General features: G+C 39.1%; 15 protein-coding genes and 1 long non-coding RNA gene across 24 annotated transcripts; 7 read left to right on the top strand and 9 right to left on the bottom strand.

Moving 5' to 3' along the window:
- Positions 1–6333: 6333 nt before the first annotated feature.
- On the top strand, positions 6334–9942 carry LOC109204373 (uncharacterized protein TM_0508). 3 transcript variants are annotated; one of them, XM_019365189.2, is made up of 8 exons: positions 6334–6491; positions 6612–6694; positions 6793–6969; positions 7116–7223; positions 7980–8051; positions 8145–8777; positions 9176–9262; positions 9672–9942. In XM_019365189.2, exons 1-8 carry the CDS (start codon positions 6482–6484, stop codon positions 9906–9908), a joined length of 1407 nt encoding a protein of 468 aa, XP_019220734.1. In that variant the 5' UTR covers positions 6334–6481; the 3' UTR covers positions 9909–9942. The 3 variants fall into 3 exon arrangements, with proteins under 3 accessions (XP_019220734.1, XP_019220733.1, XP_019220735.1); XM_019365188.2 differs by having other exon boundaries at positions 9170–9262; XM_019365190.2 differs by lacking the exons at positions 9176–9262; positions 9672–9942 and having other exon boundaries at positions 8145–8441; positions 8572–8713.
- Positions 9943–10057: 115 nt separating this feature from the next.
- On the top strand, positions 10058–12312 carry LOC109204374 (uncharacterized). Of its 2 annotated transcripts, none has more exons than XM_019365192.2 (7): positions 10058–10187; positions 10302–10370; positions 10464–10558; positions 11030–11156; positions 11307–11424; positions 11510–11586; positions 11726–12312. In XM_019365192.2, the coding sequence occupies exons 1-7, from the start codon at positions 10116–10118 to the stop codon at positions 11837–11839; spliced, it is 672 nt and encodes a 223-aa protein (XP_019220737.1). In that variant the 5' UTR covers positions 10058–10115; the 3' UTR covers positions 11840–12312. The 2 variants fall into 2 exon arrangements, with proteins under 2 accessions (XP_019220737.1, XP_019220736.1); XM_019365191.2 differs by having other exon boundaries at positions 11504–11586.
- Positions 12313–16746: 4434 nt separating this feature from the next.
- Positions 16747–22475, bottom strand: creb3l3l (cAMP responsive element binding protein 3-like 3 like). The gene is made up of 10 exons (XM_003446148.5): positions 22324–22475; positions 20851–20991; positions 20222–20615; positions 19966–20075; positions 19731–19823; positions 19455–19561; positions 18956–19024; positions 18767–18851; positions 18590–18683; positions 16747–18435 (listed from the first exon to the last, which is right to left on the bottom strand). Exons 2-10 carry the CDS (start codon positions 20989–20991, stop codon positions 18044–18046), a joined length of 1485 nt encoding a protein of 494 aa, XP_003446196.2. The 5' UTR covers positions 22324–22475; the 3' UTR covers positions 16747–18043.
- A 480-nt stretch (positions 22476–22955) lies between these two features.
- Positions 22956–33687, bottom strand: nim1ka (NIM1 serine/threonine protein kinase a). Of its 3 annotated transcripts, none has more exons than XM_025896987.1 (9): positions 33254–33687; positions 28678–28775; positions 28159–28433; positions 27942–28001; positions 26949–27263; positions 26719–26831; positions 25410–25531; positions 25139–25285; positions 22956–24570 (listed from the first exon to the last, which is right to left on the bottom strand). In XM_025896987.1, exons 5-9 carry the CDS (start codon positions 27260–27262, stop codon positions 23812–23814), a joined length of 1455 nt encoding a protein of 484 aa, XP_025752772.1. In that variant the 5' UTR covers position 27263; positions 27942–28001; positions 28159–28433; positions 28678–28775; positions 33254–33687; the 3' UTR covers positions 22956–23811. The 3 variants fall into 3 exon arrangements, with proteins under 3 accessions (XP_025752772.1, XP_005452199.1, XP_003446195.1); XM_005452142.4 differs by having other exon boundaries at positions 28272–28433; positions 33254–33686; XM_003446147.5 differs by lacking the exon at positions 28159–28433 and having other exon boundaries at positions 33254–33686.
- Positions 33688–34356: 669 nt separating this feature from the next.
- Positions 34357–41262, bottom strand: znf131 (zinc finger protein 131). Of its 3 annotated transcripts, none has more exons than XM_019365720.2 (9): positions 41105–41262; positions 38744–38897; positions 38553–38654; positions 37441–37585; positions 37229–37337; positions 36952–37143; positions 36459–36837; positions 36177–36307; positions 34357–35334 (listed from the first exon to the last, which is right to left on the bottom strand). In XM_019365720.2, exons 2-9 carry the CDS (start codon positions 38877–38879, stop codon positions 34810–34812), a joined length of 1719 nt encoding a protein of 572 aa, XP_019221265.1. In that variant the 5' UTR covers positions 38880–38897; positions 41105–41262; the 3' UTR covers positions 34357–34809. The 3 variants fall into 3 exon arrangements, with proteins under 3 accessions (XP_019221265.1, XP_005452196.1, XP_025752771.1); XM_005452139.4 differs by lacking the exon at positions 41105–41262 and adding an exon at positions 40872–41014; XM_025896986.1 differs by lacking the exon at positions 41105–41262 and adding an exon at positions 40872–41014 and having other exon boundaries at positions 36979–37143.
- A 7253-nt stretch (positions 41263–48515) lies between these two features.
- selenop (selenoprotein P) lies at positions 48516–52055 on the top strand. Its single transcript, XM_013271867.3, has 5 exons — positions 48516–48647; positions 49226–49455; positions 49711–49923; positions 50044–50161; positions 50285–52055. Exons 2-5 carry the CDS (start codon positions 49253–49255, stop codon positions 50972–50974), a joined length of 1224 nt encoding a protein of 407 aa, XP_013127321.2. The 5' UTR covers positions 48516–48647; positions 49226–49252; the 3' UTR covers positions 50975–52055.
- Positions 52056–54585: 2530 nt separating this feature from the next.
- Positions 54586–83482, bottom strand: ghra (growth hormone receptor a). Of its 2 annotated transcripts, none has more exons than XM_019365174.2 (10): positions 77024–77282; positions 74596–74714; positions 63114–63243; positions 62749–62918; positions 61477–61655; positions 60719–60872; positions 60460–60550; positions 60235–60304; positions 59289–59527; positions 54586–59187 (listed from the first exon to the last, which is right to left on the bottom strand). In XM_019365174.2, exons 1-10 carry the CDS (start codon positions 77101–77103, stop codon positions 58428–58430), a joined length of 1992 nt encoding a protein of 663 aa, XP_019220719.1. In that variant the 5' UTR covers positions 77104–77282; the 3' UTR covers positions 54586–58427.
- A 6645-nt stretch (positions 83483–90127) lies between these two features.
- Positions 90128–94165, bottom strand: fbxo4 (F-box protein 4). Its single transcript, XM_003446145.5, has 7 exons — positions 93889–94165; positions 92466–92737; positions 92170–92390; positions 91768–91843; positions 91509–91681; positions 91189–91394; positions 90128–91097 (listed from the first exon to the last, which is right to left on the bottom strand). The coding sequence occupies exons 1-7, from the start codon at positions 94042–94044 to the stop codon at positions 91011–91013; spliced, it is 1191 nt and encodes a 396-aa protein (XP_003446193.1). The 5' UTR covers positions 94045–94165; the 3' UTR covers positions 90128–91010.
- Positions 94166–94407: 242 nt separating this feature from the next.
- Positions 94408–100676, bottom strand: rimoc1 (rab7a interacting mon1-ccz1 complex subunit 1). The gene is made up of 6 exons (XM_003446081.5): positions 100374–100676; positions 99526–99635; positions 96946–97092; positions 96393–96524; positions 96150–96264; positions 94408–95329 (listed from the first exon to the last, which is right to left on the bottom strand). The coding sequence occupies exons 1-6, from the start codon at positions 100465–100467 to the stop codon at positions 95094–95096; spliced, it is 834 nt and encodes a 277-aa protein (XP_003446129.1). The 5' UTR covers positions 100468–100676; the 3' UTR covers positions 94408–95093.
- A 1628-nt stretch (positions 100677–102304) lies between these two features.
- On the top strand, positions 102305–151668 carry oxct1a (3-oxoacid CoA transferase 1a). Its single transcript, XM_003446080.5, has 17 exons — positions 102305–102560; positions 103560–103668; positions 107215–107305; positions 109988–110123; positions 110249–110398; positions 110882–110988; positions 111554–111614; positions 124226–124333; positions 124593–124707; positions 125138–125232; positions 125860–125908; positions 126285–126357; positions 127552–127627; positions 138092–138181; positions 139541–139621; positions 150617–150718; positions 150816–151668. The coding sequence occupies exons 1-17, from the start codon at positions 102465–102467 to the stop codon at positions 150849–150851; spliced, it is 1575 nt and encodes a 524-aa protein (XP_003446128.1). The 5' UTR covers positions 102305–102464; the 3' UTR covers positions 150852–151668.
- Positions 102415–102952, bottom strand: LOC112841827 (uncharacterized). Its single transcript, XR_003213216.1, has 2 exons — positions 102742–102952; positions 102415–102611 (listed from the first exon to the last, which is right to left on the bottom strand). It is a non-coding gene; the product is annotated as an uncharacterized LOC112841827 (long non-coding RNA).
- Positions 151669–154367: 2699 nt separating the features above from the next.
- Positions 154368–171496, top strand: plcxd3 (phosphatidylinositol-specific phospholipase C, X domain containing 3). Its single transcript, XM_003446079.5, has 6 exons — positions 154368–154661; positions 164965–165221; positions 165491–165664; positions 167011–167186; positions 167646–167747; positions 168734–171496. The coding sequence occupies exons 1-6, from the start codon at positions 154559–154561 to the stop codon at positions 168888–168890; spliced, it is 969 nt and encodes a 322-aa protein (XP_003446127.1). The 5' UTR covers positions 154368–154558; the 3' UTR covers positions 168891–171496.
- Positions 171497–179008: 7512 nt separating this feature from the next.
- Positions 179009–185503, top strand: c7a (complement component 7a). Its single transcript, XM_003446144.3, has 18 exons — positions 179009–179161; positions 179356–179417; positions 179528–179606; positions 179833–179974; positions 180057–180201; positions 180283–180421; positions 181099–181242; positions 181331–181574; positions 182002–182115; positions 182219–182385; positions 182518–182746; positions 183115–183286; positions 183468–183555; positions 184067–184199; positions 184282–184470; positions 184630–184729; positions 184840–185024; positions 185114–185503. Exons 1-18 carry the CDS (start codon positions 179156–179158, stop codon positions 185296–185298), a joined length of 2523 nt encoding a protein of 840 aa, XP_003446192.2. The 5' UTR covers positions 179009–179155; the 3' UTR covers positions 185299–185503.
- Positions 185504–186285: 782 nt separating this feature from the next.
- rgs7bpa (regulator of G protein signaling 7 binding protein a) lies at positions 186286–193665 on the bottom strand. The gene is made up of 6 exons (XM_003446078.5): positions 192713–193665; positions 191594–191760; positions 188601–188731; positions 188216–188360; positions 187475–187545; positions 186286–187330 (listed from the first exon to the last, which is right to left on the bottom strand). Exons 1-6 carry the CDS (start codon positions 192860–192862, stop codon positions 187239–187241), a joined length of 756 nt encoding a protein of 251 aa, XP_003446126.1. The 5' UTR covers positions 192863–193665; the 3' UTR covers positions 186286–187238.
- A 2413-nt stretch (positions 193666–196078) lies between these two features.
- On the bottom strand, positions 196079–212963 carry rnf180a (ring finger protein 180a). Its single transcript, XM_005452137.4, has 4 exons — positions 208506–212963; positions 198204–198441; positions 197169–197294; positions 196079–196781 (listed from the first exon to the last, which is right to left on the bottom strand). Exons 1-4 carry the CDS (start codon positions 209460–209462, stop codon positions 196576–196578), a joined length of 1527 nt encoding a protein of 508 aa, XP_005452194.1. The 5' UTR covers positions 209463–212963; the 3' UTR covers positions 196079–196575.
- A 31-nt stretch (positions 212964–212994) lies between these two features.
- htr1aa (5-hydroxytryptamine (serotonin) receptor 1A a) lies at positions 212995–215363 on the top strand. Its single transcript, XM_005452138.4, has one exon. It carries the CDS (start codon positions 213323–213325, stop codon positions 214604–214606), a length of 1284 nt encoding a protein of 427 aa, XP_005452195.1. The 5' UTR covers positions 212995–213322; the 3' UTR covers positions 214607–215363.
- Positions 215364–276248: the final 60885 nt, after the last annotated feature.

Below are 276248 nucleotides of genomic sequence, written 5' to 3'. Positions count from 1 at the left end.
ACCGTTAATAAACCCATCAATGCAGCGTTATCAGAGAAAATTATGCAAGTTTTGTTTGTATGTACTAGTAATCTATTTATCATTTATCATGACCTGCTCTGATGATTATTTTCTTCTCCTTCTGTAATTTAATAGATAAAGGATGTTGAACATTAAGCTCCAAACAGGATGAATGAGGAAGACCACAGAGGAGATCGTGGATAGTGAAAGAATACATGCAGATGGTTTTTTTTATGGTGGAGGAGCAACTTCTGATACATCTTAAAAAAAAACACATAAAATTGAAGAGTAAAAATAATGACAACAATATGTCTAAATTTTATTAATTTTTTAGAGCAAATGCAGTTCTTTCAGGTCAGAGTTGCCCACTCATATTTGACTAATTCAAAATAAAATTACTGAATTTAAATGCTTATGTTCTAATAAAAGGCATTGTTTAATACTTCTGCCATGACAACCCAAATAAATCAATGAGAGGGAAACGGGAAGATTAGTCATCAGCAAGGTTTACTGTTCATTTACCATGCCTTGATAAAGTAAGCTTAACAAAAGAAAAGGCTGTGACGAGAACCGGGCGGCTGAGCCAGATCAAAGACATTACTAAAACAAAAAGATGCCAACAGCTTCCCTAAGTGGAAATCTAAATAATATGCAAAACAAAAGGCCTGTGTAGCTGCTTGACACATAAGGTCAGTCACAGGATACAAAAGTGTCATCACCTGCCTAACCTAGTGTTTTAACACTTAAAGCTCATTGAATGTGTTTGGGGTACCCGATCTTATCTGTCCAGCCTCACACCCAAACACTCTATTCACACAACACAGACACCTACTAACAAAGTTCAAAGACAGTCAGAAGCCAACCTGGCCTGGGAGCTGTTTTTTTAAATTATCCCAGGCAAGCGATTGGTCTACTGTTCCCCAGATCAGCCAATAGAGACATGCCAATTACCTTTGTATTGGACAATAGAATGAGGCTTGACACGAAGACAAGAGTAACAGAAAACACAGAGCTGGATGCCATGGCATGCAACAGATCTTGTTCCATGCTCATTTTTGATTGTCTCAGTAAATATGTTAAGTGCACAAACGTTGAAAATCTAACTCACTCACTTGTCCAATAGAAAATAATATTTTCCTCTTTGTTTGTTAATTTTCATGTTACTATAAGTAATAGTAGTCTTAGAGGTATAAAAACAATTTCAATTCTCATATTTATATGAAAGTCTTTAATCACATCTTTTACAATATATTTAAGCAATATGCTTTTGTCTTTTCTCTGACACTCATTGTCTTTAACATTAATATTATGAATTACCTATACAATATCTTGCCTTTTGATTGCAGGTTTCATACATTTTTTTGTTTTTTTCATACTGTAACTCATAGAAATATTTCTGCCAATACTATTTTGATTATATTTTATACATGACATTAAAAGGTTGTACATTGCCTTAACATTTTTAGTTTTTGCTTCATTATTAGAATTAAATTATTATTTTTTGTTAATTCAATGCAAACTGATGTGTGGGACAAGAGTCACATGACATATAGCCAACCCACCTTTGATCTTCGGTATTTATTGAGTCGTTGCATCGTACGGACAGATAACGTAGCTTTCATTGCGACAGGAAACGGTTATATGTGGTTACGCTGTCATTACATATACTTATTATTAGTACACTGAACTTTTCTTCGAGGCCTACGTGGACAAAAATTTTCGGTTTACCCACCAACAATAAAATGGAAAGGTGAGTAATTAACACTAAAATTGAACTATTAACAAGAAACGAGAACATTCTAGCCATTTCATGCCAGTTATTTTCCTCAGTCTAATTATAGAAATTGTTTTAGATTGTTTGCGCTTTGTATATAGTCTTCATCCAGAAATGTGTCTAAAATCATAATTTTTAGAATTTGAAAACTTTAATAATATTGATATACTAACCGATGGAGAGCATATATATAGAAATATAACATATAGCCTACCTAAGATTAGATTTTGTACTCTTAGGCGTACATTTAAAAGTAACACACTCCATTTAAGCGTAGTTAAAACTTTTGATGTTGTATCTTTTTTTAAATATAAATATTCATTAAGAAAAAGAAGTGATATCACATTGAGATAATTGAAAGATACGTAACATTTTGTAGTACGAAAAAATACGTTAAAACAAAATCCATGTTTGGTTGAATTAGTTGTAAAACAACCATAATAAGTAACAGTGTTCACCATGATAAATAACTCATCTCACAAAAGTCTTTTTGTCACATAAGGTCATAAATTCTCTTTAAGCATTTGCACTGGGTATTACCAGATTTAAATTTTCATTGGCTTGACACAATGAGTCTTTCATGTCGTTGTGATTGTGATAATGATTGTAAAATACGTTCAGAGCAACGGTCTTTAACAGCTTGTCTTTGTGTTTAGGAGCCACTCAAAATGTATATCCAACAGAGTATAACATTATTAATACTAATAAATCAGGTAGGGAATGTGTATTATATCACAGTGAATTAGTGCTTGTGGTTTTAACTATAGTGTTGATTACAGTAATTTGCACTGTGAATTTTAAAACTTAGAACTTAGTGATAGTGTATTAGCAATAAACATTAAAAAGGACTGTGTTAGTTAGCACTTGTATGTCCAAAATCTAACTGCTACCAGTTATGTTGTTGGCATAGAAAAATGCACCAAAAAGATTTTTCCGCATCATGCGTTTTGGACATCACTAGAGTGTGGGTACTTGGAGTGCCCCAAAATGTTTCTGAAGTCTATTAAACTTAAATGAAGAGTTCACATTTATGCTGTTTCATATGTTATTGTTGATCAGCATTGCAAGGTTGATCTCAGGATAACAGATATGTTCATATGGTTTGTTTTTCTTTGTATTAATTTCATTTGTCTCAAATTTCAGGACCTGCACTTTTTTCAGTTTTTGGAAGGCAAGTAATTTAACAAAAATATGTGATACATTATTGTGGTGTAAGTGATACAGATTGAACAAAGATGTGTTAATGTCACTGTTCTCTTTTACATAAAAGGCACGGACAATTTCAAAATCCCTGCCAAATATATTAGAGGTCATTCACAAGTATGCTGAACCCGGACCAGTCTAAAGACCTACAGTATTCACAAAGTGCATGGCTTTTGGGAAAATGTCTCAAGAGATTGGGAGTGCCTAATACATGTCTTAATAGGAAAAAAATTCTCAAAGCAGTCTGCAGTATGAAAAGGTAAGCAATGTGTTCTCACAAAGTATTTATATTTATTCCATTTAAAAAAAAAAAGTTTAAAAAAAAGAACAGATATTTCTTTGGTAGAACTTCCTGTAATAAAAATTATTATGCAAAAATCAAATATTTTTACAGACACATCAGGGGTAGAGGGTCCCTTGCTACAGACTGATTTTCCTACTGCAGAGACAACACTTGGAGATGATGTTCCTTCCATTGTAAGAAATGTGTCATACACTTACTGTCAGATTTAAAATTTGAAGCCATTATGACAACCTTATCCAGCTATAGTAGAGATCCAGCTTTTTAGATACAAATAAAACAAATTCACTCCAAAATGTCATCTTTAAAATAATTTAAATCTTGAAACAGAGTAATAATGAGTCATATGGAGAGCAAGAAAGTAGATTACAATGGGCTTAACAGCAAGTAAACACATACCAAAGCAAATCACCAAACCATGAGGTGTAGAGCCTTAAGCACCCACAGGACAGCCTCACAAAGACCTGAGTGTCAGATCTGACCTCCACTTTAAAGGAGTAACCAACTCATCCTCCTGCTGCTGACTAACTTTTCACTCCTTGTCTTCCACCCTTCTAATTTCTCCATTTGATCTTGTTATTGCCCAATCCAGTTCCAAAATCTGAATCAGAATATTACTTTATCATTTACAATATTATAGTACTATATCCTTTGCTGAATATTTTTTCCCTTATAAAACCGTCATTACATAGTGATTCCTTTCAAAATATTTTGTATAATGTATGTTAACAAAGACATACAGATATTTCAGTCTAATTGTTATGTTTTAATTAATTTGTGATTCGTTAGAATGAGGAAGACATTGTTGTTGAGCCAAAGTCTCCACAATCTGTAGGAAATGTACTTTACCTTCAAGAAAAGAGGTAATTATTGTATATTATTTAGTATTACATTGTGATACCTTGGAAAAACATTAATTTGTAAATTAACGAAAACGCTTTCTCTTCCAGGATGCACTTCAAAACCTGCAGAGAGCGGCATCCATACCCCAGACACACAATCCTCGAGAGTGACTCTAAATCTTCATCTTCAAATGCAAATGCTAAGTAATTTCATAACTTTTGCTGTTTTTAATGCACAACAGAGAAAGAAACACGGAGTTTATATTTTTGTTAAACACTATCAGGATGTAATTATTATATTAAAATTTGTCTTTTTAAATGTAATCCAAAGTTTAAATTTAAAGTTAAAATCTTTTTGTGATGATCTTTAGAGGTAAAATAAATATTTCTTAGTCATATTCACTTACTTGTACTATGGGTTCATTAGTGAAATTGTAACATAATGATGCTGTTTCATAGAGACACTGTAGTGACAAACATTGAAAGTATTTATATATTTTTTGAAATATATATCTGTATGTTGCAGAGGAATGAATCAGATGAATCAGCTAAGGTCAACACAGACAGTAGCAGTTCAGGAGAAAGATTTTTCACATCTGGTTTGCCACAGCAGAAAACTTTCTTTTTCATAATGAGAATGAATGGAAGGAGTTACGGCAACATCAGTCAGGAAGACTATTTAAAGGACTGCAGTGGACAAATATAATTGCTAGTGGAATCAAACCCTTAATCCGTACTGCAGTTTTGGATTTCGGAGACACAGTGTGAAAAACTCTCTTCAAGATCAAAGGCACCGGTTTTCAGGTGTATGGGGTACTGCAGATTTCAGGACTGCCCTGTTACTGTGGATGTGGTGGTTTATGACGAAGAGACACTGAAAGCAGAAGTCGTTTTTAAAGGAGGTGAGGTCTGCCATAATAACAAAGAGCTGAAAAGGCGGCCTGTGCGTGCACAATCACGTCAAAGTGCTGGAGAACTCCTCAAAAACAAATTACCAAGGAGCTTGTACTTGGAGTCTTTACAGAAAGTGCCACAAAAGGTGATCCAATCTGGCAACAGGGATGATGCTCCAACAAAAGAAGTCTTGAAAAACATTGCATGGTCTGAAAGAAAAGCCAGTAGAGCAGATCCCAACGAGCTGATGAGCTTACAAAAGATAATTCAACAGTATCAGGACACTGAAAAGGACGTACTGCAGAAGATTCTGATGCATCCAAAGGGCATAATGCTGTGGTCTAAGAAAACCTTGTCAGTTTTCATCAAAGATGCAAAGAAGACATTGTGTACTTTGATGCCACTGGAAGTATAATAAGAAAAGAAAGTGCTGGAAGGCCACCATATTATGTGTATGAGTTGGTTGTCAGAAACCCATCCAAAGGTGCTTCTCCTCTTCCAGTTGCTACATATGTCACATGTGACCACACTACTGCCTCTGTGACATACTTCTTGCAGGCCTTTCAGACTGATCTGGTAAGAGCATTTGGTAATCGGGCCTACAACAGGCCTGTCATGTTCATGTGTGATGGATCCCTAGTACTCCTTCGATCCATTTCCATGACATTCTGCAGAACAAGTCTAGAGGATCTGCTGCAGAAGTACTATGTCTTACTCACTGGCCAGCATTCAGCACAGGAATTCAACATTCCCATTCTTCATCGATGTTTGAGCCATGTCATGAAAAATGCCAAGGACCTTTGTAAAAAACAGTGAGTACATTTATATCAATAATTAAAAAAGAATACAAGATTTGTAATGTAAAGGCCCTACTAACAGTGATTTCATTCGTTCATTTTCCCAGCATTCCAGAGAACTACAGGCTTGGAATGCATGTGTTGGGCTCCTTGCATGCTGTGATAACTTAAAAGACATGGATGATGTTGTCCATAGTGCAGCAATAGTGTTTTGCAGTCCTTGTAGTGGAAGGAACGTAACAAAACACTACAACAACTTGAAAATCCTTATGCAAAAAAGGGGGACCCTGGATTTGGATGAAAAGACTGTGATTGCTGAGGACTACAAGGTTAGCTAAGATTTATTATTTAAGTAATCTTATTAATAACTTTTTTACTTGTTTATGTCCCAAATGAATTAATGAATTTAAATGATTAAAAATATATATATATTTTAAACCACAATAACATTATATATAATTAATTTCTCTTTGCTTTGATAACTTACTGAATATAGATATATATCTGTTTTACAGACTGATGTTCAGAATGCCCCTTGAAGACCCATTTCCAGGCAATTGTTGACAATGCAACACTGGACTGTGAGGGTGAAAGAAACATCTTTCATGCACCCAAATTTATTGCCGGTCTGGTAAATCACCTTCTACCACATGCAACTTTGTGGTCATCAATGATGCTCGGTACATTTTTTTATTTGTTGTATTACTATCATAAATTGTCATTTATTAATAAATGTAAATGTGATAAATGTTGAATTATCTATTTTAATTATGTTTTTGAATTACTTGTATTCTTCTTAGGGGATCTTGGACGTCATGGTACTGGTCCTGCTTACCAGCAGCTCAGTAAACTCTATAGTGACATTCAGCAATCCAAGAACCAGGTATCATAGCGAGAAGAATAAGTGAAAAAGAAACATAAGTTGTATATAAATTTACAATCCATAGATATTGACTTAAACAATGTACTATTGCATTTAAGAATTTTACACAAGACAACAGAACCCAAGGAATCATGGAGAAAAGCCAGTGGGATTTGAAAAAAATCCGTATCCAGAGAAGGAGACTGACAAGGCTTGATGACTTTGTGGAAATTTATCAAAAAATGCATGATGCCCTCCTGCTTGAATATGCAGACATGAAAAAATCAAGACAAAAGGTATGAATAACTTCCTAATAATGAAAATGATGTTTTATACAAATAGAACAAGAAACTAAGAAAAAGTGAAAACATTTGGCTATGACTGTAGAATTAAGAGTTGATAAAATAAGTAAGCACTAAAAGTATGTATGTGTAATCAACAGTCTTTTCGCGTGGAAATGGAGAAATGGAAAGACAAACGCATTAAACGGAAAGGTGTGTACGTGTCACCGTTAGTGACCGAACTGCCACTGAAGAAAAAGAAAACTGAGGTAAGTCATCATGTTCCCATTATTTTCAATAATTAAACCTTGTGATGTCCTCCCGATTGCCATACTCCTTTTGTCCTCTGGGGTAAAGCGTCTGCTTTGACTATTTATAAAGCATCAATTATAAATTATAAATTATCATCCGTGGAATACAGTTTTATCAAACTGTATTCCAACTGATTACCTGAAATTTTTATGTTTTTTGACAATGTATTACACCTAGGCATGGGCCTTAGTGAACCCCCACTTTAATGACAAACAATGCATGTCCATAGGTGACACAAGTGCCGGAGGAAGCTCAGGTTTTTTGCTTTTTGCTGGTCACACCATGTACAGCTTTGTTTTCAGCAGTTGTAGGCCAAGGGCATATGAATTAAACAAGCTTTCAAGGGTGATCATTGTCTTTTGGAGACCTACTGTATTAAGCACAGCTCGCGTGCCCTGACTGCAGGCAAGCAAGTTTGCAATCGTACACTAGCATGTTCTCTGTACAGCTGGACCGGGCATCACATACTGCCCATGTTTTTCTCTCATAGTTCCTCTGTTTACTTGGGATGTAATGTTGGACAGAGTCCTTTAAGGGGACTAGGCACTCATACACAGTCATATCAGTACCTGTATGGTACACCAACAGCAGGACAGATGCTCACTCGTTACATACATCTCAAATCAGAACAAGTTTGTGTCATTGATGACCATATTCTATTGTCTATTATATTCTATTATATAAAGTCATTCAAAAATGTTATCTGTTAACAGATAAAAGGGAAGACCACTGTTCAAACCTTTAAACAGGAACAGCACAAACAACATGATGCTCGTCAAAACCAGGTATTTTTAGATATGTTTTTAAAGTCTACATTTATGTTTTGTGTGTTATTGTCATAAATGACTCTGAAAATTGACATGTGTATATCTTTGTAGGATGAGAGCCAGGAACAAATAGCCGTTTGCCAAAAAATAGCAACATACATGGCTAATAAAGTGTCGGTCACAGTATGGAAAGGAGATTTATGTGCCTTCAAAGTGGATGCAATTGTGAATGCAGCTAATGAAAGTCTCTCTCACATGGGTGGACTTGCAAAGGCACTGTCTGCTACTGGAGGACGTACTATCCAAGCAGAGAGTGATGTCTTCATTGCCAAAAATGGCAAATTAAAGGCTGGACAAGTTGCAGTTACCACAGCAGGCAAACTACCTTGCATGAAGCTGATTCATTTGGTAGGCCCGTGTCTGCAGAATGACCCCACAGTGCACATGATATCCCATGCAAAGAAACTTTTAACTAAAGGTATTTTGAATGTCATGACATGTGCAGAAGAGCACAAATTTTCATCTGTTGCCATTCCAGCAGTGAGCTCTGGAATATTCAACTTTCCAGTCTCAATTTGTGCTGATGTTGTAGTCACCACAATCAAAAAGTACATTAAACATAAGAACCCCACAAGTCCTCCATTTGAAATACACCTGGTAAACAACGATGATCCAACCGTGAAGGAAATGGAAAGGGCCTTCAAAGAGATCCTTTTGGAGCCACTCTCTGATGTCAGGAGGACAGTGAGTACACCCATTTTTAAAGTATAATTGTTATCTTTAGTGTTAGAAAAAATGATAACAATCAGCATGAATAAATAATTATTATGAAATAACAAGTGAAATTGAAGAATTATAGCATCTTTGATGCATAGAATAACCCTTTTCAAATTGTGCAATAAAAATTAGGCCACAAAAAGTAGCAGTCATTAAATACATTCAGGCTATGTTGTTCTTCTTCATTTGTTATGATTTTGTAAGCCAACAAACACCGCACTTAGTTAGTATTATGTGAAATATATCAGCATTAATAACGTGTAATTCATGCAAAAGGTAATGCCATGTTTTCCTTAATAAAACATTACTTAAAATGATCACAGCAGTAACAAATATTTTCTTTTAAATTCAACCCACAAATCGAGGGGCCAGAGGATTCTCCATCTACACTGGAAAGGACAGAGCACCTTGAGAGAAACACAACCGGTCTAACAAAGGACACTGCATCACAGGTGATGTTTCACAAACAAACTCTAATTCAAAAACTATGTCATGTGTTTGAAAAACCAAGTTTGTTAGTACATATTTTTGTAATTATATATTAGATTTTATTATATGTATGTGTTGATGAATGAAAATTACAGATCACAGAAAAATGACAAATGTCAGTCCAACAATAAATGTAACATTTACAAGTTACTGGCCTTAATTTTACAAGAACAACAGTAACTGACTCAATTTTTAATTTCTTATTGTAGTTTAACATCTCAAATAAATTACATTAAAATCTATGTCAAATTTGGAGATGTTTTCGTGTTGTTGCGTCAGGTACATAAATACTTTTAAAAATTACATTTAAAACCTCTCCTAAGAAGAATTTTTAGAACTTTATTTAGTTACTTTTGTGTTGTTGAAACACAGGTCGCATATTTGTGGAAACAACAGGAAACGGAAGTTGTTGTTTCTGTGGTCCCATCTCAGATTAGAGGTAACAACTTTGTCATACGTCACAGTGAGTTCCTGACCCTTAGACCACACAGCTGGCTTGTTGGAGAGGTATGTAATCCAGGTATTAACCCGCCTTCCCCCCAAAAGTACTGCATAAGGATAACGTTAAAGCTGGGGCAGAACATTAGTTGTTCCCTACACATTCAGTAAGTACTGCTTTAGATCTACATTCCAGGCATATCCTCATGACTGAATACTGAGTATACCTAAGTAAAAAACTCTTTATTAACCTTTGTATTCAAAAAATTTATCATGTTTACAAAGTAATAAAAGTTTATTTATTATACTCCTCAGGTCATTGAAAGTCTCCTGCACCACTGGGCCATTCGGCTGAATCTGGGGAATAATATCTACATTATGAACCACTACACGAGCGGTGTGATCCTCTATGGAGAGAGAGAACTAATCAGGAGACAAAGCTTGTCCAAGGTAAATTTTTATTTCATATATTCTAGAATTCAGTTTTTTAAATTTTATCAATCTCTTGATATAAATGAAAAAAGTATTGTTGCAAATTTGTAAGTAATTCCTAATATGTCACAGGTGAACTTTGACAACTATCGAGCCATTTTATCCTTTGTGAACATTGGAAATGTACACTGGAAGTTTCTGGTTAGTACAAGCAGCATTTCTGTGAAAAAAAGTTTGTTTCAATAAAACATTCTTCATAATTTATGTACTTTTAAATTTATATATCTATCGCAGTACATAAATGCAGATGACAGCTGTCTGTATTTGGTCGATCCTTCAAGAAACTCTTTGGAGCAGGAAGAGTCTGACCGTGCAGCCAAAAGATTCCGGTAATTATGCATTATTACATGTATATAATAATAACATAAAATATTAGGTACTCTGTAATGCCATTAGAAAAGTCACAGGAGGACAGAGGATGTCTTTTTCTATAGGTGAACATATGGTTGTAGATGAAAGTGTAATAAAATCCATGGTTATCAGTTCGTTAAAGAATTTAAAAAAATTACTTCAAAATTACACACATATGTAATTTTAAATAATAAAAATACCCTGACAGTGTTTAAGCAGTGAGACATTTGACACAGTTAACATTTGTAGATTTCAAAGAACATGTTATTATTTTTGATACTTCATGTAACATAATCTAGAGCACAGGGCTTTCTGACACACCATTAAAAACACATTGATATGTATTATATGTGTCTATGTGATTTATGAAAAAGTAGAGAATGTTCTTTTTCTGTGTGACTTTTATCTTTCATTTCTATATAAATGTCATGTACATTATGTTCACACAGTGAATACTTCAAAATGAGAAGGACATGCTACAACAAAACAGACTGGGTGAATGTGAGACTTCAAGGAGGAGTACTGACACATCCATTTCAACGTGATGGTTCTAGCTGCGGAGTAATGGTCATCATGGTATGGTACCACATTAAAGCAATAATATTGTTCTGTAAAATTAGATAAGAAGATAAGTTAAAATAATCTCAAAAGGTTAAACTATTTAAATAGGAAGTGTAACATTTGCAGACGTTTTCAATTAAATTTTATTTTTTGTTTTCATTTCAGATGGCCAAAGCAGTAATGGAAGCATTCCCAAATAAACCAGAAATGACATTTTGGACGACAAAAAAAGAGATGGCCCAGGCACGAAGGACATTTGCACAGACAATACTTGAGGCCTCAGGTGTGTAATCTCTTTTTCAAGTGGACATATTTGTTTGTGTCAAACTGATTGACACTAACATATATATATATATTTTATGTTTTAGTATTTGACAGTGACACCAACTGTGCCATGTGTGCAACAGCGAAACCACCCAATCCAGGACCCTCCATCACTGACTGGGTATAGTGTTTTTAAAAAATAGTTTTATGTTATCTACCACAAAGTATTTGACTCTGTGTTGTTAAGGATTGTAATTTATGAAATCATAGAATTATTTACTTCATGTGTTTATGAAAACTCATATGTTATTTGTTTACAGATCCAGTGTGATAACTGCAACTGCTGGTTCCATTCTGAATGCCTGGACATGACAAATGAACAGCTCAGCAGCGCTCAGAAGACAGAGTGGAAGTGTGTGCTTTGTGTAACCTAATTCCACATGCAGTGAAAGGTACTAGAATAATCTGCTTATAGTTATTATTGGTGTTTTGAGGAACACATGTGTAAAACACAATATGTATAACATTCTTGCTTTGAGCACGTATTTTAAGTATTTCCTTTTTGATTTTTTGTGTTGATTTGTGTGATGACAGATAATGAATAACAATATATCAAAAATGTATAATAGTAATCTGAGAAATCTGTAATATGAGAAATGTAATTTCTCACCCCAACCGGTCACAGCAGATGGCCGCCCCTCCCTGAGCCTGGTTCTGCTGGAGGTTTCTTCCTGTTAAAAGGGAGTTTTTCCTTCCCACTGTCGCCAAAGTGCTTGCTCATAGGGGGTCATATGATTGTTGGGTGTTTCTCTGTATGTGTTATTGTAAGGTTTAAGTTATTATGTAAAGTGCCTTGAGGTGGATATTGTTGTGATTAAGCGCTGAATAAATAATGTCTAAAACTAAAGTTGCTACTTGAGGTGGTGTGTGAATGATGTTTTGAAAATTTAAATTTTGTGTGGAAAGAAATTTCTTGTAGTTAAGTAAATACTTGAATGAACTCATTTTGTTCAGTAATAGATTAGGATTTAATTTAATCAGAAAACAGTACAGTAATTTGGGTAAAGTTCACTATTGATTTACTGGAAAACCATACAGTAAATTTGGGTGTGGATCACAGCGTGAAGAGTGGAGGTCACCCAGAGTCAGAATCCAGTGAAATATCTGTGTCACCTCTTACAGTTTTCCTGTAATCTGAGGTCAAAGATTTGAATATATATAGTACAGTACAGAAAATAGTGCAAAGTTTACTATCACTTTTCTCAAAAACCGTACAGTAAATTTGTCTGTGGATGACAGGGTGAAGAGTGGGGGTCACCTAGAGTCAGAATCCAGTGAAATATCTGCGTCACCTCTTACAGTTTTCCTGTAATCTGAGGTCAAAGATGGGAATATATAGAGTACAGTAGAGTAAAATGTGCAAAGTTTACTATCAATTTTCAGGAAAACCGTACAGTAAATTTGGCTGTGGATGACAGGGTGAAGAGTAGGGGTCACCCACAGTCAGAATCCAGTGAAATATCAGCGTCACCTCTTACAGTTTTCCTGTAATCTGAGGTCAAAGATGGGAATATATAGAGTACAGTAGAGTACATTGTGCAAAGTTTACTATCAATTTTCTCAAAAACCGTACAGTAAATTTGGCTGTGGATGACAGGGTGAAGAGTAGGGGTCACCCACAGTCAGAATCCAGTGAAATATCTGCGTCACCTCTTACAGTTTTCCTGTAATCTGAGGTCAAAGATGGGAATATATAGAGTACAGTAGAGTAAAATGTGCAAAGTTTACTATCAATTTTCTCAAAAACCGTATAGTAAATTTGGCTCTGGATGACAGGGTGAAGAGTGGGGGTCACCCACAGTCAGAATCCAGTGAAATATCTGCGTCACCTCTTACAGTTTTCCTGTAATCTGAGGTCAAAGACGGGAATATATAGAGTACAGTAGAGTAAAATGTGCAAAGTTTACTATCAATTTTCTCAAAAACCGTACAGTAAACTTGTCTGTGGATGACAGGGTGAAGAGTGGGGGTCACCTAGAGTCAGAATCCAGTGAAATATCTGCGTCACCTCTTACAGTTTTCCTGTAATCTGAGGTCAAAGATGGGAATATATAGAGTACAGTAGAGTAAAATGTGCAAAGTTTACTATCAATTTTCTCAAAAACCGTACAGTAAATTTGGCTCTGGATGACAGGGTGAAGAGTGGGGGTCACCCACAGTCAGAATCCAGTGAAATATCTGCGTCACCTCTTACAGTTTTCCTGTAATCTGAGGTCAAAGATGGGAATATATAGAGTACAGTAGAGTAAAATGTGCAAAGTTTACTATCAATTTTCTCAAAAACCGTACAGTAAATTTGTCTGTGGATGACAGGATGAAGAGTGGGGGTCACCCAGAGTCAGAATCCAGTGAAATATCTGCGTCACCTCTTACAGTTTTCCTGTAATCTGAGGTAAAAGTTGAAGATATTAAAAGTACAGTACTGTATATTGGGTAAATGTTATTGTTAATTTTCGCTGAATCGTACAGTAATTTTGGCTGTGGATCATGGGGTGAAGAGTGGAGATGAACCAAAACTGGGAGTGGATATTGAAGCAAAATAGTGTCAGGACACAAAAGACTGCGTTTCTAAGCCGGTCTTCATCCGTACCGTAATATACGTAAGAGTAGTGCAACCACATTTTAGGTGCGGCTGGCGGGGCGGCTAGCTTGACTGTGACTTCGTAAGTGAGGGCTCACTTGACCGCAGTGGCGCGTCATACCCTACTAACCTGTTACTCAACGTGCCCATGTGTTTACAGTCTGCCCAGCAGTTACCGAAATGTCCCCGGAAGGAAAATCTGCAAGCCTGTCCTGACCCGAATAGGACCAGAATTCTTGGTGGCGATGTGTTTTGTGGGACTGGCCAACCAGCTTATGGCCACACGCCAGTTTTTGTTACCCCATTGAAAAAGCAAAGGCTTAAACAGTCTGTCTGGGGCGCGTGGCATTTCTGCACAGAGGTAAAGTGCAGCTCCGCCACACAACATCACTACATCCCTCCACCTGTCTCCGGTCTTTCCATGGCGCTGTCCTGCGTGTTTTATTACCCAGATCTATTCAGTGACCTGCGGCAGATGCCCGACAGATGCGCACGGGCCCTTCCCAAAAAAGCGCCACGCGTCGCAGCCAGACGCCTTTTCTGGTCAGTTTATCTTATCGGTAGGATAAGCATGTGTTTACATTCATCATTAGTCCCTTTTTTCCGACAGATGTTGCGACCACAGCGAGGCCGTGCATGTAACTGGGTTGTTGTCTGAACTTGTCCATGTATAAGCAGTTAATTAGCACTGAATGTGAATGAATTACCAAAAACCTCACAACTTCACAACTTCTCCTATCTATCTAAGAGGTCTAATATCTTCTTAACAAGTGAGACGTGCCCGCAAATGGGCCTAATTACAGGAATAACGCGCTCTGTTAAAGGTTGTTTTCATGATCTGTTTCATGTTAAATGGTGAGTCAAATAATAAGTCAAGCTGACATTTGTTTGGACGCAAAAAAAAGATGCCAACATGATAAAGGAATGACCTTTAACCTAATCTCGCCTACACAGTCAACTGATGAAAACAAACTTGGCCCGCAGTAAGCAGAGGGCTTTGTGTCACAAATCTGGATTTACACCTCCACCTGCTGGTCGTCCAAAGAGTGAACGTGTCCTTTAAACAACTTAAGCCACATGACTCATGATTCCAGCCTCACAATGGTGAGTCACCAACCAGTCTCTGTGCTCTTACCCTCCACACAGCTGAGGTCAGACAAATACTGTTTGCCAGTCATGGAGCAGGAATAGCAAGGGGATACAAAAACAAGAGATTTGCAAGTGAAAAAAAGAAAGATATAATAGGAGGTAAATTTGCATAATGTAAAGTTAGTACAGGATTACCCATGCATAAATTCACATTTTACTCACATATAAATCAATAAAATGGTCTGTTCAGACAAACAAACAGGTCAGAAGAGTTGGATGAGGTTATACAATGAGGGAAATTCCAGAGTGCCTGTGAAAACCCCACTGGAGAATACATTAGGAATATCTCTCATGTGATCTCGAGGAAAACACCTGACTATGTTAAAAGGTGTGGCAAACAATTCCAGTGAGAGTTCATACCTGTGAGGTTGTAAGTCCTCGTTTCTCTGAAAATTTGGCTACAAAATAGCACAGCACACCTGCAGAAAAGTTGGATAGGTGGAAAAGTGAGTGGAGAATATTAAATAAATCCATCTCCTGTAAGTGGGTTGACAAGAATTGGTAGCAGCCTATTTTTCACAACCCTTATTTACGTCTTAGTCTTACTATCGGGACATTAAAAAAAATCATCTGGTGCTTACCAGTTTCTAAAAATATTTAAATCCTTCCTCAGATGAACAACACATGACTTATTACGCTGTTTAACTGTGTGTGTGTGTGTGTGTGTGTGTGTGTGTGTGTGTGCAAAATCTACATACACCATATGATTCAGTATTTTTAGTTGCAATGACTTTACGTAACTGTTTTCTGTACTTTATCAGCCTCTGACATCAATGTGGTGGAATTTAAGCCCAATCGTCTTCACAAACATTGCTTCAGTTTGTTGAGATTTGCAGGCATTTTTTGCGCTTTAGGTTCCCACCATGTCATTGTAGTTGGATCTGGACTGCAACACTTTTATCCTTTTTTCTTTTTCAGCCATTCTTTTGTAGATTTGCTGTTGTGCTTGGGATCATTGGTCTTTTGCACGACCCAGTTTCATCCAAGCTATAGCTGTCAGTCAGGTGGCCTCAGATTTGTCTCTAGAGTACTTCAGTATACAAAAGAGTTCACAGCCAACTCGGTGACTTAAAGGTGGCTGGTTCTGTGGTTGTATCCAAATCATTACCCCTGGCTGTCCTGCCATGTTGTTTCTTAGAGAAGAGGCTTTCTCCCTGCAGTTTCTGAGCTTTGCATAATCCAAAGCTTGGGTGAATTTGCTGGGACTGATTGGCAACGGTCTTGAATGTTTTCGACTTATGAATAGTCTTTCCCACTGCAGAATGATTGGCAGCAGAAGTTGCTCCTCTAAGATCATTGCTTTTGGTTTTCTTCTTTGATATTGTGTTAAAACACACCTGGATGACCTTACGTGCGCACACTTGCTCGTGATCAGTCAATCAACTGCATGCAATTAGCAGCACTTGGCTGCTACCTACCCTCTTATTTCCCATGGTTACCTTCTCATACACTTTCTGCACTTTTGATGTCCCGAGACATAAATCCTTGGACTTCAGAAAGTATACTTTCTTTTTCACATCTGCATCTCTGCATCAATGACATGGATGATGATTTACTCTGACATATAAAAAGTTTATTATAGTTGTTCAGACATGTCTTATACATAAAGTGTTCAAATGTACATAAAGAGCTACAATCACTTTTTTTTTTATATTTACATGTCATTCTTGGACTACACCAAATGCCAGTGCTTTTCTTCAAAATGATTAACATTTAAAATCTCATTGCCTGTCAAGTATAACAAAAAGTAGCCTCGATACCATTTACAATACCAACAGTAACAAAGAAAAAATACACAAAAATAAAAAATGCATCACTGATAAAACAGGTCATAACATTTTGGAGCAATATTTACTGCAAGTTTGCTGAGCAAATAAGTCAAACCCCTTATTCTGCTCATCGTGTGCTAAGGTATTCCAGACAAGTTTACGAAGGTAAGAATTGTGCAGCGAAGTTATAAAAGAGAAGATCGCAGGGACAGAGTTGGTTAGCCAACAATGGTTAAGTCCAGGATTCAGGTTCTTTTATCACATTTTGTGTTGCTTTACTGTACAACATAAAAACAAAGCATTCACAAATTAAAAGGAGCATGGATACCCTTGTTACAAGGGATATAATGACAAACTTTACAAGTCTTTAAAATGGCCAAATGTCCTGCAATGGCTTAAGCATTACTGTGGTCAAACAACCACGGTGATCAAGCTTCATGAGAATCAAGCACTCTATCTTCTACTACTTCATAAACATTGCTGACTAGTTTGCAGCACAAACTACTAGACTATTTTTCATAATAATTTACTATGGCTATGATAAGTATGATTTTTGGGAAGTCACTGATAAGCAGCATATGTTAGCATTGAGATCTGCTTGACATTTTCAGACAAATTCACTCAAGATTTAGTGACAGTCGGGCCATCAATTCATATCTGTCTTTAAGTAATTTACTGCCCATTCACTTTAATTATTCCTGTGCCGGAGAATAAACACACAAATTTTGGCAAAGCTCGACATGTTGTACGGTAATTTGACAGCTCTCAGCGCTAACTCAGTAGCATGTGCCCTCTAGTAATGCAGGCATTTATTTAATCTCTGCAATGTCCTTTTGAAATATTAAAATATCTCCCCAGTTTCTTTTGACTGGAGAAGGAAAACAAGAACAAAGTGCAAATAAAGTAACTAGTAGAAGGCTTTCAGAAGGAAAAAGCATGGACGAAAAGATGGATCTTATATCTGGAAGAATAACTGCATTATTCCCTTCTCCCTTTTTTTAATATTAATGTTCCCTCTGGCACCCAAATATTTAGGAATACAGCTCCCTCTGCTGGATATACTGAACAACATGTCCTTACTACATCTCATCAGAGCGGTGCTGCTGTAATATGACAGACGGAGGATTCCGGTCTATCCAGGCATCCTTGGAAGCTTTCGCATTATATGCGACAGCAGACGCCACTACAGCATTGATGGATCCTTCCTGTAATGCCCCGGCTGGCCCCTGCTTCATCTCTGCTGCCTGAGCAGGACTCGGGAAGTCTGCCGAAGAGTTGCTGTTGACGCCCGTTTCTGAATCAGGTTGTTCCACCCTCTCGTAGTCAGGAGTGTGATTCTTCTGACCGCCCGCAAAGATGGCTTTAACATTATCCACCTCTACTTGGTGAACTAACAAACCTTCTTTGGTCTCAGAGGAGGATACGGCATCTGTGCTTTCAGCTGGCAGTGATCGCAGGCTCCTGGAGACGACTGTTAGTCATGATTGGAAAGATAGTTTACAAAGGTTAGGCAAATTCATTTGTGAAATCAGCTATCTTATTAAATAAAGCATGCATATCTTAAGGTACAGCAAGGATAGCTGAAATATAATAAAAGACAGACTTGATATTTTTATATAACTCACTTGAGGAGGGCGTGTAGAGCTCCTTTGTTTGGGTGTTTCCACCAAACGGATTGACTGATGGGAAGATGATCAGACAGAAGGAGAGCAGGAAAACCTGAAAGCCCAATGAAAAAGTGAGAAAAATAGCAAAGAGTGACAAAGACCTTGACACTGAGGGGGAAAAAAAAGCCAATTTACCATAACACAAGTGCTGGTTGTGCTGGCCTTCATGGTTGACATCTTCACTATAGCCTGAAGTTTTCTCAGCTGTTCAATCAACGACCTGTTTATTTAAAAAAACAAAAACAAGAGGACGTGTTCAATGTAACTGATTCAGAAGCTTGACCTGACTATGTAAAAACCCAGAGCAAAGAAATGGCTTCTTACATGTTCTGTTTCTGAAGCATTTGGACTTTCTTCTGTAGTTCCAGGTTGTGTGCAGTGCAGATGGCCACCCTTTGACAGAAATCAATTCATCATTTAGTATTTATCAAGAACCAGACACACAAGTGTTTGCTCTATATTAAAAATCATTTCTTCTCTGCTAATTTGATTTTAGTCAATTAGAGAATTTATTGACCATGATTTTATCTGGCCTAGAACAACAACAACAAAAACAATTCCTTGTCTACCGTTATCAATAATACCATGCTGTCCTGCCATAAATGAATCAATATATTGATAAAAATCTTCAAGTTTAAAACAAGAGAGCTTAAAATGAAATAGTCAGTCATAATATTTAGATAATTAAAATATTCTAAAACTGATTACAAAACAATGTAGCCACATCCTTGGAGTCAGTGACTATATAATAATAATAATACATATTAAAGATTATATTAAAGATTTTGATGAAGACGATTCCGGTTTATCATCTGTATCTCACCTGTTTTCCAGTCCATCAACATACACCTTCTTCTTCTTGCGGCTCTCCTGAGCAGACTGCTTGTTGCGGATCTTCCTTCTGATCCTCTTCAAAGTCCTCTCCTCTGCCTGTTACACAGAGCAGAGCAGGTTTTCAATCACCACGTTCACAAGACAGATGACGATGTGTATAAAACAGCTTTGAGCAGCTGTGCCACAGAAAGACCAATTTAATATCCACCCAACAAAGTAAGTATGTAACTAAAGAGATATCAAAAACACCTGAAGTGAAAATTACCTTAGTGAGGGGCATGTGTTGGGGAATGGTTACTCCTTCTTTTGCCAAAAGCCGCTTCTCCTCCTCAGTGAGCACAATCTCTTTAAACTGGAACTAAAGAAGGGAAAGAAGTCTTTCTTAGAAATCTTGTGTGTGTTCTTATCTCATTAACAACATGTGTCAAACATCACTGAAAACATCAAATACAGTCTCTTTGGTCTTCTGGTCTGGCATAAGAATAGCAAAAGAAACTGACCTGGTCTTCTTTGATGGACTCTGTTGTATCTTGTATCGAGTCCTCTATGGCCAAAGTGCAAGGCAGCTCACTGCTGACATCCTCCTCCATCGCCTCAGTCACAAGGTCATCTGTGACAGGAAGACTATTCATTTAAATCTTCCATCCCCCACAAATTCCACACAGACCACATCTCATGTTTCTTTTAAGAGATTTGAAATTCTAAGATAAAATAAAATGTTAAAGTTTCAGTAGTTCTTCAATAAATGATAAATACCCAGATCAATGAAGACATCTGTATCTGGCTTCTCTGCCCTCACACTCTGCAGCATGTCCATATCCCTCCCTCCGCTCTGCAGCAGAGAGTAGCTGTGATCTGCTTGGACTGTTAAGGCCTCAAAGCTTTCTGTTTGTGCCTCAGAATATGTCACGGCAAGGTCTGAGTGCACCGGGCTGGGCTGGGAATAGCTGGGACTGGGCACAACATCGCTATCACTGCTATGAGGACTGGGGCATCCAACATGGTTGGTAATTCCAGCCCCGGAGCTGTTGTCGTCTGAAATGCCACTGTCGCTGCCCAGTGGAGAATGGGAGGGAGAGATCGTCTCCGTGTTGTCCTCTCCATCTAACAAGCTGGATAGAAAATCCTCAGTGTCCATATCTGGCAGCATCTGGGAGACAAAGGTGTGTTAAATTCTACAGCACACACACACAAACACACACACACATACATATAAGACTGTTAGGCTTTAAGAAGCTTTATTACCATGTAGTACATCTGGTATTAAGACTCAAAGATGTTTATATTACTGCTTCCAAAGCATGACTCATTTTGGCACCTAGTTACTTCAGATAATGCATTAAACAGCCATCTAACCAATTTCAATAACATTAACTTCCTCTTACATCTTGTTCAGACAGCCATGACTCAATGAGCCCATTCCCATCAGAAAAGAAGGGCTCAGTGGATCCATTCTCTCCATCATGGAACAGCAGTCCAAACAGGTCTGCTCCATCCATGTCCGGAAGATCTTCTGCTATTGACATCTGCAGATAAACAACAAAATACAGAGGATAGCATATTTAATATCTGGTAATAGTAACACTGTCTAAAATGTTGAGAACAGCAATTTTATGACAAAGTTCACAGAGTGTATTACAGTTCAGTTGTGCGGTCACCTTGTTTGGAGTTTGGGTTAGGTTAACTGGTTCTAAAAAGGCCACAGGTGTGAATGGTTATGTGTTAGCCCTGTGACAGATTGGCGGCCTGTTAAGGGTGTACCCCGACCTCACCACTGAACTGGTTAAGCAGAAGAAGGAGTATAGATGGCTGGCTTTAATAGGATAAAATCCTACAGAATTTTATAAGTCTACTGGAATTTTATTTATGATCCTAAAATGATTTTAAATTGAGGTTTAATTCATTCTACAATTGAATTATTATGTTTTCTAATGGACCAAACCGTTTTTAAATGACCCACGAATCTGTCTGTTGTTGGGGTTTTGCAGCCACGTGACGTTTTGTAGCCACGTGACTTAGCTTGCTTAAAGTTCATATCATTACTTCCCTTTCCTGTGATTGCTGTGTAGAAGTGCTGATACCCAACAAAATACTAAGATTTTTATAACAGGTCAAAGTGCGCCTGACGCATCCGAACAAAGGGTTGGTACATTGCACCGTGACGGTCCAGTAAACATCCACTGGATGCTGCTCTGTACTTTGTCTTGGCCTCCACGCGGAGGCTGCAGGTGCATAGCTGTTTTGAGTGCATCTCAGCTGTGCAAGTATATGAAAACAGATGTGGTTTCCTGACAAGGGGTTGATAGCACGTATACTAGCCTCTTATTGCATCAGCGCCACGGTTTTATCATGACCTCATCCTATAGTAAGCCCCGCCCCCCATGCCTTTGTCACGGGGTCTGAATGCAATATCAAGTGTCAAAATAAATAAGATGCATAATTTTTAGTTTAGCCTATATCATGAAACGACTGTTTAAATGCTGCACTGTTTGCCGACGTTCTGGAAATGGCTGTGCACCAAATGCAAGGTGCCGGTATTCAATAATATAAACAATACTAATAATAATCATGATTTTTTGATATTTATATTAGCTATTTTATACATAAACGAAATGACTTAGTTAAGCTAGAAGTTTGCGTAGGTGATTTTTGTCGCTTATGAATTTAAGAAGCTCAAAAGTGTAATCCCATCGTCAAAAGGCAGGAAACGTCTTCTTAGGCCAACATCGAGGAATTAGCTATTAATATTAGCCTTATAAACCTGCTATAGTCTTTTTCTGCTGAGGGCGTGGTCCCTTGTATCATTAAAAACACTGGGAAACATCAACAGCTGGTAAGATTTGCATTAATTTCCTTACCGTTTGATGGCAAAAGACGAAATACCATTCGAGGAGTGCGTCCGAGTGTCTTTTGGTTACGCTACTCAGGTTTTTTTCAGCTGCCGCTGTACACTGTCAGACCGCTTCCTACTGAAACCACCTTCCAACGAGGCAAAAATTGCGTCATCACGTAAAGGCGGAAATGAGTACGTGGTCTTCTTTGGTGTTTCTGGGAAATAGAGTTAATGTATCTCCGGTACGAGATAATTGCACTGCTTTCTTTAAGCAAATGTACGGATCATGTTATAAATATACCAGGAATTATCATATAGAAAAATAAATAAATAATCTGTAAATAAATAAATCTGGTATATGTAAAAATCAGTGTTAAAAATAAATACAAATACAATGAAAATTAATTTCGCCAAATGTATTAAAAATAATAATAAATAATAAATAGGCGTAAAAAAGTAAAAAGATAAAAGAGTAAAAAGATATATTCCTAAATTAAATAAAAATTAATTAACCAACAATACAACTTATTTTATAATGATATGAATTCACTGTGTATTTTGTCTGTTTGGATTTACAGCTATAAAACATACACACACACACACATGCACACACAAAAGCAGCCATAAGCATGAAATAATTATAACATCAAAAAGACGTAGCAGCATTTTTAGTTTTAAATTTATTTCATTCAGCACATTTGCATGGACATGGAATCATAAAAAGACAAAAAGATTCAAACTCTTACCAGAATTGTTTCACTCCAAACTGAAATTTTATTTTGCCATGTGAACTACTAACTGTTAGTTGGTCGTCATAGCTTAATGTCATCTAGTGGATTTTTTCAGGCCACAGGGAAAATACCGAGGTCAGCCAGTCTAAGAGCAGGGACATCTCATAGAGACGTATTATATAAGATGTAAAATCTCTACTTACTATCTCATCACAAGCATTAAGGAGTACAATGAAACCAGGCTGTCTGATTTCATAAACAGATGAAAAAAAACTAAGGCATCAAGGAGAAGTGCAATTAAACATTTAAGACATAAACACATTTCGTGTAGATACTGCATGTTTCGCCACTTTTTCAACAAAATATGGTGGATTTATGTCTCTTCATAAAAATAAGCTACACTGATTCTCATAGGGCTTGTTGTTACAACACAACTAAGCGTAGGCCAAGTGTGAATTAGAAATATATGGCCTGCATGACCCAAATAATAAGTTCTGCATGCCATCTAATCATTGCTATGTTGACTTGGATAAATGAGATTTCAGAACATTTCAAATTTCTTGAGATTTCCTGTCCCTGCAAGAAAAAACAGACAATGACAGCAGCAACATAGCTACAGAGACATAAGAAAAGACCAATTTCAGGACTTGAGTGGGGTTATACACCATAATTTCAATTTATACTACTGGACTGAAAATATTCTTGTTTTAATTTTTTATTTGTAATAAAATCCATGCATCCAAGTCCATAACTTAATCAAATTTCCGGAGCAAAGAATTTTGTCACAGAATTGCACAGAGTTTTGATGTCTGCCGTAAACTGCGGTACACTTTTAGTCGTTCCTTTTTACTTGTTGCTGTGGGTCTGACTGCCTGTTTGACCACAGGAATGCTTTCGACAACCCGTCTCTTGTGAAAACGGTGTAGCAGAATCCGATAGACACCAGTGATGGAGCTCCTGCAGTCTTTGCCCTGGTTGTTCAGGATGTGTTCCGAGGTGATTCCCAGTGCCTCCAGCGAAGACTTTATCTCCATCTCTTCCTCCGTGAGATCTGATGGATCACTCTCTGCCAGGTAGGATGGGTCCAGTTTAAAGGGTTCCATGGCATGCGGGAGGTCCACAGGGAGCAACCACTCGCAGCCCATCATCTGCTCCACTGTACAGCGGTCAGTTGGTATGGGTTGGAGGATTCCCCTGATTAGCCTCTGGCATGCATCTGGCACCCAAGAGGGAATGACGTAGGCCCCATCCATGATGCACCGCTTTAGTTTGGCCACAGTGTCCGCCCTGAATGGCATTGTGCCTGTCACCATAAAAAACAACATCACCCCCAGGGCCCAGATGTCTACATAGATGCCTACATAATGCTCATCCCTAAAGAGTTCAGGCGCAGCGTACGGCGGAGAGCCACAGAATGTGTTGAGTGTCTCATCGCGGCGGCTCAGTGTGCTGAATCCAAAGTCCCCCACCTTCACGCAAGAGCCGTTGGTGTAGAAGACATTTTCTGCCTTCAGGTCACGGTGGATGATGTTATTTTCATGCTGTGGGAGAACAAGAAGAAAATTAATAATGCAAATATCATACATTCATTCACTGGTTAAAATCCCTGATCGTATTAATTGAGAATCATAATTCTAACTGTATAGGAAGGACTGAGTGTTCATTGTTATCTGTACTTCTACTTAAGTAAAGAAAGTCTGTACTTTTGCCACCGTCAGCATGTGAACTGCTCTTCCACGTATTAAATGTTCTAGTGAAATATTACAATGCAATATTTTTTTCACCTATTTTTATTCTTTGACAACCCTCAGATGGAGAGAGAATGAATGACTAAAATCTACATGTGGTGTACATGAAAAGAGTGAAAGTGCTGGTTACAAGTAATGAATCATTGTACAGCTATTGTGCAAACATTCAGCAATGACAGAAATTGTCATATGAGATTTAATAGGTTTGAGGATTAGATGAACACACTGATTCAGGTCACTGTAGCAGCAGAGAACAGGCAGATGTCATCCTCCTTGTGAATGTCAAAGTTATATGACTATCAAGATTTTCTCTGTATTTTACTTTATCAGACTATTTTAATATAAACGTAAATGCACTGACCATATGTTTAACAGCAGAAAGAATCTGAGCAAAGACAAACTTGCTGTCAGTGTCAGAAAGCTTTCCTTCTGTAGTAATCTTGGTGTAGAGCTCCCCTCCTCCTGCATACTCCATCACTAGGTGCAAACGTGACAAAGTCTCCACCACCTAAACACATATAGTGTAAGTACATATGTTAGAATACATTAGCAGAAAAGTACTTGATATCAAATAGATTTAATGATCAAAAAAGCACAATGGGATTAGAAAGACACTTGAAAGTCCAAAATACCTCATAGAGGCGTATGATGTTGGGATGGTGCAGTTTTTCCATGCTAGAGATCTCCCTGGACAGCAGCCGCTGGGTCTTCTGATCCAACTTGGTCTTATCTAAGATCTTTATGGCCACTTTGTCTAGTGATGCAAAAGGAGACATTTGGTCACTGATTGCTGTACACATAATACATCTCGACACAGGGGGAAAAAAAGAGGCAGAATTTTTAATCACTTTTCTAATAAATTTTAAATTAGTTGTTACATAAATCTTTTGTAGACTGATGATAGACAATGTAGGCCTGGTTCCACTTAGCAGTTCAAACAACACTCTGGTCTGGATAACTGAGATGAAAGGTTTGCTGACCCTGAACTAAATTTTCATGATTATATTCTTCCAGGGGTTAATTTAATTTATTTTCTTAGACAGTCATAAATTACTCCAAGTCTCAGTAGATATGTAGGCTCACACCAAGGATGGTGTAGAGTGCTACATTAACTAAATGCAGTTTTACAATGATCAAATTCACTCTGAATTTGAAAAACTGATATCTTGGCTGTGTCCCGTTAAATGATTCATAGAGATGCATAAAGTAGACCTCAGGTAACTGAATACAGAAAAGTTCTTATGTGGCAAAATGGTGTTGAGATATCTAATTGTGCTACAGTATGCATTATTAAGGCTGGTATTAGACTCTCTTTCAGCTGTGACATAGCTTTCAATAGGAGCATTTAAAATGCACTGCAGCTCATTTTGTGTTTTGACTAAATGACACCACTGACCTAAACATTGCGCACACGCACACACACACACACACACACACACACACACAGAACCAGAGCCAGCCACAGAGTAAAAACGCACAAACCTTAAATGGTAAAAAAACAAAACAAAACACATGCATGCACACACGCACACACACACAGACAAACAAAGCTACACTAATTTTCCTCTGTCGTTGTAGCCTTTGATGAGGCGTGCAGCAATTTTAGCCGTCGCTAAGGAAACTGGAGATCTCTAATCAATCCATCTGTTCAAGGGCAGCAGACAGTCTGTCTCTTTGTGGCTGAATCAGCCCCCTGGCCAGGCACAAATCGCCGTGTTAGTAAATTGCTATAAGCACACACTTGGTAGTGTTGCAGCCCATTGAAGGAAACAGGTTATCAGCCAACTTATCACTTAAGTCTAATAAGAAGCCACCGTTATAAAAGGAAGCTTATGCCTCTCGTTTTTTTTATTCCAATGTGTTTAGGCGATGTTTTTATGTGACGCTGTGCAGATGTCTGTAAATATTGCTACAAGTCATTCGTTTCACAGTGGCGTTTACCTTTGGTAAGAGCATGAATTCCCAGCTTAACATGGGAGAAATTTCCACACCCGAGCTCTCCGTGAATTTTGTAGAAGCCGATTCTTCTGCCCACTGTTAGCTCACGGACCAACCTGCCACCAGTTTAGATAATAAAGCATTTAACACCAATTTTCACAATTTAGCAAGTAAAAAAACAACAACAAAAAAAACCAATGAAAAATATAACAAGTAACTTACAATCACCATACCTTTCATCCTGGCACATATCCAGGTTCAGCCTTTCCAGGGGAGTGAGGCGGCGGACGGTGGCTCCCTCATCATCCGTGTTTATGTCAGAGCTGTCCTGCCGGCTCCAGCGGGCGTTCCTTTGGCTGCTACTAGTAGAAGCGACTGTGCTTCCAATGGAACCTCGGACCGAGTCTCCATGAGAATCCAAGCTCTTGACCCCAGTTACTGAGCTGGTCCCGGTGGTTCCACCTGCTCCTGACCCCTTAGAGCCTGCTGTCTGAGCCCCAGCTTCAGCCCCTTCTGGGCTACTCTCAGAGGGGTAGACTGCAGTCATCCTGCAGGTGACATACAAGGTGGTCTGGCCTTAGTTCATACCAGGACTTGATGCAAGACTGGATACACAATATGTAAAAAAGTCGTTTTTTAAAAAATTATTTCTCAATGCATTTTAAATACCCCGTTTTTCTTAACAGAATCTCCTTCAAAGTAATTTTTAAATGCAGATTAAAACTATTATGATAACTATAATGTTTGTGTCTCTATTCCTAAAACTAAAAATACATGTAAAATATCACAAATGTGATGCCCACTTCAATATGTGCTCTATTTTCATTAGCAGATTAACAATAAATGTGAACTTTGCTGTGAGACTGTTTTGGTCCACACTTTTACAGTATGTACACAACAGCAATAATATTTGTGCAGACATAATCTGCCTGACGTGAAATGAGAACGCAAAACATATGCAAGAACGTATCAATTTTGAATTTAAGCATACAGCCCACTATCCTCGCTTTTAAAAAACAGCTAAAAACTCATCTTTTTAAACTTGCTTTTGGTTGATTTTTATTTTTAGGTTTTAGCTTCTGTGAAGCACTTTGTGATTTTTATCTTGAAAGGTGCTATATAAATAAAGTTTTACTTACTTTCTTATCCTGGTTTTGCTGTACTTCGATGGATTTGATATGAAAACTGATAAAGCAAATTTGCATATGACAGAAGCCTTGACTTACCTTTGAATGTGTGATCCTTTTCCATTTAGAAGGTAATTCCTTTAGTGTTCTTGTCGAAATCTACCAAAGTCACATAGACAAGTGAGTCAAAAAGCATGGTATAGCATGGAAAACTGCTTTTCAGTATTTCAGCTAAATGAGAGAAACTCAGTGGGTCCAAGCTCATGCTTCATCCAGAATTTCCAAAAATCTGCTGCAGCTTAAACTGTCCTTGCACCTTGTAATCTGAAGGTTAAAGCATTTGCTGATGTTTTAGTTTTCCCTCACTTATGGATGTTCAGGAAAAGGTGACGAGCACAGAGACAAGATAAACGGTGAATTTAAGCTCACTGGTGTCTTTTTCTGAACAGGTCCGTGGGCTTTAATAGACTGCTTTGAGTCTCCAGGGTATAAATAGGCCACAGGGTGAGGAGGAGCTGGATAAGAGGGGGGAGGCTTGGGCAGAGGGGATGAACAGATGATAGTGTCAGGGTGCAGCCATGGAGTGGTTACCTGAAATGAAGGAAAAGAGAGACATAAAAGTAAACGTCTTCTATGTTATATTTTCTGTCTATATCAAAGCTCATGAAAGCCTCTTTTACTTTCCAGGTGCCTTTTTTTTTGGTTGATATTGGTTTACCTACCTAAGAACATCCATACAGTATTCTAGTCTCTATATGGATCAAGCGTCTCCAGAAAAACACATTTATTCCAGATTCCATCTTAAGTTTGTTTAAAAAGGCTAACACAAATGTACCTGTGCAGTATCTTCTTGAGAGCTTGTTAATGTGCGCAGAAGCTCCTACTTCATCTGCTGCTTGACTCATGCTCCAAATGTGCTGCAGGCTGGGGTTGCTAGGAGAGCCAGAATAAACAAATCTGAGATCCTCATTACTCTCTGCGCCGAAGAAGACACTCACAACCTGAAATACCTGCATGACCAACCTTGATCATTTCATTGCAGTATGTCACACCTCCTGCTGTTTGTGTTTGATATGAGGTGTGCGAGTGCAAAAGAGTGTAATTAGGTGATAACTGTGTACTGCTCTGGGAACACACGTCTAACAATGTCCCGTGAGATGGAAAATAAAAGGCGAATCCGATTGGCAAGGTGCAAGTTAAATAAAATGTCTGTTCTACAGTGATTAATCTGGCAAATAAGACAACTTAATGAAAGAATTTAGTGAATATTTATTGCAGCAAATCTGAAGTAGTTTCAGAACTGCGCTGTAAATCAACCTTGATTTCACCAAACTGAGTCCAAATAATGGTTTTGTCTTAGATACCATGTTATATTTAACCATGTATCATTTCGAAGCAAACTGGAACGCTGAACAAAATTCTTTTCAGAGTGAAAGAATGCAATCTTGATACTTAACCAGCACAGGTGCATAATTTAGCAGCCTGACTCCTTAATGGAATTACATCAAAAAATACGACTGTGTACCGTACACGATGTATAAATTATCCAAACTTTAAATCTCCCTTCTTTTAACACATTGGCTATTAACAATAAATAACAATAATATAACAATCAATTAACCAACAATAACTGATGAATGAAAACATGAATGAATTGGGTGTTCATGTTCTTTTGTTACAGCAACCATGGGCATAATACTTGGATTCAGTCTTAAACAAACTTGGGTCACACACATTATCCAGGTAAATCCCCAATTTACAACTGTTTCACTGATTTTGTTTCTTTTAAACAAAATCTTTGTAGTCCATTGTTAAAGATGTAAATCAGCACTAGGGCCCGATGGGCTTGGTGCATCTGAACAAACTAATAAACTATAAACTAATTAAATTGTGCCCAAAGAAAACATTTGTGCTGGCATAACAAATAACAAGTAGTAATAAGTCGTACGTAAAGCAAGAACAGAAACGGTTAGTGTAACATGGAGCTTTCAAACGCTCTCCATCAACTGGCCATATATTAAAATGAATGAATCTGTGTTGAAGGCTCGCCAGAGAATCAAAGTGGTTCTCTTTTGTGAGGCCTAGAGTCTTCCAGCTTTCAAAAACCTTCCTGCCATGGAACCATGAATATCTGCGCATTGATCTCAGGAAGCCTAAAAGGACTTGCTAAGGGAGGAGAGTCCCCCGCTTTATAGCACAAAGCAACATGTGCCGAATACATGCCTTTTATGTGAGTGAATAAAAACACTAAAGGACAGCCATGCATGAGATAAACTGGTTAAAAATAAAGGAGAGCATGGAAAGTTTTGGTACCTCAATCACCATTATTACCAGTTTTTTTCCAGACATTTTCTTTAAGCATATTCCTGAATGAACAGGATTGATTAATCTGTCTGAATATATGCAAATACAGACATGTGTTTCCATTCCTTAACATTACAAATACTATAATAGTCTCAAACGTGCTCTAACAGTAAGGAAAACATTGTCCATATTGAGTAAAACAACTGGTAAACTACACTGGCTCTACTGATAGCAACTGAGTTTAGAGTATCTTCAGAAAAGGTCCATAAATGGGTATTTACTGAGATTGCTTTGTCCTCGGCTTCCACTGTATAACACATCTAGCAGGTTGCTTAGTGATGAACACTGACCAAACGTGTTTGTGTAGGGTTGAGGATTAGGCATTAACTGGATCTCCTCAAGGAAGAGAGTACACAGTGTCATATTTACAGTTGCACTGAGCCTGCGAGTACCCTTGCTAATTGCGTATATGAGCAGACTGAAAGACATAAACACACCAACACGTGCACAACAGCGGATCCGTGAACAAACTGCATGCAAAAATTCATAAACCGTTCACAGTGGTGAATGCACTGAGATTCCACTCAGACTGCACTGAGATACTGTTACTGCAAAAAGTTGTTGAAAAATTAAATATTGCAATGAAAAAATGATATTTTGGCCATGTAACAAAGAAAGTTACTGATAATGAGAAAAACTAACAGACCTAAGGTGTTATGAGTATTTTCCTTATTGAGTTGTTTGAGGAAGTAATGCTAAATATTTGAAATTCTAAATTAGTTGCATTCCTGATACAGTTAATGCCACGACTTATTACTGAATGCAATCCTCAATTGTTTGAAGCACCAAATGTAAAAAAACAAATACCAGAAATGTATGCAAGTGTATGAGACTGCAAACAGCTGGCCGTTCATAAGCAAACACAATCAGCTCTGCCAAGTGTGAGTCCTTCTTTACTCACCAGACAGCCAGTCACTTGTCTCAAGATCCCTAAAGGGAAGAAATAGGGTCTGCCGGCTGCTGATCACTCTGCTAGCATCAGCAGCCTCTTCAGACGCTCCAACAACGGAAAACACAAGAGCCCATCCACAGCAGCTGTGGATCAAGATTTACTTGCTCTTTCCATCTGTTATGGTTCCTATTGCAAAAATGCCTGTTTGTGTCTTTACTTAAGAAGGGTACAGAGCTGCTGTATGTACAAGAGTTCCTCCTCTCTGAAAAAACCCTCACTTTGCTTTCCATTCACTCAGTTCAGCCGCGCTTGTATCTCATTTTCTCTCATTCAGTGCACACACACACACACACATTAACACACTCTTTCCTCGGACAGGCACATGCACGTGAAAGCATACACATGTGCAGACAGCGAGCTCACCCCACACAAAGCTCCCCAGTGTGTTAACAGAGGCGCACAGCTGACAAGAGTGAAAAGCTCAACAGTGAAAGAGCTTCAACAATGAGGACCATGGGCCCTAGGAACAGAGAAGCAGGCCTCTCTGGAATCTATGGGGCAAATATTTCACAATTTAAAAAAAAGAAAGAAAGAAAAAAAAACCCCAGAGTGACCTCTAAATCCCTTTCCCCGGACACACATTTATACACACAGTCCAAAGCACAGTGGCAGAGGCTTCAAAGGATGCACAGCAACTTATTACAAGGAAATAACTTGGACAAAGTTGCTTTGCAAAGACGCTGCTTAATTGGTTTCTGCATATACTTTTCTGCTCTTATGATTAAATGCTAAAAATTTTGTTTTTCTTTTTTCTTGTTATGCAGCATGACTCACCTGAACTACTACTCCCTAAGCTTGGCAATACAGAGCACACAGTACTGTGCAGATTCAAGTACATCTTGGTGAGCAACAGAGGGCTATATCTCTGAGGCCTTAACCAAAGTCACCATGACAGCATTAGAGGGGAGCACAATAACAGGACAATGCTGCAAACAACATAAATCCTGCATCTGGTGCTTCAAATCTAAATTCTATTCGGTCATTTATGATTTCCGGCTTTAAAGAGCTGTCTGAGTTTGCATGTTATTCACTGTCAGCACATCAAAGAGGCATGCATCAAAGAAAGACACATGAAGCACAATGTTTCATGTTCACTGACTGAATGAGCATGAAAAGGAATATAATTTAAGAACAATTTTTCTTTGCTTCAAGTGGAGATAAAATTAACTCAAGAAGGCTATTTTTTCCCCTTTTGCCTTTATAAGACAGAAAAATGATCAGCTTCAGGTTTAAGTGTGAAAAACACTGCATAATGCAGTACAGATTTCTTGCTTAACTTTTCACATCTTGCAGGTATTTGCTCCTTGGGGCAAACCAAAAAGTATTACTTATTTATTTTCCTTGTGGTGTCATTTCATATCATTTCCTTATAACAGCGGGGAAGATTTTAAATTATTAATGCAGGAAAACCAGTAGAGCAGGCTATAAGGAAGCAAAGCACTGCTCCCAAGCCTTTACCACAGAGGAAGATGATGAGGTAAAATGTGAATTTGGGGAAAATGACTGGCATTCGTCATAACACACTGGTAAAAACCAACAGGTGTTAGAGCCAGACTTCTTTCATTCCTAGCCTGATGTAATCGAGCCCGGTCAAAAGCGGTATGAGAAGTTGAACAGAGTTTAGTTGGATCTCCAAGTGTTGCATTTTGTAGGTTATATGCATAAATGTGCGTGTGCAGCTACAAGCGGGGTTGGTGACTTTAATTTTAAATGCATATGCATACATGACAGAATTAAAGAAAAGAAAAGTAGAACACGAGATAATTAAAGCGAAAAGATATTAAAGTCCAGTGCAGTAAAATCTGGGTCCACTGTAGGGGCTCTAGCCAACCACCCTCAGAGACAACGAGATAAAGCCCTGCTGGGTCGCCAGCGGGTATATGAACTGAGGTTTCGATGTAGATCTTAGAAAATGCATTTTTGGTGGCAATGTTTTCAAACAACACCCATTTATCGAGGAAACATCTTAAACAGCTGAGTATTTACGTTCAATGATAGCGATATCTACAAGCAGCAGGCCAGTTCTCATTGACCCGAGGCTTCTGATCATAAGACTAGCGCAAAAAAAAGGAACGGATATGCTATCAAGTCTTACTTGGGTGAGCATCTTCATGGGCCCGTGGCGACAATGTATACCGACCTTCCTCCCAAATCCATCCTCTCCGGTACCCGGTGACATTGAGCTCACCGGCTCTGCTGCAGCTTTCTCTCTGTTGTGAAGGAAATCCGCTGAACGAGCGGGTGAACCAACGAATCAACGGCGTCTCTAGGAGTCTGCCGTCTATCTCGTAACCAATAAGAGGCGAGAATTAGGACCACTTCAGCTCAGTACCTCAGGAGCTGTCCCGGGCATGCGGCGAGACACAACAGGTAACCTAACCTGCGCGTCACGCCCCGTGCTCGCTGGACAGGCTATTAACGCAGCAGGGGTTCAAGGCAGGGTCAGGAGACCTGCGTGGGCTGTCCAGATTAATGAACAGGCAAACAGAAATTTAAACATGTAGATTTAAATATAAACAAAAATAGAAAATTCTTTAGTTTGTGCAGGAGACAATGAAAACGTTTGTCATGTCCACTGATACCCACACACACACACATTATATATATTTTGCCTTCGGGACACACTAGCTGTCGTTCATTTCAAAACGAATGCTTAATTAAAATAAACTAATCATTTGACATTTTGGAGCCTTCACTTCAGAATGCCAAAAACTACAATGAAACTACAGTAACTTTTTTTTGCTTAAAACAAATACTTACCAACATCTTTATTGTGCTCTATGGATAACCTGTGCAAAATGTACAAGTAAAAAAACACAAAACAAAAAACAATATATATGGTACAGGTATGTATCCATGATAAAAAAAATAAAAAATAAAAGGCTAAACTTTCTAGCACAATCACATCCAGCAGATATGCAACTGCATTATTTATTTATTTTTTAATTTAAATGCTTTTTATTTACTTATTGGGTTTGTCTTGGTGGACAAATCTGATTGGATAAAGGAGCAGCTGTGTTTACCTGCTAATGGGTGTATATAAGGCAATATGCATGTATGCACCATAGACCTAGTGTGGATTACTGACCTCTTTGAAATTGCACTAATTGAAATGCATTCCTAATTTTGTTTTTTGTTTTTTTAAACAATGTTAATTTTTTAATCTTCAAGATCTAAGTATAAAGATGCAGAACTAGCCCACTCTTGAAACCAGTTTTATTTCATAGCTGATTTCCCCCCTACAAACCACCAAAAGTTAATAAAATAAACATCATTATTAACAAGAGGAATCTGCAACATATGAGCTGTAGCAACATCTGTGTCAATTTATCATAGAAAGTGACCCAAGTTCAACAAACAAAACATTTGAAGAAAAACACATAAAAATGAATTGATGAAGGACTGCCGACATCGAGAATATGGCATACGATGGCAAACAGCACCTACAGCAAGACAATGATAACTCTGTCCATAGCAGTGAAGGCGGTGGGAACTGACATTCAACGTAACAGACATCAGGACGTACTGAGGTGACATGCGGCTTCTCACATGCAGAGATGTGTACCAAAAATAAAATGTCCATTGCAGGAGAATAAAGCTGTTAGGGACTAAGAGTGTCCAGCAGTTCATTAAAGACTCCTTTTCACATTCTCATACAACCGCTGCATGTTCTGCTTCCTCAACATTCACCATCTCTCCCTCCATCTGTACTTCCACCTGAGAGTTCACCACCTGCTGCCCGTCAACTTCAGTTGTGGTCACGTGTACAACCTGGATCTGCACTCCAGCCTGTTTTAATCTTTCCATGTCCTCCTCACACATCTCCGCCACTCCTCCATCCTCCATTACAACCGTGGCAGTCTCTTCCATCTCCATCACATCTACAGGCTCCACTGTGACGTGTTCAACCTGAATGCCGTCTTCCAACAGGACAGTTTCGGCTCCCTCTATGTTCTGTGCTGCTATGGTGAGAGCAGCGGTTGCAGCAGAGTCAGTAATGACCAGTTCGTCGTTTAACTTATCCTCGATGGAATGGACCTCTTTGAGGTGTGCCTTCAGTTCTTTCGGCTGGGTGAACCACATGTCACATATGGTGCAGTGGTTGGGCTTGACTCCAGTGTGGCTCACAAGGTGGTCTTTGAACTGGTCCCAGCTGTTGAACACACTACTGCAGACCTGAAGAAGGTGGAGCGCAAAAGAAGAGGTCATGATCATAGCACAGTAATATAGGGAGTAAAGTGATACAACAAATTACAATACAACAACTTGCAATCCAGGGCCCGGGCTGCAAGGACAGCAGCCTAAACAGAGAAGCCCACACCTACCTCTCTCCTGCCACCTTCTCCGGGTGATATGGGCAAACCCCGAGCAATTCCCAGACCAGCTAAAAAACAAATTTCTCCAGCATGTCCTGCATCTGTCCTGAGGGATCTTCCTGCTAGGGCATGCCTAGAACACCGCACCCAGGAGGTATCCTAGTCAGACTCCAAAGCAACTTTACTGGTTCCCTTTGATGTGGGAACAAGTTCTGAATGACTGACTCCAGATTTATACTAACAAATAACTGATAAATTCTCAAATTTATAAAAAAAATAACTACCCCTCTTCACCTCAGCCGTATTTTCCAAATATCCATAAAAGCTTTTCCTGTCCCACATTCCTGTTTGTTCTCATGTACATGTATTTTGATAGTTCAGACTTGGAAGACATTATTTGACAAAATACGATGTCTTGTCATGCCCACCATGTTCAACATGCTAATGCACAAACTCGTGTAGCTTATAAACAGATACAAAGGAGCTCCAATGATTCCTTTGACAGTGCAGATATAAAGGGTGCATGTCTGTGATGACCCAAAACAGTTGGGTCATCCTTTTTTCACCCCAAAAGTGGAACATTTAGTATGTACCGGGACTTTTATTTTGAAAACTGACACGAGTCTCAGTGCTGCCTCATTGAACAACTTTCCGAATCCCTTCAGTGAGAACTTGATGGCCCTGATTGAGGACAAACTGTACCTGGCATTCATATAGTTTCTTCCGTCCCTTCTTGGCTCCCGCCCCATTCTGACAGGCTGCCATATGGCACTTCAGTGTGCTATTCCGTGCAAATCGCTCATGACAATCTGGACACTCATAAGGTTTTTCGCCTAAAAATGGGCACAAAAAGACAGACATGTCTCAATGTCAGAAACACAAAAAACAGATCTATTGGACAACTATGATAACTTATGTTTAGCTGCCAGGCCTTTGTACTTTTCATTATAAACAAAGTGAGTTCAAACAGTGTGAATTTTTCACCTGTGTGCTTTCGCAAGTGCTCCTTAAAGTGTCCGAAGTGGTCAAAGTGCTTCTTGCAATATTCACAAACATGCACTTTCTTTTGGGGTTTCTGGTTTCGAGACAGTTCCTCGGCATCAAAGTGAAATGTGCTGATGTGCTGCTTCAAGGCACCCTCTCGTGTGTAAGCTTTACCACAGTGGTTACACATGTGGGGCTTCTCCAGCGAGCCCAGGTGTGTTTTCAAGTGCTGTTTAAGATGGTAGTACAGCTTGAAGCTGCGGTCACACTTGTTGCAACGGAACATGTTGTCTGCTTGAGAAATCTGGACCTCGACAATCTCGACATTCTCCAGCACCTTGGAGGCAGTCACAGTTTCCTCATGATACACAACCTCATGCTAAGCAAAAACACAGAAAGAAAAAAAACCCCAAAACCTTTGAGTTAATTATTTCATGCGTATCAGTTTATTAAACAGTAGAAACCAGAAAAATGTGCAATTCAGCTTTTATACCTCTTCTATTCCTCCTTTCTTGATCACCTGTATTGTTGGTTGCCCTTGCTGGTATTTGCTAGTTATGTCAGCAAGAAGAGCCAAAGCAGAATCATCTGATGCCGCTTGAGCATTCTTTGCTGCGTCAACCACCTCCTCCAGACCTGACTCCTCCACCTCAATGGGCCCTTCACCTATAACTTCAATCTGCACCTGCAGAACAGGGAAAATATTCAGTCTTAACAACTAAATATAGGACATCAAGCTGGCTCTAAAAGTGCACTGCAAGCATGCTGACCTGCTCCCCTTCCACTGAGGGTAGGGTTTCTGTAATCACATTCGATGTCTCAGCAATTTTCCTCTTTTTTCCTTTGCTCCTTGCTGTCAATGAAGAGCTTTCATTCATTCTACAAGAGAGGATCATTAAGAGGTCAAATGTTTATTTATTCTATTTTTTTTTTAAAGTGAAATCTGGTAAATTCTAAAGCACCAAAAGCGATGAGTTCTCACTTATTGTTGAGCGCTTTGATGGCTTCCTGCATCTGTAAGTACTCAGCTGCTTTCCAGACATCATATGCCTCTTCTTCACCAGCTACAGCTAGTGTGGCCGTGTATGTGAACTCCATCAGCTGACGAAAGGCAGTGTTGCTCACACCTGTTAAAATATGACAGTAAAAGCAGTGGTGAGTAAAAGCTGATCGTGTGTAGGAAAATATCTGTCTATCAGCAAAGTCCCAGCTTGGAAGACACCAAGTCTGTAGCTCAGAAACTAATATTGCAAGCCGTTCTGATATACTAATAATAAATTGCAATTAAAAAAATACAACAAACTTGGAAAACTTACATTAAATATAATGCCAAATCTCTTTCTGACACCAATTTAATTTTTGAATGTCTGCATTTTTCATAGTCAGTGACGTACTTTAATTTGTTCCTATCACTTAGAAAAATATTCTACATAGTTTTACTACCAAGAGGTGGGAGTGTGATGGTAAAACTATTAAAAAAACAAACAAACAAACAAACAAAAACTAACTGAAAACTGTAAAGCAAGCAAGCAGAGTTAAAGCAAGCAATAAGACAGACTGATAAATCAGCCGTCAAACACCAACCAGTATAACCTATATTCAGGATATATTACAGCCAATATGCAAAGCAATTCTTAAATAATGTTTCCACGTGTTACCACTATAGTTTGGCCACCAGAGAGCTAAACCATAAACTGTAATAAGTCCTCTCAGAAGGCATCTAAATCATGAATAAAAAAAAAAAACAACAACAACAACAACAATAAAAAAAAAAAACCCACACAAATCTGACATCAAGCTCAACACTATTATACAATTTGTTAAGTTCTCAAACAGCAATCTTCTCACCAATCTCAATATCCACTATGGCTCAAGCTATGATCAAGAGTACTTATTTGGAAGAAGGAGTGGGAAAAAAGCTTTAGTAAAAGTTGTGCTAAAATCATCATTCGGGTTCGTAAAACCACATTTGCTCTAAGCTACTGTATTAATATTGAGAGCGAAATTCATCTGTAGGTGGAACAGTCTCTCTGGACATATTCTTCCTGTTATGACACAATCGAGTTTCGTGAGTATAACTAACACACTACATACCTTCTATCTCCACCAGTGGCTCTTGGGTAAAATCCTGAAAAAACTTGTGGAAAAACTGACTGCATGCTGCCAGCACTGCTTTATGGGCTCTGAACTGGTGTCCTGGAAAAGACATGAAAAATGGAAATTAGTGTTGCCTCAGAATTTAACCTTACACTTATAAAGATTACTTACACCAAATGCCTGTTTACCATCCACAATCAAGGTAATATCTGTAAACTGATCCAGCTGTCGCTGTTCGTTAAGTTTGTCCATCATGACTTTGTAATGTGCTGGGTACTCGTTGCCCACACTGGCCTCCACTTCCACCTCCACCTCCGCTGCCATTATTCCCTGATCTGTCTTCTGTAGGAAGAGAGGAAGATATATATACAACATGATCAACCTTGCTCCTTGTTACAATTTTACCACACATATCTTTTTCGCAGCATTATTTAAATATTATTAATTACATAATGGCATTTACTGAAGGTTCTTAATGTTATTAGTAACACCTGTGTTTCGCTACTATTATATAAAAACGATTGTTCACTGTTTATGCACTAGCATAGACAAAGAATATATTTTGGGACCAATGCAGCTGGCACTAAATCCAAAGCAAAAAAAAAGGAAAAGACTTTTGTAGTAAAGCAGTAAGTTCACCAGTTTGTTTGTTTGTTCAGATTGTTACTGACTGATATTGGCCAATCATCTCATTTGATGTGTCAATATGAAAATTTATTGTGTTGTGTTTTCTTTTCCTTCTTTTTTTTTTTTTTAGTGTGTTTTTAAGTTTTGGTTTTTTGGCTGAATACAATGCACATAAAGATGTTTGGCTTATTTTAGAAATGGTGTCAACACACAGTTTGTCCAGCAGGGTGAGCTCCAACTCAACTGTTTACATTGCTCTCGAAACAGCCATTCAGTCAGGTCCAGAAGTATTTGGACAACGATTCAATTTTGCCTCTGCACACAACCAAATTATATTTTAAATGAAACATTAAAGTATGGATTGAAGTGCAATAAATGTTTAGAAGGTCATTTAGTCTTTAAGACAAGTTTTTTAAAATATAGTTTGCCATTTTCGTGGGCTCAAAAGTAACCACACAACTGAGAAGCAGTTTCATGGCCATGGCATGTTGCCTTGTGCTTCCATAACAAATTACGCAGACAAAAGATTTGGAGTCAACTTAGTGGCTTTTCGCTGGAACACTCAAGATGGGGTCCACAAAAACATTTATACGAGTGAAGGTGCTGATTAGGCTGAAAAATCAAAACAAACCTATCAGAGAGGTACAAGAAATTTTAGAATTGGCCACACCAACAATCTGGAAAATTCTTGAAAAGAGCCAGCTCAGCTACAAAAACACCCAAAAAAGCACCCACGAAAGTAGAGGACTACAATTTCCTGCTCTAGTGAAATTTTTTTTCCCCAACATCTAATAAAATCAGTACTTGAGGATTGAGGTGCACTATTGTCTACAATCAAGAGCCTTCATAAATGGAAAAACCTGTGGGTTTACAACAATTCGTTATTTAGACTATGCCAGGCAAAGTCAAAAACAGGCAAACAGCTCATAAGCTGCAACAGACCATATCCTCACTGGTGATTATTGATCATGCAGAGCAGCAGGATGAATTCTAAAGTGTACAGGGCTCTATACCCTGCTCATATTCAACCAAATGCCGGTGGCATCATTCCTGGAACCACAGTGAAACTTCTCCGGGCTCAGCTCAACAGTGCATGCTTTTTAGATACTGACAATTCCGAAGAGATATACACCCACAAAGAGACGAGCAGGAACTGAAGGCACGCATAGTTATGGCCTAGCAGAGCATTTAAAAGCAGGAAATGATTAGTTGATTAATTCAGTAAACAACAGTGTTATTAAAACCTTCGTTGACAGAAAGAAAGTTGCTGCCCTTTGTAACGCTGTAGAGCATTGGCACTACACGATATTTCCCACTTTCTCAAGTTACACTCATTTTTGTTTCTTTGATTTGTAGTCAGCGATTTACACAATTTGATACGTCCTTTAATGTAGTACAAAATAATTTAAACGTCAAAAGTTTTCCCATTAAAGGGGGCATGTTTAGAATTGCAGGGCGGTGCCTTAAAAGAAGGGAGACCTGAACGACAAATCATAAACATTTCATTACTACCGAAGATTAAATAATACCACTGAAAGGGTTGGTGTACTTCAAATCCTTTTCTGGCACATGTTAGCTCAGCTCCGTGTTAGCTTAACTAGCCAACACACAACCCTTCCCCCCAAACCGAGACACAAAATAAGCCATTTCACACACTCGACGGACGCGTCTCACCACAACCCCGCTTACCAGGAATAGACACATCGCCACAACCCTTTCGGTACTGTAACATGACGAAAATAAACATGGTACAGCTCCCCAGTGTTGCAGGTAACGGGCCTCTTAGCACGCTCGCCATTTCGCGTTTGACAATCAACATTACGTCATCAAACCGCGCATTAAAATACACTTTTCCCTGACAGATATTCTAATTGTAACCATAGAGGGTCGAAATACACGTTGCAAGCCATCGGCATACATACCTGAAGTTTGGTTATGCTGCTTTAGAAAGTTATTCAGCGATAATATTTCCTTCGACGCATGTATCGATGTCCTACTCTCGTTGCTCCAAAAAGGGCGGTCGTTCAAGCTTCAGGCCTCGGATTCCCAGAAACCCTTGCGAAATCAAGGACGCCGGGGAGCGTTGCTTGGTGACAGTAGAAAAAGACAAACATTTACCTGGCTGTGGGAAATAGTGACTACCAAACAAACAACAATTTAAAAACTGTATTCTCTTGTCACTGAAGTTCCTTTATTTTAATTTAGTCAACATATCCACATTCTTAATTTTGGGAGAAAAAAACTTAATTCAACTGAAGTCTCACTTTCATAGTTTACTTTCATTTTGTATTAAACGCATGTATTAACGTGTACCTATTTTTTCTTGGTGTATGACAAATGACAATAAAAGTATGAAAACAGAAAAATGGCCAAATGGCACCTTTCACCAGGAAGTGGCCTGGAAGATCAAAGTTAAGTTCATCCTACTGCATAAGGGGGATTAGTGCGCTTGATGATTAACATGAGTTGAGTTGATTATCTTAAAAAATTCCAGCTGAAACCGGAAGCTCTGTTAAATTGAGGAGAAGGGTGCACCAGGTTTACTTTGCTCTAAAATAAAACTTACTACACTTTTAGCTTGGTAGTCTCACAGCACATGTCACATGTTGGCAGTGTAACTGGCAGTTTGTGGGCACAAATCCAGTTTTAATTCTGAAACTCACAGGAAGACAAAAAGTCCAAAACATTTACAGGATAGGAGAACACAGGAGACAACAAAACACAAAAGAATACTGAGACAGTATATACACACAAGATATTGAAGGGAGATGTAACAGGTGAGGACACAGCTGTGCATAACTAACATAATCACTCAGAAGGAAGTTAAACTAAACCATGATGCCCTGGGATGTCCTATCTCAGGTTCAAGTAATGAACGGACTCTCTTTCCAGCACCCTGGCATAGACTTTCCCAGGGAGGCTGAGGAGGAGTGTGATCCCCCTATAGTTGAAACAAACCCTATGGTGCCCCTTCTTAAAGATGGGAACACCTACCCCGGTATGCCAATCAAGAGGTACTGCCCCTGATCTCCATGCAACATTGCAGAGGTGTGTCAACCAAGACAGCCCTACAACATCCAGAGCCTTCAAGAACTCAGGGCGAATCTCATCCACCCCAAGGGTGCATAACCAAGGAATTATTTAACTGCCTCAGTTACCTCACCCCCGGAGACAGACGAGTCATCCCCCTCGTCCTTAGACTATGCTTCCTCCACGGAAGACGGGCCAGTGGGATTAAGGAGGTCTTCGAAGTATTCCTTCTACCGCCCGATAATGTTCTCAGTCGAAGTCAGCAGTGCTCCACCCACACCATACACAGTGCAGGTAGGGCACCGCTTTCCCCTCCTGAGTCGCCTGGTGGTTTGCCAGAATCTCTTCGAGGCAGACTGAAAGTCTTTTTCCATGGCCTCTCCGAACTCCTTCCACGCTAGAGTATTTGCTTCAGCCAGTCTCCAAGCCTGGAATGCTGTTGAAGCTCTACTGTAGGTGTGCGTTGAAAATCGTCTTCTGCCAGGCGTTCCCAGTGCACCCTTACTATACTTTTTGTTAGGATGCCTGGGTCGTTGACCCAGGGCTTTTGAGTTTATTATATTATTTATCATTTCTAGTCTTTGGGTTTCTTAGAGTTCTGTCTTATGGTTTATGTCTCTGTGTTCTATAGTTGCTCTGTCTCCCCTGTCGGCTGTATCCCCTTGTTAAGTTTGCGTCTCTGTGTTATGTTTCCTGTTTTACTTTGAAAGTCCGTGTTTCATGTTAGTGTATCTAGCTTTGCTTCCCTTGTCTCGTTAGCCCTGATTTGCCCCAGCTGTGTTTCCCTCCTGTCTCCCATTTCCTGATTACTTCCCAGTGTACTTAAACCCTGTGTTTCTTTGAGTCAGTGTCGCGTCGTCCCTCATGCTGTGTGGATCTCCCTGTGTTTCCTGTGAGTTTATGTTGTTTCCCAGTTTAGTTTAGTTTGCTTTGTATGCTCGTTTTCCCGTGCCAGCAAATAAAGCTGAGTATTTTGAATTCATCCCTTGAGTCCTGCATTTTGGGTCCACCACTCCTCCTTGCCTGCCTGCCACACAGCCAACCTTAAGAGAACGACGCGACCAGAACATGGACCCAGCAGACTCCGTATGGTATCGGCGACCCGCAGTTTCTGCCTTCCTCAAGGAGAGCGTGAGGCAGGAGGCTAAGCATGCCCAGGAGCTCCAGTCACCCTTCTATGGGTCTCGTTTGGCTTTCGGAGGGCCCCGCAGCCTCCAAACCGCCATGGCTACAGCCGAGCCGGCACCTATGCCTCGGAAGATCAGATTGAGCACGTGCTCATTCTCTCCGGTCGCTACACCTCCGCCTCCACCCCCGGATTTCCAGTCCGACAAGAGGGTTAAGCGGCGAAGAAAGAAGGATTATGTGACGCCGGACGTTAGACTCACTCCGCTGCAGTCCTTCGCTCTGTTTTTGGGCCTGCAGCGTTCTGAGCTCCATAAACTCTCTGATTCCTCATTGCAGCCCGGTCTGTTGGAGGATTTGCAGCCCAGTTTGCCACCTCCCACTTCCCGGAGGAGGCGGCGCTCACACCGTCACCACTCTTTCTCTGTGGAACAACTCCCAGTGGTGAGTTATGACTGCTTTCGTTCCTCTGAGCTGGAAAAAGACAATCATATGAACACTGCTAAAACTGAGACTGTTAAAACTATTAGACATGGTGGTGGTAGGATGCTAAAAAACATTTGAGAGGATTCTGTGTTTTCTGACCCTGCTCCTTCGCCCAGTTGTGTTCCTGCTCCCAGGGCGGCTCGGGCCCAGCATTCCCCTGCACCTGTTTCAGTGCTTCAGGTGAGGTCCAGCTGGTCCCTGCTCCAGTGCCTGTCGCGGCACCCGTACCTTCTCCTCGGGTGGGAGAGGCCAGTATCCGGCAGGTACCTGCACCTGTTTCTGACCTCGCTGGAGGCTCAGGTGAGCCTGTCCAGCGGTTTTCTTCAGGTTCTGGAGGTTCAGGGGAACTAGCTCAGCTTACTACTAATCCACCACCTAACCCACCATTACTACCATCGTTACAACAGTCAATAGAACTTAAACTTCTATCCATAGCTCGAACATTAGCTCACCTCTCAGCTCAGTCGCCTGCTCAGTTACCGTCTGCCTCCGCTGGAGGGTCCGAGGGGCCCGTCCAGCCGTCTGCCTCCGCTGGGGGGTCCGAGGGCCCGTCCAGCCTTCTGTTCCCGCTGGGGGTCCGGAGAACCGCACCAGCCTTCTGTTCCCGCTGGGGGTTCTGGAGAACCGCACCAGCCTTTGTTCGTCTCTGCTGGAGGGTCCGAGGGGCCCGTCCAGCCTTCTGTCTCCGCTGGAGGGTCCGAGGGGCCTGTCCAGCCTTCGTCGCCACCACCTGCAGCTCCCACGCCGTCACCTGCAGCTTCGCCGTCACCTGGTCCAGCTCTGGCTTCAGCTTCGCCGTCGCCTGGTCCAGCTTCGGCTTCGCCGTCGCCTGCTCGGCCTGCACGTCCTGTCCGGCCGCTTTCCAGGCCAATGGCTGGACGTCCTCGCCGTCGTGGACGGCCTCCTGACCTGCTCCGTCGCCGCCGGTGCCTCCCGCCCGGCCGGCCTCCTGAACTTTTTTTCTGGACTCTTGGGCCATCGTCCTCCGGGCCAGCCCCCTGAACCGCCCGGATTTGGACTGTTATGCCGTCAACCTCCGGGCTGGCCCCCTGAACCTTTTCAAGACTGTTGCCTGGGCCTCTGCGCCTTTCATGGGCCCTTTTGTTTGTTTTCTTTTGGACTGTTCCTGGGCCTCAGTGCTGTTGTTTTGGACTTTGTTCCCTGTGTTTTGGTTTTTGGCTCCTTGTGTTTTTGTTTCTGTTACCACCAGGTGGTGGTCAGTTGACAACTGTGCCCCTTTCTTTACCCGAGTGTCGAACTGGTGATACGATTATAAAATCGATGATCGACATGCAGCCTAGGGTGTCCTGGGGCCACATCCACCCTAATGTTCGAACATGGTGTTCGTTATGGACAAATTTTGATTTGGACAGAAGTCCAACAACAACACATCACTCGGGTTCAGATCTGCTATGCCATTCCAGCCAATCACGCCCCTCCAGGTCTCACTGTCGTTGCCCACATGAGGGCTGAATTTTCCCAGTAGGACAACAGATGGAGAACCCTCAAGCCCCTGCTCTGGGATTCCAAGAAGGTTGGGTACTCTGAAGTCTCATTTGTGCATAAGCGCAGACGACATTTAGGAACAGTTCCCTGACCCAAAGGTGCAGGGAACAAACCCTCTTGTCCACCGGGAGAAACCCCAACGTACAGGCAGCAAGCCGATGGGATACTAAGATGCACGCCGCCTCTCACCAAGAGCAACTCCAGACTGAGACAGACTCCAGCCCCTCTCCAGGAGACTGGTTCCAGAGCTCAAGCCGTGCATTGAGATGAGCCCGGCTATATCTAGCCGGTACCTCTCAACCTCACGCACGAACTCAGGCTCCTTCCCCACCAGAGAGGTGACATTCCATTTTCCAATTACCAGTCTTGGTAGCCAGGGATCGGTCCGCCACGACCTCCACTCTTGGCACCACCCAACACACATTGCAACTGACCCCTATGGCACCTCTTGCTGCTGGTGGGCCAGCAGGAGGATAGGGCCATGTACAGGGCTGTGTACAGCTGGGCACAATGGACTAAGGCCCGGCCACCAGACGCTCGCCCTTGGGCACTCTTTCGGGCCTCTGTAAATCAATAACTTGGCAGGTCAGTCAGGTCATGTTCTTTTGTGTGAGCTGATTGCTACAATGAAGTTACGACACCACCTCAATGCACTGATCAGATGATATTCCTTTAAAGACCTTCAGTCAGAGGTCAGAATCTATCATAAGACAGAAACGGTACCAATGAAGGTTATCAGTGATCTTCTTATGGCCTCTGACTGTGGACTCATCTCTGTACTTGAACTGTCAGACCTCGGTGTAGCATTCGATACTGTTGATCATTTACTGCAGAGATCCGAAGATATCATTGGTATTAAAAGAAATGAGCTGCACTGGCGAAAATCAAGAATCAAATCTATCTGATAGACTCCAATTTGTTCAGGGGGGACTTGACACAGCGAAGTTTGCCATGTTTCCACAGGGTTCTTTTCTGAATCAAGTGTTTTTTACAGTAAACATGATTGCCTTATAGGCAATTTTAGAACACACTGAAGACAATTCTATTGCTATGCAGATGATACCCAGCTTTGTTTATCCACAAAGTCAGATAACAGTGCTAGATATCCTACTTCCAATTTGAGACAAGCTGAGATAACTCTGCTCAGCCATAAAAATCTTTGAAACATGGTGTCTAAACTGATACTTACTCTGGATGGTATTACTCTGGTCTCCAGTATCACCGTGAGAAACATGGGGGTCAGTTTTGATCATGATATGTATTCAGTGTGAACATTAAACAAATATTTTAATAGTCTTTCATACAGTATCTCCAAAATTAGAAACATTTTGCCTCAGAGTAATGCTGAAAACCAGTTCATGCATTTTGTAGGCTGGACTAGTGTACTTTCTTATTATCAGGCTGATCTAAGTTCCCTAAAAAATCTTTCAGTTGATCCAGAACACTGCAGTTAGAGTATCGACGGGGACTAGAAATTAAAAGCACATTTCTTCCTTATTAGCTTCTCTTCACTGGCTCTCTGTTAAATTCAAAATTCAATTTAAAATTAATCACATACTAAATCTTGAACAAGCAGACTCCATCTTATCTAAAAAATTCCAATGAAGCACTTCACTGTCAGACTGCATGCATACTTTTGGTTCCTAGATTTGGGAGGCAGAGCCTTCAGCTATCAGGCCCTTCTCCTGTGGAACCAACTCCCAGGGAGGGCCGGGTGAGGTGACTGTTAACAATCCATTATGCTGCAATAGGCTTAAGCTGCTGGGACAGGTTTGGCAACAGACCATATTGAACTGGACAGGCAACCAACTTTGCTTGACCAGGCAACGAACAAAATAAGATATTATTAATTACAACCATATATGCATAATACACTCATAGAGAAATGCAGCTACAGTAATAAATAATGCAGGCATCTCTTGATTGTAGACAACAGTACACCTAAATCATTGGATCAGACTCAGTGTTTGTGACTGCAACAGCATAACTTCCTATCAACTCCACAGTATCACTTGTGCTTTTACTTACGTGCTGCAGTGTGCACAACTGCTGGTGTTTTTCCTTACTTCTTATCATTAGCATAATCCTCTGTCATCCCCCGAGGTAAAACCACAACAGATATTGCTACAGTATTTGGCCTTTGTGTTCCTGGCATAGACTCTTAGAGCAGCAAAGTTTCTGCTGATTCAATCTGTCATCTGTTTTGTATCAAATATATCAATATGGGAATATGGAAGGCTGAACTTGTAGAGACATGAAGGGTTTTGGAACAGTGCGAAAACACAGTCAGTTCCAGATATCACCGTATATTTACATCACCATGTCTGCTAAGGCTTTTCAATTCCTTGATGAATCCCAAAGTCACCGATATTTGCTTACCTGGTTAAAATCAAACTGGACTTTGCGCTTTCTCAATTACATGGCCTACATCTGCAGAAAGATAACACTCTAAGAGTATTTGTACTTTGAGTCTGTTTACAGCTTTTATATAATCAAACTTTGGATTGCTTGCTTACTTCAATATGGCCCCTAACAAGGTTACCTAATGAAAGTATTTTTTTGCCGTTCTTAGCCTTACTGGTTTTCTGCACTTTAGCATTTTCCTCTTTGTTGTTTGAGTGATTTAAATTCCTCTTTCAGTGGAAGCATATAAGAACTTGAGTATAATTTGCTTGATCTCAAAATGTCTGTACGACTCATTACTCATGAAGCTTTGTTTATCTTATCATGCTTATCCATTAAGCCGCAACATTCCTCAGTTGTGCCAGATATGCATATATGCATGGGCCTTCCCTACATGTTTTTCTGTGACTTTGCAGAAGCATGCTGGACACCCGCCAGGGTCCCGCCCTGTGTGTTCTGCAGAAAGTAAGAAAGAGAATTGCACAATCTTCTTCCATATTATTGGCCTCATAATATACCTATATATGATATGTTGCATATTAACAAATCAACAGCTTTGATTTACAAGTCAAATGCACACACTATTTCCAGCGCTTACATAAGATAAGCAAAACTTTTTGTCCTCACACATTCCTTAAGGTCCTGTTAAGGACAGACTGCTCTTTGGAAACTGTACATGTGCCATTATAAACATCTGTGTCCTGTCAGCAAGCAGATTTCATGCACAGTGACTCTTTAACTTGATAAAAGTGTCATGATCAGCATACTGCTGTGACTGAACTTTGTCCTCCTTCCTGATAGAAAAACAACAGAGAGGCTATATAAGGAGGGAACAGAGGAGGAGGAGGCTTGTTTTTGTTCAGAGTTGCAGCCACGCAGAGCTGAACAGAGGGTAGGAAACTTTTTAACCAAAGGGTAAGTAACAACATTTATTTTATTCTGTTGACTTACATAAAGTAAACACCCATAAGACAATGTTTAACTGCTGCAATAAGTAAACTGTTAAAAAACAAATTTTTAAAAAACCCCATTAGAAACCAGATGTCGGGGTATTTCGCAATATAGAATTTTTTTGATGAGTGCGCAGGTTCTCTCTGCATGAACTACAACTAATTTTTTGCTTGAACTTTTCTGCTTGTCATGCATGTGTATATTGTAGAACATATTTTTTTAATATAATATTCAGTCACAAATCCTCTTAAGTTATATTTTTATATTACTATTTGTATTTACTGCATCACTGGACTAAAATTTGTGTTGCAACACCAGTGAAAACTTCATATAAGTGCTCTGCTCACTCTTACTAATTGCACAGTTTTTGATATATATCCTATATCAAGTCCAGAAAGATTTCTAGTATGATATGAGGAATGTAAAAATTGAACACCTTCTCTGACCTTTTGTACTAATAGGCTACGTTTTTCTGCTGAGTTTCATAAATTTCTTTCTGTTCCTTTCTGTTCTTTCTACCCTGTTCCTCTCTGAAACTAAAGTTGGGGCAGTAAGGAGGCGCCACAGAGATGTGGGCAGGCCTCAGTCTGCTCCTCACTCTCTGCCTGCTCCATGGGGGTGGGGCAGAGAGTGAGGGGGGAGGGCCCCGCTGTCAGCTACCTTCAGACTGGAGGATAGGAGACGTGGAGCCTATGAAGGGGTCAGTAGGTCGAGTGACGGTGGTGGCCCTTTTACAGGCCAGCTGACTGTTCTGCTTGGTGCAGGCTTCCAGGTATGTGCCCGTCATGTGACAATAGTTGTATAGTTTCACACTTTTCATTATTTATAACACAAAAAGTGACATGACAGTGGATCAGCCCTGAACTTTTCTGTGGCAAAGCACAAGAGACTGGTAACTGAGATATTATAAGGGGTTTTTAAATTTGTTAAAACTGTCAAAGAAATCATGCTATTCATATTTGTAGAAGACATTTTACTTTGACATATTAATTTGATACTGATTTCCCAATGCTCTTCCTCTGAGCAGACTAGATGGCCTGCAGCAGAAGCTGGAACGTCAAGGTCTTAAGAATGTGGTCTACATGGTCGTTAACCACCAGGGGGAGCAATCACGACATCTGCACCCTTTGCTGGAGGCCAAACTTTCCAAGAACATCATACTCTACAAGCAGGACGGGCATCAGCCTGATGTTTGGCAGACACTGGCTGGAGAGAAAGACGACTTTTTCATTTATGACAGGTTTGACATGAAGCAGAAAATTCAGTTACATTTAAATCAATGGAACATTGTAATTTTGGACAATATAGCTCGCCTCCATAGGCCTAATCTCACAATGCTTTTCTGTCCCTTTCCAAACAGGTGTGGCCGTCTAACCTACCGTATTTCACTTCCATACTCCATCATTGGAGAGGGCCATATTGAGAAGGCAATCAAAGACACCTACTGCAAACGCCTATGTGGAGACTGCACACATGAGGTATAGATCAAATCTAACAGAGAGTTGTTTTTTAAGTGAGGCAATATGATCATCATATAATAATTGTTTAAGCAGAGGCGAGACACAAAGTGTAATTTATGTAATCTCTGCTTGTAATTTCAGAGTGCTGAGATCCCAGAGGAGTGCAAAGATAATGCAGGTGTCCAGCCTGATGTCCCAGCTGAACAGGACGACACCAGACATGATCATCACCATGGTCATGGTCATGGTCATCACCATGGTCACGGTCATCACCATGGTCACGGTCACGGCCACCATGGGGATAATCAGGATGTTCATCCTCATGGCCATGGCAGTGATCACAACAATGGCCATCATCATAGAAATCACGATGGTGCCGACCAGACACAGCATGGTGTTAGACCACATGGGCATTTCCACGAAGGGGACATGCCTCAGACCCAGCATCATTTTGATTTAGGCCAGATTCCCCAGGAAGTGCACAATCAACAGGTGGCACAGGAGGCTCATGCAGTCATTGAAAGGCCTTGATTATCTAGGAAGAATAGGTGAAAGTTGAAGTACAACTGACAGGGTCTGACAGGCTCTGACAATGAAATTAAGAGCAGCTGATGCTGACACTGACGCAGGCTGTTTGGCGAGGCAGGGAGTGAGCAGCCAGTCGGTCTCTGACACTGTGATGAGGCGTTACCAACCTCCTGACGGTGACACGGGCTGATAGGCGATGCAGTCAATGACGTTAGGGAAACCTGACAGTGACGCTTGCCTCACGCTGCCTGACAGGAGCCTCAGCCAGCCCAGTGAGCCTGACCCCCAGGTGTTGTTAGCTGAGGGTGAGAGCAGCTGTAAGCTGATACTGATATCAGCTTCATATTAAAACCAGTCAGCAACACCGGGGCCAAATGCTCTTTTTACCAACAAGTATTACCCTGAGAGAGGAGGGTGGGCATTCCTGACAGTAGAGCAATGGGTTAAATTAGAGTCCAGCAGCTATTGTTAGCTTATCATCGAAGTAATTTGAATATGATTTAAAGAATATCACAATTTTAACTATCTCAATTTATCTGTCAGTGGGTTGCCCTCCTCCTTTCTCAGGAGCGTATGTGATTGTCATGTTTTCAAATTACCCCCACCATTATGTTTTTTCCATCCTTTATGAAACCAGATGCAGAAACTATGATCTAGTGGCGTCTGTATGATGTCAGGCTGGAGAGAAAGGAGAGGGTTGTTCAAAACATGATAAACGCTTCAAAGCTTTCAAAGTTCAGAAGTAGAAATGACACAAAAAACTGCAAATAAAAATAAACGTAATTTAGAAGGAATAGTAGACAAGAGCATCACAGTTTATGAATTAGATAAAAATATGTCTTAAGGTTGAATTTACCTTTTTATTAGGGAAGCCCAACAGCAGTGATCCATTACTGAGGAAAACCCCCAAAAGACATTTAAATTTAAATCTAAAAACTATAGACCAATCATGTTTTTTTATGGGGCATTCTATCGATTATCATTCTTAAGTACATATATAACAGCAGTAACTAGCAGATGTTTTGTGCACAAGCTTTAACATATCTCAGGTGTGACTTTTTCTATAAGAGAAAATCTTTAAATTTTGAGTACTAACAGTTCAATTTATTCTTTCACTTTTCTTTTTACCAAATTTGGTATTTAGCCTTCAAAGTTCACACATTGCTACAAGGCTTTTTTCTGTTTTTGAAGTTCAGGAAGACAGCAAGGAAAAACGAGAGTAAAGCAATGAATGACTGTTTGAATACGCTCTGTTCTTAGTGATGGTTTCAGTGGGAAGACATCAGTCACCCTGAAAACCTGAAGATCGGACAGAGAACTGTATTGGAATTGTATGCAAGGTGAAAAATGAGAGTTGAATAAAGATGGCTCAATTACTCTTCTAGTTTTCGAGTATCTTCTTTTTTCTTTCAGTGTATATATTACATGTGAATGATGGGGATCATATTAGCTGTAATATTGTATCCTGTCCCATTTAATTCAGTATAGTCACAGCTGATACAGTTTACATCAAAACACTGCTCATACATTAAAAAAAACAAAGAAAAAAACCATTGATCTTCCTTACACCTTCATGTGGGCAGTTTACAACATAATGAAACTATGCTCTCACTAATGGACTGCTTACTGAAACATGAATAAAAAAGGAAGTCTGCTAAAATGGTGTGATATCTGGCTTTCCTCATTTCCATAGGAAATGGAAATATTCTCACTGCCTTCCTCTCTCAGCTCAAATATGAGTGGTGATGCTAGGTAGGTTTAAATGTGAGAGTATTTTTACGATTGTGTGGTTGTCTCTGTGTTAGCCCTGTAATGGACAGGAGACCCATCCAGAGGGTACCCACCTTTACAAAGCTCAAGGGAAAATGGAAAAGTGAAGATACTCGATGTCACACAAAACATTACCTAGTAAAAGTAATGTTATTATGGAAATTATGATACACATAAACATCGCTTTATAAGAAAAAAAGCCACTTTATAGGTAAATAATACTATTAAACACCTATTAGCCTAAAACAGTAAAAATTCAATGTTGAAATGATGGGGAAATTCTTAAATTTTATAATTCCACAAACAAGTATGAACATAGTCTATAAAAGTTTCTTGTTATGTAATAATGCAGTAATGATATTTCTGATGCAGTCATGTTTATCCGTTTATCCCCTGTTACCTGTGGTTACCACTACACATCACACACACACACACACACACACACACACACACACACACACACACACACACACACACACAAATGGTCTCCAACTAGATGAAAACTGTCATAAAGTTGATAAACTGGCTCAGGACACTGAGGAGTTCCTGGTTTAGAGAGTGGGATTTAATGTTTCAGCAACTCAGAAAATTTGTGAGTAGATACTTTTTCCCTTCAGAAGATCTGGAGATGATTTCTGTAGAAAGTGTTTTCACTGTTTTCCCAAAAATGTGTCAGCAGATGGCGATAAAGATCTAGACAATAAACCACCACTATACCACCATTGAGCCATCGAGCTGATGTCTATACTGTTGAAGCCCTTCCATTCATACTGATTTACTGATTCATACTGGCTTATAGTGATTGCACTGATGAGTTCTTGTTGGTCTGGCATTGTATGACTGTTTGCTTGTTATTGAAATAACTTTAGATGAAACACACATTAACAGAAGTGTCATCTAGAGGAGGGGGACCTTAAGCTCATCTTTCTATACTAACATTGGTGTAATGATGCCAGCGTCCAGCTCCAAAATCTGTGAAATTATCTCAAAGACTTAAAGCACACCAGCCTCTGCTCAGTGTTATCTAGCTGAATTGCCTGTTGGACTGTGTGTCTGAAAAGGTCAACAAGCAACCGGAGGTAATAAATGAAGCTGAGGTGGACTGCTTGTGTGGGCGTAATTGGGCTGAAGATCCAATACAGAGGAACAGTGACTTATGGGTAATTACCTGCAATGTCCTGAGACAAAGAGCTGTGAGTGGCTGTCTCTCTGATTCAATCAGCCCCACACAGAGCTGGGCAGCACACAGCCTCTGTCTTAATTGTCCGATATGCTTTCCCCTCGATGCACGGATGCACAACGTTTTCTGCAGCCGTTTTCTCTCCATTTATACCGGGCAGCGACAGAGACTCACACGCTTGTGAACTCATTCGCACAAAGTTCCTCTGTGTTTCTCACAAACAAGCGCACATTCTTCCCACTCCAACTGCCGCACATACACGCATGCAATTCCAGTGTTCATCTCTGTCAGACACACACACGGAAATCTGTTTGCATTTAAACTCTAAGACCACATTGGGCAGCAAATTTTCTTCATTAACAGCCTTCTTCTGTCACTCAGTGCTGATCTGAGCTGACCTTCACTGTGCAGTATGCACTTTCAATGCTATTATACTTTTAATGACACAGCTGGCAGTGGTTTTGGGAGGTCTTGTGACGAGCTTGTTGAGCTGCATCTTGAAATGGAATTAGTCATAAATACTGTTGTAAATTATCTATAATCAGTAACATGATCTTGATAACTCGGGGAAATCTAATTTGTCTAGTTTATGTTTGCATTTAAAACGCTAGATTAGTTGAATATAAAATAATTGGTCCAACACACAGCGAACAAATTGGAGATAGAGTTAAATGCAGCTTAGAAAGGCGCTTTGTAAACAGCATTCACAGTTAGATTTGCCTTTAAAAACGTTTTTATTTTTTCATTCTTGAAGACAACATGACAAAAATAATGACCAAGATGCTGTATATTTATTTTGTAACTTGTCGAGAGCTTATTGATCACATATACAACACCAGAAAGGCTCAATTGGCAAGAGAACAATATCAAATAAACATCATCAACAAGTTCTTAGCCCCGAGTAAAACAGCAGCCAACAGACAAGGACAGCGGCTCCAAGGACGGAGGGGGTGGGTGTGAGGGGTTTGTGTCAAAATATGAAGAAAACAAGCCAATGCAAACCGAAACATCATACTTGAGACCACAATGGTGATGGGTCTGAGTTTGGCATGCAGAGCATTTCCAGCTTTATTAATCAAGATGACAACACGGCATCGAAAATATTACTCATGCTGCACCATTCACAGTTAATTTGGCTAAGGTGGTGGGGCAGACAAATAAATAGCACATGGAAGGAAAGAGAGTGGAGCCACTGAAGGTCATTAAAAACCAGACTGTATACCGCTGTACTCAAGTCAAGAATTAAACTATTTCCTCAACAAGCTGAAAAATGTGTGGCTCGGTGCTCTTTGCTTGATAACGAGCAACAGCCAACGCAGATTCCAGCAAAACTACTTCCAGACACCGTAGAACGACAAAAGCCACACTTGGACTGACAGGCTGGGGGCTAAAATGCATCATTATAAAATATTTTACCCCCATCAAAAAATGCACTTTCAAATAATGAAATGCTGAAATCACATAGCGGGAGGAAAGTCCGAGCACAGAGTTACAATATACCTATTCACTCTGCCTCTTTTTTGATATGACTTCATTAAAAATCTGCATTTATCTATCTATAAATCTTATAGCAAACATTAAATACTCCATTACAGTACATCTTTCTAGCAATCTGTTAAAAGCAATCTGTGTAAAATACGTTCCTTAAACAAAACTGAAGCTTATCAACACTGATACTGTTCCTCACTTTCTGATTACTGTGCTGACTAGAAAATATATAATACTATTTTATAGCGCTATTTTTTTCACTCACTTGATACAAAATATGTCTACATCAGATATATATTGTACGTGTACAAAGTGCTTCCTCTAAAGTGTCTGTAACATTTATAAGCTTGAAATAACATTTGAAATGTAGTAAACATTTGCACAGCTTGAAGAAAAGAAGCACCTCCCAAATATTTCTGTCGTACTATAACCTTTAAAAAACACTTTCACAGATTTGACTTTTTTTTTCTTTTTTTTCTTTTTCCATATTTCAGTTTGCACACTTTTAAAAATCACCATGGTACAACTGATACAGGATCAAAACAGTGCTTTTCCCATGATCTGATCTTCCTTCATATAGACAGAGAGCCTTCTGGGGGTCTTTGGATGAGTGTAAACACTGCGAAAGATTCTCGGGGCGAAACGGTCACGTTACAGTGCTACTGATTACGGACTTCGCCTGCAAAACACTTAGGATTGTACATGTTATAATGATCGTTGCGCTCTCTCGACTGACACCACAGTAAGGCTGAATGCGGGAAAAATACATGCACTGAGCAGCAATATATTGTGGCTACTACTAATGACACAAAATGTATATGCTTGTAATTTTACAGCAACAGTCAATATATTAAGACTTTTCTGCAACAGCAAGGACTTGCTGGGATTATTCGCGCTAGGCTGCAACAACATAACGCTGAGATATTTTCAAATAAAAGCGAGATAGAGAGAAGTGGCACATATTTATCAGATTCCCATAAAAAAATCATTTTATGGCTCTTGCGTTGCTATGAGATTGTCTGATTAAAAGGCATATATTATCTGACTCATCTATCCACTTATCTGTATTAACAATGTATTTCTATGCTGGATGTGCTTCCTTTGCTCTGTAGAATACATTTGTGTTATGGTGAGAAAAGCTCATTTGGAGGCTGCCAAATGGAGGCTGTTCAGATTCACATTCATTATGCTACATCACAAAACACTACATATGGGGCAGGCTCTTTTAACCCAAGTGTATTTACATGTTATTATACTACGCTCTTCTGCCGCCTTGGTGACAGCAGTATCGTCGGGTGTTTGTGATAGAATTCATAGGACGGACCTAAAACTTTACAAAAGGTTTTCTTTCACCCACATTATATTACAAACATCCCCCATTTCCATGAACCAGGACAAATTTATTGTAAATACTAATAAAGATATCTAACTTATTAAGCAACAATATATAACTGAGCTTTTCTTGGGGAAGAATGCTCACAGCTACATACATGCCAGTTTGCAGGTGGTCAATACGAACTTTCATTATCATTTTGGATTTGAAAGGTTTTGTGAGCATAATTAGCAGGATGTTTATTGTGGTTTGCAGCTGATAAACTAGGTGAATGAGGCAAAGAATAAAATATGATTAAGGGAAATAGTTTTACGCATTATTTTCTTGTATGCATGCACGCACGTGCGTGTTGCCGTTGCAGTGCTTGTGCAGATTTTTAAAAGCGATATCTCTGCACAGTTCACCTACACTGTCCACTGCAAAAAGCAATGCATCAATGCACAAGTTGTGATTGCATAAACATAGTACCATAGCACAGAACCGGCAAGCCACTTACAATATTATAGGCACAGGCTGTTAACACTTGGCAGTTAATAGGTAGAAAGATTTAGCTAATTACATTTAAAGTATACTTTCACAGTCTTTCAGCTTGCTTCATTTACAGGAGAGGAATACAAACCCCAAGAAGAAAGCTTGAGCATTATGGTTTAAGTTAAAAAAATACGCTGCCCTAGCTGTGTGCATGTGTCCCTTTCTCTCCGGTAAACTACGTTATCAACGTGCCCTTGAGCAAGGCACTTGGTGGTGCTCTGTAATGTATAGCCCAGTTTTCTCCCAGCTATGAGTGAAACTGAAAGAATTCTTCCTCATAATACATGTGCTGCACTTCAGTGCAACGTATGAACTTGGTGTCAAAATTAAATGTCAATAAATAACCTCAAAAAAACCCCACACAATTAGATATGTATATCAGCGTGTGATATTCAATTAATTATGGGTACTAGTCCATGAAGTGTTTTAATTTCTCTACTGTGTCTACTTATGTGTAAGTTAGTGGTTTCCTTCATTTCCCAGATTTCCTTTAAACACTTTCCACGGAAAGAAAGAGGTATAACTGTGACTGGACTAACTTTAATTTGCTGTTGGTGTTTGTTGCCCTGACTTTGGTATCTCTTGTGTGTGTGTGTGTGTGTGCGTGTGTGTGCGTGTGTGTGTGTGTGCGTGTGTGTGTGTGTGTGTGTGTGTGTGTGTGTGTGTATACGCGTGCTGGATGTTTTTCTCTATTTGTTTAAAGCATTAAACATTCTATTGAACTAGAGGTTAAGAGGAACATAGCTTGACATCATACAACCTCAATTCCATTACTTATTCTGAAAATATGAACAGCTACCTTTTAGATAAAATGAAGACAGGAATGCAAGCTAAATCTGGATAGGTATTGAACAGTGTACTTGGTTGTTTTTTTTATAAAAATATATCTCTAGTGAAGTGCTAATATGATATGATGAGTTAAGAAAGATAGGAACGGTCTATTGATAAACTGATAAAGTACCTCGTGGGTTAAACAGCATCACCGTCAGCAATGACTTTTGTTTGGTGTGAAAACTCACACCATCGGTCATGCACTGAAAGCACTCTGTAAAATTAAGACTGTAACAGTGTCATTGCTCTGGACACAATAAGCCAGAGATACAATGCAACACAAGGCAGTTAAGCATTGATATTATGTTTGCTTGGCTCATTGTAATCATGCATGGATGCATGAGGTGTTGACGAAACAGAGCAAACTGTGCATTTGGTTTGTGATGTTAATATTTGGCTGCCTCAAAAAAGAACTGCTTTAGCAGATGCAAAGAAGTTAAGAGAGTATCTTGTAGCCTTTTATATCTGCCTTTCTGCATCCTCTGAAAATAGACACCCGTGCACATCTCAGCCACCCAGTGTGCTGGGAGTTACTTGGTTTCCAACGGGAATCGGGTAGGACGACTGTAGGTAACTTCCTGGTGAATCAGCCTTACACGTAAAGGTCTGATGTCATTGTCATTTCATTGTGAGAGGTTCCCCAGCAGGTCTGGGGTAATGTACCCCACAGGCATAGGTGCCTTGAGTGGGTGCTGTGGCAGGCAGGGAGGGGGGGTCTGGTGGCAAGGCGGGTTAAGGAGCAGACTGTGATGGCTGTCTAACTCCTGAACCACTGTGTAGTCTGCAACAGGAGCAAAAAACTGTGGAGAGTCAGGAATAATGTAAGGTGACTGATTAAGCTCCATTGTGGCTGCAGGTCTGGGCTCCACTGGCTGAGGATGTATGATGTGGTACCCCTCACCGGGCATGGGAGAGCTAGGGGGAGGAGTGCTGATTTGCTGGATACTGCTCTCTGTACTGTAGGCACTTCCTTCTGGATCCACTACTAGCAGCTGAAACTGTGGCTCTTTTTGCTTCCGTTCCTCAGACTCCTCGCTGTCTTCACTCTCTTTCCGCTTCTTTTTTGTTTCCTTCTCGGCAGCTGAGATGCTCTCCTGGATTCTGAGTTGCTGTCCAGGAGACAACACCACACCACCAGTTGGCATAACATTGGTGACCTGAGCGTAGAAGTCTGTGTTGACCCAGGTCTGGGGCCCTCTGGTTTGGGTTTGGATGAGCTGTCTTTCACCTGTCTCAGAGGCTGAGGATCTTTCTACAGTATCAAGGGAGGTTTCCTCTTCATCAGGTTGTCCTGGTAGAAGCGTGGCCATCAGCATTAGTGTTTCTTCTTCAGGGAGATCTGTGTTGTAACAGGTGGCCTGGGATGACTCAGCATCCGGACCACTTGAGGAGAAGCCAAAAAAAGAAGAAAGGCAAAAAAATGAGTATTCACGGAGCTATTTGATTACACAAATAAGACCTTTAAATGTAAATCTTTGCCATACCTGACTGAATTTGAGCAGTTTATGTTGATGTGTTGACTGACAGGTTGGGACTGACCCAGGAGTTTCTGGGTGTCTGAGCCCCGGTTATCCTTCTTCTCTCCATTATCTACATCCTCTGTCTCATCGACCTCCATGAGCTCCACCCACGGCTCGTCTTGGTAGAAATCTGGTGCATAAATGGGCAGGCCATCCATTCCTCTACCACTCAGCATAAAATTCAGCTCATCCAGCTTCCCCTTCTGCAAGTGTACAAATGTGTAAGTGTGTACATAAGTGTTCTGACATTTAGGCTCCAGAAATTGACAGTTTCCTCTGTAAAACACTCTGACTTTGCAGACTTATGTCGAAAATTTTAAACCCAACAAAGAGTGTATGGCAGCTTGGTCTACTCACAAATTAACAACATAACTTATTTATTAATTTACATCAGGATTTTTTTTTTTTAATTGTTCAGAGGTCAGATTGTTTTGTATGGCTTTTAAATGCACTGTGTGAATAATACACCCACAACACAATCCTGAGTCATGATGCTCTTTGTGTCTAATTCCCTCTGAGTGGTCCTACTGTCCATTTTTTCTTGTTGTTTACATTCAGTTTTGTTTCACATTTAATTGGTGGTTGAGTCAGATGAGAAACTGGTAGTGAGTGAGAGAAAGAGATGAGGGGGTGATGTGGTGATTTTGTGACCTAACATATCCCTACCAAATGAGCCGCACAGACAGACAGGAGTCTGTTTTTTATCCAAATTACAATCGAAATATAATTTTAGAAATGTGATTACACAATCCCTTATATAATGATTTTACTTAATAACAGTGAACACCTGCAAACATTGCCTTTTTTTAATCTGATTAAAATACACAATAATTTTGAACCCCATCTGACAGTCACGCTACTTGACTGCAGGGGTCTAGCATTTGCTTGAAAAATCACAGACCAGAAATACCTTCAATAGCTCTGAATCGATGCCTTTGATTTTGGGTGCAGGAACAGGCGGCAGCAGGAATATCATTAATCTGCAATGACAGAAGAACTTGAAAATTCATTCACAGAGAAAGAGAGAGATGTAAGAGAAAAGCTGCACCTGTGATTTAGCAAATATCTCACTGTTTCACAAATGTTTTGGACACTACAGATGCATGAAAGAGAGGGAGTGTGTGAGTGCTCGTACCGGTTCTGCTGAGAGATGACTATGAGCATGATGAGTATGAGGATACCCACAGTCCCAAATACAAGAACCAGTGTGAGATGGACAGTAGACTCTAAGAAGCAAAATGAAACAGAACTCGTCATAACAATGATCACAACCAGTCCTCTGGCTTCATCAATCATACTGTGTTAAATGCACAAAGGAAAAAAAAACAGAGCAATCATCTTCATTATTTGCAGTTCACCAAAAATGCATTGCATCATTCTAACACATGCGTCACCTGTGCTAGGAATCTCAGTCACTTGAATGAAGACGGATTCACTGAACTCGCCAAATTTAATGAAAGCCTGCATCCTGCAGCGGATGTGTACTTCATATTCTTTTCCTAAGCGCAGACCGTAGATTGTCTGATGAGACTGTCGCTGAATGTCCAACTGAAAATTGCAAAAACAGACAAACCTTTTGTAAATTAAAAAAAAAATGATGATGATGTGCTTAAAAAGAATGATGCAGCTATCCTGACAGAAATAGTAACAACACCAATCTTAAAGGCTGAGTAAGAAAAGGAGGGTGTCAAGAGGTCCGTTTTCATTTTTGGCACCTGTACCTACAAAATTACTGATGCACTTCAGATAGACTGGATAGATGACATGCTATTGTAACAGATGGACGTGAGGTCCCCAACCATCAGGCAAGCCAAGCGGTAATGAATACGAGCCTGTACACAGTCCCATGGCCTCTGACCTACAGATCCCTCCCTTCACTTCCTTCACAGACGCTAAGGCCTTGCTCTGGCTTCCACAGCCTTGCCAGCAAAGCTCCAACTGCATTTTAACTACAAGTGTTCAGGGGGGAGGGAAAGAGAAACATAACACTCTGCTTCGATGACCTACAATTCATTTTTAAGAGCATGAGATTTGTTTGTTTTTTATTTGTGTTAATGTGCATGTGCAAAATCTGCTTCTGTCAATGTGAGGAACTGTGTGTAAAAAGAAATAATGGACAAGATTATTAAAAAGTTAGGAATAAAAGACTTACTGCTTCCCAGTTTGTGGTATTTCTCTCTCTGTACTGCAACTCATACTCCACACGCATCCATCCCAACCTAACATCAGCAGTAGGTGGGGGCTCCCAGTTAATCATGACATCATAATTTAGCCCGGAAGGACTTGTATTCAGCAGGGTCCAGTTTAAATTCACTGGCGGGTCAGGACGTACTGTCAGAGAAAAGGCAAAAGTTAATATTCAAACAGAACGAAAGGACACTTCTAGTTACTGATTTGGTATGCTAATTTAGGATCACATAAAAAAGGTTAACAGAATATTAAAAAAAAATACTGCTTATGTTCAAAAATTCAATAAAATACATCATCTACATAACGTATCTGCTATATCCAGACTGTGTCAATCCCTTTACAAAGATTTTAAAAAAATGTAATTCCATTTAACAGATTTAAAACTAAATGATCAACATGTTTTGCTTTTGGTTTTGGTTTTTTTCATTAATTTAACACTGTTGATCAGGACATAAGGACAAAGCAAAGAAGTGAAAACCTCCATGAAGTCATAATTATTAAAGATGGGGTACTCCCATTACATTACATTTGTGTAAAAGGTTGATATTTTTTTAACTGAGACTGGTGCAAACGCAAGCAATATTGATTGAAACTGCACAAGTTTGATTTGATATTATCATAAACGCATCACAAATGGATATTTCTTGGATATAACTGGAAACGTTGGCCATAAAGAGGAGGAGAAGGCATTGAAAACAATGTCAAGAATCATTTGGAGCTGATTCAACAAGTAGTTGCTATTCTCCTTCTATAAACAAAGAGGTTTGGAAGAATAGACAGCAACCAAAAGCCTGACCCTACTACAGGTCAAGTGGCTAAGACAACATCCACAATCAATTTGTGCTCATAAAAAGAACTAACAAAGATCTTTCCATGAAGAAGATGTCAGGCAACATATGACGTTGCCATGTGATAATATATTGCTTGTCAGCATCTTCTAGACTCAAAATATTTACCACTTAAGCACTGTTTATCTCACGTAAGTCCAAAAACAAGTAGAATTTCCTGGTATCCGAGTAATTCATTGAACTAAAAGTAACCATTTTGTGCTGTGAAATATGAATATATAATTACATATGAATACATTGAGTAACATCTGTAAAGATCTCTTAATGCTATAAAGGATTTTTACAGACAACCTTAAAAATTAGAACAGTATAGTAGGAGGTCAAATTTGCTGATAAATCATAAGTTTTTAAAAATCTGTAAATATACATAACTCTTGGCTACTAACCAATATTCTCCACAGTGAAACAGTCATCTTCATTGAAATAGGTGATGTTGTTTTGAGTGCGAAGCTGCATGCAGTAAGTGATCCATATGGATGTGTGAGCTTCATCAAAGAAACATTCCCTATTTGAATGGATATACTCAGGACACTCCTTCCACTGGCTGGTAGGAGGCCTGAATGAGTGAAACAATGGCAGAAGAAACATAAGAAGAAGTAAAAAACTAAATTCTTGTCAAGTGAAGGTTATACCATCATTAATAGAGCTCACTGATTCACACATAACAATGTGCCTACGTGACATTTTCTACAAAACAAGCAATTATTATGATTTCTGAGAGTAAAGAAAGCATTTTGGAGATTACACTCACTCTTTCTTAAGGTAGAAGACTCGGAGTGCTCCAGGGGAGGAGAGGTTGTGGAAGCTGCCGGGACTCCACCAGCAGTGGAACGTCTCCTGGTCCCTTGATATACACTCAGTAAAATGAGGCTCAATGAGAGCTGAAAGACAGAGTTAGAAGTGCAACGATTAGAAAGGAAGTGAGACTGCATTAGGCTAATGAATCACCTTTATTAACATCTATCAGTGTCTGTAGGGGCTTTGCTTTATTGGTCTAACAATACAGAGACACGGTCTCCTAGGGGGCTGGTATCAATTTGAAAATCATTGCTGTGTTTTCGAATCATCGAATGCGCAAGATTTTCAGAAAGCTTACTCTGAACTTGAGGTCAAGAATACTGAGATTCAAAATCATCTGAGATTTTTAGTAGATGCACCTTTAGTATCAATTTCATATGGAGCCCGGCTCTTAATTTAAGATGTTAAATTAAGAGCCTGAGTTACTTGTGCGAGATCCCGCAAAAGTTTTTGATTGAACTCCAAGCACTTCCAGGTCAGTAATGAGACCTTGGAAACCACAGTTATGGAGGACACACACCCGTGGGACAGATGAATAGATCTTTAGTTTGAGCTTGGCCTAAACTATGAAATTAGATCAGTGCTTGGCAGTAGAGACCGTTTTTATATAAGTGAGAGACATCTGAAGAGAGTTCTTAGTGCAAGAGGACACACTCATCCGAAAGAGTACTCTGACCTGGCAGTCTTGGCTGAATTCATTAACAGCCAGCTGCAGTACTCAGGTACTGATAGATGTACACTAACTGTGGGGGAAAAGTCTTTCTCAGGATCTCGCAAAACTTTTTCAGGACTCTGCAAAAGTAACTTGAATTTTCGCAGAAGTACATCTTCTTTTTTCCCCACCAATATTCCTTGCGGGACTTTGTAATTTGAAAAACCTACTTCGCCTTGTTCTCTAGTTATTAACTTCACGAGATATTCAGAAACCTAGACCTTGAGGTCACTGAGGTTCTAACTCATCTGAGATTTTTAGTAGATGCACCTATAATATCATTTTGAAGCTCCTATGTCTCCTTCTTCTCAAGTTATCACATTCACAAACTTCACACCACTTGCCCATCCGCCCGCTTGCCCGGTAGTGTGACACCAATGCTGCGTGAGCCTTTTACAGCTCAGTCACCTTTAACTGTACTAATATCATGACTTCTGGTGGTGTCAGACATCACTTTTTCACGGAAAAGCTGAGTAAACTAGCTGAAATCTAATCTTAACCTCAGAATTGCAGAAACTTGCCATAGTTGAAAACAATAAAAACACAACAGATAATAGCACCTTAAGGTTACAATCCACATTTAAAGACTATCAGATGAGCTCTGGGTATTAAGTGTAATCCTGCATTATTTATACTCAAAGAGTTGCTAGACAAATGGAAAATGCTTCCATGGCATGCTTCAACATGATTTCTGAAACAATGCACAAATACAAACTTGCAAATGCGCCAAAAATATTTTACTCCTTTCTTTTAACAACTGCTGCTTCTGCTACCCTGTGAATCCCATGAATATCCTTGCGTGCACATACGAGTAGAAAAAAAAGAACTTGCTAAAATTGCATTATGCTGCTAACCTTTCGATCTGTCCAAACATTTTGTAACATTTCTCCCCCGCCCCACCCCCGAGCTCCAGTCCTTTCCACCTCTCCCTTGGCACCCTGTCACTCCTCATCAACAACCGCTCCTCCCTCCCAGCCCCCCCACTCCTGTCGGAGATCAGTTTCTCGCCCAGCAGAATATAGAGTCCCAGAGTTTGGTGCAACCATAAATAAGCAGCTGAAAGTACCATTGATTTCTGCTCCACTGGCTCTCCGCCAGCTCTCTCTTCTCACTGCCTGCATTATAAATCACACACAGACCTAGAACATAAACATGCATCAAAACACAGGGGAAAGAAATTACAGACCAACTGGAGCTGATAGTTTCTAAACATAAAACCAAAACCTATCTCCACACAGACTCGTTAAAGATTGTTCACTTATAAAAATAAAAGAAGAAGAAAAAAGGCACGCTACTGGCATCTGCTTACAGACATACACCTACCAAGCATGCATGCACCTACACACATCTAACTACAACGAGACAAGCTAAAAACAAGACCAACTCAGGCAGGGTAGTCAACGCACACTTGCCATATATTCACGTAGAATATAAACCTACTTCGTTCCATGCTATTTGGTGCCAGTATAACCTCATAATTCTCTGCATTCCTGTGCAGTTGTGCCTTTCCCACCTCCCCTCCCTTCACCTTTTGCACGCTGTTGTGCTTCCCAGAGGTTTGCTATTTCAGCTCGGCTTCCCTTCCCCATCCAACAAATTCCAGCTGCAACCATCAAAGAGCTTTCTGCAGACGCTGAATGCAAGAAGGCCTTAGAACTGCAGAAGAATAGGATATTACAAAAGCAAAACTTCTAAGGTCCTAGGGTTTTTATATGGGCTGTAAATTTGGGGGGATAATAATTTGTATTGATTGGCACTTACATGTCGGAAAATGTTTGGGGTCACTCACAACTCACAAGAATTTTTATGATCCTCAATAATTACATAATAAGACAAGCTTTTTTTTTTACGCGTTTCATCTCCCAGTTGTTATTCTTGTCTGCGAGAGAAGAAGAATCTTGAGGTCAAAGAGCAATGCCATATTTTTAAAAAAGCTATTTGCATTTTTTGAACTTAAAACCATGTCAAAGGTGAAAGGTTGAGCCGCAACACCTGGAGGGTCACACTCTAATTTTGTAATAATTTTGATTTTGTAATCTCTAATTCTCACTCGTTTCCTCCTTTTCAGTATTTCAAAGGATAAAAAGGGGACCGTTCCAGCTGTAACTGACTCACAAGCCAGGGGGCAATGTTTTGACAGGAGGATGCTGATTACCTGACTGCATAGGCTTGTAATATTTTTTTAAGTCTGTACTCACATTATCTATATGCATGTAGTCATATATAACTATACTCGAGTTTCAGTGATGGAAAGCTAAATCCTGCCTGTACCTGCCAGGTACTAAATGAGTTGAAAGCCTGTGGCTGGAAGAAGAAAACTAATTTGTACGTGTGTGTGTGTGTGTGTGTACATGTGTGTGTGTGGGTGTGTACGTGTGTGTGTGGGTGTACTGCCTCATCCTGGCTGTCCATATGTATCTGTCTGTCCTCGTGGATGTGCAGCTGAGACTGATAAACAGCTCTTAGCTTCACGTCCTCTCTTCATCAGTCTGTATAGAGGAGCTAGGAAACCATTTATCTACCTCCATGTCAGCTTTAGCCATTAGGGTTTAAATCCACTAAGAAACCTAAATAAAGCACTCGGCCCTAGGCTCTCACATCGGCTGGCAAACAGAACTGAAAAAGGCGAGAGAAAAAGGTGCAACCAGCATGTACCAGTTATCGCACTGCGAAATGCTCGATTGTAATGAGGAGTGGAATGATCACCTTTTCCAGCTCATTTGTAGATTTAAGTTAATGTTGAGGTTAGTCATGCTCCAAAAGGCTGACTAAAGGAACACGGAGATGTGATGGAAAATGGGGAAGGAAGAGTGACGCCACTAAAAAACAAACATTAGCCGATACTACAAATGTCACTTGATGAAAAGAGAAGTTTTGAAATTAAACCAGAGCAGCATTTTCTTTTAATCAATATTTCTATTAATAAAGGCAAACTAAGTCAGTGTAGGCGACTGTTTATATGTTGCAGATCATTTATAATCTGTCCCAACTGTCACCCCATGTGACGTTCCTCTGGGTTCAGTTTTGGGTCCATTACTCTTTGCACACTCTTCATGTGTGCAAATATTAGTAGTTACTGACTGATGTATAAGAAACATGAAAATTAAATACGTATGGTTAGCTATGATATTTTGATCACGTCATATTGACAGAAATGCCTTAGCATTTTTTAAAAAACTACTTTCTGAATCTTTGTGAAAAATGTAAAAGAAAGAAAGAAAAAACTCTGTTTATGATTTTGCTTTTTCATGAATTCGATTCACACTAATAGATTTCCATGTAAATGTTCTATTACATTTGTCAACCGTAAAGCTCTTTAACCCTGTTTACCCCATATTGTGGGCTACATCTATTACTTGGGAGTTAGAATTTTTGTTCGGGCCCATGTTTAGGTATTTTTGTCCGCTTCTTACTTATGATTACTATAAACAATGCCAAAAGACATGTAAATGAGAACCCATGACTTCTTGATGTCTCTTCATTGTGGCTTTAGTTTAAAAATGATTTGGTTGCCCTGTACTTTAAGAGAACACACAGACCTGCCAACTGAACCTGTTGTCCCCACTCACATTGTTCACATAACTCAAGAGTCTGCTCTCAGTTGACCACAGAAAAACCCCACACAATGACATGACACTAAAAGCAGCCTTGTTTCTGAAAGTATTCATTTAAACCATAAATATAAATGATAACATTTATAGGAGTAAAACTATAACTTAAACAGTTATAGCACAATTTTAAAATAATTTAGCATAAACCCCAATGCTAAAAATGTTGTGACAATGTGAGATATGTAAGTAAAAACAGAATGTAATGATTTGCAAACTGCATAAACCAATATTTATTAACCACAAAACAAAAACATATTAAATATCTAAACTGAGAAAATGTATAATTTAAAAAAGGGGGGGATTTTGGCAACAAGTTTCAAAAAAAGTTGGGACAGGAGCAAGTAAAGGCTGGAAAACTACACGGCGTTACAAGGAAACAGCTGGAATAGCATTTTGCAACTAATTAAGTTCACTGGCAACAGTTTATGAACACAACTGGATACAAAAAGAGCATCTCAGAAAGGTGGAGATTCTCTGAAGTAGAGATAGCAAGAAATTCACCAGTCTGCAACAAACTGTGTCTACAATGTGTAACAATTTCAGAATAAGGTTTCTGAATGTAAAATTGTAAAGACAGTACATAACGTCATCAAAACAGACCGAGAAGCTGGAGAAATCTCTGTGAGCAACAGACATGGATAAAAATCAATAATGGATACCCGGGCTCTCATGCAGCCCTGCATCAAAAGCAGGAATGATCCTGTCATAGAAGTCACTGACTGAGCTCAGGAACACTTCCACAGAAGACTATCTCTGAACACAGCTCACAGACAGTGATTCCTGTGTTCTATATGAGATTTGTAAATCATTTAATTCTTTTTTTTATTTACATTTTGCACAGTGTTGCAACTGTTTTGGAATTGGGGATGTATTTGAAGGTGCTAGCTTTCCACTCAATTCACATATTCCTTATTCTACGCTCCCCATGTCTACTACACATCTATTCTTGGCAGGTGTCGAGCCGTAGTACCTGCCTAGCAAACTTGAGACCTTTCTGGCTGTTCAGCACCAACTTCTGCCATATGATCGTTTCTTCCAGCGCCACCACTCTGTTTGTGTTTGTGTGTTTTTCTGTTATCCAGATGGAGAAGTTGGCAGCACATGCTGACACTGTGCTAAGAGTAAAAGTGCCTGTCAGTCTGCACATGCCAAGTCTTACATTATATCCCTGCGCCAGAGCCCAAAGACACACGCACACATACACAGGCGCACACACGGTAGAAGTATAACTGTGTGCAGCACACAGCGTAATTTTTTTTCCACGGGAACATGTCTTGGATGACGAGGAAAAGAAAGAATCAGAGAGAAAAATTTGGAAGCGGTGGGGACAAAGTCTAGAAGAAATTTATTTCATATTCATAATACTCTCATACATCTTCTTCATCTTTAAATAAAACAGGCAATGAAAATTACAAGCCCCAAACTGGGCTTAATGGTGAAGGTTACATAGTGACTTAGGACATGGCGCAACACTTGACAGAGCCAGTAAGAGCAAGAAGCAGGCCAGAAGAGAGCAGGAGAAAGGTGAGCGATTGCAACAGGATACAAACAACGGAATGTAAATAGGTGATATAAATAACTCCCAGCTTGCACATGCAGTTCCATACTCAAGTGCACAGACACACACAAATGCATATGCACTAAACTTACACCTTGAAAACAATAAGCGACAAAAAATGTGCCATTGTTCTGTTCCTTGAATACATCCTGCCTCTCCTCTCAGTAACACAACAGGACTTGCAATGGGGCTTCTTCTCGTTTGAAGCTTGACTGGATGTCAAGTTCTCGATTCATCTGATCCTCATGACAATGTTCATAGCTTTGAAGTCCCAGAGACGCAGCTCGGTGTGTTTAGCCGCGTAGTGACCCAGTCAGCTTATTGTAGTCACGGTGACTAATGATGTTAATCTTCTCTAATGCCATTACATCCCACAGATTTAGCTTAGTTATGTCATATTATGACCACGTTCAAGTAAAGAACAAGTGTTGTTCTCGCTCCTAATTTTGTTCTTTGGACTTTCTACTGGAGGGTGTCAGAGATTTGCATATGGGACAAATCAACTTTCTATTTATTTTGTAATTACAGTGTGATACATCGACACTGTAGGGAGCTGAAATAAAGACATCCTTTCTAGGTTATATGGTATTCAGTTAGCTTATAGGTTTTTATTTATGTTTTCTGCTATATTCACGATTGTTAGCAAACTTTCTTTAAGGCTTTTCTTACAGTTCTTTGCCTCTGGGACCACTTTTTATGACAGTAAGCAGTTTTTGCTTACAAAAAACCCAATGTCAATTGTGAGTAACATATTTTAGATTTTTAACAATCACTTTTTCAGTAAGGTGCTTGTGGAAAAAAAGAAACCATTAAAATCCTGCAGCTTCTTAATTTTTTTATGTCCAAACTTCTTTTGCTGCTTGAATCGAATTTCAAATGTTATGAGGTGTTGATATTGGACATAGAGAGATGTTTTCACGCAGCACAGGCACACACAAGGTCTAATCAAAATCGCAAATTTGCACCAGGTGGCATAGAGAGAGGAAAAATCTGCAAAAAAAATCTTAAAAGAGACGATTCAAAGTCTCTTTAAAAATAGGAAAAACCTGAGAGGACTTGCAGAATGAAAGTGAATGAAACAGTACGCCTGGTAACAGTTTCACTCCTCCTCCTACTGTGTGGTGAATATTTGTGGGTTTCCCAAAAAATTCCATCTACTGTATTTGTATGTGAGTAATGCAAAGTGGAACTTGGCTTTGCATTTGGTGTGAACACACCATAGCTGTCATTTTTCTTCTTAGTTATCATCTCCCCAGAATAAACACTTTATTTTCATTTAGTTTTTTTTTCTTTAATTGGAAGCTTTCTGCCTTAAAGCAACCTTCCCACTTTCACAACTCTCACAGTGGCTGATATGCAGTATGAAGGCTCCATATAATGAGCACAATTTCAAAACAACTCTTCTGATTCTTATGAATCGGCAACTTGTGGTGTAAACGTATTTAGTGCGCAAAGTAAGACCATTTCCAATCACATTAGAGAACGAGGCACAGCGACTGCAGTTATGTATGCGAGTGCAGCATGTATTCTCGCCACTGGCAGCACATTTCGGTTTAAGAAAGCGTGCTTGCCCGGGTAGTGAGTGCAAAGAGTCGGGTCAGATGGCAACTGCTCATTTGCTGTGCATGCATTGGATTTACCTGCTCTAGTGTCACATGTGCTTAATCAGACCGCATGGACCTTGAACTCTGGACATGGCAGAGAAAAGACATTTTAATGTCCAAGCTGTCTGAGTCAGGTATTTGAATTCTTGTCTCTTTGCCAGGAAATGCAGACAACAGTCCAGGACTGTTGCTGATGTGTGAAAATGGTTTTTAATCTATCCTCTGGTATTCCTCCATCAGCCCTGCAGCTTATGCACAATGTACAGATATTAAAATCAGGGCATATTTCCTACATGCAAAATGTTAAATCAGTCTTCTTTGCAGCATTGGTTCTATCACACAGCACTTTGCCAACCATGAATTCCCCTCAGCTTCTGCTATCTACAATATGCATGTCTCTCTTCTCCTTTTCCAACTTTGTGTTTAACTTCAGGCACTATTACCCACACAAGGCCCCAACTTTGAAGCTCACACCCACCGCTTGTCTTTGAAGCAGATGTAACTGTGGATTGTGTGTACAAGCCAGATGGACCAAACCTCAGCACGGTTACCACTAGCTACCACCTCTGTGGTAAGGAACACAGCCCTGTTAAACAGAATCAATCTATGTGCTTAAGGAGTGAGGTCCTTTTGAGCCACACAGACAATCAAGGAAGGAAGGTTGTGGAAGAAAAGAAAAGAAAAGAAAAGAAAAGAAAGGAAAAAGGAACGTGTGTGTGTGTGAGTGTGTATGTGAGCAAGGATAGATAGAATGAAATGACTAACACAGCCTATAATCACTATGGTAAGCCTTTAACTATATAGGAGCATCTCCAAATGTCTACTCTTGGCTTGTTCTGTGGCTCGCCTAACAACAGACATAAATATGCTGCAGACACAGAATTCCAGGAAGACTCTTTTAAGTCCATAAGCGGAGCAGCAAAATGATTTTAAACAACTCCAAAAGCATAATGATGAGGGTGGCTCACATACTGCACAAGACTGCATTCTTACTGTAACGTTATTTTTTAGGTATATAAAACAGCCCATGCAAAGCATTTTCCATTTAAGCTCTAGTGAGAAGAGCAGCTGTCCAGATTGGAAGTTGTGCAGTGGTGAGCTTGGGAAAGGCACAGGCTGCATGTGTTTGCTCATGCTATCACAGGCTGCTTTGTGTTTACAGATGTTTTAACGGTTGTTGAGGAAGACCAGGGCTGCAATACCACAGTGGTCACTGGGAACCATTTCAACATTTGAGGTGAACCAAACAGAATGTTCGATGGTTTTGACATCACCTGGCTATCAGCAGTTTTTCCTGAGAGCTTATCAGAAAGGTACTGTAAAAGTGACAGAGATAAAGATATTTGATCCACTTTGTTAACAATGTCAAAAGGCCCAAGGGCAAAGACACAGAGCTCAAAACGCATCCTCAGAAATTAGTCTCAGCTACACCAAATTTAATACCTGAACTACGAACCTTTCCCTGCTTCCTCGCCTCCTCCTGCCACATCACAAAATATATGAAAACAATAACGGGAAGGCATAGAAATTATAACCGGTTACACGAACATCAACTATAAATAACGTTTCAGGCCCGAGCCAAAGAAGACGGATCGATTTACAACAAAAATCTGAGAAAGAACAGCTTCTTTTGCACCAGTACTGGCATCGGGAAGAGAAATAACAATATGTTCAGCACTTGAACTTTCAAACTTGATTCCACTTATTCCTGTCCATAAAAATCAACCTAGAGAGCCTGTGTACCATCCTGAACATGTATGACTGAATTGCAGCTTGCCATAATTAAGTATAAAGTAGTTTTAGAGCAGTGAACAGAGCGTTGGAGGGGGACTGACCCCCACACACTAAAGAAGTCAAAGGTGAAAAGTTACTTCTAAGACATTTTAAGCCAGGAATCAATTATTTTTATAGGGAAAAGAAACTTTAAAAGAGGGAAGGAGAAGAACTTTAGCTAAAGAAAAGATGGTGAAATGTTAATTTATTGTCACTGCGTTTCAGATCGCTGCAGATTGCATAACAGCAAATGGAAAAAAAAATAGAAAAGACGCACTAGTGTGGACTTGATCTTAATTTGGCCGGAGAAAACACGATGAGTTGGCATTCTTCGGTGGATTCCAGTGGTATTTTTCCATCTGTTTCTCATTAAACCCATACAAAGGAAGATGAAGTGTCTTAGTAAATTGGCAAGCTATTTCCCTGTTTAAGAGTACCGAAGATATGGCAAAATTACAAAAATAAAACTACTGCTTGATTCCATTTATTGGTTACTCAATCAATAAAACTGTGTACTGATAAATAAGTCAATCAAGCTGTGTTTTCTTGAACATAATGTCCTGCAGGTTCTTTGTACTCTCTGCTTACAGCAATCTGAGTTTGCATTCTAAAAGCAGGAAAACGCTGCACACTATTAAATGTCACCTGCATCAAAAGCACTGTAAAAACGAGGGGGAAATAAATTGTCCAATGCTGTCAACTGCACTATTAATAACTTAAAATAACATATAAGGCATGCCATACCTTCCATAACCATGCAGACATGATGTGCTGCGATGCTTAGGTGCTCTTTTTCAAAGGCAATCGAAGTACAGAGAGAGATTTTACTAATGCAAATCTAAGGTAATGATAAATAGTTTGCATGTAATACGTGCACGTGCAAGTGCAGGGCCAAAATCAAACAGTTTAAATTCCACTAATGTTTCTCCAGGTAACATGCATGCTTTTCATTCTGGCAACAGGTGCTGCAGCAGCCAGCAGGCTGCCCAGAGATGGCCTGGAGATCTTAGGTCACTGACTCATGCTGTCTGGCTCACCTTTTAATGGCAATGAGCAGATGCACCTAAGAATACACTCAGAGCACACTACCTTGCCAAAATGTAACTGGTTTGCACGCTTTAAGTGTCATTAAATGTATGCAAATTTATTTAGCATCTGATTTAAATTATATGCCTTTCTCTGGATCAAACAAAAATATTCAATCAACAGACTAAGACAGAATTAAGCTGCCTGCCGATGGTTAAGCTACTAACTCAATCTTTTTGGACTCCAATCCTTACCATAATAAACTACAGCCAATTAATTTGGATGGAAATAAAATATTTTCATCCAAATGTACACAACTATAATCCCAATAGATGCCTTAAAGCCACAATGTACTGATTCATTGCTTCAACAAGAGTCAATTCTGTTTTATCCAAGCTGAACCAGGTCCATCTGCAATAAAAACTTTAGTCAGAAAATGCCTTCTTATCCGTCTTCCAGAAGTAATCCTCATAAAATACAGCCAGGAATGCAGACACTGCCGCACAAGAGATTTTCCTCTTGATCACCTTCAACTGATCACTTTTTGGGGTTGCTAGGAATTTCTCAAACCTGTTTGTTGCAGAATAAGCACAATTTTTTCCAGGTTTGACACTTTTGCCTTAGTTGTAGTTGTTTCTATCATTTCACACTTATTTTGTGGTTGTTTGCACTTCAAAAACTACAAAAACTACAAGTTTTTGGTTCCAAATGGTAAATTATGACAAAATCATCTCATTCCCTCATCTGCAGTATTCTTTCACCTAATTATTTCAGATAGATCAGTGGCACCTGGGTTAGCTGGCTGAACATCCTGCATCATCCTGTCCCTGGACTTTGACAGAGCAGCCCCAGTCATATATTTACCCCGAGTCTATTGATCACTATCCTGCCTGACAAGCCAGATCAGGAAAATGCAGCGTTTGCTCAACAGTGAACCTTTCCACATGAATCTGAACAAACAGCATTCTGCAACTGATGTCTGACAAAAGACGTGATAACAAGTGTCAACAACATGCTGCACGCAAAACACACTTGTTAATATTTGATGAGGTGAACATAGAAAGAGTGAAGAATGATATTTTTTTTTCTCACATGTTATTTCTCCCTCTAACTGGTTGTGACACAAAGCTGTAAGAACACCAGTAACTTACCTGATGATGTCGTGTGGTCCCAGTCAGTGAGAAATGTAGATCCTGGAGAGGGCAGCCAATCCAGGGAGGAAAGGATGAGAAGAATCAGGAGATTAGAGGAGGGCGAGAGAGCCATGATGCTGCAGAGAGACAGAGGGCAGAATAAGAGAGGACAGAGACACTGTGATTATAATTATCAGCTGAACTCCATGGTGACACTCCCATGTGAACTAGCCTCCTTCCCCCTCTAACGCCATCTTTTTCTCTCTGGCCTCTGAGCACAATTTGTGACTGCTATTTATTTTCAGTTGGTGTACATGAAACCAAACACTGGACAGGATGTAAGGAATTATCACGGAAGTTTGCAGCGGAAGCATTTCAAAGTTGAATGTATGAATGTGTGTTGTTTCACTTTGTGTGAACTCTAAAAGAAAACATTTTTTATCATTTAAGAAAAGATCTCAGTAACTATTAGTTACAGCTACTTGAAATAACTTTTTCATGACGTACACTCTACCTTCTGACCGTTTAGATGGTTAAATCCATTAGTTTCACCAATCGATTACATCATTAGACAGATATATGCTCCTGAAAGCCTGTTATTACTTAGCTCCATGTTTCTTTGGTTTATTAAAAATAAATGTGTCAGTATTGAAAAACTGATGCACTATTACATTTTAAGTTATTAGTGGAAACAGATGTGAAGCTAAACTTCCAGCAAATAAAAAGCAAAATTAGCATTTGTTTGGAATAGCTGTTGCCACTTGAGTGAATAAAATCATGTTCCGATCCATGCTTAATCATCCAGGTGAGGAAAGTCCAACTTAATTGTGTTGATCTGAATGTAACATTTGCAGTGGGAAAAAATGTCACATCTGTTTGAACAGAACCAACTTTCTGGAAAAATCATGTTCCTTTTGTCTCAGTTGGGAATTATAGATCTTTGCTCAATGAGAGTTATTAGCGTTTTCTGTAGGGTAGGTTTCTGATGGGTAAGCAAAAAGTAGTTATCTGGAAAAGATGATGATAAGCGTGTGGGTGAACCAAAACAAGTGAAAAAAATAAAGAAGGATTGCATGCTTAAAAAAAAACCCCAACAAAACTCCCCCAAAGATGTCAATACCAACAAACTGGCTTTTCAAGACCAAAATATATCAGATAGAAACCAACAAGTAGCTTGACTTTGGCATTTTGGATCTAATTATGACACCCTGTTTGGCAATTAATGGCAATTTTAATGTATGACACAAAAAAGCAAAATATCCTTTAAAAAAAAGCCTGTTGAGGCTAAATTTGTAGAAACTGCATTTCCCAACAAAACTTCTAACACAACCTGCCATCTTCGGAAAGCATATATTTTAGTAGTTTATTTATTTGAAAATATGATGGCAGCTAATTCACAAAAAGCTCAATAAACCAGTGTTAGAGACAACCTCTAAATATAGGCCAAATTTTCAGTCCGCACCCTTGGCTATTTACAGCTTTGGCTCCATAACTTTACTGGGCAGCAAACAACCCCATCCCCACAGGATACATTTGCCTAAATTACGTGGTCCAAGTATCTTAAGATTCCTGAATCCAAGCTTATCTCATTTTACCTTCTACATTATCTTATGTAATCTTGTCTTATCTTATCTTGCAGGTCCCAAGTCTGGTACCTTAAAAAACCCTAGTAACAACACAATCTCTGGATCCAGCTCACTAGCCCATATTTACCACACTAATCATCCATTTACTTGATTCGACTTAGATTTATTACACATTAAAAAAAAAAAGGTCTAGATTTAAGGAAAAACAACATCTCAGTTTGACAAAAGAAAAGGTTTTCATTTCAGGCTTTTAGTCCAAGGACAGACTTAATCCATGTCAGTAAATCTGAACCATGAAGCACAACTAATGCAAGAACAAATGGAAAAAAACAACAAAAAAACTAAACATTGCAACATGGACAAAAAAAAAACAAGAATCAACATAATTTTGCAACTCTGGTTCGTCACATGTAACAAATTTTTTAATGAACGTGGCAACAGACAGGTCCACTGTTCGCAGTCAGTCATATCTGTGCTGATGAATTCCAAGGGTCCAGAGGTCATATAAGGCCAAGTTATACAATGCAAGAATTCATGGCAGAGAACTGTCAAGAGGCAAGCTCATGCGGACTTACTTAAATGTTTCTCAAATGAATTTCATATTTTTGGCTACCGTTCTGTTGAACAATTATTAACCTGTCCGATAAAAACTTTCAGATAAGATTTTTTTTTTTGTTTTTTTTGCTTGTTTGTTTGTTTTTTCCCCCTAGGAAAAGTTAAGTTCATTGCACTTCTTTTTAGCATATTTTTTTTCTTCTTTAACATTCTTCCAGTAAAACTACTAAAGTGGAGCAAAGGTGGGTCAAATGGCCCCTTTACCCCAAAATATGTCCTGATGTTAATCCGTACATTAGTCTCACCCTTTCACATCTGGAAGCATCTGTGAACATCCTGGCAAGGCTGGTGCTTCTTCTCCATCTTGTGCAAGCCTTTCCCCCATTTTTCTTCCTCTCTCACCCAATTACAAACTCACAGGCTGACAGGAAGAGTTGTCTAAGCCAATCAGAAGAGAGGGAGGCTAAGCCCAGGCCTCTTGGGGTCCCTTGGTAAACATTTAAGGCCTGCGTCCTCAACCCTCCTCCCACTACCTCTGCCCTGAAGCATACACACACACACACACACACACGTGCATACAACATGAACACATCACACATACTAAGGCACACAGATGCACATCTTGACTTGGCACCCCTCTGCCAGCACCATGCCTCTCCCATGTTTCCTTAAATCTACTATAATCATCTATGTTTGTTCTAAAGAAGCTGACAGTGGAGGCAGAAGCCAAAGAAAAAAAAGGTTAGGGGGTGAAAGGGCACATCGTTTCTGTTAGTCCCTTCTATAACTGAAGAAGGACAACATGTACACAAACACTCGCACAGCAATGTTGCAAGCTAGAGTTTAGTTTGAGGTTCTTTTAGAGAGAAAGCTAAGAACAGAAAGACTGTGTAGTTGGGACTCCGACATTCTGTAGTCAATAAATATTTTCTATGGACACTAATTTCATAATCTAAATTTACTTATGTGCACTGTTGGGTTTTTGAATTGTGTCTTAGGGCAGGGGAGTACAAGCAAGTCATTCCAAAATACAGTTTTTCTTTTATCTTCAGTGTCCACAATAACTTGTTTTTGTATTAAAATGGAAAAAAACATACTTTCTTTTTAAAGACTCGACATCCAAATCATAGACTGTATATAGAAGATGGGCAATGTAATAGTAATGACATTGTTTTTTGGACTACTGTGCCCTAACGTTTTGTCTTTATCATACTGGCACTCCTCAACTAAAATTTTTTGCAGACATAAATGTCCAAATTTATTTGGGTAAGAGGATAGAGTGTTAATTTATCGGACAAAACCAGCACCCCGGAAAACTAAAAGCTCGATAACCCCAAGAGGCCCGCTTAGTTTGGCTTCATGTTAATGACATTCGCAATACAACACAGAAGTCAGCAAAACATTCTGTGCTCATGTCCACATATAATACAACAGGAAATTTGAAATGAGATTTAGCATTCGGTCATTACAAGAAAGAAATTCTGCTGTAAGGTTTTCAAGGCCATCATGAAACCCTGATTTGGATTACGAAGAAAAGAAGGAAGAATTATTTTATTCACTATAAATATAACAGATGGGGGGGGAGCTTTGGGCAATTTGACCTGCATTTTTCATTTTCCCCACTTCAGTGTTTTATTATTTTGTGGGGCATTAAAGAAAAACTAATGTTTAAAAGCTGTAAATGGCCAGGCTCTGAAAAACAAAGATTGAGGTATACTGAGGTGATTCAACTTTGACAGAATGCAAATGAATTAACATTTTCACATTTCCACAACAAAAGTGGAATTTTAAAATCATAGCTACTCTGCTAAATGCTACAAAATATTTATAACAATTGCTTGAGACATTAAAAAGTATCAAAGTTTTTGAGCACTGTGATTTAAAGAGTGGATCTAATACTCGTTTGTATCCTGCCCCAGGATGCACATGCATGCAGTAAATTATGCATGATTTTATTTTTTTAATTAGATTTCTGATGTCCCATGAGCAGAAAAATACAATCAATCTTGAAAGTCTGTGATGTAAACAATGGAATTTTTGTGGAAGAAAAACGTCTAAAGGGCATCTTTAACTGCATACAGTTTGAATCATGAAATAATGATAGCATGTCAGTAAAAGTCATCGCCCTGGGAAGCTTTAAAACAAATATAATTTAGATGCCAGATGCCAGACATCTACAACGTCTTCAAAACAAGACAAAGTAAACATAAACAACCAAGAAAAATGTGGAATATAATGTTATGGAGCCGTGATTTTTTTTTCTCACCAGCAACCCAACAGGCCTGTTATTTATGGGTTCATGGAGCGTGTCACTGTGTCTCAACATGGTTTAGCTATACTTTGTGACTGAAGGACAATAAATAAACATCATTTGGAAAATGTTGTGGCAGAAATTATAGTCATTTTAACAAAATCTATTCAAACAATGACCGTGTGGTGCGTTTGAGTATTCATATACAAAGTGCCCCTCCCAAGGCCCACTACTGGTTCCGGTAATACACATCAGCAGGAGTGTACTTCTCCAAAATCATACCTCAGTTTCTGGGCCAAAGCTACGGGGTTTTCTTTAGAGGGGGGGAACAACACAAAATGATTATGGCGGAAAAAATTATTCCTACCACAGGCCTGATCGCTTGACAATCATCATAATGAAAACAAACAAAAAAAACCAAAACAACTAAACTACACTGTTTTGAGATATCTCCAGTTCATTTAGGACCTGAAAAATCTTTAAACATTACAGCTTTCACCAAACTAGCATAATTTAACCAGCTATAACAACTCCACAGGAGCATTGCGGTATAGGAAAATGGAACCACAATGCATTATTGTGGATGATTGCAGTGCAATTTCAGTCTCCGGTTCAGAATTGTTATATCTCTAGATAGCATGCAAACATTTTTCCTTAACTTCAACCCCAGCCTCAACATTTTAGTAAATGTAACACTTCCACATGAGTCTGCACATTACACCAGACACTAGTGAGTGAGAGTCTACCTCGGCAGAGCCAATCAGACGAGAGTAAGGACCTGAAAACAGCAGCAACCAGCTCCTCTTAATAAACCTTGTGCTGCTGGATGTATTTACATACATTTCTTTGGAAATCAGTATATTTGTGAAGAAGCTAGGTACATATAAATATATATGTCATTTTTAACCTGTGCACACATATGTTTGTGTGTCCACTTCCCTATATAAATATGGCTACTGGATGGTTCTAACGTCCCCTACTCTTATTTCATAAGAGAGTGCGGAAAACTCAGAGTCAGCACATTGGCATGAGAAAGGTCTCTGCTGGAAGCAGATCAGGTCACACATCTGCAAACCCCGCTCATGTCTATGTGTGTGGGAGTCTAGCAAGGGAAAGAGTGGGTGTCTGTGTGTATATGCATGCATATGTGTATAAATAAAATCAAGCATGCATGTCAGAGAGAGAATGACAAAAGTAATGAGCACAAGCACGAGTCCAGCAGAGACAAATTGCTTCACAAAATTTCCAGTTGTGTTTGTGCGCACACGGGCATACAGCGGTTTGTCTAAAGCTATCGATTATTAAATGTTTTTTGTTTTAAAATCGGGTTTTTCATCTTTTACAGGTGCCTGACGGTGGTAAAGCTGCTACTCGTCATAATTGGCAATTTCAGAGACAGTTTTTAAAACATTCATCAGAACTGGAAAATTAACTGTGCCATTAGGCGTTAATGATTTATTGTGATTTACTGAATAGTTCAAATTCAGTGGTCAAGGTTTTGGAGTTCAATCTAATTTGAAGGAATCAAGTCTCTATCCTGTCTAACCCCCCCAGCCCTGTTATTTGGACTAAGTATATCTGTGCACCATGTACCTTTCCCATTTGGTCTAAATCTGCTGTTTCTCTCTGTATGTCAGACACACACAAGCACATTCGGAAAACCACGACTGAAGCCCAGGTGTACATGGATGTGTGCAAAATGTAATGGTTTCCAGAGTGCTGTTGAGCTGTCAGAGGTTTTGGAACATAACAGCTGTACTTAATGTTGTGTGTGACGACAGTGAGACACAAACTGATGGCTGTAATGTCTCTTAAAACTACTCGCCTCATGTTTTGAAATTTCTTTTCAGCTGCACAGTAGGGGCTGGTGTGTAATTGCTGTAGTTACACAGCTTCTCGCCAAATGTCTCATCACTGCTTTTCTCTGCATTAATGCAGAAGTGATCAAATAAAACATCCAACTGAACATGCTTTAGCTACATTAGGCTGAATATTAGCAAGTTATGCTTCTATAAAAATTGATGTGATGTTTAAGAGACACTGCCGATGATTTTTTATATCTGTATTTACACAGAGAATCGATTATGGGTAAAACTATAAAGTAAAACACTGTTTTCAAGCAATTGCACAAATGGATTTATGAGATTCTGAAGTGAAAGTAAATATGGTTCTTCTAGAAAATAAAAGGCACAAAACACACCGAAAACACACAACCTGAACTGCTCGAAGTGCAGATGGCCACAAATTTTGGGTGATGAATAAGAAAAAGCGTAGCTGGAACTCTGCCTTCTGTGTATCTCATCAGAGTGCAGTGTGTGTCCTAATCAAAACTGCAAAATGAGAAACATTGTTCTCCTGTAGTTCGTAAAACGGTCAAGCGTTCACTGATGAAGAGCAAACATACTGAGATTAGAAGCTTGCGAAACTGCTAAATGCATGTGCTGTTAATAAAAAGGCAATAAGGAGGAAAAACAAAGTCCCAGACTACTCTTTTGGCAGGTGTTGGATGGTGGTCATTTTTCTGGAATGATATAAACTCGGTTAACCTATTAGTGCGAGGCTAAATCAATTACCATTTCTTAATATATTGCAATCAGTGAAGTCATTTAGTCAGTAAGAAGCTTGATTAAATGATTGTTTTCAGTTCCTCTTAACATTATAGTGCTGGTTTCATATGATATTGAGTGTCTTTGGATGGTGCTGAATCCAAGTGAGTAGTTTAGGTAAATCACAGCTCATTATTAGTGGGATAAAAGAGAAAATATTTAAAAAGAAAATTGGCAATTTCTAGAGAAAATCATAATATTTGTAGTCATCATGCAGTACTTTTCACCACCACTCACAACCACTAGCACTTTATATAGCCTCTGTAGAAATTATCCACATATCTCACTTACCTTAACTGCACTACTGTATAGTTCTGTGTAAATAATCATTCTGTACATACAATAATTTTTAATCCTACAACTGTTTATAACTTGCATAGTTCACATTTCTGTTTAACTGTATATCTCATATTTCTGTATAGTTTTTTATTTCATATTCTGTATAGTTTTTTTCATATTTATAGCCTGTACATAGCTTGTACTCACTACAGCCTGTACATACTTATAGTTATAGCATATTCATAACATACTTCATACCGTGTACATTATAACATACCATAATAGACCCATTTCTGTAATATACTTACATATCTATATTATTGCTAATATATATTGTAATATATCTATATCATGGCTAAAGCACTTCTGGATGGATGCAAACTGCATTTCGTTGCCCTGTACCTGTGACATGTGCAATGACAATAAAGTTGAATTCTATTCTAATTCTATTCTATTCTTTTCAAACTTCAGAAGCCAAAGAAAGCTCACACTCCACAATCATTAACAACTCACAAAAAAAAGATCCCAGCAAAATTTCAGATGAACTAAAAAGTAAAGAATCGCAGCATCAGCTCTTCCTTGTCTTTATTCCCCCTTTAAGTCATATAATTCACTCCACGTTTTCCCCCAGGTGTGCCACCCCCCACCACCCACATGCCCACCAATGAAGCCTGCGCAGTTTAAGAACCGCTGTCCTAATGTCTTGCGACCACAATAAAAGATATAACTGTACAGATATCATAATCACTCAATTCTGAATTTGATGCATACAAAGACACCAAAAAAAACAAGCACGTTCTAAGCATTTTAGAATAGCTTGATCACTTTTTAAAGAAACAGCACTTCTGTCTCATTCCAGATGTTTGTATTTCTCCACTGAGGTTTCTGTATTTATCAGCATGCTGTTTAACACAGCGGGACTGTACTGTACAAACACCCCGGAGCTGTAATTAACGGGACTTTAACGGGTAACAATAGAAAAGTATACATCCGTCACATCCAGCTATGGCTGGCATCCCATCCCAGCTCTCCAAATTTCTCTTGCAACGCCAAGTTGCAGCACAGAAAAAACAAATCCCATGCGTTGTTGATTCTGCTGTAAGCTCTTATTAAAAGTGCGCATTGTGTCACCAGTAGAAGAAACGAGTTTGTGATGGGTTGGAAAGATTTTTTTTCTTGCGTAAAAGAAGTGCTGCATTTAAGCAAAGCCTCGAGACGTGCATAACATGCTTAAAACGTGGAGATTTATGGGCACAAACAACGCATTTCACTCTTTAAAAACATAAACTAACTTACTTCTTCCGAAGCGTGGAGCTGAAAACTGCAAGCACGGCGCAGATTTACTTTTCAGAAGTTGCTCATCTGATGGCCAGCGCAAGCACTAACGGGTTACGAGTCCTGCTTCTTCACTGCAGACTGCTCGGTCCGACTCAGACCTTACCGGGACGACTTTTACATATCACTCAATCTCAGGATCGGACGCGTGCTTTCCTGGTGGGGTTTTTGCCTTATTTGCTGCTTATCGTCTAGACCACTTGGAGGGGTAGAGACACGCTACGTCGCTTAAACAGAAAAAGTGGGCAGTGTGTTTCGCGCAGCGATCAAGCGCCCTCATCCGCCAGCAATCCACTCTGCTCTGTTGACCACCACCACAGAGGGGGCAGCTAGGGAGAATGACTGCCGGGCCAAACTTCCAAAATAAAACCCCTTTAATACGCTGCCACGGTTTCTGGTGAGAGCAAAAGTGAAGAGAAAGTAGTGACCTGCATGAACAGCTTATTAGGGCAGACTGTACTGTAGTTGAATGGGTGTGTTTAGAATTGTTATTTTAAACATCGTTAATGTTTTAGATATTTAGGAATGCGGAGAAATGTGGTTTTCTTTATTATTTAGATGATAAAGTCATAGAAGAAAACCCGTTTTGCTTTTCTTTTTCACGTAAAATGTCTATTCTCCCCCCAAAAGTTATATAACCATCAGAAAAAGACACAATGTATCCTGTCCTTGTGTGCGAAAGAGACGTTGTTTAACTACAGGCCACTTCCAGTGGGGGGGGGACTCTGTCCTAAACTGTAGACTGTGTTGGTTCACGTGGAGTGTCCACCACAGACGTCACGCCAAGAGAGGCTCGGTCAGGATTTCAGCTGTCAATGGGCCTAAACCCCCACACCCATAAGCAACCAGTTAGTAAGGACGACCCGCCCCGACACGTGAATAACGTTTCATGCGCCAGCTGTTGCTGCTGGTTTGCTTTTTTCCCCTGAGCACTGTATCCATATACGTTGTGTCATTATCGCCACAGAGCTTTTCATTTTTTCCAGCGTTTTCATGATTTGACTTCCAATCGATGATCACTCAAATGCGATCAATGCAAAAAAGTTCAACTGTCTCATTAAAGCTACCTAAGCCTAATTTTGGAGAGCTGCAGCAGCCTGCAACACACGAGTGTCCACTTACTCATTATGAAAGTACGGATCACAGGCTGTGTAATGTATAAAGCTGAGCTAACCCTTGCTCTCTAAAATGGCAAAGAGCTTCAGACTCCAATTACCAATATCACGATTGGAGTTTTATAATAAAAACTGAATAACCTAGGCAAGAGGGGCATTAAGACAAAGAAAAAGACACGGACACGGGCACCGAGGAGAGCGAGTGCTTGTATTTTCTTGGTCCCAGTGCTTTTTATCTTTCTGCCAATGCACTGATTCAGTGTTGACATAATTTGTGATGTGATGAGAAAGATATGGAATTGGCCTGTCTTTACAGAGCGGAGCTGGCCTTTTATTTTTATATCCTGTCCTCTTCTTGTTTATGAGGTCCACAACTTATGGCTTTGGCTTTTCCACGTCGTTCAACTGCAGTGCGCATAAAAAACACTCAGTGAGAGACCAGGGCTGCTCCCATGCAACATAAATACTGTGAATTATAAACTAGCAGAGGAAAAAAGCTCGAACTGAAATAACTTTAATGAGGTTTGCAAGTGTTGTGCGCCATTATTCACTGCTGATCTTTCACTCCACACGTTGTGACATTAATTAAAGAAACAGAAAGAAAAAAAAACTGGCACTGAGCATGTTCCTGTATTGGTGAGTTACAGTATATGACAAAGAGCTGTGATTGGAGGAGACCGGGGGTGTTCAGTGAATTAGTTGCTTTGTTGCTGAATCATGTGGAATTACGCTGTAGTGAATGTGACAGGATAACAATGCATCTGGCCCACAGAGTGATGCCACTGCAAGGGCACCGGAGGGGGGTAACAGGGTTGGAATTAGGTTCCCACCATGCAACCACCTAAGCTCTGCAGGGTGTTTAGTGAGCAGTTTAGTTTTAGTCATTACAGCAGCTATCAAAGTGATGTTACTCTTTAACAATATATATCATTTGCCACTGGCTGTAATAATAACACTGCTGAGTTTTGTTTTATTTTAGGTTTTTATTTTACACCCAAATTGCTTTAGCTTTCCTAACACAGATAGATACTGAGCTTTATATCAAATTGCATTCAAACTCTGATGAGTCTGTTTCTGTAGCGCACTAATGTCAGTGGCTGCTTTAACATGTCAATAATATTTACAGTATAAGAGCAGTAAATGTAGGATCAATTAAGAAAACAGTGTGCGGTGCAGAAATCCAATATGTCACTTAGTGGAATGACATGGCTCATTTAGTATGTGGAGATTAATACAGCTACAGTATATTTTGCTTTCTTTTGGATCTCTTTGAATGCCTTTTCTGGCTGTTGCTTTAAAACTGTGTTCGATCTGAGCTGACTGCCTGAAACTACCTTAGTGCAGCATGTCACAGCTGTATTCCTGTGATCGTTTTTCTGCAGTATTGTCTTTCAATAGCCATATAATGTATGTTTGGCTGTCTGTTTTTATTTTCCCCATAATGGAAGTGTGCCCTTTGTGTCATCCCCTTCAAGTCAACTGTAATGCATTTATAGTTTCACAGCCAACTGTGGCTATTTACAACTATGTCAGCTCCTTGTCACCTATTGGATTAGGATAAAAGAGAGGAGATGGCTACAGGGGGAAAACACACACACACACACACACACACACACACACACACACACACACACACACACGTACTAAAAACAACGGAAAATATACCGAAGGATCACACTGTTCCTGGTGCTTTATCTTCTTTAGTACAGAGTGAATGATGATTTGAACAAGCTCAAAATGATTCACAAATAATTCACTATTAATACTTCTACTAACCTGCCATGCATATGACAGCGGGAGGTAGGTGGGATGGACAGTGAAGTAGGAAGGAAATTGAAGTGAATTGGTGAGATTGCATGGGTTTAGTAAAACCCACAGAGTATCAGCATGAGAACCTCACCATGTGCAAAACAACACAATTAAGAGGGACGCTTAGCTTAATCAGTGAATGCATCATGCAAATGATGTTTTTTCTTTTTTCTAAACCTACTTTAATCTTGGCTGTTATCATAGAATACAAATCAGGGACTTAACTCTAATGAAAGGAGGAGAGAGTGAAGAAGAGGGATGATGGAACACAGAGTTGCTGCTATAAAAGAGAAGTTGTAAAAATACAGTGTGTTTAGCCCGGTGATTTAGAGTTAGAGTCAAATTAATAGTAATAATAGTTACTTTGTTCATTAGTCTGTATGTTTGCACTGGCATGTTTACTTATATTGTTATCTATTGTGCTTATATTAATATGCATTATTGGTGCTTGTTTTTAAGTTTGATTAAGAAAATCCGACAAAAAACCATCTAACATGCAATTCAATAATTACTTGTGCACCACTATATACAGACTGGAAAGTAAATACACAGAAAAGCAAAATATGTAACATTATGATTAATACAATATGTCAGATGTTTATTCTAAAGGTGTTGCTTTTTGTGGGTCCACAGAACTGGTTTATAAAACAAATTTTTTCAATACATAATGAACACACATCTTGCAGCTCCACAATGTTATAAACAGGTTTCTCAAACTTCAGTGATTGACTAATGCTCCAAATTATGAAACACTGCGTGTAATCCATGCTAACAAGTGCTATTTCTATCAAATTAAATAATGAAGTGATCTGAAAAAAATATTTTCCCCTTTTCTGATTTTGTTTTTATCTTTGTCAAATTTAGTTTCTGACCATCAAAGAACTTTAAAATTAGACAAAGATAACCCAGTTAAATACAAAAATGCAAAACCCAAGCAAGTTTCGACAGTAGATCCAACACATCCTGGCAGCAAAAGCACAGCAAACTAAAGTAATCGTTTACTTTAGCCTGCATTCACAGAAAAGTTGTTCATCGCCAGAAAGAAGCTTGTTTCACCTCTTCGTTCATTCAGATTGCTATGGCAAACTGAGTCATGAACACTGATAGTGCCAGTCTGTGGTAGATCTCTCCATAAGGCAACACCAGGATCACAGAGTAATAGCAAAGGATTGTGGAAAGTTTTTCCCTGCATACCTGCCCTCAAAACAGATCCCCATGGTTTATGCACGATTTAGATTTAAATTGATGACTTCATTTATTAGAGAAAAAGTTATCGCCCCCTTGTTAAATCGCAAATTAATTGTGATTAACCACATTTCTTGGAAAGATGAGTTCAATTTCATTAGCCACACCCAGGCTTGATTGCTGCCAGACCTGCTGAATCAAGAAATCACTAAAACAGAATTGCGAAAAAGCAACACATCATGCCATGATCTAAAGAAACACAAGATCAGATGAAAAACAAAGTCACTGACATATATCAATCTTGGAAGGGTTACAGAACCATTTCTAAGGCTTTGGGAATCCAGCAAACCACAGTGTTTTGGTGCTTCAGGACCTGGATGGCTTGCTGCAATTGATGGAACTGTGAATTCTGCACTCTACCAGAAAATCCTGAAGGAGAATATCCTGCCATCATGCCCTGAAGTTCAACAACACTTGCAATATGCAGTAGGACAAAGATTTGAAACAAACCAGCAAGTCCACCTCTGAATAGCTTAAAAAAATAAAAATAAAAAGGAAGGTTTTGGAGTGGTCTAGTCAAAGTCTGGACTTGAATCCGTTTGAGATGCTTTGGGCTGACATTAAACAGACTGTTCATGCTCAAAACCCTCAAATGTGGTTGAATGAAAACAATTCTGCAAAGAAAAGTGGTCCACAATTCTGCCACAGTTAACACATAACACTTAATTGCACTAGGTTACATAAGCTAATTGTCAATTCATGAAATTAAATTACTTCCAACCATTTTTCCTTTTTAGACTATGATATAATAAAACACTATAAATCTGACACACACTAAGACACACTTCTCTACTTGGCATTTGACCAAGCTTAAATCCCAACTGTGGCTCCATTTCTACATGCATGACTTTTTCCCTTTTCTCTGTGCACAGTATTTTCAAAACATTCAGCATCTATCTCTCTTCACATCTTACTCTTCACACGTGTGGTATGTTTCAACTGCCCCAGTAGTGTTGCAGAGTCTGTCTTGCATCTGTAAACTGTCTTGGGTCAGTAAATAGAGGTTTCTTCTTCATGACATGGAATCCCCAAGGCCACATGTGCTTGTAGAAGACAAGAGGCAGCTGGAGGTCTGGTACTCATTCACTCTTCCAAAACACTCCCCCACCAACCAACTATTATGTGGAGATGTGTGCTAATGGTTCACAGTCTGCAGCCTGAGTAAACAAACCTTGAAAATATCCTTTCCAAGCAAGTTTCGACAGTAGATCCAACATATCCTGGCAGCAAAAGCACAGCAAACTAAAGTAATCGTTTACTTTAGCCTGCATTCACAGAAAAGTTGTTCATCGCCAGAAAGAAGCTTCTTCACCTCTTCATTCATTCAGATTGCTATAGCAAACTGAGTCATGAACACTGATAGTGCCAGTCTGTGGTAGCTCTCTCCATAAGGCAACACCAGGATCACAGAGTAATAGCAAAGGATTGTGGAAAGTTTTTCCCTGCATACCTGCCCTCAAAACAGATCCCCATGGTTTATGCACTATGTTTTTCCCCCCGTGTGCAGCCTGTGCAAGCATGATCACACATATACACAGAGAGGTACATAGACAAAGATGTAGGTAAGTGTGGCATGAAGACCAGAACAGCAGAACAAGAGGTATATGAAGATAACATGTCAGGGGTCCGTCTATTACTACCAGAAACAGATGAATTACACATGTATACAGTGGCTGACTCTTCCATCATCTCCCTAAAAATAGATATCAACACAAAAAGAAAAAGAAAATCAATCTGCGCTTCAACTGTGTTCAGCATGGGTTAATGCACCCAAATTGCACCAATCATAGCCTTATTCTAACACTGTAAGCCTATGAAAATGACTGCTGAGACTTTTGATGGAAGGCCTGCAGAGAAGGGTAGGGGGGTGCACTTTTATCCATAACTTGTGGTTACCTAGGGGACTAGAACAAAAAGAGCATCAGTGAAGCACATTATCTTGTCAGGCCTTACATCACAGAAAAATGATCCTATTGTTGCCAGCAGAAGGTGTGAACGCCATCACCAGGTAGATGGAATATAACAGTAATGGTAATTTTCAGAGAAAAAAAACCCCACACGCGCGCACACAACTTAAGCACATTAATGGAGAGATGTGATGATTTAAGTGCTGCAATTCTAGAGGAATTCAGTTTTAGACATTTCTGCTTAAACCTCAACGTTGTCATTGCAGATTCTATTATATATGTATTTCACGTTTACCAGACATGAAAGAAGCAATATAAGCAATATGTGTGCTGTCATTGGCATTGTGGAGATGCCCATCTAAACTATTTGTCTGTAATAATCCAAACTATCTCTGGGACTGCATACTTTATGGTAAGAAAAAAAAATTTTGTCTTGTGTTCTGTATGTCACTGAAAACTGGATCCATTATTAGTTTGTCAGAAATCTTAAAAGTGGCATGATAGCAGGTAAAAGTCAGGATATTTAAAATTCTAACAAAATGAAAATCAATAGTAAGAAATGCACAGTAGCACCTCCTAGCGGCCAGATGGGATTCTGTCATGATTCAATTCCAGAAAGAAATTCAACAAATACCCCCCGTCATCGTTTACATAATATTTAAGGACAAAATGTGACCTACACATAAATAAGAATTATCCAAAAACAGTTTATTTATCATTTGAAAAAGAAGGATTTTCCTCACAACACCGGCAATTCTTATACCATGTGTAAAAGGAAAGAAAAATGTGCAATAATAACAAAAAAAAAGATGTAAACAATTAAAATAATAAATACAGCTTTTATGAAAAAAAAAAATATTGCTGCATTGACAGAAATATTCTTATGAAGTAAGGCTATTTTTAGTGCTCATTATTCACAAGGAGCCACTTCAAGTGATCTTTCGCTAGTTAAGCGAATGTGTAAGCCATTACACTATGGAGAAGTAACAAAATTTGAGTTTGAGTAGTAACAAAATTAAGTGGTATCCCAATATTTGCTGGTGTAAATTGGGTGGCTATAAACCTTTGATCAGTAGGCAAAATATTTTGCATGAAAGTTGCATGAGCAGATTTTCTATAGGACAATTCTATAGGAAGTCAGGAGTTAACAGAAATTACCTTTACACCAAAGTCATTTTACTCCATTAAGATTGTGAAAAAGCCTTAAAAATACCATTTACCAAATGTTAAAGCATTCAGACACATGACTAAGTAGTAACTCACTATGCCAGTCATGATAATTAAAAATTAAAGTAGCATTTATGCTTTTAAATGATTATTTACATAAAGTGTTATAGTTAAGTGGTAATTAATTTGATTTGAATGTTTTTCCCAATTTTGGACCTAAAGCCTGTCTGACTGTACATTCCTGTTGCTTTGTTCCTTCATCCACCACAAAACCATTAATGCAACTTCATGTATGCATCGCTCTCAAAATAGTGTTAAATGAAAGTAGTCTGTCGAGTTAGTGCACAGCTCCTTCATATGGATCTTTCTGCAAATAATACCAAAGTGTCTTTTAGGTGTCCAAGATCACTGTTTACCCAATGTTTTCTTTTGCTTCTAGTCCATATAATTAAACTGCATTGGCAAACCTTCAGTCCTGAACCTGAAGGACTCAGGAAATGTCCTAGTGTGTATTGGTGTCAAAAAAAGACAATAAAGACCGATGTCTGCAGTTCTGATCCATCGTGCAACAGCAGGTGTTAGTAGAGTTTGACTCCAGAACATCTCAGCAGCCAGGAAATGCCATCCAAAAGCCCCGACAGGGATTCTGCCACTGTATCCTGTACCTGTTTATGAAAGAGAGAAATAGGCTGAAAAGCTCCACAAGCTGAACTTTGGATGGAAAAGCTTTCACCTGATCAAATATCAAGCAATTACCATCCATGGGTTAGGCAGGTGGGGTAGGCCGAGTCTCTTTGCCATGTCAACACAGGGAGTTCGACACATGGATCTGGTGCTGGGAGTCCGAACTGTTTCTGGTTGTTCTCTTGAGATGCATGAGAGCACCAGCAGAGGTTTGGATGTGGAACCCCTACTGCAGTTTAGCACAGCTCGAATCTGGACTCCCTCAGACTTCTCACCACCTATTGACAACATGAACCATGAACCTATTGCAAATGTTCTGCATTGATCAGTCAAAAACCATTGAGTATGATGTGTCATTGCACTACACTGCAACAAAAGATGTGTTATTTTACCTCTCCCAGGTTCTGCATTGGCAACATAGATGAACCCATCCACCACTTGGCACACCTGCTGAACCTGAGGAGCAGGAACACACACTGGGTCCCCTGAGTCGTCATTTCCTTCAAAGGTAAAGAGTTTATTGCTGATGCTCTCCTGTTGCACTCTGGCTCTTTCTCTCTCTGCCCTACAGACACAAAAACACAAAGATTAATAACTGCAAAAAGGATGAGAAACAACTGTGACTCATACAGCAACAAACAAAGTGCTCACCTGTTGGTTGAATACAGAGTGAGGATATTAAATTTGTGTTGGTTATTGAACATGTAACTTATCCCCGAGCCAATACCTGAAATAAACAAAGGTTTACATATGTTTGTTTGTATTCTTTGGGTAGATAAGCTGCGTGTATGTAGTGAGCTAGTGCCATCTAGTGGTAGACAATACACATAGCAAGTAAACTTATCTGTTGATTAATTCTGTGATTAAAATGCACTGATGTAATTTCTGTAACACATCACTATTACACATTGCCTTTAAAATAATCACATTTTAGTAAGTAAAGAATAAACTGCAATTTAAAATTGATTAAAAGGGAAAATCAGCCACTATATTATGCATCATGATGAGAAAAATACCATGAGAAGCTTATCCCTTAGATCAGTGTTATCTTACCATTTATCTGTCTGTGTGGAGTGCCTGACACAGGAAGTATATCTGGAGCATGCATAAGCCTTGTGACTAAAGAGACATCCAGCTGCTCCATGCCAGGACCAAACATGGCGTAACGCGGTTCAGACGCGGGTACCAGGGACTGAAAAAATGAGGTCACAACCTCATATGCTGGTCGTGAAGGAAGCCACTGCTGTCTGGAAGATGGGCAACCTTTCAGGTATCTGTTGACACACAAGGTTTGCTCAGAAATGTTTCCAGGAAACTGACGGTAATGCAGGACAACAGGGGATACTCACTCAGACATGTAGTCAAATTTCAGTTTTATTCCTTCATTTCCCTCTTCTCTATCGTCCAGGCTCTCGTCTTCACTTATCAGCGGTGCATCCAGCAAGTCTGGATGGGGTATGGTCACATGATCAATGGAGGGCCAGTATGGCATGTCCCGCAATAGGAAGTATCTCCACAGTAATGGATCTCTAACCATGGCACTCCAGTAACGACTTGTGGCTCCAAGGTGGCAGAGATCCGCAGGAGAGAGAAAGGTCATGATCAGAAACTGTACATCCACCTTCGGGAGGAATGACGGAGCACAATTATTTTGATTTTCCTATATCAACAATAAATATTTGTAGATTAAAATTCCTAGTTAAAACAACTGTGTGTATTTATTTAAATATAGATTGGAAGGGGATAATGGACAATCACTAATACAAGCAATTCTATAATCAGCTGATATACTTCAAAGATAACCCAAAGGAAGTGAAAACTTAAATAACCACATTTCCACTAAGGTGTTGCAGCTCAAGCTAAAGTTAATTATTCAGTTACCAGTTGGTTACTGCTTTTGCGGTAACCAAGATAACTAAGGAGGACATAGACTTTAGAGCCGATGAGCCTATGCAGCTCACATTTTGGGAATTACTCCTCATGCCTCACTGGAACTAAAATGAGTTCATTCATTAGCTTGTGCAGATAGTTTCAAAGTGTGACCCTACTTGAAAACTGCAAAACAAACAAAAATGTCTTGAAAATATTCTATGCTCACAGTCAGCTGTCCCAGTGTATGGTGAGGAAATGTGTCTCACTTTGGCACTTTTCATAATTGTGGCTACAATTACCTATGAGTGTACTACGCGACTATTTGCAATTGGTTTAAAGTAGTTTGTTTATCCTTAAACTTGTTGAGTAGCCTGTAACGCTAGCCCAAGTGTAAAGGTTTAGTAATCATATAGGATTGACTCTTGTAGTACTCTTTACTCCCATGTTTTTTTTATTGGAATACCAAAGTGACTTGATCCAAATGCCCCCCTCTCAAAGTTGGTAGCAGGAAAAACTACAGAATTTCCCTGTAGCTCAGTTGACACGTTCATTATTACACTGCTTGACTCGGATGCCACTGGCACAAATATGTGCAAATGTTATTTAAAGTGACATTTTCAGTCCTTTTGAATGGGCTTCTAAAGCCCACTTCCGTGTAGAAAAAAAAGGGGGGCGGGGGGGCAATGACATCTTCTTTGGAAGCCTACAAGTTGAAAGCGACACTTACACTGAGCATCTACCATTTTTTTCTATAAACAGCTTTCGGACTGTGTGTGCAGAACCTGAAGAGGTCAACATTATCCTTTCAGGCTTGTCCTGTCTGAATGACTGACACATAGGCTACATAGGTAGACGTAGACAGACTTCATGTCTCCTGTGAATGACTCTTATGCGACTTACCGGTAAGGTATCCAAAAATCCATACTGTTGTTCTTCTTTTCCCGAGTCTCCAACTGCCAAGTCGGCTTCGACAACTTTATCAGGGAAATAGCGGTCTCTAAACCGCCTGAGGCTGCGGATCACCACAGACTCCAGCTGCTGGATCTTTTCAGCCATGTCTTAATTTGTGTGTCATATGCGAATAAACGCTGTGTACAACTAAACACTATGAACCAAGGAAATGCCAATACCGATGTTTTCCTGTCACTTCCTCATTATTGGGCAGCAGTGGAGCATTGTGGGTATTGTAGTTCAGTATCATCAAACAAAACAGCAATACGTAGTAAAGGGAAATATGGAAGGCAAACTAGGAACATTTTCTTAAAACAAAGCACGTTTATTGTCAACAAGGACATAAAAAAAACAAAATGATAGATTTTTTTTTTTTGCCCAAACAACACAGTTTCTCTATTAATAGTTACACTATCAATGTTATTCAAGTTGCAGAAAAATGGAAGTTGCAATAGATGAAAATACAAGTGGTGCATTACAAAGCTGGTATGAACAAACCTGAACATACTTTGAATTGGTCATTAATACGTCACTGACAAACAGTTCGAACACCTTTCTTTGCCTTCTGTGTGTATACTTTATACACAAATTCAAATAATGCATATGCTATTTTAATATATTAAAAGCATAACAAAAATGGCAACAAAACAATAAATAAATGTTAATGTGCAATGTCTCATTTCCAGCTGTATTATCTTTAAACTTGTTACAATCTTAAAATGAAAGGTCAATTTTTCTTTTTTATTATTCATAACCTCTTTAGTAATATTAATGCTATTGTGACACATTCTTAGAGCAAAACAAGTGCCCCAATCAACAGTCTGGAATCAGAGTGGCCACTGCTTTTTCAGCAGGCCAGGGCAAATAATTATTCAACAGCCTCTTGTGCAGCCCTTCTATTACAATGCTTGTCTTATACTCTAACTTCTCATTCATCTGCTTTGGCCTGGGCTGTTTGGCATAGGATTAGGTTGCCTGTAGACACTGATCCAGCATCTCCTTTCTTCACATTCACTCTCTCCCTGTGCCTCCCCATAAACTTTCACAAGACTGCACCCCATCCGATGGGCTCCATTTTTATTTGGGATTGACACATTTGAATATTGAACTTTGATCTGTTCCTGAGGGCAATTTTAACAGAGAAGCTATATTTTTCACTGTAAAATACTGAGGATTTCCTTGGCATTCTCTGTGTTCCAGCCCTGGCCTTGGAGAGGGCCCTCACAGGCAAGCACATATTTGTTGAGGATCTGTGTGCCAATGTCCCGAAACTGGAGGCGATCTTCTTTGTGCTCCATAGTGTCAGCGCTGCAGTCCTCGTACTTGACTGCCCAGAAACACATTTCGCCAATGTACATCATTGTCAACAGGTGTGTGTCTGAGAAAATGCCTGACCCAAAAGATAAACCGGTAGTTAGTAAGACCAGTTGGCGACAACAAAACAGATTGTTCAAAAATTTCTGTGTCAGTTTTCAGTCATCCAGGTCATTGTAGTATTAGAAGAAGAAAAACAAAAAGTGATGGATTTCTTTAACTCTGTTGAAGACTTTTCACGTCTCATCCCAGAGGCTTCTTCACTTTGGCTTCTGTATGTAGAGCCCCAGGTATTTAAACCCTAGTGGGGGTTGTCCTTTAGGAGGTGGTTGCTGACCACTATTAATCATGTAAATCACCAAACAAGCCAAGGTGAGCCATAACCAGATGATATGTTGGGGCAGGTTTTTTCCGAAGTCTCACCTGAAACTTCTGGTGGTAATGATCCACGCCTTTTTTTCCACATCTGTACACCTAATTCTGTACCTGTACCCATTAATAAGTATGGGACTCTCCATCTTTTGGTTTTAGAATTGAAAAGCCTCTGGGATGAGAGGCAAAGCACGACTTTAAAGAAGTCCAGTTGCTTTTTTTTTTTAAATCTCCTAAGATTTTCAAAGATATAAGTAGGGTCACAAATTAGAAGTAAAAAACTGTTTTACTAAGGACTTCAGCCCCCAAACCGCATTTAATAATCCCTGCCAATGATTACTCTGGGATGTAATTCTCAGTAACCACATTGATTAGCAAAAACTCTCGTCTCCAAGGACACAAGAGATTCCAGCCAAGCTGTCACGTTTCTCCCCACCACAATATAACACAAACATAACTGGGGAGGTCGTGGGTTTAAGTGTTTTCCTCCAGTCTATCACGTCTATAATAAATAACATATTTACCTTCAGATAAGATGTTTGCTGTAGCAGTGTCATGTAGCACCACACCATCATTGAGCTTCACAGAATTTCTCACCTGCAGCATCCGCATCAGGTATCGCACACCTTCCTGAATACACTGGGTCAAAAATGTGTTTAGCATTAAAAAAGCATCATAAAAAAGTGGTAAACGATTGGTTTTAATCAAAGTAAAGTTGTATGGCTAACAATGAATGAAACTCCTTAGATCTCTGCATTGTTTGTTACCTTAAGGAATGTTTCCTTGTTTTTCTTGATCCATTGTTTTCGCTGATGAAGGGTATGACAGTACATATACAGCAGAGCTCCACGTCTCCAGTAGAGACATTCTAACAGCTCTAAACCCAACACAGACTGCACCTAACATAAACCAAAAGACATGAATATCAATATCAGACACTCAATGATGCCTCATCCATCCATCCATCTTTATTTATAAAGCACTTTAAAACCATGTGTCCAAGTGTGAGTACTGGAACCACAAATCAAAGGGAAAATTCAAGTTGAACTGACGTCCTACTGAAAATAGGATAATTACTGGATAATTAATCAGACCAAGAAAGAACACATGGACATAATCTTAACAGAAAAAAGGAGCGTCTGCTCCTCTTTTATACCCGTTGGGTTGTGGGATTGTGTCCCCATATAGTAACCTTTATAGTCTTATACTGTAATAACCAGACTACATGACAGTTTGTGTTTTGATACAAAGTACACTATTCATAAAACGGAGTAGAAGACAACACATCAACACCAAAACTGGTTTGAGACAAACACAAACCTCTTGTGCTGGTGCAAGCCGTGCTGCCAAAACTTCAGGTTCAGTCAGATCTTGAAGAAGCTGCTGAATTTTAAATGGTGAACAGTCCTCAGGGAACTCCTGGTCCACCAGTTTATTCTCTTCATAAAAAGTGATGTCTAGAATCACCTAGATGATGAAAAATAAAATAACAAAAAAAAGGTAAAACTGAATGATATGTTAAAATTGTCATAAACATTTTGCCTGCTCTATGTATAACTTTGTGAAATAGGATAAAAGGCCTATAATACCCCTGCCAGCTGTTGCTCCTTCTTTAAACTATTTAAGAAAACTATTTAAGGGGGGAAAAAAACCCAAAGGTTTGGAGATATCGGTATCTAATCTGGAGCTGTAACACAACATAAGCACGCACAACAAAAATTAAACTGAATTGAATTTAGATCACATAAAGCAATTTCCAATAATGCAGTCACTCATTTTACTGTCCCATCAGATCAGCTGCCTACTCAAAAAGTTTTTTTCTGTCTTTCAAAAAGCTTTAGTATGATACAACTTGAACCTCCTATGAGATGCATTTAGGGGAAATTTAGGCTACAGGCTGAAGGATAGAGTAATGAGAATGGGAACAAGTACACTAAGCAGAATGGAAAGCACCCCATGATCACCTTAATACAACTGGTGAACATATGTAAAACGAAACCACCATCTTCAACATTCCTTCTTCCCTGACTGAACCATCTCTTGTGGGTTGGTATAGAGTTATAGGTTTTGTTTTATAGTTTACGCCAAACATTTTACCCCTAAATGTTTAAAACAATAAGCTTTAGAATATCTTCAGTAAAGTAAATCTAGACCAGTTTGCATTAGACATCATTACAATGTCACACAGAGGCTGTAAATCATTAAAGGAACAAAGTGAACAGAACTAAAACACTCATAATTAGAGGGTTTTTATTTCAGACAAAGTTTCCATGTTTTCCTGATATGAGCTCTGTAATTATGTCAAAATTTAGATAAGAGATAAACAGAAAACAGCAGCAACTGCAAAGACGACACTTTCAATGGACTCTTTATAGAAGACACTATGTTAGCAACATTCACTAAGGCTGCAAATAACAATTAATTTGATAGTAGATAAAATCTGCCTCATTTTTCTTTGATTAGTCGATGATTATTTCAGTAATTCTTATCTACACTTCCTGTAGGCAAACCTCTTATTTAGGCTCCAGTACCTTACCTGCTCAAGTCTGCGCAACTGTGAATACCCTGTTTTCTTGTCCCACAGCAAATTAAAATAATGACCCAGGAAACATATGAATTTGAAAATAATCAAATGGTTCTTTTGACATTACTCAATAGAACCATCAGAATAAAAATGAAATAAATCAAAATGTTAGGTAATATAAATTAATTTGCTAGTAGTATTTAAACAAAGAAAAAATGTGCAAGTAGGAAACTAAAAATGGTTTCTATCCATAAGTTCAAATAAAGCTTTGAGATCTTTGAGATGATGTTCCCAGCTGTTAATAACCATGCTAAAGATGTTCTCTGTCCTGACTTTAGCCATTTGACAGGTGCATTAGCCTCTATACAGGACAAAGTCATCTATGCGCCTGTGCTCAACACTTAAGAAAATACAATTCTGCATCAACAAATTTTTATATTCGATGCCAATGATTATGGCGACAAATCGTTGCAGCCCTAAAATTCACAGGAAATTATTTTCAGACAGTATAGAAAATTGCTTAGCGTTTATTACTGAATAGACGGTGCATTTTGTCTGTGACAAAACATTTATGTTACACTACTTTACAATCTTAGCTACAATTCTTGACATGTAACTAGCCTTTGCCTGCTCTATGTTCACCTACTCAAGCCAGAGTGAATGTAGATGAGCAGACAGATTTACTTTTTTATATAAACTCCCTTATTGTACAACTGCATTTTATAACTTGCTTCTAGCTATACATGACAATTTAGTCTGTTACACAGACACTAAACCAACAAATCTGGGTATTCAATCCCCTGGACGTGTGTGCACAGCGCTAAACTTAAACTGTAAAAGTAAAGAGACTGAAATGTGTTCAGTTTTTACTTTGTAGAGATGACCGTTTTTTAGTGGCTGCATAGTGTAGTGGTTTACACATCCATCTAACAAATAAAAGACCCCTGGTTTGATTTTGGGAGGAGACACAAATCCCCTTGGGGTTGCAAAAAAGTAAAAATATGTGTGTGAGCAACCAACTGTGGTGACCCCTTGTGAAAATGGGAACACCTGAAAGTATCTTTAAGAGATGCAGGGTTTATACTAAAATGTAGATACAACAATAACCTACCTACTGCAAACCTGTCACTTTCTGCTTCCACCTTCTAAAATGTGAGAATGATTTAGACATTTTATATTTGCGTTTAAGACTGCTACGCAGTGTAAGAAAAATTACCTTGTGTTCAGAGTAACTGAGTAGGGTATTTTATCCTGCTTTCTGTGGTTTTGGTAAAAAAAATTACTAGTAGTTTAAAAGAAATGCCTCATGTTACTGACTACTTAAAAAAACTTACTGAAACGCAAGACATTAAATACATTTTGACGGAAGGAAGTACCTGTGTGTAATCCTGCAGCAGCTTGGATAGGTTGCTACTCTCTCCTCCTTGTCTGTAAAAGCTTTTCAACTTGTCTAGTATGGCAGATGCATTCTGTAAATAGTCATCATCTACGGAAGAACCATATGTTAACATATTACCAAAGTACAAATCTAAACTCATGAAAAATCCCGAGTTACACATGTTAAGGTACGCGATTGTTGATCGGGATTTTATAATCATTCACAATCTTTATCCACCACCATTCGACTCATGCCAAGGAAAAAAAAATTATATTTTAGCATAAAACATAAGCTGACTAGCCCATGCGAGCATTCACAGATAAACATAAGGCCAGAAATGCGCACTAACACGGTGGCTTTTGAGGTTGAGATACAAGTTAAAGTAAAAAAGTTAACGACACCATTTAACATTCAATAAGGACAATGTAGATGCTTCGTTGCTTTATTGATGACAGCCGTTTAGCTAGCATTACCAGCCATCATGTGTCATACCTTCACATATGTCAACAATACTGCATTTTAGCTAACGTTAGCAGTTAACTCAAAAAACCCGAGTGAAATACAAACATAACTCCGCGAGTTATGTACATTGTCCTGCAACGTTGCTAACCACTAATTATAATTAACTAACTGCATATGCACTGATGTGTTCAGAAAGGTTTTTGTTTTTATTTTTTGCCAAAATGCAACATTTCACCAGACAGCAGCTGTTGTCATGGTTGCAAGCTAACGTACGCTGGAAGTTAGCTTGATTGCTTGCTTGCTAGTCGATTCCTTAACCAACACTGTTTGCCACGTACTGAATGAATTGCCGAAAGACAAACAAATAAACAGTGTAATCGATACCTTGCTTTTCAGCTCTGAGACTCGAACACTTGATGTCTAACTCAAATATTCTTCTCTCCAACTCGAAACCTTGTCGTCTGTAGTCGTCGGCCATGACTAAAAGTACCAGTCACGGGAGCCACGGATTTTACTCACGTGCTCAAAGAATTTTCAATTTCCGTTTCTGTGCATGCACGCGCACGGCCGTAGCATTATACCAGTAAATCATCCCTGTCTTTGAAAAAAACGTTAACTTTAAACTGTAAACATACGTGTACTTTTAGATAGTGTGGTGGTGCTGACAGCTGAAGGGAGCGTGCGTGCTATAAAGTTAGACGTCTGCTGAGGCGACTTTGGAAAATAATAACTCAAACAGTAGGAAATAAACTGTTGGTAGCCGGTTAGAATAAAAAATAAATTTCAAAGGAGGGATGAAAGAAATGATCTCTGGGTTTTCGCTTGAAATGTCAGGGGTGCACGCAGAGGAAAGATATGAGAAATATAGGGGTGAGCTACAGATTTCTGATTGTTGGAGAGGGCATATTGCTGGAATCTGTTTGTGGATACAAATTAAATGAGGAAAATAGAAGGGGAAATTCTGTGCAACATGAGGCAGAGTGGGAAAAATTATGGTATTGCAAGAAGTGCGTTGCAAACTGCTGAGACAGACTCCACGGTGTAGGACATCTGCCACCCATTTCAATCCATCTCTTCCATTCTCTGCTGTCACACCAACCCACTGCATGTCCTCTTTCACTACATCGATAAACTTTGTCTGTGGTCTTTCTCTTTTCTTCCTGTTTGACAGCTCCATAGTCAGAATACTTAAGCCTGTATGCACTATCCCTCCGCATGTGTCCAGACCATCTCATCTCAGCTTTCCTCTCTAACTTTGTCTCCAAATGGCTCCCTCTTGTCTATGCTTTTCTCTCATTCACACACGTATTCAGTCTTGCATCTACTGACTTTCATCACTCTTTCAATAGGGTTGTTGAAAGCTTCAGAAAAAAAATTCTACTGGTAGAAATGTAGGAAGCTGCAATTAGGTTGCTTTGTGCAAATGAAACACTAAAGTTTTATCAAATGAAAAGGCCTAGCCTTTTTGGCAGTTGAGTTCTGGAAGTTTCCAAAGAGTTAATATAGGCTTTCCAAATTCAGAGGAATTGGGTTTTAATGCATCATGATTTGTTTACTATGTCAAAATTCTAATGAAAAAAAAATGAGAATGCCTTCACAATACCACTCTGCATTTAATTAGCTATTGTTAATCTCTGTCTCTCTTCCACAGCATGTCTTTTGTCTTGTCTCCTTCCCCTCACCCCCAACTCTGATGGCCGCCCCTCCCTGAGCCTGGTTCTGCTGGAGGTTTCTTCCTGTTAAAAGGGAGTTTTCCTTCCCAATGTCGCCAAAGTACTTGCTCATAGCACGTCGTCTTTTGTCAGTTGTTGGGGTTGTTCTGCATTATTGTAGGGTTTTATCTTTTAATACTAAACACCAGGAGGCAATTTCTGTTTTGAAATATGGTTTCTATATAAATAAAATGAATTTAATCGATTGTGAAACTGTCTTTGTGTGCCAGCAGATGTTGGGATTGAAAGCATTGATGGCGTGGATAAGATTAGGTGGAAAATGTAGATTTGCATGTGCCATTTGGCAGGATCCTGTGCCACTGCATCCTCGGTGAGAGCTGAATCATCAATGGTGAGAATGGGATGCAGTGGGGAAACAGATTGCAAATTGCTCTCATGCATTGCATGCTGTGTCAGGGAAATTAATGTTTTATTCGTGGACCTTTGACTATAGTATAGCCCTACTAAAAAAAGAACAAGAGAACAAGGGTAGTATTGGGCTTTCTCAAACGGCAATGACGCTACAGCACCAACAGTAGGCGGCAATGCACTTAAACATGCCTAGCTTACCAGGGGGAAAAAAAGATAACGAAGAAGAGCTTCTCCTTCCATCCTGCTTGAAAACAACAGCCAATAGCGTCGTGGCGCCGAGCGGGGCTTGCGTTTAGCCACATTTTGCGACCCTCAGCTAGCTCGGTTAAAGGTCCAGTCAGTCAGCGCTCACCCTGCATCTCCGCCCACCCCAAGTTTGTAGCTCCAAATCATGGCGGCCCTCAAAGCTTTGTGCAGAGCGGAAAATATACTTTTGAAAACCTACCACAGAACCAAATTAAACTTCGCCATCCACCAATTGAGCAAGGTCAGTATAACAGCGACGTTAACCCGTTGTAAGAAGGTTGAGATGATGTTCCTGCAAAAAAGACGACAATATAATAATTAAACTGTCATTAAAGTATTGGTTACATTTGAAATGAAACCATTAACCAGGCTTCGCGTCGTTTATATTTTAAGTTTGCATTTCTGTGTTATTGTGGGCTGACCTCAGCCTGCAGGGCGCACAACCTTGCGGATACGCGCAATACAACACATTTGGCAATCCTTTCAAAAACTGCTGCCAAGATCGAGAAAGGCGTGAATAAAATGATTCAGGTCATTTGATCAGACTAAGGTATGTGTAGTTGTATTGTAGGGAAAAATGATCACAAGTGCGCGTAACTCAACACCACGTAATCTTAGATTTAGATCTAAACACCTGCCACAAAACTTTCAAAAACATGTTCCAATATTATAGAGTCGATAATGTGAAGCTCGTTTTGTTAACTAATAAAAAGCTTATTTGTAACAATGTATTTGTGTGTAATGACAAGAACATTGTGAACTTAAGCTTTCTCTTGAATGCTAGTTAATCATCACCCACACAGTAAGCACCGTGTGATTGCAGCAATCTGCGTGATATCTTAGATTTTAACAGCCCTTCATGGTTGAACTTGCGTTTAACTACTGTCTGAGATATGAGATTTTACAAAAGACAGCAGCTCGCATTGGCCTGACGCAGGGTTTTAAACACATGATTTTAAACCTGAATCCTCTGCTAACTGTTGGTTTTTGGCTCTTGGCTGTGTGCTATCATAATCTCCCCTCCTTTTGTTGCAGGATTTGTTCAACAGTTAGGTTTACTTTTCCTTTCTTCCACAGAATAAATTGGATTTGAACTGTGCAAGCATGTCATTAGGTTTTAAGCCTTATTCTTTTGTGCTTCTATTTAGAATTTGCATGTTTGTTTTTTTTTGGTGTTGCTGAAACAGCATTTTTTATGAATGCAAATTTGCTGTTTTTCATGCTTTTGTGCTTTCTACAGACCTGTGGCTCTTACTTTTCCACATCAAGTCAGAAAAATTCAAAGTTCTACTCAGATCCTGTAGAAGCAGTTAAAGATATCCATAATGGAGCTACCATTCTTGTGGGAGGTAATGTATAGTACTTTCACAAACATACTGTAACAAGTCAGATAGGACTTCTTGGTTTATGATGATTTTGTTCACCTAACAATACGTTATGCTTTATATTTTACATACACTCACTGGATACTATGAGGAACCTTGGTATTACTGTGTTAGATCCTCTTATAGCTTCATATTTCTTCATGGCATAGACTCATCAAGGTGCTGGAAACAAAAACAAGCTCCACATCTGTGATGCAAATCTCTCATTCCATCACATCCCAAAAGTGCTCTACTAACTGTGGAGGCCATTTGATTACAGTGATGAGTACTCATTGTCATGTTCAAGAACACAATTATAGGTCATTTGTACTTTGTGGCATTGTTTGTTATCATGCTGGAAGCAGCTATCAGAAGCCCTGTGGTTGTAAAGGGGTGGACACAGTCAACAACAATAATATTCCTGTAGCTTGTGGTAGTGCTGGGCGATATGACGATATATATCGTGTGGACGATAGAAAAGTGTCTATCGTGCCATTTGTCTTCTATCGTTTCTAACCCTAATTTTATAAATTATTACATAAAATATATCATTAACCCTTTACAACCGGTCGGAGCAGGCACGCTCCGTTTTGCCTAACTATTTTTAAATCCCTGTAGAACTGGAACCACGTAAGGTAGCGCAATAATTTTGTTTGCATATGAAACCGTAGAAGTTGTACTTACATCTTATTCCATTAGCTTGCCCTAGGTCACGGTTTCCTTCCACATATAGCTTTGCAAAAATTGCATAAAAAGCACTTCCAGCAACAAAAACATAATATTCCAGAAACACGCTTTGCCGATCTGATCAGCTGTTCATAACACTTCCTACGTTGGAATATAAATCAGCTGAACTATCGCATGTCCGCCATTACCTGTCCGAAACCGGAAGTTACGTCATTTTCGCGGAAAATGTAGTTTTTTTTTTACCTTCAAAGCCTATGTTGGTGTTTTTAAAAGTCATGTTTGACTTTATGCTTTTCTGTATCGTTTCTGGGATGCTTAGAAGTCAAATTACACTGTTGGAAATAGTTTATTTTGATGCACATGCTTTTTTTTGCCAATTTGCATTATAATATTTATTTTCATTTTTCCTGTAGTATATAAAAATTAGTGTATCTCAAAAATAAAACTATGAAGACACTCAAAATAAATTTCTCGTGGTTGGAAACTATTTTGTGCAACTTTTTTGTATTTACAGTTTTGAGGGATAAGCCTCTTAAATTTCTCTAACTAGAAATACATGTAAAAAAAAAAAAAAAAGATTTTCAATTTTTTTTCTAGTTTATTGCACTTTTTTGCAATTTATGTAGTTACTATGGACTTAATGCATACATATTATTCAAATTTGGGCTATAACGGTTGTATTGATGTATAGCAACTTGAAATGCTCCCACAAATGGCACTACAGCATGTAAAATGTAAAGATAAGCTCTGGCTGACTTGGTCTCATGGTAGGTCCTAAAGGGTTAAATAGCCTGTGGCAAATATATTAGTGTTGTCTTCTCACTATACATACTGTATTTTCTCTTGCATAAAGTTAAAAGTATAAAAAAATGATATTTTTTGCAAAGAAACTCCGTCTTGTGTTTTTGACACATGGTGCTGCTTTACGTGCACCCGGATTTGCGACATGCTTTACGGTAACTCAAAACAAAGACTGCACCCTCTCCACTCGCTGTTTACAGACTGCATACTTTCCAGATGACCACAGGTCAGGTGGTATATCGTGATATATATCGTTATCGTGATATAAAATAATTCATATCGTGATAAATATTTTTTCCATATCGCCCAGCACTAGCTTGTGGCATTTAAATGGTGCACAGTTGGTATACTAAGGGTCCTAAAACATGACACGATAATATTTTCCACAATATTAAACCACCACCAGCCTGAGCTGTTAATACACAGGATAGATCCATGGTTATCTTTTTTCTGACTCTACCATCCAAATGTTAGGAGACTCATCAGACTAGAGAATGTTTTTTCAGTCTTCTGTTATCCAGTTTTGTGAGCCTTTTAAAATTTTAGGCTGGGTTGACAGGAGTGGCACCTAAGGTGTTCTTCCTGCTGGAGCCCATCTGCTTCAAGGTTCAGTGTATTGTGTGCTCAGAGATGGTCTTTGTCATACCTTTATCATAATAAGTGGTTATTTGTTGTATTGGTGCCTTCCTATCAGCTCAAAGCATTCTGGTCATTCTCATCTGATTTCAACAGGGTTTTTTTGCCCAGGGAACCACTGCGCAACCAATGGATATTTTCTGTAAACCCTAGTGGAACAATACTGGTACATCAGCCATTTCTAAATTACTCAGGTCAACCTGTCTGGCACCAACAACCATGCATTCATGGTTGTCACTTAAATCACCCTTCTTACCCAGGCCGATTTTTAGTTTGACTTTCAGTGTGTCATCTTCCCCATGTCTACTTGCCTAAATGCACTTAGTAGCTGACATGCGATTGGCTGATTAGATGTCTGGGTTAATGAGCGGTTGAACACGTGTACCTAATAAAGTGGCAGGTGAATTTATTAGAATAAATTTAATGTCTAATTTGCAATGAAGTGATTCCAAACTGTCTGCAGAATGCTGGTTGAGTATCATCCACACACTGAGTGCACACGCATTCCACTGCTCTTATTTATAGTCCTGTTCACAGTGACATTGTTAAATATTTTCCATTATGACGCACTTCTGTCTAAGGGAACACCAGATGAAGCTTCACTTAGTGCAATAAAGGGAATGTTTATAAACTAGAAATACCTGGGCTTGATCCAAGCTGATTGGACTTTGGTTTTTCTGTGTGTTTTGACATAATTAACAAGATCATTGTTTTTGTTTCAGTTTTCTGTTCAAATCTGGCATGTCCCTAATCCTTAGATGTAAATGTGTATTTAAGACATTTTAAGGTCATTAAATGATCTTAAATTTGTCTTAAATATATGTTTGCGAGTAAAATTACTTTACACCATGTAGCATAAGTGCGTCATCAAAGGCCGAGCTATCTTTGGACTTCGATCCAAAATCCAGGAGGAGGGCACTGAATCAGAGTTCAAATCACAACCTAATTCTCACACTGCTATGAACAAATTGGCCTAAAAGGTTTAGTTAACATACAACACTTTATTGTAAATTTGTAAGTGGTCTTAATCAATTGTTCTCCAGGCTTTCTGAAGGTCTTTTAAAGTTTTCTTTGGACATCGGCTGCTTTTTCATTCATTTTCAGTCCAGTTCTTGCACATGAGCATTTTCACAGGAATGTTTTTTATGCTTTAAGCCAATTAACTGGATTAGACATTTCTTATTTTTTCCTAGCAAAATATAAGGAAATTAGGGATGGCAGTAAATGCACAGATATCAGCTGAACAAGTGAAGATAAAACACAAAGTCATAACATTTACTGACAACATAAATACACTGATACATACTTTTGACAGGTTTATTTGAAGTTGTGTTTAAATGTGTATCGTTTTCTTTTCTCACAGTGATTCCTTGTTTGCGACGCTTACTTTTTTGTATTCCACCTCAGGCTTTGGATTATGCGGAATTCCGGAGAATCTCATCAACAGTTTACTGAAGACTGGCGTTAAGGGCATCACTGCAGTCAGTAACAATGCAGGGTAAGTATGTGCGGAAGGGTACATGATTTGTACATGCTCTTTTAGAATAGTAACATTCATTGTTGTTGGGTTTTTTTTGGGTAGAATGAAATAAAAAACATTAAAATTATTACTTTGGTTTAAACCTTTTAACCAAACCACATCCTCACATATAAACTTGAAAGTTTTGCTCTTTGCCTTGAATAGTAGTGTTTCTTTGTTTTGATTTGAGCCTGTGATGGTGTCTAATAGCGGCATTGGCAACCTTGTCACTGTAACGCCAAACAGGCAGTGTTGCGCTAGAGAAATGCCCAGAGGCTATTAGATAAGTCATCGGATAAGGTACAAGGAAGAGGTGTGTGTGGTCAGGTGATCTTGTGTGTGATGTTTGTATTTGGTCTCAGTGCAGACTCAGTGTACACATAACAGTCAGCTGATGACCTTAATTCCCATTATTATACATTTTGTCCTTTTGTACATTTTGTGTAGTGGCAAGAACTAACTAACTAAATTCTAACACTGTTGAAAGAAAAAAGGGAAAAGAAAATTGCAGCTTTCTTGTGAAATCAAAACCTGGCGTGTCACAATCCAGTAAACATTTAACTGTAGTGCTTTTGCAGAAACAGTGAAACTTGAGTCATTCTTACCCTTTTATATCTTTGTATTTATGTCACATACAAAACTATTAAAGGGTAAGAATTACATGTGTATGTTTTCGTATGATAATTTTATAATAAAGCCTTCATGGTGATCATATATCCCAGTCATGGGTGGGAAATCAATTTTCCCAAGGGGCCACATGTGAAACTGGATCTGGGCTGCACCAGAAAGCATATCAAGAGATAAAGTTAATATTGAGCAGAATTGAGTTCAGCTTTTTGGTTCGGCCCTGCACAACAGTCCCAGTTTCTTATATTACCCCTTGGGAAAATTAATAGTGCTCTTATATCAGTGGCAGGCAATCAAGTACTGTAATAAAGACTCCTTTTTTTCAATGACAGTACTGCATAAGTGTGTTTGCTTGTGAAGCAGTGTGAACAAACTATTTTTTGAATGAAAACTATATTTATTATTTGACAACTAGGCATTGCTAACCTTATTTTGGCAGCAGTGGAAAGAAAGTGTAATTCTAACTTGGGAAATGCTGCCTCATGCTGTTGCCAGGTATGCAGATCTTATCTGAGAGGATAATAGAGAAGTTACCATCCAGAAATATGGGTTGTGTTGTGTCACTTTATTCTTTAAAATGAGCCCTAATCAAGGATAAATCTTTAATCTTTTGACTTTTGTAGCAATATAGGAAACATGAGTGTTTTGTCTCACTGCTGTTGGGTGAGAGGAGCGAGACCCTCATATTTTACTTCACATGAAACTGACACAGCTGGCCCTTTATGCCCTCGATGAGATGAGAAGGATTCAGCTGTACAAAAGGAGATTATTGGGCTGTGACAGAACCGCCTTCCCTTGCAGCTTTATACTTACTGTGTAATCAGCTGCTCCAGAATTTGACACAAACCAAATAGATTCTGTATAAAAGGCAGTGACACTTGTGCTCAAGATCACTGCTGGAATCTGCTCTCATGAATGAGCACTGAGTATTTGCCTGAAGAGCTTATAGTCCTCAAACATCATTCCATACAGACCAGCTTCACACGCGAGATCACAAAACATTAAAACGAGTTAATAGTGCCAAAACCTTTGTTTAGTGTTTCCATTGTGTGTTGCATCACCAGTGGTTTGTGTTTGTGTGACAGTGCACTTTGCAGTTATCTGTTTTTGCATTCTGATAACGCATGGCCTGGATATAATTTACGATAACCCGAGATTAGAGTTCCAGTGAGTATAAAGCAGTGGTAGTTGGAGATTAGGAAACAAAATAGGAAAAGCATACTCTCTTTCATATTGGCTGGGGCAGTGTAAGAGAGAGGGAGTTTTTCGTTGTCTGTGCATTAACATAAAGCACATTGAAACTAACTTGATTTGATTGCCATGTGTTTTTCTTGTTTGGTATGAGAGAGCTTTAAAGCCACAAAAAGCCAGTCCTGTCACAGCTGATCAAACAGTTGCTCAAGGGACTCAACAATTTGTGTTTGTCAAAAAAGGCTAGAAAAGCGTATTCACAACTGTCGAGTCGTGATGATTTGTCCAGGTATGGTGCTCTAAATACGTGACACCCTATGTGCAGCAGGTGTAAGACAGACTTGACACCAGTGTGAGCATCACAGCTTCTTTCAAGCACAATTATTCCGTGTGGTTTTGACGGACAATAAACAAAGACATGGTCAGAAAAATCTGACTCAGTGGCAACCGCAGGCTCTGCAGCTGTGTTTGATCAAATGTACTGTGATTATGGCTGTGAATAGGCCACAGCTGGACTGTGACTGTCTTTGCTTTGTCTTAAGATCAGAAAAGGGAGCCATATCAGTTTCAGCTTGACTGAGTTACAACACTGAATAACCTCTCTAAGCGTTTACCTTAACAATAAGAAATGCTGGAAATTGCAGGAAGGGAGGACATTGATAGTTTCTTATGAGGAAAAAGAAGCATAGTTGGTAGAGTACTGACAGAATTTAAAATAAAACACAACAACACACTTGTATGTATGTACCCTTTAGATCAGTGTATATTTATAAAAACTGCTTAAGTTAATTTAATAAACAAAACAAAGCTTAGTAATTTAGTGCTGTGTGTGTGTTTTCTTAGAGTGGATAACTTTGGCCTGGGCCTGCTGCTCCAGACTAAGCAGATCAAGAGGATGATCTCCTCATATGTTGGAGAGAATGCAGAATTTGAGCGACAGTATCTGTCAGGGGAGCTGGAAGTGGAACTAACGCCTCAGGTTGGTTTAAAAAAAAAAAAAGTCAAGCGACAAGGCTTATACAGTTTTTAACAAACATGCTGTGGACATGTATCTGGATTTCTCTTGTACTCCTCTCATAATCTGTCACTTTTTTTCCCCCACAGGGTACTCTTGCAGAAAGAATCAGGGCAGGAGGGGCTGGGGTTCCAGCCTTCTTCACTGCTACTGGCTATGGTACTCTTATCCAAGAGGGTGGCTCTCCGATCAAGTACAACAAAGATGGTAGCATTGCCATTGCCAGTGAAGAGAGAGAGGTGAGAGTGCTGTCATCCCTGTTGTAGTTTTGGAATTAAATGCTGTAGCTGAACTTCAGTGGGTACATGACAGTAGCCTTGAATTGTCCTCATAATGCATGGATTCCCAAGAGCTCTGGTCTGATCTGTTGTAGCGCACTGAAATCCAGCTTCTTTATACAGTAAATATACACAGTGAGTTGAATAAATCGCCGTTAGGTACTGGTATGCAACACATGTCTTGTGACTGAGGAATGAGCCTCTTCAAAATTTATATTTTAAGTGTAAAAATTATTTTGGAGGTTTCACACAGGTGGTGTAATGTGTAACCCTGAATAGTAGCCATTGCAGATTCATTTAAATGCCACAGAATCTATAGCATGATAAAGTTTAGACTCAGCTACAAAGGCAAAGTCTAAAATGTAAAAAAAGGACTTTAAAACAGCTCACTGTGCTTATCCTCAAGTTCATCCTGTAAGTAACTTCTCACTTTGTTGTACACAGGTGAGGGAGTTTGGTGGCAGGCACTACGTCATGGAGAAAGCCATCACTGGAGATTTTGCACTGATCAAAGCTTGGAAAGCTGACAAGGCTGGAAACATTGTTTTCAGGTAATTAATGAAATGGATTGTTGTGTTAAAATTGTCTTAAGCTTGAGATATTTGAAAATATGAATACATTCTAATTAGTCCATTTTTAGCCTTTATTAACTTTGTCAGCTCTTGTTTGCTCTCAGCCTGTGGGTCTACTTTGGCGCATACATCGTCTTTAATTAGTCAGACAGAATATTTTAGAACAGGACTGGGATTATCATTCATTACTACTAATATAGCTCAGTTCAATTATAGAAATCGATACTGCAAAAGTTAGAAAAATCTAAATAATGCTCTCAGTTTACTCTTGTCTTTAGATATTGTTTTTAGTTATAACAAAGTTTAGGTTATACATAGGTCCTACATGTAGCATGAGTAACATTGAACCAATCCAGTGCATGTCCAAATTGGATGTAGTAACATTCTTCACCACAAGAGAGCAGTGTCCTCTGGTACTCTCAGTCTAAACTGGCTATAATATAATGGACAGCACATTGAGAGATTTTGAAATCAATTTCTGGTTTATATATTATATTTGCTGCCACTACATTTTATTCAATATGTATGTCTTGCTTTGTGTTAGGAAAACAGCTAGGAACTTCAACCAGCCCATGTGCAAGGCAGCCAAAACCACAATAGTTGAGGTATGTAACTGCAGCATCACAGTCACATGCTTTTTAATGCATGTGTGAACCTGCCTCTTTAAACATTTTCACTAGTGGATTGCATGTGAGTGGAATATACACATAAGTTTCACTTTATTGTTTTACTGCATCCATTGTTTAAGTTTTCATTTTCTAGGCCCACTAGCTGAAAAAGGTAAACTTATAAATAAGTTGTACAAATCAACCGTCAGACACAGTGATGAGTAAATACTGTCCAAATTAAGACACTCCTGTGCCCCCTGAATCTCAAACCCTTTGGGCTATTCACAAATCAACAATAACAAATAAAATAAAATAAAAATAGATAAACAAAAGCAACATTTAAAAAAGGAAAAAAATTGATGTAGCATAAAATATTTCTGGTTCTCCCTTTCTCACTGTCCCCCTCTCTCTCACTTTCTTTCTCTGTGTGTGCTGTCAGTGTCAGAGGCACAACTCTTCAACATGCTATTAATAGTATGCATGTAAGGAGCCTGGTCAGTAAAAAACAGAACTATAAGTTAATGGCAGTATTAACTCTTAACTAGAATCAATTTACAAGGTTATTAGAAAATAGTTTGAAACTAGCAAAGGGCTCTTGAGGTACAAAGGGGGCTGGGAGGAGTTAACCAGTAAGATGAGGGGAGGAGAGTGGGAAGGATAACAGCCAATATGAGAGAGAAGCCAGTTTAGATCAGATGTATATAATTCAATTGTAAATCAGTTTAAGTGTTATGTAATCACAGTGTTATTAGTTTACATAATTTATTTAAAATCTAATGTTGATGAAGACCACTGAAATAAGTTTCACCAGCGGAAAATGCTTCATGTTGTGTTGGGTAGAAACAAAACAACTAAAAATGATTGATAGAGGTAAAAGGTCATGTGTGTGTTTGTGAACTGAAATTGTCCACTTGAATGGGGGATATTCTTAGAATCCCGGCATGAAAAATAAATGCAGTTTTTAGAGCTATTTGACCAGCATTAGAGTGTGTCCAGGTATTTCTGGGTTGTCTGTGACATACGTAGTTTCACTGTGTAATATGGTAAGGTCTTCAAGGTGCCCTGAGATGAATTTTGTTGTGAATAAAACTGAAGTGAAATTGAATTCTGTCTGGTTACCCACCTGTCTAGCATTTGACAGTTTGTTATTGCGTATCTCTTCCCTCCATGTGTATGTGTGTTTGTCTCTTTCTCCGCCTATCTAACACACAGCTTCACACCTCGCATATAGACATGGCTTGCTTCAGAGAGCAGCAGGGAGAAAAACTGTGTGAAAAACCATGAAAAAAATGGCACTTTCTGAAAATAAATTGCTAGAAATGGTCTCTCATAAATCTGAGTGCATTTTCAATTATTCCATTGTTGCTGGACCTGAGATTTAATCTGCTGTTGATTAGAAATGTCTGAAAACATATGGGTACATTTTATCACTATGGAGCTGTTATGTGCTCTATTTACCATTGCAGACCAAATTTTAGTGACCAGCCAAACCTTTGAGTATTGATAAATAAAGAACCCATTTCATTTGAACTATTTACTATCCATTTATGACTAATGCTGTTCAGAAACACCCTGGCCGTCGAGCTTGCCCGCAACATCTGATGAAAAGCAGCCAACTACCTGCTCCAGGTTGGGAAGGAGTTGCTGCTCTGAGTAGGGGAGTGAGGCTAGAGTGGAGCAGGAGATTGACAAGCGGGTTATGTCTGCAGTAATGTAGATGTTGTAATGGTTTGTTGAAGTAAAGAGAGAGCTGAGGGCGTAGGCACAGCTGACGTTTTACAGGTTTATCTATGTTTCTGCTGTCACCTGTGGGCATGTGCTGCATGTAGTGACTGAAAGAATAGAATCACGAATATAAAAGGTAGAAATCCAGTGGTAGAGTTAAGATTGTTCATGCATCTGACAAGTATTCTTCCTAGACATCTCAAGATGTCATGTTTTAGGCATGTTCAATCCAATGCAGAGCCTGGCTTTGGGAGCCTCATTATTCACCCAGAAGAGTAGATGCGGTGGCCAAAATCTGGATATATGATGGAAAATGAATTGATGGAACGACCTAATATTGTGTAAATATCAGTTAATTCTTGAGAATTGGTATAATGCAGTAATTACCAATGTTCAGTTCAGCTGAATTCAATTTTGTTTATATTAAATTCTGAGCTGAAGCCCCCTGGTGGGCTGCAGAGGTACTGCATATGGGCCGCAGTAATAACAGAAATTTAAATGGTAAATGGCCTGTATTTGTATAGTGCTTTACTTAGTCCCTATGGACCCCAAAGCGCTTTACACTACATTCAGTCATCCACCCATTCACACACACACTGGTGATGGCAAGCAACATTGTAGTCACAGCTGCCCTGGGGCGCACTGACAGAGGCGAGGCTGCCGGACACTGGCGCCACCGGGCCCTCTGACCACCACCAGTAGGCAATGGGTGAAGTGTCTTGCCCAAGGCAAGTGTCCTTGGGCAAGTGTCTTGCCCAAAGACACAACGACCGAGACTGTCGGAGCCGGGGCTCGAACCAGCAACCTTCCAAGACAAACTGCCAACTCTTGAGCAACGATCGCCCCGTTTAGTTTGAAATTACTCAAGCATGGTCTTTTCTTATTTATATACATTTTTTTAGTTATATAAAAGGTAGTTGGGTCAGACATTTGCCTTAACACTTTGCATATTAATGGGTAATATTAGCAATGTATAGCAAACAACCTGTATTGTTTGTTTTGAAATTTTTATTAAAAAAACAAGGGAAAAAAATCACGTTCTCTTGTATTTTGATTAGAGTGAAAATTGAGATTGAGTCGAACCCATGGGGATTTTCTAGTTTTTAAGGGGTCCGTAGCACTCTTGACTTATAGAATGACTGGTATGACTGGCTTACTTATTGAAACACGTTTTTGATGGCCCTGTTACAACTAAGAAATGTGTTACAGCTATTGGATTTAGTAATAATTTGAATAATAATATCACAATGCTAAGATCTAAGTATAATTGGTTGAACTGAATATTGCAACTATCTTTTTGAGCCTAGAATCACCTGAATCATGTATGAAGTGTTTTCCATAAGATACATTTGTGACATTTTTACCAACCTTTTTACTTACCTACAGTGATGAGTAGCAGGCATTGGGTGAAAGACAGATTAATCAATGTGAAAAATTGAATGTGGGATTTGGATCACAACAGCATAAGCTTCCAGGATGTACTTCACATTGCAAGATCTGAAAACAGTTATGAACATGAATGGCATCTGCAAATTGTAATGGATTGAGAAATGTAAAAAAAAAAAAAAAGGTTACTCTTAATGTTTAGAATGGGATTATTCTAAATTATTAATACGTTACTTTTCAGTAGAGTACTTGACATATATGGGTAAGCTACAGAAATGTTATTTGAAATGTTCTATTTAGGTTAAGAACTGATGTCAGTCAATTAACCTCTCCTAAAGTGCATTCTCCAATCTGACACCAATCATTTTATTTTAGGACAGAAAGCTGCGCATCTGCATCTGAACTTAATTAATCTTTTTTTAAATGGAATTTGACGTTGCCTGCCAGTAGTAAAACTAGACTGTGTCAAACAACTGTGCCAGTTTCAGACTAGTCTTTGATGTTTTTTCTACTTTACTCCTTTTTCATATTGTGCTCTAATTACAAAACGTGTCATCCACATATCAACTTGTTTTTTTATCCAAGAGGCATTCATTGTAATTTGTGATGTGGTCTGATAAATGATATCAGATAGAATTTACATGTTTTGAATCTGAGTCTAGTCCTGCTTTGTTTAATCATTTGATTCACTTGTTTTTCTTTCTTTCTTTTTTTTTCTTTTTTTAATTTTTTATAATAATGACAGTAAACATTGACCTAAAGTGAGTCCCCTTCCTCATTTCTGCTCACCCACATTAAAATTAGTGTGCAGAGTGATAAATAATAACGGTTCCTTATGTTAAATAAATGTCTAACTTAAAATCCCATTATGGCTCTCTGACCACTTAGTTCTATCACAATGATTTGTCAGATGGCCAGTTTTTATGGTCCCTTCTTTATGGCAGTGCAGGTAACATATTAACATTATGACATTTTATTGATGACTATAAAGTGATTGGCCCTATTTAGAGCCTTTTTTCTTGCATAGTGCATATTGGCATAGAGACTAATTACTTGTTTCTATGCCAATAAATTTGTCCTCAGGATTCAGTACATGGTCGGTCATAAATCTGGTGATTTTGGAATCAATATTGACCCTGTTGTCTTGGTGTAAGGAACAAGAGAGAGTGAGGTGTTTCTCAAGCCATTCGTTTAACTTGCTCAGCTTTTTAGCTGACGCCATTTCGCCAAGCTTGTGTTGCACATCAACTGTACTGTATTTTTCCACTGAGCTACCTAATAATAAAACTACCCACCTAATACTATGAAGGGCTTTGCCCCCATAGCTCTAAGCTAGAATACTATGGGTTACGAGGTGGGACTTTTTGGGATTAGGCTTATTCTAGAACACACCACAGATTTTTGATCAGATCTGTATCTGTGCGTATGGAGGCTGTGTCAAAACTCTGAGCTCTCTGTAGTCTTCTTTCTGTATTTCCCAAGCAGTTTCTGTGGTGCATGGTAGTGTCTTGTCTGTATGGGGCCTCCTGCTGCCGCCGGGGGAGTGGCATTGCCATCATATTACATCGGTTATCAGTGTTATTTATGTCACCTGTCAGTTGTTTTAATGTTGTGGCTTATTTGCGTATAGAAAGACCAAACTGTTAAGCAATTACTGATGAAAAAAGGACAAAAATGCAGTCAAGAGCTTGACAAGACCCGGGGAACTTCAGGGAAATAATTTCCACACTTTGTAGCTATAACTAAACAACTAGATTTGATTTATTAAATGAAATCTAGATTATATTAGTTTAAGTCTTGAAAATACTTAATCATCTGTGAAATTAAGTCCTGTAGTCATAGTCAGACTAAAACCCAAATCTTATTAATGTGATTCTGGTCATTGGCTTTAATTAGTTACTAGAACATCCACACACTTGAGTGTTTCAAAATGAGTTTCATAAGTATAGGCGACTTTCTTCTTCAGCAGTGGCAAAAAGCTTATGTCCATTAATTTGTTGAATAAAGTTTTGTTTAGCTAACCCATTCTTCTTTAATTTTCTTTCCTGTGCTTGAACTGCGTTTAACTTGCAGACTAAAAGAAGAAACCTGAAGTATCTGGAATATCTATACTTAATATGCACATAAAATTATAGCTTTCATTAAAAGTATCCCTTTGAACTATTTACATACTGTCAGTAATCAAAGTCATCAAATTCAAATTTACTGAAGCTCAGTGAATATGTGTGTAATGCATTTAATCCCTGAGGGGCTAACAGAGTTGTAACCTACTGACTCCAATTTTTTTTTAGAAATTAATGGCAGTTATGGAAAGCAAGTTCAAATGATCTCCTGGTACATATCAATAACCCCGCGGTGGTACCCGGCTGAGTTCATTTCACGCATCTTGGAGATAAATTGATTAACATTTTGTTATATTCTTTAATGGTTTACATTGCTGTAACTCCGTCTCACACATCGCTAACATTAGTGCTCCACGCTGATCGTTGACAGACGGTTGTAGTTTATGTGCCAGTTTATGCCATCTACTTTTTTAAATGGGATTTATAATCCTGCAGATTGGAAGGGTGCCAGAAAACTAGATAACACAAAAGCAAATTACACACACACAAAAAAGAAAAATTACCATTATCATCACTGGCTCCTTCCATGGTTGCTAGGCAACCAAACTCTGCTATTCAATTGTTCTGTGTTCCAGGGTGTCCAGCTGGTCCAGTTATTCCCTTATCACAGGTACAGTGAAAGGCCCCAGTGCATTGTGGGATTCAGTGCACCAGAGACTGAATCAAGCAGTGGTTTCTGCAGTTGTTCGATCATCAGTCACAGTAAATGACTCCGATGTTCTCTTGTAGCAGCGCGGTGTAGTTGTGTGGGTGTTATTGTGCACGCACAGCAATCCAGTCATGCATGAATTAAATTAAGGTATTTGGAAGTGTGTTTTATTTTTTTGTTTTTTAGCCAGGCAAGAGGTCTAATTGGTAATAAATAACCCCCATGCTCAGATTTCCAGGTCAGCCTCCCACTGGATGTTTGCTGAAACAAAAATTACAATAACTAAGGGTTTAAACATTGTTTTGTGTATATTGTTTTACTCTTTGAAATTTACCTTTTAATTAAAAGAGGAATTATAGTTTCAATCATAGTTTGGGAACATGTTTTTTATTGGCTGGATAATTAGATTCTTTGTGATTATCCTTCCCTTTTTTTGTAAACACTATATCTGTTAAATTACTTGGCACAAATATTCCCTTGGAATTAAGATGAATTGGCGGTTAAAGGTCAGAGATTAAGGTCACTGTGACCTCATGTCTGGTCGTTGTTGTGAATGCAATTAATTCAGGAAATCGTTCACTTGGATTCAAGCGTGATTGGTATAGAATTCGTTGGTTAAAGGTAAAAGTCACCGATTATAAAATGTCTTTGGCCATAACTCAAAAATATGACACATATTTGTGATATGATCAATATATCTTTTATAATTAAATGATGAAGTGATTTTTTTATTTACAAGAGGTCAGCTCTAGACAAACATGGTTGTAAACTGCAGCTTTACTGTTTGCAGAGTTATAAAGCTGCAAAGCTGCAGTTTTAGTTTACTGCTGTGTTTTTCCTCGAAATGATAGGGATTATTGCAATAGACTGGGGACTTGCTGGTGGTGTAACCTGCCTTTTCGCCTAAATGACAACTAGGATAGACTCCAGGTCCCCCCTCTCTCACGACATTGAATTGGATAAGTGGAAAAAGATTGTTCGATGGATGCATGATGGGTATTATCTTAAGCCGCTGCTGTGGTCTTCTGTAGATCAGAATGCCTTCTGTCTCCTTTAGTAACTGTTGATATTTCAATTACATGATACAGGCAACATTCCTTTTAGCTATTTTGCATAACTTATAATGCCTTGTTGAGTTTTCTAGTCTTGTTCTTGACTTGTGCCCTCCACTGACATCATTACTCAAGCTACTGTTCACTAGTAATTAGAAACCACTTATTTTCTCCATCATTTCCTGCCTAAGGAGGTTCATGAATTGAATTTTATTTGCAAAGATGTGCAGTTTATTCTTTATGTTCCCATTTTGCACAGCTTATGGGGATTTAGAATGTATATTTGCCACAAGGGGAAATGTGTTATTTGAATGCTAATTGACTAAAAATCTTTAATGTAGATTTTCATAGTAATACTTGTTTTGAACTGATATTTCAAAATGTATTGCACACAGCCCAATAGCAGCTGTCCAGCAGTGTCTTTGGTTTAGTTTTTTCTTATTGTTTCAGTTTTGAAGTGTTCTCCTGAACATAATAAATCATGACTTATTTTAAAGGCTGCCATTGACATTTATAGGAGTAAGTCTGCTTGACATAAACATTACTTCAAGAGCCATGCTGACATTTTTTGATGGCTTATACAAACGCATCAGAAAATGTCACTGACAGTCTATAATATACCTTACTGATTGACAGTCAATAGGGTCTGATGAACTGGTTGAATGTAAAAGCAGAGGGAGAGACTGTGAAAGTGTGATAGAAGACAGATTTGCTGAACATATGCAGAAAACGAATGCCTGACTGTAAGTTTAAAGTTTCCTCACAACTGCCCGTCATCTGAATCTGAAGCACATTGCAAGAAGGCTTATGTGTTAGTCGAAATGTAAACATTGCCATTTGAGCTGTGAGTGCAGAAATCCATTCCAAATGATACAAGGTGCTTTGGTGAGCAATGTGTGGCATCTGAAAAATGTATTTTAAGTTCTGTAATGTTGTCAAGGTTTACATTGGCTGGCTGGCTGCCATTTTCTGGATAGCATAAAATCTGTCACAGGCAAGGCAAGCTTCCACTGAGGAGAAACAGATTGCTCGTGATGTCAGTGCACTAGGTTAGGGGATATAGCCGGAGCTTTGCCCTGAAAGTGGAAACCGTGCGTGGCCAAGTGCACAATAGGAGGAAGATTGAGAGGCTATAAATAAACACAGTAATGAGAGTGTGGTGTCACTGTCATCATCATGCCCTGTTGCCGGTTGCCTGTAGCCACACCTTCTTTCCCTTGACCTTTTGACTGTCACGTTTCAGTTCTTGCATCCCTAAATAAAATAAAGAGATGTAAAGATATAAAACTTTTTTTAATGCCAAATTTGTTTTTAGTTGTTTTGATAAGCCATTTGATTGGGGAAGTTAGTTAGGTATACAGGAGCCTGTATGCTAACTAGTTAACAAATTTGTTGTCAGTAGCAGGTGATTCCTTATAATGTTGGTGATGCACACACCCTTTCCATCATTGTTTTTGTTTTGTTTGTGTTTTTTTTAAACCATGATTAAATATATAGCTGTCATTTTCACTAATTCGAACACTTAAAGCAAACACATGCTACACCGAGAGCTCTGATCTGTCTTTTTCTTAAAATAACATCAGACATTCGATTTTAGAATCCTCTCCCTCAAGGTCTTGGAGTGCATGAGAGCACTGTGGGTCACAGAGGGGTGCAGCTGCTCCCTGGTGCAGAAGGAGCATATACTGCAGGATTTTCTCCAGCTGCCACAAATCCCATGTTTAGAAAGTCTTGGTGACTTCTTTGAGAGTAATATTTAAAACTCTGGCTGAAATGGCACTGATAATTCCAGTGTGCTCATAGTGATTTATCTATAGTTTTGCTGCATATATTAGCAAGTTCTGCCACAAAAAACTCCCAAAAACCAAAAACATAATAACACATTAAATCGAGTCACTATCTTTCAAATGAAAGTCAAGTTGAGGTTTAAGAAAGGATTACCATGCAATCAAAATTCACCTTTGGAACCAGTCTTAAGCTAGAGTCACACTGGAAGACCATAAAAAGTGAATGACATTCAGTGACTGCAGGCTGAATAACCACTGGCTAACCACAGTGGGTGTTACCCGAGATGAATTTCTCTCAACTTCCAGGTGACAACGCAGGATACTGTTGATTGATGTATGACCCGATAATAAATACATTTAAGTGTTACCTAGGCAACAGGAGCCTGGAATGTCTGCAAGCCATCAGCCATCAGTACGAGCATTGCTTCCAGTTTGGACGCAGCTTTATGACAATATTCACAAGGTGGCAAAAATATTCACTTCAAATGTAAGTTTCCCTGTGTGGGGAACAACTAAACAACAGTTTATCAGTACACAGCAGAATTACTGTCTCTGCTGTAGATGTGTGTAGATGCTGTTGTTGTAACTAATATATAAGACATAAGAATTTGTATTTGCATAACAATTTCTGTAAAAATGGCACAATATAAGGAATTTCCATTTATTTACAAGTTATTTATTTCAGTAGTATAGGATATAAGATAGTGTCTGTTGTTTGTTTTTATTTATTTAATGATTGTTATTTCAGTAGTATAAAATTTCCACGATAGCAGCAACAGGTATCTGATGTGTTAAGTACAGAAGGGAGTGTTGTCTGCACTCTTATGGTATTCTAAATGGAGAAATTGGACAGTGCTGTGTGTGTACACTGAGGAATGGTAATGCAGCTGTACTTGTGCACTCATCACTTAGGCTATTAAAAAGGTGCAATTAGCAGTGCTCTTTGTTTATTCCACTCAGTGCCTTTGTAATCAAGGGTGTGATGAACATTGTAGCGTCTCGGACCTATTATTGTGCACATATTTTCATTTGCTGCAACCATTGTAACCACTAAAACGATATAACATAAAATCATTTCTGTTATATTTAGTTTATCTTACAGTACTTTTTGTTCAATCAACTTAAAAATGTAATCCATCTATTTTATTTTTGTTATTCTTTTTACATTTGTATCATATTTCATTAGCATGGCATAGTATTTCAAGTGTCGTTTAGTGAATGAAGAGCGAGGGGTGTGCTCCACATCACTGTTTATGGTTTATTCTAGGAATTTGATAGCACTACACACTGATCAGTGTGAGATTAACGAGATTTGACAAAGCTCACAGCCTAAAAAAGCACAAACTGATGAAAAAACGCTTACCACGTCCCCAGTGGGCACTTTGATTCCCTCTATCCTCCTGCCAGCTCACTTCATGCCTCACTCCGCTCTCATTGATGTGAAAATCGTTCTACAGATACGGGAATATCAATGTCCGTCCATGTGTGCCTGCTTGCTTGTGCTACGCACCTGCTCATTGTGTGTGTGTTTGTGGCTGTGTGTGTGTATTATTTTATTTTAGTGCTTTATCCTTTCACATCCGTTGAACCCTCTGTCTGAACTACATCTGAGCAGTGGTGTAGCCGGGACACATCACATAGATGAAAAGAACAGAGGCTTTTTTTTTTATGTACACAGCACATTTAAATTGTATGAGCTTGTTATTGTGCTTTGACTTAGCTTTGGGAGGGTAATTGAAAATGGAGCTGAATACATGGTTTGTTTGCATGTGTGAGACCAATGAAACAATATGAGGAAAGCCAGCCTCTTGGGTGTGAATTCTGTGTTTGTTTGTTTTTTGTTTTTCAGGGTCTTACAATTGTATATACTTTTCTAATTAAGGGATTGATGTTGTTTTCATATGCATTCATCTTAAAATTCTTAGAAATTTACACCCCAGATATTTGTTGTAATCCCCCTCCCCCAAGTCTCTCTTGTCATAAGACTTTTTAATTTTTTAATAACATGACAAGCACAATCTTGCTTAATGAAGATGTCTAAGAAAATCATGCTTCTCACCAAGACAGATCAAGCCCCCAGAGAAAGATGTGGGTGAGTGTGTGGGACTGCTGCATCAGTCTCATCTTGCATGGCCTCGTTTTCACTCTGGAGCATCAGAGATTTACCATAAACCAGAGTAGAACCAGCAAAAGAGTCTAAAATCACTTTATGGTCCTGAGTGGCCCTAGCTCATGAGAGACCAAAGCCTGTGTATCCATGACAACGCTAAGATGGGATCCACTCTTAGCCATTGACTCCTCTCAGTCAGGGCTGAGTGCTGAGGGAGGAAGTAGAGATAAGGAAAGATTCAATTCAATTTGCTCTGAACGGCTGCTTGCCCCTCATGTAAATAGAATAAGCAGGTTACACTCTGAGCTACACAGGAGTAAAGCACTGAAAAGTAGAAATGAGGGCGAGAATTATGTTGTCATGGCTGAGTCGTCTTTGGTCCCCAGAGGTGTGGAAATGCTTTTCTTTTTTTCCATTTTTCATTTTAATTTTATTATTTCAACCACTTGAAGAATCTCCTGGAAGAAAGAAACGGCACATCCTTCCCATTGAAGTCTCATCTATTTGACAAAGGAAAATTGGTTCTCGAAAAAAGGCTTTTTGTCAATCCCTCCCCAGCTTTGTTTGAGTCCTTTATTTGAAATCTCTGGGACTGTAGTGTTTAATGCTACAGCCTACTGTAAATATGGATACTGCAAAAAGAGCTAGAGCAGACCTGCATGGGCAGCAAGGCTTAATGGATCCCACACATGCCGTACAAGTCTCCCTGAACGCCCTTTGAACTAGGGTGTTCAGGGAGGCTCAGTTTATAGCAAGGAGGAGGAAGCAGGTTCGTTGTTAGGTTCCTATCCTAGTCATGATGACCCAACTCTTTTGAAATCAATAGCCATTTCCATCTGTGTCTTGTTAGTCAGACAGAAAGAATCCCAGATGTATACTCCTCTTCTGCTGCTGTACACTTTCTAAATAAAGGTGGTGCACTTTCTGTCACAGTCAGCAATATACTGCTTGCTACATGTACACGATTTTTATATTGCTGTCATGTTAAGTACGACAATGATCGAGATGGTTTATTCCATATTATCAGAATAAATTGATCTGAAATTTAACCCTTGGAAAAAAGTTTTTGGAACTAACCATTGTTTTCCACATAATGGTGAAAAGGTTCCTTTTGACCTCTATTTTTAGTTTGGCCAGCTTACCCACAGCATGAATATAATCTCTTCCATACACCCCTACTCTCGCTGCTTTTGATCTTAGGATCAAGCTGCATCCCCTGGGCTTGGTGTGTCAGACGATTCCTATTTTCTGTTAGCCAAGCTGACTTTGGGTACACAGACAGCTTTCACTGGGCTCAGTGGAGTTGCTAGATGAATAAATGCAACTTTTTCACAAATATTTACTGTCGCTTCCCTGTGAAAGACATGATAGTAGAATAATTTTAAAACCTCTGAGGCCATATTAGGACAAAAATGTTTTCTTCAGCATTAATGCCACTGATGTTTGAAGCTCAATTATGAATTATAATAGTAACAAACTTAAATTGTCTCATTTTTTTTTACATTTATTTACAGTATTTACATTTTTAAAGCCTTTATAAATTGTATAGTAACCCTAAAATCAAAAAGAAATCTTCAGATTTGCCTGCAGAGTGGGAAAGCATCTACTGGATTTTTATCACTTCACCTTTTGAATTTCATAGCGTGGTAGGCAAAGGTTATTTTCTGGTGGTGTAATTCCATCTGTGCATGGTTTCTTTATCTGAACTTTAATCTCAAGGATCATGGGACACCTTGCAAGTGAAGTCAGAGCTCATCACTCTGTGTCTCTGTGTAGGTGGAAGAGGTGGTGGAAGTCGGGACTTTTGCTGCAGAGGATATCCACATACCCAGCATCTATGTCCACAGGGTTGTCCAGGGCGCCAGTTATGAAAAAAGGATTGAGGTACAAAATGATACTTTAAAGAGACAAGTAGACACATTACATTTGGAAGGCATGCAACGCATTCTGGATTATGAAATTGTAATGGAAAAAGAAAAAAAGATAAATCCTGCATTGATAGAACTGTAGAGATGAACTTTTTCCAAGCCTTTTCACATTTCTATCACTGTTCAGAAATATACTTTGTTGTTATATTCATGTGTCCTGTTACTCAACCAGAATGAACTTTTCAAGGTTATATTATATTTCCATATGTTTCCAGAAACGCACAGTAAGGAAAAGCCAAGAAGAGAAGCCCAAGCCAAAGAAGGAATCTGACATTGTTCGAGAGAGGATCATTCGCAGGGCTGCTCTGGAGTTTGAGGATGGCATGTATGGTATCCTTTGATGGAAATGCAAGCAGTGAGAGGATCAAAAAATCATATACATTTGTGAAGCAGTGGCCTACTTTTAACGCCCACCAGGAAAACCAAACCAAAAAGTATCCAGCTGCCACAGAAGAATGCTTTACCTTGGCTTCCTTTATTATCAAGTTCCATAATAAATGATGCACATAATGTGCTATGCTTTTTTTCTTTTCTTTTTCCTCCCTGTGGTCTTTAGTTACATTTTATCGTGACAGCTTCTGCCCTTCCTTGTGAAATCATCTTTAGTTTTTGATCGACTGATCTGTGATTAACCATTCAGTGTTTTTTGGACTTAACATAACTGTTTAAAGGATGCGTGCATTTGTTAATCTTAACACCTTTTTCCCCTGTCAGAAATACAAATATCGTAGCTGCTCTCTTTAACAAAGAATAATACAAGCTAACCTTGGTATTGGTATCCCCATGCTGGCCAGCAACTTTATAAAACCAGACATCACTGTACACCTCCAGAGTGAAAATGGGATTCTGGGACTGGTAAGACACCTATGTTTTTTTGTTTTTTTTTGTCCCCCCTTCAGGTTTCAGCGCTTTGAATCTTGACTAAACAAGCTAACGAGCTACATATTTCTTCATTCTTTGCAGAGACGTTTTTTTGAAGTGGCAGTAAATGTTTTTGAACCAAATTGTGCTCTGAGCATATTTCAAACTGAGTAGCCATTTATTTAACCAGCATCATTCCTAGTTGGGGCCCTCATTTGAAATGTGTTGCGATTGTTACGTAAGAGATTGTAGCAATTTGACGCTTTCTCTTCCATTTTCCTTCTCATTATTTGCCGGCTGAGCCTTTTAACAAAGGCTGCCGCTGCTATAGAATGGCTCTCCAATCAGTTGTGTTGCCAGAATGTAGGCGCCTATGGTAATTTCTTATTTGTCAATGTTATATTTATGACTGCCAGTTTCAAAAAGGTACCGATCTCTCCACCTCCTTAGTCTCAAAGGATTGCTCTCTTTGTTGAAAGGAGAGAAAATCAATGCCTCATCTAATCGGAGAAATGTGATTGTGCCTCTTTCTTCAAAGACCGTGGCCAGTCAGCCTGAGTGAGATGTGTCCTGCCTGCATGTGTGCAAAATTTTTTTTTACCTTTATTTCTTTTTGTGTAGGGTCCCTACCCCACTGAGGATGCAGTAGATGCAGACCTGATTAACGCTGGTAAGGGTTATCCTAATGAACATCTAATTTCCCACGTCCTCTGACAAAATTAGATAATTTATTTAAGAGAGTTAAGTATGCGTGAAAAATGGTCTGGCAAAATAATAGGGAAAATAAGAGCATTTTATTTTACCGTTTTTTGCCTGCCTGCTTCATGCTTGGGACAAACTTACTCAGATAATACTTGTTTGTATCGTTTTTCCCTCTCTAATTCAGCCTTCCATTTATTTTTTTAATACCATTGTTGTATGTGTTTTTTTTTTTTTATTTACTTTCTTCATGTTCATCTCTAAAGTGTGTTGCTTTTTGATGTGTTGAGTGTTAAATTCACTGCTATGATAAATGAATTGCAATACTTTGTGTTGCTTTTCTGCAGGGAAGGAGACTGTCACTGTGCTCCCTGGGGCGGCGTATTTCTCCAGTGATGACTCATTTGCTATGATCCGAGGGTAAGTCCATAAGACACAAGCTTTTCAAAACTTGTTTGTTGAATTCAAGTAAGATATGCCTAACAGTGGTGGACTTAAATGTAAGTCCCTTAAAAATTATTGAGTCAGTTATAGCTTGGAGGTATACATAAAGTGAGACCTTTAAACACATCATATCTAATCTATTATTTACTGAATTTTAGAGTCGCAATAATTTCATATTTGCTTATCACCTGCACCAAACACCTGTAACCAGAGGCCAAAACCATGACTCACAATGCTGGACAACACTGTCATCAGTACAACTAGACAGCAGCCTTCCAAATATTCCCAAGGTCTTCGGTTCTTATTGATTTGCTAGCTCACTGTGATTGCCCACCCAGACTCCCTGCAGTATCAATTCTTTTTGTCCTCCCAGCAGGAATTCAATATTGCTCATAAATAATACTGTCCTGTCACACTGGCAGGTACCAAATGGAACAACGCTAAATTTGTCTATGTGTGAGTGTGTCTGCTATTGTGCATATATGCTGGGAAAGAATTACTCAACATATGGTGTGCTGTGAGCCACATTACCTCAGACACCACACTTATTATGTTACACTTGGGCATTTAGACTTTATCACTTCTTAGTCTGTATGTGTTTGTGTGTGGCCAACACCCACCATGAGCTGCTACATTCTTTTGCAGAAACAAAAAGGATTAAAGTGCTTTATGATTATATAGTAGGCAGCAGTACTAATCTGTGCAGCTGTAGACATCCTAGTGATACCCCTAACTGCCTAAGGGCTGTTGCAGGACTTTACTTTGGACTTTAAACTGCTTATTCTGAAGCGGAGATTGCTTCCAGTGAAGAAAGTATCACACATAAAGAGACAAGTGAAACTTATTTTGTTAATATAGTGGATTATAGTGGTACCTCTAGCAAATAAGAGTGTTTGTTTAAAAAGATGTGAATAAAACATTGGAACAGACCTTTTATCTATGACAAGTACTGCTATCAAAAAAGGCTGAGATGGGAAAATTATTATTGTGAAGGCATTTAATGTGAGAATCAGTCTGATGCGCTTGCATAGTGTCTTGTCACAAAAATGGGGTCACTCCAGCAGTACTGTTGTGTTTTATTTTATATCTGATGGGCGGATTTGTGAGTTCATAAGTGGAAGTGATTCTGGAGTTGACAGCTGTCTTCTTCTGTTGTGTCATTCTCATCAGGGGTCACATCAACCTGACAATGCTGGGCGCCATGCAGGTGTCAAAACATGGAGATCTAGCCAACTGGATGATCCCAGTAAGTTTGGTTTTGATTGCCCACAGCTGTTACCTTTTTTCCACATTTGGTGTTTCTTCAGCACCTGCTGTGGTTCAGCACAGCAGTATAATAAGCGTGCTCCAAATGTTTAATTTGTTGAGGGTTTACTGATATTTTTTTTTATTTTATTTAATTATGTATATTTATTGAGTTTGTGTCAGGTGGATGTTTGGTAATGTAAAAGTTGCAGTTTTATTGTTGCATTATTTTTATTGTATACACACGTCCTTCTGTCAGTATAGTTGTACATATTCATACTCATTCTTTGTCTTTATCTGGCTTTCAAGATCTAAAACACTGAATAATCCATCACTATATAAATAATTAGTTGTTGTAATATTAGTTCAAGCATGTAAATACTCTTTGAATTCTCTTTCACAATGGACACCAGATCATATTAAAAAAAGCTATATTAGACAACATATATATATATGTATATATATATATACATATATATATATATATATATATGTAGAGAGAGAGAGAGAGAGAGAGAGAGAGAGAGAGACTTATAGGTGTTTTATACATTTTAGCCTTTCTCAAAGAAAAATATTTCATTTTGAAGCCGATTCACAGTGTTGCAGTCTTCATTGTTATGTGAGAGTAAAAGGAAATGCCTGTCAAGGGATTGGGGGAATGTGGTGTTTGTGAGTGCCGCAGCATAATGGGTGTACAACATTATTATTAGATATTACATCAGGTCAGTTGGTCCTAAGACCACAGTGGCCTCAGACCTTGGGAATGATTACTAAGGTCAAGAACCCATTAAAAGCCTCTTTGCCATGTGGGAGGCCTCAACCACAATGCCCCCTGGCCACAGAGTTTTTTTTTTTTGCACTGAAGTGCTGAAGTGTACGTGCAGAGTTGTTTCAGCATGTACGTCATTTTATAGACACGTCTCCTCTAAGCGACAAAGTAGAAACTGCCACAGTCTTGGAGACATGCAATTTTACTTTTGATTTCTTGTGTTATTTCCTTTTTTCGTTTTTCCTCTTTAATCTAGTCCTCAAAGGGTTGATGGTTTTGGTTTCCACTAACCATTGTTACATCATTTTTTTCTCAATAAACTAAACAATGTATGTCAGTAAAGATTTTGGGTTTCAATATTTCATTCATCAACAGCCGATGTTCAATTTGAGTATTTCCTTAATTGTTTTGAACAGTGTAAATGACTGCATAACAGCTTGGTGAATATGAATACTGTTGTTGATGGTGATTTGTAACTTTTGCAGCTTAATTCATTTCATTTTTACCACTTCACTCATACTTGTTTGTCCATGGTAATTGCAAATTAACCAGTGCTTGATTAAGTATGCTATGCAGATTTTGAAGCCCTGCAGTGGAGCTGCTTATAGACAAAGAATTTATTTTGCTCTCTTGTGTAATTCTGGACATTTTGAAAAGCAAAACAATGTGGAAACACTGGCACACATACCTCTGTCCTCACCTACGCTTCAATCTTCATTATCCCCTCTTTAGAAAGGATGGATGATGAGAATTACATTTCCAACCCTTTGTAATAATGAAAATTATTCACTATCTAAAGATTGGTGCATAGCGTGAAATTGGAAATGTTTTACGTAGGAGTTGGGGATGCAGTACTCTCAGCGAGATTATGTTGATTTCAAATGCTTTTAATATGCAAAATGCAGATGAACATTTTCCAGTTGAGGGCTTTGAAACGCTTTTACATCTCCGCTCAGGCTGAAACATCTGGAAAAACAATAGTTGAAGTGAAAAGGGGTAATAGAATACAGGATGGCATTTTGGTGCTATTTTATCTTTGGCTGCGAGAGCTTTATCAAGTTGTCCTAGATGTAGAGGTTTATTACAGGAGATACACAAAATGCTTCTTGTTATATGCACATCCTTACAGATTTCAAAATGAGAATCATGTCTCTCTTTTATTTACTCCTTTTAGCTCGAGCTCTGTGTCGTTAGTTTTACTCGTTCCTTTAAAACTGAAATGAATAAACAAGCACTTCAGGGCAATCATATAAAGGTTAACCAAACCATAAACATTTATCTGGTCAACAAAAACATTTTAAAGTTAAATCACTCACAAAAAAGCTGTTGGTATTTGCAAAAAGTTTTTTTCTGGGTTTTACTGCAGTGTGAAGATTAATTGGATTTTTTTAATTAAATAGTTTAATTGATATAGCTTTTAATTGATAAGGCAAGGGAAACATTTTTTAAATTAGATTTTTTTATTATGCACAATTTTGGCTGTTATCATTATTATTATTATTATTATTATTATTATTATTATTATTAGAAGTATAGAGTTGAAGAAGAATTCTCACTCAAAGTGAGATATTGTATCGATGAGAATGTGAGTAAGTGCAAGAAAGAGTAATAAGGTTTTGAGTAAGTTACAGTTTCTTTTTTTTACGAAAAAGTGCCCACTTAAGTACTGGTAGGTTAGATTGTGTCTTCATATTGAAAATAGCTGCTTTGGTAGAAGGATAAATGTGTAATTTTGTTATTGTGATTTTGTCTGGAACACTATCATCTTGTTACAGTAACTAAGATGGTTGTTTGACAGAGATGTTTTTAAACTCTCTTTTTTTATTTAAGGAACCAATGGCAGCTTAGGAAAAGAACCTCGTGTCGGAAGTGAAGTTTTAATTGTATTTATCTATTTATTTTTTCAAATATTCATTTTATTTGTTACTAATTATTAATCTATTAAAAACCAATGTAAGGATTATGATTCATCCTTTCCTTTGTTTGTTCATTGAAGTTTGTATTTTACAGACCAGAATTTGAATTGATAATTGTCGAGCTTAAATGGAGAAAACAGCCGCTGCCTCAGACATATATTTCAAAACCCCAGAGGCTCAGTATAACTGCAGCAAAGTGCAGCAATATTATAAACTACTTACTATTAAAATGCAGTTACTCTCCTAAGTGCTCATAAGATCTGGTGGCAGCTTTAATGAAGCTGCTTAAGAGGATTGTTCTGTTTTATATATTTATTATCATAACAACAAATGAACTTAGACATGACTGAAGGCTTATAAGTTAAAAATGTCCTATTGGGTATTTGTAATGCCACAAATCTCTCTGTGTCTTCTTGTGTATATATTTTTTAAGTTTTACTTTGCTTGGGCTTCTCTGCTTAAAATTTCAGCTTTACAGTGAAATAAATTGCATTACTTATGGTGGATTGGAGCATATTTACCAATTATACACTGTAAACAGTTGTGTTTTTCGGTTGCTTTGAACATGGTGTGCATTGTGTTGCTGTCAGTTCCATCTCTCTGATTCTTGTCATTAGTTGTCTGGGTAACGAAGGCTTGTGGCAGTCTGTTGCTATGTTATTAAATAGAGAGCCGTTTGTATCAGACAGTGGAGATTGTCAGAGAACTGGAGGGGAGAGAAAGGAAGCCAGTTGGTAAGTGGGAACTCTTGGATTGTGAAGGGGGTCATTTTCTGTGGTGTTTCTGCCACTGACTGGAAAGCGAACACTCGCACAACAAATGAGAAAATTGTATTCTGTAGCCATGGCAACACAAAAAAAATGCAAGCGTGCCTTAACCCTTAGATGATCCTGAAGATATTTTGTGTCATTCTGTTTTTTATTTTCATTCTTTTTTGGCTTTGCTGAATGAATAAAGCTCATATTTGCCAGAGGATATTAATTTTTTTTATTTTATTATAAAATTGTTGTCCCAGTTCCTTAAATTAGCTTAAAATGGCTAAGCTATGAAAAAACTTCACATTTTATCCTAAGGCCAAAAAATTCATTGAAAATCTTTGAAAAAGCATTTTTTTAATCCCACATTTATCTTGACATCAACTAATGCATTCTTTGAAATTAACCTGACCTTAAAATTGACATTTTTATATTTGTCTACCAGGTGGCGCTACTTTTTATTATCCAAAGCATGCACCAAAATTTCACATTTTTCTGTTTTCTGCTAAAATGATAAGTGTCCAAAGCTATTGATGTTGGATAATTGTGTGAGTGTGTGCGTGCATGTGTGTGATGTTCACCTTCAAGTCTTTTCTCTTAGAAGGCCACACTGTGTTATAAACTAATTCAGTAATAATAAATGATGAGTAACCTTTCAAAGCTTCAAAGATATCTCAGCAGCAAGAAATAAAACAAAAATAGGACTTTATTTTGGTTCTTCCTCAGGTAGTCTATGCAGCTGCACTGCAGCCATTGTTAGAAGTACAGGCATTTTGGAGATGCAAGACTTTAGAACATACAGGATGCGCTGGAAATGATCGTGCATGATTAGTGTAAAGATGACACCTCATCCTCCTCTGAGGATTCACCTGAAGGTGAGAGTAGAGAGGAGATGGTTGAAGCAGTCACAGGGTGAACTTCATCTCCATATTTTGGTCTCCCACAAAGACTGCAAAGCTCTGCTATGTCCCAGCAGGTTTGATCCTGGGACCTACACACCCTGCTACCAGCTATGCACTGCTGCTGATAGATGAAATCTTGCAGCAAATTGTGACCATGACAAACCTGCATTGGAAACACTTAGTGGCTTATGTGGACACACAGGAATGTTATGTAGGGATGCTTGTCACAATCCGGGTCGCACATCCATGATAAAAACCCAGATTGTCCAAAATCTATTTATTTTAAATAAATAAAACAAAAAAAGAACCCTTACACAAACCATGGCATGTGTAGTCAGTACAATCAGTGGTGTAAATGAGTGCATGGGTGGAAGGATTGTGTATGCAAAGTTTGTTTGCTTGCAAAACGAAACCAAAGGCAAGCAAAATCCAGAGGGATGTCTCAGGGGAACGTGCCACCCAGCAACTGAGCTCTGAAAGCTTTTATAGAGCATTGGCACACTGGGCCCAGGTATTGCCAGCGTCATTAATCAGGCATGAACCACTCCATCCCTCCCATGTCTGCAAACGAGACATGCCACACAAACTGGCCAAAAGGGAGGCAGGGTGAAGTGGGTCGTCACAATCCTCATTTTGGACAGTGTTTACAGGTCAAAAAATTAATTAATTCAAATCTGTTGGGTGCTGCTGCAAGCCCCTCTCATCAGCAAATGTAAGGGCAGTGACTTTTGCATGGACAGAAACAGAAGTGCTGCCAGCACAATGGGAAGCTTACATGCAAAGACCTCAGTCTGTACATTTGCAAACTGTGTTCTACCTTAGCTGGAGTGCATCTTCTTTATACGGCTATAATCCAAAAACTATAATTAATATTTGGTATTTATATTTCAGGCTAAAGTCGTTTTAAAAGACTGTGCCATTTAAAGTAAAAAAAAAATATGAATACTTTTACAGCCATTTGTGGAAAGGTGGCATTATTTTTATTAGGTTACGCTTTTGTAAAAAAAAAAGTGACACTCTGGAAAAAAATAAGATTGCATTAAAATCAGTGTTGCTGCCCACAAGTGGGACTAATAAAGGTGTTTCTTGTTTTTTTTTTCTCTATAAAAAACGGTGGAGCTATGTAAACATAATGGCCTTTAAAGGGTTGGAATGAAAAGAGCTATAATACATTTCTGATATGTAAATTTCAGTCTGAAGTAGTTTTAAAAGCCTGAGTCCATTTAAAGTGGAAAAATAATATTAATATATAATATTTTTACAGCAGTTTTTGGGAAGGTGGCATTTTGTTGTCCTTAGGGTAAAAAGAGTCATGATTTTTAAGGGTCATCTAAGGGTTGAGCATAGTAAGAGAAATAAAGTGCTAGTCAAATTATTCCTATATGCCAATACAAAGCTTCTAAATCAATCCTTTTGATTAATTTGATTTTAGCATGTTCCTGAAGAGATGGACCAACAGTTTTGAATGTACAGCAAATCACAGTATAAAAATGTTATAGAATACCAAAGCCCTTTGTTGTCTTTGTTCATGTACAATTAAATTATATTTTCGTTTTTTTATTTAGTTTTTTTTAGAATAGAATATAAAGCCATTTCAAACTGTTCCATACTTGGTCTAAACAGCAATAGTCTTAGTTGTCTGGCACCTGGGGCTCACTGTGAACGGTGGTTTAGTGAGATAGACTGTGTCATTGTCTATGCTTTTACATATTGTGATAGGTGTCATCTTAGCAAAGCTTCAACTTAAGAGGTCTTATCAGGTTTCTGCACCAGTTATACTGCCCCTGGCAGCCCCACACCCTCCACCCCACCATTAATCACTCATTGTTGTAGTTGTGAGCTGTGTTGGGTGAGTGTGTGTGGTATCTCTTGCTAGGATATTTTTACCAGGTCTTTTGTTAAGTAAATTATTAAATGAATGAATTAACCCACCTACCCCAGTAAAGACTGTTCCCACTGCACTTTGAATGAAGAACAAGATAAATAACCTGCCATCTGTTGTTGAATTGAAGTTCTCAAACTTTCCATGCTGACTGTAACTTGAGAAACGCACTTCAATTATGCCACCTTTGAGGGATGAAACAAATCAATATGTCGGGTTCAGCTACACTGTACAGTAAATACTGCATGTATACTTACTTGTAGATTTGTAACTTACTTGCGAGTGAGCTGTCAGATTGTTCATATAGGGCAAACAGTGTTATGCAGCCATGGAAACGAATGGCAGGTTTTCTCCATGTTTCCTCCCTATTTTATTTTCTTACACATTTAGATTCAAACCAGTCTCTGGTTATTACCCCACATGTGACATTAGTTGTCAGTTTTGATTGGCTGTTTAATGTTTTATCAACCTCAATGACTGTACACAGCCAATCAGGAAGATTCCTGTTATTTAACATTCTGATCTTATGTGTTATTTGGAACCAGGTGGAAAAATTCTGACTGGCTACCATAGCTTTTATTTTGCTTGGATTTTATATGATGAATAACATCTGCAGTTGAACTAGACCATTAATGTAGAACTACTAAAAATCTCAAACCTAACATGGTCTGTTCCTTATGTTCATTTATGTAGAATTTGTTGTTCTCTTCTATATACAGTTGTAGGGTTTTGGGGAGCTGAACATTGCTTAGAAGAGAGATGTTTTATGTTTTTGTGTACTTCTGCTACTGAATTGTTTCCTGACATACTTTTAAGTGTCCTAGTGGCCCTGTGGTGCTACGATTATAGCAGACAAATGGACACAGTGAGAGTGGTGAGGAAATTTAAAAGGAACCAGCCTCAGTCAGACCAACAAGGTTAATATCATTAAAGCTTTGTTAATTAAATGACTAAATTACCCTGCTCTTGTTGGCGGCTTGAAAAGAGGATATTTCCATGGGTGTTGTTCTGAAAGTATGCTTTACAGCATCTGCTGGTCAGAGGCTCAATGCTGTGTGTAGATTTCTCTTCTTCATAGCGTTGATTTTGCAAAACACAAATCTTTAAGACGTCTAACATTGAGAGGCAAGTTATTGTGAGTAGTTCAACATGCGAGTGCCACTCAAAGGTTAGGCAGTTTACCAGAACATAAGTCAACCTAACGCATATATATTAATGTAATGTCAAACTTCAGAGACAAGTTTTAACTGAATTCTAAGCAAAACCTTGTCCAGACAAGGTTGGGCTGACCCCTGTTAACATGGTGAATATGCTAAGAAAGAGAGCCAGCCTCATGACATAAGGTTCGACATACCTTGATAATACATCCCTCTGGATGGAATAGATTTGCTTTTCCCATCATAACTCGCCATTAATTTGATTTTTTTACACTCTTACAGATCATGTTAATTTAGAGGTTTAGCTGCATACAGCAGTTTAGATCAAAGTAGGCTCAGATAACCTCGTGCAAAGCTGTAAATGAGAGGGGAGGAAATGCCAATCCTCCTAGCAATATAGGTCACTGAGAAACAGAGCATCGACCTTTCTTTAATTTTCCACATCAAACTTTATTTTCTTGCATAATTTCATATTCAACATTTGACCACTTTCACAGAAAGCTGTTGATCCTCTGCTACATTTTTGGTTACAAGAAAATACATCAAATCATTTTCACAGTTAGGGATAAATGTACTGCCCCGTAGCAAAATAAAAATGGGATTTTTCCATTTTATAATTTCCTCCAGAGTTATTGTCTTGATTTTCACTAATCAAAACCATACTAGAATGTTAATACTCGTGTGGTTATGATCTCAAAAGACACACCCTTTCGATTAACAGCCTATGTTGTTACATGGAGTACATTAGCAGGTGTCTAGCTCTGCATGGTAGCTGTAAATCACAACTTGCATTTAGCAGGTCAGACAGTCTTATCCCCTTAGGCCTGTGTACACGTCACCTAAGCCCACTGGCTGTCATAAAGTGCATTAACATTGATTATATGAAAAACAACACTGTTTAATCTCACGTGTCTGTGTAATAAATAAAAACGCTGAAGGAAAAACGCTTGGAGATTAAAAGTCAAAATGGATACAGTTGTATTAAACCTGATATTGGTAGTTTATTTGAGGGTATTGATATGCTGTTATAGCAGGCCACTTTCAATTGGACTACAAACAAGTAAATGAAATTAAATGCTGCCTCTTCAATATCCAATATTCTAACCCACCTCCTGTCTCCCAAACCTCCTTTCTGTTCTCAGTTTATATCTTCTCTCCCCAGCTGGCCTTTCCCACAGGCAGACAGTATCCTTACAATGCGTCACCCTTGGCATACATATCCTCCGGTTATTGAGCAAAAAGCAAACCACGCTCTACACATGATTGATGAGGAAATAGGATTCTAATTCAGTTACTGAGCCGTCACCCTGCGGCCATATGTGCACATCAACCTTCCTTATTCGGAAACCTTCCTTATTGTGACCAATGTTTAACTTGAAGACAGTTTTTCACCCGGCTGACAGATCTCAGATTCCTTTTTTAGCATTTTTCTTTCCCACCTTTAAAAAATAAAAGAAAACAGTTTTGTTTTTATTTGTTATTGAAGAAAATATTCATTGTGACATGACAAAGCTTCAGTACACTGGATTCCTGCACAGAAGCATTCAGTTATGTTTAGTGCAGTTCTAATGCAGGGTGCTTTTTCTTCCTGCTCTCTGCATTGCTTACATTTCTTGCAGTTGTCACTGTGTTTTTCTGTTGAAAATAACAGACTGTAGTCAGTCATGAGCAGGTATGGATGAATTATTTTAACAGCGCAAGGGTTTACCTGTACTACTAGTGAGACATTCTTCTTTAAGATAAAACTATAATAACTGTCTTGAGAGAACACTCCATTCACTGCACCAGAATAATTCTTATGCTGGTTCTGACTTCAGGACATTGTAATCCTGTTGTTGATCTGTCGTTCAGTACATTACTGCAGCATAACTAGCCCCTATATATCTTCAAAGGGTCACATTGGAATCCCAGGTATGGAATTTGCAGTCCTCAGGCAGGGGTCTGTTAGGTAACCTGCACACCAGCCTGCGGCCAGAGGTTTCAGGCCTCATATTTTGGAATGGTTCCCCAGCAGAGATCTGCACTGCATTATACCAAGTACTGCAGAACTCATTGCGTCAGTGAATAGCAATGTGTGAATGAAACTGCTAGAAACATTAACATAAACGTGACCCATGTCTGAATGTCAAAATGTTGTCACTTCAACAGATTGATAATGCCTTCAACGTTATGTATCCCGTCACTGAAAAGGCTTAAGAAATGGCCAATGTTTTCTTGTGGCATTTGTTTGGGTTTTCTCAATAAATGTGAAGCATCATTATTAAAGATAGCATTATTTTTACTTTGTGATTCAGTCTATGCAAAAATTGAGTTCTGGGGACACACATGCTGTAGGTGGGACTATCAGAAAAGGTGGCTTGGAGTACTTTGCTGGTGTTTTTTTTTTCTTCTTCTTTTCTTCTAATGCTGCATTCCTTTTACATTGGAAGTCAGGTGTGCGTTCCAATAGTAGTAGTCAAGAACGCAAGGAAAGAAAGGCTTTGTTTTGCGTCCTTGGAAAATAAAGCCATTTATCCATCAATATCAATATACTATAATGTTGGTTTTTTTTAGCACTTACAAACACCAATGCAGCACATTTATAGATGGAGCGTGTTAGTGCTTTGTGTATGGCTTATTTACAGAGTCACAAATACACAACAGTAGTAGTACAGATTGTAGGTTTTACTTCTCAGTTTCTGCCATCTTGGATTGTGAAGTCAGGGTTTGCGGGGCTTCTTTCAATTTGAAACTTCAAACTCAGAATTGAGGGTTTCTGGCTTCCCACTTCACGCAGCATAACAACACATTGGTGCCACTAACTGGTGTGATCCTATACCAGAATCTAGCTAAACGGTCTTTCTTGTTCCCGCTCTCTCTTTTTTCTTTTTTCAACATATGTGTAGCTGTTTCATGGCCTATTGTCGATTAAGATTTAATGTAAAATGTTTTGGTAATCCCAACTAGGGATTAGACCAAGTATAATTTGGTGCTATAATCTCTAGCTAATGTTGTGAAAAATTAGTCAAGTGAAAATATCATTTTGTCCAAGATTAGATGGAATAACTGAAACTAAAGTCTGTTTGTTTTTTCTTCCACTCTTAGGGTAAGATGGTGAAAGGAATGGGAGGAGCCATGGATTTGGTGGCAAGCGCTGGAACTAAGGTGGTGGTCACCATGGAGCACTCAGCTAAGGTGTGTAAACATGTAATGGGGCCAATATGCTCGCCGTGTCATGCAGTGATTTTTAAGTCAAATCGCGTGTCACGCACACAATCTTTGTGGTTTGTCAGCCGGCTGTGCGCCTCTAGATTTCTGTAACTTGGCGTGTTGCGTTGTGGCCGTAGGAACTGGACTGAAGACACGAGTGTACAATCATGACGCTTTTTACCGCCATTTTAAGCTCAGCGATATACAGATATACAGAGGGAGATGTTGGAACAGTTTAAAAACTTGCAACAAAAACCCCACAAACAAGCCTTGGCTTCCTGTTTTGACGTATTTCCCTCCTATATCAGCGCTTATGTGGCGATATTGTCTCATTGGCGACACCTATCATTCAGGAGAATACTGCAGTGGCTTTAAGTGGCCGTGAGACGAGGTTGCGGCGGTGATAGAAGCGACCATTGCGACCTTCAGGGTGTGTTAGCATGAGCTCTTGTTGTGCTTGTTCTAACTAACATTGCCTTTACGAGTCACTCAAGAGACTTATTTCCTTTCTGTGAGTGAAATTAAATTAACAGCGTCCTTTTCCCGTGTTTATATCTTCACCAGCGTTACTTGTATCTGCTTCCTACAGTAATGAATGTGAGTGCTAGGGCTGATTAAGGATAATTCTGCTAATGGATTGCTTAATATCCCTTTACTAGAGAGGGCTGGCTCATTCTGGTGAGGCACACAATCCACCTCCTGTTTGCTCATCTTCAGTTAATTTAAATACAAGTCTAGAATTGGGCTTAGTGTTTTGAGACGAGCTGATAGTTAGACCGGGGCTGCAGCAAGAGATGACTAATCCCACAGGGGTTCTGACAATTGCAGTAGGCAATCCAGCTGAATTGGTTTACTTTTAGAAAGTCCAAACCAATATGATGCAAGGGCACTGTAACATTCTGCATTTACAAAAGCATGCTGTTTTTTGCTAATGGGACTCTGTCTGGCGCCCAGCTTAAGTCCAGATGGTGCAGCAGGTGAGCATAAATTTACTCCCCTGAAGGCTGCTTTCATTCATGATGGGGAAGGGGAGTGGGAGAGTGAGCGAGGGTGTGTGATGTATGCCTCTTAGACATCGTTGGAGGCTTTTGGATGTGTTCTCTCTCTCTCTCTCCCTCTCTCTCTCTCTCTCTCTCCTTCTTTCTTTCTCTCTCTCCCTCCTTTTCCTTGAAGATGTCTGATGGAGAAACTGAGGCACACACTGTATTTGTGCTGAATGTCCTTTAGGATCAATATAAATACCCAGCTGAAACACTGAATATGCACATATATGTATAACATAAAAGAGCCATTCCAAAAACATCGAGATACTGAATAAAGGCAATGTTGTCCTGTTCTTTTTAGGGAGGAAAACACAAGATACTGGACAAGTGCAGCCTGCCTTTGACAGGGAAACAATGTGTGGATCGGATCATCACAGAAAAGGTGCACTTTTATCTTTTTGTTTCTATATGTACATAATAGATGCAGATGTGCCTCCATGGATGTAAATGTGAATAGTGGATGGCTAGATGAATGCATGAATGGATGAATGAGCTGTTCGTCATAAACTTCGACTGCTTACTAATGTTTGCTGCATAGACGGTGCCAGTGAGTAAGCTATGACTGAACAGGACTCCTGGCCTAGAAAGGATTTACATGGGGGACATGAGAGTGTTTTGTAGAACTAGTTTTTTAGTATATCTTTAAAAAATGGGGGTTTGGGGATATACTTTATTATATGAATTATATACCTGTGATTTGAATTTAATTTAATGTTAATAGAATCATGTAAAAAAAAAAAAATTGATAGCACAGAATACACTTGTGTTGGGGTGTGTATTTATAGGTCAGCCTACTAAAAAGCCACCAAAATCCCCTGCTCAGATTTTTTTCAGAATCTATTTGTTAGATGATGTCATGAGGTACAACTGTAAACGCCATGCTTGTTACTCAGAGTAAAAAGAAGGTCCATCTCTACTGATGTCAAATACAATGTCTGACTGAGCAGAGATGTACTGTGTATAAATAGTGTTGCAGACGCAGGTTGGAATCACATTTGGTGTCATTGGCAATAATGAAAAAAATAATAATGCACAAAAGTACACAAAGCACCCCTAAAGTAGAAGATCTTCTCCCAGGAGAAGCTGAGTGTTGATGAAATTTAACTATTCACCATCGATAAGTGATTATCATTTTGGCAGTCAGTGATTTCAATTCCTTTTTTACCACAGCTAATTAGTATTAGTAACAACGAGGGGCACACAGAAGTCCTTAACCAATAAAACACAAGTACCTACACTGTGTATTCATCAGTCATTACATCACACTCACACACACACACACACTAACTAACTAATACCAAAGGACTAAAGCTGTGCCGCAAAGCACAAGCTGTATGCTTTGCATGATCTTGGAAAATGTGCTTAACATAAAAACAAGAAAACACAAATGTTACCCAAAACCTATTTAAAAAATTTCAGAAACTGAATCCACATTTTATACCCAAATTTGAGCTGGAACACTAGTCTCCAGTGAGAAGTCAAAAATGAATCAAGCATAACGTTCAATCGCTAAAACTTTTTTTTTCTTTTCAGTAAATTGTTGTAATTTGGCATATCAATCAAAAAATAATTATGTGCTTTACTGTTTTTTATAAGCTTTTTGTAAAACAGTAAATTAGAAAGTTCATGGATAACAATAATAATAATCTTTTAGCACTAAAGATATCATTAACTTTTACAGAATCATAAAAAATGATTTGGGTAATTACCATCCTGTTAATTTAGGGCAGCTGTGGCATAAACCTTACGTTCGGTGGTAGTTTAATGAATTTGTTAAGCACAAGAACACAATTCAAAAATGAGCAAACAGAAGCATTGTTATGATAAAAGAGAGAGGCACTAGTAGATGGAAATTGAATTTGTTCATTTAACCCTAATTCAGTCTATTGATTTTCATAAGGAATCACCTAATTATTGATTTTTTTAAAATGGATTTAGTTATGGTTTTATGATTTTTATTCTTGGGGTTACGTTTCTCTTTAAATTTATTTTTTGAATATCTTCATCCTCATTTGTTAATGCTTGATGCAGCTGAATATTTTGCACCCTGTCTTATGTTAAAGGGTGGCACACAGTCAGAACAAGAACATCTGTCACTGGTTCTTGTCCGTAGGCTCTTCAGGTTCCACTGACAGACTTTTCCCTGCATGCACCAAAGAAACTATTGGTCTCTCCAACTGATGGTGGAAGCCATTGAGCTGCATCAGCAGCCTTTTATTGCGACAGGCTGAAACAGAAGCATTCATTTTAAGGTTGCCCATCGATCTGTCGGTCAGCATTACTCTCCTGAGCATGATGTTTCAGAAACATTTGGAGGGAATTTCTTTAATTTTGTCAGAATTATTCACATGGACTCAGACGTGAACTGACTTTAAATTGCGAGGTCAAAGGTTAAGTTAATTTCTCAATTAATATGCTAATTATGCCAAATTACACACTTCTAATAGGATAAGATGGTGTTGTGATGGAATTTCACATTCAAAAGATCAAAGGTTAACTTCATTGTGCCATCGTCATTTTCTGCAATATTTTCTTGGGTAGATTTCAAACTGTGCAATGACAATAAAGATTTATCTTATCTTATCAAACTTCCATTAGAGTTGGGGTATATGTCTCTGAGCTTGCTTTTGAGTGTGTTCGTTCTTACATTATTATGTTAATTATAGTTTATGTTCTCTGGTGTGTGCGTGATGAAAGAATTTGAAAACATTTGCTTATCTGATGGCTATATCACAGAATTTAGGAACGGATGACAGTTCAAAGGAATGTAAAAAGGAGAAAGGAAGCAGCATAAATGCTGACTAGGAAAAAGGTCTGTGGCAGTTGAGGAAGAAAAGCACAGTGAGGGATTCCAGTAAGTAGAAGAGCTTGGTGTTGATGCAGTTTGTGTCCTCATGTACTCCGGTCAGTTCCGTGTTACCCTCTGGCGGTTACTGCCTTTAGAGGTTGTTCATTGAAAACATGACCTGTCAGGGGCAAAGTCAGACAGTGTGTCCATGCTTCCACCCCCAGTTCTTTTCTGCTCGACTGGCTGCTGTTGTGATTGCACAACATTTCTCAGCAAGCAGATTTCTGTCAACATTTATAAAGGTTAAAGCTCTTTGTATTGCCCCGCTAGCCCTGGTATCACCTCCTTCTTTTCATCCTCCTCATTTTAACTTCTGCTGCTCTCTCTTTCACTCTGTCCATAAGTACTCTTGTATTATATTCTCAGAAATAGAATGAAAGAAAACAATATATGGTGGCATTCATCCATTCCTCTTAGCAAAATTGCAGCCAGTGCTCAATTTCCTTCCTATTTGACACACAATTTTCTTCCTATTTGACACACATATATGAGCACATTTATATGCGTCATTGTCTTTTTGGAGACAGAAGAAATAAAATCAGTCTGGCTTGTTTGAATTCACATCGATAAGATCAGACTAGTGTAGATGAGGTGTAACTTCATGTTATAGATTTCATGGAACATTTTGGCCATGCTGAAACCATGAAAGCAACGTATATATATAATTTTCCTTTTTTATGTTTTATGGACCAAATAATACCAAAGTAAATGGCCTGTAAATGGCCTGTATTTTTATATAGCGCTTTTATGGTCCCTAAGGACCCCAAAGCGCTTTACATATCCAGTCATTCACCCATTCACGCACACATTCACACACTGGTGATGGCAAGCTACGTTGTAGCCACAGCCACCCTGGGGCGCACTGACAGAGGCGAGGCTGCCGGACACTGGCGCCACCGGGCCCTCTGACCACCACCAGTAGGCAACGGGTGAAGTGTCTTGCCCAAGGACACAACGACATTTAACAGTTAGTAACTCAACTTTCCTTATGCCTACATGCTAACAGAATGTGAGAGGGTGAGATTAGTGATGATGTGAGCTACCTAATGAACATCAGTCTTAAGTGACCTTAAAATGTGACAGACTGCACCTTAAAATGTGTCCCGCATTGCAAGGTGTGGTATTTGTATATCTTGCCACTTGAAGGAAGTCTATACCTGTGTTTCTTCTCACTGAACTCGTCTATAGACCTCCATGGTTCTTCTCTCTTCGAGGTGAGTGTAAGGAAGTGGAACATCCTACATTAGAGGCAGATTGCATGAGTTTGTGTATTAAAGGTCATCCATTATCATGCACATGTGATGTTGGTGTTACTTTCAGATAATAGGAAACCTCTTGAATCAAACGTAATTAATTTTGTCCATGTTGTGTGGTCAAGTTTGAGCAATATAACATTTGCATACTCTGGGAATTATCTAGTATCCTGTGCCTATCAACTGATAGTCCTTCCTTAGCTACAAGTTAAAGATGCTTGTCAAGGCTTCAGCATGGTACTGCATTAGGCAGAGCCTAGTTGTTAGTTGTGTTGGGAGCAGTTTTAAAAAATATTTGAAACATCCAGGAATGTAGACCTAATTTATATTTGTGCTGTTGTTGGTTCTTTTGCTTTTCCCCTGTATCCGGGATAAAAACCTTTAGCATTGCACATGGTTGATGTATCACCGTCCACCTGCCCTAACACATACTGTGTGCCATAGAGAGAACTACATAGATGCAACAGTTCTATTGCTTATCTTCGGGAATAATGATGAGGGGAGAGAAGATACACAACGGGACTTTATTTATTTTACTTCCAGCAATAGAACACAGCACTAGTTTTCTCCTCTGCTCTCCGTTTTAGTCTATGTGTGTGAGTTTATGTGCATCTATTTATGCACCTGTTTTACTCCACCATACACGGAGCAGAGAAGATCAACCACACCAGTTATGCTGTCATGCCTGGTAGCCTTCCAGAGCATGTTCAGGGAGCTATGGAGACTGTTTCGTGAGAGGAAATAGTTTCTTCTTCCTGGTGTAATTTTCAGCATAATCAAACTTGCTTTTTCATAAGTTAATAGAGTCCTTGTGGTATAATTTCACGAGCAATAGTTGTAAAAGTAGGTCAATAGTCTGCTCTGCTGCCATTGTTCTCCATAATAATAACAATAATTAAAAACAGCATACACCAATTGTATATGTAGTTCCTCATGTTTAGAGACTCAAGGATATTTCAACAGATTAACACAATTATACATATAAGGATTGTATTTAATACTTGGATAAAAAAAATCTTTCACAGATGATGACTTCCTGAAGTCTAGAACTTGTCAACTTCACCAAATTCTGTGCTTAATTTTTTCGGATGCTCTTCTAGATCTTTACTGCCGCCTCTTTCTGTTACTGCTTGGTTGTGGGTCTCCCTGTCTTCTGTTGGGTTGGGGTCATATGACTGTCTAGTCCATTGAGGAATATCCCATTTCTTTGTCTTTAAAAACTCTTGGCTTACTTTTGCAGTGTGCTTTGGGTCAACATTCATTTGCCCTGTGAAGCACCAGGGCTATGGGTTATGGAGCATTTGGCTGAATGTGAGCAGAGAATATAGCCCTGTACACTTCAGAATTCATCCCGCTACTTCTGTCAGCAGTCACCTCACCAACTAACGCTTCCACTGGCAGCCATACATGCTCATGCCATAACATTGCCTCCATTATAATTGACAGATAATGTTTGACAGCTTCAGATCATGAGCTGTTCCTAACCCTCTGAATACTTTTCTCTTCCTACCAGAATGGTGTGAGATAATCTAAATTTAATCTCTTCAAAGATTTATTTGTTTTTTCAGAACTGTGCAGACTCTCTTAGATATTTACTGGTAAAGTCTAATCTGGCCTTCCTGCTTGTGAGTGTGCAACTTGTCATAATTCTTCTCTATTTATATTCATGGAAGCATTGCTTGAGAGAAAATGCATTAGAGTTTGCATTAGAGAAAATGATGCACCTACCTCCTCAAGAGTGTTTATCTAAGGAGAGAACTGGCCATGAAACCGATTGGCACTCCATTGTCTGGGTGACTATTCCTAAATAGTTAATAAAATATTTGTTAAAAGCCTGTGAAATAAATTCTGCAGTTTACTCAGAATTTACAAAATTATATATTATATCACTGTCCAAATACTTACAGACCTGAATGTAAGCTGTAACCTATGGTTGTTTAAAGGAAATACAGCATCCAACCAGTAAAAAGCTGGACTTTTTTTTCTTTTTATTTAGCCCAGAAGACTTTATAATCCTGTTTGTGGACTGTAAGAAAATATGATGATCACAAGAGGTGATAGAAGATATGGATATATTACTTAGTACCTTTAATAAAGCAGATAATGCTCATCTGTACTTGGTTGGTTTCTTTTCTTGCATGATTCTGCCCCAAATTGTTTTTAAAATAAGAGCAGAAACTAAAACCTTTAAAACCTGCCAAATACACTCCGTACACAGACACACGCTGACCTAGCCAATATATTCACACAAACACAGCATCCTCCTTGGCTCAACATGTCCAGGAGGGATAGCAATTCAAGTGTTGTCCTAAATAGTGATGTTATGATTTAAAGCTAAGGGTGGTAGGAAATCGATTGCCTCAGGTTGTGTCTCTGCTGCTGGAATCATTTTTGTACCCCATGTTGCCACTTCTTCACTCTTTACTACTTTGCCTCATTTAATAGTTAGTTGACTTGCAGGAGTTTTATTGCAATGATTTTGTGTGAGTAATTCTTATCACCTCTGTTCCCACTGTTGCTTTACATGCTGCCATGACAAAGGTCTCCACACTAGCTTTGAGTATTTTTCTCATCTTATCAGTTAAATCCTACTTTAAAAATGAGGAAGTAAAAAAAAAAAAAATTGCCCATTCATTTACCAATGAAACACAATGACTCCTGAATTATTCAGTCATTTAATGGGGGCATAAAATCATTACCTTTGGCATTTCCCATAATGACAGCAATACCAGTGATGGCAATTATTTTTCAGCAACCAAATTGAAATTCTTTTATGGTCCTCCTGTGAGCTTTTGTCTGAAAACATCTCAAAAGCTACTCCTTGTAATTGCTGCAGTATATCGACAGGATGCTGGATAAGCTGTTGTTTATTTGTTGGAAGGTCAGGTGCTAATTTCTCCTCCCTTCTTTTCTCTTGTATTCACATTTGTCTAAAACGTTAAGCTGACCGAGAGAGTGTGCCTTAGTGTTGTTACATGACATTCTGCCCACGTCTCGCCAGACAGCACATGGGGAAGACTACCGGCTTCTTAATGACTAACTTGCATCAATCTGGTTAATGATGGTGCTGGCTTTGAAGACTGTGAAGAAAGGTGACTCAACATTTTTATAACAAAAGGCTGCTTTGGAAATGGAGGCACGGTTGGTTATTCATTAGTATAGTGTGGATATTATAAATGAAATCAGCTCCTAGTTCATTTTAAAATGTGCTTACCCATGCCATTATATGGCAAGCTTTTTTTGCATTGTACAGGGAGTTTCACATTGACATAGCACAGCACCTATCATACGAGTACATTACTGCTGCATCATATATTATACCCTTTGGCACATTTTGACAATTTTTTAATTTCCCCTAATCACTAGCGACATGTGTCACAATTAGAGATGCATGTCAGTGTCTGTGTTATCCATAGACCCCTGTTCCTTGTGACATTCCATCTGTCTTGCTAATACTGGAGTGAGATATCTTCCTCCTGCCCTGTTACTGTGTGTATAGTTCTAATGAGCTGAGAGTCCTGACAGGCTTAGCCTGAATGTGAATATGACTTAGTCTGTCAGGCCCTGCTTAGGGAGGTAACAGGGCCAGCCTCGAAGAGTGTGCGTGTCTATATAAAGTATTTTTGCGTTGTTTGCATAAATAGGGATAATGGCATTTTGCCCTGCATCAGTTTTTAATAGCTATTATATAAACTGTACAGTACGAACCCCTACTTAAGCTGTCATATTAGACATGTGTTGAGAAGTTGCAGTCTGTTAACTGACGATAATGTCACATCCAATTTGAAAAGACAAATTTGACACATTTTATAAAAAAAAAAACTTGTAGTACACACATGAGAATGCACAAGTATATGAAGTTGGCAAGCTTAAGAATAGAATAGCAGGAACAGTAATACGTTTTTGTTAGATTTTTTAGTTAAAAAAAATGTACTCATTAATATACATTGATTAGTGTGTAATTATATCTTCCAACAAACTGATGCCTTCTCATAAACTTAGAATTAATCTATTAAAAATACACAGGAGTGGGTGCCAGATTGTGGAAGCCGCCATGTTGCCTCACCATCTTAAAAACAGTTGCTGAGATGGGCTACATACGGCCACATATGTGGTACACCTTATAAAAAGCTCTTTTTAACTATACCATTGAGCATTTGTACATGTATATTTTTATGATCTCTTTCTCTCTGTCTTTCTTCTCTTCTTCATTTGCCTCCTCCACCATTCTTTTCTCTGCCACCTCATTTCCACCTCATCCCTTTCCTCCCAAACTCAAACCTCATGTCCTAAAGTGAAGTCAGGTCTTTAACACAAACATAAATATGCTGATTTATTCCTGATTGTCACACTTTTGGTCAGCAGATTAGACATTCGACTTTTCCATCTCCAGATATCTGACGACGAGCCTGCTAAGTAAAACCACTACCTGGTTAGAAGCTATTATTATGCCAGCTAATGGTAGGCTTGAGGGTCCTTAAAATCGCACGTCACCTCTGGTAAACAGTTTGAATACATTCAAATATAGAATGAGAGTTTATGCGCAAAGTGTCCAAGTCCAACAATGTTAGATCCGCTTTCAATAATGACAAAAAAGTTCAGGATATCCTCAACAACTCACCTGAGTGTCGCTGTTATAGTGATTTTTATTGACTCATAGACTTCTATCAGACTACTTTGACAAAGTTTAACATGTGTTTTAAATCAAATCAAATCACTTTTATTGTCACGTCACATGTGCAGGTACACTGGTACAGTACATGCGAGTGAAATTCTTGTGTGCAAGCTTCTCAAGCAACAGAGTTGTGCAAAAATACAATAACGTAAAACAAGCAAAAATATAAGAATGGCTAAATCTGAAAGTAATAAATATATGTAGAATATATACGAGTATATGCATTATTGGATGTGTATACTAAATATGTTTTTCTACGTGTGTGTGTGTGTGTGTGTGTGTGAGTGTGTATATACATATTTTACAAATGAAATAGAGTAAACAATAAAATAAGATATATAAAATGTACAGAGGTTGGTAGTCGGACATGTGCAAAACAGTGGTATTTATATACAGTATGGAGTGCATAATGTTGAAGTTCCAGTAGTGAGGGTGAGGTGTCTATGACGTGTTCAGCAGTCTGATGGCCTGGTGGAAAAAGCTGTCTCTCAGTCTGCTGGTACGGGACCGGATGCTGCAGAACCTCCTTCCCGATGGAAGTAGTCTGAACAGTTTATGGCTGGGGTGACTGGAGTCCTTGATGATCCTCCCTGCTTTCCTCAGGCACCGCTTCCTGTAGATGTCTTGGAGGGAGGGAAGCTCACCTCCAATTATCCGTTCAGCACACCGCACTACTCTCTGGAGAGCTTTGCGGTTGTAAGCAGTGCTGTTGCCATACCAGGTGGTGATGCATCCAGTGAGGATGCTCTCAATGGCACAGCGATAGAAGGTCCTGAGGATGCGGGGGCTCATGCCGAATCTTTTCAGTCTCCTGAGAAAGAAGAGGCGCTGCTGCGCCTTCTTCACTGTTTTGTTTATGTGTACTGACCATGTGAGATCCTCAGCCAGATGTACACCAAGGAAGCGGAAGCTGCTCACTCTCTCCACAGCGGCGCCGTTGATGGTGATGGGGGTGTGTACTTCCCTGCACCTCCGGAAGTCCACTATCAACTCCTTTGTCTTTGCGACGTTGAGGGTGAGATGGTTGTCTTGACACCAGTGGGTCAGGGCGCTGACCTCCTCCCTGTAGGCTGTCTCATCTTTTAGACAAGTTTTAGACATGGACACATATTTGCTGCTGAGGTAAACAGCAGTCTGACAGATGAACAGGAGGGGTAAGAAAACAGAATTCACTTGACTGCAATCTATTGATACCTAGTGGTGAGATCTTACACATTGTACCTTTAATGTTGAAACTGAATTATCTTACTCTAACACAGTTTTTTACTAAAACTTGGCATTTAAGATTTGTACTCCTGTATACACTTTCAGTAGCCAGCTGTTAATGGAGCTAAATGAAGCTAGATGGAGAAATATTACATATTGACTTAAAATGGTTAAAGAAAATGTAGCTTTTGTAATTCCTATGCTTAGATACCAATCTTCATTTGCAGAGAAAATTGCAGTGTACTTTTTCACTAATTGTATTTGAGTATATGCAAAAGGGAATCCAAGGTTTGAGATAAGATTACACCTTGAACTGATGCCCACTTACTTGCTTTGAATGCTCTGAACAATTGACTGCGCTAGATGCACATCACAGTAATCCGACATCATCCAGACTTGTGCTTGCTGGAAGGTTAAAGACTGGCTAATGTCCACTCTCATTAGCTTTGTGGCATGCACCTGTTATGAGCAGTGTCTGGAAACTTGGCTACAGTGCATGTGTGAAAAGGGTTTTGGCTTATAAAAGAAGGGAAGCTATTAATGGGTCTTCTTTTGGCTACTTTTCAGTAGACAGAACATTAGTTACATTTTCTTTAAATATTCACATTTACTGTATTTTGCCCTTCGGCATGTAAGTTTGGTGGGATTTAACATGGTTATTTTCGGTTCTGTTTTGCAGGGCTAATGCCTTTGGCTGTTACTGTATTTCATTACACTCAGATATTGACATCTCCAAGGGCCTCATTTATGAGTGCACTGTGTGCGCAAATTGTGTAGGCTTGTTTCGAAGCCTGGAGTCTGTTTATCAATTTTTATGTGTCTGTTCACAAGTCCTCAAAGTGCACATTCACAAATCCCTAAATGTAGACAAGTGTGCATAAGTACAGTGTAAAATCATCACAGCAACCACTATTTCGAACATTATAGCAAAATTCATATTTTAATCAATAACACAGTATTCTGTTAAAAATGGTGCACCAATTAAAATAAAACTGCTTACTGCTTTGTAGTAGTCCAGCGTCAGATAGCTGAGGACCGCTCTCTGAGGCCTTTCCTGGATGTGTCACCAATAATTGCAGCTATTTTGTCATCTGTTGAATGGATGACACTAAAGTGGTACTCTGGCCCTCTGCCTGTGGCACTGATGTATTTTTCTGGAGGTTGTCTCTTCTGGGTCCCTTTTGATAAATGAGGACCCCACATCCTTGACTGTGACCCAGTGACCAGACGCCATAAGGCTCAAACCTGTCTATCACAGAAGTGCTCATTCTCACTGTTTTGTGTTTGTCTCATCACCCTCTCCCATGTCTCTCCCTCTAAATGTCCCATATTTTTTCCTTACCCCCCTTATTCCTCTCGCTCATTTCTATCCTCTTTCTCTCGTTTTTTGGCCAGGCTGTGTTTGATGTCGATAAGACAAAAGGTCTGACCCTGGTAGAAATATGGGAGGGACTTACTCCCGAAGATATCAAGGGATGCACTGGCACAGATTTTGAGGTAAGTAATGTTAGGCTACCAGCACTATAAAGCATTTTCAGCCTTTGGGTTTATTAAACATGAAACTTCTACTTGTCCTCTGTCTAATGTTTTCTAGGTGTCTCCCAACCTGAAGCCTATGCAGCAAATTTAGAGGAGCTTCCACTGGCCTTAGAGATGTGTTTTTGGTTTGTCAGTTCATTTCTCTGTGATAAACATCAGGTTATTTAACAGCCTGAAATGGGTCAAATAAGCTTTTAAAAAACATACCTGGTTCAGTTTTCTTGGCAATCAGCATGCAGCTGTCAAATATTTACCTCTGTATTATTAACTAAATTGGATTAACAGAAGTCACTGTACACGGTTATTTTTGTGGTCTTAGAAAGAATGGGGAAAATTGCATTGTTGCCTATTACACATTTAAGTTATTAATTTTTTTTTTTTTTACTTATGTGAGTCTTTTACCAAATCATCAGTTTGAAAATTGCTTTAAAAATATTGATATTATTTTGTTTTTTCCAACTTTGCTAGTATTTTCAAAAGAAATGATGCAAAAACTCTTTTGAATCAGAGTTTCTGGGAAATAAATAAGAAAGGTCAAGTATTTCCAACCGTGAGACAATTTCCAGTGTTTTGGGTCTCTACACTATAACAGTAGGTGTTAAAAGTAGCAATCAATATGCAGTCAAGTGGAAACAAGCAGTAATTCAACAATCACAATATATAATATGAAACATTGCAACTTTTTATATCAGCTCCAGACCTCTCCCGCCTGCTTCATTGGTGAAGGAACAACAGTGGGATGTGCGACACCATTCATTATTTGGGCGAACGACTACATATTATCCAACTGTAACTTTAATATGATTGATAAACTGAAAAGCGTGCCTGTGTCTAAGGCTACGTTCACACTGCAGGCGAAAGCGCATCAAATCCGATTTTTTTGACCCTATGCGACCCATATCTGATCATGGTATGACAGTGTGAACGGCACAAATCCGATATTTTCAAATCCGATCTGGGTCACTTTCGTATGTGGTGCTGAATCCGATACATATCCGATGTTTTAGAAAGCGACTGCTGTTTGAACAGTCATGTCGCATTAAATCCGTCTTTTACGTCACTGACACAAGACAGACTCCAATTATCAGCGCCCGAGAAGACATCGCGAACGCTTCCTGGCCATCCAGTGTAGATGTCAGTGAAACTGTTGGGAAGACAACGTGAACATTTTATTTGTACTGTATAATCTGCAGATTCTGACAGAAATCTGAAACTATCCTTTGAAGCACCGCTTCTCTAAAACAGCAATAAGGATCATTTTTAATGTATTTAAATTATTATGTAAATAACAAAATAGCTTAAAGCAAAAATTGGGAAACGTAAAGTCCGAAGTCTTTATATTAAGGTCCATCAGTCAAACAATACTGTTGGTCTGGGTCTAAACAGAGCGCGTTGTGTGTGACATCTTCTTTTGCGCATGCGGGCCGCTTTGAGCGTTCACACTAGAGCGCGTTTGCTGTCGCATTTTATTTGTAGTGTGAACAAGCAGACAAAAAAATCGGATTTGATCAAAAAATCGGAATTGAGCATTAAGACCTGCAGTGTGAACGTAGCCTAACTGAAATGTAATGAATGAAAATCAGTGTCCTATAGGTCAAGTGAGTATTCATTTATCGTAGAACAAATATGTATGTAGTTGTTTTAAATTGTGCTGTAACATGAAACAGGAAAAAAAGTTTGTAGATGAGGCTTCCAGTGTTGAATGTGTTTTGTCTTTTTTTTTAATAATGAAGATGATGAGCCATTATTTTACTATCAACCTCTGCCATAATGTAGACTTGTCTATTTTTCTCAACCTCAGGTGTTTTGAAGCAGGTGGGCTTGTCAGATATTTCAACCAGAAAACATGAAGCCTTAATAATTTTTACTGAGACATTTGCTGTTCAGATGCAATTGTGTATAAAATAAAATACAAGCTGGCGTGCAGAGTGAAACAAACTACGTTTTTCTTTCTTTTTGAATAAGAATCTTAAAACCAGCAGATGTGTTTTGTGTGTTCGAGTGATTTAGCTCATCGAGAGTTTTTGATGCACTACAGGTTAAAGCTTTGTGTGTATAGATGGTGGGCTTAAGGTTTACATTCTCGATTCGATTTTTCCACTTGGGTAGAGAGGTGCTGGCATAACCAGAGGCCCGTTACATAACCTGCGAATTCAGCCAGTAGGCTTTTGGGTTCAAGGAGATCAACTGGGTTGGATCATCAAGCAGAAAAATGGAAGAAAGTGACAGGGTCTCTTGCCACCGGCTGTTGATGTTAATCCAGCACACTCCTTCATGAGTCAGACCAAAGCAATACCCCATAAGCCTACATTTTGTAACCTAGTTCTCATACTTGTACTTGAATTCACCGAAGAGGGAATTTGAAGAACGCAGCGGGTTTTAGTAGGAACATGTTTCTGAAAAATACAAATGGGTGACCTTGCTTTTGAGTTTTTCAAAAGGGGATATTAAAATGGGTTTTCAAGATTTAGTTAAAGGGACAGAAGTCCTTTTTGGACGCTCAGGTTTGTGGCAACCAACCAACCTGAAATATTGTTAAAAGCTGACTCTGACATTAACAGCTGTCATGAATTAGACATTTTATTTTATATGATGGCAATTCAGCCCCCTTTTTTTCTTTTTAAGTATGTATATTGTTCATTTGAACACTGGGTTTAAGGTCAACCAAGGCAAAGCCTATTATTTGAGAGACCTATGTTTATACTGGGCGACATGGCAGTGATTAGTGATTATGCACAGTATTTATGGCAATATTGATCTTTTTTCTGTGCTTTTGCTGGCAATGGTTTGATAAACCGTTCCTCTCGTGACGCTCCTCCAAACACATAATTGTAGAAAACACAACCAGATGGGAAAACGACAACAACAAAAAAACTGATTTTGGCAGAGAAGTCAGTCATCTACTTTGCTGCCATTTAGGTAATAAATTCCATGGAGTGTTTGGACATCATGATACAGACCATGAAAGAAAAGGTTTTGTATATTCTCCATCTTTATACCATTACAACCTATTTTCTGAATGACTCATGTTAAGCTGGCCAGCCAACTGATTGTAATCACAATGATTATGCAGAATGGGTCATTTCCATATAGCTTTCAGTGATTCAAGTGCATGACCTTAGCTCAGACATAGGTTAACTAGGAATTAGAATTTAATCTCTGTCCATCTTATTTTAAAACCCTACACTAACTCAACCTTTTCGGATAATTCACATATCCAGTCCCCTATAAAGATGGCTTTAAATCTCCAAAATGTTCTAACCTCAATAAAAGCACGGCTTGAATTATGGAATCAGCTTGGCAGACCTTTTTGCATAGGCTATTCATATCCAACTATGTGGTTCCAAAATATTTAACATGCTGCCCTCATGTGGGGGTGTTCTGGCAACCTTATGGGTTTGTGTAGTCTAGCATTCATGCTCTGTGCATTAATGCTAAAAACATGAGATGATTATATGTTGCTTTTTATTTTGTAAGTGACTAGTACTGAAACATACACATACACACACGTTTAGGCTATGTTACTATTGGGCGACTAACCACCGAATGTTGCCATATTTAGATCCGTCCAACCGCATTTTCATAAATGTGCAACACGCCTATGTGTGCTGCTGGGGGGGGCTGACTTCTCGGTCGCGCAGTTGTGTCTGTGTCTGTGTGTGTGCGTGAGATAGGGATGCTGAGAGAAAGTGAGGCAGGGCGCGAGTGTGTCTGTGTGTAGAGAGAAAGAGAGAGCGCGCGCTCCAGGTTGGCGCAGGCACCGGTCAGGGAGAACGGAGCGTTGTGCAAGGTGGAAGCATGGCTTCGTCTCACGGGAGAAGCGACCTGCGGTTCGCAGACTGGATGGCAAGTTTACCGCAGAGCATGCACACTATCCCGCTCACCAACCTGGCTATTCCCGGTAAGTGTTTTTTTTTAAGACCTTGTCCAAGTGTAATCGGGTGAGAAGGATGCCCGTGTCATTTTAACCTCGCGCATTGCGTACAGCTTTTCTAGTACATTAGAAAAGCACAAATTGACAGTTTCAGATTTGTGTTTTACCGCTTCCTAAACTTGAATTGTGCATTCAATACAACCGTCACTTTCGTTGCACCTCGTTGGAACAAAGGGTAAGACCTGTTGCGCAACCAAAGAAGTACTATGTATTTATAATAGTTCAGTTGGTTGTGTTGCGATCACCTGTCTAACGGTTATCATAATACCCAGCTGTCGTGTTCGTTCTCCGGCCGAGTAAGTATGCACTTAGAAAATAACCCCCAAAAAGGGTCATCTAGAACCACTCTATAGGTTCAGAATAGACGAGCCACGCTGCTCTGTTTGTGCTTTTATGCTGGGGTGGTGGCCACAGGGAGACGGAGTGGGATGGGTGCCGTCTGCACACTCAGATGATCACAGCGCATCCCATTGAAAATGTGCTGTCGGACCTTTATCCAATCAGTGCGCCGGTCTTTTTTAACTCCATTCAAATTGGAAATGCTGGTTGTAAAGCCCACCACTGATCTGACTGATAGAATGCCTTATTAGCAGCCAGTTAAATCCATATTCACTGCCTAGCGATTATCACACCTCCACACAAAGCGATTCGATTCTTCATTCTTTTGAATTTCTAATCCTTTGTGCTTCAGTCCCTTTCCCCCTCCTTTCTGTCTCACTTTCACTCTTCCGCTCCCTCAGTCTTTTTCATGCTGAACTCCCAATACCTGAGGTGTTTATCGGTTGGCATGTGCAACAATGGCATTTCACATGCAGATGGCTTGGTGCTTGATGTCCAGGGCATGGCATATGACCAAATATGATCACAGCTTTTAAGGATGCCAAGACACATGCAGTCAAATTAGATGTAATGGAATACAAATAAGGACTGGAACAACATAGTATGCATAATCTACGCTTGTAATTTTGCTGAATCATGTGCTGTGCGGAATCACAGTTCATCCATGCCAAGACAGCATGGGAACATGCTCTGTCCCTTTTAATTAGGCATTAATATCTCTCGTTGGTTCTGTGGCCTGCAGCTCAGCTGAGGATAGCTCAGTTTATCCTTCATTTGGATACAGATTCTGTAAACATCCACCAAATCTTTGCACTTTCTTGTGTTTGCCTGCACATATTTGCCAAGAAACTCCAGAACACACAGGATTTCTATCCAAGCTCATTATAGCAACAACCATGTGTTCCTATTGGAGTGTACGTCTGAGTTCTTTCAAAAGTGTGCGTCTCATATCACATTCTTTTGTCTCATCATTGAACGCAGCATTAAGCCTTTGTTCAAGCAGGAATAAAACTGGGACAGACAAGAAACAAAAAGGATGGAAGATTCATTTCCTCAAACAAGTCTCATATCTCCACTTAATTGGAAGAATATTATTTCCAGGATGTTACTGGAAAATGCTGCTGTACAAAACTTATTATACAACTGCCGCTGCCTGTTTCTTAGTTTATTTTTCTGTGCTCACTTTTTTAAAATAGCAATTCACCTACCGCAGAGCTTGAAATATCCAGGGAAAAGTAGTACTTTACAGTGTGGGATAATGTGATGGCTGCTACTCCGCTGTTGCCAGAAAACTTCACAGTCTAGCTGTTAGCACACATAACCATCGGAATGATTGACAGTTTATTTTTAGGGTACTGTGGTGGCAGATTCATTACTGTCAGATTTTTTTTTTATATCTATATATATAATGTTTTAACAGCATTTGCTGTGCTTCAAGTAACCGGTTAATGAGCTAATGCTGCCAAATTATTTGTGCATATAGCACATTAAAGATGCTCAAAGTAGCAGGTGTTTGACAGCTACAACAGCTGTATAACAGATGTGTAACAGATTGCATGTGCTTACCTGTTACATTTGAGTGGTTCAACCTGCAAAATTATGAAAGCAGTTTATATGCTACAGTACATATGATGCTGACAGTGATTGTTCACTCATTTTAAATTCCTACTATTTTTTTGTTACTTTGTGTGATTGATGGACAATTCAAAAAATTACAATGAGACTGATCCGGTGACGGTAAACTAAGCAATGTCACCTACCTCTGTGAAGTCAACTTAAATATAGGTCTTTCTTAAAAATCTGTTTTCATTTAGAGGCACTTAATGAGATTGCACGGCTAGATCCACATAGTTTTGGACACAGACACAATTTTTGTTCTGTCCATCTGCACTGTAAAGTGTCATCCAATGAATTTCACTGAACCTGGGTTGTTTCTCTGTGTCTTTGTCACATCATCAATGCATACTAAATGACCCAGTGCAATGCATTCCCATGCATAAAGAGCCTCGAACATATTTAATAAATGATGTTGTATACTTTGAATCTTGGACAAAATATTAGGTATATGTTCTCAGAGCAGCCAGAGTAAGAAATGAGGGTTGGAAAAAAAACTGCATTTTTTATCCTGAGAGATGGTTGCAAAGGAAATAAACAAGTATTCCTTAATCTTTTGCTCTTCCAGGTAAGGGGCAAAACACTGCAAAGTCTGATCCTGAATGCCAACAACATGGTTGAGACAATCTGAAATAGAGGAATGATCAATTTTGTCAAACTTAGCAGGCCCAGCTGAATTGCAATTGCATGATTTACCGAGTTCAAAAACACATGTGAATCATTTGACACTTAAAGGAGAGCTGACTCAGTGCGGTTGTGAAACCTGGAGAAAATTTGTCCAGAAAAACAGAGATGAGCTGTGAACAGAGCTTTTTTTTTTCTAGAATTACAGTATATAACAACAGTACTGAGGAAGGATGTTATCTGAGGGAGTCAGATTTAGATGTTTTTAACTGGATGACACTGGGACAGCTCTTGTCCACTTTATTTGGAATAACTGCACATTTCAAATTTGTTTGTTTGTTTGTTTTTTGTTTTATGCTATGACTCATGACTGAGCACAGTTGCGTTGTGGCTGTTTGATTAATTAAGCAAGAATAATACATGGTCTCATTTTCTTAATCCTGCTAATCCACTGCAGGCTACCTTGTTTGAGACCTAAGAACATGGTAGCACTTAGGCATGACTCAGCTTTCTGCATTGTCCCTACATGCCACTTTGGCCTCCGGCTATGCCGACATATCGAGTCTATAAAAGTCAAATGGCTTGTGCCTATACTAATCGGAACTAGGTTGAAGGGCTGTGCAGGAGAGGAAAGAAAGACGTAGTAGAATATTAAATATTTGGGTCATTGAAGGGAGAGACGGTGAGGGAGAGGGAGCAGCTACCTTTCTTGTTTTACCCAGGTTGATTAGTGTTTGACTCTTTTCCTGTGGCTACTGTTAAATCTGCCAGGTGAGGGCTGCAGACTGCCTGGCTGCGCATTCCTCTCAGCAAGATGGTCAGCAGAAAGGTGTGCTGCCAGAGATACTGTGAATTTCTTTCTCCGTCACCATGAAACGAGCTTAAGAGGGGGAAGGGAAGATCTGTCACGTTTTTATTGCCATAGTAATTAAAATGGATTTTCAGTATTTTGTGTGGTGGTAGGTGTATAATTTGAAGTATGTGCTCACTGGCATGTACAATATCTGTGTCGTGCAGGTGTGCATGACAACTAAATGAATCAGCACTATAGTAGTAATACAGTATTAGTCACTTATTATGAAATGATTTTTATGGGTTTATTTAAGCAGCTAAAATATTTAAATGTATTGTCTTAATAAATTGAACTGGTGAGTGAAACCATATCTTTCTGGATCGTTAAAGCTACATTCACATTAATATTACATTACATTAATATTCAGCGATTATGAATCAGAAGAACTGCAAAATAGACTGACTAGCATGCAATTTATATACATTATACATTTATTATTTATATTATTTTTGCCTTAAACAAAGACTTTAAAACAGCTTTAAGAACTAGCAGCTTAAACCCATCTACATAGACTTTCTCTATTATTTTAGAAAGCGATGCAATCTCAACTTTTAGGTTGGTTTTTTTTAACTATTTAGTTCTTATTTCAGAGTACAATGATTAAATGTTGCATCATTCTATTTTGATAATTTGGTCAACACACTTTTTAAGTACTTTATTTACTTCATGCCCATGGCTGGTTTCAAATCACCAATTAACCTAACATGCATGTCTTTGGACTGTGGGAAGCAGCCTGGAGGAAACCCACTGAAACACAGGGAGGACATGCAATCTTGTCCTCCCTGTGTCCTCCCTTGCTGTGAGGCAACAGTACTAAGAACTATAACACTGTGCCATCCCATTCCATTACATGCAGATAATATTGATTATTTTAATACCAGGGAAGAAGGCTGATTTACAGTTCTCTATACTAAATTTTCAGGCTCAGGGGAGCCATTCTTCACCTCCTGAGTAACAGCTCAAGGCTTTAGGTAAGCAATGAATAGCATGAATTACCAAGGGGGATGGGTGAAGGCAGTGGTATTAGGTTAAGATAGTCTTGCAGGAAATAACAACCAATCCACTGTAGAAGAGGCATCCTCAGTTTCAGTGGTTCCCTCTGGATAGAGAAAAAGGCTTGCCCTGGACTTTTAGCTGTAAAAGGCCATTAGTCCCCTGATTAGATCACTCTGACGCCACTTAAACCCCTATAGAGCAAGATGGATGAATGGTATTAGATGCCAAGATAAACACTGGTAGTACGGATGTTTGAAGAGGGGGAGTCAGTCAACTCAAAGCCACTGAAAAACAGGATATAATGTGCAATACAAAAGCGAAAGGAGGATCTTTGTTAGAGAGATGAAGAGAGAGAGAGAGAGAATGCCCATCTTAGAGCTATTTCCTGCTATGGCTCTTTATCTGTGAATCAAGACCCTCCTTAATCTGAGTGAAATTTTGTTTTGCCAAAGATATTGTGTGCATCTTGCCTGTTTGGAGCTCATGAGGATTTTGCAGTTAGCATTTTTGCAAAGAATTCCCTTGTTTGCAGCATTGTATTATGCTGATGCATGATACTCATAATTAGCCACTCATTAGCTAACGTCATATATTTGTGGAGTTTTCACTTTTTATAAGTTGCTTAAAGAAAATTAAAAATATTGTAGAATCCAAAAGAAATGGTTCAGTGTGGAATTCTCAACTGGCTCGTTTTCCCACCGTTTGCAGTTAATTGCATTTCCAGCAGAGACACTTATCTTAATAGTCACATAGTCTCAAAGTCAAATAATTCAGCCTCATCAGAAATACAGTGTTCACACTAACGCACAAACAAGATGGAGAAAATAAAGTGTTAAGACAGGAGAAAAGGAACCGAAGAGTTTGAAAAATAGATGGATGCTGAAAATAGATGGAAAGAGTAACACTTGAAGAATTACTGTAAAAAAAAAAAAGAAGTGTAAATGACAAAATTATGAAGAGTCAGAAGCCTATATCTATCTTGCAGTAACATTTAGCTCATCTCCATCCTGTCACTTTTCGTTCCCTTCTCATTTTTTTCTTCTCTTCTCCTCTTCTCCTCTACTCGGCATCCTAAAATAGATCTAAAAAGAGTCCGTGGAGAGTGGTAATGTTTTGTAATGAAAAAGGGCATAAACCACCAGTGGTCCTCTCTGAATGGTCTGCTCTCATTCAGTCAGAATGACTCAGTTAACAAAGGTCAATTCTCTAAGGTAACAGTAGCAGCACCCAGCACCACTGTCATCAACATTGTCATCATCATTAGGTGGCTCGCTCTGTTTCACCTTGTTTAAGTCTTTTTTGTTGTCTCTGTGGCACTCTTGTTCATCTTCTCTCTTTGCAGTTTGAGACTCTTCTTCATGTGTGCGGCTGATATTGACATGTCAGAGAAAAGAGTTCCCTAAGTTTGCTTTCCAATGAAAGTGCTACACAAGTGACATCTACTTGTATTATTCTGGGATATGGTTATTTTCAGGGTGCTTTAGTTTTTTCTGTGTACACATCTTCAATTTTATCAAAGTTAAAGTGATCAAACAGCTTGACAGTAGTTTGTTTGGATATTGTTTGCGGTAGGTAATTCATATCAAACACTGGACTCTATTCACCATTAATGCCTTTCCCAGTAATTGCATATTTTAAATACAGAGAGGAATGTTCATTCTCATGGGAGTAGCATGAAGGTTTTGCACGTTTGTATATTATTGTAATTTACTGACTGCATTTGGTGACAAAGATTATCCAGTCTTTTTATTGATTTACCTGCTGCTTTCTATTCATTCATCATGACACTCGATAGAAGTATCACAGTCACCACACATTTGCACTCTGGTAAAAGCTAAGAAACAGCTGTACTTCTTGAGCAAACTTAAGTGCGCTAAATTCCTGTGTCAAGTTCTTGATAACATTTACAGAGGATCAGTGTAAAGCCTGGTAACTGGAAAAATCAGGAACTGGCACAAAATGTGCACACCCCAAGTCCTGGAGACTCTGCAGGTGATTGGTACTGGTGACATTTGGAGCAGTATTAATCTATGGAACATAGATAACTATATAAGACAACCCACCCCAGTCACAACCTGTTATGTTGTTTTTGCTTCTAAAGCTAAAATGAGAAGTATAAGAAGTTTAAAATCTTACATACAGTTTGAAAGATGAAGTTTTTTTGTCTCTGTAGACAAGTTTGAAATGACTCAGTTCTGAGCTGCTGTTGTTTGTTTTTGTGAGAATGAAAACTAATTGTGTGGATTGTTTGTTTCAAAAACTGAAATGCTTCCACACATTTCCAAATGAATGTTTTTCCCTTGAGAAATGGCAGACCATCAAGGTGGAGCATAAACAATAATTAATCACGTTCAGGGCTCAGGCATCATAATAGTATTGGAGTGAAGTTCTCACATTTCTGCGCAGTTTTCTCTGCAAATTCTCACAGATGTTCTGCACACTTGGCAAAAGATTTGGCCCTCCAGGGTTGATACTGTCTCAGCTTTTCCTGTGAGATTGTTTCTCTCTGCAGCATGGCATCAACCATGGGCTTTTTGTCATACATATTTATAGAAGTGTTTGTTAGCAATGGAAAACAAACCTCATTAGTTTCCCTCAGGTGCTAGGCTTTCATTAAAAACTAATAAAATATAGTGTGTTGCTAGATCCTTGGGGACTGTTAGATTTAATTTATATATTATGACTGTTCGTCTTTCCCCAAACAGAACAACACATATCTCAGGCAGAGTGGCCTATGCAGCTTGATGGGTGTGGAGCTATTAGAAGAGTGTGTTGCAAAACTGAAACAATTATTCAGGTTATTGGTTAAAGGTCAGCAGCCACTTCAAGTATAAATTAATTGTTTCAGTGATTTTTTTTCTGTTTAATTAAAAAAGGCCAAACTTACCTTTTCAAACATCTCATATGTGAAGATTTGTATGCAATGTGAAGAGGCATTTGCCTCCTTTCCTAAATTTCTTCTTCTGTTATTCATATTTATCAAACAAATGTTAAATAGACAAAATTAACCCAGAACAGTGGTGAACTTTCCCAGGAGTGTCCAGCCTACTAAAATTACTCCAAGAGGTCATCAACAACTCATCCAGTGGTCACAAAGAACCCAGAACAGCATGTAAAGAACTGTAGGTCTCACTTGACTCAGTTACGGTCAGTGTTTATGCTCTTTACCAGAAAAATCCAGAAGGAGAATGTCCAGCTTGGTTATGGAGCAGGACAATTTATTATTGTTTTGTTTATTCCTACTGTTGCCATTGCTGCTTAACTAAATTCTCAATGTGGGACAATAAAGAATTGAATTGAATTGAAACACACCAGCAAGTCCACCTCTCAAAGGCTCAAAAAACTGACTTTGGCCTCAAAATCTGGATTTAAATTATGACCCTGGTTTCATGTTCAGAAACCAACTATACAGTCATGTGAAAGAGACATTTTCTGTTATCACAAGTGGCTAATCACATTTCTTGCTACTAATGGTTGCATTGCCAGTTATTATGTTTAGGGGGCAATTACTTTTTCACATGGGGCCAGGTAGGTAGGTGTTGCTTCTACCCCGTAATAGATGAAATCATCATCTAAAAACAGCTTTTTGTATTAACTCAGGTTATCGTTGTGTAATATTACAATTTATTTAATGATCTGAAACATGTAAGCATGACAAATATGCCAAAAAAAAGATGTCAAGATGGGGGCTTAAATAAATTACTTAAATTGTTTGACTTTTTCACCACACTGTAAGGGTAATTTCAGTAACAAGCACCCTGAAGGCATCAGCAGTAGCATAGTTTTCAACATTGACCGGATGACTGGATAATGAAAATAATTTTGCGATGATTAAGATTTGTTGTTGCGCAACTTTGAGCCCTAAAAAGCAAAGATTTTCTGCAGAGGCAGCTGTTGGGGCCGGTTAAGGTCATGCTCTGCTACGCTGTGACCCTGGTGGTGCGGCTTAGCCAGTAGTGATGCGACTTGCTGCCCTGCCCCGGGATTCAGCTGTCTACTCAGCTTATGGTCATTCGCTGTGCTGACTGTGAAGACCTGGCACCGCTATATAGATAGCTGAAGGTCAGTTCAGGCTCTGTGTCAGAGGGTGGTGGTGGTAGAAGGTGAGGATGTGAAATGTAAAGGGGATAATGAAGAAGTCTCAGTGATTATGAGAGGAGCAGGAGATGTTAACTGCTCAAGCAGAACACAAAGGAATCACCATTCAGTGTACAGACTGGCTTACACAAATGTATTTTTTTCACCATTTCAATTTTAATACAACTAAAAAAACATCAACTGTATCACTGTTAATAACAAAATAAATATGCTAGTTTTTCACAGATAGCACTGCCTGTATTCATGTCACTTGTTTTATTTCCTGAGGCTTGTAGATGTCTGTATCTAAGATTTTTGCTGCCACTCCAAAATGATTGTGATGCCCAAGGCTCCAAAGATGACATTTGAAAAATTTCACAGCATGTATCTTTTCAGATACGGTTCCAGGGCTTGTCGGGAATACTCTGACAGAAGACATAGACCTTTAAATTTTGATCATTCGGAGATATTGGTGAGAAGCGTAGATGTGTGGAAGCAATTTAATGGGAGGTCCACTTGTTAAGCAAGTGTGTCTGAATTTAAGCAGGAATCCAAGACCAGGCATTTCTCTGTTAGAGGTCTATCCTAGTTGGTAGTCTTCATATTCAGAGTGGGTAAAATAGTTGTTGTCCAGGTTGTAAATTTGTTAAGTCAAAGGCTGTCATTTTTCTTGTTTTTTAGTTTTGCCTTTAATTTACACCAAAACTCAGGTTTTATCGGAAAAGGAAAATAATAATATAAAAATGACAAAACTATTAGAAAATGACCATCAGGAATCTGATTTCTTTCTGATTCTGACAGGGACATAACTGGATTTAACTTTAAATTTGAGTATAAGTAAGATGGATATATTTTAAATAAGACAGGTTACTTAATTGTAGATATCTATCCATGGTAAGTATGAACAACTTTTCACAAATCTCCAAACAATGAACAAACAATGAAGCAGAAAATCAACAGATCCAAATCAACTATCCATTTTCTGACCTGCTTATCCAGTTAGGGCTTGTAGAACAGACTGATAATAAAAACAGCAGTTAGGGGTGCTGGTATAGCTCACTGGGTCGAGCAGGTGATCTGTGTGCTGTACAGCATGCAGAGGCCTGGGTTTGAAGGTGCCCTTAGGGCATGTAAGGCATGGCTTCCCCTTTCTCTTTCTTCCTGGGTTCTCTCCGGTGTCCTATCTCCATAATGTGTATAAAAAACATTACTAAGTCATTGCCATTTGTATTGAGTATTGTAGTACTTAATGGTTACATGAATTTCCCCCAATTTAAGTCATTTTTCATGCTAGGGCAGCGGTTTCTTGGTAGGCTGCTTCCACCAAGATGATTGAATGTTTGGCCTCAAACTGAGGAAATCTATAGGCTAGCATACTTTATTTAGCATGTGCACCATACTGTACCAAGGAGTACATGCCAAATAGTAATTGAAGAGGTAGAGAATAGGAATAACCTACCAACAGGTGCAAAACTAGCAAAATAGCTATGCCTTATAAGGAAATTGTAAACTCACTGCAATGTTTGCCTCAGAGGCTTTTGTTCTGCCTGAGAAATGTGAAGGGAAAAAAATAGGTGTGCACCGGCTTTCTTCTTAAACTTGTCCAAGTTCATGATTTGCAACCTTGGATGCTGTTTTTCGTGTAGTTAGTTTTGTTACCTTGGTTTTGGGCTATTTCTCAGTAATGACCTCAACTTTCAGTCGTCTCCCACCAGAAACAACACCTGCAGTAGTCAGTATGCAGACTCATGTTTGTGTTTCCCCCAGGATCCCACGATTCCTTCAGTTTTTACATCGATGAGGCGTCTCCAGTGGGCCCCGAGCAGCCAGAGACGGTGCAGAACTTCGTTTCTGTTTTTGGCACGGTGGCCAAGAAGCTAATGAGGAAGTGGTTGGCTACACAGACTATGAACTTCATGAGCCAACTGGAGGCTGGGATCCGCTTCTTTGACCTGCGCATCTCCACCAAGCCCCGTGACCCTGAAAATGAGCTGTACTTCGCCCACGGGCTCTTCAGTGCCACGGTCAGAAAAGAGTAGAGTTTTGATGGTTTTTGATGTGATGACTGTTTAGCAATGCTTGTGGTTGCTAAGTGATGTCTAACCATCTCTGTGTGTGTGGCAGCGTATTTATATTTGAGTGTAGACTGAGAGCCTAATTATACAAGGTCCTTCAGAGATTTGAAGTACACAGTTCACAGTCTGTATGTCTAGATTTAATATCATTAAATCACTAAAGATCTTAATAATGTGCATATTTTGCTTCTTTTTTCTTTTTTTTCTTTTTTTTTTAGGTCAGAGAAGGCCTAGAGCAGATCAGCAGTTTTCTGTCAGCTCATGCCAGAGAGGTGGTCTTCCTGGATTTCAACCACTTCTACGGCATGCAGAACCTACACCATGAAAAACTGGTGACCATGTTAAAGGAGGTGTTTGGAGAGAAGCTCTGCCCTGTTGTTTTTGCCCAGGAGGTATAAATACACTTAACTTTTAACAGGGGGGAGGGGGGGTTAAAAGCAGTTACATGAAGTAGGAGCAGCTGAACATTTTTTCTGATGCTTCTTTCATCTTACCAAGAACATCTTATTTAGCTGAGTTCAAAAAACCTCAAGCAATTATTGTTTTCTCAGCATCGCACAACAGTGATTTTGTGTTTTGATCAGTACCGATGTAGAATTATGGTTATTACATCTCTAATCATAGTTCATTTTTTCACTCAGAACATGCCCATTTGCTTAGGAGACAAGTAGAAAAGTCTCCCTAAGATGAGATTTCACTCTTTGAAGGCTTTTCAGTGTTTTTTTTAGTCTTTTTTCCCATCCAATTGTCGCCCACCTTCATCTCCTGCTCTCCCCTGTAACTGAATAACCTAAAATAAGCAGTACCAGTTAGCCCTACAATTCATGAACTCTCCCACAATCGCTGTCACCACTCTAAGATCGAGCACCTTCCTGTCTGGTGCAGCAGCTGAGTGAAAGAAAAAGAGGCCAAAAAGGCCAAGAGTGACTAGAAGGTTCTGAGAAAACAATGAGCTTCTCCTCAGTGTTTAATTTCATAGACAAAGACCTGTGACTGTAAGTTTATCTGCTGTTCCCATGTCACCTCTATAGCCCACAGTTGCTATTCTATTCAAAATTAATCCACTACAGCAGTCTTTTCCAGCACTTGTTTGGTCTATTTTGAGAAATAATATTCAGCTGCAAGCCCATTTTTCAAAAAAATAAATCAGCTCAAATAATCAGCTGGAAAAGAAGATGTGAAGTGTGTGCATCTTGGGATTGTGATGAAAAGGTTTATTTTTGCTGTAATTGACACTCCCTGAGGATCGTGTAGCTCATTGCTGTTACCGGTTGCTTACGATTAATTGATATTGCTATCCAGCATTTCTTTCATCAGATGCAGCCAACAAAATGTGCTGCTGATGTCCAGCTATACACATAAGCATGTATTTGTAAGAATGCAACTTGCAGGAGACAGTTTCACTGTTTTTACATATGTGAAATGCTTTCAGAAATGTATCATCACGTTAGAGTCAATGTGATTCACTTAAAATAGATTTTACATGTAGTTTGGTTCACTTACAGCTCTCTGTTGGTGTTTTATTGAGTCGCTGACTTCAAAAATAACATATCTGACACCTTCTGTGATAAGTCAGTACTGAATGTTGAAGATGCTTCATTCTGAGAGGAATTCATTCATTCAGAATTAATTCAGAACTAAGCTGTCAATAAATCAGCGCCCTGTTTAGGTTTTTTTTTTTTAATGTTCCTCAGCTTATAACATCTTGCTACTATGAACACCTTCCTCCCACACTCAGGTGACTCTGCAGTATCTATGGGAGAAGGAGTACCAGGTGCTTGTCTTCTACCACCATCCCATGGCCCTGGAGGTGCCCTTCCTGTGGCCAGGCCAGATGATGCCTTCTCCTTGGGCCAACACCACTGACCCAGAGAAGCTGATTCAGTTTCTGCAGGCATCTATCACTGACCGCAGGTACATTTAATCCATGAATCCAGTGTCTGCTACACGGAGGATGAAATCGGGTAAAAACTGTCGTGTTCCCCACATAAAATTTTTTAATCACTTTAATTAATGATCCGTGTTTCATTAACTTGGTTTTATGTTTTGTAACTTTACAAATGAGCCATAAGGTTTAAACACAATGGATCATTTTATCATGATGTAGATATATTGCAGTGCTTAGAGGTCTGTACAAATAATTTGACTTGCTTTAGGCTCCTTTGCTTAACTTACTAATTTCATCAGCATGCTGCTACAAGTAAGCAAGCTTTAAAAAGATTAAATGCAGTAAATACAAAGTAATTAATTCAAAGGTAAAGCAGTGCATTATATAAGTAGCACTTCTGTAAAGCAAATATATTATGGTGACTAATAAAAAGGAAGAAAGTTACAGCAAAGATAACATGTAAACCCTCAATGTTTCTCTTGCAGGAGGAAGGGGACGTTCTTTGTCTCCCAGGTGGTTCTGACACCAAAAGCCAGCACTGTGATGAAGGGTGTGGCTAGTGGACTGAGAGAGACAATTACAGAAAGGTGTGCATGCTCGTTTATGTGCGTGTTTTTGTGCTCATGATTGCTATTACGCTAGGCCTAGGAAAAAATGCATTGTTACCACCAACTGTGGCACACAGTCTTCTTCCACACATACACAGACGCTCAGTTTTGTGACCAGAGTTATGGAAACACCTCAGGCACCAGAGCCCACAGAAGTGATTTAGCCGTAACAGCTCGCAACAAAAAATCACGAGCGCGTGTAGATACAGATACACACTTTAGGAGTCAAATGTGAGTCATTGTGGCATTTTGTAACTACAACCAAAGGCATGGTGCTTTCTACAGGTATCCCCAGGCATTTGACACTGGCCTAATTCGAGTTATTGTTTTTCTTTCATCTTTTTTTTCTGGAACAGCTGCCATAAACCAGAGGCAATCTCCTTTCTCTTTCTATGTCTCCTCTTTCCAGTTATGGTAGACAACTTTTTAAAAATTTTATTAATTTACCCTTAGCTTTGTCTGTGTTTCATTCCCTCTTAATGTCCCCAGTTTGTTAAAAGCGTCAACAGCAAAAGCATCAATTTTCCTGGCATGAATTATTCATTTGATAATTCCACTATCAGCCTCTCTCACCAGGCGTATAGTTACTTTGATGTAGGCATCCTTCAGAATCCCATCCAAGCGTTTTGCACATAGACTGCCAGAGTTGGACTCAGCGTAACAAGAAAGCAAACAACGAGGAGACAACGCGTAGATTTTATTTTAGTTTTTTTATGCAGAAAGCTACTCTTCTTTGTTGCTCAGCTCACGTGAACATGTCCGATGTGTTCAGAGTGTCCTTCACACAGCTGGTGTCTGGCTCGCAGACATCACATGCAGCATCACAGGGATCTTTTATCTCAGCACGCCCCTCTCTGTGTTTAACCAACTGTGAATCATCCCTTCCTCTCTTCCTTTTTTTTTGACATTATTTTTTCCCCTCGCACTCTTTCCACTAACATGATTTTTCTTTTCATTTCTCCCAGGGCTTTACCAGGTATGATGCAGTGGATCAGATCTCAAAGACCCGGGGAGAGCGGCATTAACATCATCACAGCTGATTTTGTGGAGCTCGGAGAATTCATCAGCGCCGTCATCACCCTCAATTATCACCTGGATGACGAAGACGACGACGCGACCTGAGAACCCGCAGCGGGCGTCAAGGAGTGCAGTCACCACCACTAATACTAGTGGTTGCGTCTGTGCTCTCACTCTTTTCTCTTTGGCATTTATTTCAGGAGGGGGAGCTAAACGGCTCCTTTCACTTTATTTAGGGCTATAGTGAGATGAGCGGTCAAATGGAAAAAGGAGATTGAGGAATTTCAAGTTGAGACTGGTAGACGTAACGCTGATGTTCGGTTGGAGCACTTTGAGAGTGAGGTTTTGTTTTGTTTGTGTCCAGTTTTAGGGGATCCAAAAGATTTTTGATTTTTTTCTTTGTTTGTTTTTTTTTTCAGGTAAAATGTTGATTTTCTTTACTCCCTGTGCTGTAAAAATCCCTGCTTTGTCCACTGATCAAATGCACTGTTTTCAGGCTTACCACTTCATCACGGGTAGGTTCCTCAGAGCATATCAACCGTCTGCTAAATGTATTGGTACATCAATCGTGGTATTCTAGTGACAGTGACAGTTTTTTCAGAGGCTGTTTATAATAAGTCTGTGTATCTCAAACTTTAGGCCGGTGTAAGTAGCTAGCAGTTCTATGTCTTGTTTGGCAAATCTGTCCAAGTGAATTCTCTCTCTTTTGTTTTTAACAATATGCATCTTTGGTCAGATCACTGCGGGTGTTTTTGAAAACGCCTCCAGCAGCTTGAAAGCAGAGTGTGATTAAAAAGTGTTGTTCCAATGTGTTTATTCAATACATAGACAAAAACGAATCGTTCCCATTTCTTTTTGAAACTGTAGTCCCTCATGGGATTTTCACCCAGTAAGTCTCCACTGAAGCCACCTTGCAGCAATGGCGTTTATTAGACACCTGTGTACTATAAAACTATTTATCGATTGATTAAAATGATTCATGCAGTAATTCAAAACCATATTGCAAGAGAGAGTGAGAGTGCAGCTTGGCTGGCCGACAAGTGTTCCAATCATGTAAGATGGATTCACAGCGGTCTCTTGTGCATGAGCACTAAAACAGTAATTTTCACATTATCTGTTTGATTCATATTGCAAGACAAGCATCAGTTCTCACTGTTGGAAATGAAGTTGATGAAACAAGACATTTTCTAATGGGAAGGTATTCAGTGTGACATTTTTTTTTTTGCATTCTGTCGTGGGTGTTGAGTCGTGATAGCCAAGTATAAAAATACAGCATATCTGGGTACCACCGTCTGCATTTCCTTTGCTCATTGCTTGCCCCCAGTCTGCGTGTGTTTATCTTTACTGCTACAGTTCAGTGTGTGTGTGTGTGTGTGTGTGTGTATATATATACATATATATATATATATGTATGTATGAGTCACCCTGAGCTCCATCACCGTGTCATGTATTTCATAATACTAGGTGATAAAACCTAGTGATAAAACTGGTTGACAGCCACTCAGAGACTTGTTGTATTTAAAAAACCTATCATAATTTAGAGTCAGGGGTCCTGATTTGGCATCAGCGTTTTATCACTAGGAAAATAATACAAGGAATAATCTGTTGAGATATATTTGTAATTCTTTAGCATCTTCTTGTTGCTCATGTTTATGAATCCCTCAATTTCTGCTGTATCGATGTTAGTGCAATACATTAATTTCTTATTTATATTTGATGCATTTCATTCTTTCGCTTCCCGGGTTTAAATCAAGATGGAAAAGCACGTAGAAATGAGATTCAAAAAGACATCTTCTATTGCAAGGTTTTATGCATGGAAAAAACCACACACACACAAACACATACTAGTCAAATATCCACACACCTCATGGTCTGTGTGGTATTTTCTGTAGAGAATGTATTCTGCCAGGACAGTGTTAAGAAGTTCAGTAATGTAAAGCCAAAAACAGAAAACTTTACTCTTTGGATTGGTGAATGTATGTGTCTCGTGCGTATCTGTGCCATTTCTAAAAGTTTCATGTGAGTGACTGAGTTTCAGCTAGAAAGTCATGTTTGTATTATTATGCTTCAATGTGAAAATGAGTTCAAGTTTTAGAGTTTAAAGATGTGGTTTCATGTTAAAATGTTTTATATTGTGGAGAGTTTCTACATACTGTAACTGCAAATAGTATACTGCCGATAAATTGTAAGATATTTAGATTATTATATCGTCACTAACAACATTTTCTTCGTTTTAGTGAGCTACCACACCACCCTCGTTTGTCATATTTATTTTACACTTCATTTTTTTGCATGAACTGAAATCTTCTACATACTATACTGTTTTCCGTACACCTAGAGGGTCCATGAGGTTTGTGCATAAATTTGATTATTTTCTGCATATTGTTGTTAGGAGCATGCGTGCATCTCAGCTGGAAATGTTCCTTCCCTTTAAGACAAATGTCTAAATTGATTTATTTTTTAAAGGTTGCACTCTTACTAGCCCATGCAGATTATGAATGAACCCACACAAATGAGCAGACTTTAAAATGCTTGCAAACCGTGTTGTAAGGACATTTGTGTCTTTCCTGGTCCAAACTGTTGTCACTGCCTTTATGTTCTGATGTGAAGAGTCCTTTGCTGTTGTAAAACTCGGAAACCTTTGTTCAAAGTGACTCTGTTCTAAGTGGAAAATGGCAGATCAAATAAAGCTTCTATGCCTATTAAGTGAAGTATCATTTCCTCAGGAGTGTCTGGCTTGTTGAGTGGTTAGTGGTTGCTTGGTTGCTTAATTGCTTGACTGAAAAACAAAATCATTATTATGGCCATTACAATAAAATTCTAATCTAATTCAATCACTAAATGGCGGTACTCTAGATCTAATGTAGATTTTCAGCTTTTAAGCCAGCATAGCTGCATTTTTTTTACTCTATTTGTGTAGAGGAGCATCCTAAAATCATCCTGTTTCCAGGGTGATGTGGATGGAGGTGGGTGGGCAGCAGCACCCAGGGTGACCTTACTGAGACTGTGTTTTGTAATTCAGCATCTGCCATTCTGCAGTAAGGCGTTGCTCATGAAGAGGAAATAAAGATAACTCAGGTGGAGAGTAGCTCCCTGCGTCTGTGCACCTTCGAGAATATCTAATATGATGACTAATGTGATGCACTTATTAGTTATTACGATCTTTTTTTGTGAGGTTAATGTTTTTAAGCATGTAGTTATCTGCTTAAAAAAGGTTGGTTTTGATGCAGTTCTCATATTAATGCTGTTTTACTCTTATTAACAGAGGTTAATTGACTGAGTGCACTCACTGCTGTGAGCAGTCATCAACCTTCTCTGGAAGCTGCGGTGTGCAATACAGAGTGGTCTTGGTAGCCACAGACTAGCTCAATGAATGGATATTAAGTGCTTTGATTGCACATTACAGTAGTTTTGGGAAGGAATGGCACAGCTAATTCCCTTTCTCTGTTTATCCTTTCTGTGTGATCTGAGGATTCTTTAAATGTTCTTGTAGTGTGCTTTTTATTTGCTTTCTAAACCATGTTAATGGACTGATGGATGACATGCCAAGAAAAAAAAATGAACGGAAATAGTCTTGAATGTTATTGCTGCAGTCATTTTCCCCCGAAGAAATGATAAAAACGCTAATGTGTTGTTGCCGTGTGCTTAAAAATGTGTGCATGTTTGGGTCTGTCTGTCTTTTTTTTTCTGTCACGCACGCACAAGCAAATAGACAGATGAAGAGGAGGTAGAGGTGTAGGAGGTAGAGATGATGGCATTCAGACAGTTTAAAGAGGGGCAGCAGTGAAATGCACAGTTTCTGAAAAGTTTGAAATGTGTGGAGGAGGAAGAATAATTTTACCAGCCACTCTTGTTTCTAGTTCTGAAGGTGCATGGATACAGGGTGACAAATGGTCTGCCAGCATTTTTACACCTGTTAAAATACATGTGTATATATATATATATATATATATATATATATATATATATGTGTGTATATAAAAGCAAAACACGACTACAAAATTAATTAAGTCTGTGACATTCAAACGGTAATGAATAGTAAATCCTTTGAATGGAAACTGTTTCTCTCAGGCATGGAGAGGAAATAAAGAATGAAGAAAAGTAATTGGAATGCTACAAACAAACCGAACACAGTTTTTCCTTGTCCTAAAAATGCAAGGAATTAGGAATTGGCAGATATCATTCTAGCCTCAGAGATAAAAGCAGACACGTATCCTAACCAAGTGCAAACTCGGTTTTCACAAACAACTGAAAAAAGGAAACAGAATATGTGGTCAGCAATTTATGGGTGAGGCTGAGGTGCACTTCACCCTACAGTGTAAAACATGCAACAGAGTAAAGAACAAGTTCAACATTGGGGCAATGGTGGGACGGTAATTAGTACTGTTGCCTCACAACGGGAAGGCCCTGGGTTTGAATCCACTGGCCAGCCGGGGCCTGCTCCCTCCCACAGCCCAAAGGCAGGCATGTTAGGTTAATTGGTGGTTCTAAATTGGCTGTGTTGTAGATGTGAATGTAAGTCTGAATACTTGTGTCTCTTGGCGTTAGCCCTGTGATAGATGGTGACCTGTGCAGGGTGTGACCAAACTCTTCCCAAGAAAGATGGTTTGATGGACAGATGAATAAATGTTCAACACAAATTTTCAGGTTTCAGAGAACTTAATGACCTTTGAAATGAGACAGAGGAAGCGAAGCTTTCTTAAAAGTCTTGTGCCAAACAAGAGAGGGGGCATGAGAAAGAGAGAGAGAGAGTTGGTCCGTGGCCACTGGTGGTTTATGACCTTTTTGGTCACAACTAATTTTTATAAACAGCCTGCATATAAATATGCCACATCAGCAGCCAACCCATATACTATAGGTTGTTTGCTTTTTTCCTCCATCTTTATTTATATTTAACATTTCTGGTTGGTTGGTTGGTTGGTTGGTTGGATGGATGGATGGATGGATGGATGGATGGATGGATGGATGGATGGATGGATGGATGGATGGATGGATGGATGGATGGATTGTGTTCAATTTCTTATTACCGCACATGTCCTTGGATTTATCTGATGATGCCTTTAGTCACAAAAGCACCAGGCTAGGAAGCTCCAGCACATGTACAGTAGGCTTAATTATTTTAAATAGCTGTAATTATGGATGATTTGGGGTTTTTTGACCACTGAAAATCTTGTAATATACTTAAATATTACATTTTTATAACACAATTTGGACGATCATCTGGAGATGTGTATGGATAAAAGCTGCATATTCATTGACTGATGCACCCTGTGTGTGCAGCTTACTAACGTCTCTGGCAAGCCAAACTTCCAGGGCAGATGGCAGTCAAAGATGGCTCTCTGAACATCATGAAAACCACACAAGCAGAACTAATGAAGGAGGGCATGGTCTGGTGGCATATTGTCTGAGCCAAATGTTATTCTAGCCTGAGGTGCTGGGATTTGGCTTGCTGCTGTACAGTAGCTGAGTCATTTAGCATTAGGTGGTCATTTCAGAAATACTGGAAATCACTTTTACATCCATTATTGAAGTCCAAGGCGAAAGATATGCATGACTTCAGTGTGATTGCCTCGAGTTTATATCATAAACTGAGGTGACACGCTCAGACTAAAGTATTCTCCTAATTATACTTTTCCTTTGATTTGCCATATAATGGTTATTACTACATAATTACCCAATGTAATTTCACCTTCTTGTGCATGAAAAATAAAAATCTTGGGAGATCAGTTTAAATCCAGCCCACATCTGCAGTAACCTTAATGCATAAAGTTGGCAAAATTCATATAGCGAGCCTATAGCAGCATTATATAATGAATGTTTCACCTCTGCTGGCCACAACCATCACCTTCATCTTAAAACTACAGGATGTCTGTCTACTAAGTAGACTTGTAGTCAAGACCGCCTAAACCAAGACCAAGACAATACCAAGACCAGAGGGTATCGAGACCAAGACAAGACCAAGACCAAGACAAGACCAAGACAGACCGAGTCAAGACCAAGACCGAGACAAAAAAGTCTTTAAACTGCAGTTTACGGGTGTCAGGCATATTTATGTGTTTTTGCGATGCACTCGCACAGCCCTCTTCACCGCTGTCTACTGTCTCACTCACTTACTGAGAGGACAGACGCACGCTCCACTTGACTGTCGCGTCTCTCACCCTCTCTGTTTTTCATATAATGATATTATCCTATATCCTCGCATGTGATTGGCCACAATATGGAGGTATTGAAGCATAGCTGAGCCACTGTGTGAGAGCTGAGCAGCGAAAGGAAATTAAGTGAGGAGCCGGATCTCGCTCAATGGCAGTCGACTCTTCTGATTCACAACAAAGCACTCTCTAAGCACGGCTCTTAGAGCTGATGCTTTTGTGCATGACACATTATCGAACGTTACGTTGTGTGTCATGGATACTGTTGACTCCAAATCTCCCGACCACTATGTCGATCTGAGACAGCAAGACCAAGACAAGACCGGGGGATCCAAGACCAAGACAAGACCAAAGTCCGTCGAGACCAAGACCACGTAAAAGTGGTCTCAAGACCAAGACCGGTCTTGAGACATCCAACTCTACTACTAAGCTCAAACTGAGACCTAATTTTACAGTACACCGACCATGTCCTGTGGAGCCAGTTGCTTTAAGAAACTCTAGGAATTTTAAATTCTGTTTTGTCTAACAGTGAGCCAGTGATGAGCAGCTAATACTGGAGAAATATGCTCTCTCTTTATAGACCTTGTTAGTATGCTCACTGTCACATTTTGGATCAGCTGGAGGCTTTGGAGGGAGTTTTTAAAACAATAAGATAGTAAAAAATAGTCCATCCTAAGAATGACAAAAGCATGGACTAGTTTTTCAACATTACTCTTAGACTGGATGTTTCTTTTTTCAGTACTGATCAGATGAAATAAGGTAGTCCTTGAGACGTAGAAACAGTAGAGACGAGAAATAGTAATAAAGATCAGTTCATCACATGTAATAATAAAGGATTAATTGAGGGTAAGACATTTTGCATAGTTCTGTAGGTATGGTATGTGCATAGACATGCAGATAAAAAAAACATTAATAGATTTTTAAATGAAATAATTACCAAGGTTATTTCAGGATGATTTTTAAACGGATGTAAACTGACAGTTTCAGAGACATTTATAAATTAAAAAGATCTAGAGGAAAAGTTCAAATACGGAGAGGAATACTTGTGACTTCTTTACTGACAAACACAAACAAAAACACACACTAGCTTCTTTGGGTACTGACCAGATGCAATCATAGAGACAAAATCTTAAATATCTTGGATACATTTGCAGAATGGATACTGGTGAGCTGCTGGAATAAATTGCGTTTGACATCAGATTGACATCACAAGTGATGTGGAAGAGGTTTGCGAAACTGCTGGGACCAGGTGTCAAATGGATCAGAAGGAATTTGATGTCTAAATCAGAATTAGCACTGCTGCTGAAAAAGATAATGTCCAGACAAGAAACAAGTGACTGAAATGAAACCGATTACGAAAGAGCAGATCACTCTGATCAAATAACTGTAAAATTGCCTGAAACAAGACTCGAGACTTATTCCAAGAAGGAAACTTAGTTTCAGTATCCCCTTACACACAAAGATCTCACTGTGAGTTTTAAATGACAATGTTTCATCTGTAACAATACCTAATCATTGGGCATTATTACACATGCCTAATAATCTGTAATGCTATTGCAGATTATTTAGTTAAAGGAATACAAGGCTCGGTAAAACACATCATCTGTGTCATTGCTGCCTGCTCTGCTTTGTGCTGAGGTCTTCCTGTTGCTGCTGCTCTCCCTGCCTGTGGCTTTGCAGTATGCACGTGGAAATGCAGGGAGGCCTCACAACAGCAATCAGGACTTAGTAGTCCTGACTGCAGTAGGTAAATACCACACAATTTCTACTTTGTTCTAAAATTGCTGCACCTGGAAAATGACTTCTAAATAAGGAGGTTACCTTGGGGGAACTTTTGAGTGGATAAAGGGCTGAGATTCTGGGCACTAAGTGTTTGCTCAAGCTTGTTTTTTCTGCTTTATTCCTCTGCTATTGCTATATTCACATCTCCAATATGTCAGTCAAACTCAAAATCTTACCAAGAGTATTTGTCTTATTTCTAGTCAAAATTTATCTCATTACACTTAAAATAAGACAGAATCAGCTAAAGGACAACATTTCAGTAAGCTAAAGGAACTTGTTTCAAGACAGTAAATCTTAAAACTAGAAAAAAACTAGACAATTTTCACTTGTTTCATTGGCAGATTTTTTACTTAATACAAGATATTTTAGCTTGAAATAAGTGAAAAAAATCTGCCAATGAAACAAGTGAAAATTGTCTAGTTTTTTTTCTAGTTTTAAGATTTACTGTCTTGAAACAAGTTCCTTTAGCTTACTGAAATGTTGCCCTTTAGCTGATTCTGTCTTATTTTAAGTGTAATGAGATGATTTTGACTAGAAATAAGACAAATACTCTTGGTAAGATTTTGAGTTTTTGCAGTGTGCACCATACTGAATAGAGAACCCTTTCCTGTCATTTTACCTTAGTTTCAATCATACTATGCGTTCATTTGACAACCTTAAATTGTAATGTTGTTTGGTTATTGCTAGAATTGATAGGCAGCAGGAATCAATGCACAGCAACACAACCTCGCCTGCGCTGCGACTGCTAAATAGCATTTCGATGCAGCACTCAGTTTTTTCTATCGAGCTGCCACTATGTGATGAATTTGAGCAGTATGAAGCCCTGATTGCCTGAGACAGCAAATATATATTCATAATTAGTAAGAACCTTGACACATATGGGAACAGCTTTTCATAAACAGCAGAAAATCTCAAGTTTAGCTGTGAGATATGTCTCCTTGAAGCTGCAGAGCTGACTGTGATGGACATCACCCAACCTCTCTCTGTCTCTCTTACCATGCATACATGCCAGGAATATTAAGATATGAAGGTATGGAGATATAATCGAGCTCAAAGCTCAAGCAAAATGGCTGTGTTGCAGTTTTCCTCAAAGGTGATAAATACCCCGAGAAACAATCACAAATTTGCTTGAATCAAATTTAACCCAAGAGGAAACAGTTCTTAAATCTCTGTTGCCCTCCAGTGTTTGGTTGGATAAATCACATCTCAGTATGCATCATTACTGTATGTCTGTTTTTACTGTTTCAGAGCTGTAGATGCAAAAACTCTCTCATCTGAATAAGATAAAAATGATAGTAGTCATTTAGATAACAGTTTACAAGGAGAGACACTGAAGCATGGTTAGTAACTAAGGAACAGTTGATAAATAAATCAATAAGTCATTAATCAGTACTGCTGTAAATCGTAATACAACACAAAAGGGTGATGCTATATTAGTGGGTGACTGGGAAATAACTGTTTCATAAATATCAATGAATAAATCTAAATTCTCAGGCATCGATTATATGATTAACGACTAAATAATGCTGAATGGCACAAAACTGTAATTCATCATTTTTTCATTAGTAATATGTGTTGCCTTAAGTAATGAGGCATTTTCTTAAAGGAAGACTAAGTAATGGTTAATTAATCTTGTGGTAATGAGGAACTATTATCTAACTATTTAAAGTAACAGAAAAAAGTAACTAATTATTGAGTATTCAGAACAAAACAGGCAATTTAAAATTGGGAATTTAGATTTGTTTTTCTTTGCAAGATTCAGAAGGATCTTTAATGCACATAATCCCAGGATAATTCTCTGAACGCTGTAAGGAAAACAAATAAGTGGGCTTTAAGATTATTTTGCAGCTGTTACTAAAGTGTAACCCTACCACAATTTATGACTACACCAAGGACTCCCGGTCCCAGACTGAGAATATTTCAATCTTATTCAGGTAAAGGACTTTCTCACACCAGAGCTTTTGAGTTGTAATTCAGAGGTACAGCTAAAGGCATTAAAACAGCTGCACTCCATTTAGGCGTTATGCTAATCAGGTCATTGTCTTATGTTAATGTTGCTGGTTTTCTGAAGTCGGTTTGTATTAAACCCTTGTTTTTCCTCCACTGATGAGTAAAAGCATCTGTTGTGATAAAGGAAGCTTTGTTCAGTTTCAAAATGACTTCTTTGGAAGAACTTTTTGGCATGATCTTCCAACATATTATTTTCTTGCCTCTTTCACAATTTGGACAGGAAGACATTCCTCTCTCTCGCTCTCTCTCTCTCTCTCTCTCTCTCTCTTTCACTCTCTCTCAAACACACACACACACACACATGCTCATAAATTTTCCTGTGAAACCCGATAAGCTCCATGTGTTGTATCTACAACAGCTGGACTCTCTAGGAAGAACGAAACATAAAGATCTTGCTCATCATTCATCTGTTGCTGTGCTTCTCTCAACATGAAGGCAAGTAGATTTTGCATGGATACATTTTTCAGTTTTCTGTAAAAGGTTTTCTATCCAGAAAAGAGTAATTTTACATTGTCATAGCTGTGATATTTCCATGGGAGACTACTTTTACCCAAGTTTTTCTTTTCTTTTGTTTTCTTTGACTTTCTTTTCTTTGCTGTGCTTTTTTGTGTTTTCATTTTCCTCCTCAGAAAGTTGCACAACTCTGTGCAAGAGTCTTACCATGGCTCCTCTTCCTGTTCACTGCCAAGGGGTAAATCTGTTTTTCGTTTTGTGCTTTTAAAGCATAAATATATTGTGCTTGTTGAACTTTATGCGTTGTCATTTTTATCATATTATGTTGATTTAAACGTCATTTTCAAGGATGTGTAACCAGGAAGTTCATTGCCAGTGGGGTCCTTTTGGCAGTTGGTCAGAGTGTGATAGCTGCACCAAATTACAGGTCAGGGAGACTCACTGGTAACTAATTTCTTACCCATACAAACTTGCATGCATTTTCACCTACTGTATACAGTACAGTGCAAGAAAGTGTACTTATAATAAAGATTTTTCACCATCAGAAATACTTAAGATTATGTTATTTTTAAAACTTGTAAGGCTATTTTGCCATTAATTAAATTATTATTACTTTATATAAATATTTCTTTGTCATGCTGTGGATGCTACAGACAAGAACCCGATCCATGGTTGTCTACGCTCAGTTCGGTGGAAATCGTTGCTATGGAGAGCGAAGCGAGACGAGGCCCTGTGAAACCACACAAGGCTGCCCTATAGAGGATGGATGTGGAAACAGGTTTCGCTGTCGATCGGGTAGGAATCGAAACTGCCCTCACTTCCATAATCCTATTGAAGTGGTTAAACAATAACTATCTATCTGTCTTTTGACTTGCAGGGAAGTGTGTTAGCCAGTCTCTGGTGTGTAACGGAGATCAGGACTGTGAGGAAGACGGACTCGATGAGCATAACTGTGACATTTCAGAACACATTGTTTGTTCAAACTCGGTTCCTCCGCCTAGCATTGAAATCCTAGGACTTGGGTAAGAGAAAAGTCTTGATCTAGTTTTTTATTTTTTATGATTCATTGAGACATTAATCTACAATCTCTGTTGTTTCTGTAGGTTTGACGCTGTGTCAGGAAAGAGCAGAGCAAGTGTCATCAATACTAAGAGCTTTGGTGGCCAGTGCCGCACCATCTTCAGCGGTGTTCACAATTCTGCTTATCGACTCCCCCTTAGTACTCTTCAGTACAGCTTTTTGGTTGGTACCTGTGGAAGAACTTGAACTGTAGTTCATACTGATACTTCTTTGGTCACAATTTCTTATAAAGTACCCCTTGGATTTGTCTTCTAGAGTTAAGGAGTGAATATAGCAATATTTTCTACCTATTCTCCTTTTTATTCTATTAAATCACACATTATTACCATCGGCTTGCTGCCTTTTGCTCTTTTTTTGTTGCATTAGGCATTAGGCCATTGACTCACAATTGGTGCCCTCAACTTGACATGCATTCACATCATCTGCAACATCTCATCATCTTGTCTTTATATAGTTAATCAGCTCGTTGGAGTTCACAGGGAACTGACTTTGTTTTGCTGCTGATGGTGTTTTCAGATTTGTGGATTAAAAAGAGATGTCTAAAGTCCTCTCTGAAAAACAAACTAACAAAATCTAAATATATACGTCAACACATTGAAACAATAATTTTTAACCTATTTTTATTCAAAGTTCAGATTTCTGCTCATTTTTAGACATACAGTGACTCATTTGTATGACTCATTGTAAACATAAGATTTCTGTAAACACAAAAAAATTCACCTGTTTCATCTTATTCACCTGTAGGGTCTTCCATTAAACATAGTTAAGTTGTCCAGGTGAGCATTTCATATCTCTAAACTAGAGGAAACCAGACATTGTAACCCCTGTCCCGATTCCAGGTTAAAGCCCAGAATGACTTCAGTGATGAGATGTACACCAGCAAATGGCACTATGCAAAGGATATTGTCAAGAGGCAGACAGTAACCGGGACCACCACGGGATATCACAACTATGATTTTCATGAACAACATGACAAGACTCAGGTGAGTAGAAACCTAACACTTTAAATAAAAAATGCCTTTGACAAGTCATCTCATGTTGAAAAGGAACCTTTTTTTCCTCTTCTTACAGACCAAAAAGCTTTTAGTTTTAAAGAATGACATCGAGGTAGCTCAGTTCCAGACTAACGCTCCTCGGTACATCCCGATATCCGAGGCATTTTGGAAGGCGCTGGTCGAACTCCCATCTGTCTATGACTACTCGGCCTACAGGAAGATTTTGGAAAGGTTTGGAACGCACTACCTGTCTGCAGGAAGCTTAGGAGGCTCCTTCAAAGTTATTGCTACAATTGATGAAGAAACTGAAAATAATATGGGTAAGGATTCATAAAACACTAGTGTAATGGAAGAATTTAAAAAGATGGTCATAGTGGGTCATTCTACCCAGTGTTTTAAGGTGCTAAACAACAAGCCACTGTATGTGTCTGTTGCTTGTAATAGTTGTAATATACATACTCAAAAAATTTGTAAAATGTGTTTTTAAAGGTAATCAGTTTGTAATGTAATTAAGTATATATATATATATTTATATATATGTAATTAAATCAATATGTATTAATATGTCCGATTTTATTTAAAAAAAAAAAATCCAAGTTGTAATTGCAGCTGGATTTAACTATATTACACAGCTGTAAAGTGGTAGTATTTTTCTAATGCCAAGTAAAACAAATGTTGCCATAAAGCCCTGCTTTAGTCCTGCCTCACTTTTCTGACTCTGACTTTACTTTTTCCTTTGTTTTCAAGTCAGCGAAAGTGAGCAGTATCACGAATGTTCAAGGACTAAACGCTGGATTCTCATATTCCCCATCACCACAGTGAGGTGTAAGAGTGACCAGCGCACTCACTCATCAGGCACAGGTACAATTTGGATGATAACTTTACATATACCAGTACCTATAAAAGCACTTTACCTCTATAAGTTTTTCTGCCATTCACTATCTCTTCAAACATTTGAAAATAGGAACCAGCAGGGAAAATAATCTGAAAAAAGTGGATGTGGAGGGAGGAGGTGTCTCACATATTGCAGCGTTGAATATGATGAACCTAGATAATCCGGAGAGAAACTGGGAAATGTACTTAAACTGGGCAGAGTCTGTTAGGTCGTTTCCACAGGTCATAAAACAAAAGGTAAAGAGAACGTAAAATCAGCTATTTGTATTTTAAAAAGCAAGATCATAATGTTTAATGAACTTTATATGGATTTCATCTTATCACTTAATGCAACCTTGCATCGCTTTTATTTTACTATTGTTTCTCCAGCTGCGGCCACTGTCAGAGCTGGTGAAGGAGGTTCAGTGTGCTGGTTTGAAGAAGCTCTACCTTCGCAGGGCCGTAGATCAGTACCTTGCTGAAAGTGACCCCTGCCACTGCCGGCCATGCAGGAACAATGGAATGGTTGTCATGGATGGAGATGAATGTAAGTGCATCTGCAAGCCTAACACGTCAGGACCAGCCTGTGAGCAAGGAACTGAAGCGGAAGGGCAGCAGGGTGTGTATTGTCTTTCATACAGGGTCTTTATTACTGTAGTTTTTTAAGCTCACCAATGTTACTTTTAAAGTCTAAAAGGGGCACATAGCAGTGAAAACCCCCTTTAAAAAAACAAATGTTCTTTTTCCTTTTAGCTTTTGTATTGTGATTATGCTTAGAGATGCCAAAATAGCCCTGTGGGGCTGGCAGATGTGAGATTGGTGTCAGGCTTACTTTCAGGATGAAAACAAGGAATGTAACAAACTGTTAAATTGGATTAAGTCACTATCGTGTGTGGGGGTAGGATTTAATCGAGGCTAATATCAGACAGACTTTATTATTGTCCTTTATTTCTTCTTATTTCTTATTTTCCATTTCTGGTCATTAAGGAGTGATCCATGGTAGCTGGTCCTGTTGGTCTGCCTGGTCATCATGCTCTGGGGGCCGAAGGTCTCGTAGTCGTTCCTGCTCTAACCCCTACCCTCAGAATGGGGGACAGCACTGTATCGGAGAACCAGCTGAGACGTCCGACTGTGAAGATGAAGAGCTGCAATACTTAAGGTGAGAGCTTAAGTTTGTTTTGTGGGTTTTATGAGTTTTTTGTTTGTTTGTTTTGTGTGGCATGAATTTAGTGACATATTTGTAACAAGCACTGTGTTCATTGCATTGAGTTTCCGGTAAGAGAAAGTGTCAAACTGATTTTCATCAATATGTAGTTATACAACACATCATTTTTCTACAGAACTATGGAGCCTCAGTGCTTCGACTATACTCTCCCAGCAAGTCAGAAGTGTGGAACCCCACCTGCTCTGATCAATGGCTACATTCTGGTAAAAATAGAAATTTACACCATGGTGTGGAACAAATGATTGCAAACATTTAGTATTTATTAACCAGACTAACTGCTACTTTTATAGTACTTCAACAGTGTTTTGCACAAAGTCACAGTACAGTGTTAGAAAAAGAGTTATAAGATGACACTTGAAACTGAAGCTCTAATATCTCCTGTTTAAATGAAAGAGAGTCTGCCTCAGTGTTACTGAATTTATTAGTTATCTTTAAGTCTCAGCTCTTTTGCTGAGTTTTATGTTCTCCTCTGTGCTCATCCTCCTTCCATTTTTGGCAAATGGCTGCTCTTCCTGTTGAAAAGGGGTTCTTTTTCCCCACTGCCGTCAGTTGTTCCTCATAGGGGAACTACTAGTGGTACTGTCTTACTTATAAAGTGTCTTGAGGCGAGTCTTGTTGTGAACATAAATAAAACTGAACTGAGCTGAATTACATACCCAGATCAAAACTAAGAAGTTGAACTTGATGGTCTTATCTTTGTCACATGTGTCACAGGATCCAAAGGACATTTATCTTGTGGGTAGTAAAGTTGAATACACCTGCACTGAAGGTTTTTATCTTGTTGGTCACAGCACCATAGAGTGCACTGCTGATCAAACCTGGTCTGCCCGGCCTGGATTGTGCACAGGTGAGTAAATAAAGTTTAACATTCAGTGTATCATCATAATGAATTGCTGTGTCACACTGTTAAACTACACATTTTCTTCAAGTTACAAGCTGCCAGATTGGACTCCTCGCAGATGCTGTCATAGCCTCTCCTTTAAAGGAGACCTATGGCATAGGAGAGTTAGTAACATTCTCCTGTCCAGCGGGTAAACAGCTAACAGGAGAAGCCACGGCTATTTGCAACCCCAGTTTGGATTTTTCACCAAACCCAGCAGACGTCAGGTGCATCCAAGGTAAATTTTACATCAAGCTTTATAATCCTTTAGCTGTCTGCTAAAGGACTGTCCTGGATTGCTATGTAACAATATCAAATATGATGAGCTCTACATTTAGTCATTCAGTGTAGAGAATCAGGAGACAATGTGGAACAGTGATTTCTGTGTATTCCACAGACAGCACACTACAACCACGCATTGCTCCTGGAGTGCAGTGTAAACTGTGGGAAAAGCCTTCCAGAGGAAAATGTGTTTGCAAAATGCCTATTGAGTGTGGGTATGTCTATTCTTCTAATAAACAATTTGGTCATGTGAGTTTTGGCAAAGTGGCTGATGATACCTATTTACTTGCAACTGTGTTTTTTGTGCTTTGTGCCCACCGGCCAGTTCATCTTTAAAGTTGTGTGCCACAGCTGGTGTAGGTAGAAAATCGGTCCTTCTGGATGTGTGCAAAATGTATGCATTGCAATGTATGGGGAAGGAATATATGACAGCAGAGGACAGCACCTGCATTTGGCCGGAGCGCAGTACAACAGGTTGCACCGGCTGTCACATGTGGGAGAACTGCGATGGTATGAACATGTGAAGTGACAAATGATCTATTATAATGTACAGCAGTTTGTAGTAATTCGTGCTGTTTGTCTTCACACAATTTTCTCAGATCAAACCAATGACTGTCGCTGTAAGGACTCTGCAGACTGTGCGAACCCTGGGTATAACGTGTGTGTCCGTGTTGGAGAGGATGAGACTGTGGCCACACAGACCATGAGTGAATGTGAAGCAGGACTTCGGCGATGTAAGGGAGAAAAGGTGTTTGTTGTCAGTATCCAGCCCTGCACCTCCTGAGCATTCAGAGCAGGAGCTGATTGACTGACCTCTCTTATTCGTCTTCTTTTATTATCCCACTTTGAAATATTCCACAAATTGATTGTGGAGCCAGTGTTTTTTGATTTTTAATCTAAGATTTAGCACACTTTAAAGGCACATTTTATGCATGTGTAAAAATAGAACAATACTGTATTAACAATAAATAAAAAGCACATCAGTCATGTTTGATCTTTCTTCTTTTGTATTACTAATATTGAGACCAAGAGATATGTAATATTCTCACAGACAAACATAGCATAATGGACTGTTGGTTGGGTTTGAGAGGTAATGTTTGGAAATCGGTTTTTCAGGCTCGAGAAAGTGTAGGGCTTCTTACAAAAGATGTCTTGTGCCTACTAAACCCGACAAAGCTCATCCTGCGAAGCAAACCCCTGCTGACAGTCTATTCCTGCCTCTGGCTTGCAGCCCTCGCACAGTGTGACTGCATGTCTGCATGTGTGTCTGAACCTGTCCGTGAAAAGGTGTGAAGACACCAACTACTTAATGTTTTATCATCAATTCAAAAAATACTTACGGTCAGCAGAATGATTCCTAGGTTTTAGATGTTGTTCACAAAGACTGATAGTTGGGGGAAAGGTGTTAAAAGTGCATCTGAGCTGGCATTCTTGAAGGGATAATGCATACAAATTGATGGTTTTGGGGTGAGACGTGGTAAAAAATCCTTATCTGTCTATCTATCTATCTATCTATCTATCTATCTATCTATCTATCTATCTATGAAAGAAGGACAGAGGGAAAAAAGCACAAATAATGGCATACATGTTTGTTCTTTGAATGCAAACCACCTAATTTGCATTTAACACAGTCACTTTATCTAATTAATTCAGTGTAATTTTACTGTTTGAGCTTTACCAGAACGTGCTAGACAAGTTTGTCTCTGTTGATTGTTTGTCTCCACCTGGTGGACATTTCAGTTCATGCAAGACAATGACAAACACTGGTGGATGAGTTTCAATAACAAAAGTTTTATTAACAATGTAAAATGACCTATATCAGCTTTGACTACTGTACCTTCAGCTTGCCATAAACAGTGATCACTATATTTAATAAGCTGCGCTCTGTCTGCTTGACTGCCCCAGAGAGAGAGAGATGCTCTCTGCTTATACCAACAGCTTCTTTACTAACCACGTGCAACCTTGAAAATAATTCAGAGAGCATTGCGTAAAGAGTATGTGTATATACAAGTCTAATGTCTCGATTTATAGATAGATATTGTGTGCAAATAAGTTTTCTTTTGACTATTGTATCATCTATTCCATTTTGAAGCTGGAAAGTTTAAGTTGGGTACAGGTTCTTGTTTTATGGAAGACTAAATTAAGTACATTGAGAAGAAAAACAGCAAGGAACAGAAAACGGAGACTGTAATACACAAACGTATTCTTCACAAACCTGTCATTTCAGCTTAGACAAACGACAGTAAAACTTTGTCATTGCAAGAGCCGTCCTCAGATGTGTGAATGGCATCTGTTCATAAGTTATCACATTATTTCTGACAAAATGGACATTTAGATTCCCTTTTTTTAAAAATAAAAACATAAATCCACTTCATTCACTCAGGCTTGTGGAAGTAACAGAACATTGATATTATCATTTCAGACAAACTCTCATTCCCTTTTACATCAGACAAGCAGATATCGCACTTCGTTTACCAAAAAAGGGGAAAATCTGTTGCAAAATATCTTAAAATATATGTTCATGACTTTTGTTTTCATTACACTGCAGTTACAATTCTTCTTCGTATTACAAAATAAAATTATAAAATGGGCAGCCGTTAAAAAAAAGAGAAAGAGACAATTTATTTGAAAATGGCAGTAATAGATTGGTGGGAGACACAAGTGGTGAAGGACAGTGGGTAATGGTGTCTTTGTTGCCGCCTCCTACCCACAAAGGCGGGGCCCTTAGCTGGTTACCAGGCAACAGAGCCCAAAGAACCGCCTCTTCCTCTGTCGGACTAGTGGGTAGGGAGTCAGGTTCAGCAAACTGCTGTCATCTGGGCGAAAGAACACACAGACACCACAGCCAAGTCATGCATTTTTCCTCATTTTAGCTACGATGCAGTCCACTTAAACCAGTACCTCTGCTTCACAATGAATAATTCTGAAAGTGTTACTGCTTTTTGCATTTTCTTTCTCACCTTGGTTCTTCAGTGGTAAAGGCATTGTCTCCCTGAGTTTACTGAGAAGGTTCTTCATCTCCCTCATATCCCTGCAGTAATGCAAATGGCTTTTTATGTTGTGTACATAAAGTATCCATAATATATGCAGTACATACTCACACACAGAAATGCACAAAATCAGGTTTCCATGATTGGATTTTCTGGAGACTTTCCTCCCTAACTCCCTAACTCGAACCCTTAACTTAATGTTAACCTAGGGACTGTATTTCAATTTATTTCATACTGTATTTCATAGCAGGAGTAGTAAACACACACGGTGTCTAGAAAAATAAGTAGTAGTAGTAAAATAAGTGTGTATACTTTGTGTTTTAAATGTTGAAGCTTTGACACAAATATCTGATTATTTTTGGTATATTTCTATTGTTTTGTATATTTTTCTCAACAACTCAAATCTTAAATCCAACTGTGAGGTAAAACTATAGACCCACACAAACGACATAAATGTAATTTCAAGAAAGCCTTAGCTGCTAAAAAATATAAATATCGCAATAAATCTTATAATACAACATGTATTCCCAGTGCATTAAAATGCCATTTAATGTGATACAATACTTTGCATTATGTTCTTATAGGAAATGTGACAGATTACCCACCAAAATAAATGTGAAATATTTGTTAAATCATAATAAAAACGCAAGTGCAGACACAGCACTTACATACACCCAGAAGGACACAACAGAACACACTTTGTTTACCTACTTTTCTATGTTTTCTATGTCAGTGGCCACCAGCCAGCAGAGCTGAGGACAGTCAGTGGGGGAGGAAGAGGTGTCCTCCAGAATGGGGATGTCTGAGCTTTCCTCCGTTTTACCATCTAAGCCAGGAGGGCCACATGAGTCCTTACCTAAAGCACACAGAGAAATGCCTTAATCGTGTGTCCTTACTAGATACTGACCTAAATTATTTATGTCATTTGTACACAGGTATTTGAGTTTACTAATCGGTTTAGTGATGGCATTACTGGAATGACAGTGACATTAGAGATACAAAATCCCATTTGTCCACATGTCCCTTTAAAAAAAATTCAAAACAAAACAAAGCATATTATCTATAAACTATCCATGAGGCTTGTCTGTGTGTTAACCTTTCCTGTGGAGCTGCAGCGATCCCAGCAAGCACACAGATTTGAGCATCTCTGTGATGTACATCTCCAGACAGCACTGCAGCTGGATGAAGAGCCTACAGATCTCAGGGTGGATTTCCCCGTCCTCTGGCCTGAAATGGCACATGAAGAGAACAAAGCTTACCAGCCAGGTGGAACTTGGTAGACAAAATAGTCTCTGCAGTCTCTATGAGCATTTCAGTAGTTGTTAATTCATCTGTGTATGTGCTAAACTTGAGTTTGAAACCAGTAGCAGCCTAAATAAATATTAGTACTAAATCAAAAAGTGAAAACAAAGAAAAATGTATTCCACCCTCAGTATGTGTTACTGACATGTCTAATTTATTTGACTCATTTAAACTGTAAATGCAATATCTGTTGAAGAAATATGATCACCTACATTGGTAACTTATGCACTGCCTGTTCTTGTAATTTCAGGGTGCACATCTTCTGTGTCACATCTGTGACAAATGCGAGTCACATGCTTTTGCTTGGAAATATCTTTACTTAAATAAATAAATGAGGACTGGACCTGGTGATACTCATGGTATTTTCTGCGCGTGATTACAGTGAGAAAATCTGTAACCTGAAGAATAACAGCAAATTCTTAATATCAGGTTTTAGAGGTTTATGAACTCAAATATGCATTAAAATGTTTGAGCAGAGTGTTTCCTAATCAAGGCTTAAAGTAAGCTTATAGACTCTGCAATGAAAATAAACATACTGCGCTTCTCATTCATGTTGTTTTACAGCAAAGTTCAAATTGCTACTGTCTCCGTGATTGTGCAAGCGTCTATATGTAGTGCTTACTTAACTCCCTGAGAATATATAAATAAAATGCACTGAAGAGATTCAAGCAACACAAAAGCCCGTCACAATATTTTTCATTCAACCGGAGCTGATCATTAGCTTTTATGAGACACCGCAGTAGCTTCACAACTATATTAATCTGGTTTTCAAAGGGAAACAGCAGGTGATATCCAGTGGGTGTAATATCACATGGGAAAGTGACAGCGATAAAAGGCGTGAAACTTGGTACAAATCTTTCTCACACAAATCATGCTCTAGAATTCACCTCTTCCAACAGCAAGCTTCTCCTTGCCATCACCGTTTTGTCACAGTGCTGCTTTACTGTTGCTCAAGCACAGCTGTCACCAGTGCTATCCCTCTAATCAGCTTTCCCCCTGCACATTGGAGGGATCTCGCATCATTCAAACCATTCTGACACACTGGGTTTATTTTATTAAAGGGGAATGAACTGGTTTAATTCAAGCTCTGTGTCTCTAGTAGTAGAGACAGACACTTAGATGGCCGAGAGAGCTTTTAGGGAAGGGGTTTTTAGAATATGTGCTGGTGATGATTATGGCAATGATGCGGATGCTGTTATCAGTGAGAACTTAAGAGTTCTCTCTAAAGCTGCTGCACCATCTCCATTTAGCAGCAGAAGCTGGAACATTCAAGACCACAGTTTCAATGGCTAATAGTATTTTTTTCTGCAGATACAGGTATAACTGTATTTAGGTGTATAATTATGAGCCATGCAGTTGAAAAAGAACAGTGAAGTGGTTCATTTTCCACCACTGCACTGCTGCATTAAGGAATATTATTATTTAAAGCAACTAAATGCTCCTATTCAAATAAAGTTGCATTCATGATTCATCCATGTGCGCGATGGGAGATGTGCACTGAACATGTTCGGTGTCACGCATCAAACATGTAGTTTTAAAGTCTCACTAAAGTGAATTAAAATAGAAAAGAGTGCAGCTTAACACTTTTTAAAACTGGACCTTGTAAAAAAATATGGTGACATATAATTTCTAATGAAAAAGGATTTCTTGTGGTTTGAAATATACAGTATATCCAGTGGAAGGAATATGGCCCATACTGCAAGATAAATCCTGATTCTGTTATTGTTCCAGCAGCACCCAGGCTTTGGCAAGCAGCTGGCACTGCAGACGTCCTCCAAATCTCTCTCACCACTGGCTTCAGTCTGTCCGATTGTTATTTAAGTAAGTTTGAGTGTGCCAAGTTGGCTGGCATCTTAGCCTCACTGAGGATCTTAAAATCCCAAGCCTCCCTTTGCCCTTCTTCTACTGGCGCTATTGTAGAGGAGATATTGTGGGCCAAGACAGCAGTCCTTTCAGGCTCCTATAACAGCTGTTTTCCTGTATCTTGAATCAAAACTTTCATCACAAACAAACCACTTGAAATCTAATTTAGCATGAAAATCTACTCAGAATCACTAAACAGTGAACAAACTTAGGATCTAACCACTTTAATTTACTGTTTCATTGTGATATCATTTGTTTTTGATGAGCAAAAGAAAAAAAAAACTCCCAAGGATTCTGATTATTTAAAACAAATCTGTACTGAAGGACAGAAAATAGCTTCTATTGTCAGAAAACATCCTGAATATTCAAACAACAGTAACAGAGACATAAGTCACAAAACACACAGAGAGAGCCACTCTCTCAATAAATTACAAGAAAAAAAAAAACGTCATTGGCTCCACATTATTGATACTATTATCTCAGATATTAGTCCCGGGAAGCATTCCACTTTCCCTCCACTTTGTGCATTAACGTTTTAGGCTCAGCTAATGGGAAGTGATCAGTTACAGCAGGCTATGTTGTTGTGATTGCTTCCTGGTAAAGCTCTCCCTCCAACAAATTAGAGATTTCATGATTTTTAAAAGCTGATCTCATGTTCTGTTTTCCCACATAATTTGCCCACCACGAAATTAAAAAAAAATAAATCAGTCCTTTAATAGGATAAGCATTAGATGACCTATCGAAAGAACATCTTTATATAAAAAAAACAACAACTATTCAGCAGCTCAAATGTTGATGCTTATGCAGGTTTACTTTGGTAAAATTAGCTACTTTTTAACTTCCGGTGCTGCAGTTGTTGCAGAGCGTTCAGCCACTGATGGCTCTTCATTTTCAGGACCACGGACAGCGTCTGTGCCAACTCACCCCGATATCAAGGAGAGACTGTGGTGTGCCGCTCGCGCCATTTCGCAGCCTTTGGTTCGGGTCTTGAGCATTTCGGCCCGTAACGAAGGACAGTCGACAGTGATCTCGCCAATTGAGATGACCAGCTCACGGTACAGAGCCACAAGTGTATTGAATTCTTGGACGATCTGCATTACAGTGAAACAATAAGTCACACAGACACAAAAAGTTATTACCTAACGACCCAGACAAGTAAGCATCACACAAATAAAATGCAGGATAGTCTTTATCCTCAGTCCGACCTGTCAACATGAAAACACGTCAGCCAAGAAGGAAATGCTGAGCAGCATTTTACAGCCCCCCCCCACCCAGCCACCCACCCCAACAGACTAATGGGGACAAATAATGCTCCATGTGCAGTTACACTGTGGTGTGCTTCATTTCAAAAATTGCAGCCTTGCACATGTGCAGTCACAGAAGCTTATTGATCCTTGCGAAAAACGCGGAAAGTGAAGCACAGCCCGCAAAGTAAGAGTGCACGATAAACCAGCTGATTGTTGAATTGGTTGGCTTTCCATCATGCTAAATTTGGTTGTCTGCACAACCACGAAATTTGAGCTTGGGGCACAAGTATTCTGCTCTTTTTGTGCACCTCCTGCATAGCATCCTGCTGTAGTCCTGTAAACGAACAGCGAGGCTCCATGACGATCACTGATGTATGAAGGGGTGAAGTAGGCTTTATCATTCCTGTCAGCTTCTGTCAAAGCACATATGTGCCAAGATCATGCACTCCACCATGGGTAATCTTGTCATTCGGGCAATGCTGAAATCATTCCAAATCACCAGCAGCTTTCCACACTTTAAATGCAAATCACACAGTCAATCTGCACGCCGAGGTGTTCTGTTTGGCTTCACTGCCGACAAAGCAATGCAAATGCATAAAGCTATTTTTAGGCTGCTAGACCGGGTTAGAATCTTTTTTTTTCTTTTTTTCTTTTTTTTGCAGCTATTAAGAGCTGTCGCCTGTGTGGCGTGCATGCACGGGGTATTGGAACATCCTAAAACAAAGAAAGGTTGGGATAATAGCACTACACTCCTTATCAGAGGCACCATGCAGGCACTGACGTGCCGCAAACCTACCATTCTGCAGTCGGCCACGGCGCGCTGGGCTTTGCGGGTACTTTCGGTGCTCTCCCTCCTTTGTGAGTCTCGATAAGGAGGCTTGCCGATCTGGAAGATGTTCCCGGCGGATCTGGGGCGATTTTTGCGCCCATTCGATGCAGAACTCATGCATACACATCCACTATTAAAACAGCCCTAAGACAGAACGATTTGGTCTTATCCCCCCAAACTCCACCACTTTCTCTCTTCCTGCCTTACCACCCTGCACCTTACTGTTCACCTTATTCTCTCCTCGATTTACGCTCAGTTCACCTTCGCCAGCTATTGGCTGTGTTGAACCTCGAACGCTATTATTGCTCTATGTCTTACGTTCTTTCCTCCTAATGTGGGAAAGGTAGCAATTTTTTCCCAAGAAGAGCCCTAGAGCGCAGGTAAAGTACCGGATGAGCGCCCGTGACTCCTCTCCGCATTGCCTTGACTGCGACGGGGCGCAAGTCACCTTCACTCCAGCAGCACACGGTGCACAGTGAAGACTTCACACCCAACCCGGACTCCAGCTAGCTGAGGTGTCTTTTCTGACGCACCGATGTCAAGAGGGAACGATCGCATTCACGGATATTCTCCAAATGCAACCATTTTTTATGATTGCGCGTTTCCATTAAGCACCAATAAGACGGACGGTAACGGTCTTTTCTTAGCTATACAACCTCCTATTGAGACGAAATAACACGGCCAGTGTCCAAGCCGACAATTTCTAAGCGTACAACTGTGCCGGAAAACGTTGAAAAACTTAATTCCTGCTCTCGCGGTCTCAAGTCGGCTCCCAGTCTGTTTCCTTGAGTGTTTCCAGCTATTAGGAAGGGCCTATATCTAACCTTGGAGAGGCAGTAGAAGAACAGTTGCTACAGGCCTGACGTGGCTGGCAACACTGCGCACCCAAAGGACGCGAATACTAATAGGGCCCATCAACTCAACCCCCCTCCTCCCCCCATGCTGACATATCAACTCCTGTACGTATGAAATTGAGGTCACTGGCCACTTTACATCCACCACAAGTACCGGGTGGAGACAAAAAAAGAATGAATTGAACACTTCCGCTAAAAATGAGCCTAAAGTGGTTCTCTTTAGTTTTGAATATCACAAATTATTACTGCATTTATAATCACATGCAGGTTAACTTAACAAGCGCTTAAGTTTCTGTTATTGCGTGTGGGTCCGTCAACCTTTACAAGAATATAATTAACATAAAGAATGAAAAGGGTGGGCTATAGCTATATTACCGTTACTTAACTGGAAAAAAGTGCACGCTAAGCTTGTAGATAGTGTATCGTTTATCTTACATTTTGGAAGATGCTTCAGATCATGATAGTTCAAGATTTAGCTTCGTTTCGACTAATAAAAATTTAGTTTTATCATGCCATCCATGGCATGCAGACAGTTGGGGTTGAGATATACATTAAAGTTAAAAATGCACAAAGACAAACTATATATTTTTTACTCTATATTATGAGTATATAGATGTGTAACTGATCAATAAACTTTTGTGTGTGTGTCTCTGATTACACCACAAAAGATCATCCAGGAAATACGTTATTTCAGCATGGACACCGCTTTACTATAAGAGTGCCAGAATCAATTACTGGCTGTTGATGAGTGCTTTTCTCTCCTTGCTTTTCACAACCACAAATAGAAAAGTTTGCAGCAGATATTCTATATAAATCAGTGAATGTGTATGGAGTGCTCTTCCTGACATTATCATGAATACAAAGGAAGACTTGCGTGTGGAGTTGAAGAGACACACGCAATCACATATATTAGTGCCATAAAACAGTGGGTATATGATATTCTGTAGTGACTGTGTGTTTGAGTTGATTACTCTGTGACATATCTTACTGTTCTTTTGAAAATGAACCGTTCTCCCTGCGTTTTGTTGAGTAAACTCAAATATATTCAGATGGGACTCCTTTATTTCCTGCACTTGTTTTAGGTGCTTTGTAGCCACAGGGGTGAAAACGTCCATCCAACATGCTCATTTTCACAGTCAAAGGTTTCCATTAGCTTGCTGTGGCAACATAGCAAGTAGCTTTACCTACATTATAGCAATGGCCAACAAAATTAATAAGAGAATCATAACAGCCACAAAATAACTTGTCCAAAAGGAGGCAAGACAAAAAATGGGAGATGAACGGCTAGAGAGCAGAGACCAATGAAGCAATCAGTTCAATAAAGATTTAAGATTCTCGACAGCTTGGGCCCAGAGTTTAACTATGTCTTCTTTAGCTCTGCAGATTAAGGGTATGGAGAGTTTAAGATAAGCACATCCATGAAAGTGAGCAGCCATTGCTGCCAAATGAGCATTTGAAGTTTCCACCTTGTGGCAAACAACTTCTTAGCAGCTCTGAAACCAGCTAAAAACACTCATGTCTGAGCCTTATGCAATCAATGTAAGTTGATCTAAATAATTTAAAATTGAAATGTATGGGGAAAGTGAACCAGAAGTATGTAATAAACACAGATTTTCTTAAACCATCATTTACAGCAAGCTAAGTGGCACTGACTAATGTCTAGTTTTAGAGCTGTGAGCAATGCACCCACATGGAGATTAAAAGCCTGGTGCATACTTTATATGAAGATGCTATAGAAAGAATTAAAACTTGTGAGAAAAGTTCAAATAAAGGTGCTTTTTATATCCCAACTTAAAAGTTTGAAATGTGTGAGATGTGTGAGGAATGAATTAATGAATTCTTTGGCAAAAAATAGAAATCACCTAAAAAGCCTTAAATAATAATTTAAAGTTGCATCTACAAACCTGTATGGAAGTTTTAACGTTATTTCATATAAATTGTAATAAGTAATTAAACTAAACATGTATGTGGCCAATATAGACTCACCAGTTAACCTAACATAGAAAAATGTGGAAGGAAAACCAGAGAGAAGGGAGGGAGCATGAAGGGGAACAGGAAGAACATGCAAACTAAACACAGGAAGTCCTCACCTGACCAGACCATTTGAAACCAGAACCAGCAGTACTGACCACTGCACCACCATCACGGTGCCCCCATCAGGTAAAAGTATTATTAGCATTAGTAATATGTTGGAGAAAGCATTCATGAAACCACAAATGAATGTTTCCATACCTAAAAGCAATTTTTTTGTGTATTTTTCTAATGTTTAGTTTAGTTTTTCTTATTGCGATATCCAACCTCTACTGTCTTATTAGACCCTCATCAGTCTGTTTTCTTTTAACTAAGATCTGCTCATTATTTTGGTTAATTCCAATTACAGGAATGCAACAAGGATGCAATTTAAGCTTATTTTGCATGGAGTGTTTGCAGCATTACAATATGTTTAATCAACAGTAACACATCTTAAAAATGAAGTGTCTGCAGTGGATGGAAGTTGGTAATTAAAAATTTCACATTGAAATTAATATGTCCTTGTACATTAGAAAAGTAATCACACTGGGAACTGTTCAAGTGGCTGTGCTGTTAAACAAAAGTTTAGGCATTGAAAAGTGTAATGAGATCATGTTGAAACAGTGCAGTCTAACGTGTTTTATTAACATGCTGTTCATTACGTTGAGACACAGAACTGAGAACACTGGAGTTTCCTTACTTCAGTGATTTATTAGAGACATGAAGTTAGCACACTGATGGTTTTCCTCTACCACACCTCCTCACCTGCTTGAAATTCACTCACTGCGTTTTCATTAAACCTTACAGCTTAAGTTCACCCCTGTTTTTTTAAATTTGTATATGCACTTATGTGCTCGCTGTTTCATGTTTATGTCCTCACTCCCCTGTACCCCCCCTATTCCCCCCTCCAAATTTATCTTCAGCCTTACCTTATTTCTATGTTACCCCAAAATTGCTGTCAGGGCATCAAAAAGAGGGGAAGAAGAGATAGCAAAGAAAGCAGAATATGAAGAACCCAATAACCCAGTTCACTGAGTAGATGTAGATGATGACCATGTCCATGTCAAATCGCCAGCCACGAGTGTCATCCTCGAAATCCATGGTGTCCAGAGGGTAGCCTTCTCCGTGGGGGAACTGGCGCCTAGCAATAGGAGTCGACTGCCTCTGGAAGCCTGGTTTAAATGAGAAATAAGTCATTTCGTGTAGTTAAAAAAGCAACAATTTCCTCTGGGGTAATTAACACATAACCTCAGTGTTTTGATAAATGTTAGACAACAGATTTTAATACAACTAGAGCTGCTATTGAAGACATTTACAAATTCATACAAATGAAAAATGCACCGGATTATTTTTAGTCTTCTGTGAGGCCTTGAGGTACAATTATGATAAATAGATAGCACAGCATACACGTGCCATATTGTCAAAAGTCACAAACAAAAGCGCTCTTTAAGTGCAGCTTCACAGAATACCAGATATGTTTTATATAGTTTTGTTGTTGTTGTTGTTGCAGATGACATTGCTTAAATATGACCCCACTTTAGAGGGAATTAAAAACTTGCCTCCAAAGATGCGGAAGAGTTTTCTGCAGCTCGGGAGAGGCCACTTTGCACAGCTTGCTTTCTGAAAGTTCTGTTTCCGGGAAAGGTACTCCTTTGGAAAGAATGTTCTTGCTGTTTGGTTTAGCTCTATATAAATACATATTTTAAAAAAAGACACAAAGTTAACACAATAAAAAAAACCTGACCATTTTAATCACTTCTTCATAGCTTGGCTAGATATGTTTGATTTAATCAACACATTCACAGCACATGTAGCGTCACTAGCTTCTCTGATTATCTCCTTGTTCTGTGACCTTGGCTTTGGTAATCAACACGACAGTCTAATCTTGTCATCTAATCATTAACAAGGGCCCTCAGTGTTTCTACAGTCCTCCTCCTCATCTAATCCATGCCGCTCACTTTCTACTATATACATCTAGAAATAGGCTGGGATGAATAATAAAAGTTTTTCAGTGATTCATAAATTTGACCAAAATCAAACTGGATTATATCTAATAAATTATCTCAAGGTGACAAAATACATTTTTTAGCACAAACCACAGAAATATACACCATACATATATTATTACAGTAATAACTTCTATTACACTGCTTAACATTGTGGGGAAAAGGTTTCCCTACAGCTTTAGGGTTCCAAAGAAACCCTAAAACATCTGTTCCTATTATTACAGTTCATTTCCACCCACGGGGAATACTATTTCTTATTTCCATTAGAAAGCACTGAATCAAAGTGTTCAGACTGTGTTTGATTTTGTCTTCTCAGTCTAAGTGACTCATCTGGTCAAAGCTGAACTTAGGTCTACTCTCCTCCCCGTGGGACATCTGCAGCTGGGCCCTCTGAACAATCTGCAGCTTAGATGTTGTGTAGCAGCCAACATAGGAATAAACATATAGCTGAAATCGTTTGTCTTTAAAGTCAGATTTTTACATGAAGTTGTTTTTTTTTTTTAACCTTTCTCGCTTTATTCAGTCTTTAGTGCTGAGGAAGTTTGATTAAGTCGTTATACAGTAAGTGGTCCTTGTTCATCATCTCACCTTTTTGGAAGAAAACATGCGTGATGATTGTTCTGCACAGGGGGCAGGGGGTATTAGTGGGGCTGTTCTTAGCCAGCGTCCTAAGACAGGGCTCACAGAAGATGTGATTGCACGGATGGCACATGTAAGGACTGAAGTACACATCCAAGCATACAGCGCAGATGTAGCCCTCTCTGTCCCCGGTAGTCAGGGCCTCATCGTCCTCACTGCTGCTGCTGGATGGGTTTCCTGTTGAACTCTGGGAGAAAACAGAAGTAGAAAAGAAACATTTTAACTGTTAAAAATATCTTTTCTTGTGTGACCACAAACCTGCTTATGTTTGCATGCGTGCATATTTAAAGCTCCAATATTAGAATGATAAAACCCATTTTTGCACAGTTTTGGCTATGTGGACTAACCTCTCAGATAGTTATATTAGTATCCTGCCTAGGATTGGATAACAGCAATAGGAGAGAGCAATCCAGAGATTTGACCCTTCACATATTAGATGTTAAGTATAAATTATCACTACAAGATGCTACCAGTTAGCACTAAAAATAAGTGAAAATGTCCTCTTTCACAGTTCTCTTCTATTTGAATTTCTTTTCTCTTTTGATGAATGTAACCCTCTTTGACACCCATCCAAACAGCATAATAATATGTGTGAGGACATGAGGGTGTCAGGTGTGAGTTCAGTCAAGTGAAATGTCTGCCTACCTACATTTTCACACATCTTACTGTAAAGCATAAACATTGTTTGTTAGAGAGAGCAGTCTGACCCATTATTGGCATTAATTCAAACTCCTTTTACTTCATAGAAAACCAATAGAGGTGCATCTTAGGATGTGTCACTTTATATCTGTTGCAGTTTGTCAGTTAAGCCCTACTATGAGCCCTCTTAACCTCTACTGGATAAAAACAGAAGGTGGGTTATTTTGGATCTAGTTAGTATTCTCTTTCATCATGCAGAGCATCTGCTACACTCTTTCCTTACTTCCTCTCTTCTCCTCAACAGTTAATTTACCCTCATCCCTCACTTTTTATGGTTCCAAATTTCAGCTATAACTCCATGATGTAACAAAAGCTCTTTTTAAAAATAGTAGCTAGGGCTCTCCAAGTCACCCACCGCCTCCTCAAACACGTGTTGTGTTGGCAGACCCCTGGGAATTGAAGCTTCACTGTTTAAAAAAAATCCTGGGGGTGTTTCCAAAGTAATTACTATTTTCTCACCCTAGGGGAGCTCCAGGGACTTCCCAGTCACATCAGCCCATCCTCCCAAGGTGTGTCATTAAAAGAGAGGAGAGAACACAGAGCACACGGTGTCTAAGTAAGCATAGATGCTGAGGCTCTCCTGGCAACATGTATGGTGGCATGCCAGCTTTTTCTAGGTTACAATCATACACTGGTATATAAATGAATAAGAGCGTGCTCTATGACATACAGAACCAAAGTTTAGACTAAAAAAACCCTGCTAATTCATAGATAAAACCTATAACTGAGTGAAGCTTTATTTGATAGCGCTGCTGCACCACAAAAAATTTGCATTTCCTTTACAAAATGTGTTTCTGCAGAATAGCAGCTAAAACCACACTTTAGTTTTTTTTTTCCAGCAGCTGGAAACAAGCCAACACTAAATGTCTCTGCATTACTCAGGATGAAATCACATCCTGTGGTTTGTTTTTATACAACAGCATCTCCTCTTGCTTTGTCCTACGACACTTTACTCAGAAACAAATTCAAACAAGCCAGCACAAACCAAGAAGGCAGCTGCATGATAAGATGCAGTAAGTGAAGACAGTTTAAAAAGGGGATAAAGAAGTAAAACATTCTGTATTGTACAGAATATTGTTAAAACACATTGTGAAAATCCAAAATCAAAAGAGGGCTATCTGACCAGTGTGCCCAATAGCAGTGTGTGTTCTAGGTTTTTATATTCTCCCAATTAAGAATAAGTGCAAAATTTCTGTCAGTAGAAATTTTCACAGAGCTGAGAAATGATTGTAAATAAAGACTCTGATAAATAAGCAAGAACTGGGTACTGGGTATTAAAATGAATTGTTTAAAAAATATTGAATATACAGTGGCTTGCAAAAGTATTCGGCCCCCTTGAACTTTTCGACATTTTATCACATTACAGCCACAAACATGAATCAATTTCATTGGAATTCCACGTGAAAGACCAATACAAAGTGGTGTACACGTGAGAAGTGGAACGAAAATTATACAGGATTCCAAACATTTTTTACAAATAAATAACTGAAAAGTGGGGTGTGCATAATTATTCAGCCCCCTGAGTCAATACTTTGTAGAACCACCTTTTGCTGCAATTACAGCTACCAGTCTTTTAGGGTATGTCTCTACCAGCTTCGCACATCTACAGACTGAAATCCTTGCCCATTCTTCTTTGCAAAAGAGCTCCACAACTGCCCTGTGACGGCCTCAGGGGTTGTCTAAGAGAATGTTGGGAGCAACAACACCATGAAGTCCAAAGAACACACCAGACAGGTCAGGGATAAAGTTACTGAGAAATTTAAAGCAGGCTTAGGCTACAAAAAGATTTCCCAAGCCTTGAACATCCCACAGAGCACTGTTCAAGCTATCATTCAGAAATGGAAGGAGTATGGCACAACTGTAAACCTACCAAGACAAGGCCGTCCACCTAAAGTCACAGGCCGAACAAGGACAGCGCTGATCAGAAATGCAGCCAAGAGGCCCATGGTGACTCTGGACGAGCTGCAGAGATCTACAGCTCAGGTGGGGGAATCTGTCCATAGGACAACTATTAGTCATGCACTGCACAAAGTTGGCCTTTATGGAAGAGTGGCAAGAAGAAAGCCATTGTTAACAGAAAACCATAAGAAGTCCCGTTTGCAGTTTGCCACAAGCCATGTGGGGGACACAGCAAACATGTGGAAGACGGTGCTCTGGTCAGATGAGACCAAAATGGAACTTTTTGGCCAAAATACAAAACCCTATGTGTGGCGGAAAACTAACACTGCACATCACTCTGAACACACCATCCCCACTGTCAAATATGGTGGTGGCAGCATCATACTCTGGGGGTGCTTCTCTTCAGCAGGGACAGGGAAGCTGGTCAGAGTTGATGGGAAGATGGATGGAGCCAAATACAGGGCAATCTTGGAAGAAAACCTCTTGGAGTCTGCAAAAGACTTGAGACTGGGGCGGAGGTTCACCTTCCAGCAGGACAACGGCCCTAAACATAAAGCCAGGGCAACAATGGAATGGTTTAAAACAAAACATATCCATGTGTTAGAATGGCCCAGTCAAAGTCCAGATCTAAATCCAATCGAGAATCCATGGGAAGATCTGAAAACTGCTGTTCAGAAACGCTGTCCATCTAATCTGACTGAGCTGGAGCTGTTTTGCAAAGAAGAATGGGCAAGGATTTCAGTCTCTAGATGTGCAAAGCTGGTAGAGACATACCCTAAAAGACTGGCAGCTGGAATTGCAGCAAAAGGTGGTTCTACAAAGTATTGACTCAGGGGGCTGAATAATTACGTGCACCCCACTTTTCAGTTATTTATTTGTAAAAAATGTTTGGAATCAATTGATCAGTTTTTAGACAACATAACTCTCCCAAAATTATCAGACACTCAAGCAATGGCACTAGATTCGCCACTGACACCAGGTGAACTCCAGGAAGCCCTGATAAGTATGCCCAATAATAAGGCTCCAGGCCCAGATGGCTTTCCTGCAGAATTCTACAAAGAATTCTGGACGATTCTAGCACCAGTTTTATACAGAACGTTGTTGGAAATCAAAGAAAATGGCAGACTTCCATCAAATATGAATTCTGCAAACATTAATCTCTTACTAAAACCAGGCAAAGACCCTGTATATCCCTCAAGCTATCGTCCAATATCCCTTATAAATGTAGACCTCAAAATAATCTGCAAAGCTCTCTCAAAGAGATTAGAGAAAATAACCCCCCTCTTAATTCATCCTGACCAAACTGGTTTCATAAAAGGTAGGCACTCATCAACAAATACACGTAGATTACTTAATTTGATAGACTACTCATACAGTAAAAACCTTGAAACTACAATATTTTCTTTAGATGCAGAAAAAGCGTTTGACAGAGTTAACTGGAAATTTCTATTTGCAACTTTACACAAATTTGGTTTTGGATCCTCTTTCATCAACTGGTTAAAAATATTATATAATTCCCCAACAGCTTGTGTGAGAACAAATGACCAGACATCCTCCAGCTTCTGTCTCCTGAGGGGCACCAGGCAGGGATGCCCACTCTCCCTTCACTGTTTGCAATTTTTATCGAACCACTAGCAGCAGCAATTAGACAGAATTCAGTAATTAAGGGCATAAAATGCAAGAATGTAGAACATAAAATCAGCCTTTATGCGGATGATGTGTTACTCTTTCTCCAAAATTCACAAACCAATATCTCTGGGGTGATTGAACTGATAAACTCTTTTGCAAGAATATCAGATTACTCAATTAACTGGTCAAAATCTACAGTCCTTCCGATTAATTGCTCCTTCCATAATTCCTCTTCTACTCCACTGCAATCGGGAAATATAAAATATTTAGGTATTAATGTATCTCCCAAGCTTGCAGATCTAACTAAATTAAACCATATCCCACTTTTAAAGAAGGTAGAAGGTGATCTGGCTAGGTGGAAATGTCTACCCATATCACTCATGGGAAGGGTTGCCGCGATAAAAATGATGGTATTACCAAAAATAAATTATTTATTCTCAATGATCCCAACTAAACCGCCGCAAGATTGGTTCAGATCTCTAGATTCATATATGTCCAAATTCCTTTGGAAAAATAAGCCCCCACGTATAAGCTTAAAAACACTACAAAAGACCAAGGATAAAGGAGGATTAGAACTACCTAACTTTCAGCACTACTTCTTAGCCAACAGGCTTCAGTTTATCTCAGGATGGCTAAAACATACCCTCTTAGATGAACCTTGGCTAGATGTAGAACAAGCACTTTGCAATAATCTAGAGATTTCAGATCTACCATTTATCAGCTCAAACATCCAACGACATGAATGCTTTAAAAGCATCAACATCAGCTCTTCTCTGACAGCGTGGTGGGAGTTTCTGAAGTTGACAGAGTCTTCATTAATCCCATGCAAACGTACACCTATCTGGAACAACCCTGACATATTACAAAACAATAATATGATAAACTTTTCAGATTGGAGTAGTAAAGGAATCAAATACTTAGAACATATACTAGAAGGAACAGAATTTATTTCATTTGACAGACTAGTTACACAATATGGGATCAACAAGAAACGATTTTTAGAATATCAACAAATTAAATCCATAATAAAAAAGAGATTTAAACCGGGTCAAGTTGAACTACAAACGCCACCAAGTGTGGTTCAATTTCTTACTCTTAAAACCCCCAAATTACTATCCAAAATATACAGAATGCTTTCTAAAACAGATGAATCAATATCACTTCCTATTGCAAAATGGGAAGCGGATTTATCAGTTAACTTTGACCAAAACTTCTGGTCTCAGATTTGCTTAAAAACCTTTCATCTAATTAGAAATCCCAGTCTTCAATTAATTCAATACAAAATACTACATAGAGTGCACTATACAGGCCATCGGATGTTCAAGATGGGCTTTACGTCTACCAACAACTGCTCACACTGCCAAACCAATTCACCGGACAATTATATCCACGCTCTTTGGTTCTGTCCACCAGTTCAGAAGTTTTGGCGTGAGATATGTGAAGACTTATCAAAGTGTCTGAAATGTAACATTCCAACTTCCCCTTTAGTATGTTTGTTGGGCAGCTTAGATAATGTCACTCCGGAAAAGAATATAGCCCATATGGTTTTCACTGCCCTATGCATAGCCAAGAAAACAGTCCTCATGAACTGGAAAAATAAAAATAATCTTAATTCTAACCAATATAGAAATTATCTATTAGATTACATTAGTCTTGATACAGCCTCTGCCACCACATCAGATCAATTGCTCTGGGCTCCTTTGATCAGCTCCATCACCTAGTGGGGGTGGGGGGTCTTAGTTTGGTCCCGCCTTCACTGTTGTGATTGGTGTGGGGGTAGGGACGGGCTTAGGGCATCAGGGGGTTCCCCGGGAGCATCTTCCTTGGGGGCTCAACCCGGGATAACGGTCATGGCCAATTAGGGGCTCTGTTGGCTCTTAGGTGACGGTTTCCTCGTGGCTGCGTGCAGCAGGGCTAGGGGAGGGTCTGTGCTGACGGACGTGGGTTACTGACCTGGTAGCCTGGCTGCCCCTGGGTGGGTCCGGGATGGGCGTGAGGTTCTGGGGGCACTCCGTCTCTGGGCTGGGGCCCTGGCCAAGCCTCAGGGGCTTGGGTCCTGGTTGGTGTGTTGCCGGGGTTGTGGGCGGGTGGGTGTATGGGGGCCCAGTCCTGGCGCAGGGTGCCGCCTGTGCATCGAACCACCTGGGGGGCTCTTCAACTGGTGGGGGAGGTTGTCAAATCCTGCAGGAGATTTCCTCTCTTCAGGAACTCTCTCTGCAGGAGGGGGAGATACAGGAGAGGTGGAGGAAGATCTCAGCCTGGGCGTCTATTGTCTTGTGTAGTCTGGAAGATGAGTGGATGATGGGGTGGGTGCAGTTTTCTCTGTGGTGGGGTCGGGTGGACTGTCCCGGGCTCTGTGGGGCTGGGCGGCGTTGCTGCACTGGGCCCCGGTCCGGATGGGCCTGGGCCCCCTTTCCCTGGCGGGTTGCAGAGTATGGGGGTGCCTACTGGGGTCAGCGGGGGAGCTGGCCCCAGGGAGGGGTCACTTGCCCCTCCCTTCCTTCCCTCCCCATCTCCAGCTGCCTCCCTCTTCCCGCTCCACCACAATCACCCACACATGCAGGGCCTTGGGGTAGGGGTGTGTCACCAGGGTGCAGAGGAGACATCCCCCCTCTGTCCCCTTCTGGCTGCCTCTGCCTCAATTTTATCCCACAACTTAGACATTCACATTACTCACACTCTCATTACACATACATATAGGATCTTGGGGGTGGGCACGCTACACGGATTCCAAATTACCATCAGGGTGTACACCTCACCCCTGGCGTCGTTGCCCACCTCTCAATTTTAAATACACGTAGACATTGAGGGCTAGCAGGAGGGACTATACGCTTACCTGCTGCTCTGGCAGGTGGCTCCATGCCCTCCTGGGTTTTAAATGCACCTTAGAACACACATACATCAACACTACATAAGAGCGGGTGGAGGGAGGTTTGGAGTCTTCCTACACCCCCGTTCTCTGCGGCCTGCTGGAGCGGGGGGGGCTAGGAGGAGGAGTTGGCCGTCCGACTGGGGTCTGGAATGTGGGGCCTCCCTGCTGCTGCGGAGTCGGGGCAGTCTGCTTCTCCCCACCGCAGGGAAAAGGGTAACATCACCTGGGTCTGGGCGCAGTTTCCCCCTCCAGGGGCAAGGGTACCTAGACTCGGGGCTTAGAGTACGCTTGGGGAGTGTGATTGTGTGTACAGCGTCTCTTTATGTCCGTCTCCACGTTGGGTGAGTGTTGAGTAATTGTATATGAGAGCATGAGGGTGGGAATAGATGTTTGTATCTGTGTGTGCCTGTTTGTCTGTGTCTTTATGTCAGGTTGGGTATCAGACGCCACCTCTCTGGGGACATCTCAGGCCCTCCAAGGTTTGGAGGCCCATCTCCCCCACCACTTCCCCTGCCGGTGGCAGACGCCCTCAGACATCGGTGCGTTGGTGGTTCTTTGTGTCCGGGGGTGGGCGCCCAGGTACCCACCGGCTCACTCCTTGGCGGCTGCTTATCGGGGCCTGGAGCCTGGGGCTCGCTCGGGCCACTTCGGGGATGGGGTGCCCTCGGCCTCTCAGCCCGGGGCTCGGTCACTCAGGCACAGCTGGCTGCCGGCGGAGCTCACGGGCACGTCACTGCAACCCCCCCGGCTTCTGCTCCGCGGCTGCTGAGTGACCCCTCATCTGGGACTCTCCTCAGCTCTTTCTGGGATAGTGGCGCGGCTGCCCCTCTGTTGGTCTTCCTTGGTCTCTTGTGTTCTGGGGGCCTCTGGATGTCTGGAGTTTTGATCTCCTCCATACCTGCTTCATGCCCTGGAGGACGGGGCAGTGGCCCCCACACCCTCTAGCAGATCATTACATGAAGGAACCTTTTAAAAACAAGCGCGTTCATGCTCACAGGTGCACACACGGGTGATCACACACACAAACTACACCCTTTTTGGCTCCTACCTCAAAGCACACTGTGCGCTGTCGATCCTACGTGCTGCACAATAATGTTTAATATTTAGTATTTACTGTCATATTCCCATATATCATTGTGATGTTGTTTATTACTCTCGTTTTCTTCTGCTTGCTTTCTTTTTTTCTTTCTCAACAGGTGATCCAGGTGATCGATATATGTATTTTTTGTCTGCTTATTCTGTTGGTTTTTGGTTTTTGCCCTTCTCCCCCGTCCCTCTTCTCAGCTGTTTTTCTTTCCCTCTTTCTTTCTCCCCTTTCTTTCCACCAGTCAAGTCTGTCCCGTATTCAGCAAGTCAAAATAAAATAAACAATAAAAGGTGAATCAAATGGACCATTACGGCAAGGCTGGGATGGTCCATTTGGTAAAGTAAATCCGTTGGGCATCTTTCTTCGCCTTTAGACAATAATTCTGATGGCAAAAGAACCAAACGGGACAGGTTTAAAAAAAAAAAAAAAAAAAAAAAAAAAAAAAAAAAAAAAATGTTTGGAATCATGTATGATTTTCGTTCCACTTCTCACGTGTACACCACTTTGTATTGGTCTTTCACATGGAATTCCAATAAAATTGATTCATGTTTGTGGCTGTAATGTGACAAAATGTGGAAAAGTTCAAGGGGGCCGAATACTTTTGCAAGCCACTGTATGTTGGGTTTTCAATGTCTTCTGAAAGTTAGCTGAGAAGATCAATATATAAGGGTGTGCTAAGTGTGGAGCAGGAGCAAGGCGACGATTGGCTTAGCTTCGGATAAATGAAGGAAGGAAGGAAGGAAGAAGCTAGCTGGCTTCATCCAGTGTACACCAAAATGCACCCGCCTTCAAATCTATTTGAAAATCCATCATTTTTTTTATTATTAGGACATAATAAAAAAAATCATTTGGTTTTTGCTAGAGTCTGTCAGCTTCAGATGAACGACAACACATTATATACTACAGTGTCGTTTTCTATTTATTGAGCCTATACAGCAATGGAGACACAGCGTATGAAAAACCAAGCACACCCCCATCATTCAGTAGTTTGCAGAACTATTCTTAGCAGCAGTAAGTTTAAATAATGGTTTTCTGTATGATTTTTATCAGTCTCTCACATCATTGTGGGGGAAATCTGAGCCATTCTTTTTTACAGCGTTGCTACAGTTCACTAAGATTTGCAGGCATTTGTTCATGCACAGCTCTCTCGAGGTCCCACGACAGCATTTTATTTTGGAGTAGGTCTGGATTTTCTTCCTTTCTTTTTCAGCCATGCAAGTAGATTTGCTGGTGTGCTGAGGTCCTGTCGCATGACCCAGTTTATTTACACACCAAGTCCAATGAATAACAAAGAGAAATATCTTAACTAACAACAGCACAATCTGTAGGAGGACAAAGGATTAGGAAATTGATCATACGAAAGTGTCGGAGCAACTAATTTGACTTTCGGTAACAGAGCAGTCAGAGTAATTTCAGTCTGCCAACGTGACTGCAGCTCTGCAGCAGCCAATCAAAATGGAATCTGCTCTTTTGTCTGGTCGGTTTTGAAGGGCTCTCTGCCCAAGCCTCATCATGCAACTAATTCAGATGTAACCCCACTTTAAACCGCGCACACAATGGCTATTGAAATGAGCTGGTTGCTGATATAGCTTTCGAGAGCCAGAGTCTAGATGAAACAAACAGACACACACACATGTGTAAGTCACATGCTGTAATATAAAGTACCATGAGTAAAAGCAGTGAAAAATAGATGCAGTGCAAAAACAAAAACAACAGGCCTATTGTTTGTACCTGTTGTTTTGTACCACATGATTATGTGGTACGGATCTTTATTTATTTACCATGTTGTGCTATAAATACATCTTTAAGTAGATAAATTCAATCATTTAAAGGTGATGTGCCTGAGTATAAATTTCAGGACTTACTCAGTTAAAAACATTTGGTATTTGGTGTGTCTTTAATCCTTAAAGTCCATAAAGACTACATATTAAAAAATATATTATCCTGGGTATTAATTACTGGATCTAGTAATTACTAGATCATTTAGTGATCTAATAACCGGCTCTGTGACTCGTCTTGTGGTGATACTTAAACCTCTGTGATGTCAGTGTACAGTGCCAGTCACCTGTCTGCTCTCTTGCTGTTGACTTTGTCTCCATTTCTCCCTTCTCCGCTGTCTCCTCCGCAAACTTTTAATCCTGTTCCTCTCCCTTTTACTCATCCTCCTCTCACAAGGAACACAAGGTTGCGCCACTGCTGAGGACATGCTTTGACTCATCACCCTTACCACCCCACTGCCTCCTTCATCGCCATCCTCCACATTCTCTTCATCACCCTCATCCTCTTCTTCCCCTCTTAGCTCAGAGAAGGTCAAAGATCGTCCAGTTGCTGACCCTGGTCTCACCTCCACCCAGAAAGGATCTGGCTCCCTGAGTGAACTTAGTGAGTAGAGGTGCAAGTCTCCTGCAGCTGGTCTGGATGAAGGTCTCTGAGGTGACCGAGGTATGGACCTGGTATGAGTAGCAAACCGAGGGGACAGAGCGTTTGAATTGGAAGTGAAGGTCCAGTTGCAGCCAGTGCCCTGGAGTTGAGAGCAGGTGTGTCCTCTCTGCAAGTTGCTCGATCCTTCTCCAAGTTCCAAAATGTTGTTTAACTGAAGATCAGAATTATTACTTGACAAACTTCCAGTGCTTTCTCTTCTCTGTCTATACTGTGCTTCATCTCCCTGTGTTTCATCTCTTTCTGCCATTCTTCTTTCCATGGATTTCCCTCTTTCTCTGCCTCCCAGATCTCCAGCAGTTATTGTCTCCTCACCCCTGTCTTGGTTTTGCTCTCTCCAGCTTCCTTTGTTGTCCTCACTGCAGGTCTTTTTGCGTGCTTTTCCCCCTGACAGCGAAGGTCTCACCAGCACATTGCTTGACCTTCCCTCGCCTGCTGGATTTACACTCCTTTGCCTAGATCTCTCCACCTTTGGTGTGTGAGTCTCATTAGTACTGGTTTCCTCACCAGCATCCTCAGCTTCGCTACATCCATCTCTGTTCGAGCCATTTACACTAGAAGCTCCCACGTGGGAGCTCATCATGGCTCATTCAAAGCACCTCGCCCACCAGTGGAAGACATCTGAAGCAACTTCACCCAGCTAGCCTGGTTTTTCCCCTGTCATCCTTTTCCTGCTCTTCTTTCCCACTTCTTCTGGATGTATAGACTGAAGCTCTTTATTAAGAGCAACAGGGACTGTTCGAGTGCAGAGGTGGTGAGCAGTGGTGCTCTCTATCCTGCCCCTGTTAGCCCACTGGGGCATTCCACTCTGTTGACAAAGACAAAGTCCCCATAGTGAGCCCCACTGCAATAGGTGCACTGTTAAAGGCCTTGCTATTGTCCTTCGTGACCTATAGAAAGCACACCACTATGGAACCAGCAGACTCACAAAAATGAAGTGAAATAGCCAGAGCCACCTTTTTTCCCCTCATGCCCACAACCGTGGTGTCAGCTTTTTTCACTTACTGGTTGATAAGCACAGCACAGTGTGTGTGTGTGTGTGCGTGTGCGTGTGTGTGTGCGTGTGTGTGTGCGTGTGTGTGTGTGTGTGTGTGTGCATGTGTTGCTGCTGCTTCCTTGTCAAAGCATTTCAGTGGTCTAGCAAACTTTTAGACTTGAATTAAAATAAAAAATCCTACCATACCAAATAAAATGGTGCTTTGTTCCTTTATTTAAAAACAGAAAAAAGAAAAGAAGAGAATAAGAATTTATTTACTGCTGTTAACAGCAGAATTTAGTTTTCCTGGGCTGGATCAGAGAAAGACAAGCAAGGAATTGTCTGAATTTGTAAGTAATTAAAAAAGATGTACATGAAAATCAGGAAGAAATGCACTTTTTCCCCTCGTGTAAGGTGATGCTTGTGTTTGTTTTTTTTTTGGTTTTTGAATTGAATAAAATTGAATTGAACTGAATTGAAAAACATTCAATTAAATGCATTTTTATTTGTATAGTCCCAAATCACAACAACAGTTGCCTCAAGTTGCTTTATATTGTAGGGTAAAGATGTGACAATAATACAGAGAAAACTCCAACAATCAGGACAAAATCCCAACAATTTATCAGTTCTTGGTTACTGGAATTTAAGGAGCCTGCTTTATAACTGAGGTTCTATTAAAAAGGTTATTACATGAAGTTATATATTGGTAGTTATCAAAATAATCATCCTTTCCACCCTTTCCCATTGTGAAGGTGGCTCTTCACACCTCCCTCACCTGTTTTCTATTCCTTCATTCTCATTATATTCTTGCCATTTCCTCTCATCTTTTGCCAGATTGTTTTGTCAGTTTGTTGCATCAGTCTATTGTCTTGTCTCTTTAATGTATTTATCATTTCCTGGCAATCTGATCTTTTATCCATCACTTATAGAGCAGTTAAATGAAAGCACTAAATTTATCCTGATTTTTTTTTCAGCACTTAGCTTTTATTACATGCTTTTATCATTTTTGCAGTGACTGTCATGTCTAATTGTTTCAAAGACAAATGACAAGAAAGGGTAATTTGTATCCTTTTAAAGGTGTCTGTCTTTGATAAAATTGTCATTGTAATAAGTACTTCCGTTACTTAGATTTTGGTTTCGCTGACATTCTGAGAAAATTGAGTGGCTCCCTCAATGCCAAGCAGTCAATCTGGAATTACATCAAGAGACAAATAAAAGTCAGATGTTATACAAAAGAACAGTGGCAAGCACTCAAAGATGCTTTGTACAACCTACCTGCCAAGTACCTTGAAAAAGGAAGAGAACAAGTGCCATTTATGGCACAGTGACAACCCCAAATTTTAATTTGATTTACTCTTTTGTTCTTTCTGATTCCCCACTCTTTGGTTGAAAGTGGTAATATGTTTTAAAACATCCTCGCATACCCTCCCCCTTCAAATTTAACACAAGGCTATATTTACCTGTGTCGTGTCAATTGATTTCCACACACACTGCAAGTATTATACAGAAAGAGCATGAAAGTTTAAGACTAATCTTTGTACTGGTATTTCAGGAGCTTCAAGAGATGGGAAAAGAATACACCCATTTTGATTGATAGATTCTCGCAGTTAAAATCAAAGTTAAGTGTCTAAAAACTGAAACCATCGTACAAAAAGAATGCAGAACAATGTTTTTAAAACATAACTCTGGAGTTTTTTTCAAACATGTTGAGTATTATCCTTGGTGGCGGGGGGGCACCTGGAGGCACAGGCTGGAACTAGTGTTGGATGAGTCTTATCCCAAATTAGCTTTAGTGATTTGAAAAAAAAAGTACTGAAAACAATCTTACAATCATGTCACTTTAGAACAACGGTAACCCTTTAGCTAGTCATAAGCTAATTCACTATAGCATCCACAACAGAAACCAGGTCTGCCAAATTCTGGATTCTTGAGCCATATGCTTTGCACACAGTCTGATGAAAGTGAAAAAAGGTTGGAATACTACTGTCCGGCTATTGCAATGGGAATTGTGATCAGTTTGTAGGAAAAAAACTTATTTCCACAAATACAGAAAATATAATTTGCCCATTATGCGCTCTGTTTATACATATTTTGTTGTCCATTTAAGCTTTTGTCATTTCTAGCTTCTAGCTAGAAAATTCACTTCAGGGCCCTTTTCCCAAATTGACATTTCTCATCTAAATATTTTTTCTTTTTAAATGTTTAATGATCACCTGGCCTTACTGGCCTCTGTGTGGAATTCTAATCAGAACTTTTAAGATTTTTTTTAAAATACGTTTTTTACATTCACTTATCTTCCATACAATCACCTCATAACAGACAGCTCACCCACAGCCTCCATCCCTCCACTTTGAGAAGTTCCTCACTAACTGCGTTATTCAGACTCCACTCTGACTCATTGCTGGCATTATTTGTTGGCTCGAATACACTTGAACACAAGGCAAGGGCTACAGCTGTTTTCAAGGGAACCCCCTCCTTCCTGTAATGTACGCATACAACCTACCCTGAACTCATATGTACTGATGGAGCAACGTCCACCATTTGGTGCAATATCATTCGAGTACAGCAGAGGGCAGCAGCATTCCTTTCAGGACTGCAGAGGAGCTGTCCCTGGTCCTGAAACTATCTTTCTCTCAGCGCTCTGGACATTTTTCAGCGCTCTGGACAACTTTTCTCCTTTTCACATCAAAATTGCAAAACTCCACTCGTAAACACGCTGTACGCATTTCTTGGTTGTAGTTTAAACTGTTTTAAAATATATTTTTAAAGATCCGTTTCAAACGAAGTTGTCTTATACAAAAACTTCATGGTAACCGACTATAGATACTCTTTTTAAAAATGTTTCCGTCTTAGGTAGCCCAACGACAAATTTGCTTCATTTGATAGTTAATTTTCTGATATCTCGTTATATTAAAAAAAGAAAAGAAAAAATCCTGTTTACTAGTTCTGGCTGATACCAACCCTTGCCGATGAAGGCTAAAACTAAACTTTAAAAAATGAATAAATAAACAAAATACTTTTGTCAGTGAGTCCAAAGAGTAAAATAAAGGAGATACAAAAAGGACAGTAGCTCTCTGCACCCTCGGCGGCGGTCTGTGATGAAAAACTAAGCAACAAGGAGAGTAAAGGCACAAACCTCCAGGACGACCTCCTCCCGGTCTGACGTACCTAAAGCTGTTGGTATAAATGAATTCACGGCGTCACCAAGCTCAGATGATTCGCAGTACCAGTGTGCGCACCCGGCTGTCAACACTCATGGGCTACAACACACACAGCCCCCTCACACGCACTCACAAACACGTCTGCGTCATGCGTCCTGAGAGCGACAGCACGAGCTCGGTAACTCCGATGGACCCGGTAAAACGCACAGCGGCAGCAGCAGTCTGAGGGGGCTGACTGACTCCTGCTTATTCTTCCACTACTCCCCACTACTTTGGGAAAAGTTTCGCTCTGTGTGTGGTTGCATTATGGATTTTATAACCACAAGCTACAACGACAGCAACGCGACCAGTGTTTACCCCAGTGGGGGGGACGTGGTTGCCGACTGGAACGGGGGTGAGAATGGCACGGGGTCCGGGTCTCTTCCAGATCTGGTGCTGAGTTACCAGATTATTACCTCAATGCTCCTGGGGGCCCTCATCCTCTGCTCCATATTTGGCAATGCGTGCGTCGTGGCAGCCATCGCCCTGGAGAGATCTCTCCAGAATGTGGCCAACTATCTGATCGGATCCCTGGCCGTGACAGACCTCATGGTTTCTGTGCTGGTCCTGCCAATGGCGGCCCTGTATCAGGTTTTAAACAAGTGGACTCTAGGGCAGGAGATCTGTGATTTATTCATCTCTCTGGATGTACTGTGTTGTACATCATCCATCCTGCATCTGTGCGCAATTGCTTTGGACAGGTACTGGGCCATAACGGACCCTATTGACTATGTAAATAAACGGACACCAAGGAGAGCTGCGTTCTTGATTAGCGTCACATGGCTAATTGGTTTCTCAATTTCTATTCCGCCTATGTTAGGCTGGAGAAGCGCCGAAGACAGGGCAGACCCCGACGCCTGCATGATCAGCCAGGACCCGGGCTACACCATCTACTCCACGTTTGGAGCTTTTTACATTCCTCTTATCCTCATGTTGGTTCTGTACGGACGAATATTCAGAGCTGCTCGGTTTCGGATTCGAAAGACAGTGAAGAAAGCAGAGAAAGCAAAAGTGTCAGAAAAGTGCTTGAGTGTGTCTCCGGCCATCTTTCACAAGAAAACCAACGGAGAGGCCGGCGGCAAAGGCTGGAAGCGCGGGGATGAGTCTAAATCCAGCTCTCCGTGCGTAAATGGCGCGGTGAAGCATGGAGACGAGGGCGAATCATTGGAGATCATAGAAGTTATCAGCAACTCAAAGACGCACTTGCCTCTGCCCAACACTCCTCAGTCCTCCTCGCATGGCTATGAAAACATGAATGAAAAGAACTCGGGGGCGAAGAGAAAGATCGCGCTGGCCAGGGAACGTAAAACGGTGAAAACACTCGGCATCATTATGGGAACTTTCATCTTCTGCTGGCTGCCCTTTTTCATCGTTGCACTAGTACTACCTTTCTGTGCAGAGAGCTGCTACATGCCCGAGTGGCTGGGCGCAGTCATAAACTGGCTGGGCTATTCAAACTCTCTCCTCAACCCCATCATATATGCCTACTTCAACAAAGACTTCCAAAACGCTTTTAAGAAGATTATAAAATGCAAATTCCACAGACCATAACCAGAGTAAAAAAAGGAAAAAACATTTGCGTTTACTTAAATGCGGATACGTTAATCAGAGAGCGGGAATGTTCAATGACTGTATAAAAACAGCAAAAAGACAAAAAAACAACAACAATACACAGACTTTCATTCAGGGACAGTCCCTTTTAGTCGTGTGTAAGGATGGTGTAAAAATAATCCACCGGTGAAACAAGTCAATATAGAAACTTTCGCTCGTAATGTACAAGCTCATGTTTATTCAGTGTTGTAGCTACAGTATATAGCTTATATGCGACGGCAGCCATCGTTGTATTGCCATGCAAGACGTGTCCTGTGCTGTTTCCATGCATTTTATCATGAGGCACGCGGGGTTTCCGTCCCATGTCATGAGCTGTGTAGCACTGAAACAATAAAAGCAATCAAAGTTTGTCACGATGAAATATGAGTGAATGTTTGTTTAGAAGCAAAAACGAGATAAGAAGAGAGCAGAGGCCCATTATGAAATATCACACTTTCACTTAGGACATGCCTCGTCATATATCTTCATACAGATAATAAGGAATGAGCGATTTTCCTATGTTCTTGAGCAAAGCAGTGGGCAACTTATCAATTTGCTCTGACAGGCCACCACACTGATGATGATGAGTGATGATCAGGTTATCAGTGCATGGTGTATTTAAGGTCTTAAAATAAATTGGTATCAAATGAAGCCCAGTGTCTAGCCGTCAAATCCACCTCAGAGTTGAAAGCAAAAGAAGATGGGCATTTTTCTTCTAAAATGGGAACTGGTATTACGTTTATGATACGATGCATTCTCAATCTCCCTGTGGCTCTTCTCATTTTGGCCTCCTCTCTTCTCTATTTCTGACTCCTGGATTGTCCCTTGAGTGTTAGAGAAAGACAGAAACAACAACAGACTGACACTGAAAGTAAAATTACTCAGAGAAAAACCAAGAGAGGGAGTCAAACTCATTTCTCTTGTATAGGATTGTTGTGCAGTTCTCCATCGAGGCTTATTGAGAACTACATAGACAGCTTGTTACATCATCAACCTCAAGAAAATCTGTGCTAAATTTAGTCCACACACACGCATGCACACACACGTACGCACGCGCGCACGCACACACACACACACACACACACACACACACACACACACACACACACACACACACACACACACACACACACGTGTGCACACTCATAATAGCACATAATTTAGAGGGTTACTCAGAAAAATGGGCCACATAATACAAAGAGTTGCAGGAAACCTCCTCACTGTATAACTGCTATCATCTATCAAGCAAATCCCAGACACAAATCCACTTACAGTAGATAGAGAGATAAACACTGTCAGGCATTAAAAGAGGAAGGAGGAAAACAACTTTCAGGAAGACGCCCCAATCAGGCCCGCTTTCTTCACAAGATGGGTGGTTATCAGAAGCGTTGCCGTGGCAACACACCAAGCCCAAGGCATCAAGGTTGGTTAGATATGAAGGCAGGCTGGCTGGGGACAGACAGGAATGTGAGACATACAGTAGCATTACAATTTACAGGTGACACCTGTGGCATGCCAAGTTAGCTGATACTCTGCTGGGTGCACATATGTGAGATAAAACTACAGTATGTCTCATTTTTATCATTGCAAGGAGCCTTTTCACTAAGGATTGCTTTTTAAGTTTTCACTTCAAATTATCTTGAATAATTCCAGGGAAAATTATAACTTTCTTTCCTCTACCTTCTCTTATATTCTTCTCACAAACTTGCCTTTCTTTGAGACTATGTTAGTGATTCTAAAATGTTTTATTAATGTTTTAACGCCTGCAAAGAATGCTGGTGTGTCAACGGCTAATGAATGAAATATAATCCATTAAAACAGCTGCAGTCCCACTTGAGGATATTTGATCACATGCATGGAAAGAAACAGTACATTGTTTTGTAAACCCCCATTTTTTGCACACGTAAAAATAATCAAGGTCTAATGTATGGGCCAATTGTTGCATTTAATTTAAGGCTTGCAATTATATCTCACGGCCTTCATTAATTAATGTACATTGCAGTAATAATGGTACTAGTACAGGAAAGAAGTAGTCAAATAAATGAAGACTCTATCAAATAATAATGATTATAAGCAATTAATAAATATATTTCTAGATACAATCAATATCTTGCAAAGAATTAATAAAAACAAAACAGAAAACTGCACTTTATTTTTCATTTAATTTGAGGAAAGTTTTACATGAGGAAACATATATTACTAAATACCGCACACCTACTGCTGCTACACTGTAAAGTAACAGTTGTCAGGCTTGTTTATGAATAAGAGAAAACACACTTATAGTGTGGAGAATGCTGCTTTTGCTTGTATGTGTAACATCTGGTGGATTTAAAAGGGAACTGACAACACAGGCCAATAAAATTTATTTCACATAACTGATCAAGTATTAAATCAAAATTGTGAAACAAAAATGTATTCTCAGTCTCTTGCCTGTCTCTGTGATGCATTGATTATTGTTCTGATAACTGATATTATGTCCTCATAAATGATGATGGATGATGAAGGCTTGTATGCCAAAAACACAGGGGAGGGGTTTGTTTTAGGTTAAAGATGAGAATAAAGCCATTTAAAATATTATTAGAAAAGAGAATTCCTTGGATTTTTTTGATAATTTAGTTTTCAAAGAGCACCTGAAACAATAAGCTAATAGGACAGGAGGATGTCATACAACCCCTCTGTCTCTCCATGCCCGGGCTTCTCCATCTGATCACTTTGCTCTGTGGCCGGTTAGAGTAACATGAATGGACTTAAAATGCTTTTGGGAAAATTAATCCTCCACCTGTGACCTCTAGGCTCATAACAGGCTCAGAGAAACACATACAGATTGTGGTGTGAGCCAATGAGCAGAAATGAGTATATTTCACAACTGTGAGTCACACTGTGTGTAAGATTATTACTGTAGGATCATTACATTTTGCTCCTGCTGTATGGGATTACAAAGTAGATGACCTTCTTTGAACTATGCTCTAATATCAAAGGGATGGGTTGTGGAAGTGCATTAATCCCACTCCCTCTGGGAATCTTAAACGTAATATAGGTATGTGGGTGCACTGTGATGACGCAGGAGCTTTCCTTCAACCCAGCAACAGAGGAGAGGAGAGGAGAGGAGAGGAGAGGAGAGGAGAGGAGAGGAGAGGAGAGGAGAGGAGAGGAGAGGAGAGGAGAGGAGAGGAGAGGAGAGGAGAAGAGGGGAGGATGCTTATATAAAATGCTAGCCTATCGATAACAGGGGGATTAGCCTTTACTGCTTTAACTGCCCTCAAGACTAAAACTGTGAAATTTAGCTGATTCTGCCTTTATGTTGTAGTTTGATGCTGATTCTATAGAAGCATTTCAGTATACTGTAGGTTAGAGAATAGCCAAAATCAGTTGTTTCAGCTCTTCTTAAACACTGAGAAGTACTATGACCCATGTCCTCTAACAGCACATGATATGTCCAACATTTATAGAGTTTATATGGAGTGTTAAGAGAAAAAAAAAAAGAAAAGAAAGATCACCATCAAACATCTGGGACTTAAAATTGAACATACATTTATTCAAATAAGTTCTTTGAAGGTGGTACTGTAATTTGGAAAGTGCATAAACTGTAAACAAAGAAGTAGACCTGCTGTTAATGATTAATTACTACCTCTTTTTCTTCCCCCTGATATTTAAGTTGTTTATTTTGAGGTAAGGCAGCAAAAATACTGGACATTTAAAAGGCTAAACCAGAGATTAGGTCATGAGAAAAGAGGTGATCATATGACTGAAAACAGCAGTCCCTTTCAATCACCCAGTGGGAAAGCAAGGCCCATTAAAACCTACAGTCTAAGCCTGGACTGTGTACTGAGAAAAGAAACATTTTAAACCCACAATTTGCACTAATAAATATGGACCATCATTTAAGGTCAGTTTATTAGCTTGTAAGGGATTTCAAAATGGAAAACGGAAAATAAACCAACTTGTTTAGGTTGCATTCGAAGGAAACCCAGCTGATTCAGATGGCAAGTGAATGACATGAAGGAAGTGGAAATAATTTTACCACTTCAGGTAAAGACAGCAGTTTGGTGTTTGATCTGTTTATGATCTCTCTCTCAATAAATTCATAAAGTACATGAACATCATTTGATGTATAAACACACACAAAAGGTCAGTGTTACTATAAAAAGCCAATCAAGCTGTCAGAGCATTCTCCTTCTGATTGACCTCATTAACATGAGGATAACACCTCTCTTTCCTGGAAGGAGGCAGACACTCCTCTGGAGTTGTGTCAGGAAGGGCAACCGGTGTAAAAAAAAATCTGCCAAATCAAACATGTAGAGCTACCCACTGTGGTAACCTCTTGTGAACGAGGGACAAGCTCAAAGTGGCATTATATTAGAGTATAACACAAGGTGGAAAAATGTATAGGCTCTACTGCATGCTAGTTTATTCTGGTGGTGTGTTTGCTTCTGTAGGAACAGAGCGAAACAGTGTTAAGTGTTCGTGTCTAAGTGGATTGAAAGGCAAATTATAGAAAGAAAAGCATGCTGAGTTGTAGAAACGAGTGGATGAGCAGAAACTAAAATAGAAAAAGAAGACTTACATAATACAAAATCTAATATAAGCCCAAATATATAGAAGACTGCGTGAAGGCTTAAAAGGGAATGGTAACAGGAAAAGACAAGGAGAAAGTAAGAGAGACATGGATATGACTGAGCACTCAGCACAACACGTTTCTGCTTCGCCCCCTCCTACTTCAGGGTCTTTTTGATCTGTCATAGTTTTTTCAAGGATCTCACATCCCACAGCCCATCACACACCGGAGGCTCTGAGAAATAACGCCACAAAACCCCCCTCTGACGTGGAGAAATGAGGATTTGGGTCTGTTCAGGTATGGGTTTTGTTTTGTTTTGTTTTGTTTTGAGAACAGAGGTTAGTTAAAAACAGATCATTCCTGTTTCATAGGGTAGTCCAAATGTTGATGGATGAGACTGTCTCTTGCTCATGCTAGCACACTCACACAAACTCATCACAGTGATGGAGGACATGTGTTCAAGGACAGCAAACACAAAAGAATGTAAGAGCAAACAATATCTAATCCATTCTGCCACTTTCTGCTTTAAAAAAAACAAAAAACCCAAAAGTATAAGAGAGATGAAGAGTCGGACCCCATTGTTAGTATTACAGCCAGTGAGGAACACTTCACCTCAGCGTTTGAAATTTGAAAGAACTCTTCTGTCTCTCCTTCAGCAAGCGCCAAACATTTGCTGCCGCTGCTTCATCTGTTCTCCTTTCTGTTTGCTCCTCTTCTCCCAGAGGATCGTGCACTCCTTTTCAATAAGTGATGTTCGGCTAAAACTCTGATAGGATAAAAAACAGTGGACAGACTCTGCACCAAACACGCCTCAGTGACACAAACAGTGACTGCGTGACACAGTCTCTGAAGAAGGCCACTCTAAACAGAACAAGCCCCTCTTAGTTTGCCTGGAGGCTGTTATGACTTTGCACTTGTTCGTGTGCGCACGTCTACTGTAGCAGGGGGAGTCATAAAGGCAGTTTTGACTTTAGCAGCTGTATCTGTCTGTCTGTTTGGATGTGGAGAGATGTGTGTCACAGACACAGTCGGTCTCAGGTACAAACATTGACAGGTGTGTACCAAATGCATGCATTTAAAGAGGGATTTGGTTTGAGGAAAGAGTGGCAGTAAAGAGGTAGGAAAGTCCTGGGGTCTATAGCCTCTTCCCAAGTTAAACTTAATTTAGTATCTTTACCTGTCAAACACTCACTGGCCACTAAATTAGATACACTGGTTCCCCTCCTCATTAACACCTCATTATTTGTATAAGCCAATCACATGGCAGCAACCCAATGCATTTAGACATGCAGACTTGCTTGTGACAGTTTGTTGAAGTTCAAACTGAGCAACAGAAGGGAGAAGAAAGGTGATTTAAGTGACTTTGAACATGGTCTGAAACTGCAGATCTGATGGGATTTTCATATACAACCATCTCGAGTGTTTGCAGAGAACAGTCTAAAAAAGAGAAAGTATCCATTGGGTGGCAGTTCTCTGGGTGAAAATGTCTTGTTGATGCCAGAGGTAAGAGGAGAAAGACCATACACCGCAGTAACTCAAATAACCGCTCGTTACAACCAAGTAATGCAGAAAAGCATCTCTGGATGCTGATGAGCTTCAATTTCTGCTAAGACATTGAGATAGTAAGGGCAGATATTGGCATAGAAAACATGAAAGCATACATCTCGACTTGTAAAAATGGTCTGTGCAGGTGGTGGTAGTGTACTGGTGTGGAAATATGATCTTGACACCCTATCTGAGTGTTGTTGCTGACCATGTCCATTCTTTTTATGACCAGAGTACAGATCGTTTGATGTGCAGGATAACATGCCATGAACATGACTTCACTGTAGTCAAATGCCCCTGCTATCACCATATCTCAGTCTCACAGAACACATTTAGGATGTGGTGGAACTGGAGATTTCCATCATGGATACTATCATGCCAGTATGGACCTAAATCTCTGAGGAATGTTTCCAACACTTTGTTGAATTCATGCCATGAAGAATTACCGTCTGAAGGCAAAAGGTGGTTCAGCCCAGTATTAGCAAACTGTAACTAATGAAGTGGTCTGCAAGCATACAAATAAAATAAAATACACAAAAAAGTGTAAAAGTGGGGGTTTGCTGATAACCCAATAGATATGCCTGTCAGGTCAATGTCTTGTTAAAATAATGTGATTTGAGCCACTAATAATCTAAATACTAATATTTGACTTTTGAGAGGCAGTTGAAGGATCCTCAACTCACTTCCACAAAACAGGAGTTTTTGGACCCCACACTACAGGAGATGAACTCAGTGTCAAGGCACTTGACACCCACCATTCACCAAACACAGGTGTGGCTGCCATTATCCACCAACAAAATGTTATTTATCATTTGAAGAGTTTTTAAAGGTAGAAATCATTCAAAAAAACTGTCTGTCTTTTTGACTGATGAAAATAAATGCTCACTGCCTTTTTTATGCCACTAGGAATGCACCTTTTCTCTCTACAAACAGTTTGCCAACAAACTTCACTTCCTTAAATCAGAGGGCAGGAAGACAAGCACAGAAATTATTAAGTTCTATTGTGTTAACCATCATCTCCTCAAGAGAATTACAGCTGTAGTTTATCAACCCCTTTAATAACAATCTCTAAAGGTTTTTTTTCTACTAATTGCTACAGCTGTCAAAGCAATAATATTTCCCTATTTTTACTTAAAACGGCACTTCAGCTGCCCAACAGCTCGTGGTCTGCTTTGTCTGGAGTGTAGCAGGTCATACTCTTTTCACCATGGAGGATGCTGTTGGAATTCATGCAGATTAATGCTTGGCATTGTCTTGCTGAAATCAGTAACGCCTGACTTGAAAAAAAGAGTTCAGATCAGGCATTTCTCACTATTAATATTCTGCATTTTTAGGAATGCCTGCTAAGATGTCCCCATTGCAACTACTAATCTATTAGCGGGACAGCTGTGGCTCAGGAGGTAGCGACAGTCTTCTACCACTCAGATAGTTAGTTCCCCATTGGCTTACCGGTTCCTCCAGTCTGCATGGCAAAGTATCCCTGGGCAAGTACGGAATCCCCGATGCATCCATCAGATTGTGAGTGTGTGTGTGAATGTTAGGCAAGGCGAGGGAATAGAACCAAGCTCTTGTGTGAATGTAGGTGTGACTTGCTCAATGAGGCTTGTAGTAAAAAGAGCTTTGAGTGCTGGGTAATAGTAGAAAAGCACTATGCAAGTCCATTTTATCATTTTCCTTCACACATGCTGGATTTTAACTGGGTGCATCCTAAAAGAGGCGGGGGTCAGCGAAAGCAGTGTTTGGAGATTGAAAACCCCAACAATCAGACAAACACCTTTAGGTGACTGCTGTTGTAAACTGGGAGTAAAAAAATTAACTGACCTGACTTGAATTGACTCACAATTAGCAGAATCAGGCCTATTTGTAATAGAGGGGCCCCTGAGGGCAGAAGCTCATGGACGTTCAGTATCGGTTTTTGGCCTTGTCCCTTGTGTACAGAGATTTCTCTGGATTTACTAAATCTTCTAATTATATAATGTAGATGATGAAATCCCCAAAGTCTTTGCAATTTAACGCTGAGAAACATTCTTAAATTGTTGACCTTCACTCGCAGTCTTTTTATTTATTTATTTATTTTTGTTGAGCTTGGATTTTAACATCAATAATCAGTTAATTATCTCAGAGTTCTTCATGAAAAATACCACATAGATGCTGTGAGAGTATTTCTCCCAGCGGCTGGATGCAGCAGCAATTCTCACAGAAGATCACGTTAACATACAGTAGGTGTTAATTTGGACCATGCTGCCTGTGGCACCTTGTTAATGGCGACTGAAAACAGAGCAAGAGACAGAGAGTGATAGACTGAGTGAGAGAGAGCTCTTGGAGAGGAAAGATTACTTGGCTTATTGCATCATATCCAGCGCCTGTCAGCAGGCAAAACATGTTGCCAAGAGTAAGATCTATTGCCTTAAAACGAACCCTTTCACAAAAAAAAGCAGCGCCCACCGTCTTCGTTTCATCTGCTGCCAACTCTTGCGATGCATTTTCACAGCATCTCTCCATGTGTCCTGCAAATATGTTCACAGTCCAAGTAAAAATAACTTAACATGTCAGCTTTTTTGCTTCAGGGACAACATCTAACCTGAAAGACAACACTGCTTTTGGGGGCTTAAGTGCCTCTGCCATGAGCAACAGTGGCTCCACGGCTGCTTCACAGATCTTTAATAATATCATCTCCGTGCTCGCTGCTCTGGGTCCTCTGAGACAGCATCTTTGCTTTCAGTCATGTTGTTTTAATTGCCAACATGACACTGACACTGGCAGAAGATGTGCACATTAATTGGGCACTTACAAACACACATGCACACACACACATGCACGCACACACGCTTAAGCACAGGCAAAAACACACAGTAATTCCTTTAAGCTCCACTGATAGTTCAGATCCCATCTAATTGGGTGTCTTTAGAACAACCTTTACCTCTTATTGGTCACAACTTAGCAAACTGCTGAGCGATTAACAGAGCGGAACGAGCTACTCTCGCTGATAACGGCAAGAAATATTACTTGGACTACTTGTGTGTGTTTTGTGAGTTTGTTTCTCTTTACTTGTATCAGCCTGCCAGATGAAAACTAGCCTTTAGGCTAAATCTGACACTGCTGATACATATGTTATAAATAAATTAAGAAAGTAATGCAGTCTAGATGAAGCAGCCTCAAAGCCTGATTTGGATTTGATTGATTTTATGATGGTCAAAAAATAAATAAACAAAAAAATAAAAAGTAAAAAAAACATTGAAATGATTCAGTGCTAAAAATAATCACAGAAGAGATAAAGCTTCATGTATAGAGAGATATATAATCACTAAAGTATTTATGTTTATAGTTTTTTCTTCTGTTTTTGTTTCCACTAAGCTCTAATCGAATCACATCTTTTTATTACACAGTTGTTTACAGGTTTATTGTTTAGATTGTCTAGTGTGCGTGCTTGCTGAGCAAAGAAGTTTAATGATTTTTGAAGGAGAGATGGCTGGCTGGCTGGCTGCCTGAATAATCTATAGTGAGAGCTACATTTCCAGTCACCACTATTAGATTCAGGTAATGTATTCTCTGTATTTACTCAGTGCTTTAAGATAGTTATTCCAATAAAGTACAGACTGAGGATGGTGAACAAGGAGTCATATATGCCTACATACTGGCAAAAAAAGAAAGGGTGGGTGGAGGGACTGAGAGAGAAACAGAAATAAAAAGACATGATTTTTTATTTTTTATGTGTTTTTTTTTCCCTGTTCACCTCTTCATCAGCATGGATCATGTGCATTATCAGAGTCTAGACTCGTAACTAAGCTAAAAGCTGCAGATGAGGAAGCTGCGGCAGTGTACAAGTGCGTATGTGAAGTTATTTCTTATCAAGCTGTATTGAAGTCTGTGTGCTTGGTAATCTGCGCATGAGCAAGCATCCTCGGGGTGTTTATATACCCATATGGGGTTGCTGTATCTTTCTAAACAATTTTTGTGTATGGATGTGTGTAGTATATTTGTGCTCTCTGTAGAGGTTTGCATCATGTTTATATTCTTATGCATGTGGCTGTCACTGTGTGTGATGTGAGTGCATTCATGCATGTTGTGCGCTGTACTCTAATGTTAGTGGACAGCAGCAGAAGTACCTGTAACAGAGTCCATCCATTTGTCTCTGCCACGGCCCGACTGCAGTTTATGTATCTAAAGGAGCGCTCAGTGACACTTCATCATTCACAAACAAGGCCTTTAACTGAGGCCATTTAGATGCATGCAGTAACAGCAGCCAAGGGGTTTATCTTATGATGCTCTGACCACACCGTTCAGCAGAGAAAAACAGCATATGAGAGTATATCCCCAGACATCCCCAGTCAAGTATGGTTGTTTGTACAAACAGCACCAGGTGTGTATTTGCAACTGTGCAACAGTGTTAGGTGAGAGACATATGCAAGACCCAGATATGAGGAATAATAAACATTGACATTGACTGTGATACTAGTCTGTGTTCAATACTCACCCATGATGTCAATAATTCTGGGATCTGAGCCTGAGATGTTCCCAAATAGTATGTCTATACCTCCAGAGTGTGCTGGGTCTGCCCAAAGGTTTCTTCCCAGTAGGCAGAGGTCCAGGAAAACCTCCACAGGGAAGCATCTTAGAGGCATCCTGATCAATACCTGCTTTTCAGTAGAAAAACATCAAATTCCTATCCCAAATCGCCTGAGTCCCACAGAGAGTTTCTGTTAGATTGATTTAACAGTTTTTTTTCTTTGTTCATTTGTAATTTGCTGCTCATTTACTTCCATGACATAATAATGTGATGAAGATGTCTTTCAGTCATCTACATCACAGCCTAACCCTCGTGTTTTTCTCATCCTTTCCCCTCTTCTCCTTCCCCTTTGTTGTTCTCTTTTTCTGTGCACTTCAGTTTTCACCTTTTCACTCCTCTCTCACTATTCAGTAACTATCCTCTCCTCTTAGCTTTCCACTGTCTGTTCATTTTCCCAGTCTTTCCACTTAACATCAAGAAGAAAAAAAACAGGTCAGAGAGGAGCAGCACCCACTTGCTGTCTGGCTGGCAGAAATCCTTGACCTTTTGCTCCCGCTCCATTTTTCTGAGCAGTGGAACCTGTCAGATGACCTCTTGTCTTGAATGTTGAGAGACCCTTTAAATGTTATTGGGAGAAACAGAGATCAAGATAGACAGAAGGTGAAAGATGTCATGAAGGGAGGTATGGTTATTTTGTACAGAATTATCTACTCTTGATGATCATTCTAACACCTTTATAGTGCTGTCTTTGAGTATTTTACAGTAATGTGCAAAAGTCTTGAGCCTCCCATTATTTCTTTGTATTTGCTGGGAAAATGGGAATTAGTGCCAATGATTTTTTGAAACACAAATATGCAAAGAGAAATGACAATACAGGATATAAGGCAAAAAATATCAAGACTGAAAGTCAGTATTTGGTATGACCACCTTTATTCTTCAGTACAGGCTAAACTCTCGTTTTCAGGAATAGTTCTCCAGGTTTCTTGAATGGCTTAAGTCAACATCCAACGCTCTTTTTTTAATGCTAGCTGCTTTACTTGCATTCTCTGTCAAGATGATCCCACACTGCATTGGCAGTGTGTTTGTAGACACTTCATATTTCAGATGCTGTTCATCTGTTCTAGATCTAGATCATCTTTTTGTCATCCACTTGTCCAGTTTCCTCAAATCTTTTAAGAACTCACTGCACACTACGCCAGTTTTTTGCTAATACTGATTAAGATAGGTACATTTTGTAAGCTTGAATTTTTCATATGTCAGTGTTAAGTGGCTTAACAAAAAAAAAAATCCTGTTACAATGTTCAGGTATAAGGACTTGACTGAAAATGAGAGAAAAAGCTCGAAAGTCCAAAGAAAAAAATATGAAAGGCATTTTAGAAAACCTGGAGAACTATTACTCAAGATTTTATTTTTAAATTACAAGAAAGTCTTGCTCCTTGGAAGCAAAATATAAAGAAATGAGGGGTAGCTCAAGATTTTTGTGCATTAGTGTTAATGTGTTTTGGTTCAGCTGAAACGCCAATACTAGAGGAAATAAAAACATCACTTGTTGGAAATTAAACAATCAAATCAATTTTTTTTTTCCAATTTAAAGTGTAATTTTTCAGCTTTTTATGAATCAGTGTAAATTGGGCAAAAATTGAATTGGAGATGGAAAATTAGAGCGTTTCAATGAAAAAACTATGACATGTAATATGTACTAAACTATGTTTATCCAAACATCATAGCAATTTATGATTATCATCAAAAGTTGTCATCACCGAGAGTTATCTAAAGTATTGGTGTTAAAAGGTTTTTTTTTAAAAAGGAGAATATTATGATAATTTAGTCAAAGTTAATAACAACACACGAGATAATGTGTGGTTCAGAAATATGCAGAATAATGATTGTGATCAAACTCCATCAGCTTTTTTTCTGTTCATTTATTTACTGCAAATGTTGTTTCTGTGGGAGACATGAAAGCCTTACTTGATCTGCAGTCAAAAACACAGTGATGAACTATTTTTGTAATGCTCATTATCAAAGCCAGTTTAAATTTCAACAAAATTTGATTCTTCGTTTCAGTCAACAGAGTTTTCTGCAGTGCTGTTTGGGTGAAATGTTGTATTAAAATGTTTCAAACTTGCCTACTGAACAAAAAAAAGTTTAAATTACTGTCGATGTGAGTTGCTTGTCTTTTTCTGAGCACTGTTCATTTGATTAAATCCTTTTTTCTGTGCATGCACAGATAACTTTTTTTTTATTAAAAGGCAACAATGTTTTTCCAGATAACGCTTTGTTTTGAAAACTGAGCTATGATTAAACCATCAAAGGCTGAAATGATTAATTTTCCAAATGGGAAGAATGAGTTAAGATGAGCAAATTTGATTGAAGTAGAGAGAAAGATTCCCGCTGGGAAAATGCTACATAAAAAATGAGAAAGGATAGGGTTTATACAGTATAGTGATAATATATGCCTGTCTCAGCTCTTATTGATTGTGCAGACCCATGAGAAATATACTATCAACATTTGCAGAGTCAGTACAAATTCTGCCTTACCAGTAGAGTGATCCTTCCTCTTGAAGGATCCCGAAATATTTTCAAATCTTGCACTTTGTTTGTGAATCTATAATTATAAGAATGCATATGTGCATACAAATAATGAAATCATATTAAAAATGTCCAGTGACTTTGAAATTTCCATTGATTTAGATTTCATGCTGTCAGTTTGTCAGACAGCTGGTATGTTAATGCTTATGTACTGCTTTCCTCTCCAGGGTATTGTGCTAAAGTGAGCAGGCAGACGGTATATAATTTGGCGAAAGAGGTCCTGTGATCAGCTTCCAGTATGAACTTCAACATGTTGCCAGAGATTTATCTCTCATCAGCACACAGGCAGCATTCAGAGGCACTAGATTACATAAGGGGAAGAGCTCAATTACTGAAGACTGTAAAATATGGTGCTGCATTTTTGATGCAAAAGGCCTCGGGGAAAAAAACAGCAGTGGATAAGAAGAAAATGCAGACAAACAGCGGAAACCGCCAGTTACCGGGAGGAGGTGATGAAAGCAGCGTGGAAAAAAGGGTCATGACCGCATTTAATGAGAAATGGCAAAAGTGTCACAAGAAAACAAAAAAAAAAAATGCTTTTGGAAAGACTGCTGAATTTGAACTGCAGAAAAGTCAAAAACATTTTACTGCTTCTGTTCAGACAAAAACACACCGGAGGGCATTTTATGCAGCAGGGTTTAAGCTCACACAATCTTCTGAAGGTTGAGTCGCTTTGTAATAGAAAGCATTTTAACTGAAATCATCACAAACTGGTATGTAATGCACTAGCCCAGCATCCAAAAGGCTTTGCAGTGGGTGATTAAAACCCCCAAATACATCACCAACACTTCTACGGAGCATCAGGATGTCGATGAGGTGAGTGTGTGCAGACCCCAAAGGATACTAAAGACAATACCTGTGTTCACTCTGCATATAAAGGCAGAGCAGTTTCTTCCCCTAGAACCTGAGACTACATCACCAAACTCGTCCTCCACACATAAACAGAAATATTAGTGTTATTTATTACCAATATATATTAATTATGACTAAATTATTTATTCATTTTGTTTTTAAGTGCCAAAAGCATCTACATCTGAAATTTATACATGTAGTTTATAAATGAGCGAATCATAATTAATGTTTTTTATTTAAAAAGTGAATAAATAATTGGCATTTATGCCTAAGGTGATGCTTAAATATTGCTCAAGCAATATTTAATGTCTAGAGTATTACTTTGATTGACCAACAGGTTATAAATATTATGGGTTTGTTATTGTGGGTCTTTGTTTTAGTCACTTAGTCAATCACTTAATAAGTTTGGTAAATATATATTTTGACTCATGAAGAGTTATGTTTAGCTCTCTACCGCCAATAAGTGGGACAGCTTACAATTCTATTGCTTACCTATGATAAAATTAGTTATAGCTAATTATAAAAATAAAAATTCTGGCGACTGCAAGTGCTACTGCTCATCCTCCCAGGAGGCACATCTATGGTATCAATTTCAAAACCTACGTCGCCTCTTTCTCAAGTTATCACATTTACAAGACTTGCAGAAGACGTAAACTCCGACCATTTTTTCTCTACTTTTGCGTTTTTCTTAGTGACCTTGTCACTGCAGACAGCATGTGACAGCACCTGCAGCCCGTTAAGGTTACAAAGGTAGACCAGCAGATGTTGCACACAGCACAACATTTGCAGCAACTGAGTGACAATCTTTTACTCTTCCTAACTGACTTCATACTGTGATAATTAAATGTTTTATTTATTTGTTTGGTTGTTTTCTTGTTTTGTTTTTCTTTTTGTATTGGGCAAAATGTATTATTTTCATCTGCACATCCGTTTATAGCTTCATTCGAACATATTATTTCAGTTGTTTATCTCGATGAAAGGGCACGGGTTCCCTCTTTTATTCTGCTATATTTGAATGAACTGAGATTAGCGCACTACATAACATTGTATGGGGAACACGAGTATGTTTTATATTCTTTCATACTGCAATGTCTTTCCAGTTGTTTTCCCTTGCCTTACTATGTGCCTAAAATGGTTGGATTCACTAAAATTGCATTTTAAAGCCTTCAAATCCCTAGAAGTGAGAATCAAATAAACAGATATATTCAACTACATTTCAGTAAATCTGGACAGAGACATATACATGTTTGGAGATCATCTATTTCCCTCAGCAGAGAGAAGAATTTTAATTCCAGGCACACAGACACTGTTAAAGTCTTTTTTGCATATACAGTGGATACAATATTCAATCTGACAAAATATGAATTATGCAGAGTGGTTTCCTGACTTGTAATTTATTACAAATATCAATACCATACATCTTCTTTGATTGGCTTCCCTTCATGTAAGCCTGGATTCATATTCCCTTACATATTATATTGCTCTTTTTCAAAAACAACAAACGCTAACATTGCTCATGTCATCATACAACAGATTTGATGTTATGCTAAAGAAAAATGGCAATACATCAGGTGGGATTAAAGTGACGGTGACAAGTTAATGGAAAAAATGTACGAAGGCAGCAGACAGTGAAACAATATCTGATTCTCCTCCTGCTAAGCCAGGACATTCACTCTCCCCCTGAACAACACTGAGTATCAATAAACTTGAGCCTCAAGACCCTAGAGGACTCGCCTGCTCTAATCCACCAGGACTAGGCCAGGATTAACAGAGATGTGTGAACAATACACTGCACTGATTGCAAAACTCAGCCTTGCAAAATGACAAAAATTCCCTGAGTGAAACTCCATGGGGAGTGAGACTTCTGTAAACTGGGAACCAGCTATGTTAGGTTTTTAGACTACTTGCTGGCTTTTTTAGTGCACATTATCCATGGATTCATACGCTGTCTTGGAAAACACACTCAGATGTATGGACACACATAACACTGAGGCTTTTCTCTGGTTTCTCTAAAATTCCTTCTTTTTTTAGTGGCCTGCTTTCATGTGCACTTGCTCCATTTACCCTCCAATCATTATCATTTACTGTTTCTCCCTGCCTGTAATTCTCTTTCAGGCTGCGGTCAGTTTGCAGTGCTTCATTTTTTCCCCCTCTCTATCACTTATTCTGTCCTATTTTTCTCCCCTCTTTGCATCTCAAATCAAGTCAATTTATGCAGCCCAAAATCACAACTCTGCCTCAAAGGGCTTTACAAAGTGTACAGCATACAACACTCTCTAAACAATGTTTGATGACGCACACATCCATTCTTGTCTATCTGCGAATTTTTTTTTTTTTTTTGGCAGTTAAACAATGTCAACTGACTGCAGATGCTTTTCTTGGGGGTACAAACAAAAGGCAAAGGTAGAAGGATCCCAAAAATGAAAGAAGGAAAGAAAGAATTATGATTTAGAGATATAAAGTTAATATATAATACACATGTATATGTAAATGTAAATGTGGATTTGGATCAAATTCCAGGTGGAGACAAAACACATATTTTGGTGGAACACATATTTTCCAGGTGGACCACACAGAGCACACAAAAATGCAATACACAAAACAAAAGGACGTGGATCTGAAATCCAAAATGTTCTGAACAGGCACTGAGAGCCACTATGATTACTTCCATTAGTTGAGTTGTTAGAATTTTTTATTTACTCCTTCTGCTCTGGATAATTTCCTTTCCTCTCCTCCACATCCGGCTTTAAACCTAGTCTTCTTTTTTTTTAGTGTCATTAACATGCAATGCAGGGAAAGAAATGCTGGACCAGCCTCCAGAGATATATTCAAGGGTCCATATATAACCAAGAACAAAAATGTCTGCAGACAGGGAGCAATTTCACACAATATGGCTTCATGCTCATTTACTCAAAATGTGTAATAAATCCTCTTTCTACAGAGTGTGCATTCCTGATAAGTTCTTATATATTTTGTCAACAAATCCCTCACCATTTTACTCGGCGTTAAAAGTGAACCCTACTGTGAACAACACTAAACATTCTCTTTGTATGAGCAGTCTCATAGTCCCGGTTATGTGCTCATCTGTTTTACCGGAAGCTGTTCTTCCTGTATCATTTCAGAACATTAATGTGCCTGACTCTCATCACCTTGTAGATATACAATAAAGTTAATTCGGCAGCAAGTCAAAGTCAAGCCTTCGCTGGAAGGCCTGCATTCTCTGCCATAATTGCATTTGGCAATATCCACTGGTAATAACTGCAAAACGTGGGCTGGCCAATTTCATTTTTTGCACTGGAGTGTGAAGAAGATTGTAATTCAAACTGCTTTGACGTATAGTGGAGTTTAGCTTGGTCATCAAGTCTAATATAGGAATAGAGGAGGGGGACTGCTGGGGCTGATGGATCCAGCAGAATCACAGGCCCTGAAATAATCCACAATGTTGTTCTATGCATTTATTATTGATAATACATGGTGAAATTGTATATAAAGCATGATTGCAATATATGAAAAATGATAGAAAACTAGCAGATGATTGAACAGAAACTGTTAAAATGTTCATTTTATGAAACTTGTGGCTGCACTATCTGCCATCTACAGGGATTGCCTTTCTATCCATCTAGCCAGTGTGGGCATCTATATCTCTCCTGCATGGTTAGGATCAGTGCTATCACATAAAAACCTTTTGTGAACACAGGGAACAAAAACCCACTGATTTGTTTTTTGTTTTTTTTTTCTACATAAGCCCCCACCTCGCTTTCTTTTCAGTCCCTGAACAGTTGGAATCCATTTAAATACCTGTCTCACTCTCTCTATGTCACTAACTCGCACATAAAAAATATGATCCTTCTAGTTTGCCTCTCATCTCCCCCTCCAATCTCCCTCACCATTTCTTTCTTTCCTTCTATTTCTGTCTGTCTCTCTCTCTCTGCTTCCCTTTTCCCTCAGCACCAGATGTGCAGTATCTCCACTCAAAAGCGTTTTCCTCATCCATGGTACAATAAACAGTTGTTTGCAGTGTGGAATAACAAAGATTGTCGCCATGGATACTCCTCCATCCCGTGACTGCTGAGTGGCCCTTTCCGAGTTCTAAAAGGAGCAATTATCTGATGACATCAAAGACAGGTGACGACATAAAAAAGCAAAGCGAGGGAATTGGTTCCAGGCCATTTATCAGACAGGTGGAGTGGAGAAGGGGTCTAGTTCACCTCATTCAGTTGGGACAGCTGATTTAAGGCAACAAGCGTTCACCTCAAGAGGCCCGAGACAGTTATGTAAACACAGCCATTCTGCTTGAAATGACCTGAATTTCATGAAATTCAATAAGAAAGACCCACAGCTCCAGTGTATTCTATAAATGCAGGCTAGGAGGGGGAGGATTACTGCTTTATCTGCATATTGCACCAAAGCTTTGACAGGATCACACTGCAACAGCTTTATATTATTGCAGTACACATAACTACAAACAACAATAGCTCAAGCACTGTGCAAACTTCTCATGTTCAATAGATGAGCTCAGCCCATCCAAACAGAGAACTCTTTGAAAACTTTGATTTCAATACAAAAGACATGATCTAGTTTATTTTTAGATAAATGCATTTTTGTTAAAGCGCCATTAATCAAAGGATCTAATGATGTGTAATGTGGAAGGAACAAAACCAAAGACAATTTGTACTGTGTCATGCAGCTTGGAAAACAGTTTTCAGCTCATACACAATTCCCAATTTCAAGTTTGGGGAATAACTTTATATCTCCAAAGCATATGGTTTCAAGTCATTTTTATTCGTTTAAATTCTCCCACTTTTTAGTTCAAGATCGAAAACAATGTTACTATTTGCTCAACATAAAGGAGGATTTAGTAGCAAAACAGAACAAGATTCCCTTTAAGAGTTGGTGAAGAAATCAAAATCAGAACTAAAGGACGTTGAATAATGGAGCTACACTACTACATTATCATTTCAATGCAGTTTGACTGGCATTAAATCGGACACCAACACATGTGTGCAGTGTGTCATTAAAAAATCTGAGGAAACTGCATAAGTGAAGGACAAAAACTATCTATGATAGTTGAACAGAGGCATGCCAAATTACACAGGAACTGAAATGAAAAGGCAACAGGTCTCATATACTAGTTTCAAATTTCTGGTGCAAACTGGCAGTTTTTGGTTACCCCCTCCATGAATTGCCACCTAACCATGGTGGAGGTGTCTGTGCGTCCCACATTGAAGGGCTTTTGCTCTTGCCTCTTGGCAGTGACTCCCAAGGAAAACTGATCCTGGGTGAGGTGCAAGACAAAGACCAAGTCAGTCAACTACTATGAGAGGAGGCACGGTAGGGGTCAGGAGGAATCCTGAGAGAAATACTGACTTTCAAGCACATTAGAATTATACAAACTGTTTATTTATGTGTCTACACATGTTTCATGTTTCCAGTAAACCACTGCACCTAAGGGCTCAAAGCTCAGTGCTTTTGCACAGAACTATACATGTGACTTCACATGTATAGTTCTTCACTTTTTCTCTCTATGTATATTTTAAGTTATAGAAACTGTAAATCTTTTAAAAATTAAAGACTATCTAAATTAAATGAAGAATGAGAATTAATTGCATTGGCATCCACCATGATATTAAGCATAAATTATTTAACATTTTAATAATTAGATATACTGTGTTTGAGGTAATGATAAATAATCCAGTCATTAACAGATTACATTAGATTTTAAGGGGATTAAAGGAAGATGAGATCATTTTCAAGATTGAAGTGAATTAAGTGATTCCAGTGTTCATTGCAAACATTGTCATATGTGTTATCATCTAATGCATACATTTACCAATGTATATTGATTTATATGTGTTTGTCGATTTATTTATCACCGCTTTGGATGCCTGCAAGAAACTGAGGAAGAAATATTGGACAAAAATTGTAGGTGCACCCTGATGTGTGTTAGTATTTATTTGACTTGGATTCTTCTTACCAAATTAGCTTTTTGAGAATACAAAATGCCACATGTCCATACATGTATCTTGGTTCATCACCTCTCTGTTATCCTGTTGTGTAAAGGCAGAGCTTGCAGAGGACCAGAGCTGATGTTTTTGGTTTAAAAATGACTCCTTGAAAGCAGTTCAGACAACACTGTTATATAGAGATGTCTTACAGTATATACACTTAATGATGAGCTTCAGCTAAACACCAAAGGCCTCAGGGCAAATCAACATTGAATGTTCTTGACATTTTCACTTAGCATTAGGAAATTGATTGCAATGTTGCTCCCTTAAGAGCCAGACTGGCATTTTCATATCATGGGAGCCTGAAACTCTCAGAAATAATTTATAGTCCATGGAGATGCAATCTCATTATAACCAAGAGATGTTGATCTTCTGCAAAGTTCAACATGAAATATTAATTGCATTTGGGTCCCTGAAGAGTTTTTCAGAATCAGAATCACTTTTACATGTGTGACAGAAATAGTTAGAAAGCGACTTAATGGCACACTATGCAGAGAATTATTAAAAACCAAAATGATCAGCGGTGTAAGGACATATTAAACTAGAGAAAGGAGGACAGCTTGAATAGCATTGTGTGACACACTGCAGAAATGAGGAGGATATTAGAATTCGGATGGTGGAGTCACCTAATAGAATGAGAGCCTACAACTGAAAAAAGTACAGAAGATTTCCCACTGGAACGTGAAGGAAAAGGTGAGTCGAGGCTGTTACAGTCGTGGGGAAAAGAGCAAAGATGAAATGACACTGTGATTACCATGAAAAAGGATCAGTAGTTGCTTTGGTATGTACACATGTGTACATACTAATGTCAATATTTCTCTGACAAGCCACTTTTTGTAGTGGTTAGAAACAAGGCAATTTCAGTTGGAGGTCAGGATGCACGGTAGTAGAAATTGTTGATATCTGAAACACTTCTTTCAGTTACCTCGAAATTACAAGAGGTTTCCGTCCAGAAGCTTTTTGAATCAGAGTAATTTACACAACAAATTGGTCAAAACAACTGAGGTATGGGAGGCATCAGGGATCGACCTTCTATCTCTAGTCCTCCTCTTTTATTCTTCATATTACATTGGTCTTCTTTGTATGTGTGTGCAGAAGTCCAACACCATAAAAGCCATAAAGCAGAAACTAGAAGGCTATCATTTTTTCCCTTTTTACTCTCTCTATGATTGTTGCCTTCTTTCAAACGTGTTGGCAATTTTGACATCAACACTTCAGAAGCATTTGAATGATACATTGTACAAATAAGTTTGCTTGGAGCATACTGTGACAGAGAATCTTAACCACACAGTACATGAGAAATGTGTAAAAATGCAGATATATAGATTGTCAGCGGTCTTTAATCTTTCAGTACTGCTGCTTTGATATGTAATGGCAAAGAAAACTGTTCTTGAAGTGAAAGTATCAATCCAGGCATCCATCCATTCTCTACTCGATGTAAAAAAGGAAAAAAAACTGCTTGTAAAGGAATCATTAAACAGGGAAATTATATGACACCATCTAAACAGTCTAAAATACTTTAATCTTTGGTCGTCCACCTAAATGTTTGTGTGGCAGGGTCGGTATTTTATATTTCAAGCTGTAAAGTGTAATATATTGTGCCATGGTCCAGTGTACAGTGGAGATACTTCACAGAGTGGAATGAGACTTGAGGAATAACGATGAGGGATGGGTACCTCATATTTTTGTAGCTGTAGAGAGTCATATAGTGCAAGGTCTGGAATTAACAGGGTTGTGCAGACGCTGTAGATTTCAAAGTATGAGCAATATCCACCCTACTCGTGACAAATAGCATGGTAATAAATGGTGACTGTAGTAATGTTTATTACTCTATAACAAGAAGGAGTTTAGAGATTGTAGACGGCTGTGGGGTTTGAATCACAGGAGAAGTGTGATAGGATCAAGACAGCGTCTGCATAATTCTTAGCTATGGACTTCTAATGTACAAGACTTGGCCATGAATCCCACCATCAAATGCAAAGAAAGTTATATATTAAAAAAGAAAAGAAAGAAATTATGATGTTGTTCAGTTTCTTTAAAAGTCTTTACTACATGCAGTTAGTGCATAAAGCATTTCTTAAGTACCAGAAAATTACAAGTCTGTGTATGCTGAAATCATTAAGAAGGCAAATAGTGATATTTTTATTTGTGCAATATAAACTAAATATCATTTAAGAACAGATTACGTTTCTGGTTTTCATCTTTATAGTTCAAATTAAGCAAAATGAAGCACTTGTAATTTATTTATTTTTTAATCAAAGGGTTTCTGTGTTTCATGTTCATGCAAACCATCCTATTTAGTGCTGTTGAGAAATGATTCTTATTTCATTTAATTTGTTTATCTTTGAGTGTTTCATCTTGCAAAAGCATTTCAAAAAGTTGTAAAAATAATACAGTTCCTTTGAAATACAGGATAAAGACCCAGAACGTCAAAGGCAAGTGGTTATGTTGCAACACAAAGGCCAAAAACACTGCATAGAAAGATGTGCTTTTAGTACAGTTGTTCTTAAATACAGGACTGAAAAACTTGAATTCTTGAGCCTGAGAGCTGAGACCACACGCTGCTGGTAATGATGCCCATGCTGACAGAGTTCACTGTGTGGTTTCTTTTATTGAAGATGGTGCAGTGGTTCTCGCATTTTCTACTTGCAGCACAAAGGCCCTTACTACCCAGTGGATTTGAACCCAGGATCCACTGGATCCATCGGCTGCTCAATCTCAACAGCCAATCAGTGCTGACACACCTGGAAGCAGTTTGGTATTGACCACCTGTCAGCGACTCAGTGATTACTTACATGTTACTATTTACTTCTTTTAAATCTTTTTGATTTTGGTCTTTTTGATCATATTCTTGACACTCAATTGAACAAATTGAAGTACTTGCAGAACTAATAGCCACAGAAGAATAGGCAAAGGATGTTAAAATGATGCAAGCTCAGAAAGCCAAACTGCATACTCTTAAATATGAAATAAAGCAAGACAGAAATGCATCTGAAGCGTCATGAAGATAATACAGTTACAAAAGTTACAACTGGACAATGACATAATAAATAGCAGTATCTGGAGTACAAATAGGTAGGTGATGATGGCATGATGGTGAAAATAATCGTGAAACAAAATCAGGTTTTTGAAATAACAACGCAACATGTATTAAATCCATGTGCCGTGCAATTTCAAATTCAACAGCCAATCTCTATGGCCTCTTTAAGTCAAGAGATGATCAGCCTAATTCAAGCAATTACAAACTCACTAAGCTTAAATTGCCGACTTGTTCCAGAACCCACTACATTTACTGGTGATCCTCTACAATTCATGGATTGAAAAATCTCATTGATGGTTCTTATAGGTCATAAACCTCTCCCAGTAAATGAGACAATGCTTTATCTAAAGCATTATCTTGCAGGAGAGGCACATAAGGATGTAGAGGGATTCTCTTACACAAAGACAGAGAGCACCTATCAGAGTGTTTTTGCAATTCAAGAAGGAAGGTATGAAAGTCCATTTGTCATATGAAAGGCTTTCAAAACGAAGTTGCTGAAATGGCCCAAGATAGCTCCAAATGATCTGTTAGCACTTTGCAGATTTTTTCTAAGGTTCTTCTAAGGTTGCGCTGAAGCTATACCTCATGTCAAAGGTCTTACCATCCTTGATTACTGTGAAGAAAATCACAAGTTACTCAGGAAGCAACCAGAATGTGTTCTGTACAGATGAAGCCGAGTGGTTGTGGAGGAAATAGAGAAATCAAAAGACTATGCGAGTTACTCTTTCTTCACAGATTTCACACAAAGGGAAGCAAAAGTCATTTGTAATCCAGTAGCACCTTCATTCTTAATGAATACCAAAAACCCATAGGACAGACTGCCTAATAGAGCTAGAGCACTAAATACAAACATTTGGTCTAAAATCAGTTTATAAGATAGCAAGACACTCTAGATTACAAGCTTAGACAGCCACGTCTCACCTGCAGTTATGAAAGTCATAGTATTGCTAAGTGTTCAACCTTTGCAGCAAAGAACACTGACGATAAGAAAGCTTTGATTTATGAGAATCACTTGTGCTTTGGATGTTTGAGGAAAGGGCATACCATCCAAAGCTGTACAAGATGACATGGATGTGGTATAAGTAGTAGGATGTCATCTACCTGGAATTCATGAGGAAAGAGACAGATAGCTTGTGGAAATTCTCACCTACAGTATTTGATATTCGACACACAAGGGGTTCGACATGATTTTTTGGCAAACCTTAATGTTGAGGCGCAGTTAGTCGAGCTCAAACTAAACCCAGTGACATCTGTACAGAAGAATTCATAACAGTCGATCATATGTCCCAGCTAAGAAGACATCAATTCAGTGGCATCACCTCAGATATCTCAAAACTATCAGTGCTTCAGGACAGCAAAGTGAGCATGCTTATTGTTTTTTACGGGCCAGCAGCAATAAGCCTACATTGTTGTTAAAATGGCACAGCTGTCTCTTTTTCTCAAAAAACAGATAGTATTCCAAAATCCAGCACACTTTTTTGACTTGACCCTGTTCTAAATCATTGTCATTCTTTGTGTTGGTGGAAGATTGAAAAGGTCAACCCCAAGTCACAAGGTGAAACATCCTACAGCATCATTCCTACGAAAGACAATCACATCACCAAACTATGTGTGTTATACAACAGCACCAGGCCAACATCTGTAATTAAGGGAGAAATCAGAGTTTGATGGAGCTCAGAGTCAGTGGCTTTGGATAACTGATGGGAGAAAAGCTGTCACCAATTTAATTCACAAAGTTTCAATGCCAAAAACACAGATAACCAGCAGAGGAACACTGTAAGTACAGTGTACTCCCCCAGAACATGTCAAAACTACTGCTCCATTCACATTCTGTGGAATGGACCATTTTTATCCATTTGTCATTAAAAGGTGCTGCAAAGAGATCAAAATATATGTTGATCTTTACATGCCTGCCACCCTGTGCAGTTTATATTGAGAAGATGGACTCACTGCCAATACAGTGATGCTTTTACCAGTGCCTTAAATTGCTTCATCATCCTGAGAGGTACTCCCTTTCAGCTCTATTATGATCAAGGCACAAAGTTTGTAGATGTAAAAAAACAAGTTCAAAGAAGTGCTTAAGCAGTGCAACACCCATGCGCTAGAGGCATTTCTTGCAGTCAAGCAGTGTGAATTCATTTTTAATGCGCCCACAGCAAGTAATGCAGATGGTGCCTGAAAACAATGAATCTAGACCATCAGGACTGTCCCAAAGGTCAGCCTTGGCCAATACCCAGTGAGGCTGAATGATGTTTTGCTTTGGACACTATTCTATGAAGCCATGGACACTGTCATGGATGCAATCAGTAATCCACAGACACTAGAGACGCATACTCTAAACAACCTAATTTTAATAAGATCAAAGAATCCTCTTTCACCTCCAGGGGAATTGGTGCCTCAAGACACATATGCCTCAAAAAGATGCATTTCTGTCCATCATTTAAATGGACAATTCTGAAGTTGGTGGAAGAAAAGGTAGCTCATCACTTTAACCCCTAGTTCTTGAAGAAGAATGACATAGTCATTATCAAAGAGGAAATGCTGCCCAGGAACCAGAGGGAATTAGGAAGAGTGTTTGACAGTGACAGCTTAGTTCAACAAGTACAAGTAGGGAGAAAAACCACTCCACCAGATACAAATACTAGGACTCTCCACAAAATCCAAATACTAGGAAGGCCCATAAAGAAACTGGTTGTTCTTCTACAAGCTGAATGGTTAGCAACCTACCTTGGACTTTTAAATATACATGATGCATTTCAGTTATTGCTCTACTCTACCAACTACATTGTAAATATACTAATGCTAATTTGAAAGTTTTGTAATATGTTCATTTCTTATTCTAAAAGCCTTCCTGCAAAAACAGATGTCTTATTTCACCTCTGTATCAAAAAAATCTACACAGTAAGCATGTGTTGTTCATCTTTTTAGAGAACAGGATTATTGTCCTTTCTTAAGCTGTGTGACTTAGTTTCATTGTATGAATTTAGAGTTCATTTATTTCGTTTACAGTTTTCACAGTGTGTCCATGGTACTCCATGGTGTGCAAGCCACTTAAATGATTTTGCAGTCCAGAAATAAAGAGGTTACAGCTGTGGAGACTCTACTGTTAATAGTTATTCCAAGGCCTGCTAAAATAAGTTTCAATGCACTTCTCTGCATCACATTTTTTGGCTCTTGCATAAGTCTTTATAGTCATCATCACTCCCATCAACTATTGTTGTTCTTTCTCTTCTGCTCCTGCTTAATGACACATAAAAACATTTTAAAAAAATCATATTTGCTGGGGATGGGTTAGATAACGTCTTGGACTACTTAACTTTTACCCACACCGGCTTCTTCTTTTCCTGCTTATTTCTCATGATGCAATTTATCATTCTTGTAACTGTCTTTCCCTTTTCCTTCTGCCTAATTAATCTACTGTGATTTCAGTTTAAAAATCAAAATATAAAAACATTCAAGAGGAGATGAATATTAGGCTCCACACCATGGGAAGGAAGGAAACTTTCAACCAAACATATTGACAATATAAAGTTTGAGTTGTTAAAAGTGTGTATTTTGCAGAGAAAATAGAAACAAAATGGGATTTTCAAAAATAAAAAGCAACTGCATTGATTTGCAAATCATTTAAATGCTATGTTTAATTGAAAATAGACAAGAAAAAACCTGATATAAATATTTTTGACATTTAACCAAATGTTCTCTGCATTTTAAAATGAGCACATAATGAACCACACAAACCTGAGTTACTATGGTTTGTGGCAGGCAATTTACTGCAAACCGGGTTAAATTTAACATCAAAAAGCATGCCTTAGGGATGGGGATTAATAAGAACTCAGTCATTACCATTCCATTATCAATATCACTTATTGATTCTCATTGGGTTCTCATTGACTCTGGTTTGAGAGCCACCACCATCGCTAAGCAGCACATCAAAGATATTAGATTCATGCAAATTAATTGCATGATGTGTGGTCAGATGTTTGTGCATGTTGGAGGTATTTCCCCCCTTTTTTGTTATCAGTGTTGTGGCGGTACACAAGAGAAGAAATAAATTACACAAAACACTCTTCTTAAAAGTAATGCAGTACGTTACTTATTTACTCAGAGGTGGAATTTCTCACCATAATATGACCTTAAGAACCAGTTATCAATTTCCCTCCCTACTTGTTATGTGTTTTGATATGTGTGTGATAGTTCCCGCTGTCACATCTGGATGGCTCGAAGCTGTATGCAGTTTAAAAACTGGGGCTCATAGCAAAGCTTTCTAATTACCATTTTATCTCAGTTTCATCACCATCTTGAAGCACCACAGTCAGTTTGAAGGCTGCAGCTGACTGCAACAGATCTCAGACTTAGGCCCTGTCTTCAAAATGACCATTTCAAAGGCAGGGAGATCGCAAGTTCATTACACAATAATTTTGATCTCAGAGCATCATTTTCCATAGTGTGACTGTAGCCTTACCTGTATAACAGTAACAAGTAAAACTATGAGTTACTTGACTGAGGGGAAGCATGATTGTTGAAAATAATAATGAGCCAAAAATAGTCTTGTGTTCCACGTCACACTTAAGAGGCCATGCTTCTGCGAAACCTGTATATTGTTCAACATTAATGGGGCCTTCACCAGAGTGAAATGCACCCTCATATTATCATGGATGCAAGCTTTTGAACCGTGTGCTGATAACAAGCGGGATGGTCCTTTTAATCTTTTGCCCGCAGCATGCTGCCTCCATGACTGAAATAGAATTTTAAATTTTGTTGGGCCAGACCACAGGCCAGTTTTTTATTTTTTTTTATTTTGCCTGAATCCATCTGGGAAAAAAGAAAACAGCAGGATTTCTATTTATATATGTTTTTGTTTCTTTGTATGGTAGGTTTTAACATGTATTTATGGATGTTGGAATGGACTGTGTTACTGACAGTGATTTTCAAAAAGGGTTTCTGAGAAAATGCAGCGATTTCCTCGACAGAATTGTGTTTATGTTCAATGCAGTGCAGCCCGAGGTTCTTAACACCATGGCCAATCAGTGACAGTTTATCTCATGTACAAGAAAATGTCTCTGCACTCTTGGAATATTTCTTTGACTTACTTTAGATCAAATCTCCAAATTCTTTGTAATTTTATGTTACACACTTTTATATATATAAACCACTATATGTATATGTATTTATACATATACTGTATATAGAGTCTTTCCTCCTACATTTTTAAATTTATGTATTTATAAATGTAGAAGCTTCATTCAGCCCAGCTTTAGAATTTAGAAACCCAGAACCTATGTATACAGCCACTGCTGTGACTGTGTTACAACTGTGTAATCCTGCAGCTCTTCAATGTTTAATCCATGGCCTGTTCATGTCTTTACAACACACAAACAGCTATCTGCTATCTGCTGCTGCTGCAAGTTCTTATGGACCCCTGCTATGCATGATGCCCCATGCTAATGAATTTTCCGACCACCTCCATGTTTATACATCTTCCGGTAAACACAAAATTGTAAATAATTCAGAGGCTAAGCATGATCTCTAGAGAGGCGCTCTGATTATCCTGTAATTTACATGTGGTATTTTTTATTATTATTTTTTACCTATGCTCAAATCTAACTCTAATATTAAAGTCTGTATAAGCAGAAATAAATAAAATTTAAAACATCTGACAGTGTCTCTCCGTATCCTCAGATTTATTCTGGTGAAGAAACACAAGAAATACTCACTGTGGGAATTCTAAACACGTCATAGTCACAAAAAGTAGACCTGTAGATCTTTGTGTATTTAGAAACAGCTTTATAAATAGCTGTGAAAGGAAATGATCCATATTGAGGTCTTGCTTAAACCTCAGCCTTTCTTTGATAAGAAACTGTACACTAGCAAGTTGGAAGCTCAGACCTCCAGAGAGCCCTTAGGGAATTTTTGCAGAGTGTTCTATACATTTGAAGTGCATACAGTTGTTCTCTAGATAGCATCTCTTCACTTTTATGCAAGCTATTGCATTCATAATTCATACAATGTAGATGTGGCTTTAGGAAAAGGGGGTAAATAAAACACGTAATTCTGCTCCATTTTCACACTCTTCACACTTTAGTGCCTTTTAAGTATTATTCCAAAAATATTCCCCATCCTGGTCCTTCAGTTTATGAATATACAGTACTGTGTCATCTTTATGACTGTCTTTACATACATGCCTATTTTTTAAGGGCTTTAACTTAAAAGTGCAATCAGCTGTGATCTCTTTTCAGAAGGCAGTTAAAATAATGGTTGAAGTATTTACATGGGTCATTTGATGCACAAAACTGCAGTAAATTGTATCCATAATGTAAAGTGTTATGTGAAGATTCAGCAATACACAAAATATAACCTGACATGTGAACGTATTTCGTTCGCATGCATTCACACAACACACATTAGCTCTTCAGGCTCCTTTGCCTGAGGACTTAATTCACCGTTCCATCCTCTCGCCTCTCAATTAAAACCTATCCATAATCGCTCTTCCTATTACTCTTCCTGACTAATCCCTTTGAGAATGGCTTCTTTAACAATCCTTTCATCTTATCCATGAGTTAGTCATGTTTTCCTTTATCTCCTGTCTGTAATCTTGGCTCCAGTTGCACACCGCATTGTATCCTCACATCTCACTCTCGGCAGCTCAAAGAAAGACAGAAAAAATACACAGAAATCACAAATTCAGGTTACTTTTCTCTGACAAACACCCTTCTAAAGCAAATGCAGACGGAAAAAATGGAGACACAGTTAGCTCTCAAGTACTATTCCTCTTAGAGAGTATGTGTTTAATCAATACATTCATCTAAAAGCATCAACCAAATCTATTGTATGAAAAGTAATATAAAGTAACATTTCAAAGTCATCTCTGAATGCCCTTGGGCACTAAATACCCAGCAAAGTATAATGAATCAGGTTTTTGAGTTCATTTTACTACAATATCAATGCCGTTGCACTGAGAATAGTGCTTTAAATGATTTTGCACAGCAAATACAGTTATATGCATTTGTCAGTCTCACCTGCTGTCGAGTTAAAAACAATTATTTTCTAATTGATCACATATTTGAGGCTCCCTTTTAATGTCCTCTGCAGTGTGCTTTTCAGATAGAACAGTGCTCTGGTCTGTAACATAAGCAGGCTGTACTGTCCTCCCTCTTCACAGCAGTGTTAAAATGATTTACTGCCTGACTTGGTATAGCCCAATTTCAAGGCTGGCTCACAGGCCCAGCTCATCTGATTATTCAGATTATCAAAGTCCTGCCAAAAATCAAAGGGGACTGTGTGGAAGAAAGTAAGTGGAGACAGGTTTGAAGAAAAAAAAAAGCAAAAGAGAAATGAAGTATTTTTAAACCACCTCCCTAGATAGAGTCAAGAGGTTGACAAGTTTGAGGAAAAATTGATGTTTAATCAAAAAATACATTCTTTGGTCTAAAATTGTAGGGGGTTTTTTAAGCTGTTTGCTTATAGAATAATAATGACTTCAATTAGTTTTGAATACTGCCTTTTTAACTTCTTATCTCTCACGGTCACGGCAGTGATTGATTCTCAAGTGGTTCTGTGAAACTCAGGATACCATTGCTTGTCCTCTTCACCATCTATTTTTAAAGGCAAAAACATTAAAAAATATATAAGAAGACCGGCAGGAAAGTATGTGTATTCTGTTGTTTTGGGAATGTTATTTATGTTGAACAAACACCGTAAATTATTGAAGAGATCCGGTTTATGTAGCTGTAAATCTATTATAACAAAACATTTAGCCTTTAACCCTTTTAAGCCTAACACAGAACAAGTCAGCCAGAGATTATCTTTACATTTTAATTGCGGTACAGCCATTTTTTGAAGAATTTCAAGTTGCTATGGATCAATACAACGTTTATATCCCAAATTTTAATAATATGTATGTATTAAGTTCATATAACTACATAAATTGCTACCAAAAAAAAAGGGTGCAATAAACAACAAAGAAAAACTTTTTTTTAAACATATTTTTCTAGTTACAGAAATGTCAAAGGTATATCCCTCCAAACTGTAAATCCAAAAGAGTTGCACAAAATAGTTCCCAATCACAGGAAATTTATTTTGAGGGTCTTCATAATTTCATTTTGGGATACACTAATTTTTATAAACTGCAGCAAAAAAAACAAAAATAGATATTATTGCGTACAATTTGGAAAAAAAAACAAAACAAAACAAAATAGCATTGCACTGTCGGAACTATTTCCAACAGTGCACTCAAAGTTCTAAGTGTCCCAGGAACTATACAAAAGTCAAACATGACTATAGATTGCCGAATCTACGAGGTGCACCTAAAGGCAACATGAACAGCGATCGGATGTTGAACCGTACATAATGCTGTAGTTGCGCAATTTTTTCTCAAGCGTGGATGGGGTCAGTAAAGAGGTTTTTATGGTTGAATGGCATTTTGTACATTAACTAATTGTGAGGGGAGCATTTACAACAGGGGTGTCGAACTCCAGGCCTTGAGGGCCGGTGTCCTGCAGGTTTTAGATAACACCCTGGGTCAACACACCTGAATCAAATGATTAGTTCATTACCAGGCTTCTGGATAACTGCAAGACACGTTGAGGAGGTAATTTAGCCATTTGAATCAGCTGTGTTGGATAAAGGACACATGTAAAACCTGCAGGACACCGGCCCTCGAGGCCTGGAGTTCGACACCTGTGATTTACAAGGTCGTAGTTTACAGACATATTTAAGGTTATCTTAATGCCAACAAATATATTCAATATACTATATATTTTAAGCACAAGCTGATGTAATACATGCAACGTACCTATACCTCTCATACTGTCATAGCTCTAGCAGCCCCACAAGATTATACACAATGACATTTTTGATGAGCTTTTAAAATAAAATACAGTGATTAACCACTTTTTCACAAGCTTTTTGGTTTCTTGTGTTATACCCGAAATCATTGCAAAACTTTTGTTGAGGTGTAGTGGTTAATACATTTGCCTTTAATGCAAAAGAATCCCAATTTAAGACCAGAAAGAGACAGAGACCCAGCCTCAAGCAGTCAGAAGCTAATGTACTTCTAGTGCCAGTCTCAAGCCTGGGTCCTCCTCCTCCTCCTCCTGACAGCTCCATCAGATACTGATTTTTCCTTCTAAACTTTGCACATCAATATCAATAAATATTCAAATGATCAATTTTTGCTCACAAAAAAATCAAAGTAAAGAAAAAACAAAAACTGAATTGTGTTTTTTTTTTCCTTCTTTCCTGGCTCATCACTCATTTTCATCACAGCTCAGATTTACATGTCTCTGTATATAAAACTGTATATAAAGTAGTTCAAAATAGCTCTGCCTACATTTGTATGCTGCTCACACACCAGTGCTTGAGTGTTACCAATCTTATGATGTCATACATTATATAATAATAATGCAGTCATCCTCCCAGAACCAGTAGTATATCATGAATATACTACTGGTTACTAATATACTAGCATCTCATTGGATTTTTCAGAGAGGATTGATAGTTGGAGTAATTTACATTACTGTATTGGCACATTTATTTAATTTAATGCACATCTTTCACCGCTAGACTGTTATTGCTGCTAAAATGATGTGTTAGTAAGAGATCATATCTGACCATTGCAATGTCATGGATGATAAAAAAAAACTGCCTGAATAATACAATTTGGACCTGTCCGTTATGAGCCTATTTAGCATTCCTCTTGAGTAGTGTGCCAAATAGGCTGTAACACGCCTCTGTTTTTGTTGAGTCAGCCAGTCCTCATTTTGAATCCTAATATGCTAAAAGTTACCAAGGTTATAACAGATTTATCCCTTCTCCAGAGATTATATCTCCAGTATGATAGCATAATATTTCCTGCAGTTCAAAACAGAGATGTTATATATGTGTATATATATTCACAGCCAACAGGCAAATATTGTTATTGTCAGCCTATAATATTTCATACCGTTTCTCTCACCCCCCATGGTAATTTTTATTTCTTTTTTCTGTCTTTAGGTCTTTTCTCTAAAAGTGGATTAGTACCGTTTTGACCCAAGCTCCATGTATCTGTCCGATGCTGTCAGGGTTGACGGATGCACCTCTCCTCTTTTTTTGTGTGTATGAGGCAGAGACAGATGCCCATGCATCTGCACCAGCCAAACATGGAACCTGTCAAAATACCGTAAACTGATCGTGTACAACTGATTAATTTGGTTTGAGAACTGAAGCAGGTGTATTTATTAGCTTCAGAAACACAACAGGTGGTGAGGCTGAAACTAGAACTTGGCTTGTTTACATTTGTTTTCTCTTGTACTTTGCTGTCATCCCTCATTATTCAACTAATAACTTTTCATATTATGTCAGCACTTTATATCAATATCTATTATTTCTTGAGATCCAGAAGCTGCATTGCAGCAGCAGCCTTGAAGGAAAGTGTTTTTCTTTAAAATCCAATTACGCTTCCTAGTTATCATTTTGTGCGAGCGTATTGGAGTTCTTCGTCAGGAGGGTGAACCAATTTGAAAATGGAGAGGGACCTTGATGGAATTGTTGATGTGTGTATGAATGCATGGATAATTCAGTGCTGATTTTGCATGTGTGTGTGTGGGTGTGTTTATGCAGCGGTCTTTACAGTCTTTATCTGAGGTTCCCAGTCAGATGCATGTCCTGCTGTAGTGGTGAGTCTCCAGCTGCCTGGATCGTTGGCTTGATTCTGATCAGTAACCAACCGGTCCATGGCCGTGGTGTCACAGCAGATTTTTCTGGAGTGTGGAAAAGGTGGTTGGGCTTGGGGATTTGGAGGTGGACAGACCTGTTAAGATCATTCTGCTGTGACAGACCCTTTGCACTCATCCTCTCTACTCTCAAGTAGTCACCTCATTGCGCTCTCATTTCACACTTCAGGGCAAATGGAAAGGGGGGAAGGAAAACCAAGAGTGAGGGGAAGTAAGGATGAGGGGGAGAGGAGACACTTTTGTACGGTAAGGCAGAATGATGGGATGGAGAACAAGTGTCAAGAGGGGTCAGAAGAGGGCAAATGAGAAGAGCTGTTATGGGGTTGGCGAGATTAGGCAAAAAAGGAAGAAGAAGAAGGTCCAAAACAGGGTCATGGGCCATGGACATATATATGTATGTATGTGTGTGTGTGTGTGTGTGTGTGTGTGTGTGTGTGTGTGTGTGTGTGTGTGTGTGTGTGTGTATAGGGACAAGTTTTATACTAAACATTACCAACAAATCATATCACTCTGTAGAACAGAGGCTCGTGCTAAAAAAAACAGCATGACAGGATGCAAACCTTACTGTCATTCTCATAGCTGCATGTTAGGAACCTGCTCACAACAACCTGGTCACGTTTTCAAGAAAGAGGTGTTACTGCTGAGCTTTCCAAATGCATTTTTTGGCTCTCTGAGTACTACAAGGCAAGTGTTATCTGGTTTCACTATATACATTTCTATAGCCAATGTCTCAAAAATTGGAAAGCTCACACCCAAACAGTTCATCACAATGAGTAGAGAGCACTACAGGCCAGAGAAACAATATATTAATTTGATTTAGGGGTAACTTGTCAACTTAAAACGAGACATTTGCTTTTAATCAGTGGCGTGCATTGACTTTGACAGAAAGTCAATGCACGCCACTTCCTCCACTGTTTAACAAGACAAATTGGACCAGATTAAAACTCAGATTTCGCGCTGCCTGTCTTATATATACTGCACTCTTCCTTGATGTCTTCACCTTTCTGCACTCCTCCCTGGTTGAAGAATTGTCAAATATTCTTACATCTACTCTTCTACTCTGCCGCCGTTCATTGATAACAACAGAAACACGTACTCTTAGAAGGAGGGGATTTGCTGCAACACACCTGAATAAAATTAGTAGGTCATTAGCAAGACTCTATAGAACTTGACTGCATGCTGAGGTGGCAACCCATAACCCTACTGAAGTAAATTAAAGTGAAGTAAGGTCTTTGGGAAAATGTACTTCTACAAGTACTTTTTTTGCACCATGTTCATTCACTCATGAGCTGCTGTACCATGAATCAAATGGCTTACTTGCCACCTCAGCATGCAGTCAAGTTCTATAGAGTCTTCCTAATGACCTATTTATGTTATTCAGGTGTGTTGCCGCAGGGACACATGGAAAAATTTCAGGACACTGGCCCTCGAGGACTGGAGTTTGACACTTGTGCTCTAGAGTCTAAGAAAAAAATGTCCTTCTACACTCGGTATTGCACCAATTTGGCCCACTTCCGTTTGGCTTGTTTAGAGCCCCAGTCACCTTCCAATGTCTCATGGACTAGGTACTAGGTCCACACGCCACATACCCTGCTGCCTACCTGGGTGATGTTATTATCCACAGTGACACCTGGATGTAGCATATGTGGGGAGGGGTGCTAGAGTCCTGGCTCGCCAGTCCTTTAAGTTCAAGGTGAGCAATAGGTCGGGGTACAGATGACTGTGGTGACTTCCTCTCTCAGTCGTCAGGGAAGGGGTAGTAGGTAGTAGGTGTATTTTGTGGCATTGGAGGGATCGAGCAATGGTTCCACGTGGGCAGTGTCAGGGGAGGCTGGTCACAGGTTTCATCTTCTAATCATGCCTCCCATATTTCAGTATGATGCCAGGAACCAGAAGAAAAGAAAAGAGTGGGAGCAGCTGTGGAGAGAGCGAGGACATGAATAAGAAGGTGCATAGTTTATAAACTCTGTAAATAAAGCATTCACTCATTGGCTTAATTTCTTGGATGCGGAAAAATTAAGTTGCATCCTTGTTTCAGAGTCAGTGGTCAGAGGCCAGAGGTTTAACTAAAATGCACATGTGCAAACAACCAGAAAAAATTGCTTGTTAACAGGATACAGACACATCAATGAAATTTGCAGACTTCAGAACTGTAGTCAAGCAGAGTTATTCCTGCTTCCAGAGCCACACATAGGCAGTTATTTAAGTATGGGTACAAACAGGCAAGAAACTTTATGACAGAATGCAGTTTGATATTCACGGAGAGAGTTCCCATTTGATACATTTTAATTAATATCTATTTTTAAATTTCACTAGACCAGCACTGGTTGCCTTGATTGCCCTGACAGAATGCCAATGCTTTTAATTGAACAATTTCAGGCCTTTGCTCAATTAACTGAATCTTTCACCACAGTGTCTCTAACACTCAAGCACGGTCTTCTTTTGTTTACCACTTGAGAGCTTGGGGTTTCTGAAAATCAAACTTCAGATCAGCAGCCCTCTTGCAACATGCTCATTTTTAACCTTTTGACTTGAGTCTGTCTGCATGAATAACTTTGCTTTGCTTTGCTATGCTAGATATCTTCAGAAGGTGAAAAGGGGCTGTATTTTCTTTGGCACACAAAACAAAAGGGAAAACCGTGTTCTCTCTCCAGGGCCTTAATTAAGCATCTGACCAAATACTTTTCTTTTCTCATTAGATTTGCAAACTGGACTGTATGAAAAGAAAACTGCACTCTAAGCATGTTCAGAAAAAGAGCTGTTCATTTCAAACTTAAGGTAATACATTGCACATTTCATATTCTGAAATTAAGATAAGCAAAAGAGTAATTACAGTAATTATGTCATTCATAATTGTTTTTCACTGATGACCTGTTTTAGTTTCTTTACTTGAAACTGTCTGCCTAATGAGATAATATCTGTGGGCTGCAATAAAGATACTCTTACATTTTTATTCTAATAAATGCATAGTTTACAACAAAAGCTGCAGTTGAAAAGCAGCAAATCAGTTATTATTATGAATAGTCTTTACATCAATATCAGTATCTGAATGAATCATTTCTTTCTGTAAAGACCACTTGTCTTCTGTATTTACAGCAGACATTTCTCAATAGACGTGGCAGCTCAATGTTTTCTCAAGCTCATCAGTTTCTGTTGAAACACATCATCACAAACCATGCTTTGCATGATTATATAAAGGTATTTGTTATTGAAAAGAAAATAGAAAATTTATGCTTTAATCCATTATTTACTGTAAAATGAAATTTTAAAGAGCTTACAACTTGTATTCTTTTAAACATGAATGGGGTAACCCACTTACATTTTGAAGCAATAATTCAGTTTCTTTAAAAGAAAAGCAGGATTATACAATTTTTATGCTCACATAGGAACAATTTAAAGTCACAATAATTGTTTAGTCACACACTTTGAATACATTTTAAATTTTCCATTAAAATAAAGTCATGTATAGTTTAAAATTTCGCCTTGATACCCACACTGAAATTCATTTGTCCTGCTTTAATTGGTGATGTCCCCTCATAAAAAATAATAATAATATTTAAATTAAATACCGTTTAACATCAGTTATAGTATAAATTAAAAAGGCTTAGCTCACATCCGGAGTGTAATTTAATTTTGAATGTTATTTTAAAAATCATGCCCCTTGGAAATTCTCCGCTTGCTAAATTATCAATAAATTTGAGCCAGTGTGGCTCCTAAAATAGGCACATTTCCGCAGTCATTATTTAATCTTAATCTCTTCCAAAAGACACATTTTTTGAAACAGTGCCATTTCCCATAAGTAACATAGTGACTTAGACTCGGAGCTGTATACTGCCTTCTGCTGCAAAATGGGTTAGACGGCATGTACTTCAGATGGATTCTTTGTGTATTGACAGTGGCAGTTATACATTTTATTTACCCAAGTGAAATCATTTTAGCTATCTTTCATCCCAGAATAGAAGGGTAAGGCATGTCAAAGCTGCTTTTGTGTTTGGACGCGGTGACACATAGAAAGGACAAGGCTGCCGTCTCATCTTAAGCTGCTTCCTTTTATTTTGTAGAACAGACAAAGTGTATTTTGGCAAAGTGGAAAACATCAAGATTTTTTTTCCCCTTGCGAAGCTCTTTTTATAATGAACTTATGTATCTGTGGAGAAAGTCAAATATGAGACCAAGAAAAAGAAGCAAAAGGAGGAGTAAAGGAGAGAGCAAAGTGTGCATGTGTGTGTGTGTGTCTGCAATTTTTCCAAAAAGAAAAAATATAGAAGAGGGACTGTTCCAATCTTCAAACGACAGGGTCTGCTCTTTGTTCTGTGCCATAGTGTTTGCACTGGAAGCTTTTTATGAAAAGTCTCTCTATGACTCAAGAGCTCCCACTCTGCTCTCTGCCTCCATCCACTTCGATTTATTTCAGGGTAGACTGACAGCACTCCACTCGATCAAAGGGATTAACACCGAAACAGAGCAAATCACAGAAATTAAAAAAAGAAAAAAAACCAGCTATTTTTGAGCAGTATTAACTTCCAGCTACGTCATCTACTAATGCCACTTTACTTGTTGCACACCTCCGGGTGGAAGTGTGAGATATGAAAGCTGCATCTTTGTAGTTGAGAGATACAGACACAGACATTTAGACGGAGATACAGAGAGGGACGGAGATGCGGAGGGGGCTGCTGCTTCCCTCAGCCAATGCTTTTAGTGAGAGTGTGCTATAATTTTCTAAAACAGGAAGAGTGACTGCATCAAGCTTCAAACAGCAGGACCTGCTCTTTCATCCATATCTTTTCATGAAAATACTTCTCTGTTCTTTAAGAGTTTTCAATCTGCCTTCTGCCTTTATTTAGAGGATTTAAATAAATAGACAAAGTACAAAATGCCTGAGATACAGCATTATAAAGCACACAATTACATTTTACGCTGAGCAATTAGAAGTGCGCTCATTTGCATGTTTGCCAGAGGCGCAAAAACTAAGAGCAACTGAGTGTGTTTAACCATAATAGTTCCGAAAAACAGGATTCGTCATCTGCAAAACAAGAAGATGCAAGTGATAAGGATCGACACAAAGGGATAGCTGAGGTTGGAGTAAAACTCACCGCTTTATAGTCTCATAAAATTCAAGGACTAGGGAGTAGCACAGACTGTGAAATTGTCAGTGATTGCCTTTTGCAGAAAAACATTGTTGTATGTCAATCAAGTTCCCCTCACTGTGATTAGTGAACAAACTAGGGCTCATCTGCATATTACACAAAATGTGAGAGAGTTCTGTGGCAAGATGCAGTGTCCCAGCAAGTCCCAGTGAACTATTCAATAAAAACAAAAAATATATGCTTCCAGACATATTAAGAGGCTCTGGGCATTTTGGCAACAGATGCAACCAGTGACATCAGACACAATCCATTTATTAGCTGTAGAGAGGGTAACTGGGGTGGCTTTCTTCTGAAATAACAACTATATTTTTATTTGTAGGCCAAGCATGTTGTCAACGCTCCTCTCCCACCCACACACACACACAGAGCCTAAGAATAGCTTTATCAGTATTAATACAATATTATCTTCTATCTAATGTAGTATAGACCTATTCATATACTTTTTATGTATTCAGTACATATATATTCCCAGCAGTAATAAATGTTGCTCTCTAAGCTATGAACTAAAGTTTTGTGGGTGATTTTAAATGTTTTTTTTATTTTGCCTACATATAAAACAACATGCATTCCACGAATGCAGTTGTGAATCGTTTCAGTGATATTGCACAGGGGAGTATGTATCCACACAGATCTATATAGCCTATATAGGCTTTTCTCTTAATGGGTGATTTATGAGAGGTACTAAAGTGAGGATGATGGGAAATCAGCTATGTAATTTACTTTGTCAGAGTGTGCGAGACTTGTAATATAGCTGATTGATTATAGGATCACGGTCAGGGGCGTGGGATTAATAAACAGCCTTAATCATTCTGAATTACACTCAAGAGATAGGTTGTAAATCTGAGAGTAGAACAAAGGGGTGAAAATCATGTAATACTGTGGTACAGTTACATTTGTCAGTTGCTGATGGACTGTAATTTAGAGGCAGTCAAGCAACAGAACACATTAGTAATGGCACTATGTCAGCACTCAGGCATATGTGGCTGAAATCAAGATTTAAGGGTTTGGCCAAAGGATGTGTCAAAATAGAAAGAAGTGAGATAAATTATCACTTTGGCTAAATGTCATTTGTGCTAACAGTGTAATTATTTTGACAAAAAGATTGCATCTGTAGCTCGTCTAACTTTTTAAAATATTTTTTTTTCCTTTTTCCTTATGTAAATATAATTTTTACAAGAAAAAGGAAGATATTACATCCTTCAAGGGGCTTAGACGACACTAAAGACATGTCAAGAGTAACAGAAGAATATTTCTTATGGAAATAGAAACGATGTTGCATGCTTACAGAGTGAGCATTTTGAAGTGTCAGCAGTATCCATCAGCCACAGACAGCTGATTGTCCATCAGTGTCCAGCATTTGCTGATGAAGTTGGATGAGAAATAGTGGTGGCCAAAGACAATTTTCATCCTGATTATTCTGTCTGTCAATCTGTCAGGCAAGGCTTCCAGGTTTAACGCTGCAACTGAACTGCGGCACTACTTTCACCCAGCTCAGTGCACATACAAAAGAAGTGCACCGGTGGAGCACAAGCATGCACAGACTTATATACACACAGGAATGAGGACACACAAACTCCTGACAGATATGCCATCCTCAGTGTGTAAAAGTACAGACACGCAAAGGATAAGAGAAAGAGAAGGTAAGCAGAGAAATGACTGACAGATTTGGCTCTCTTACTGACCCACACACCAAATCGTTTTACGCGTAACTCACATCCCCACAGGGCTTTTATCCAAATCATATCCACCCTACCTCAGACTCATCATAAGAACTCAAACATTAAATCTGTCTGGAAAAGACGGCCTTACAGTACAAGGCGTCTAGGTAAAAATCAATAGGGATCAATTGCAGTGTGGACACACAGTGTGTTTCACAGTACCTGAGGCAAATTATGGAAGAATGTGTTCTCTTTCCAGAATACAAATGAAATGCCTAGGACAAGATTTAATAATATGTGTCCCGTTGGCTGTCTGCCTGACACAGGAGCTGCCACCATTAGATCATAAGTCTATATCTCAGTAGTTCTGGCTCAAAGCTTTAATTATGATTTGGTGGAGCAAAGGTGAAACTTTGAAAAAGTTCAAAAGAAGCTGGTTTTCGATTTTTCGTGGAGCATTATTCAATAATGAAAGGTCCTCCGAAGCCAAACCCTAACAGCAAAGTCCTGGTCATTGTAATTAGATTTTTTAGCGATGCTTCACCTCATGACTAAAAATGGATTCATGCCTAGAGGTGGACCTTTGTGCACTTACATTTGTAGATCATTTGGTTTGCACAAAAGGGGGGAATAAGTCATACATATTTGTGTTTTTGTTCTACTCTGCTTCATGTTAACACTGAAATTTTCCAAACAGACCAGACAAATAAATATGCCATACAAACTCATCCTGTATTAGCAGTTAATTTTCTGGACTCACCTAGAAAATCAGCTGACAGTTTATACAACACTTTAATGCAAACACAACATAACTCTGTGTTATTATATATAACTGGATTATGTCTACAGTTTTTTTGAAAGTATAGCGTATCTATAGATTTAGGCTTTGACTTAATTGTTTCTTGTACTCATGTATTTTTAAAGTGGCACAACAACACTCTCCTCAGATATGGTCCATCAACACCAGAGTCTGCCTCACAGATAAATAAAAGCCAATAAAGGAAGTTAGAATGGACTCAGTTGGGTAAATGTAAGGAAAAAAATCATGAATTTCATCTACTGCCTAGAGCAAGCCCCAGGGTTTGAATACCTTTAAGAAGTTCTGTGACAATGATCCGTTAAAAATCTGAAATGACCACTGTGGCTATAGGGGACTTCAAAAGGATTTCCAGCGGACCGCTCAACTGCTGGGTCGATTTGTGGTCTTACAAAAAACAGACTAATTTAATTTGACGGTGATCACATTAGTTAATCTGCTCTAAAAGTAGACATTCCATTTTCTACAGCTGTGCGCTAGTCAAATACGCTTTATTTTATATTCAAAGTGAAATGATTAATTAATAGATTAGAGATGCTGAATCAATAGCTGCTCAGACAGTCTGACTGTTGTACAATGTATCTGCTATTGACATCTTACTTTTCAATATCATTCAATGCAGAGTAATCTGATAATGAGATAAGACAAAAAGAAGAAACGGACAGACACGCCACAACCAATGAAAGAACTGCACCCCTGAGCCACAGACAGATGTTAGTGATACTGAGGCGATAGGATACTAACTGAAATCCATTTATCTAATTGCTATTAAAAAAAGCAGACTGGTTTTAAGCATGACTATTGGCTTGAAAACTATCTCTGCTGTTGCAGTGAGCCAACATTTTACAGCTTCTATGTTTTTATCTTCAGCACAGGACTAAAAATGTACTTTTCTTCTATAGTATTCTCAATAAAGTGAGTAATCTTAAATATGAAAGGACCTAAAACTGATCCCTGTGGGATCCCACAAAACAGAAAACAATATGGAGCAAATGGGGCAAATTCAGTCAAATCAAATTCCTCATTTAACTGGATTAAATATATTAATTTTAAACTTGCCTTGTGATATATAATCAGCACTGAAAATGCAAATAAGTGGAGAAAAATTAAAAGTACTACAATTTTTCCAATCTCAGTTTTTTTTAAAAACAATCTACATTATATCACAGATAAAGGTTTCCCCTTACCTACAAATGAATATATTGAAAATCTACCAAATGAAAGTTCAAAACTGTTTCAGCTACATTTTGTGCATCTGGATGAATCAATAATCAGCATTACTATAATCTATGACACTAGAGTCACAATGAGGTCACAAAGGTCTTTAGCTATAATCATCTGCACAAAACTAAAGTTTACATTTACATTTCCTGAGAGCAGCAGTTCATTAGGCTACACTCTGGCATCTAGCAAGTGTCATGATTTGCTTAGCAGGCTGCTGTTTGTAAACTGCAGTGGGTCTAGCACTGCTACAGTTCTAAACTCGTTGATCTCCTGATTTCAAAACTGAAGTAAAAATGAGAGACTAGGAAGAAAAAAACAGAAATATTTATAACTTCAAAATTGTGTTAGATGACACTGGGAGCAGTTTACAAAGAGTGTGTCTAAAAAACAAAAGCTAGCACAAAAACATAAAATCCAATTTAAGATTTAGTTCAGCAAATTGCAGCAAATGCTGTATTCAATATTTTCTGCAATACTGCATTTGACATATTATCTGTAGGGACAAGCTCCTGTATTTTTTATGGCAAACTAAATTATATAGTGTTCTTACTGAAACACACCCAATATGCTGAATTAGTTGAGAAATAAAATGCAGCTCATTAGTCTCATGTGTCCAAAGAATATTGCTCCAGAGGTCTTGTGGTTTGTTCAGATGCAGCTTTGCACTCAAGCTGTACTTCCATGATCTGTTTAGAGAGAAGAGGCATTTCTCTGGCAACCTCCTCTTCAGTATAAAGTTTAACAGAGTTAGAATTTTGATGTCTGGCAAACCGTGAGCCAATGGGCGGCAGTTACATGGTAAGATTTTAAAAACGTAGCTTTAAAAACGTGCTGCGGATGAATAGTGTTAATAAAAATCCAGAAAGGCCGACAGTGATCGCTGACTATTTTTTAGGGGTTTGTTCAGATTAAATAGAACACGATACAAAGGATTTAACACGTTACAAAGACAACAGCCCTAATGAACGCAGTGTAGTTTGGACACGGAAGCAGGGTTCATACATCATCATCTTTTTCACTGTAATGAACTTTAACATTAAACATGATGAATTTGCTGGAATGTCCCAGCTCTCTGGGAAGGATCTCTGGGAGGATTGCCAATTTGTGAACAATTTTCCTCAATGTAGAATGATGGACTTCAAATTATTTGGAAATGCCTTTCCAAGATTCTTCTGCTTCTCTAAGATCATAAAACTCCCCCAAAAACTCCCCAAACCCCTCCTTTTACAGAGGTGCTCACACTTGCCGGTGTCCAGCTCATCCAGTACATTTGATTAGCAGCATGTGCCTGCTGCTTACCCTCTTAACTGCAGGACGTGTTCTTAATTTTCATACACTGCTTCTGCATTTTAGCTTTGCTTTTATTAAATAAATAATGACATGGTGCCATATTCTATGTTTTGTAATACATCTAAGGCTTTATTTTCTTTAATTTTAAGATCTGCCAAGGACTAGATATTTTTCATTATGCCCCCAAACTCTGGCTAAATTGATGTGAAACGGAAACTCACAAAAACAAAAACAAAAAGCTACATTTTTAACATCACCAGTCAAATCAGATAAAAAATGGTCCAAACATTTTGTAGATTTAGTCTAAAAACAAGTTAGAATTCTAACACCGACGCACAGAGTTTCACAACATAATGACTTCATTAATGGCCAAGGATAAATGAAATATGGCCTGTCCCACCAAGACACCAAACAAATGCTATACTAATTCACATTATAGATCCATTTACCCAAGAAAAATGAAGTACACAACAATAGCCTGTCACTGAAGCTGCTGTGAATCTATACTGTGTGCATGTATTGGTGAAACAACATGATGTATTCATGTGTTTCCATTTAGATGTTGATTGGCTCTTTGGTAAAATGGTTAGGGAAAAGGCCAATTTTAGCGTTTCCAAATAATCCATTATTTTTCTACTTCTGTTTCAATTTCTTTTAGGAATTCTGATTCCTGTAATATCGATCACTGCAAGAAGCTTTTGGAAATATTAAATAATAACCATCTCAAACAAAAATTGACAAAAACCAAAACAGTCTACTTTTTTTTCACCTGAAGCTACAAAATTGCAGCTGCTAAAGAGCAATTTCCATGGCAAAACAAAAATACAGATTTCAGTAAGACGTCTTATCTTGATAAACACATCCTCAGGTGTGCGACTTCCCTCAGCTTAGCACAAGAGGGTTTGGTTTGCACAAGAAAATTACCAAACAGACACAAGCACACATAAGTGGCACTGCAAGCATATTAAAGTTAATGTTGGCATTGCAGCCTGTATCTTAAAATGAAAGGTCATTGCTCACTCACACACACACACACACGCTGCCGTCTATATTAAGTGCAATCACATTAGAGGAAACAAATTCTGTTTGAACGTGAATATGAGATGAGGATCTTTCTACATCTATTAGGAGTCTTATTAGGCTGAAAGGTTGCAGGTGAAAATACTAACCATTAATGCAGTGGTTCTGATGATGTGAGGCAGGTTCCACTGATGGGGACACAAAAAGTTTGCTGATGCTAAAATGCTAATCCTTATTTTAGTAAAATTCAACTCAATTTCTTTTTTTTATTGTTAATGAATGATAAAAAATTATGGACTGTGGCGTGTAAACATGGGTGCGTCTGAGCAAGTGTGTGTATGTTTGTCATGAAGGACTGCTCGAGGTAGAACCCACAAGTATGAAACATCCGTTTCTTGTACACATTCAGACACTTTAGGTATGAAGAGTGCATCAGATAGGTATCATGCATCACAGATAATAAACAGCAGCAGGTTCCCTGCCCAGCAGATAGATGTGCATTGTTAGCATGTTTATCTAGAAAGTTCTTGAAGCTGTCTATTACCATATAGCCCTACTACATGGAGCATGCAAACTGGGGAAACTGCCTTCATTATCATCATGTTTGCCATCAGTGCTGCATACATTCACAAACATCATTTGTTTGCCATAATCTTTTGACCAGAATAGCTTGCTATTTGACAGAAGGAAGTGACACAACACTTCATCATTCTAGGAGTAGCACAGAGCCATACAAGCATAACTGGGGAAAAAAGAAAGCATTTGGTTGGTAGGTGATGGAGCATTTCCTGTGATTTACAGCTGTTTGCCACCATCTATCAATCAGCAGTTACAGTGTGGACTGGAATTGCATCTAGCCAGAGTGATTGTGAACAAACTCTTCAATCATTTCAGGAAGGAAGGATGTTTTATGCTCTCGGCGAAGGTCAGCTTGAGGTGTGTGGCTTTTTGGTTCAATACAACTGCACGATTCTCCTTTGATAGCAACACAATCCTCTCAGTAATCAAGAGGAGGTTTAGCTCGAGGTGTGTGTGTGCTTGGGAAAACCAGAGACACACATACCTGAGCTGCAGTATATGTTAATATTATAAAGACTGTGACAGGGCCAGAGTCTCCATTTACCAGCATTGTGTGCTGTGAATGTGAAGATGATTAGACAAACATGTGTGCCTTCAGACTGGACAGGTGTAAAGACAGGGTAACTCGTCATCTTCTCTCAATCTTTAAGTCTTAATGCAATGTACAGCTAATTTTGCTGAAGGCTACGTCTATTATAACTATTTTACTAAGGCAATATGTTGATCTTGCCTTAGTAAAAGAAAACAGTAAACAGGGGACTCCTAGCCATGTTCATGTAGGAAACATTTTTCAGCTGCTGAAATTCAAAGCCCCTTCATGCAAATCGCAACCTTACTGTGCTGGAATGGTTTATGTGTCCCAGTCATTCCAAGGGCTATGTTGTAGGAGGCTTTTGCCCTTGTGAGGATCTTCCAAAGCAAAATGGTTTTGGGTGAGGGGCCATACAAAGAGCATTTCACAACACCCATATGAGGAAAGGAAACCAGGGACACACCCTGGAGGCAGGCCTGGGGAGGAAGCTCAAGGGAGACTCCCTGATATCTGGGGCTCAGCCCATGGGGCCCAGCTAGGCACAGCCCAAAGAGGGGATTGGGATCTGCCCTTTTGTGGTTTCAGCATCTGCAGGTGGCACCACGGGGGTCAGCTGCAATCAGCAGTCAAGGTCCATGGCAGTCCAGTCCCATTCTGTTGAAACTAGATCTTGGAATGTCACCTCTGTAGTAGATATTGCTCAGCCACCCTGTACATTAGGAATTTCCCCAGTAAATGAGAAAGTCGATTCCCTGTGGCTGGATGTTTGTTTGCACTAATGTGTGAAATGACAGATCCATACCCAACCTTCTTGGAGTTGCATGTTGTAGGAGAGGATACTGGACATTGCTGACAGCCCCAAACAGTGGGGGTGTGATGGGAATGTCTGGGAGAGGCCCCAGTTCATGAAATCTTTAATTCGCACCTTCAAGAGAACTTTAACAACATTTTGAGGGACGCTGAGGGCATTGACTGAAATGACGTGTTCCATACTGAGGTGGCTATATGGAGCTGATATGCCTCTGCAACACTGCACTGAGATCTTCTTCTGAAAGTTTCAGTTACTTCTGAATTGACTGGATAGTGTAATCCAATTATAGGGAGATCACACTACATATGCCAGCCCCAGTGGGGCCCCAGTAACTTTGGTCCAGGCAGGGTGAACTGGTCCCTTTGTTGTGTCTTACAGTGATGCGAATGTTGCACTGGTCCTTTGTGGTCCTTTTTTCTGGTTACCTATGTACCTACCCTCAGCTATGGTCACAAACTTTGGGTACTGGCCGAAAGAATGAGGTCATGGATACAGGTGACAGAAATATGCTTCCTGCAAAGGATAGCTGGGCTCCTCTTTAGTGATAGAATGAGGAAATCAGTCATTCGGGAGGGACTCAGATTCGAGCCAGTACTCCTCCACATCAAAAGAGGCCAGTTGAGGTCGTTTGGGCATCTGAAAGGATTCCCTATGGGGGTCTTTTGGGTGAGATGTTCCTGGCACGTCCTACCAAAAGGAGACCCTGAGGTACCCACTCAGGAGAGATTAAAGATTACAAAGACATTACATTTCTCAGCTGGCCTGGGAACACCTTAGTGCTCCCCTTGATGAGCTAGAGGAGGTGGGTGGGGATATGGAGAGGAGGTGGGTGGAGATATGGAATGTGTGGGACTCTCTGCTTATGCCTTTGCCCCCCTGGCCCGACCCTGGAAAAGCAATAGAAGATGGATGGAAATATAAAGCTGTGTCAAACACAAACAGCAAGAGCTCACAGGAAACGGTGAGATTTTCATTATTCTGGTAGACATCCATTGCCTAAGGTTAAACTTAATTTGTAAAATCAGTGAGGAGTGTAGTTCAGAGGAACCATTAACATGCAGTTACAAACACTTTAAAAAGTTTAAAATCTGCTTTGAAAAAACTTTTGGAAATAGGCTTTTGTGGATGTCTTTATAAATTAACCTATTTTGCTTTGTCACAAGGTCAGATGGACCTTTAAGACCATGTCATTTCAGATCAGATCACATGAGATGACCTGACATATGAGTGTCTGTGGATAGTCTGAAACAGTCATTCTAGTAATTTTGTCTGTATCCTCAAATAGAATAAAGGATTACCGTCACAGGAAAATCCCAGGGGAGAAATAATGCATCTAGAGGACAGCAGACAATACCAATCCAACTAATATTAACCAGTGATTCATCTCAAATCCCTTGATAATGTGTGTATAATTTTTTCCTCCCAGTCCTGTGCTTATGTAAACTGATTATTGTTGCTATTGCTATTTTGTGCACTATGAAATAAAGTCAGTATATACCCTACCCATCTAAACCCTGGAGCATACACAGAGACTATATACTGAAATCTACTCCATCTACCACATGCATGTGAAAGTACACAGTAAGCCTCTATGTGTTATCAAAGAGACGAATTACTTGAGACACAAATCTGGACAAAACGGGGGGAAAAATACATGATTCAGAAATAAATAATAAACCTTTAATCTGTGGCTGAGTGCAAGTGCATGAACCAAACATGTCAAGCTAACATGAGAACAGAACAAATTCATGTAATCTCACACCTTGGCAATGAAAATGTGTTGGATTCATAATATTTTGTGTATTTTGAGAGCAACAGGGCCTGTCATTGTACCCCTGCCTGCCTGATCTTTGTGTCATTTCTTTCGGGGAGAGCTAAGGGTGATCTTAAGCTGACAGTGTGATTCACATTTGGTGTGTACAGTGGCCTACAGCGCTCAATGTCAAATCGATTGTTCCAGTATGACATCGACCTACTAATCACAGTACAGCTTGCTGCTCCAACCTGCATGCTGTGCCAGTTTGACCATTGTATCACCACGTCAGAAATTCCAGGTGTGGGATTTGAGTGTATTTGTGTCCTCTGGGTGTGTGTGTGTGCATGTGTGTGTGTGGATATGATTCTGTATAGGTGTACCTAATATAAAGTATGATGGTGAGAAATGGGTGATGATAGAAAACTTGACCTATCCTTGATACCTACTGCCTTAAAAGGGTTCGTTTACTGTCAGTATCAATCCTTACAGCAGGCTTAGTCTGACTACACACAAATAAAAGCATTAAAAACATACCTATAGTCAGTGACCACTCTGCTGTATATATTATACAAGGTAGCCACACCTACGATCTACCTCTCTAAACAGATTTAATGGGCTGAAAACTCAATCATGACTCTTCCAGCTCCATTTGAGCATACACACTCTGGAAAAAGGTATAGGTAGGGGTAAACACATACTCCACACAAAAAGAGTCAAGGAATGATTCGAAAGCACTTCATGCATGTCTGTGGACTGAAGTGTTGTTTTCCCTCAAAGGCTTAGTTTCTGATTGTTCCTTAAATCCCCTAAAGCTGATTTGACCTCATGCTGCCCAAGAAAGACCAACTGCTGTTAACCTTCCACTGTGCATGAGTGTTTATGTAAGTATCAAAGGAGAACATTGATGCAGGGGATTAAGTGTGTCTGAGCAAACAGACTAGAAGACAAGAAAAAGGAGAGTGAGAAGGGGGGGGTGGAGGTCGTTTTGTGTCCGTGACTTAGTTCGCGTTTTTAGCAGTTCAGAATACAGCTGCATATTTTCACGGCGTCTTCTTGCATCACTGAGAGATCATCGACAGTCCCGTGGAAATAGAGCCTCTATTCTGATTAGCCTGCATTCAAATCCTGGCAGTTCAACAAAAAGCATTTTTGTAACTAGTAAAATGTGTTCAGTTCACTCAAAATTGCAGCAGATGGTCAACTACAAATCTCCAAAATTACGGGAATCACTCAGCAGGAATGCATGCTTTTGTCGCTCAAAAAAGAGGATGCTTCACATAAACCAACTCTAACTTAAAATAACACCATTAACAGTCACCTTGCTTTTGTATATGAATCTGTTATGATAAGCAGAACAAAGAGCTGCAGCTGCAGAGCTGTTCATTGTTATGTATTTCATAGCTTCTGACAACTTTCATCAGCGTACTTCAGCTTTTAATGTATTCACTTCTGAGATTGCCTTTCCTCTTATCTCAGCCCTCCTTCTCCTTCCTCCGCTCGCATCTTTCCACAGAATCACAGATGACTGTCAATGAACTTCCTACTTACAATTTTCTTTGCCTTCTAACCTCACTTGGCATAGCGCAGTTAAATCATTTTAGTTTATCTTTTTTTTTTACCCCCTACTTGTCATTAGCAGAAGAGGAGATGGAGGAACAGAGTTTAAGGTGTGATGATGAATTCTTTTACAGAGAATGTAATCAGAGAAAGGACTTATTGCTTCTAATTGAGCAGCACATAAGCTCAGAGGTCATTTGGTTTTAGTCTCTGCCACAGTTATCTGCAACAAACTCAACTGCAGTATTTCCCCAGACGTGTCACACAGTTTTCTAGCAGGTGGGTGGCCAGCAGATATGCGCAGAGTTAACAGATCTGCTAACAAAAGGCTTCAAAATAAAAGGCAGTTGCACAGAGGGATAGGAGGAAAGACAATGAAAAGAAGGGCAAATGAATGCCAGAGAGAAGTGGGAAGAACAGAAGAACCACAATATCAGTATTCAACATGTGGAAAAGCATGCATGCACATATCCTAAAAGACTGTGAAAGAGAAGCAAGCAGAAGTGGATTTAGTGTTGACAGAGGACTGTGTAAGAACATGTTTCTTAGATTATTTACAATTTAGCAGATGTTAAAAATTACTGTTAGTTGCAAGTGTGAGCTCCCATGACCCCTTTATATCTTGATAAAACAACTCTCTTTCATTTTACAAGCATTTGAAAAGCACAAGTTTAAGAGGATAAGGTCATGACAGCCTACATCATAAATCTGAGATATATTTCCAGAAAGAAAATCTCTCCAGGATGAAGAGAGATGCTGAGTATATTCTATGTTTTTGCCAATTTTCTCAACACTTTCCAAAGAATATTAAACCCACAATTTTCAGGCAGACAGATCTATGTGTGTCTACAAAGATGACAGGCTTCGCAAATATTGCAATCTCAAATTATTGCTTTTATTGCTATTTTTTTATGTATAAGTGAGTGTTTTAGATTTGACTGGTTTCCTCTGGACGTTTATCTATTGACTGTACTCATCCACACTGAAATTGAATTGCAATGTTATGTTAACCATTTTAAATACAGCATAAAAATGAAGCCGACCTACATCGTCCATGATAAAATAATAAATTTTTTATAATAATCTACGGTGGAGGGATGATGGTTCCCTTTGATAAATGAAGCAATATATACAGGCAATACACCAGGGCTATGGACTTGCCATGGTTATGTATTATTCATATATAACACATACTTTTAACAACGAGTTATTTCATTAGTGCATCACTTGAGTTATTATTTTTCTGAGTGAAACTGAAATGCAATATCATAAAAAAATACTATTTTGTGAAATATTTATTTATCCTCACTGGTCACTTTGTTAGGTACAACTGTTTACCTTCGCTCATTAATTTAAATATCTAATTAGCCAATCACGTGGCAGCAGCTGAATGGGTTTAGGTATGTAGGCACGGTCCACACAATCTCATGAAGTTCAAACTGAGCGACTAAATGGCAAAGAAAGGTGATTTTGATTTAAGGACTTTCAACGTGGCATGGTTGTTGGTGCCAGACGGAGTGGTCTGAGTATTTCAGAAATTGTTGCTCTCCTGGGATTTTTCCACAAATCTGTCTCTATGGTTTACACAGAATGGTGTAAAAAAAACAGTTCAGTGGGTGACAAAGCCTTGTTGAAATCAGAGAAGAATGACCAGACTGCTTTGAGCTGATAGGAAGGCGACAGTAACTCAAGTAACCAAACCAGGAGAGCATCTTGTTACACCAAGTCGAGCCTTGAAGCAGATGTGCAACAACAGCAGGAGATCACACCAGGTGTCACTCCTATTAGCAATTTTCACAGGCTCACCAAAATTGAACAATAGAAGATTGGAAAACATTGTTTGGTTTGAAGAGTCTTGATTCCTGCTGCAGCATAGTGCACAATAGGGTTTAGGATTTGGCATAAACCGCATTAAAGCATGGATCCATCCTGTCTTGTATCAATTCAGTCTGATTTGATGGTGTAATTGTGTGGGGATATATTCTTGGCACATTTTGGGCCCCTTATTACTCCACGATGCCACAGCTTACCCATGTATTGTAGCTGACCATGACCACAGTGTGGACCTCTTCTAAAGGGCTGCTTCCAACAAGACAACACATCATGTCACAAAGCTCAAATAAGCCCCAACTCATTTCTTGAACATGACAGTGATGCCAGATCTCAATTAGTTGAGCAGTAGATTTGCAAGGTGGATGTGCAGTTGACGAATCTGAAGCAACTGTGCGATGCTATCATGCCAGTGATATGAACCAAAATATCTGAGAAGTGTATCCAGCATTGTATTGGCAGCTCTGACAGCAAACACTTGCACGCTGTACCAAGAAAAGCCTAGCGAATGCCCTGGCACCAAAGTTAGGCATCATAGATCTAATACTTACCAGGCAAAACTTTAAGTAGAAAACAATATATCATTTACACATGATGCACCATCATGTAGGAAACACCACCTCCAAGAGTTCATACCGGTATGATAATTTGCTGGAAATTATAAAAAAGCTAAACCTATTCATGTGTAATGACACCTCTACTGTGTGACACACATCAGCCAAACAGCATACAGAGCCATAATATCATAAGCAAACGCTTTCCCAGATCAAATCCTTTCCTGAACTTGTAAATCTCCTATAATGCGAAATTGAAACCACAGGCAATCAGGTAATCCAACAAGGCGTCTGGACCTCCAGGGCACCCATAAATCTCTTGTTGAGATTCCTCCCTGTTGTGGGCGCACTACAACTGACGTGTGAAAGCCAGAGGCAGCCAACAGTTTTTAGAGTGATGTTCACTATACTGAGGAGAAAGCTGGAACATTTCCATGTTGTGATATTAAAAAGGTGACAATGTGAGGTGCTACACCACCGTGAACACGTTCTCTTTTGAAGCTGCTGCAATTACAGAGGAGTTCTACCACACTATTAACATCGTTTTGATCCTGGATTGTGTACCTTTACAGAGAAATGCCTGCATAATATTCATATATGCAACCTTGTAATCTCTTTCCCTGGTAGGAAACATAATGACAGATTTGCCATCCAATATTAATCAGCCACCAGTAGAGAGAGACAGAGAATGAGTAAGAATAGAAGGGTCGAAGGGAGACTCGGATAAAAACAGGAGGACGCGGTGAGCGTGTGTTTGTGCGTGTGTGATGGTGATTGCACACCCCACTTATTTCACTCTCTGATCACGCACTCCACTTACAGGTACTTCGGTGAACCTGAAACCACTCTGTCAAACATCTGTCAAGAGGCTGTCAGCGTGATTACAGGGAGCCACATCAAACAAAAGCTCGCAGTCACTGCGACTGCCATGTCACAGTTAAACTTGCAGCCCATCAGATGTGAAATTAGCCAATGACAATCTTAACTCCTGTTTGAAGAGATGTCATTTAGCTAATTACCACCAATGTATCCCTTCTACAGTGGAGATTAAAATCTAATTTTGACTATAAACACAACTCCTGCTACGATATGGAACTAAAGTAAGTAAAGTCGCTGAGGAGCAGCTGCAGTGACAGAAGAAAACTATCCTCTGAGTTTCTCCACAGGGTGGTCACTATAATAAGAACACCTAATGGTAATTATTCAGTCCAGTATAAAAGCACAGCAGAAAATATTTTGGCAATGCTTACAAAGTCAGATTTGTGTTAAGATTTTGACCAGGGTATCACTTCACCTCTAATTTATCACGCTGTGTAACATGTTTCAGAAACTGTGAGCTTCAAAGACCTGCACATCACCACATTCTCCAGGGGGATTTCCTTGTTGTTGTGAACATGGACAGGGGATTCCACTGCCGATGTCCATATCAAACAGAAAACTGTACAAACACAGCTTTTTCCGTTACAGTAAGGCTCTTTGCTTTTCTTTCTCTCTAACTGCATTCGTGACAATTCACAGACATGTCTCTTGGACTGCGAATCTATTTTCTTCATGTGGACAGTACTGTCACAATACCTGAAAGATTACAGCACACGCAAGTGGCTTGCCGCTGCGCTCGGCTCCACTTGCGTCGTGCACAGCTGGAGCTGAACAGGCTCAACATGAGCGAGGGGGGTCATTAATCCCATGGCAACAGCTTCCTCACTTTTACTCACAGGAATGGGATTCTCAGTCATTTTTCTGTGATTATGCGCTGCTAATTTAAGTGCTTTTTTCTTAATTCATCTTGTTTTACTAATAGCCACTTAGTCCATGAATACCCTCCAATGAAAATGCTTAACAGACTATAAACACTCAAGTAATCCTTCTGCGTTCCCAAGAACGATATTACTCTGACTTCTGTGTGCCTTTTTACATTTTTTTTTACTTTATTCACCTTGCTCTGAGTGCCATTAAACAGTGAATAACCGATAAGAGGACATTTTAGTTTATAATACCACTGATAAGGGCCTGTCTTTTCAGATACAGGCCTTATCTACTTTCCTTTATGGCTACCACTTATCAATGATTCCTTTCCAGACATTTCAGGGGATTACTTTAGGATTATTTCACTTCCAGAATTCCATCCGTTTACACTATCTTTTCAAGGATAATACAATGACATTGACAGCCTGAAACATCTATTTGTGGGAAAAATGAACTTAAATAAATTTCTTCTTTAGGAAAGCACTCGTCCATTCAGTTTTTTCATGTTTAGAAAAAAGGGGTAATGCTTTAGAGCAGTTAGGCTGACGGTCAAAGTGTCTAGTTTTGAGTGTCAGCTGTGGTCTCAGTTTAACTTAAGAACGCTTAATGCTTTTTAGGTTGTTTGTATGCATAAGATGCATTTTGATTGCATCTAATCATCTCTTCCTATTGAGTTTCAACACCCTAATTTTAAGCCTTTGTGAACAAGCACATTTGCCAACTGTCTTATAGTCAAGACTCTTTTTGGCTTTGCTCCACATACGGCACAAATCTGCTGTGGGGAAATCATTGTTCTTCTTGTCGTTATTACTTTTGCTCTATGTTTGCGCTGATGTTAGAAAATGATCCCGCCTGATGTTGTGTGGTGGGTAAAACTCCAAACATTCAATGCTGAAGCATTTCCACAGTACTACATATGCATTTTACATTAAATAGGTCATAATCTGTTGCTTTTCAGTGAATTCTCTAAATGAAATGACTCTTTAATACAGTGAGGAAAAAGGTAGTTTGTTATCACTGTGCCCTGGGCGCTGGACTCAAACTAAAACGTTGCTTGACATCAACATTAATGTGCAGCTATTGGGAGTCTTTTTGTTCACAGCTGAAAATGGATTACTTCCACCCAGAAACCTTGACTAAAAACATTTTCATATCATCGCCTTTCCTAATTTTCTCACTAGCGTAAGTAAGGCGAGAAACACTTTTATGTTTTACCTTTTAATGTCAGCCGATGCCATGAAGGCTTGCGGAGACGGATTAGTTTGTCAATACCCAAGTCAGGAGAAAAAAGATCAAAACAACAACACAAATTAAGCGACTCAATTAGAAAGAAAATAGCCTACTAATACTGTACAGGTCACGAGAACCCCCTGGCTTTACAGATGATCGATACAGTGGTCAGTTCCATATATCACTTATCTTCAGTGGAAAGAAAACCTTAACATAATGGATCTAAATCCATTTCAGCCCACAGGGTTGTAAATTGAATGAATAATAATTTAATAATAAAGCAAACCATTATGGCAAACCATTAGCAGCCCAAATGCATTTTTTTCCAAATAAATTCCCCTGAATAAAGACTAGTATACAATAAAATTTCCTAATTTAGATTACAAAATATACGATGAGCAAAAAACAAAAACTGCTTTAATATATGAGTTGTTTCTGGCACTTGCTAAAGAAATATTTTACTCTCATAAGGTACTGAGGGTTGATAACCAGCCAAAGGCAAAAAGTCTTGAGTCATATCCTGAGATAACTGACAATGTGTTGATAAGAGAGAGAAAGTGTGGCAGTAATATGACTGCAGTACAACTACTACTCTATTCTATATGAGCAAGAGGGAGGCAAAAGATGAAAACAAGACTGCATTATTACTGGAGTCCCCACCTGTGGGTTTCACGTTGGCTGCACTTCCTACAGCCTGCAGCGTTAAATGTACTGTGATACTCTGAGGCGTGAAGTAGAACATCTCCATTTCCTGCGTTCCCGTCTCTGTTCTTTGACAGAATTCCTGTGACATTTTGTCTTGTAGTTTCAGCTCTCATTAAATATTTATTTGCATTATGCTGCCATACTGCTGATGACTAGCAGGTTGTGAAAGCCTATTTTTACTTGTAATGATGATCTAAGAAGGCATGTACTTGTTTGCACAAGTGTCAAATAGCTGCACGGCCTTGCAAGATTGCAGTTAGCGTAAATGAAAAACAAAGACAGAAACATTGTGTTAAACGAAATAAAACACATACACGGCTTTAGGAGGAAAAATAAGCTAAAAGTACTGAGTAAGGAAAATGTGTTAAGAGTTCATCTCTGTCAGTTTGGTCAGGTTTGTCCTTACAACAAGGATGAATTTAAGTGAACTGAATGAGTTGCCTTCATAAAGCATTATGTTTGTATAGGAATACATATTTTGAACCTCCTAAATCACGCCCCAGATCAGGGGATGAAGGGAGCTTTATTCATCCACAACAGCATTTTTGGAGCCTTTAATTATTGAGTAATTACATCTGATAGGCAGGTTAACGCATATTACTGTCAAATTAGTTCATTTTTTTCATGCTCTGCAATCTGGTGTCCCTTTCTTGGACAGTATGGAGATATGAGTTATAGACAATAAGTACATCCCATAGCTGCTTGCACTTCAGAACATTTAGTTGTCCTTGTCTTTGCTGTGATCCGTTTATGCTGCAGATGTAAATAAAGCTCTGGTAACATTTAGCTAGTACTCCAGAAGATGACTGAGCATGAAACGCAACTTTTCAAACAGCTCTGAAAATATCACCAAACACAAAAACTACCTCTGGGCAGTTTGTCACAAAAGGTGTCTGCTAGCTAATGTACTGCTAGCAGACAACTGCTGAATCTGCCAGTGAGAGAAAAAGCATGTTGTTGTGTGAAACTGAGAGGTAAAGAAAGATGCAAGACAAAGAAGACAGGAGAGGAAGAAGAGAGATTTTTTTTTTTTTTTTTAAGTTTTTAAATTAGATATTGGATCTATACATACCATGCTGCTGAATTACAGCTTTTTTTAAAATGAACTTTTTACACTGATGCACGTTTTTGGACTGGAGCAGAGCAACCTATAGTAAATGTGGTGAATGTCTGGTCACATTACAGGTGAGGACATCAACTTATAGTTAAGGAGATGATGCTGATTACATGAATACTATCGTTTCTGCTAGCTTTATAGTGTCTAGGCATTTGAAATCATCCATACAGCTTATTAAAGAGTCGTTTATATCTTGTCGACTTCAACTGGGTAAATTCAAAGAGTAGTGAAAGTTAAAAAAAACAAATCAATAGTGATAAAAACTAAACTAGAAATTAAGTTTTATAAACAATAAAATAAACTAAATTAATATGAGCAAAATAAAATTCCCAAATTGGTAATTAAAATGACTTGATATGACAAAATAAAAATAAACGATTATAAAAGTACAAAAATAGTTCAAACTGTGGAGCTTTAATTGCGTCGAAGTAGGCCTTCATTAATTATTCTGTTTTGCTTTAAAAATCTAAAGCGGTATTACTAAATTCATTCTTCAGTTCAACCATCACTTCAAAGATAGTAGCTCTGTTATCCAAAATGATTTTTGTCCATTAACTAATATATTAATTATTATTTTACCAAAATAATAATTTGGTCAGGATGCAAAATGGCATTATCATTGCTGTGACTAATGTGACATTAGAGTCATGTCCACTTTATATACACACTCCCCCCACCTGGCGCTATTTCTACGTAGCACGAGGTAATCGATCTCATGTCAGTGCTCTCTGAATAGAGAGCACTGACTGGTTGGTTGATTGGTAGGTTCTATACAACTGTCACACTTGCCTATAAATCTCATTAATCAGTGGACCAAAGTGACACTTCAATCAGCAAACTTTTCATATTCCTGTAACAGAAGCGAGATTTTGAACACACACAGATGTGCACACAGGAGCACACGAGGACACTGAGTCATCAATACGAGGAGTGCTCATACACCTACTTGAAAGACATGCAGTATGGCCACATAATGATTGCACATGCCAAGAACTTCAGGTTTTAATTACAGGCTTCCACAGGCAGACAAGAACCGCCACTTCTAATCAGAATCAATGCATAGACAAATGGGCGCTCACCCACATGCTGTCACTGATACTTTTCTTCTACATAACCCGCACACAATCAAAATGACACAATCAGGTAGCTGTTGAAGCATTGCGAAGGAAGGACATATTTAAAGTATGCTTTAAGCAATATATTTTGCACATATATATAGTCACCGTCCACCACATCCCACAGGTGTTCTATTAGAGTTAGAAACTATAAAACCTAAGTGTGATAATGACAGATAGGACTCCCATTAACTTTTCATGGCCACATTCAACAAAGTGCTATTCTTCAGAGATTTTGGTCCACATTGATATGACAGCCTTGCACAGATGAACCTCTTGTTCCACCACATCTCTAAGGTGCTCTAATGGATTGAGATCTGATGACTGTGGAGGCCATTTGAGTGAACTTTCATAAAACCAGTTTGAGATGATCTGAGCTTTGTGAGCTGGCATCAGCAATCAGAATATGTGTACCCTGTGGTCAGTGCATCCATTTTAAGAGTTTTAGGCTCTAAAGTGGAACATGGCTTTGAGGGATGTCGAGTGTGTGAGCAGACTTGTCACAATATCCAAACAAAAACAGGTATGTGTAAAGAAATAAACATGATTTAAAGGTTCTGCATTTCAGTTTGAGAAAAATGTATCAAATAACTTTTTTAAGCTAATACAATCGAAGTGTAAAAATTGTAGTGTTAGGACTGTGCCAGGCCTGCCCCTGCAGTCATTAAGATCAGGTAAATGCTTGCTGGCTGTGGCTTCATATTTACTATGATTAATGAGATTGGATATCATTTCCAGAACCAACTTGGAGCAAGGAAAAAAAGGGAAAAAAAAAACAAACAAACATTGAAGATATTTAAACTTTGCTTGCTATCTTTGAAAAAGCCTTCAACAGCATTTTTGTAAGTTAACTGCTACAAATGTGCAATGCAAATATTACAACAGTCTACACTGTAGTTTTTGTCTTTGAAGAGAAATTCTAAAAACAAGTTACCAAAACAGTGAAAATAACTCGATAGAGTGAAGCAGAAAACTTCACAGCACTGATTAAACAGGGCTTCTAAATTTAGTTTGCTTTTTGATATTTCACCTCTTTTTCCTCATTCAGAAAAAAATGAATATTTAAATGATCCCGGGTAATGAAATGATAAATGTACATAAATTAGAAGACTTAAATGAGAAAATTAGCAATTACCAAAGTTTTAGAGTGAACATGCTGCTGTGTAATGATAATCTTTGAAGTGGGAAGCTAATCCAATAAAGAATGCAAATTATTGATTAGAGCTAATCCTCCTGCTCTCCTTTGCAGATAGTCTACCTGTGGTTCTTATCTGTCGCTACAGAACTACACTGGTAGCAATAGGATGAAAGAGAGTGGGAGAAGAAAGATGAATGGCCGAGTCCCTTGGATTAATAGTGCTGGCAAGGAAGAAAGGCAGGGTGGGAAGTGAAGATGGGTGCAGAATCCTTAATCACCCCTTCTGCACTCTATAAGCCACTCAAGTGACCAGTAGCCAGAAGTACATTTATTCTCCACCAATTAAGACAAATGGGCCAATTCCTGCCACTGCTGCCTTTTAGCATTAAAAAATGCATATTAAAAAAAAAAAAGCAAAAAGCTGTAGTGCTGTTTTAAATGCAACTGAAAATAGAGTACAGCGATTCTCAAATAATTTAAACCCTATATATAGATAGAAGAGTACAAAGTGGGCATATAAAATGTTAAAATTTCTTGGCATATACAGATGAAAATAAAATTAATGGTACAAGTATTTCCAAAGTGCTGTTAAATAGAGCAAAGACTTAACACCACTTTTTCAAGCATCCTAGTTTTTTTTTGGGGGGGGGGGGGGGGGGGGGGGGGGGCGTCCTGCTTCCACTGATGATCAGTCAGATGTGATACATTTATTTCACTGGACATGATTGGGAAAGGCACACGTCTGTCTATATGAGGTCCCATATTTGACATTGCATGTCGGGGCACAAACCTAGCCATGACATCCAAGGAATTGTGTGTAGACCTCTGAGACAGGATTGTACAGATCTGGGGAAACGTACAGAAACATTTCTGCAGCATTCTGAAGATCCCAAACAGTGGCCTCCATATATAAATGAAAAGAAGTTTGGAAACACCAGGACTCTTCCAGGAGCTGGCCACTCTGAGCAATCTGAGTAGAAGCACCATGATAGGTTCATAGCATAAACCTATTCGCTGGAACGTTGAAGACAATGTAATTACACAGCAAAAGCATTGAACACCAAGCAGAGCTCTTTATGATTCTCGTATACGAGGGAGACCAACTGGACAAACGCCGTTCCTTCGCTTGACCCCAGTTGTTCTCGTCCGCTCCCCCGTAACACTGCTCTTTTATTGAGGTTACATGAATATCCATAGGTTCATTAACATACGACGTCTACATACACACAAAGAGTACCTTGCCTGTGTGTTGTGTAAGTGTGTGTGTGTGTGTGTGTGTGTGTGTGTGTGTGTGTGTGTGTGTGTGGGGTCAAAATGTGACCCCGTGAAGACTCCCCAACGCTGGTGCCAGGAGTCTAACGGTCCATCTAAACAAAAGGCTTACAATACTTAACCAGATACAGAGTAGGTGTCCTCCTATACCATACCATAAATCAGTAAGAGCATATATAACCTCTCCTGACCTTAAGTTGTGCGTGCATGCCAGAGTGCTCTGGAAGGCACACAGAATCTCCACAGGCTACTAAGGATCAAACCTCTACCAACATGACATTGATTATAAAACTCGAAGCATATATGAGTAGATATTTCTATGCATAAATGACAATCCACTATATAAACCTGACACACCATAGTCAGGGAGATGACCAAGAACCCGTCGATGACAGAGCTCCGGCATTGCTCTGTGGAGAGAAGAGAACCTTCCAGAAGGACACCCATTTCCCAGCAATCCACCATTCAGGCAAAACTCTCATGTCGGATTAAAACAAAGAAAGTCTTTGACCTTAATGTCACGCGTAATGTCTGGAGGAAACCAGACGCCACTTATCACCTGCCAATACCATCCATACAGTAAATAATGGTGGTGGCAGCATCGAGCTGTGGGGAAAGATGAATGCAGCAATGTACAGAGACATCCTGGATGATAACTTGTTACAGAGCGCTGTGGACCTCACACTGGGGCCAAGGTTTGTCA

This window comes from Oreochromis niloticus, linkage group LG12 (assembly GCF_001858045.2).
Source record: "Oreochromis niloticus isolate F11D_XX linkage group LG12, O_niloticus_UMD_NMBU, whole genome shotgun sequence".
NCBI classification, from domain to species: Eukaryota; Metazoa; Chordata; class Actinopteri; order Cichliformes; family Cichlidae; genus Oreochromis; species Oreochromis niloticus.
Note: the sequence above shows the minus strand (reverse complement) of the source record. Positions and strands in the feature narration are given on the sequence as shown.

What these genes read in the sequence shown, in the direction of transcription:
- LOC109204373 (XM_019365188.2), top strand. An exon ending in TTCAGCAATCCAAGAACCAG is followed by an intron (nt 6,695 to 6,792) that starts GTATCATAGCGA and finishes ATTGCATTTAAG; the next exon opens with AATTTTACACAAGACAACAG. An exon ending in TCTCTGATGTCAGGAGGACA is followed by an intron (nt 8,778 to 9,169) that starts GTGAGTACACCC and finishes TTCAACCCACAA; the next exon opens with ATCGAGGGGCCAGAGGATTC.
- LOC109204374 (XM_019365191.2), top strand. Translation starts at nt 10,116, where the DNA reads ATGAACCACTACACGAGCGGTGTGATCCTCTATGGAGAGAGAGAACTA. An exon ending in CGTGCAGCCAAAAGATTCCG is followed by an intron (nt 10,559 to 11,029) that starts GTAATTATGCAT and finishes ATGTTCACACAG; the next exon opens with TGAATACTTCAAAATGAGAA. An exon ending in GACAATACTTGAGGCCTCAG is followed by an intron (nt 11,425 to 11,503) that starts GTGTGTAATCTC and finishes ATATATTTTATG; the next exon opens with TTTTAGTATTTGACAGTGAC.
- creb3l3l (XM_003446148.5), bottom strand. Translation starts at nt 20,991, where the DNA reads ATGTCAATAGCAGAAGATCTTCCGGACATGGATGGAGCAGACCTGTTT. An exon ending in AACACATGCCCCTCACTAAG is followed by an intron (nt 19,562 to 19,730) that starts GTAATTTTCACT and finishes TCTGTGTAACAG; the next exon opens with GCAGAGGAGAGGACTTTGAA. An exon ending in CAACCAGCACTTGTGTTATG is followed by an intron (nt 18,684 to 18,766) that starts GTAAATTGGCTT and finishes TTGGGCTTTCAG; the next exon opens with GTTTTCCTGCTCTCCTTCTG.
- nim1ka (XM_025896987.1), bottom strand. Translation starts at nt 27,262, where the DNA reads ATGACTGCAGTCTACCCCTCTGAGAGTAGCCCAGAAGGGGCTGAAGCT. An exon ending in GATATGTGCCAGGATGAAAG is followed by an intron (nt 26,832 to 26,948) that starts GTATGGTGATTG and finishes AACTGGTGGCAG; the next exon opens with GTTGGTCCGTGAGCTAACAG. An exon ending in TTTCTGCTGTTAAACATATG is followed by an intron (nt 24,571 to 25,138) that starts GTCAGTGCATTT and finishes GTTCTCCCACAG; the next exon opens with CATGAAAATAACATCATCCA.
- znf131 (XM_005452139.4), bottom strand. An exon ending in GCACTTGCGAAAGCACACAG is followed by an intron (nt 36,308 to 36,458) that starts GTGAAAAATTCA and finishes GCCCATTTTTAG; the next exon opens with GCGAAAAACCTTATGAGTGT. An exon ending in AGAAACTATATGAATGCCAG is followed by an intron (nt 35,335 to 36,176) that starts GTACAGTTTGTC and finishes CACCTTCTTCAG; the next exon opens with GTCTGCAGTAGTGTGTTCAA.
- ghra (XM_019365174.2), bottom strand. Translation starts at nt 77,103, where the DNA reads ATGGGGGAAAGGCTTGCACAAGATGGAGAAGAAGCACCAGCCTTGCCA. An exon ending in ATACCACAAACTGGGAAGCA is followed by an intron (nt 60,873 to 61,476) that starts GTAAGTCTTTTA and finishes TGCAATTTTCAG; the next exon opens with TTGGACATTCAGCGACAGTC. An exon ending in AACTGCTCAAATTCAGTCAG is followed by an intron (nt 59,188 to 59,288) that starts GTATGGCAAAGA and finishes CTTCTCCTCAAG; the next exon opens with TGGTCCGGATGCTGAGTCAT.
- fbxo4 (XM_003446145.5), bottom strand. Translation starts at nt 94,044, where the DNA reads ATGGCTGAAAAGATCCAGCAGCTGGAGTCTGTGGTGATCCGCAGCCTC. An exon ending in CAATGCAGAACCTGGGAGAG is followed by an intron (nt 91,395 to 91,508) that starts GTAAAATAACAC and finishes TGTTGTCAATAG; the next exon opens with GTGGTGAGAAGTCTGAGGGA. An exon ending in ACCTGCCTAACCCATGGATG is followed by an intron (nt 91,098 to 91,188) that starts GTAATTGCTTGA and finishes TTTCATAAACAG; the next exon opens with GTACAGGATACAGTGGCAGA.
- rimoc1 (XM_003446081.5), bottom strand. Translation starts at nt 100,467, where the DNA reads ATGGCCGACGACTACAGACGACAAGGTTTCGAGTTGGAGAGAAGAATA. An exon ending in TGCTGCAGGATTACACACAG is followed by an intron (nt 97,093 to 99,525) that starts GTACTTCCTTCC and finishes TTCATCATCTAG; the next exon opens with GTGATTCTAGACATCACTTT. An exon ending in GGCTTGCACCAGCACAAGAG is followed by an intron (nt 96,525 to 96,945) that starts GTTTGTGTTTGT and finishes GGTTTATGTTAG; the next exon opens with GTGCAGTCTGTGTTGGGTTT.
- oxct1a (XM_003446080.5), top strand. Translation starts at nt 102,465, where the DNA reads ATGGCGGCCCTCAAAGCTTTGTGCAGAGCGGAAAATATACTTTTGAAA. An exon ending in TCATTTGCTATGATCCGAGG is followed by an intron (nt 126,358 to 127,551) that starts GTAAGTCCATAA and finishes CATTCTCATCAG; the next exon opens with GGGTCACATCAACCTGACAA. An exon ending in ATCGGATCATCACAGAAAAG is followed by an intron (nt 139,622 to 150,616) that starts GTGCACTTTTAT and finishes TTTTTTGGCCAG; the next exon opens with GCTGTGTTTGATGTCGATAA.
- plcxd3 (XM_003446079.5), top strand. Translation starts at nt 154,559, where the DNA reads ATGGCTTCGTCTCACGGGAGAAGCGACCTGCGGTTCGCAGACTGGATG. An exon ending in GCATCTATCACTGACCGCAG is followed by an intron (nt 167,187 to 167,645) that starts GTACATTTAATC and finishes TTTCTCTTGCAG; the next exon opens with GAGGAAGGGGACGTTCTTTG. An exon ending in AGAGAGACAATTACAGAAAG is followed by an intron (nt 167,748 to 168,733) that starts GTGTGCATGCTC and finishes CATTTCTCCCAG; the next exon opens with GGCTTTACCAGGTATGATGC.
- c7a (XM_003446144.3), top strand. An exon ending in TTCCTGTTCACTGCCAAGGG is followed by an intron (nt 179,418 to 179,527) that starts GTAAATCTGTTT and finishes GTCATTTTCAAG; the next exon opens with GATGTGTAACCAGGAAGTTC. An exon ending in AACAACATGACAAGACTCAG is followed by an intron (nt 181,243 to 181,330) that starts GTGAGTAGAAAC and finishes CTCTTCTTACAG; the next exon opens with ACCAAAAAGCTTTTAGTTTT.
- rgs7bpa (XM_003446078.5), bottom strand. Translation starts at nt 192,862, where the DNA reads ATGAGTTCTGCATCGAATGGGCGCAAAAATCGCCCCAGATCCGCCGGG. An exon ending in AGTCTCTCCTTGATATCGGG is followed by an intron (nt 188,732 to 191,593) that starts GTGAGTTGGCAC and finishes GTGCCATTTCAG; the next exon opens with GCCAGAGGACGGGGAAATCC. An exon ending in TTTACCACTGAAGAACCAAG is followed by an intron (nt 187,331 to 187,474) that starts GTGAGAAAGAAA and finishes TCTTTCGCCCAG; the next exon opens with ATGACAGCAGTTTGCTGAAC.
- rnf180a (XM_005452137.4), bottom strand. Translation starts at nt 209,462, where the DNA reads ATGATGAGCTCCCACGTGGGAGCTTCTAGTGTAAATGGCTCGAACAGA. An exon ending in AACAGCAAGAGAGCAGACAG is followed by an intron (nt 198,442 to 208,505) that starts GTGACTGGCACT and finishes GTTTTCTCCCAG; the next exon opens with AGTTCAACAGGAAACCCATC. An exon ending in GCATGTTTTCTTCCAAAAAG is followed by an intron (nt 197,295 to 198,203) that starts GTGAGATGATGA and finishes GTATTTATATAG; the next exon opens with AGCTAAACCAAACAGCAAGA.
- htr1aa (XM_005452138.4), top strand. Translation starts at nt 213,323, where the DNA reads ATGGATTTTATAACCACAAGCTACAACGACAGCAACGCGACCAGTGTT.